The 266,244-nt window shown below is 43.3% G+C and overlaps 6 protein-coding genes and 1 long non-coding RNA gene across 15 annotated transcripts; 4 read left to right on the plus strand and 3 right to left on the minus strand.

Annotated features, from left to right (window-relative positions):
* Positions 1 to 7,967: 7,967 nt before the first annotated feature.
* On the minus strand, positions 7,968 to 18,714 carry LOC311522900 (uncharacterized protein). 2 transcript variants are annotated; one of them, XM_084632465.1, is made up of 5 exons: positions 16,744 to 18,598; positions 13,519 to 14,250; positions 12,025 to 12,159; positions 9,955 to 10,171; positions 7,968 to 8,449 (listed from the first exon to the last, which is right to left on the minus strand). In XM_084632465.1, the coding sequence occupies exons 2-5, from the start codon at positions 14,237 to 14,239 to the stop codon at positions 8,254 to 8,256; spliced, it is 1,269 nt and encodes a 422-aa protein (XP_084488591.1). In that variant the 5' UTR covers positions 14,240 to 14,250; positions 16,744 to 18,598; the 3' UTR covers positions 7,968 to 8,253. The 2 variants fall into 2 exon arrangements, 1 of the variants encoding a protein (XP_084488591.1); XR_014712210.1 differs by lacking the exons at positions 7,968 to 8,449; positions 16,744 to 18,598 and adding an exon at positions 18,652 to 18,714 and having other exon boundaries at positions 9,667 to 12,662.
* A 61-nt stretch (positions 18,715 to 18,775) lies between these two features.
* On the plus strand, positions 18,776 to 53,116 carry MIS18BP1 (MIS18 binding protein 1). 3 transcript variants are annotated; one of them, XR_014712093.1, is made up of 17 exons: positions 18,776 to 18,853; positions 19,681 to 20,485; positions 22,812 to 22,937; positions 24,350 to 24,864; positions 26,406 to 26,482; positions 29,027 to 29,157; positions 31,473 to 31,563; positions 32,091 to 32,239; positions 34,449 to 34,615; positions 38,179 to 38,290; positions 41,332 to 42,247; positions 43,998 to 44,167; positions 46,326 to 46,474; positions 47,739 to 47,884; positions 50,247 to 50,331; positions 51,445 to 51,605; positions 52,313 to 52,371. XR_014712093.1 is itself a non-coding variant. In XM_084631397.1 (17 exons), the coding sequence occupies exons 2-17, from the start codon at positions 19,819 to 19,821 to the stop codon at positions 52,701 to 52,703; spliced, it is 3,660 nt and encodes a 1,219-aa protein (XP_084487523.1). In that variant the 5' UTR covers positions 18,776 to 18,853; positions 19,681 to 19,818; the 3' UTR covers positions 52,704 to 53,116. The 3 variants fall into 3 exon arrangements, 2 of the variants coding, with proteins under 2 accessions (XP_084487523.1, XP_084487524.1); XM_084631397.1 differs by lacking the exon at positions 51,445 to 51,605 and adding an exon at positions 52,606 to 53,116 and having other exon boundaries at positions 52,313 to 52,373; XM_084631398.1 differs by lacking the exon at positions 51,445 to 51,605 and adding an exon at positions 52,606 to 53,116 and having other exon boundaries at positions 19,681 to 20,074; positions 52,313 to 52,373.
* Positions 53,117 to 60,356: 7,240 nt separating this feature from the next.
* On the minus strand, positions 60,357 to 202,478 carry FANCM (FA complementation group M). 3 transcript variants are annotated; one of them, XM_084630703.1, is made up of 23 exons: positions 201,880 to 202,478; positions 199,686 to 199,858; positions 197,443 to 197,520; positions 196,532 to 196,690; positions 143,654 to 143,785; positions 142,342 to 142,474; positions 136,415 to 136,546; positions 135,720 to 135,818; positions 121,668 to 121,852; positions 119,770 to 119,976; positions 115,457 to 115,691; positions 103,187 to 103,344; positions 102,055 to 102,207; positions 76,216 to 77,989; positions 73,524 to 73,603; positions 73,357 to 73,425; positions 70,812 to 70,949; positions 70,131 to 70,284; positions 67,151 to 67,257; positions 65,326 to 65,898; positions 64,079 to 64,463; positions 62,379 to 62,670; positions 60,357 to 60,621 (listed from the first exon to the last, which is right to left on the minus strand). In XM_084630703.1, the coding sequence occupies exons 1-23, from the start codon at positions 202,400 to 202,402 to the stop codon at positions 60,486 to 60,488; spliced, it is 6,075 nt and encodes a 2,024-aa protein (XP_084486829.1). In that variant the 5' UTR covers positions 202,403 to 202,478; the 3' UTR covers positions 60,357 to 60,485. The 3 variants fall into 3 exon arrangements, with proteins under 3 accessions (XP_084486829.1, XP_084486828.1, XP_084486827.1); XM_084630702.1 differs by having other exon boundaries at positions 75,994 to 77,989; XM_084630701.1 differs by having other exon boundaries at positions 73,524 to 73,606; positions 75,994 to 77,989.
* Positions 165,323 to 186,971, plus strand: LOC311521954 (heme-binding protein 2-like). The gene is made up of 5 exons (XM_084630711.1): positions 165,323 to 165,602; positions 179,837 to 179,928; positions 184,099 to 184,240; positions 186,020 to 186,203; positions 186,704 to 186,971. Exons 1-5 carry the CDS (start codon positions 165,368 to 165,370, stop codon positions 186,873 to 186,875), a joined length of 825 nt encoding a protein of 274 aa, XP_084486837.1. The 5' UTR covers positions 165,323 to 165,367; the 3' UTR covers positions 186,876 to 186,971.
* A 2,295-nt stretch (positions 202,479 to 204,773) lies between the features above and the next one.
* FKBP3 (FKBP prolyl isomerase 3) lies at positions 204,774 to 220,603 on the plus strand. 2 transcript variants are annotated; one of them, XM_084630828.1, is made up of 7 exons: positions 204,774 to 204,944; positions 206,323 to 206,424; positions 208,009 to 208,116; positions 209,964 to 210,099; positions 211,118 to 211,185; positions 213,890 to 213,987; positions 214,626 to 214,734. In XM_084630828.1, exons 1-7 carry the CDS (start codon positions 204,840 to 204,842, stop codon positions 214,663 to 214,665), a joined length of 657 nt encoding a protein of 218 aa, XP_084486954.1. In that variant the 5' UTR covers positions 204,774 to 204,839; the 3' UTR covers positions 214,666 to 214,734. The 2 variants fall into 2 exon arrangements, with proteins under 2 accessions (XP_084486954.1, XP_084486953.1); XM_084630827.1 differs by lacking the exon at positions 214,626 to 214,734 and adding an exon at positions 220,366 to 220,603 and having other exon boundaries at positions 204,777 to 204,944.
* Positions 220,604 to 220,702: 99 nt separating this feature from the next.
* Positions 220,703 to 260,504, minus strand: PRPF39 (pre-mRNA processing factor 39). Of its 3 annotated transcripts, none has more exons than XM_084630825.1 (14): positions 260,390 to 260,504; positions 252,820 to 253,177; positions 251,455 to 251,580; positions 250,688 to 250,806; positions 250,007 to 250,174; positions 240,459 to 240,624; positions 239,642 to 239,749; positions 236,822 to 236,986; positions 236,377 to 236,503; positions 235,999 to 236,267; positions 235,180 to 235,364; positions 233,505 to 233,579; positions 231,627 to 231,747; positions 220,703 to 225,001 (listed from the first exon to the last, which is right to left on the minus strand). In XM_084630825.1, the coding sequence occupies exons 2-14, from the start codon at positions 253,141 to 253,143 to the stop codon at positions 224,945 to 224,947; spliced, it is 2,010 nt and encodes a 669-aa protein (XP_084486951.1). In that variant the 5' UTR covers positions 253,144 to 253,177; positions 260,390 to 260,504; the 3' UTR covers positions 220,703 to 224,944. The 3 variants fall into 3 exon arrangements, with proteins under 3 accessions (XP_084486951.1, XP_084486950.1, XP_084486952.1); XM_084630824.1 differs by having other exon boundaries at positions 260,347 to 260,483; XM_084630826.1 differs by lacking the exon at positions 260,390 to 260,504 and adding an exon at positions 258,888 to 258,978.
* LOC311522012 lies at positions 240,708 to 252,810 on the plus strand. Its single transcript, XR_014712022.1, has 3 exons — positions 240,708 to 242,286; positions 249,203 to 249,276; positions 252,356 to 252,810. It is a non-coding gene; the product is annotated as an uncharacterized lncRNA (long non-coding RNA).
* Positions 260,505 to 266,244: the final 5,740 nt, after the last annotated feature.

A 266,244-nucleotide genomic window follows, 5' to 3' on the forward strand; every position in this document is an offset into this window, starting at 1 on the left:
CTCTAGTATATTGGGTCTAAAGACAGACAAAGCTACAGGGAACGTTAAAAGCAGTGAGTTGGTAAAAAGAGGCAGGCACAAGGGGAAAGGGGTAATTTTCAGAGATGGCAGGAATAAGAAACCAGTGGCTTACACTGGCAGTGGGGTGGGAATAGGTATTGTTTCATATTCTCTGTGTATATATAAAGCCTGCTGCAGTTTCCACGATATGCATCTGAGGAAGTGAGCTGTAGCTCACGAAAGCTTATGCTCTAATAAATTGGTTAGTCTCTAAGGTGCCACAAGTCCTCCTTTTCTTTTTACTGGTGAGTAGGCAGACAGAGGGATATGGTAGAAAAGATTTTGTGATCAGATAGGTTGTATTGCTATAAGAGGGCACTGATTATTATTAGGCACCTTTCTGGTAGACAGTGAAGCCACATAGATGGTGCTTTATTGGACTCGTGCAGCTACTGGGCTCGAAAGAAGTAACGAAACAGATAAAGCAGACAAATAAGAACTATTTTGACCAAATGTTCAGGATATAGCAAATAAAAATAAGGGAAAGGAATGCATCAATATGGAAGATTGCCACAGGGTCAGTGTGTAAATGCAATAAATTATTTACATAAAAAAATAGAAAGACAATATATATAGGCAGGGAATTACACCATGATATGCGTACCTGAAGCATGATGATGTAAAACTCAGTGGGAGTTAAATAGAAAAGATATAAACTATGTATGGAAGCTAAAGAAGAGTGAAATATTATCCTTAGTTACAAAGATTTGGAGGCAGTTGACGTGGGAGATCATATGCTAGATGCCATTCATATTCCTGCTGTTTTGTCATTTTCCATCCTTGAGATGCAAAGCTTCTGGCAACTTACAAGATGGCAAGATGACAAGTTAGATACCTTCAAGTCGGCAGGGCCAGATGAAATACATCCTAGAACACTCAAGCTGTTGACTGAGGAGACATCTGAGCCATTAGTGATTATGATTTGAAAAATCATGGAAGATGGAAGAGACTCCAGAGAACTGGATGATAGCAAATATAGTGCCAATCTATAACATGGGGAATAAGGACTACCCAGGGATTTACAGACCATTCAGCTTAACTTCAGTACCCAGAAAGATAATGGAGCAAATAATCAATCAATCATCTGAAAAACCCTAGAAGTTAAAGAGGTGATAAGTAACAGTCAACATGGATTTGTCAAGAACAAATTGTGTCAAACCAACCCAATAGCTTTCTTTTCCATGGTAATGAGACTTGTGGATGGGGGAAAGAAGTAGATATGGTATATCTTGACTTTAGTAAGGCTTTTGATACTGTCTCACATGATCCGCTCATAAATAAACTAGTGAAATACAACCTAGATGGAGCTACTATAAGGTGGGTGCCATGGGTGCTGGAACAATTGGTATAGTGTGGGTGCTGAAAGCCATTGAACAAAACTGTAAATCCTGTATATGATGGAAACCACTTCAAACCAGGAGATCCTGCTGCATATCTAGTTCCAGCACCTAAGGTGGGTGCATAACTGGTCAGAAAACCATTCCCAGAGAGTAGTTATCAGTGGTTCACAGTCAAGCTGGAAAGGCATATCGAGTGGGATCCCATAGGGATTGGTCCTGGGTCCGGTTCTGTTCAATATCTTCATAAGTGATTTAAATAATGGCATAGAAAGTACACTTATAAAACTTGTAGATGATACTAAGCTGGGAGGGGTTTCAAGTGCTTTGGAGGAGTAAAATTCAAAATGATCTGGACAAACTGGAGAAATGGTTTGAGGAAAATAGGATGAAATTCAGTAAGGACAAGTGCAAAGTACTCCACTTGGGAAGGAACAATCAGTTGCACACATACAAAATCGGAAATTACTGCCTAGGAAGGAGTACTGCCGAAGGGGATCTGGGTGTCATAGTGGATCACAAGCTAAATATGAATCAACAGTGTAACACAGTTGCAAAAAAAGCAAACATCATTCTGGTATGTATCAGCAGGAGTTTTGTAAGCAAGACATGAGAATTAATTCTTCCACCACTTTACTCCACATCTGATAAGGCGTCAGCTGGAGTACCGTGTCCAGTTTTGGGCACCACATTTCAGGAAAGATGTTGGCAAACTGGAGAAAGTCCAGAGCAGAGCAACAAAAATGATTAAAGGTCTAAAAAATATGACCTATGAGGAAAGATTGAAAAAACTTGGTTTGTTTAATCTGGAGAAGACTGAGGAGGCACATGATAACAGTTTTCAAGTACATAAACAGTTGTGACAAGGAGGAGAGTGAAAAATTGTTCTCTTTAACCTCTGAGGATAGGACAAGAAGCAATGTGCTTAAGTTGCAGCAAGGGCTGTTTAGATTGGACATTAGGAAAAACTTTCTGTCGGGGTTGTTAAGCACTGGAACAAATTGCACAGGGAGGTTGTGAAATCTCCATCACTGTTTAAGAACAGGTTAAGCAAAACCTATCAGGAATGGTCTAGTTATTACTTAGTCCTGCCTTGAGTGCAGGGGACTGGACTAGATGACCTACTGAGGCCCCTTCCAGTCCTACGCTTCCATGATATAGGAATTACCAACCAGGTACAGCACTGGTAGATATGAAAGAGAAAAGGACCACACCGAGATCATGCTGATGCATTTACCATATCATGTGATCAAAATGAGCACAACTTTTGTTGAAGAAAATTACAGAATAAGAAGAATATTTTTCCCATAAGGTCCTAGACTGCTCTGGGCACCATATAACATTAGAACATAATAAAATAATAATTTTAAAAAACAGTCTGCTTCAGTACATACAAAAAATAATCAAGATGTTCAAAACCAGGAACATGTGATAAGAGGGAAAGGAGAGGGGACAAAAATGGTCACACCCATGAACAGCTACTGCCTGTTGAGTTTCTTAAGTATGGTAGATGTGGAATGAAGTGTTGCCAACTCTCATGATTTTATTGCAAGTCTTGTGATATTTTGTGTTTAGAATTATAGAAATGTAGAACTGAACAGGACCTTGATAGGTCATCTAGTCCAGTCCCTTGCATCAAGGCAGGACTACATATTATCGAGACCATCCCTGACAGGTGTTTATCTAACCTGTTCTTAAAAACCTCCAATGACAGAGATTCCACAACCTGCCTAGTTAATTTGTTCCAGTCTTTGACTACACTGACAGTTAGGAAGTTTTTCCTAATGTCTAATTTAAATCTCCCTTGCTGCAATTTAAGTCCTTTGCTTCTTGTCCTGTCCTCAGTGGTTAAGGAGAACAATTTATCACCCTTCTCTTTATAACAATCTTTTATGTACTTGAAGACTGTTATTATATCCCCCCTCAGTCATCTCTCCTCCAGACTGAACAAACCCAATTTTTTCAATCTTTCCTCATGGGTCATGCTTTCTAGACATTTAATTATTTTAATTGCTCTCCTCTGGACTTGTTTTAAAACCCAAGCTCCTGGAGTCATGTGATTCCATAACTAGCTCCATTTTTTTATTTTAAAGGTAAATTTCTAGCTCTGGTGGTTATCAAGAAAAGCCAAAAAATGTGAACGCTAAAACTGAAAAGACACAAAATGTATTATTTTTTTTAAAAATCTCAATTTTTAAACTAATCATGATTTTTTGGACCTAACTCGTGATATTTGAACGTTTGGGTTTGGCAATACTGTCATATCAAGGGTGAACTCGTTCTACACCCCAGGACCAGCCAAAGGAAAGCACTGATCACATGCTAACTTAAAATGCAGTGGAGAGATCCATAAAAGGTAGGTGTGTGCAAGCACAGAAACCCCTAGGAGCTTGTAAAACTACTAGTGCAATAGGAGCTGCAACTGCAAACATACTCAAAAGCAATTACACAAGCATTTTACCCTTATCCATACCCTATGTTGCCAACACCGGTTCAGCGGCAGCACTGTTAGCGACGGTGGGACCTTCAGCAAAGGCAGTGCTCTAGCACCTGCTTTCAGCACATTGTCCGTTAGACTTGCTCCGAAAACGTTCATTCGATAGATGAATGAAAATGGATGCCTGAGCCAGAGAGCTGCCTGCACTAGGGCTCCCACCAGTCCAGCTGAACCAGTGTTAACAATAGCAGGAATTTTTTTATTAAAAGATTCCCACCTAGACACGGCTTTAGGGGAAAGATGCCAGTAGCCAGAAAGGCGGAGGGAGAGATCTACATGGGCTATATATTACATCTTCTTTGTGTTCTTGAACTGGACTAGTCTCTTTTCCTTTTCCCAAACAGAACCCCCTCCCCAATAAATTGCACACAGTAGACTAGCTATGGAGAAATCACTGCAGGAAGCAACATCAGGGATTGCCACTTCTCAAACAACTGCTTTGGCCTCCAGCTGAAGGAGCAAGTAGCATCTTAGGGCAGAGTCTCTATTATACTTCCCTGAGCCTTACTTAAAAGGCACAGGACAGGGCACTCCTTGCAATTATCTCTGCATCTGTTTGTTCAGAATCACAGAAGAGAAAGTACATTGATTACAGGAAATTACAAGCTAGTGACACAGCCTCTTAACTGCAAGCCTCAGCATGATTAATCTGCCCTTTTCAAATGCTGAAGAGCCCATCAGCTGCACCATCAGCAAGGAATAGCTTCAATATATTACTCATTTTATATAAAAGTGTAGTGGAGAAGGGCTGGCCACCAGGGAGTTCAAATGCATGTATACCTTGAGTAACTACCTTTGTTTCACCTTGAAAGTCATGTTCCAATACTGTCTTTCCATTTTTGAGTGGCACAGCACATTGAACAGAGAGTTTCACTTAACTGTACAGGTCTTTTTATCACTATTACTATTTATTTCTATTCTGGTAGAGGCCTGGAGTCATAAAGAGGTTGTGCTGCCAAATACAAATACATGGCTAGTGTACACTACACAAAGGCTTTGCTGGCTATCTATAATGGTAAAGCCTTCTAGTGGAGACAGAGGTTATAGGAGCAAAATGAGTTATTTTGTTGCTATAGTTAAACCACCTCCCCAAATGACAAATTATTTCTGCACAGTGGGAGGGGGGTGTTGCCAGCATAGCTTCATCAGTTAAGGGCTATTTAGAAAAGCTGGACATGCACAAGTCCATGGGGCTGGATGCAAGGCGTCCAAGGATGCTGAGGAAGTTGGCTGATGTGATTGCAGAGCCACTGGCCATTATCTTTGAAAACTTGTGGTGATCGGGGGAGGTCCCGGACGATTGGAAAAGGCAAATATAGTGCCCATCTTTAAAAAAGGGAAGGAGGAGAATCTGGGGAATTACAGACCCGTCAGCCTCACCTCAGTCCCTGGAAAAGTCATGGAGCAGGTCCTCAAGGAATCCATTTTGAAGCACTTGGAGAAAAGGAAGGTGATCAGGAACAGCCAACATGGATTCACCAAGGGCAAGTCATTCCTGACCAACCTGATTGCCTTCTATGAGGAGATAACTAGCTCTGCGGATGTGGGGAAAGTGGTGGATGTGATATACCTTGACTTTAGTAAAGCTTTTGATACAGTTCCCCACAGTATTCTTGCCAGCAAGTTAAAGTAGTATGGATTGGATGAATGGACTATAAGGTGGATAGAAAGCTGGCTAGCTCATCGGGCTCAATGGGTAGTGATCAACAGCTCAATGTCTAGTTGGCAGCCGGTATCAAGTGGAGTGCCCCAAGGCTTGGTCCTGGGGCCGGTTTTGTTCAACATCTTCATTATGATCTGGATGATGGGATGGATTGCACCGTCAGCAAGTTTCTGGATGACACTAAGATGAGGGAAGAGGTAGATATGCTGGAGGGTAGGGATAGGGTTCAGAGTGACCTAGACAAATTGGAGGATTGGGCCAAAAGAAATCTGATGAGGTTCAACAAGGACAAGTGCAGAGTCCTGCACTGGGGACGGAAGAATCCCAAGCACTGCTGGGGACCGACTGGCTAAGCAGTATTTCAGCAGAAAAGGACCTGGGGATTATAGTGGATGAGAAGTTGGATATGAGTCAGCAGTGTGCCCTTGTTGCCAACAAGGCTAATGGCACATTGGGCTGCATTAGTAGGAGCACTGCCAGCAGATCGAGGGAAGTGATTATTCCCCTCTCTTCGGCTCCGGTGAGGCCACATCTGGAGTATTACATCCAGGTTTGGGCCCCCCACTACAGAAAGGATGTGGACAAATTGGATAGAGTCCAGTGGAGAGCAACGAAAACGATTAGGGGGCTGGAGCACATGACTTATGAGGAGAGGCTGAGGGAACTGGGGTTATTTAGTTTGCAGAAGAGAAGAGTGGGGGGGGGGATTTGATAGCTGCTTTCAACTACCTGAAGGGGGGTTCCAAAGAGGATAGAGCTAAGTTGTTCTCAATGGTGGCAGATGACAGAACAAGGAGCAATGGCCTCAAGTTGCAGTGGGGAAGGCCTAGGTTGGATATTAGGAAACACTATTTCACTAGGAGGGTGGTGAAGCACTGGAATGGGTTACCTAGGGAGGTGGTGGAATCTCCTTCCTTAAAAACCTCTAAAGCCTGGCTTGACAAAGTCCCGGCTGCAATAATTTAATTGGGGTTGCTCCTGCTTTGAGCAGGGGGTTGAACTAGATGGTCTCTTCCAACCCTAATCTTCTATGATTCTATGGTTAGAGGTGATTTCTTCCACACTCCTATCAGCTATGCCAGCAAAACGAGGTGTAGACCTGGCCCCAGTAAGAGACAGTCCCTGCCTCAAAGAGCTTATAATATAAATAGACAAAAACAGACAGACAAAGAGAAGGGGTGAAAACAGAGGCAAAGTGATTTAGCAAAGCCAGGAATAGAATGCAGCTGCTCCGACACCTACTCCTGTGTCCCATTCACCGGACCATACTGCCACTCTCTTTTTCTGGAGCAGTTACAGTGAAATGTAGTAGAACCTAGCAATGTCCAATACAGATCTGGGGAATGCTACGAGCTTCATGGGAGCCTGCAAAATTTAAGCTTTAATTAAAAAACTGAGTTTATAGCCCTTACAGTTGTTGAAACAAACCTTCCAAACATGAACCCAATGCTGCACCGAGCCTTTTTTAGACAGAGAGCCTGAAACACTAGGTATGAACTTTCCCATTTATTGGTCTAGCTTCAGATGGGCCTGACCTACACTAGAAAATGTTGTTCACCACTGTGTGTAGCTACACACGTTTTTAAAATTGTTTAAGTACTAGTAGAAACCAAACTTTTCCACACCAGTTCAGACAAGTGCGATTCATACCTGGTGGAAGGTAACAAATTTTTGATCTGTATTTAAAGAAGGTGCTAAAGGTGATCCTGGGAATTACAGATCAATAAGCCTCACTCAGGCATTAGGTAAAATGGTTAAACTAGAAACATAAGCCACTTGGATGACCTTGAGTATCACAGGGAATAACCAGCATGGTTTCTGCAAAGGAAAATCATGTTTCATGAATCTCTTAGAATGGGCCAATAAAATAGATAATAAATTATGGATAAAGGAGAACAGGTTGAATGTTTATTGGGCTTTCAAAAAGCTCTTGACAAAAGCTCCATAAAAGGCCATTACAAAAATCTAAGTAATCATTAGTTGGGAGGTAAAGAGCCACTATGGATTAAAAACTGGCTAAGACACCTAAAAGAATAGAAAAAATAAATTTTCAGGATGGCGAAAGTTAACTAGAAGGGGCCTGTGGCTCCATTCTGTGACTGGTGCAATTTGCTGGAATCCTGACCTTTTCGGTAACTCACTTTTATCCACCCAGGCACCTCCTTGCTGACACTTTACTGAGACTTACATGCTGACAAGTCCCTCCCCTCTTGTATTTCCCTTATTTTCCAGTATCCCTGAGCCCCAGCTTCTCTTATTTCCTCTGTCCCTTCTCCCATGCCTGAGCTGCTGGCTAAGAATGTCAGTAAAATTTACCAGGCAGAAATGACAGAGTAAAAGAAAAATATCATTTGCATGTAGTCAAGCATCATATTAACAGAAGTGTAGAGTTTTATCAATGGCCACTGGAGACTTACTCAGAAATTTTAATATAGAATGCCAGTATTTGTTTACAGTTCTGTCTTAGCAGAGTTACAGGCTCAAAGATGACATTTCTGTTTTTCATATTCATGAGCCACTGGCTGTAGTGAAGAGCTATTCAGTTATGGAGAATGTTGGAGGTTTGTTTCCACTACATCTCTTCCTCACATGGAATTTCAGCAGAACTTTACAGAAACATTCTTCGTTTCCTGATAGCAGTACATTTAGCAATCAAAGGTCTGTAAACAGTGGGGGGTTATAAGAAAGGCAGTGCATTACGTGCTCCATAAGCAGTCACATTTAGAAGACACTGAATGCCACTCTACGAGGAGATGTACCCTGCAGTCCGTTCTGATGCGAAAATTCTGGATTGCTTCTTTTGTCAGATTTGTGCTACCAGTAACATCAAGTTCTCGCAAACTCTCCATTTTAGCCAAGCTCAACAAGATATTGTCAGTCAAAACAAAACCACTGGGGATGAAAAACAGATTGCACTTAGGGCTTCAGAGGGAGTTAGAAACAGAGATATCTGAATTACAGAGCAAAAGAACACTTTCTATATTGGGGACTTAAAGACCCAGAATCTCCCACTAGTGATGGCAGCGATGTGTGTTCATAGAATCAGAGAGATTAGAGGTGGTCTGGGTGGCCTAACAAGTTTCTTCCACGTCCCTGTCCATGCACAAGCATGCCAGCAGTGAGCATCGCCAGGGACAAAGGATTAATAACATAACTAATTGCAAAGAACTTTTTATCCCAGAGGGCTGCCCTATGCAGTATGAATGGGCAAAGGGAATTATATGTCTTCTCCAGACCATGATCAGGGCTTTTTGGCCAACTCACAGCTATTCAAAGGTCAGATCCTCCCCAGTTGCTGGATGAGCTATCAGGCCCCCCTAACCTTAGGAGAGAGGAAAATCTCTCTGCCTGCCCCGGCTGGAGGAGTAAAAATGACAGCTTACCACGCCTGGATGTCACTATCTGGAGACTAGTGAGTTAGAAAGACTTCCCTGGGGGAAAGAATACTGAGGGACCAGATGTACTATCCTCCAGCCAGAGACTATGGCTCTGCCCTTACTCCAGCTCCTCACTTCCCTGCCAGGTTCTTCAGTTATTGGCTACCCAGAGTCATCGCACAGTTCCAAGTGCTGGCACCATACAACCCTCACAATGTCTTCAAGTCTGGCACCCTCCTATGCTCTTTGGAAGTCAACTAATGAGGTCACTCGCCATCACATGTGGGGGTCAACATCATCAACTCACCTCCTGCTCAGGTCTCCCTGTATATTCAGACGATAAGGAAATGAGGGCAAGTTTCCCATGCCCACAATTCTTCAGCACTTGTGAGAGCAAAAACACTTGCTCCTGCCACTGACTACCCAACTACCTATTAGCTTTACTGGCATGGTAAGGGAGATATCTCCCTTGCCCTTCCCTTCCTCTCCTCTGAATACACTGGGCTGAATCTGATGGTCTGGAAGCAAGGGCTTGTTCACATGGTAAATGGAACCAAAATACTGAATGAGGCTACATTTCACATCTGTAATTATTGCAGTTCAAGCCTGTGTATTGATACTCTTATTTCTGAATAACTTGATTTATTTTTTACTGAATTATTTCAAAATAGGGCATTTATTCACAAACAGACTTGAACTGAAATAGCCAGAGGTGTGAATTACAACAGATTTAGTTATTTCACTTCCATTTACTGGATAAATAACTCCCAGGAGACACAAAACAGGGTAAATAAAGAACACCCATCCCTTTCTTAATTGCTTAGTGCTGCCTCTTTATTTAGCTTTAATGGGGTGTTAACTATGACCATGTCTACCCACAGACTTGTACCAGTTTATCTAAAAATTGGCTAAAAAACCTCACACTTTTAGTTAGACCAGTGCAGCTTGTAACATCAACAAGTCCTAATGTAGTAAGTTTCTTTCATTCTTCAATATCTGTAGCACATTGTTCAGTCATACCTAAGGCACAGTCTAGTCAGCAGTGGAAAGAGGTGGGGAAATTGTTTCAGAGTCTTTTCATCAAATCCATATGAAAGGGTTAGATCCATTTCTCTTAGCTTCCAGGATTTATCAGACAAACAGCTGAGAGCAGAGTTTGAGAGCTTGGTTCCAATCACACTTAGTTTAACAAGGCTGGAAGGAATGTTATCAACGAACATATCCAAATTGGAGATCCCTTTAAAAGCAGACAGAGAGGACAAAATGGAAAGACATTTATGACTCTTTTCTTGACAATATTTTTCAAAGTAAGTATCAGGGTTTTTTTTAAACAGATACCAAAGTTCTATGTTTTTCATCCACTATTCAGCAAGAATGAGACAGTGAAAAAGCATGAAAGGTACAAATAAAACCAATATTTGTGTTACAACTGAAATCAGGGCTCCATCGTGCTAGGTGCAATACACACACATAGACTATGTCTACACTACCGCGGTAAGTCGACTTAGGCTACACAACTCCTGCTACGTGAATAACGTAGCTGGAGTCAACATACCTTAGGTATGTTGCATATTTATGCTTGCATATTTATTCCTGCCTCTGAAAATTTCTACTATATGCATCTAACAAAGTGGGTATTCGCTCATGAAAGCTTATGCTCCAATACGTCTGTTAGTCTATAAAGTGCCACAGGACTCTTTGCCGCTTTTACAGATCCAGACTAACACGGCTACTCCTCTGATGCTTGATACCTTAGGGTCTACTCTGAGGGGGGGGGGTCGACAGGAGAAACTCTCCCATCGACTTACCTTACTCTTCTCGTCAGGGATAGAATACAGGGGTCGACTGGAGAGCAATCTGCTGTCGATCTGGTGGGTCTTCACTAGACCCACTAAATTGACAGCCGGTAGATTGATCTCAGATCTTGGATCCCTGCTATAGTGTAGATGTAGCCTTAGTGACACACTGTCCCTGCCCAAACAGCTTACAAGCTCAGCAGACAAGACAGACAATAGAAGTATCACTATCCCCATTTCACAGAGGTGGAAGTAAAGCCTGGGGAGAGTAAGTGACTTTCCCAAGGTCACAGAGGAAATCATGGCAGAGCCAGGAGCTGAATTTCGATCTCCTGAGTACCATCTACCTGAGTACCTTAACCCCAAAGTCTCTATAGGAAGACTACATTTTCAAAACCTGCATTTTCAAGTACTTAGCTTTATAACATAGTATCTTTTGCTCCCCTAATAAAAATAAAAACTTCCAGTCCTGTGACTTCAGACTTGTCTAAACTTAATATGCTACAACCATAGGCACCGACTCTGTGGGTGCTCCAGCCCTGGGCAGAGCGGGGGTGGGGAAGAGGCGGGGTGAAGGTGGGGGCTTGCGAGAAGGGGGTGGGTGGAGGTGGGTCCGGGGGCGGAACGAGCACTCCTGGGGCCAGCCAGCGCCTGTGGCTATAGCAGCACAACTGTGCAGCGGTAACACTTCAGTGTAGACACTAACTATAGTGATAGGAGGGATTCTTCCATCGCTGTAGTTAACCCCTCCCCGAGAATCAGTAGCTAGGTCCATGGAAGAATTCCTAGTCTACACCAGGGTTAGGTCGGCATAGCTACATCTCTCAGGGTACTGATTTTTCACACCCCTACATTTTCAGTATAGGCCAGCCCTTACACAGAGGATTAGGACTTCATAGGGGTTTTCACAGGTGCAGCCGCATCAGTGGCTGGTTCCATGGCTGAAATGGGGACAAATCCCAAGCGTAAATAAGAAGTAGTGGGGATCTGTCAACTGGACTGGGAAGGGAACCCGAAGGGCATTAAGAGCCATAAGGCAGCAGCTTCATTAAATAGTAGATATCTAGACTGATTTTTCAGTCAGGTTTGAATGAACACAGTCAAGCCAAGCAGGTTCTGAATTGGGGAACTGATTTTTTCAGAGACAAGATATATCAGCCAACAGAAACATCCATAAAAATAAGCTCTTTGCTGTCTTGCTGGTTACCATTTAACTGAAGATGAAACTACCCAAACCTTCCTAAGCCTGCACAGAACAAAACCAAAAAACACTGCAATCTTAAAAACAACTTACATAGAAGATTTAATTCTGTCAAGTTTGGTAGGTTCTTCAGCACCTGTCCAAAAACATCCACTGAGTGTAACAAAAAGTCCTTGATGTAACAAACAGTCAGAGTGTGTATGGTGGAGAGCTGATCCAGGAAACGCTCTGAAAGAAGGTTATAACCAGTTTGCCTCAAGGCCAGAGTGTGAAGCTGAAGTTTTGGAACAGGAGGCGACTCTAAACATAGTGGATTGATTGAAAAGGTGGGGGGAAATACTTATTTGACATCCCAGAGATATTTGTTTTCCAATATTAAAGCACAAGGTTGTGTACAAGTCTTTACATTAGGTTCATACTTATGGTAGCACATAGTGAATATAACAGGAAAGACGGGGGGGGAAATCCCCCCACACACCCACACTTTGGTTAATAATTTGGCTTAACTGCAACCTAATTTCTTCAAACAGGAAGGTATCTGACAATGAGTTATCTAGAAAGTTTGAACAACAAACTAAACAATTGTTGGTTAGTAGAAGGGCTCTGAAAAAAGGTCAGATATGCAAATTTCATAAAGGGTCCATTTAAAAATTATTTTAAGATTCCTAAACTAAGGAACAAATTCCGCTGACGATCCCCAAAGAACTTTCTCTGTGCTCTCCGATTATGTGCTGTAAAGTGAAGATACACAGGGATTTTAATATAAAACAAAGAGGTTGAATCTCTGCTCTAGTGTAAAACTGAAGTATATTATAAAAATGCTACAATACTTAAATGTGTGTGCCAAGATTTTAAAAAATGACTAGTGATTTGGGAGAGACAACGTGGGCGAGGTAATTTTTTGGGGAGGTCACTTTAATGGTGCCTGATTTTGAGGGCAAGTGCTCAGCTCTTTCTGAAAATCAGAACCCATTAAAGGTGTCTCCATTTGGACATCTGAAAACAGACACACTTAAAATCAAGTCACTTTTGAAAGTCTTGGCCAAGAACTATATCCTCCTTTTAGGCCAGGATTATATTCTACAGCCTAATCATGGGTCCCCATATCCTATTTTTAGAGCCTGGGATTCTCAAGGGAGTCCAGCATCCAAAAGCTATCAAAATTCAGGGGAGAGGGACACCAAAATCCCTTTTAAAAATCCCAGCCATAATCATAAATTTGAAAAAGCTATTTATATATTCAGTTTAAAATACTCCACAAGCTTTAGGAAACATGTTTACAACATATCAAAACAGTAATGCAATGAAAATCTGAACCTAGTCCACTAAAGCAAGGGGGATACAGTTAAGAATAAATCTTCACTACCAACACACTCTAATATACTCAGCATGTAATCCTTTGAGCAACAATGGACACTTAGGCCCCAATCCTGCCAGCTCTTATGCACATACTTAACGTTCTACCTTGAGTAGTCCTATTGATTTCTCATGGTAGCAAAGTTAAACACATGCATCAGAGCTGGTAGGACTGGTGCCATAATTCTGAATATAGCGTATATAAATATAGCCTATAGAAACAACGCTCACCTTCTGATGAATAAGGGATGGGAAGTCTATCTGGCAAACTGAGGCATAACAAAAAATGCTCCTTATTCAGGATATAAGAAAGTGACAGTTCTCTGAGTTTTGGTAAATGGAATAAAACATACTCTAGTGCTTTCTCAGGAAGAGCCTTTTGCACAGTATGCAATGAGAGCAGATGTAGGTTTTGTAAGCAAGCAATTCTGATCAATTCACTGCTACTTAAGAAGGTTATGCCGCACAACAACAAGTGGGTAAGGTGTTGAAAGTGCACAATTTCCCTGATTACACTTCTCTCAGATAACCTAGAGCACATTTTCAAGTGAAGTTTCTGTAGATCTGTGAGCAGCTGTAAACCTTGCAGGATTTCCTTGCTCCAGAGGGAATCCACAGTTACATCTAGCAGACCAGGCATGAACCTCAGCAGCTTTTGCCATTGCTTAAGCCCGATTTCTTTCACTTCTACAGAAGTGATCTTTCTTTTCCGAAGCACGTCCCAGAACTCGGCATTGAAAGCGCTTATGCGTCGGAGAACAATGGTACTCTTTTGCCACACAACAGGCTGATCAACCAGGTCCTTGAAGAGACTGCATGTGGCACGGACCTTGGATTTTTCCGCAGGAGGAAGGTACCTGATTATCTCAGTCAGCATTTCTTGCGGTAACTGCAGCAAGTGAGTGGCTCTCATTATCCCTGTATTACTGGCTGGCATACTTTTCTCCTGCATTCTTCCACTCTCTTAAAAAAAAAAAAAAAAAAAAAAAAAAAAAAAAAAGACAACAATTAGTTACATAGCCAAGAAAAGTATTATGTAAATGTAAACCCTGTGGCCCAAAGCCTACAAGAGAAAGGAGTTGACTGAATGCGGTAGCATGACTGCCACCTACATTTATACCACATATTAACATGTACCATGAAGTACATAAATGCATGCATGAACTACAGTGTGTTTTGTAGAGATACTGTAAATAATACCATACCTGTCTTACAATAAAAGAATGTTAAGGTTGCAAGGTCAGGTACAGGAAAGTTAGAAAGTGGCAGAATTAAGGTTGTCTGTGCATGATACCGTAGGGCATTGAATACGGTGTTAAAAATTCAAGCTGTCACTTGAAGTATAAGGGTTTTCTGATCTTGCTTGCAGGCTTGGGGGCTCTGTACGGAAGCACGTGATCTGGATTTTCAGCAGTCAGTCTGTAAAGAGTCAGCCTAGAGCAAAGTGGGTTAAGTTGTGTTTCTCTGCCTTGGGGAGCAACCTGCTTTGCCTCTCTCTGATTTTGATTCTTGTGTGTTAGTGTTCTGGAATCTAAGAAATAACAGTGTGTTACATTGCCACTTTCCAGAGAAAGCGTTTTATCCAACTTTGCTGTTTGTATGTTACGAACATAACTGATAGTCTTTAATTACATGATTGCACAGAATTTTTTTCCAAAGAACCTCTGCATCATTCACCACGCACGATGGAAAGTGTTCACAGGCCTTATTTATTGCACACCATCCAAACCCAGAATTATTAATTTCAGGTTGTCTTCTGTGCACTCACTGTACTATCTGAGCCTAAAAATATTAATGATTTTATCTTCGCAACTCTCCATTTTACAAATGAACAAAGGCACAGGCCCAGATATTTAAAGGTATTTAGGCATTGCTCTGCTCTGTGTTGCAATGGTCCACTGATTTAGGAGTGTGCGTCTCATTTTAAAATGTGAGCGAGGAGTTTAAGTACCTAGGTCACTTTTGAAAATGACACTTAAGCCTTGCAATGCTTAACAGAGCAACACTTAAATACCTTTAAAAATCTGGGCCAAAGTGACTTGCTCAAGGCCGCAAAGTGAATCAGCAGCAGAGTCGGGAGTAGAACTAGTCCCACAATCAACCAGTCCTGTGCTTATTCCTCCAGACAGCATTGTCCTCTTATAGCTAAACAGCCATAGCTGAAGTTGTGGGTGCTCAGCATATCTGGAAGTCAGGTCCCAAGTCAGGTGCTCAGAAAATGATGAACACACAGTGGCGAACTGTGAAAGTTCTGGTTTCAGTAATGTGCCTTGCATCACACAAACTCTGTCTCTGAGGCAAGGATAGAACAGAGTTCTTCCAGGTAGCATTCAACTGCCTGAACCACAAGATCATTTTTTCTCTTCCTGTAGCCCTCTGCTTCAGTCATGGCAAACCTTCCAATTTCTGAAAACAAGCCAAAAGTACTACAGCCAACAGCCTTATTCACAGCCAAGATTCATTCAACTGCAACAAATAAAATACAGACCCTGCCAAGGAAGAAATGGGAAGACAAAAAACAGGCGAGAGATTAGACACGTAATATGTCTAATTAATTTGCAGCATGAATCAAAGAGAAAATGAAAGATTTAAGTGGATTTAATGGCATTTCTGGAGTTTTAAAGCCAAAGTATGGGTTATTAAATAATTATAAATTTGACTTCTTCCCCAAAGGCAAAAGAAGGACCAGATTTATTCAGAGATCTAAATGTACCTGAAATGAGATCTCAGAAATTCAAAGAGTAAAAGAGTATTGCAGAGCATGATAACAATTAGTACTGATTCTGAAGCAACAGCATGCACTTTTTATAAAAATGGAGCAAAGAAATGTGGTAATGCCAATAAACTATAAAGTGGTAAACAAGATAGATATGTAGAAAAGACAAATCTAATTACACCACTGCCAAGAAAAGAGTCCAAAAGGGAGAGTAACAATTAATGACTGATTTCCAAGGTTCTTCATAGTTGCTATAAATCTCTGTAGGAATCAGAATGCAAATCTTCAAGAAATGGATTATTATTTTTTTAATTTCAAAGAATAATCTATTCTGGTTGAATGAGGTGCACCGAGTTTCTCTTAATATTAAAAGGCTCCCGCAGCCTAGCCTAAGCCCTCCTCATTGTACCTTATTTCAAGTGCACAAGGAACTGGTATTCTTCACTGATATTACAGATAATCTAGCGCAGAAGGGATAAAATGGGCAATGATACATTAAGTCTTACATTTCCCGAGGCAAAACAGTATGTAAAATGCTGGAATGCTAGAAGATAGCAATAACCACTACTATAGGATGGAGCCACTCATCAACGGCACCACACATGTACCTTTGTACATTAAACACAGCCAATACACTTTATTGCTATTGCCCCGCTATAGCGCCAAGATCTGTTATCATTATACCTAGGCCAAAATTACAATCTAAACAACCAGACACAAAATATAAAAGTGCCCCTAACCTTGCAGCTCCTGTTTTGATGTTTTACCAACTTCCTCTGGTGTTCTCTCTGTCTCCAATTCTCTCTCTTTTAATTTTACCAGCTAATGTTGGGTTTCTTTTCAATTACCTTACCAGATGATCCCAATTTAAGTGATTGACACATGGTTAGCAGCACAGGTAGGTGAAACCCGTAACATAATGCAAAGTTATTGGCTTGCTGAAGAAAACAGTGCCTTGGACTGGTGAGCACTTCTCTTTCAGTTTTTCACAGCTAATCCTCTCTCCTCCACCACTTGCACATATAACATGTTGACTCGCATCCCCCTTACGCACACAATATCCTCTCATCACTCACACAGGTTGCTCCCCTGCAGATACCTCTCTCTTCTGGGGTTGGAGTTTCTCTCTACAGACTAGAGGAGGAGAGGGAAAGCAGCAGAGATAGTTAGGAAATCCACAATGGATGGTCTTAGCAAATAATAGGGTCCAGACAGCCACTCCTGCCTAGATGCCTTGAGCTTGTAAAGGAGGTTTTTCATCAAACTGGATGTTTTCCCTGAAAAACTCAACAAGCTGTCACCATCTTCATCCCTGAAGAGGCCAAGCTTGAACTTTGATCGCCAGTAATTGTGTATTTTCCTTTTCCTTGATTTAGATTTTATATATGTGCACTGTGCATAACTAGCATAATTATCCAATCAGTTACATTGTTGAATAGTTACATGGCCTTTTGCCCGCAACTCTGAATTTTAAAGCTCAACTAGTAGAGCCAATCTAAATCCATGAGGTCTGGTCTATTAGATGCCTTTGCTATCTCCTGATTTCACTCCCTTTTTATTTTCTTATCTCAGTGAGCCAGCACATCTGGATACAAGTTTTGTTAGTGTCACCATTCACTTGTCTTTTTCCTCTTTTCTTTTGTAACATGGTGGTAGAACTCACTATCTGGCATATTACCCCAGGCACTAACGGCACCTACAAACATACGATTTTCCACTGAATGCATCCGATGAAGTGAGCTGTAGCTCACGAAAGCTTATGCTCAAATAAACGTGTTAGTCTCTCAGGTGCCACAAGTCCTCCTGTTCCTTTTACAAACCTACTGAAGTCACTGGTAGGAAAAGGGCCACCTCGTCACCTGATGGATATAAAACCGTATGCCCAAGTGCCAACGAGATAAATAACCCACTCAGAGGGAAAGGATTTCTGAAATTGAAGGAGACCTTTGCCTTTCTCGACAAAACGCAAATCAAACTAAGCACGAGCATTTCTTTGCGGCGGCTTAGGAAATGCGAGGAACAAAGCAGAGGGGCCCCTCCTGTTAATAAACAGCACTTGGGTCATGCAGCCACCTGCGCAGGAGTAACCTGCCCCACGCCAGCGAAGCTGCTCCGTCGCACACAGCGTCCGAGGGGAGCCAGCGCGCTTTCCCCAGCCCCACAGCAGGCAGCGAGAGCAGAAGCCCGTTCCGGGCCGGGCCGGGCCGGGCCGCGGCGCGAGCGGGTGACCCCCTCAGGCCGGTTTCAGGCGTAGGGGCCGAAGGGCGGCGCAGGGCCCATGTCTGCACCCCGGGGGCTTCTCACACCCAGGCGGCGAGCGGGCTCCCCGGGGGGGGGGGACAAGAGAGGAGGCCGGCTGGGGCGTGGGGGGCTGGCCCCGCCGCCTCTTCGTGGGGCCCGGCATCTTCCAGCCCCGCCCCACTTCTGCGGGGGCGGGAGCTGCTGAGGAACCCCCCGCGCGCCCCCAACACCGGGCAGCAGGCCGCGCTCCCTTTCGTTTGTAAATAACAAAGGGGGGGGAGGGTCCCAGCCCCCCAGCGTGGGGATCCCGCGCCGCTACGGCACGAGGCGGGGAAGGTAACGGCGCCCGCAGACCGCCAGAGCCCAGCGAGCCCCGCCCCGCCCGGTTCCCGCCCGCCGCGCCTTACGTCACGTCACTGCGAGCGAACCGCGGGCCGGCGGGCGCCTCTGCCCGCTCCGACCACGGCCGCAGTCCCGCCTCCGCCGACGTCACTCCCCTCCCTGCCAATCAGCGTGCGAGGCGGCGGGACTCAAAACTTGTAACGGCCGCGCGCGCGCCGCGCAGGGGAGAGGAGAGCGGCGGGCGGGCGGCGAGAGCGAGGCGGCGGGGTGAGTGTGGCGGGCCGGGCCGGGCCCTGCCGCGGAGGGGCGGGCGGCCGGGCGGCGGTGTGACGGGGCAGAGCGCGGACCCAGCCTCTCGTGGGCCCGGGCCGGGCTCGGCGCGTCTCGGACGCCTGAGGGGAGCGGCGCGGCCGGGAGCCCCGATGGGGCGGGGCTGTCAGGCTCGGCGTGGCCCGCCCAGGGCGAGACCCGCGCTGGTCCCGGGCTAGGGGGGAGGGCCAAGGTGGGTGACCGCTTGTACCGGGAGCTGGTGGGAGGCACCAGCTGTCAGCAGCACCGGCTGTTCCCTCCCGGGCGTTGTGTCTCCCGTGGCCGGTGCTCGGCGCTGCACACGAGCTCTGTCTCGCCCATGAAACCCCCGCTCTCGTGGCACAGCTGCCCCGGATAGGGACTGTGGCTAACAGGGCTCTGGGGATGGGGAACTCCTAAGCCCAAAGCTGATCTTTCCCCATCGTTTTCCTGACGCCTGGAAGAGGCTGGAGCCTTGTAGTTTTAGAAAACAGCCAAGGGACTTGATCCCGTTCCCCTTGAAGTCACTTGTGAAGTCTCCTATTTACGTCAGGGGTCTAGAATTCTGCTCCTTGAGACATTCTTAACCGAGTAAACCGAGCAATCCATGACAATACAGTTGCTTAAGTGTGGCATGTTTGGGTGTCACTTTTCTGAAACTAAATAATTGGCTGTGAAACAAGCAGGCTGCCCGTCTGGATGCAGCACTTCAACTTGATTGATGTACAACAGAAGTTTACTTTAAAATGTGGCACTAGCAGTGGAAACGTAAAGACCAACTTTTTTAACCACGTTTCTCTTTTTAGCTGAAATTTGAAGAAATAAAGTCGACAATCCATGGAATTCTTGTTCCTCCTTCCGTTATTTAAAAAACTATACCTGAACATGCACATTTTAATGACTTTGCAGTAGGAGCACAACACGTTGTTGTCAACATTGGCAAGATGATTGCTACACCTTTAAAAAATACAAGGATTTCAAAATCTCACATTTCTTCTAGCAGACGAGGAGATATGCCTTTGCAGGCAATCTTACTGAGTAACATACCGTCAGGTACTATTACTCCTTTAAAAGATTTGGTGAAATTTCAAGATGCTGGTCTGACTACTTCTGCAACAAAAGAAGCTGTGCTCCCTTCAGTTTTACGTGACTTCAAGGAAAACCATGCAAGAGGCGCAGGAACTTCCAAGAAAAGGGAAGGTATTTTTCAGTCCACATTAATAACGGGTGGCACATATGTTAAAGAATTTCTTGACCTCAGTGAAATAAGGCCAGATTCTGACACTGTAGCAGTACAAGTTGCATCTTGCCAGCAGCAACAGATCTTGCCACTAAAAGACAAAAATTTACTGAAACGCAAAGCTTGTGATCCTTTAACTCATGAATCTCCAGCAAAAATCTTCCAAAGAATGAAAGCCAAGGCATCCCATGAAAAACAGCATCAAATGCCATCCACGGGAACATTGTTAGGGACAAATTACAACAGTGATTTGATCCTGACTCCTGCTACAAAACTTGTCCATCAGGGAACACAGGATAAAAAATCCAGTGATGAAGAAAACCAGCAAAAAGCTGGCAAGGTACCTGATAGACAGATCCAGCCAGGGAAAGGTTTGTTGCATTATATTTCCAAGATGCCTGGTTATATTACATCTCCAGTAAAACACAAGGATGATGGTGGTATCTGTCTGATCTGTATCACTGTAATACAGTGATTGTGTGTCTGAATGGAGGGATGGATCAAGCTTCAGGGAGCAACCAGTACACATAGTCATGGATTTCTATTCCATCAGGTGTGCTATGCTTTTGTAGGGTTTTAGAACTGGGAGTAGGCTGCTGTGGAGGGTACTTCACATTGCCACACTGTCCCTGTGCTGTGATGTCTTAGGGGGAGTGACATGGTCTGTAGTATCTTAATGTCTTATGAACAATATAAGACCACTGTTGTCATACAGTGTTCTAGTAGTTTTGAGCCTTTTTATGTCTGTATTCAGGCTGTGTGCAGGCTACAGCTTAACTCGGTATAAGTGGCATCACGCAGGGGTGTGAATAAGTCACCCCTCTGAGTGATGTAAGCTACACCGACCTAAGTGCTGTTGGTGAGAGAGCTTCTCCCATGGATGTTGCTACCATTGCTTGCTGGGGCTGGAGTAATTAAGTCGATGGGAGAACTCTAGCCTCAGCAGGAAAAAGCATAGAAAACTTAACTGACTGAATTTCCCTGTACAGAAGTTTCCCATTTGTACACAGTGACAAAGGAGTAAGAGGAACTGGCTGGCTCCCTTAAGTGTTCATTTGCAGATATCTTAATGTGTTTTTTTTGTTTTGTTTTTTTTTAAAGGTGTGGAATTTTTTGATACTAAAGTTGTCAAGGTTCCTCCCCCCCTCTGAACTCTAGGGTACAGATGTGGGGACCTGCATGAGAAACCTCCTAAGCTTATCTTTACCAGCTTAGGTCAAAACTTCCCCAAGGTACAAAATATTCCACCCGTCGTCCTTGGATTGGCCGCTACCACCACCAAACTAATACTGGTTACTGGGGAAGAGCTGTTTGGACGCGTCTTTCCCCAAAAAATACTTCCCAAAACCTTGCACCCCACTTCCTGGACAAGGTTTGGTAAAAAGCCTCACCAATTTGACTAGGTGACTACAGACTCAGACCCTTGGATCTTAAGAACAATGAACAATCCTCCCAACACTTGCACCCCCCCTTTCCTGGGAAATGTTGGATAAAAAGCCTCACCAATTTGCATAGGTGACCACAGACCCAAACCCTTGGATCTGAGAACAATGAAAAAGCATTCAGTTTTCTTACAAGAAGACTTTTAATAAAAATAGAAGTAAATAGAAATAAAGAAATCCCCCCTGTAAAATCAGGATGGTAGATATCTTACAGGGTAATTAGATTCAAAAACATAGAGAATCCCTCTAGGCAAAATCTTAAGTTACAAAAAAGATACACAGACAGAAATAGTTATTCTATTCAGCACAGTTCTTTTCTCAGCCATTTAAAGAAATCATAATCTAACACATACCTAGCTAGATTACTTACTAAAAGTTCTAAGACTCCATTCCTGGTCTATCCCTGGCAAAGACAGACTATAGACAGACACACAGACCCTTTGTTTCTCTCCCTCCTCCCAGCTTTTGAAAGTATCTTGTCTCCTCATTGGTCATTTTGGTCAGGTGCCAGCGAGGTTACCTTTAGCTTCTTAACCCTTTACAGGTGAGAGGAGCTTTCCCCTGGCCAGGAGGGATTTCAAAGGGGTTTACCCTTCCCTTTATATTTATGACAAAAGTAATAACAGTTTTGGTTGTTAGCTGGAATCTTCTGTTCCATTGTGGGGTAGTAATAGCACTACTTATTAGGGGTGAAGCCTGATCCCACTGAAGTCAATAGCAAAGCTCCCATGGATATCAGTGGGGCAGGATTTCAGGTCTTAAAGGTTTTTAAGAGCTGAACTGCTCATGTAGAGAAGAGATCTAAGACAAAAGGGGGAAAAGACGGGAGGTAAAAACAAGAAAAGAGAAAAACTGAATCTCATTAGACTGTGCCTGTTTCTAGCCATAGATAAGAAGCACTGCCCTTTCCTATTCCAAAAGACAACTCTGATATTGGCAAGTAGAGGGAATATAAGGAGTGAGCCAAATCAGGTCTGTTGTGAAGTGGGACATGACCTTTATTTTTTCAAAAAAATAAACTTTTTAATGGAACAGTGTCCCACTTGGAACAAATGGCTAATATAAATCCTGTTTTTTGTTTGTTTGTTTTTTAAAGTTTGAAATACAAGAAATAAGAGAATTATGTATTTTTTTCATTGGAGAAGTTAATGTTCTATGAAATGTATATTTAGTCTAGTAATTTTTAAATGAATACTAACGATTTCTGTTATACTGTTGTTCGCTTCCTGAATTTAAGAGAACATTTTTCTTTTAGCACTGCATTGCACCAAGATAGCGCGAAACAAAAATGTGGATTCCCTCGCTGTGGACACTCTGGTTTCAGAATCTCCTCAAAAGTTCTTCTTGCGCATGAAACAGAAAGTGCAGAAGCAGCAAAAAGGTACTTTTCTTGGCAGTGCTGGTAGTGGTTCTTAAAACAGTGACTGGTTTCTTATGTTTCTGTTTGTTTAGATGCACTACACCCTGGCCATAACGATCCCATTGGGATCAAAGTCATTTGTTCATTTTAGCGAAAGAGTCCCGCAGGAGCGGGGAGGGAAGGTGGTTGACTGCGATAGCTGCAGGGGCTGAAGGAGGGGGCAGCCATGGAACTCGAGGTGGGATCCAAGGACTGGGTTCATTATAGCCGAAGGTTCGTTATTATCAAGGGCATTATAGCGAGGGTGTGCTGTAGTTAGAGTACAGTATCTCCTCTTCCCTTCCCCATCATTGCCTCACCACTCGGGGTTGAAGCTGAAGACAAGCAACTTAACTTTGTGGGGCCCCAGGCAATTGCTCTGCTTGGTATCCCCTAATGCTGTCCCTGATTTTTAATCTACTGGCTATGCAGAAAAACAGGCAGGCCGTGGAATTTTTTTGGCATGGATGGGAGGGAGGGTGTATCATTTTCTTTATCAAAAGAAAAAGGCTGAGAACCCCTGCACTGGACGTTTGTCTAGATTTGTACCAGTCCTTCATTTTGAGATGGGTGGGGGTGTAGGGTGTATCATTTATCTTGTCTCTTTTATAAAATGACTGCTCATGACATCTGATTCCAATTGTGGAGCTTGGTATTATTTTCTCTCTACTATATAAACTTCTCCCTACTAGCAGTACTATGTAAATTTCCATCTGTTTTGTCTCTCCAAATTCTGCCTCTGTGTGGACAAACGGATGAGGTAATATCTCTTATAGGACCAACTTCTGTTGGTGTGAGAGACAAGTTTTTGAGCCACACAGAGCTCTTCTTCAGGTCTTCGTGGGCAGACAAAAGTTCTTGGAGCCTCTCTATACTTCTGCATACAAATTTAAGACTTCTGTGTTCGTCACTTTATCACTACCAGCTTAGGAGCAGTTTGGTAAGGACAGCAGGTGAGGAAGGTTGAAGTGGACTTTAGCAGCAGAAGTCTTACTTGCAGCTCATGCAGCTGAGTTGCTGGTCTTGGGGTATGTGGAAATCATTGTGCCAGCTGATTGGGGGTGGAGGGGAAGCTATAGTTTCTACTCAAGATTTTTTAAAAAGAAAAGGAGTACCTGTGGCACCTTAGAGACTAACAAATTCTTTGAGCATAAGCTTTCGTGAGCTCACGAAAGCTTATGCTCAAAGAATTTGTTAGTCTTTAAGGTGCCACAGGTACTCCTTTTCTTTTTGCAAAAACAGACTAACATGGCTGCTACTCTGAAACCTGTCACGATTCATTGTAATAGAATCAGATTTCTGGTTTTATGAATGCAGGTTTACTTTTTTTTGGAATAACATGAGTTACTTTGCCTGAATTTATTTTTGTTTTTTTGTTTTTTTTAATTGGGCAGATCCTGCATTGTCAAACCAAATCAAGCAAAGCATTTCTTCAACAATCGTGAACAAGCCGTTAATCAAATCTGATTTTGCCAAACAAGTCAGTAACTTCAATGGAGAATGTACGGTTAACAATACCAGCAACAGTCAGGATGATGTTTTTCTTGTGGAGCCAATTGATGCTGATGATGAAATGTCTCAAAATACCATGATTGATACTGTGAACGCAAACTCCGACCCTTCTAAAACTGGGGTTCAGTTAGCAGAAAGGTATGGCAGTGGAGAAACAATATATGCCAGTCCTCATCGAGAAGGAAGACTATTACAAGAGAGCACCTGGAAAACAGCTCAAGGAGTAGAGAAGAAATCAGAGACTGACTCTCAGAGACCCACACAGTGCTTCTGTAGTATTATGTTTTCTTCTCCAAAGGTCCACATACCAAGAAAACAAAAACCAAAAGAAGGAGATTGTACGGCCCCCTCAGGCTCATCTCACATAGATAAAAACGATGGCAATGCAAATAAACAGGTGGGAAAGTTTGTTCCTTTGTGGAAGGATTTTGTATTGAAAAATACCTTCAGATTTGCTACAGGTAGTGGTATTTGTTTAGTTTTTTGTCATATATAGCAATATAGAAGTATAAATATGTATCTATACTGTGGAATTCATAAGCTTCATATGTGTCCTTTGGAAAACTTGCAGGCTGTCAGTCTAACTATATGATCAGAGACTGGACCTCATGTGATCCTGTTTTGGTTGATCAAACCTGTTTAAGCTTAAAAATGGTGATAGAAAGAAACAGAAATAACACTTTTTACACTTTTTTTTTAACAAAACTCTCAACCAAACATTGGTATTTATTCCCAGCTTTCTTTATTTTAATATCTATTAATATTAAACAGAACATTCTAAGTGGATGGAGACAAAAACTTTGAAAGAGAGAGATGGGGGATAGACATTACAGGCAAGGGATCTGGGACAGACACCACTATACTTTTTTTTTTTAAACTGCTTTTGCAGCCAAAGGAATCAAGTCCTGTGTGGGACTCTTAGCCCAGAGGTCTGCATTAGTGCATCAGATTCTATGATTATGGTCAAAGTCTAACATTTTAAAAGGCAAAAACCCCTAAATCCATTACATCAGGCAGGGAGGAAAAGAAATAATAAAGAAAAGGTGTATAGTTAGTTCATTTAAGTGTTAGAGGAATTTTTAATAAATACAATTTTCATAATGGAATGATATAGTTCATAAAACTCTCCAGATCTTGTGTGCGCACGTGTGTTTGTATAATGTTCAATATAAAATTACAAGGCCAGTTTCCAAAAGCGATAAGGCACTTGAAGGTCTGTCTTTAGTAGGCTGTCAGGTCCATTGTCTGCACCTGACGCATGCACTGAGAGTTTACTGATACTCCGTGTGCTGTGCGTTTTGACTATACTATAATCAGTAAATACAACTGGAAGCACTTTAACTCTTCCATGTGTCAACTATTGGATTTCTTCCAACAATAAGGGATTACAGGTGCGGGGGAAGAGTTGGTGTTGGAACCTTTAAGAGTTTCCAGATTTTAATTGTCTAGAAGTTTTGGAATCTAACTCCCCTAACTTTTTTAAATATTTGGGTTTTTTAACTTTCATTTTTAAATTACTGTCAAACATGTGCATATTTTTCAGTTGCTTAATATTTTGAGGCATCCGTTTTCAACTTTACCTGGAAATAGCAAATTCCACCCGCACTGAAAATAGCAAATTAATGTAAAAAGAAAAGGAGTACTTGTGGCATCTTAGAGACTAACAAATTTATTTAAGCATAAGCTTTCGTGAGCTACAGCTCACTTCATCGGATGCATTCAGTGGAATTAATGTATTGGTCACTTTTTCATCTCCTGAGTATTCAGTTTGTTGATTTACTGTTAACATATGTAGAATTCTTGGTTTTAAACAAACATTATAAAGCTTTTGTTTTCTTAAAAGTTACTGGTTAAAGGATAGTTAGTTTGCTTTTTATTTTAATGGCTGTATAATTGGCATATTAAGTGTACCTATAATGCTGTTTTTCTTTATCTTAGTCAAAAATCTGTCTAAGTGAGTGGAGGATTAAGGTTATCAACAACAATACTGCTGTGTGTGTAGAAGGAAAACGGAGGTAAGTGATTTTTTTTCCTTCATCAAAGTTGCACATTTCTGTGGCATAAAACATAGTTTTTTTTATTCTCATTTCTGTATCTCAACTTCACAAATATGCGCCATCCTGGCATCTCCACTTAGGACTATTGAGTGGATCTGGAAAGAATCACGTGCACCAAAGACTAGTCTGCCTCAGTTTAACCATTACATAGGGCTACCACTGCTGCTGACCATGCCCCCCCCCACCAACTTCTGCCTCCCTCCACTTACCAGAGAGAGTTTGGGGGATGGACCTAGTGCTGTTAAGTCTAAAAGAGCCACGTGCACAGCTGGTGAGAAGATAGCGTAGAGCTTCATTCAGCAAATACCAAGTACACTCTGCTGTGTTGAGGGAAGGGAGCACTTCAGCTAAGTAACTTAAAGATTTCAAGGACTAGCTGTCCAGTCTATCATAGAATTGTAGGACTGGAAGGGCCCTCAGAAGGTCAGGTCCAGTCCCCTGCACTCAAGACAGGACTAAGTATTATCTAGACCAGGGGTGCGCAAACTTTTTGGCCTGAGGGCCACATCTGGATTTGGAAATTGTATGGTGGGCCATGAATGCTCATGAAATTGGGGGTTGGGATGGGGTGAGGGCTCTGGCTGGGGGTGCTGGCTCTGGGGTGGGGTTTGGGATGAGGGGTTGGGAGTGCAGGAGGGTGCTTCGGACTGGGACTGAGGGGTTTGGCGGGTTGGAGCGGAATCAGGGCTGCGGCAGGGGGTTGGAGCACGGGAAGGGGGTGCAGGCTCCGGGCAGCGCTTACCTCAAGCAGCTCCCGGAAGCAGCAGCATGTCCCCGCTCCAGCTCCTACATGGAGGCCCTGTCCGCAGGCGTCACCCAGCAGGTCCCATTGGCCACAGTTCCTGGCCAGTGGGAGTTGCAGGGGCAGTGTGCAGAGCCTCCTGACTACCCCTACGCATAGGAGCTGGAGGGGGGACATGCTGCTGCTTCTGGAAGCCGTGCGGAGTGTGGCAAGCCCCTGACGCTACTCCCTGGCAGGAGCTTGAGGGCCAGATTAAAACATGTGGAGGGCTGGAAGCTCCCCCCCCCCCCCCCCCCGGGCCGTAGTTTGCCCACCTCTGATCTCTTCCATCCCTGACAGGTGTTTGGAGATTTTTTTAAGAGCAGATTAGACAGTGATGGAGATTCCAGAACCTCCCTAGGCAATTTATTCCAGTGCTTAACTACCCTGACAGTTAGGAAGATTTTCCTAATGTCCAACCTAAACCTCCCTTGCTGCAATTTAGGCCCATTGCTTCTTGTCCTATCCTCAGAGGTTAAGGAGAACAATTTTCTGCCTCCTCCTTGTAACAACTTATTATGTACTTGAAAACTGTTATGTCCCCTCTATCTTCTCTTCTCCATCCTAAACAAACCCAATTTTTTTTCCAACCTTCCCTCATAGGTCATGTTTTTCAGACCTTTAGTCATTTTTGTTGCTCTTCTCTGGACTTTCTCCAATTTGTCCACATCTTTCCTGAAATGTAGGGCTCTGAACTGCAATGCTCCAGTTGAGGCCATATCAGCGCGGAGTAGAGCAGAATAATTACTACTTGCATCTTGCTTACAATACTCCTGCTAATACAGCCCAGAATGATGTTTGCGTTTTTTGCAACAGCGTTACACTGTTGACTCATTTAGCTTGTGATCCACTGTGACCTCGAGATCCTTTTCCACAGTACTCCTTCCTAGGCAGTCATTTCCCATTTTGTATAGGTACAACTGATTGTTCTTTCCTAAGTGGAGTACTTTGCATTTGTCCTTATTGAATTTCATCCTATTTACTTCAGACCATTTCTCCAGTTTCTTCAGATCATTTTGAATTTTAATCCTATCCTCCAAAGCACTTATAAGTGTACTCTCTATGCCATTATCAAAATCACTGATAAAGATATTGAGCAGAACTGGACTTGATATGCCCTTCCAGCATGACTGTGCATCAATATCTTGATTCAGGTGTGACTATGAAAACAATAACCAGCAGCCCTCTCCTGTGCCCTTAATACCTACAACCTGTCCAGGATCTGGTTCTATGTGTGACAGTTTATGTTCCTTATCTTTTATTCTGTCTTACATAACTGTGGATGTCTTCATTACCCATACCTGGTAAACACCTAATCCATTTTTTACTCCAGTTAACTGTGCTCTTGTATTCTGTGATATCAATATTAAATTTCTTCCACTGCACTCCCAATTCACTTAACTTTGTTAGGTCCCTCTGGAGTTCCTCAGTCTTTCAGAATCTTGACTCTGCTAAATAAGGGCCTGAATCCAGTACCCATTCAAGTCAATGGAAAGGCTTCTGTTGAATTCAGTGGGAGTTGGATTGGGCCATAATTTTGTATTACTGCAGATCTTGATGCTTCTCTGTTCATTCCCTTTTCCAGATCATTAATGAAAATATTTAAACACCAGTCTGATACAGAATCTTGGTATTCTCATTGTTGGAACTTGAAACTGCAGTGTTAATAATTTTCCCTAAAGAAAATGAACAACTTATTTCTATTTATTCTGTCTCTTCAGAGATATGAAAGAACTGTACTGGCATAGTAATGCAATTGTGGAACGCATGGCATCGAATCAAGTTAAAACAATATCTGGCCGTATCTACTTGTTACAAGGAAATATAAACTCTGTTTCTATGAGAAAAGAAGGTAAGGAAACTCATTTGAAATTTCAGCATGTGCAGGAGGCTAAGAAATGTGGGCAGTGGCAGGCTTGGGTGAGGAGTGAATTCTGAAGTTAGACACCTCATTGAGAGTGTCCTGCCAAAAGCCCCTCCTTCGTATATCAAGATGGCAGTATGGCTTGGGGAGAAACGTAGCCTGTTAGGTAACCTGGACCTAAGCCATTTACGGCTTTAGAGGCCTATGCCAGCACTTTGAATTCCACTCAGACGCCCACAGCTGCAGTGTGTTTCAGTAGAATAAAGTTCTACTTAATAAGCAAGTTGCTGTACTAGCTTCAGCTTCTCAGAATGTTCTTGAGGCCCCAAGCAGAGAATATTACAGAGGTGACAAAGGCTCAGATAAGCATGAAAAGGTCCAAATCCTTTGTTAAAAAAAAATAAAATAAAATTCCCTCACTGAGTACAGATGAGGAAAAATGCACTCCTTGATCTACAGTTTCTTTCTGAGAATCTAATAGCAGCCATGGCCTAATAAACCCCCTGAATTGTAAACCTGATTCACAAATAGTGGCCACACACTTTCAATTAGTGGAGCATACACCACTTTATCTAATGCTACTCCTTCCCAACGGTGTAATCTCTGCCTTGTCCATGTTAAACCTCAGCCAGCTAACCCCAAATCAAACCCACTCTCTTATTGACACTGGTAACTTCTACAGCATCAGTGGAACTTACCAAAGCATGTTTTCAAATCAAGACTGGATCGCTTTCTGGAAGATAAGCTTCAGTCAGACAGAAGTTATCAGGCTCCATAAGGGGGTAACTGGGTGAAATTCTTTGGCCTGTGATATATACAGTAGGCCATACTAGGAGATCTAATGGCCCCTTCTGGCCTTAAAAATCTATGACATTCTTTGGAAGTGCAGTGAGGGAAACTCTACTCCATGTCCAAATGGAGACAGCTCAGATTAGCCACACTACCAGAAATGGTTCAACTATACATAGCTATGCAAATGCTATGAAAGAGCCCCAACAATTGTCTTTAAATGTCTTTATATTCCAGTTGATTGAACTCAGGTGGGGATCTCGGCCCCTAGTGCTCTAGGCATTCTTCCGTTCACTTCATCCATCACAAGTCTTCTGTATGCCAATGGCCTGTTAGGGTGACTTGAGGGAAGACAGCATTTACTAGCCACTGCATGAACAGTCATGGACAACTGAAAAAGTGTAATGGTTATCCTATGTCATGGATGCAGTGATTACGTCCCTAACCGCCAACCCATTTCGAAACACTAAATCCAGCGTGCTGCCAGCTGCATGCAAAGTAGCTTTAAATTAAATGGACTTTCACCCATTCCTACGGCAGTATTTTCAGTATTCAGCTTCGCAGTTTGCCCTTCAGGGAATTAATTAAAAGTCACAGACATAATTGACTACATGTCTATTTCTTTTTCTTTGGGGCGGGGGGGGCACGGAATTGACGACTGTTCTTTTTTCTATATACAGTAGAACCTCAAAGTTACAGATACCTTGGGAATGGAGGTTGTCCGTAACTCTGAAATGGGGGTGCAAGGGCTCCGGAGTGGGGGATGGCTCGGGGCTGCAGCCGCAGGATGGGAGGGAGGGCGGCTAGGGCTCTGGGTTGGGGGGGGGGGGGCCTCGGGGCTGCAGTCGCAGGGGGTGGGGAGGGGGTCCCTGGGCAGTGGAGGGGTGCTCACAGATGCAGCCACAGGGTAGGGGGAGGGGGCGCTTGGGCAGTGGGGGGCACTCAGGTCTACAGCCGCAGGGTGGTGGGAGAGGGGGCCAAGGCTCCGGGGGTGAGTGCCAGGGATCAAGGCTTTAGCTACAGGGGGAGCGCTGAGGCCGAAACCGGTGCTCCCTTTGTAGCTAGAGCCACAGCACCCCCCTCAGGGCTGAAGCTCAGTACAGAACTGCAGGGTTTAAGCCCAGAGCCCTGGTGCTCCTGAGGGTCAGAAGCCCCAAGTCCGCCCTGAACCTCCCCCCCCGCCCACGGCTGCAGACCCAACCCTCCAGTGAATAAAGCCCCAAGTCAGTACAGTATTTGTGAGGGGTGTTTTGGTCTGTGCTGCTGCCTGATTGAGGACTTGTGGTTTCACAGGGTGTCCGGTTGACCGGTAAGTCCATAACTCTGGTGTTTTTTATCTTTGAGGTTCTACTGTCACATGTAATGTACTACAACTTATGTACTGCTGTCAGTGAACCAAATTCACTATTCAAATATCATTCTTTCTTACTGTGAAAGGGGAGGAAATGCAGTAGAAAGTAGAGTATGCTGTTAAAATTTTAGCCATTATTAACGCTCTCCTCTGTTTCAAACAGGATTTCCATACAAATTCATCAAGAAGTTTACATTTGGATTTCCAAAACAATGGAAACAATATGTTGAGAATTTTCTTGGGGAACTAAAGAGGTAACTTTTGGTAGGCCTTTATTTTGTTCAGTGCTAACTTAATAGTGTAGAGTGAATATTTGTTTTTAAAAAATATGTAAAACAACTGAGGTTCAATAGATATGTATTTAGACTAAGTTCTAAGCAAATTCTTAGTAACCAATGTGTTAACTGGAAAATAAAGTTTAGCAGGCTTTGTCTAGTGTGTGTGTGTGTGTGTGTGTAAGTGAGAGAGAAACTAGTGCAGCTACACTGATTTAGCTACAGTGGTGCTACCAGTACACCAATTGCACTAATACCGGAGGACTTGCACTGGCTTGGCTTCTGGCGTAGTTTATTTACATTAGGGGTTTGAATCAGTGCAGCTGCATTAATACACTGGTGTGGGGACGGGGAAGAACCATGTACAAGGCTTTTCATTTGTGAGTTTTCTGTGTTTGAATGGTGTACAATAGTATTTCAGCTGAAGTTCTTTAATAACAACTAAGCAATATTAAGCAGTGACAGATTTTGGTTTCTTTTTTTTTCTTAAACTTCAAAAAAATTAGGAAAGAACAAGATACTGACGAGGCTGGCAATGAAAAAATCAGTTTTGTGGAAGTGGATATGTTGGAAGAAGAGGAGGTAACAGGAGACTTAAAAAAACAATCTAGAACACAAAACACCACTTATGAAGTAGCACTGAATGATAACAGATGTGAGTACTACCCCACCTCCACCCCCCCACCCCCCTTTTTTTGTTCAAAATTGATGGTAATTTAAATGGTTAAATAACTGACTGCTTCTTAACATTTCTCATTTTTAGAATAGTCACAGCATGAAGTTGTTTTTTTTCAATTGTAGTGGCATTTCTTTCTCACAGTGAAGCTCAATGTTCTATTAAAATATTGGAACATGAAGGGATAAATTTAACCCACAGTTTGTGAGGAATGATCTATTAACATTGGTTTGTGTAGAATAACTTAGGCTAAGTTTGAATTTGGTCCAAAGAGGTTATGTGATGCACTCACATACATGGAATGAAAGGTTGCGAGGGGGTAATTTCCTTGTAAGTTTTTATTTTACTCCCCTTTATAAAATGAGTATATTTGCAATTCCTGTTGTTCACAGCCATTCCAAATTCTCTCCTTTAAACTATTTCTCTTTATCTCCCTTAATGCATGGACACATGAGGTGGGTGGGGTAATATCTTTTAGTTGGTCCAGTAAAAGATATTACCTCACCCACCTTGTGTCTCCTAATAATCTGGGACTGGTATGGCTACAACTACACCGTATGAACAGTTATGACATTCAGGTTTTCTCTGAAATGTTGACATTTTTATAACCCTGTACATTGTTTCCTCTTATCCACTTCTCTTTCTTAGTACAAACTCTTCTAGTTTTCCTAATTCTAGGGCCACCATATCTTAATTGCTCTTTGCACCTCTGTCAGTTCTGAATATCCTTGTGATCTGATGCTCCAAAATGGCTTTCATCAGATTTAATTATTCATTATCTCTTTATCCAGACTTCTTCATTTTTGTATCATCTGCACATTTGTACTCTTTCCAGTGTGCTTCCAACTGATTGTATACTTGGGAATAGATTCAGAGTCTAAACTTTTCTTTGTCTAATTCCACTTATCACCACCTTCCTATATGATCTCTGTGTATCATTACTCTGAACTATGTCACAAAGTCAAAAGACTTCAGAGCATAAATTTGGTTGCTGTGGGTGGCAAAAATTACTGTAATACTTTAATCACACTAAGTTACATGGGTCTTTGACTTGTCTGCTTTTAAAAGTAAGAATGGTAATTTCTTGATTTAGATATTCACTTTTGTTTTGTGTGAGCATCATTTGCATGAAAATCAATACAAAACTGGGTGACTGGGCAACAAAATGGCAGATGAAATTCAATGTTGATAAATGCAAAGGCACATTGGAAAACATAATCCCAACCATACATATAAAATGATGAGGTCTAAATTAGCTGTAACAACTTAAGAAAGATCTTGGAGGCGTAGATAGTTCTCTGAAAAATCAACTTAGCTTTTTTGACTGCTGCTGCACTAACAGAATGTTGTGAATCATTAAGTAAGGGATAGATAAGAAGACAGAAAATATCATATTGCCTCTATATAAATGCCTGGTACACTCACATCTTGAATACTGCGTGCAGATGTGGTTGTCCAATCTCAAAAAAGATATATTGGAATTGGAAAAGGTTCAGAAAGGCCAACAAAAATTATTTTAGGGGTATGGAACAGTTTCTATGTGAGGAGAGACTAATAAGACTGGGACTTTTCAGCTTGGAAAAGAGATGACGACAGGGGGATATGATAGAGGTCTACAAAATCATGACACGTGTGGCGAAAGTACATAAGGAAGTGTTATTTACCCCTCATAACACAAGAACTAGGGGTCACCAAATGAAATTAATAGGGAGCAGGTTTAAAACAAACAAAAGGAAGTATTTTTTCACACAGACAAACTGTGGAACTCTTTGCAAGAGGATGTTGTGAAGGCCAAGACTATAACAGGGTTAAAAAAAAGAACTAGATAAATTCATGGAGGATAGGTCCATCAATGGTTATTAGCCAGGATGGGCAGGAATGGTGTCCCTCGCCTCTGTTTGCCAGAAGCAGGGAATGGGAGACAGGATGAATCACTTGATGATTACCTTTTCTGTTCATTCCCTCTGGGGCACCTGGCATCGTCCACTGTTGGACGACAGGATACTGAGCTAGATGGACCTTTAGTCTGACCCAGGATGGCCGCTCTGAACTTGCAAACGTTGGTTTATGCCTGTAAGATCTTACTAAAGATTATTTTTAAAGTAAAATAGTATTCTGATGTTTTTAAAAAAACAAAACTCAAAACTGTGCTGCTGCTAACAAGATTTTTTTTTGTGTGTGTGTGTAGATATGACACCCAAACGCAATTCTGTGCAAAAAGATCCAGATGCAAGTTACAGCCGTAGTGGTCGGCGCATTAAACCACCATTACATTACTGGTGTGGACAACGAGAGTTTGTTGATCGTAAACTAAATGTTACTATAGAAGAGGGTGGAAAAAACTACTTGAGTATTGTAAGACTTTTCTGCATGTTATTACCTTATTGTTCTATACTTGTTTAAAAAGTATCTAAGTTAAGATGACTTTTGTATGCCACACCCTTTTAATTCAGTAGTTTCTGAACTTCTTTCTGTGTGGACTACTTTGGAAGGATCACTTTTTTTTTCATAGATATTTAGGTCAGAAGGGACCGTTATGATCATCTAGTCTGACCTCCTGCACAATGCAGGCCACAGAATCTCACCCACCACTCCTGCAAAAAACCCTCTCACTTATGTCTGAGCTATTGAAGTCCTCAAATCGTAGTTTAAAGACTTCAAGGAGCAGAGAATCCTCCAGCAAGTGACCTGTGCCCCATGCTACAGAGGAAGGCAAAAAACCTCCAGGGCCTCTTCCAATCTGCCCTGGAGGAAAATTCCTTCCTGACCCCAAATATGGCGATCAGCTGAACCCTGAGCATATGGGCAAGATTCATCAGTCAGATACTACAGAAAATTCTTTCCTGGGTAACTCAGATCCCACCCCATCTAATATCCCATTACAGGCCATTGGGCCTATTTACCATGAATATTTAATTACCAAAACCATGTTATCCCATCATACCATCTCCTCCATAAACTTATCGAGTTTAATCTTAAAGCCAGATAGATCTTTTGCCCCCACTGCTTCCCTTGGAAGGCTATTCCAAAACTTCACTCCTCTGATAGATAGAAACCTTCATCTAATTTCTAGTCTAAATTTCCTGGTGGCCAGTATATATCCATTTGTTCTTGTGTCCACGTTGATACTGAGCTTAAATAATTCCTCTCCCTCTCCGGTATTTATCCCTCTGGTATATTCGTAGAGAGCAATCATATCTCCCCTCAACCTTCTTTTAGTTAGGCTACACAAGCCAAGCTCCTTGAGTCTCCTTTCATAAGACAAGTTTTCCATTCCTCGGATCATCCTAGTAGCCCTTCTCTGTACCTGTTCCAGTTTGAATTCATCCTTCTTAAACATGGGAGACCAGAACTGCACACAGTATTCCAGGTGAGGTCTCACCAGTGCCTTGTATAATGGTACTAAAACCTCCTTATCCCTACTGGAAATACCTCTTCTGATGCATCCCAAGACCGCATTAGCTTTTTTCACGGCCTTATCACATTGGTGGCTCATAGTCATCCTATGATCAACCAATACTCTTGAGGATAAGGATGGTTCAGTGGTGAGCATTCTAGCTTGGAACTTGGGAGATGTGGGTTTAATTTGCTGATCTGCCACAGACTCCTTGTATTACCTGGGCAAGTTATTGAGGGCTGGATTTTCAAGTGCCTAAAGAGCCAGATATCTGCCTCTGTAGGCACCTGAAATCCCTTTTGAACATCTGGCCCTGGGTTCCTCTGTGCCTCGGTTCTCCATTAGTAAAATGGGGATAAAAGGGCTGTGCTATCTCAGAGGGGTGTTGTGAGGATAAATACTGTGACAGTGTACCCCATATTCTTCATAGTTCTATTATGATATGATTATGGCATAATTATGATGCATTTTATACAAGATAAGTCATGTGAGGTGTCATGGGAAAAGTTATGAATTGCTGAATATGATTATTCTATTTGCATGCGTGTATCACTTTTGTATCTGAAGTTATAAATAGTGACTATGTATCTGTACTTCAAATGTAGTTTATACCTGGGTAACACCCACTACTCTAAATAGCTGGTTGTAAAGGGCCTATTCAGGGTAAGGGGTCATTAGGAAGACCAACAGGCCTTAAGAGAAGCTTATCCCCCACTGGATGAGTCTTCCTGAGAACTCTCCAGACAGCATGTAAGTAATGGCTGCTATGACTCTACAAGGACATGTGACCAGGCCACATGATTCTGGACTCCATCTTGGGATATCAGTATTTTTCCACAAATTGGTCTGGGAGCCAAAGCTTTGAGACAAAGGGTTCCTGCCATATGCTAGAGTTATATAAGACCGGGAGTGACATCATCTGGGGTTCTTCACTTCCCACAAAAGACCACCCCTGGAAACACTTGAGGAACAAAGACTGAACTGGGGGAAGTGCTGGACCCAGGCTAAAGGGATTTCTAGCCTGTGTATGAAGCATCCGCGGATTCCAAGCTGCAAAGCAAGTGTAGCTTGTGCCTTAAGAACCTACAAGTCTGCATGTACCATCAGTTAGGGTGAGAATCTGCTATTCATATCAAATCTATCTAGTATATTAAGCTTACTTTGCAGTTTTTATTAGCTAGGTGATCTGTTTGCTATCACTTACAATCAATTAAAACCTATCTTTTGTAGTTAATACATTTATTTTATGTTCTAATCCAAACCAGTGAACTTTCACTGGAGTGCTTGGGGGAAAATCTCTGCTTGATTACCACAAGTGTGCATTGCTCTCTTTACATTGAGGGAGAGGCGGACCAGGTATTAAACCCATACTCTGGCCAGATTTGAGCTGAGCAGGGCAGGACGGTACTGCTCTGGGGTCCTAGGCTGGGAAGCTGGTGGTTAGAGAGTCTGCATGTAACTGCAGTTGGGTGTGTACCTACCTATGTGAATGCTGGTGAAAGTGCAGGCTGGAGGGCTTTGGAGCTTGTCACAGAAGCACAGTGTGAGAGGGAGCCCAGGCTGGTGTGTCAGGGCTCAGTGGTACCTCAGTTCCACCTGGCACCCTGGAAGGAACCAGTCACAAATACATCAGATTCTGAGGCGCTCTCATACTATGGTAATGGGTGCCATATAAGCACCTGAGAGAGATTCCTTTGCAACCTCACAATGCTCATTCCACAACTATATTGATTATATTAAAAATATAATATTAGGACAGCACTAAACAGAGAAGGTGAAAATAAACTCATGCCAGTGCAGTAGGTATCAACATTTTTTATCTGTGCTGTTTAATTTAATTTCCTCAGTGGGTGGAGGACTTCACTTTCATTAGGACCAAATGTTCTCTTCTCCTGTAGCTCTTTCTGGTCTGATCTTCCCTGGTCACTTTGCAGTTTGGATCAGTCTTTTGTGTTTGGAACTGTGGGCTAATTCTAACACACTGGGCAAATTTGATTATGGTTGAATTTAAGTGAAAGGAAGATGCTGTTATTTCTGAGTTGTGCATGGGCTTAAATGGGGCTGCTGTTATGGTTTTTTGTTTTGGGGTTTTTTTTTAAGCTTAATTGATCTAAAAAGCCTCTGGAAACCTTAAGAGGACTGGACTTTGCTGTAATAGCTAGTGGGTGCCATTGCTTGACTATACATTGCTGCTTTACCAACATGATATAAATGGCTCCATGGACCTCAGTTTGAGACTCACTTTCTTAGTTACAGTGGTCCTATAAATTAAAGGAAACCTGATCTACTATTTTGGTCTCACTGTGATGTCCCATGTGGAATTTGTATGAGCGTCAACATTTACAAAATACTACTGATGCAGTATAGCAAAATACTGTGCCATATAGTTTATTACTAACGCCTCCACCCCTCCATCTTAGAGTGCAACACAAAGAATTTACAGCTGCTTGTTCCATATTGGTTTTACTATAGCTGATGTGTAGAATCTCTGGTAGACACATTTATTTTCTTATTTTTCAAGGTATGTAGTAGTAATAAACAAGCCAAAAAGAAAACCATTTCCAGCTCTCCAAAGAACAACAGAGAGGATACAACAGAGACAAGTGAAGGAAAAACTAAAAGCCAATCTGAAGGTAAGAATGGCCATGTGTTTGCAAGCTACAAAGTGCATTTCCCCCCCGAAGTAATTGTAAATGGGGAAGATAGTCTATTAAATGTGGGCCTACAACAAAACCACTACGATGGTGTTGATGCTAGATGCTAAGAACTTTTTTCATCTATCTTGATTGCCAGTTGATTTTTTTAATAATTAAAGCAACACTGTCCACTAGTTTTATGCCCAAAAGATAGATAGGTGGTATGAAAATAGAGAAGGGATACAAACTTCATGAATAGACAGATTTGTTATCTGTCATAAATTGAAATGGAAACAGGTTGATTAAAATTTCTGCTACACTATGCTGTGAATCTGAACACATAAGACTTGGAGTTGTCAGTGTGTGACAACTGAAAAAGGAAAGAAACAAACAAAAGTTCATCAGTCTAGCTTCACTTTTCAAACTGAGTGAAGTGCAGAAAGTAAGTAGCCTGCGTGAATAGGAAAAAGTACACTCGATCATCAACTTTTAAGTCTTTTGGGAAATATACAGTAAACCCATAAAACTAAGTTAAAAACAAAAGTTAGTGTCCTTTTTGAAACAACTAGAGCCTCTCTTATAGAATTCTTTATTGTGTGAAGGGAGTATTTTATTTTGGCTGGGTCTTATCCAAAATAAAACTCATGTAGCTGAATGATTTAGATTGAGTATTGAGCATTTTCTGTTGACTTTATGTTCCATGTTTGTTCAGTTCCTTTATGTTGGAATTAACTCTTCAAGATTCTCTTTGTGGTTTTGATAGTCTTAATTTACTCATCAGTTCGGATGGATTCTATTAATTGGGTACACTTAACTGAAACCTAGCAGATTTGTTTTGTGTGAGGAGCCCTGTTCCTGGCCAGACCTGCCTGCGCGCTTGCCACCCCTCCCCCCCCAATTGTTGTGAGCAGAAGGGTGTTGGCATTTTTAAATGGAACTACTTCCTAGTGGACCAGTTCTGCTTCTGTAATGACCTGAGGGCTCCCATTGACTTCAGGGAGCAGAATGTGTCCCTAAGCAGTTGAGGGAGAAGGATTCTTCTCAACTGAAATATCATGTCCTGATACAAGAACTTGAAGAGACAGATGTAATGAGTGCAACGTGTCCTCTGTGATCTAGAACAGACTGTCAGCTTATTTGGTGGCTGAGATTTTTGGGGTTCAAATCCTGCTTGCTTTATTTGTTACAAGTAGGTTGACTTGTGTAAGCAAGGTGGATTTGAACGGGCTTTCAGGGATCAGGATGACATACAATCTTGCACTTGTTTATGACTAGAGCTGCAAGTTTGTCACAGCAGTGGAAAAGTCACAGACACCATGATTTCTCTGTCTGATTTTAATAAAGCACCCATGAAGAGGGGAAGGCCTGGTGGGGAGAGAGTGAGTTCTCCCCATATTCAACCCTGGGAGTGGTGACTCCTGTGTCCCTACGGAACCTGAGCGGTGCTATCAACCTGTGCACTAGGCTGCACCACCTGGAGTAGGGAGTTGGGTCCAGCTCTGTGGGGAACAGGAGCCGCCGCTGCCCAGGGTGAGTGCGGTGTGGGCTCAATCTCAGGCACACACCCCGCTCCAGGCGTCTCTTCCTCACTTGTCAGTCTTCTTTAAAATAAAAAAAATGAGCCTGTGACTTTTTCTACATTTACTATGACTGCTGGAAATTTGTACTTTTTCAATTTTTTGTTTGAGCATGAAGTTACATTTTCTTCCAAGAAAAAAAGAAACTTCCACGTTCTTTGATACATGGTACCACTCAAGCCTTACTTATTAACACCTCTTCCCAAGCCTCTTAATCATAAAAATCTTAATAATTGAACTGTATCTATTTTCTGATAAGTAGGTTGTTTAAATTAAACTTGAAATATATTTTTACTGCTCACTTCCATGAGCATGAAATATGCAGTGAGGCTATTCTATAGATTTCTTACTGTACCTAACTGAAAAGTATAAAGATGGGGAAATGTGTTTATGGTGTAGATTGGGGGAAAAAAATTCCATGTTTCTCTTTGATCTGTGCAATACACAGTAAGTTATTAGCATGAAAACGTCTTCCAACATAACTGATATATTTAACTCTTATCTAGTGCTTTTCATCCATAGATCTCAGAGTATTTCACAAAGGAAAATCAGTTTCCCCCTTTAAAATTGGGGATGATATTTAAGACAGAAAAGTTAAGTATCTTGACCAGGGTCCTGCAGCAGGTCAGTGGCAGAACCAGAAAGAGCCTAGGTCTCCTGCCTCCTCATTCAAGTGTCCTGACTGCTGGACCATACTGCCTCACACATATACTAGGTAGCATCTGACTTTCCAGAAGGGTTTTGAAAATATAAGCCTTCTCAGTGGAGTCTCAGTAAATTGAAGTATATGCAAGATTGCATAATTGGGCCCATAGGACTACATTGTACCTTCCCGAGGCATAACCCCCGAGATGGACCAGAGAGCCCAGAAAAGTTTGCCATATTCACCTGGTGGAATTTTCAATTAATGCTCATGTTAAATATGAGGTCGCACCATAGCCTTCAAATGCTGGGCAATTGACTCTTCCACCACCTGGAAGGGATGTCCATGCAAGGTGACTGCAGCTTGCCTGTGCCATATCTTTCTCATGTTTGGGACAGGATAGTACAGAGTCAGAGTTAACGCTGCTTAGCGGCACTAATTCCCACTGGTCTTACAATATTATTTCTATATGTTTGGGAGGAAAGCTGTCTTCTTAAGGCAGCTACTTCCTAGCCCAGCATGAACTGATGGACACCCTCCTGACCTCTGGAACCCTAATCTGTTAGTCTGATGGAGAGGCTTCTGTGGAGTCAAGGGATTTGCACACTGGGGAGTTGCTGCTGGCCTCAATCCTGTTCCACTGGATTCTGCCAGTAGAAGTGGAACTGAGCATCCAGCTTTAACAATTGTACAAGGGGTTCAATGTAGCTGCTGTACGGGGTGTAAGGTATAGTTGTTTAACAGTGTGCAATGCTACATCACATGTAAAACGTGTTTTGGTGTATGTGAAAACCTGTATATAATATTTTTTCTTTTAGGAAAAATCTATGAGAAGAGAGCAAATTTCAAAAAAGAAATTCGGTCCAGTGACAAAAGAGACCCTAGACGTTTTATTTCAGATCCTGATGAAAGTGACACTGAAGCTGAACTTAATAATATTGATAAAAGGACTGTTGTGTTGACACCCTTGAAGCATAAAAAGCTGTATCAAAATAACCTAACATATAATAGCCAGACTGCAGAAAAAAATGCAGAGCAAAATATTTCAAAATATGGAATTGAGACCAGAAATTGCAAAACAAACTCAAGCAGAGAGCTAAAGAGTTGCAGGTATTCTCTAAGGTCACTGAAACAGTTTTGCCAAGACAAACTGTCTACGGAAGAATCCTCAAGCAAGGATGAGGAAGACTCCAATGAAGATATCCCTCTGTCTATCAAAAGGAAAACAAAACCCTCTTTGGAAAGAGAGATTCATAATTATAAATCTTCCTCCGATGCTAAGAGTTCACAGAGCGATACAAAGAAAAAATCCTCGGAGCAAAGAAAAATAGAAAATTCTGCAGCCACTTCCTCTCACAACAGACAGTTAAGGATAGAGCTGTCTGACCAGAAGAAACAATCAGAAGTGGAACCTAAAGCGAAGGCTCCTGCTGGTGGGTCCAGCAGTGCCCCTTTGATTGACAGCACACTAAACACAAGAAAAGCGAGTATTAACCCTCCAACATATGTGTTTGAGTCAGAAACCGAGACAGAAGACTGGGATAGAGAATTTCAAATAAAAGAAAAGAAATCAAAAGTATCTGCCAAAAAACCTGACTGCAAGATTACCAACAGTACAAAGTCTTCAGCGGTGAAGTCAAAGGAATCTGACAAGAGAGAGGTGCAGAATTCCTTGGAGTCTTTTCCAGGTGCAACTGAAGACTGGACTGAGAGAGAACTACAGAAACTACACAGGCAAGCAGTTATGCTTGGTAACAAAAAACAGTAATTTACCTGGACTTTTAAGCAATGTATTAGACTTGAGCATTTAGATTAGCTTAGCATCGCTTTGATTACTTCTCAGTCAAGGTAGAGTAAGACGTACCAGTTACACTAGTGTGTCTTTAATATGTGCTTAGACTATTCTGGTTCAAGTTTTTCATGTTTCATTTTCAGTCCTTATCTGTTTCTTAAATTTCGAACTTTGTCTTTTTCAGACTTAAAAAAAAAAAGACCGTGAACTTTTGAGTATTTCTCCAGACAATACAATCCTGTACACCTAAAAAAAAAAATAAAAAAAAAAAAAAAAAATTGAAATGAAAGACACAGACAATGTAGGTTTTGGTAAAATAAGTTATGCAAAACCTTTAAATTTTGATTTAAACCAATTTTTCTTGAACATGAGTCTCCTGTTTTTTACAGGGTTTGCAGCTCAAACATATTACAGCATTGTGCCAGTGCTGGAAAGCTAGAAATTTAAAATCACTTACTTTTGTTGTGGGAGTTGATATGCAAAAAGTAAACAATATATGTTGTATAAAAACCTCACAGAAATTAGATTTTTTAATTCTTCAGTTGAATGTGCTAATGTTTCTAAGTGTGAAAGATTTTTCACATGAGGAAATTTAGAGAGCTCAGGACTGTTTAGTTGAAGGAGCAGGTGAATAAGAGGTGACATAATAGAAGCACACAAACTAATGAATGAGATAAAGATAAGTGGGAACTACCATTTGCTCCCTCCAAATACAATAGGAAGGGGATGTTAAAAAAATAAAAACTAACACTTAAAATTTACAGGGAAATTAACTTGTGGTACTCATTGCCACAAGGCATTGATGAAGCCAAGAACCATCAAATTAGGCCTGAATAAAGACTGGGAGTGGATGGGTCACTACAAAAACTAATTTTCCCCCTGCTGATACTCACACCTTCTTGTCAACTGTTTGAAATGGGCTACCTTGATTACATGGAACTCATTAGCACTACAAAAGTGATTTTTCCTCCCTTCTTGTCAACTGTTGAGAATAGCCCATTCCACCTTAATTGAATTGGCTCGTTAGCACTGACCCCTGACTTGGTAAGGTAACTCCCATCTTTTCATATGCTGTGTATTTATACCTCTCTACAGTATTTTCCACTCCATGCATCTGATGAAGTGGGTTTTAGCCCACGAAAGCTTATGCCCAAATAAATGTGTTAGTTTCTAAGGTGCCACAAGGACTCCTCGTTGTTTTTGCTGATACAGACTAGCATGGCTACCACTCTGAAACCTGAGCAGGATTTGACACTTCTGTGAATAATAAGAATGACTACAGTTATTTTAGGATTAAAAAAAACCACTTAAAACAGAAATAAATTCATGTTTCAGGGTGTAAAAAACTACTCTGCCTGAGATTAGGAAGAACCTCCGCCCATGTGCAGGTCACGGCATGATTGTCTGTGATGAAGGTTTTACACCTTCCTCCAGATTGTCTGGCACTACCTGCTGTTGGAGGCAAGATTCTGGATTAGAAGGACCATTGGTCTGGTCTAGCAATTTCTACATTCCTAAGAAAAGGAGTTTCTTTTATAAAATTTGATTTCATTTTTTTAAACCTAACAATTTAAATGTTAGATTCAGTCTGTCTTATGACTTTTGTAGATCAGAGGTTTGACTTTTGAATGAACATGTAGTTCAACCCATTTCTTCTAACTATAGATTATTAATGTTTTGCTCTCTTTACAGGGCTGTTGCTTCTTTTCCAAAACACAAGAATGGCTTTTGGTTGGATGTAGCAATGGCTTTGGGTACTCGATCTGCAGAAGAATGCCAACAGAAATATATGGAAGAGCATCAGACAAAAGGTTCCAAAAAGCATGCCATAAAGACTGTGTTAGATAAAAAAGGACAAAAAGGTACTGGCCTTTCTGCCCAAATCACATTTGTTCCTTCTATTTCTTCATTTTTGATTTTTTCAAGCAGTTTTTTTTTAAATTCAGTCCATACTAAGCAGGTAGACTTACACAGAAGTGGTATTCTTGCATGTGTAGTACGTAAATTGATAGTGATGCACTGGATTTAATCCAGTACAGCCCCTGCTGAATAGAATCTAATATCAGTCTGTAAATCCTGTAATATTGTTAGCCCAGTGAGAATTGAAGAGGTGCACAACATTTGCAGCAGCCTAAACTTCCTTGTTGTGAAGATAAGGCTGCCTGCCTGAACCGCTCGCCAGGGTGCGCACCATCCATGCCGCCAGCATCTCCACACCTGTCAGCCCACTTGGTACCACAGACATCACCGCCCGCCTCGGGTGCTCACAGGGACATTCCCTGTACTCCAGGACATTGTGTACCCTTTCTCCCATTGGTGCACCTCAAACTGTCTGACATGCATTCTCTGCTGCTTGTTACAATCGAACCACCCACTCTGGTGGATGAACCGTCCCTGCTCCAGAAGCAGCATTTCCAGGCTGTGTGTTGCGGACCCCCTGTACCAACGACTCCACCACTCCCGGAGGCTTCGTCAGGCTCCAACAGTTTCTCTGAGGTGGACCTGATATTCTCCCCTGCTTCCAGGAAAAGCTCGGACTCCTGTACCCACGCATCTCACCCCCTGGCATATGACCTGGCGCTGCGGGCTTGCTACTGGTACACCTGTGGCCCACATACCAGCCATATCCATCCCTGTCCTCCTGGATTACCTCCTAGAGCTCAAAATGTCGGGCTTTGCCCTCAGCTCTGTCGGGGTTCCTTTGGAGGCACTTAATGCCTTTCTTCCCCCCCTGTGGATGTAGACTCTGTTTACACTGACCCCACCACTGCTCACTTCCCGAGAGGCCTTCTCAACAGCTTCCCTCAGGTACTTAAAGCTATGTATCTATGGGACTTTAATCTTTCCCTCTCCACCTCCCTTCAAAACCTCTGGCAACGTGCTCCCTCTCACATCTCCAAGAAGGTAACCTTCCTCATGGCTATCACTTTGGCCAGGAGAGTCATTAAACTGGCAGTCATGATAGCTGACTGCACACCCAACCACCCCCACACACTATATTTCATAGGGACAAGATTTCCTTATGACTGCATCCCACGTTCCTTCCAAAGGTGGTGTCAGAATTCTTCCACCTCAACCGATCTGTTCTCCTTCCAGTTTTCCATCCTGGGCCGCATTCCACTCCTGCAAACAGGACTCTTCACTCCCTTGATGTCTGCCTTGCACTGGCTTTGTCTGCTCAGAACTCGCTTCTTTCAGGCCTCTCCCAGACTGTTCGTAGCCACTGCTGACTGCTTCAGGGGCCAAACCCTCTCCTCCCAATGAATTTCAAAATGGGTCTCAGGCTGCATCTGAGAGTGCTGTAGGCAGTCCAGCACCCTGCCACCTGACGCCATTATGACACACTCATTGTGGGCACAGGCAACCACATCTGCCTCCCTAGCAGACGTCTCCTGGCAGGCCATCTGCTGGGTGGCAGTGTGGTGTTCCATACATACTTCCACAACCCATTACACCATCTCCCATTTGCTAGTCCCCATCTGTGTTTTGAAGCTTTAATGTTAAATACTCAAACTATAATTTATCAACTGTGAGAACTAAGTGGCTTCAGATCCGCAGAGGGTGGAGTCCTCATTGAATTGTACAAAGTTAGTTCTGGAATGAGCATTCCAGAAGCTGCTGAATCTATCTCAGGTCTGCTCTGTCTATTGCACAGAAGATCTGAGACGCAATGAAGCCGAAGGCACCTGAGCTCACAGATTTTGTACAACAGAAACCTAATGTCTGATATGCAAACACAAAGACTATTTCTGCTTAACTGCCCAATAAAATAGCTAAAAAATTGATGTTTACAATGCTGCCATAAGGCTGCAAAGTCAACATCCAATTGAGATAAGGGCTAGACTTTTCTTTTTTCTTTTCGTGTGTAAATTCTATAGAAACTAGAAGTACAGGGAGCAGGAAAACTCCAAAGATCGTAGGACTGTGGATTGTGCATCACAACAGTATTGTCTATAACTAAGAATCTGTAAGGCCAAATAATGTAGCCAATACCTCTGAACAAATGTAATATGTTGGCAGATTCAGAAAAGAAACAACCGGTAATGATAACTGCTAAGGTGGGAACGTTTAAAAGGAAACAACAGATGAGGGACTTCCTGGAACATTTGCCAAAGGATGACCACGATGATATTTTCACTGCAACACCGCTACAGAATAGAAGAGTAAAGGTAAATCTGTAATTTAAAAAATATATTAAATCAAATCTTCTGTTTTAAAAATCTGCCCGTTCAATTTCTTGGATTTTAGGTCAGTGACTTGTGCTGGGAGAAAGGGCTTATATCTTTGACCACTTATGGCTGAGTGTTGGCAATTTGAGTTTCCTAGATGTGCTTCTAGACATGCCTGGCTGCTGCAAGCGTCTGGCCTTCAATCAAAAGTACTGCAGAGACTTGAACTTCCAAAGAAGAGTCTAAGAAATAGCTAGAATAGGTTCCTTTAAGCTATGGATAGCTATGTTACAGGGTTTATTTCCCCAGCCTCCTCTTGTCACATAGCCCCTCAAATAAATCCTGGTGCACTGTCTTCAAGAACCTTGATGGTAATGGTTTTCCCAGCTACTACTCTAATCTGACTTTCTTGGGCAAATTTGAAGAGGAGGTGACATGAAATCTAGCAATACTTTCCCTTTCAGGACATGTTATGTCCCTTTCAATTCACTTCCAGACCTGGCTATGGCTCAGAGACCATTTTGAAAGATGTTGTTTTAGCGCTTGTTTGAAGACAGGTTGAATATGATGGGAAGTTTCTTATAAATCTAAAATGAGGCAGGTAATAAAACTGTCTGGAGGTTCTGTCCCCTGTAGTTACAGTTAGAATTTTTATTCTGCAAGTGAGATCAAAGTGATGGCTAGGTTTCTGTGCGACTAGTAGTCGATGAAAAAATTCCACAGTTATGTGGTCTGATTATATTTTTTAAAGGTGGGTATTCCCTTTGTGGGTACATACACCTGCATGCATGCTTGTCAAGCCTTATCCCGTGTGTACAGACAGACTCTACAAGCATAAACCTGACAGCAGCCATTAGTTTTTAAAAAGTGCACATGTAAAATTGTGCATGCATAAAAGGAGGCTGAATTGAGGCTTATTTGAAAACCAAATCCATCTTATGCCAAGGAAAACTTAATATGGATTGAAATATCTTGAAAGCTGCTAAATAAAATTTTAAGGCAACTTTTAAATCTCTTCCCATCTCACTCTCAAAACCCAGTCCAATATTCTTGGTGTCTGCTAAAACAAAAAAAAGTGCTGTGGCTTTTGCTGTCCAAATAAAAAAGCATTTGGCTGCAGGCTATTTCATCTGTGCTCCTTAACAAGAGACTACAGAGGGGAAAGCAGAATAAGTAAGGTGCATCTTTAATTCACTGTCCTAGATGAATAGGTTTCTAAAAGTGCTAGTTCATTGATGACGACGATGGTGTGATTTTCTTGTAGCTCCCAACATTTCGGGAAAGCCAAGATGATGATGTCTTCCAGCTTATGGACAGCAATCCAATCACACCTTCCTCAGCTGTCTTCCCCTTGGTAAAAACCCCTCAGTGTGATCATATTAGTCCTGGCATGCTGGGATCTATCAACAGGTAAGAGCTACAAACTGCTGTTCATTGTGTAATGCCACAAAGAGTTTCTCAGTTATGTCTTTCTACTTGAAAGGCGGGGAGCAGGTTCTGATGGGCATTATCACAGAATCATAGAAGATTAGGGGTGGAAGGGACCTCAGGAGGTCATCTAGTCCAACCCCTGCTCAAGGCAGGACCAACACCAACTAAATCATCCCAGCCAAGGCTTTGTCAAGCCAGGCCTTAAAAACCTCTAAGGATGGAGATTCCACCAGCTCCCTAGGGAACTGCACTGTTCAGGCTCTACCTTTTTCATATAAATTGCAGTCGCTGGCCAGGTGTTTGAACTTTACAACCAAAGAGTAGACTTTTAAGAAATTTAATATTTTGAAGCTGGCTTGGATGGCACCTTGGAATTAAGAATATGTCAGCTTTATGGAAATGCGAATTGGAACATTTAATTAAGACTTAGCAAAACTGTCTCCATGCTTCAGAGCTGAGGTCCAAGAAGTGTTCGAGGTGAATACCAAGAGTTTATATCTTAAATAAAAACCCAGCATTTGAAAGATTCTGTAAGGACTCAACAGTAAGTTCCTGTTGTGTTTAATTTTGTAGTTGTTCAGGTACATTATGTTACATTTCTCTTCGGTTTTGTGTGCTTTTTTTTTTTTTGCCTTCCTCTGAAACATCAGTAATGGGCAATTGTTGGAGCTGGGATATTGGTTTTGCATGCAAGCTAGGCTCCTGCATAGGAAATCCTGCATTCCTGTGAATTTTTGGTTGGACAGAGCAATGTTTAACAAAATTGCTCATGCTATTTGAACTATGTGAATTTGAAAATAAACATCTAAGAAATTGATGAATTGATTGCCCATTTTCACTCTTATGATTAGTGATTGAGCTTCATATTTAGCAGGGTCTTTCTGCTGGCTGTGGAATTTCTTCAAAAAATCTGAAGAAATTTGGTTCAGAAGTGAACTTGTCATTTTCAATTGCTTGCAAATTGAATGTTTGGAAGGGGGAGCCATGAGTGTTGTGTTCAGGCAATTTGCAAAAAGGAAAAGGAGGAACAGAATGTTGGCATTTAAAGATGATTTAAGAGCCAAACACAGCACTTCACTTGTATCACTTTAAGCATTTTTAGCTTTAGTTCCAAACTAGATTCCTTCATACTAATTGGGAAATTAAAAAGTGCAAAAAAGCATCTTAAGTGTGGAAAACATGAAGCATAGGGTAGTCGTGAAATATGTAGTGTATCTTTCTTGGGGTTTTTTGTTAGTGGTCCACTGCCAATGTATCTGAGCACCTTTCACTTCATTCATGCGTGGAGTTTAGTGTGTGTGTGTGTGTTTCTTTTTAAGGTAAAAATTGGGTTTGAATTGCCATCAGCCATTTGATGTTTCCTCTTTCTCCATTACGCATATCTGCAAGTCTACAGTAATCCTGACAACCTGTGGATAAGGCTTAGATGGTAGCACAGTACCCGCCACCCCAGAGAATTCTAGGAAAAGGTTAGCTGGGATAGCTCTACTGGCAAACCCCTCTAGGGGGAGACACAGCTTATATTGGGAAAGGTTCCATGGTCTGGAAGTTAAAGCTAAACCAATTCAGACTTTAATACAGTGAGGATAAGTAGCCACTGGAACAACTTATTCAAGGTTGTGGTGGAGTCTCCATCACTAGCAATTTTTAAATCAAGATCTGCTTTAGTTCAAACAGGAATTATTGCAGGGAAATTCTATGGCTTGTGTTATGCACGGAGACCAGTTGAGAAGGTCACAGTTCTGGCCTTATGATCTATGAAAGAGGCTTTTTTGGTAGTATAACCGCATCTACACAGTCTACAGTAGAGCTTTTTGCTGGTATAAAAATGTCCTAAAGAACTGCATCCCTAACCAATATTATTATACCAGCAAAGTTTGTAGTGTAGACTTGGCCAAAGCTGGTTGAGAACCCTCAGTAGTTCCTAGAAGTCCTGAAGTAGAATTCCTACTACTGTGGCCAATACAAAAGGCTTCACTTCTGGGGTTGACTGAGGAAGAAGCAGCTTCTGGGATGCTAAGCTTAGCTAGTGCTAACTTGTGAATGGAAGGGATAAGCACTATATTTTAAAGGAGGATGCTGTTTCACTGGTCTCTCACTTCAGAGAGCTGTCGCACATTCTGACTACTGTGTTACTATAAAGTTTATCATACAATTCATGCACAGAACTATAGTGCTGGCTTTTTAAAAAAGACTAAATATGGTATCAGTTTTTCTTTAAAATGGTTTGGTTACCTTTCTGCCTACAGGGGTAACTTATTTATAATGGCTGTAATGGTACCAACTGGAATCTACAGAGTCGATACACCAGTAATACTGACTGACCTGTTTGTATTTACAGGCATGACTATGATAAGTATGTGTTTAGAATGCAAAAGAACACACAAGGCAAGAAGGGTACCTGGGGCAACATCAAGAAGAAATCGGTAATGATTTTTTCCTGTAATTTGAACTGAATACTAGTAATGCTAGCATGGAGCCCTAGTCCCTGTGCATTGTTCCTCCTGCTGAATGGAATCAGAAAAATCCCAGAATTGCAAAGCTGTAATTGTAGACCTATTTGTTACAGTTTTGAAGACTGGGAGCTTTTACTATATGTTGGAGAAAACAACTTCTAGCCAGAAAATGGCAATTCTCTGTCATGACTAAATTCAGAAACACTAGGAGCTAGATCCACAAAGGGCTCTAGGAACCTAACTAGCACTTTAGGTGCCAAAGTCCAAAATGTAGCTCCTCAGAAAATGTGATCAGGGGCTGCGTAGCCCTGTAGGTCAGTGGTAGGCAACCTGTGGCCTGTCAGGGTAATCCGTGGGCAGGCTGCGAGACAGTTTGTTTACATTGACCGTTTGCAGCTCCCAGTGGCTGTGGTTTGCTGTTCCTGGCCAATGGGAGCTGCGGGAAGCGGCGTGGGCACCTAACTGCCTAGTTAGGCACTTAAATACCAGAATCAGGCTGCATGGGGATTCACAGATGCCCCTAAACCCTGTAGGCACCTAAACTTGTTTGGTGCTTAAATTTTTGCAGTAAAAGTTCCTCAAGTGTCTGTATCCACCTCTGAATATGTGCACTGCATCACCAGGTCAGGCATCCAGCTTTCTAAGGCTCAGAGCGATGCAAAAACTAAGAAAAGAGAGGCAGATAAATACCTAATTAGCCTCCAAGGCCCTGTCTGATAAGCTCCCTTACTGAATCAGACCCCTCTAGGGAAGCTTACACAACAGAAGGCCTCCTTCAGAACTCTTAGACCAGTGGTCACAGTTCTCAGCTGGGATGTAGGAGACTCCTCCAGCTGAGGGGAAGGAAGGTTTTGAGCTGGGATCTGCCAGCTCTCACATTTGCTCTAACTGTTGAGCTATGAGCTATTCTGATGTGGAGCTCTCTCTGTCTCTCCTGTTGAAGCTGTTGTACTATGGTTTAAATAAAGAAAGAATCATGTAGCTAGAGAGAGAGAAAGTATTAGTGATGCGATAGTTTAGGGGTTAGAGCACTCATCTGGGAAGGTCCAGTCCCCCAATCTAATGATTTTTTTTAAACATCAGGTATCCACCATGGAACAGCTTCAACAGGCGCACCTGCGGGACTCCCCCATCGCCCAGTGGTTAGGGCACTCACCTGAGAGGTGGTAATCTCCGTTCAAATCCCTGCCCCCTGTTGTGGAGGGAGTGGGAGAAATTTGAACCAGAGGTCTCCCACTAGCCAGGTGAGTACCCTAACCACTGGGATAAAAGTTGAGGGAGCTCCTCTTACTATTAAAAATTAAAAAGTGCCTAATGCCATCAAAGTGTTTGAAGCTGAGGGAAGTAATCCCTGTAGCCTGGACTTAAACCCAGCCCCTCTCTTGGTGATGGGCACCTAATACCCTCCTCATGTTGGCACTTCCCAGGACCTAGCTTGGGCAAGGAGCCAGCTAGCAGGCTGATTTTTGTAAAGCCCGTTCTCCAGTGCGGCTTCCTCCATTCAGCATGTAGGAGCCTGGGTGCAAAAGGTCAGGCTTTGTGAATCCCGGATTTCCCAGGCACCTACCCAGTTAGGCCTAGCAATGCTCCAGATCACAATGCTGAGGCGTCTTTGTGACTCTGCCCCTAAGTGCCTAAAATTTCTCCACCCAAGCTCAGCTGCTGCCTCACCCCACAGTTACGGCACCTAAGTTCCCTCCGGTGGCATGTGCAAAATCGACTGCTTCCTGGTACCTAGGTCATGCCAAAGCCCTGGTGGGATCCACAAAGTAGGTGCTCCCCCATCTGTCTCACCTGGAGGACACAATCTGGTGGATGGTCTGAGGCCAGCTACTGAATGGGGCCCTACACCACACATGATTGCATTCTAATAGTGAACTAGTATCTTCCTTATAGTTGATGCAAAAATGGACAAAGTTGTGTAAACTTTTCCCCCTGTCATTTAAATCAGGCTCGAACTGTGTTTACCACTCCAGCCACTGGAAGAACCACCACATTTGCCTTTGATCAAGGTGAGCTTTGTTATCCTTGCTGCTTTTCCTTATTTCAGGCCTAATCCTTTGAGATGCTGAGTTGAAGGTGATTGCTACCTTCAAGCTAAGAGTGCAGCAGCATGCTCCCTAAAGTTGTTCTGTTGGAGTAAAATCAGCAGCAATTCACTTCCTGCTTGCACTTGCTGTATCTGACTTCTATAAGCGCTCTTCTACTCCAGTCAACCTTCCCCCAATGCTTTCCTTGTTGCAGGTGCAGTGAATGACTCTGTTATAGGGAAGCTGTTCGTAGGTGAAGCAGCAGAGCAGTCTGATGAAGAAGAGCAAGATGATTCCTATTTTTCTACTTAACCAAGTCCATGGTTGTAAATAGTTTAACATTTACGGTAACTCTTACTAAATTAAAGGGCAAAATATTCCAAGGGGCTTCAGCCATCCCTTTCAACTTGTACTCCCATACTTGGCCTTCACACACTGATATTTGGCCTGTAGTATTTTAAGGTGTCCAATTATGTTCCAGTCTTGTTTCATTCATGCCTGTTGAGGAGATAATAATGCTTGATCTTCTGTGTAAATTGAAACACTCTGTCCCAATTCAAGGTGTACCTCTCACTTCACTTCCTCTTCTGGGGAAAATTTATAAAATACCAATTAGTGTCAAAAGTTGTTTCCTTTTAAGGTAAAAATGATGTTTTAAAAATGGTAGTGTAATAAACCTCCAATAGGGTTTGTAATGAAATGGCCTTTTAATTTCCTATATTGAAACCACCTGTATTTTTATTAAATAACTCTTCTCAATGCTTTTCAAATGTCTCAAACTGTTTCATGATTGTGTCATTGTTATAGTAAATGATTTAAAGGTGTAATTATATCAGTTAATTACCAGCTGCTTAAGGTTGTAAACCTGTGTAGGATTTTTTTTTAATAAAGCCTTTTTAAATTGGGGGAAGGAGGGATCTCTGGCCATGTAGGATCTGTATATGAGGCTTGAAGAAAACACAAGTCCTACTTTTCAGCACCTAGGGCCTAACAGCAGGTACATCTATCTGCCTAATTGCAATATCCTCAGAACTATCTAGGGAGGCTTTCACCCTAGTGAGCCTTAATGTGTCCCTAGCTGTTACTTTCCTCTTAAAGACAGAGCTAGAGTGCAGGGTGAATTGGGGCAGGTATTTCTATAAGCAGAGTTTGGGGCCATGCTCAGTCTAGCTTTATGCAAAGCTACGGGGCTTAATTAAGGATCTGTTTCTGTAGCTTGCTGTGAGGATTAGTTCTGTTCTGCCTCCTGAGGTGTAGGCAGACTTTGCCAGACTCCCTGGTACAGGGCAGGAATTAAAGCCCCCCAAGTTCATATAACTGCTGACTGATATCACAGGCTGCAAGTCTGTTCTACACTATGCTCTAATAGGCTGAGGGATGCTTCTACATACCCCAGTGAAGGGAAACTAAAGGCAATTCAACTCGTTTTAAGCTTCAGCTCTATGAGGTTCAGATGTCTAGTTTTGGTTGTGGTGACGGGAGTGGAATCAACCAATTTCACCATTAGAGAGATCTTACCTAGACCTCCTGCATTTGTGCCCACAACAGCAGCAGACCTTTTCAGAAAGCTGTTAGGTAGGACTTAAATCTCAGTTGGAAAAAATATTTCACTTTAGGTAACTGATGGAGCAAGTTCATTAGGAATTCACAGAATATGAATGGAAATGGTAGAGTTAAAACAAACATCTTAAACTTAAAATTTGTGTGAAGTACTTGAGTAAAGTAGAGTTTTGAGCCACACTAACTTATTTCCTGGACTGTTGCCTAATTAATTAGAGACTGAGGCACAGGGGTAGAAGACACCACTAGAACAGAAAGGTCAGGCAGGGGGTGGCACAGATTTTAGTTAACAGTGGAACAAACTGAGGCAGGAGCTGTGGCTGCTGTAGGAAACAGCTTGCTGTAAGGAAGCTAGTCCATTGCTTTGGTAATTAGAGGCTTGTTTAGGGTTGAGGTCTGAGCATTACTTCTCATGTCTTGCTTACAACACTCCTGCTAATATATCCCAGAATGATATTTGCTTGTGATCCAATATGACCCCCAGATCCCTTTCTGCTGTACTCCTTCCTAAGCAGTCATTTCCCATTTTGTATGTGTGCAACTGATTGTTTCTTCCTAAGTGGAATACTTGGCTTTTGTCCTTAGGATGAAATTCACTATTTACTTCAGATCATTTTGAACTTTAATCCTACCCTCGAAAGCACTTGCAACCCTTCCCAGCTTGGTATGGTCTGCACACTTTATAAGCGTACGCACTATGCCATTATCTAAATCACTGAGGAAGATATTGAACAGAAGCAGACCCAAAACAGATCCAGGCAAGACCCCACTCAATATATGCCCTTCCAGCTTGACTGTGAACCACTACTAAGTATGTTCTGGTAACCCTAAATATGGGTTTAGGGCTCACCACCATCTTTCCTCTTGATTTAGCACACATTTCTCCCCCCCCCCCCCCCCAAAACAGCTGTTCAAACTTTCTAGTTTTCTACACAATCTCTATGGGAAAGAGTTACATAGTTCTATACACTTTACCTTCCATGGTAGCAGTTAAAGCTTTGTTCCTTTTTGAAGGGAGAGTGAAGAGCAAAATAAGTAGGGTCATGAAAAACACATCACAGACTGAAATCTGGTCTTTTGTGTACTTTTACCCTATACTATACTCATTTCATGGAGAAGACCAGTGTTTCACAAACTGAAGGGACCTACCCAAAAGTGGTTTGCTGGGGGTTGCAAGGTTTTTATAAGGGGGTCATGGTATTGCCAACCTTCTGACCTGCCTTCAGAGGTGGGTGGCGGAGAGCAGCAGCTGCTACCCAGGCCCCCAGTTCTGAAGACAGGGCCCTGCCAGCAGCATGCCACCCTTACTTCTGTGCTGCTGGACAGTGGCAGCTGCTAGTGAGGGCTCAGCTCTACAGGCAGCAGCAGAAAAGGAAGGATAACAATTAGGGCTGTTGACTAATTGCAGTTAAGCCTAAAAAATAATCAAAATAATCATTAAACAATAGAATACCAATCAAAATTTATTCAATATTTTTGGACATTTTTCTGCATTTTCAAATATATTGATTTCAATTACAACAGACTACAAAGTGTACAGTGCTCACTTGATTATTTTAATTACAAATATTTGCACTGTAAAATGATAAAAGAAATAGTATTTAATTCACCTCATACAAGTACTGTAGTGTAATCTCTATCGTGAAAGTGCAGTTTACGAATGTAGATTTTGTTTTGTTTTTGAGTGCCGTTACATAACAATGTAAAACTTTAGCGCCTACAAGTCCACTCATTCACTCAGACAAACAAGTCTGTTTACATTTACAGAAGATAATGCTGCCCGCTTCTTATTTACAATGTCACCTGAAAGTGAGAACAGGCATTCGCATGGCACTTCTGTAGCTGGCGTTGCAAGGTATTTACGTGCCAGATCTGCTAAACTTTCGTATGCCCCTTCATGCTTCGGCCACCATTCCAGAGGACATGCTTCCATTTTGATGCCGCTCGTTAAAAAAATAACCTGTTAATTAAATTTGTGACAATTCTCTTCCAATGAGTGCAATGTCTCCTGCTCTGTTTTACCCGCATTCTGCCATATATTTCATGTTATAGCAGTCCCGGATGATAACCCGGCACGTGTTGTTAGTTTTAAGAACACTTTCACAGCAGAGTTGACAAAAAGCAAAGAAGGTACCAATATGAGATTTCTAAAGATAGCTACTGCACTCAATCCAAGGTTTAAGAATCTGAAAGGGATGAGGTGTGGAGCACGCTTTCAGAAGTCTTAAAAGAACAACACTCCAGTGTGGAAACTACAGAACTCAAATGACCAAAAAAGAAAATCAACCTTCTGTTGGTGGCACCGGACTCAGATGATCAAAGTGAACATGCATCGGTCTGCACTGCTTTTGATCGTTATTGAGCAGAACCGTCGTCAGCATGGACGCATGTCCCCTGGAATGGTGGTTGAAGCACGAAGAGACATACGAATCTTTAATGCATCTGGCACGTATATATCTTGTGATGCTGGCTACAACAGTACCAGGAGAACACCTGTTCTCACTTTCAGGTGACGTTGTAAATAAGAAGCCGGCAGCATTATCTCCCATAAAGGGAAACAAACTTGTTTAATGATTGGCTGAACAAGAATTACGACTGAATGGACCTGTAGGCTCTAAAGTTTTACGTTTTGTTTTTGAGTGCAGTTACGTAACAAAAAAAAATCTACCTTTGTAAGTTGCACTTTCACCATAAAGAGGGTGCATTATGGTATTGTATGAGGTGAACTAAAAACACTATTTTTTATCATTTTACAGTGCAAATTGTAATAAAAACAATAAAGCAAGCACTGTACACTTTGTATTCTATGTTGTAATTGAAATCAATATATTTGAAAAAAGAAAACATCCAAAACTATTTAAATAAATGGTATTCTATTTTGGTTTAACAGCATGACTAATTAATTTTTCTAATCACTTGACAGCCCTACGGGCAATACCACACCAGGCCATTCTTCCTTCTGCGCTGCTGCTGGCAGTGGCTCTCCCTTCAGAGCGGGGCTCCCATCCAGCCGCCATCGCTCTCCAGCCGCCCAGCTCTGAAGGCAGCGCTGCTGCCAGCAGCAGTGCAGAAGTAAGGTTGGCAAACCCCATCCCTCCTTCCAATCACCTTGTGCCTCCCCTCCCTGCAAACCCTGTGGGTCAGTCACAAAACCATGACATTTCAGATTTAAATATCAAATCATGACATTTATAGATTTTAAAATCCTATGATCGTGAAATTGACCAAATCAGAGTATGAATTTGGTAGGGCCCTAACAATAAGCTACGCCATTTAAAAGAACCTACCAGGAGATTTTACTGCAATGGGGTAGAGCCATTTTCTAAAATTTAAACATGATTCAGTGTAACTAAACATCAGATCTATGTTATGAGAACTAAATGCAAACCACAATGCTTATGGAGACCTCCACTATTAACCAAACTTCACTGTAACTTGTTCTGCAGCCCAGCAGGGCCTGGGATGAACAAATGGGTTTTAGAAAGGCCATCCGGGCCTTCAATACCATGTGTTAGAAATAATCACTCATCAACAAGGATTTCTACTTTTGTTGCTTACCTTAAAATCCATACAATTGTCTTTCTGAAATCAAACTCTGGTTGCTGTGGAAAAGAAACAGGAAGGCTTTCACTGAGATATCATTAGCAGAATCTTTCTTAAAAGTCTTTATCTTCACTCATCCTCCTAATATTAAGCAAGGGAAGACATCTACCAATAGATTCCCCCCCCACCAGTTTCCACAAGGTGGCAGCAACATGCTGAGCGTGGTTGCCTGGCATGAGGGCTAGTGTTTTACAGAAATTGCAGCTATTGCTATGTTTTTTTCCAAAATGATTCTTCATTTCCGGAATTGCAATTCAGGGTGGGTGGGGCACATAGGGTCACATTCCCTCCCCTCCCCCCTTCAGATTTTTCCCCAGACACACCTGACTCATTCCCAGGGCAGAGGCTGGGCCCTGGCTGATATTCCGACTCACCGCCAGCTTCTCCCTTCCTCACACAAGCCTGGGCTTGGCAAAACCACTATGGAGCTCCCCTGGGTGGCCAGGGCACTTGGCAGCAGGATGCTGAGCTCTCTCACTATGCCGCTGAGTGGAAGGCGTTCGCACCTGCTCTCGGCAACGTCCACAGCACCTCGCCCCTCTCCCCCACAAACAACTGGCCTGGCTGTACCCCTGTGCCCAGCATCTGTCCTCCTCTGCACACAGCTGGCTCTAGGATAGAGGCCTCTGTGCCCAACATCTGTCCCCCATCTCTCCAACATAGCTGCCTCTAGCGTTTTTTTGTATTAACATACCCAAAATTACTCCGTTTTCATTGCCAGAAAACACTGGCCATACTGGGTGTTAGGATATAGATATTCAGGCCTGTCTGTAAAGGCCAAACTCTAAGAATTTAGGTGTATTCTTATCACTTGGCTAATTAGAGGTATAAAAGAAAGAATCAAAATCACTGTCTGCCGGTGTAAGGGCCTTCTCTCCCTGTGACAGTCTGAGGCCCTGTTCTTAGGCTAAGGCCTTTGGCTAAGCAGCAGAGGCAGCCATAAGCTGGGAAACGACCGGTCATCTCCTCACATTCCAAACTAGTCACTGAAATAAGGTGCTATTGGGCTGTTAGGATACAATCCTGTCCTGATAGTGCCTATCGCCTCCAGAGAAAGGGAAGTGCCTAGAAAATGTAAAAGGAAACTTAGTTTGATAGTACCCTGTCTGGCAAGAACTCACTTATCAATAGCTGGGATGTGAAATCCTTACTTCTGTATTGTTTTGTCATTATAGTTCCCACTTTGCTGTTGTTTATTTGTATGGTCTCTATCTGGTTCTGTGATTGTTCCTGTCTGCTGTATAATTAATTTTGCTGGGTGTAAACTAATTAAGATGGTGGGATATAACTGATTACATAATTATGTTACAATATGTTAGGATTGGTTAGTTAAATTTCAGGAAAATGATTGGTTAAGGTATAGCTAAGCAGAACTCAAGTTTACTATATAGTCTGCAGTCAATCAGGAAGTGAGTGGGTGGGGGTGGGAATGGGAACAGGGAATGGGGCTGAGGGGGGAAATTGGAATCATGTTTTGCTAAGGGGGTGGGAATGGGAACAGGGAATGGGGCTGGGGGGGAAAATTGGAATCATGTTTTGCTAAGGGGGGGAATGGGAACAGGGACACAGGTAAAGCTCTGTGGTGTCAGAGCTGGGAAGGGGGACACTAAGGAAGGAAACTGGAATCATGCTTGCTGGAAGTTCACCCCAATAAACATTGAATTGTTTGCACCTTTGGACTTCGGGTATTGTTGCTCTCTGTTCATGCGAGAAGGACCAGGGAAGTAAGTGGGTGAAGGAATAAGCTCCCTAACATTGGTGTGTATCATTGAGTCAAATGGTTCCTGGATACATATTGCCGAAGAACAAAACGACAAATGGATCAGTACTGGAATATCGAAACTTTTTACATCATGTTTCTGCATTTGAATAATGTTTCAAGAGCGGAAAGCCATTGGGTACAATGAGCCACTAAAGTTTTTACTCTTGATGTGAGAACTCAGTTTGAAGATGTACTAGATGTGGAAGGATCAGTTTGGTGGGGCGCTTACTATCTTTCCATAACCCAGCAAAGCAAAGGCTCCAACTTTAGTCTACCTGTGGAATCCCACTGTCCAGCTGTGGTTCCAGACCATTCTATGTGGACAAGTAGTTAGAATTCATGAACAGCATGTTAATCCTACATTCTTTCGACAAGAGGAGCCATGTGTACTACCACTCAGCTGACAACCTTGCTTCATTTAGACAAGCTATTTAGGCCTCCATTATGAACCAGTTCAGCTGTAACAATGCTGTAACCCTGATGTCATAATAAGCTACAAGTATTATTAGTAAGAGACAGGGAGAATTCAGATGGCTTTGGAAATCATTTTGGCATCTTTACACAATGATCAGCTTGCCCACATGATGGGCATCTGCCAGGGAAAGTTTGAATGACATGATCCCTGCCCATATTTGGCATACATACAGTAACACCTTTCAAGTAACATCTAGCTATGAAAAAATATAAAGCAGTACCATCTCGTTACTGTAGTGGAGGGGCTGAGATGTAATGTCATGCCCCTTGCAAAACATATGAAGTTTTACTGACCAAATTAAAGAAGCCTGGTTCTGTAGCTCAGAGGCAGAAGTAGACTCATACGTTCCTGTGTATGGACCAGCCACTAGAGAAGGACAGAGCCACATAGGTTACCATGCAAGACAGATCTGTTCTTCCAAAAATTGTTGAGAGAGAGAGAGGGATGGCCAGAGTGGACCTGGTCCAGCAAATGCTTCCCCCAAGTACCAACATTGTAGATACTGTCTCATTCTGTCACAGCAGCACAACTCAACATCCCCTCTCCCACCTATAAAGAAATATACTTTTTGTGCAATGATTTATTTACATATTTTACAGTGAATCATATGTAACAATAATAAAGTGCATTGTTTAAAAATAAATTGCCTCAAAGTTCCAGAGTCCAGACTTGTGTTTCTCTCAGTGTGTTGCTGTTACGTGTTACTCTTCCCTTTGGTGTGAAGTTTTTCAGGCAGCATTTGCAAGTCAAAGCCAGAACGGATATAGCGGTAGATCTCTTCAGCCTTCTGCTGACTCACTTGGGCACAGGTGGCTATGTCCTTCGGGCAGCTGCAAAAGACATTACACAAAAGAGGATATTTCAGATGCTGCTCTTTGGGTTCCAGCTAGGTTCCACACTAGGGGAAAAGCCAATTGGGACAAACGAAACAGGTGCTTGTTCAATCTGCTACAGGTACCTGCTACAAGTAAAGTGAGGGCCCAGAGATGCCAGGGAACTTTTCAAAGTATTCTCTCACTGGGACTTGAGGGAACTCCCCGCATCAGAGGAGGCCAGCCCAAAGCAGAGAACAACTTGGGACACAATGAGGTGAGAGCAAAGGCAGGGCTGAGGAAGGGGGCTTATGTCACATTCCAGAGCTAGGAAGGGAAGATTAGCAGGGAGCCTAGAGAGCAGTGCTGGGGGGAGACACGTGGAAGCAGTGAAGGAAGGAAAGCACAGGGTTTCTCAACACATTTTTTGATAGCCTCAAAGTGTGGCCACCGACACTTATTGGTGGCTGCTCTGACAATTTTTTTCTAAAATATTTAATTAACTTTAGGAAAAACATATAAATATGCACAGATACACACCCAAATCACTGTAATCTATTTACATAAGGTTTCTTTTTCAAACTCAATCAAAATAATGTACTGTTCTTTACTGGACCGCAACAGAATAGATATAAAAATAAGGTGCTTTGCATGTTCTTGTCTTTTATTGTTGTTTCTTTTGCTTTTTTGGTTTCTGTTTTGTTTTAGACTTGCTAGTTAGTAAATGGCTCGCGTGGCTCAGGGTCGCAGTCTGCTCTGCTAGTTAGTAAATGGCTCGCGTGGCTCAGGGTCGCAGTCTGCTCTGCTAGTTAGTAAATGGCTTGCGTGGCTCAGGGTCGCAGTCTGCTCTGCTAGTTAGTAAATGGCTCGCGTGGCTCAGGGTCGCAGTCTGCTCTGCTAGAACAGAGAAAGAATGTTGCTGTTCCTGTGCCAACAGAGGTGAAAGGGGCCAAACAAGCAGCTCTCTGGTTCTGATGGACTATGGAAAGTGACTGCTGCTGTGAAACGTGATATCTGTATGTCTGTTAATATCATTTTTCACAGACGCAGTCTTCTAGCTAGCTGGGAGGCAGTGAAAATTGATACTAACATAAAAATATCACGTTTCACAGCAAATTTACTTCAGCCCTGGCATGCTGAGGGACAAATTAAGCCCTGGATGGGGAGGTGGGTAGAGAGGCAGCAGGGGCCGGGGCAATAGGGAGTGAGGAGCCTGGGGTCAGCGCCCGAAGCCCAGGTCTGGGCCGAAGCCCTGAGGCCAGGGTCTGCCACTCCATGGCCGGAGCCTGCTGCCTCCCATCCCAGGGCTGAAGCCGGAAGCTTGAGCCCCACCGGCCCCAGGAAGGTGGGGACTCACACCGACTGCCTGCTCCTCCAGCGTTTCTGGCTCCAGAGGGGGGTGGGGGTCCAACCTCTGCTGGTGGCCTAGGGGAGGAGTCACTGCTTCTCTCCCCTTGCCCCTCCCCTCCCAATCACTGCCCAGGAGGCTGTGGCCGCAAGAAAAGCCCCTGGTGGCCACATGCAGCCACAATGGCTGCATTTGAGAAACCCTGGGTTCGGGTAACTTTATTATGAGCAGTGCTGTGGCAGAGACTGCTACCCCAAGCCACTCTAGCCGATTCCTGCCCTGGCAAGAGATCCTGTGTGAGAGGGCCAAGGAAGTGGCATGAAAAGCAAAGGCACAGAGGGAGGTGAAAGGATCACCTCTGCCAAATTCACTTTTCCCTGTAAAATGAATCCTGAGGTATTTGCAATGCAATCTACCCTGCCATTACCTGTTAGCCATCTTCTTCACAGAATCAAAGCCGTGGCACATGTTCAGTGCAGCTACGTAGCTGATGTTGGGAATACTCAGATAGAACCGGAGAGCTTCTTGTTTGGCCCCTTTCACTTCTGTTGGTACATGAATAGCAACATTCTTTCTCTGTTCTACCAGAGCCAGATCTTTCAGCAAATGGGCAGATTCCTCTTGGCAAGAGCTGAAAAGGATTCGGATTCCAGCCCGGATTAAGGCTGACAGCATGGCATCATAGTACTTGGTCCTTTGGAATAATCTTGAAGTCTCTCCTGCATATTTAGAATAAAAAAGTTCAGAATCAGAGTTTTCACAGAGATTGAATTCTTTTTAAATCTGGGATTGTTAAGAAGGAATATACATCAATAATCATGACCACAACTTTGTAAGTTACTTTACAAACAATAAGATTGTTTTAGAGAACTCACTATATAAGATGATGAGATGAGGGAAAACTACTCAAATAAAGAGATAATTGGGGAGAAGGCTGGTTTCTTGGAAGAGGAAAAAAGAAAACGTGGCAGAAAAGAAGTAGGAAGCCGTACCAAATACAAGGGCTAGATGACAAAATTCTAGGTTGAAAATGCAAAATAGATGAAGAGCAGTTAACATGAGGGACTGGGAGGAGCACAGGGGCAAGCAGTGGAGGAGAAGGAAGAGCCAAAGATGAGGAGAGATTATATAGGGCCATGAAGGTAGGGACTAGGCGCTTTAACATGAAGTGGTGAGAAATGAGTAGCCAATGAAGAAACTTGAGCAGATAAGTAACATGGATGGAGTAATGGGGAAGGAAAAAGAGGAAAGCAGCAGCATTCTGGAAACAATGGAATGAGAGAAAGTGGACAGGATGTTACAGGAATGAACAATGTGTGCAACAGCATCAGCAGTGGGATAGTGAGGCACCTTTACATAAGTCAAGACACTTATTTTTGTGACTATATAGAATTTAAGCACTTCACTCTCAGCGTCCATGTTCAAAACTTGCAACAATCCCATAGTCCTCTGCCGGTCTGTTACACAGGGGCAGGGATCAGGAGCACTGGGGGTTACAGTTTTAAGCATTTATACGTCACATAAAGCTACATTTACAAAAACATTTGGTTTCAATAATTTAATACCTACAACTGCTGTATAGAGTCTCCTACTTCTCTCTCTGATTTCAAAGCAAGGCCATTGTCTACATAATCTGTTAGATACTAAAAGTCTATTGGCAGCAACATGGCAATTTTGATGGAACAAGTTGCGGTCTTAATGCTAAGTACGCTTTAGTTTAAAAATATACAGTACGCTGTTTTGAGGGAACATTGGAGTTTACCTTTACAGTACTACTTCAAAAAATATTTTCAGCTAAACAAATAAGAGAAGGTAAATTGCCTTCATCACACTGGGCAAAGCTGGCTTTTGGCTGCCTCAGGGACTAGCATTGTTATGAATAAATAAAATAGGGATCACTATGTTTGATTTTGCAAATAACTTTACATCCATTTATAAAACCTTTCAATATATAGCAAATTATATTGCTCAGCTTGTAGTGATGGGTTTCTGGCTTTATTTCCATAAGACCTCACAAAGGTTCTAAAACAAATGTTCTTAAAATTTCACTGATTCCAGTAGTATATAAAGCCAGTGCAGTAACTATTAATTTTGCCAGTCACAGCAGCAGCGTGAATACTAGCTAACCTGCTTTAATCCTGTCCTTTTCCACGATCACACATATCCTCTCGAACATGCTCTGCAAATGCTGAATCCGTTGTGTAACTTTGTTCCTGTTCATACTGTTCAGCAGTTCTGACTGAGTTCTCCTTTCCACTGCCATTCGATTGCTCACAATGTAATCACAGCCTCCGAGAGAGCAAACCTGCACCTTTACTCCATGAACCGCTTTCAGGGAGGAAATTATTTCTGATCCAGAGGAGATCTCACGACTGTCGACCAGAATGCAAAGGGAGGCTTTTCTCTCCAGAAGACCAGCTGAAACAGGTGGTGCAGCAGCAGAATTTCCCTTGGAACCAGAGCACCATGTATCTGAAGTGTTTGCACAGAGGTTTTTTGCAGAACCTTCCACCTGCAAACATAAAAAGCACACACTACACCACGTTTGCAATGGCAATATGGAGCAAAAGGATGGCACTCCCTAAGAATGTAGATTTAAATATAAAGGCTTAGCAGCATCAAGTTTCGTTTCACGCTCATCCTGGCATTCTCTCAGAAATCATTCAGTTGCATCTTTTAATGAGAAATTCACTTTTATCTTGTTTGTAACTTTTCTGTACCGCAGAGACTTAAGCTTCAAGGTCAACATTTCAAATCTGTCTGCCTAAAGTGAGGCTCCCAGATCGGCATGCAGGTACCAGACGAGGGGCCTGAACTTTACAAGTAATCAGCACTCACCAATACTGAGTGGCACCGCAGGTGCTCAGCACCTTTGACCATCAGGCTGCTTTGATTTGGGTGCCTACACAAAGATTTAGGAGCCAAATTTTAGAACACCCAGGGTTTGATTTTGGACCAAGTGTACAAACGTATTACAGGAATTATAAATACAGAAATTATAACAGAACCCTGGTTATTTGACCCCAAACGATCCGAATCTCCCCATTATCGGAAATATGGTCATGTTCCTCAATGACTGTTAACTGAAAATTCTGTCAGTTCCCAACATCTTGACCTGGACCATCAAATGCACAGAGCATGCAGCAAAGCTCCACTTGGTGAGTGGTAAGGAGATATGGCCACTTCCCTAGTACTCCGTTGCACTGTCCCTTCAACTTTCTCTCGAATGGCACCAGATTCACAGCCATTATTATCACCTGTATTTACAGCAGCACAAGTAGTTAATCGTTCGGGGCCGGGGCCCCGGTTGCAAGGCACTCTACAAATACATGTGAAGTGAAATGGCGCTCTTATGCCTTTGAAATAATACCCACCTTGAGTTTTGCCTGAAAATCCCCATCCCTTCTCAGCAAATCATTGTTGGCAATAGCCAGCGAAGACGGCCTGCCTCTGCCCCTACTTTCTGGCTGAAAGTCCAACACTTCAGACACTGAAGCCTTCAGGTTAATTAGTCTCTGATCCTTGTTCTCCAGGGGCTGATGAATAGAGTTCTTTCTAGCAGGAGCTTTAGTCTGTCCAGGAGAGTCTGAAAGCAATGACTTGGGTATGTGAGCATGGCTGTAGTCTCTCCTGGGAGAAGCTGTTTTTACTGGCCTCTGATTACTGACATTTGTTTCATCCCCACTAGAATCATCAAGAACAATAATTCGGGACCTTTTCTTTGTTAACGGAACTGCACAATTCTGTTCTGTCTTGGCTTGGTTTAATTTTACTCTGCGGCGAGTGAGGTATTGTTTTCTTCCACTAGCAGAGCGCTCATCCATTACAAGGTCAAAATTGACACACACTTCCTCTTCTTCACTAGCGTCACTTTTCCTGAGATTTTCCTCTTCCTCCTCTTCAACACAGAAACTATCTGCTAAGTAAGCCTCATCTTGCTCAGGAATCTGGAAGGAATTAGAACATGATCACTTTGGCTTTGCACTATACATAAGTGGTGTGCTCATTTATCCATTTTATGCAAACTGCTGAAGTCAAAACAGGTACCTAATATTTGAGCTACTTCCAGTGCCCAATCCTACAGCCCCCACATGTGTGTGATTCCCCAGGGAGTAAATGGGAAACTGCAAGTATTGCAGGCTCAGGCCCATCATTTGTCACTAGAAAATATTTAAAGTGAATATGACTAACATAACAGGAGAAATTAAATGAGATTTACTGGCTAATAGTTCTGAGACTGCATTTTAAACAATCAATCCTAATTTCAGTTTTCAGTATGTGTTATAGCTAAATATTTCAGATTACAAATATTTATTTTTTTGTAATTTCATTCATTCTAGAACCTCAAACTTATACCCAAAAGACAAAATTCTACAATTTTTTACATTAAACAATGCTGATGACACACAACTCACATTCTACTATGTATACAATGCAAATTCCACAACATATGCAAAATGGCTTCCACTAGGCCTATACAACAGATTTTACAATAATGAGACAGGCATTTTGCTAGATTTGTTTTCAAAACAAGCTATCTACTCTGCACAATGATTTGGGAAATGCAAAATTAAATTCTAGAGTGCGGTCAAGTTCGGAACATAAGCTTCACAGGTTACATATACGCCACAGCAGTGGCAGATTCAGAAAAAAAGTACCTTCTCCACAGATTCTGCAGCCCCTGTGTGCATTGTTTATGCTTTGTGGAATTTATCTGCATGCAAGTGTAGGAGACCAGCTTAATTACCATGCTAGTTTGATTTTTCATTTGTAAATAGCAAAAAAATTGAGATTTCCACCTATAAAATCAGTATTACTGCCGTGATGAGGGCAACGTACGATACTATATCAACTACAAAGAGGCCACCGGCAATAATTAATGCCATTGTCCATTTTGCATTGTTCAATAAATGAAAGACGACTAAATATTGAAAACCAAACCATTTAACTTCAAATTAGGTAATGGCCTCTCTCGGATGGAAAAAGGAGTAGTATAAAAGTACAGAGGCATGCATGTCTATCAGTGTATGCATTCTGGTCTCTTTTATAATGACTAATAAAATCATAAACTGGGTTTTTGCTAGAAAAAACTATTTAGGAAGCCTGGGTTGCAAACAAACCTGAAAGAAAGATTAAACAGAAATACAGCCTTAAATAGGTTACACTTCTTGAGGAAAGCAGAGTCATTTCACTTCATACCTGTGAGAAAACAGCCATACTATTGAATCCTTTATGCACCATTTTATACCTGTTGCCGAGAGCTGGGCTACGCACAGATTTTAGATAAACTCCTTCCATCTCAGAATCTGAATAAAAATTATGAAAACAGAGACTTTATTAAGTGTTTAATTACACAATGGTTTTCCACCAACAAAATAAACATTTCCATAAAGGTATTGCCCAAAGTAATATTCCATAGCAAAACAAGCTCTTCAAATTTTTCCTGACTTGATAAAGACTCAAGAGTCTCCTACAAAATCCCCACATGCTCTTGGAAAAATAGAAGACTGGACCTACCCAGTCTTCTATCAACAGTGAACTAGGAGTCACCCAATGAAATGAATAGGTAGCAGGTTTAAAACTAAAAAAAGGAAGTACTTCCTCACACAACGCAGTCACACTGTGGAACTTGTTGCCAGGGGATGTTGTGAAGGCCAAAACTATAAAAGGGTCCAAAAAAGAACTAGATAGGTTCCTGGAGGACAGGTCCACCAATGGCTATTAGCCAGAATGGTCAGGGATACAACCCTACGCTCCCTAGCCTGTGTTTGCCGGGAGCTGGGAGTGGACGACTGGGAATGGATCACTCAATGATTGCCAGTTCTGTTCATTCCCTCTGAAGAGCCTGGCATTTGCCATTGTGGGAAGACAGATTACTGGGCTAGATGGACCAATAGTCTGATCCCGTATGGCACGTTCTTTTGTGCCATAAGATTTCTCCCAATAGGCAGACCTCATAAAGCTCATTATAGCTTCCAACAGGGAAGGCTGACATCATGTATCTGTAACATTCAAACCATCCATTTTTCCACTATGCAAGTCTCCCTGAAAATGGATCTAACCATCATCTTTTCATGGGTCGCTCTGAAAACAGGGATGGCATTGTCGAAATCCAATATAAACAGGGAACAACTGAGACCTGAGCTGCAGGAGAACACTCCTCAAGTAACTGCCTTTAAGAATCTATCAAACCAAAGTGAAGATGAATCCATTTTCCTACATCCTTCCCTCAAAGACAAAATTAGCCTTCCAGACTCAGAGCACCTAATTATTTAACCTGAACAAGACACCCTCCATTAGCATCAATTTCTTCCCACCTCCTTACATGAAACGTTTGTTTCCAAAGCTGGTGATTCCAACATTTTGCTGTCCGATATTCCACAATCCCATACTTACTTCCTCCCTCATCCCCTTATATAGGACTGTACAGAACAGGGGAGCAGAAAGTTGGAAATGAAACAGATGCAAGTCTGGCATAGTGTATAAAATGCATCCTTGTTGCTAAAAGAATAATTCAGAATAGAAAGTGGAACAGATTTTACAGGCCATCTGCCAGATCTATTCCTCGGGGGGAACAAACCTCAGACAGTAATCTACTGGAGTAACCACTCACTTCACTTGTGATTACTAATTCCTTGGTCCTGCCTCATTCCCCACACAGCCAACGATTTGCACAAAAGTACTAAACAATTAATTAATCATCCCAGCAGAAAAACTTTGCTTCCTCAACTTTATCAGTAAGTTCATACCATTTTATCTTAAAAAGCACCTGATCATAATCCTCACTTTATATAAAAGCATTTTCCTAGGAGACCTGAAAGATCCAGACAGACCCCAACTGGAATGGAAAACTGAGGGTTTTCTACATTCATAATGGAGGAAAAAAATCACTTAAGGAAAGACAACCTGGTTATAATCAGTCAATCCTTGAAGAGCTTCTTCAACATTGCACAACACTGTCACACCCCAGAAGCCCGCAGTGAAGAATAAAATGCATTGTAAATCTATGTGGACATGAACACCATGAGACACAGACACCATAGCAGGGTTAAATGCAGTGGCCATTGCTTTATTTAAAACTATTATCCAACTGGAATGACCACTCCAAACTACCCAGCAGGGTTGTTCCAATGCAGACCTCCCCTGGCACAGATAGCCCTGGCGGATTATAAATTTGAGGGTGTGTGTGAAAGCCATGCCCCCTTCTGCAGCCTCAAGCCTACCGAGACTGGAAAACAAAGTGCTGACTTGCTCCCTTCCTTCACGTCATAGGTAGGAGAGAGGAGGTGAAGGGAGCCATATGCCATGTCACACAAAGGTGCACCCTCTCTCCATGCAGGGCTGTGCCCAGGACCAATACCCAGCAGCTGCATGGGTTACAAGGACCTCACATCGACCCTTTCTACCCCTCCACGTGCACTGGAATCTGCCCAAGTTGTGACAATTGTCATTTGAACCCCTCAAAACCAGACCTCCAGAATATAGGAGAGAAAGTGAAAACCCACAGAGTAGGTTGGTCATTGCCATATGGGAAAAATCGCTTCCAGGCCCCAAAGCTAAGTGATCTGCCTACCTCCCAGAATCACAAGAGATCCAGCAACTAGATTAAAGGTGAGGCTGAAACAAGGAGCTCACCAGGGCTACCCCCCGCCTAAGCAGCAAACTGTATCAATCCCTCACACTCCACCACCAACAGGAGCCAATCGTCCAGCTCCAGCAGCAGGACAGGTCTCAGTGCCTGGGGTCGGATGCAGTATGTGATTCCAAGCCCCGATGCCCTCGGGGGTGGGGGAGGAAGAGAAGCAGCCGCCCCCACATAATGAAAGCAAATGGGAGAGAGAGAAAGGAAGAAGGGACATGTGGAACATTGCCTCAGCTAAAATTCCTCGTCTCCACACACACCTCTCACTTTCACTAGAAAATCTTCCCCTTTTCTTCTCCAACACACCCTCTTTCCCATCCTCCTGTCTCAGATCTCACATACAGCAATTGGACATTGTGTATCTCACCCTTTTTACACGTTGCTTTCACCGCATGGAAATATTTGGCCTTTTATGCAATATGTTCCTCGATAAAATGTGTCTAATGGTTACCTGTGAGATCAGATCTTCAAGAGAAGAGCCAAATAAAAATCTCAAACACTGGTTTAATAGAAGGGAAAGTGATTTTCTTCATTTACCATTTAAAACCTCTGTGAACTGTGTCTCATCATTAAGGAATTGATTGAGTGAGGAGTTTTGTTCGTTCTCTGAATCACTCTCATCAGATGAAATAGCCTCTGCCTCTTGTAGGGAAAGTTCAGCTTCTTCATCTAAAAATTGTCTGGCTGCACTCTACGAAAATGCAAACAAGTGAGTAATTTACAGTAGCATACTTCAGAGGAACTTGTATCGTAGATAAGTAAAATCAGTTAATGAATTCAGGAGACACAGGGCTCTCCGATGACCACAGATTTTATATGTCAGACTTTGAAATCAAAGGAAGAGAAAGCCATGAAAGAGTAGTCAAATTGCTGCAACTGAGGTTAGAAAGGAGTAGCCGAAGTCAAAATGGGGGCTGACTCAAATGCTGAAAGCAGAGAGCATATAGTCCAGGGGTGGGCAAACTTTTTGACCCGAGGGCCACATTGGGGTGTGAAACTGTATGAAGGGCAGGGTAGGGAAGGCTGTGCCTCCTCAAACAGCCTGGGCCCCGCCCCCTATCTGCCCCCTCCACTTCCCGCCCCCGACTGTCCCCCTCAGAACCCCCGACCCATCCATTCCCCCCTGCTCCTTGTCCCCTGACCACTCCCTCACGGGACCCCCACTCCTAACAGCCCCCCCGGGGACCCTACCCTCTACTCAACATGTAAAGCTCCTACCTTGAACATAAAAAAGTTGTCATCACTCTTTTGCCTTTTGACACCTTTTAGTTGTTTCCTGTAACGGCTCATGTCGCAATCCACAGTCCTGTTTGATTTCTTGTGAAAATCCATGCCCTCATCACTAGATACGTCTGACTAGAGTATGTTACAAACACTTCAGTGAATAGGAAGAAGACGGTCATGTAACCATTCCTAATGGCTCAGTTTGCTATTCTTCAATATCAAATATTATCTAAGCAAGTGGTTGTCAAACTTATTTGATCGCGCCACCCCCTTTCTTTGTGTCTGCAGTAGTTTATGCCTCCCTCACTCTTGCCACACAAGTACATATATGGCTGCTTAGCTCTGAAGGCAGCACAGACGTAAGGGTGGCGTAGTATGGCATTGCCACTCTTACTTCTCCACTGCTGCTGGTGGTACCGCCTTCAGACCTGGGTGCCTGGCCAGCATCTGCTGCTCTCTGGTTTCTCTCCCCCACCACCCTCCGAACACCCCCCAGTTTGAGATTCTCTGACCTAAGTAATCTGTGCATCTGATATGTTGATAATTATACTCCCACAAAAAGAACATTAATAGTAATCTTTCTATGAAATAAAGAAGTCATCCATTTTTGAGGAAGGGAGAAGAAAGCTTATGTCATTGGGAAAAAAAGATTAAGTGAAATATGATATGAAAGCTTTGTGGGCTTATTGGTAGCACAACTCTCTTATTTTACTAATCCTTATAAGGAGAGAGGCTCTGTTCTTAAAACTGTGAATGTATAATTCATTGCCAGATACAACTACATATCATCTTAAATAAGATATTTAGGGGTCAAAGGGAGAGAAGAAAGAAACATTCTAATGAGTTTGGGTCAGATGCTTTTGGTCCTGGATCAGGCCCCTGATGAGCTAGCTCTTGAAGCCCAACATATTAAGGTCAGAAGAGACCATTATGATCATCTAGTCTGACCTCCTGCACAATGCAGGCCACAGAATCGCACCCACAGACTCCCGCGATAAACCTCTCACCTATGTTGAGCTACTGAAGTCCTCAAATCATGGTTTAAAGACTTCAAGGTGCAGAGAATACTCCAGCAAGTGACCCGTGCCCCATGCTACGGAGGAAGGCGAAAAACCCCCCAGGGCCTCTTCCAATCTGCCCTGGAGGAAAATTCCTTCCCAACCCCAAATATGGCGATCAGCTGAACCCTGAGCATATGGGCAAGATTCACCAGCCAGATACCCAGGAAAGAATTCTCTGTAGTAACTCAGATCCCACCCCATCTAACATCCCATCACAGGCCATTGGGCCTATTTACCATGAATATTTAAAGATTAATTCAGGAGGTCAGACTAGATGAACATAATGGTCCCTTCTGACCTTAATATCTATGAAGGATTTAGCTTTATAAACAACTTAAACAAGTGAATCTTTGTTTCCAGTTCTGAATATTCCATTTGATTAGGTTTTGCAAAAGGAACGCCAAAACATCTATTAACTCATTGTCCAATTAACTTTTTAAACAAAGTCTTAGAACCCCAAATCAGTTTTATTTAACAATTTAGTATTTTTTTAAAATATACTGCTAAATATAAATGGTATTTAAATTAAAATGGCTAAACTGATATAAATTGGCTTAAACCAATGTCAGTGTGTCCACACTAGGAGTATGTACAAATTTAAATTCGTTTGTACAACAATTTTGTAAAATCAGTGCAAAAAACTGCGTAGACAAGCCCTAGTTTAAATCATCCAAGCTATTGCAGAGTCTCCTGATATTTGCCTACCTGAAACTGGAAATTCATTCTAGTTTTACTTTGTAATTAAAGCACAACATACAGACAAGCCGTGGAACTGAAATTCAACATTTCCCAGAATTGTATTGTCTTTGTTGTTTCCAGAAGGGCAGGGGCCACAGCAGCTGGCTCACTGGGCCTCACTCCAGAGAATGCCAAAGTTGCCAGTTAATGTCATTTGCAACGGTGGTTTGAGTAATGTGGAAGAGATCTATCCAACTAGCAATTGGACTAGACAGCTTTGGAGGCAGGAAGAGGGAAGTGAGGGGGAAAGGGAGACACTAGCATAGCTAGTCTGCAAAATAATCTACCATACATATCCTAAAACTGGCTCCCCCAATTTTATTTTCCAAATGCTGTTTTTCTAAAAGTTTCAGATATCCTCTAAGACCTTTAGAAAAGCTGGACTTTTACCCTGAGAAGGGAGTATTTCAGAAATTAAGTTTGCATCCAAAAATGTGACCAAGAGCTGAAAATCTGAGAAATTAATTATTAGAATTGGAATGAAGAGGAGGCCATTTAGCAAGAGATGTTGTCCCTTAGCACATTTTAAAATGCACTGTAAACTTTACTTTGCATGCTTTATATTCGTGAGTCAGCATCCCTTATTGTACACCAAAGCAGGTTTTGGGGTTTTTTTTTTTTTTTTAAGTAGGAAGGATTCTATAGTGATTGGGAAAGTGTTTGCCATTTTAAAATCAGCTGAGTGAAATTGTGTTCTTTTAAACACATTTTCTTTATGTCTTGTTCAAGCATTTACTTACTGTGTTAAGTGGATGCCTACGCTTCTTGACAGCATGAACTGGTGATTCAAAATCGCTGTTATTCTTAACCTTGGTGAATAGAAATAAATTAAAATGTAATTACAGATTCCAAAAAGGAGTTTTGCTTTGGCGTTTAATGAAACTTTCTTTTTTTTTGAATGACTCACATCAGGAGACTTCAGAACATTTCCTTTTTTCTTATTTTTCCTTTGGAAAACAATCTCTTCTTCACTTTCGCTGCTACTTTCTACTGAGGAGTGGCAAATAGATAACAATCATAAGAAAATGTATTCTCTACAACACAATATAGCTCTAACCAAACAATCATAATCTATTTGGCTTTGAAGATGACTAAAAAAAATTATTTATTGATGTATGTAGTAAGCATTGTTCCTGTTAGCCCTGGTAACCAAAACAAGTATTTTCCTACTGAGATACAAGGAAAGTGAGGTTTACTGTGTATTTCTTTGCATTGAAGTAATTACCCATGCAGCACAGAAGATGAAGAGTGGAGGGAATAAAGTAAAAGAGGAAAAAAAACCCATATTAGTAGTGAACAAGTTACATATTTATTTTCTTGTTAGTTGCCACATTCTTGTTTTGTTCCAGCACACCCTGAAGAGAAGTAGAACTGACTGAAAATTCTTCTTACGAAATCTGTAACAGTCTGTGTATTAATTTTCTAGTGAACTACAAAGAATTATACCCTGTTTGATGTATTCTGAAAGATGCCATATTCCCTACACTGCCCAAGATATAGCTGTCCTTTCTGACTCTTACATGGATTTCCTTAACAGACGGATGTTCTCTGATGAGTTTTCTAATTTGCCAGTAAGAGCCATCAAGAGGCTATTTTAGCAGTCCTTTCACCTTCTCTAATTTTTTTCTCCAAGGTGTGCCTGAGACTTGCTATAGTCACAGTTGGCAGGGTTATTTATTTATTTATTTATTAATTAATTTTGGTGCTTGCAACAGAAAGAAGGCGAGGTGAACACTGGTTTTACTACTTTAGGGAGAAGCATACTACCTAGCACTTCTATAGCAATGTCTTCAAACATTAAATTGTAGTGATCCTTATTCACTACATTTTCTTCTAGTTGGAAATAACTGACCTAATTCACTAATTCCAGACTTTTTTACTAGGTTGAATTTATTTATTAAATTTAGTTAATTTAAGTGTTTACTGAAGTTGCTTGCTCAAACATCCTGAAGACTGAACAGATATAGACATCACACAGGGAGATGTGAGAGTCCGAGCAATGTGCCTCAGCCAGATTCTAGAAGGAACCTAGGTTTCTGGCAAAAGCAAGCAAGCAAGCAAACAAACAAGAGACTTTAGAGAATCCAGTAACTGGAGAGACTGAGCAAGTGTAGTAGGAGCGTAGGGGGAGAAAAGAAAGACTCTTCAGCCGCAGGAAGAGACTGCTCAGCAGTGGGTTATTTTCAACATTTAAGAGTAATAATGAAACAAGGCAGCAAACCTCAGTAGGCCCCAAGAATCAGGTTCAGTAACATTAGATCTTGATTTTTGTCAAAGTAGTTCAAGGTTATTTAGAGATAAGTGGGCTGGAGGGACAGAGGAGGGAAGAGAAGACTGCTGGCCCTGATCAGTTGGGAAGGTTTGGGCTTTTAAGGACAGCAGTATGGAATTTATTAATTTTGTGGTATAGATGCACCTAGAACAAGGGAGAGATTTAGAAGATTTTACACACACACACACACCCTTACACCCTTTATAATCTGACATTTATAAAGGCAATCCACGTTCCAGCAGAAGTTATTGTCAGGAGATATTTACCATGCAAGTCAGTCACTGTGTAATTAAAATTAAACAGATCTGTCAATACAATTTCTGTCCCATTTAGAACTATGATACAAAAATGTGAAGGCATGGATTTAGGGGTTACAGAGTAACAGATCGAGATGATTACAAATAAGACACTGAGAGGATTAAACAGGCTTTAAAGGCAGCTACAGTTCACATAACTGCATCTCACATGTTCACATGATTAGTACTTGTGCACAGATTTTAGGGGTTTAACCTAGACCCCCAATTGCTGCAGTATTCACAGTCATTCAGCCTGAAACAGACACATTTAAATATGTATTCTGCATGTTAACCAAGTGAAATCTGAGGCAAGCTTTACAGAAACTAAAGTTCCTTAGAATTATGCTCACACATTTCTCTTCCTTCTCCCCTCAAAAATCAGACTGTATAATCCACTGCTGAGTCTGAATGCTGCCAATAAAAAAAAAATTCTCAGCTGTAATCCAAAGGAACCCTTATTGAACAAAGAATAATTCTTTATGATAGCTCAAGGGTGATGAGAAAATAATTTATTCCTATCAGTAGAACCGGTAGGAGTTATTGCTCTGGCAATCTCTGTACAACATTATCCATACTGTGTTATCCATCCAAGAGAGTTTTGGGGACCATCCCCACATAGCCATAAAGGTTCCCCCCCTCCTCCCTCCTAGAAATCAAGGGGTTGTGCTTCCTCCCATACTCCTGATGTCACAACCTAAAAGTTGAGGACCCATGAATTACTTGAATTACTGAATTCTACAGGAAGATTTTTTTTTTTTTTTTAATGGAAGTATGAGCAACCTTTCAATTAACTACAGCTGACACCTTACCTTCAATAGGAAACTGCTGGGAAACATGCAGCTGTCTATGGTCCAGGTTTTCAGTCTTTCCTGAGGGGAGGTCTGGTGTATCAAAAGCTGAATTTAGCACAACTTTAACAGTGTTGGTATTTACTTTATTTGTAGGCAAAATCTGGGGAATTTCCTGCCTGATTCTAGAAAAAGCATTCATAGAAATTCTTTTGAGGACTTTAACATTCCTAACCTTTCTACCTTTTGGTGTGGAAAATGCAGAAGCTAAAGAGTCATATGATCCATGTTCCTTTTCTTCTGTTAGCTTCATAGGAGAAATGATTGAGATACAGTTTTCAGTCAGTTTTGCTTGATTCGTTCTCTGATTTTGTGAGGGCAATGGTGTAGAAAAGTTTGTTCTTGCAATGCTTTCATCTTTCAATTTTGGTGGAGATGGATGTCTTAAGTTATCATTTGATAACTCATTTTCACCTCTAGTAGGTTTAACATCTACATGGGTGCCCAAGATACTATCTGAATTTTGACTACCATTCATGTCTATTTGTTCATCCTCAGACTCTTGAATAGAAAACCCCAGATCAAAGTTAACGGAGAACAGTTCCTGAGAACAGTCATAAAGATCTTCATTATCCAGAAATTGTTTGCTTACAATATCGAAATGTTCAGATATTTTCAAATTTCTGGTCCTACAGCTTATTAGTGATTCTCTGGGGTTTGTATCACTGTCTAGAAAGCACTCATCTGAAATATGCCCTTCAGAAATTTGTCCAGCACTTGGTGCATCTTTATCACACAAATCTGATGACATCAAAAGTTTATTGCAATTGTACTTAGAAAGGCTTGCATTGTTAGCATCAGAAAAATGTTCATCTTCAAATAAATTTATGCTCTCATCTCTGTCAGTGGCCACATTTTCCTGGAACTTTTCAGAATCCATTTTATACCCGTCAACTGAATTTCTGTCTGAAGGGCTATTTGCCAGAGCATGATCTACCATTGTTAGATTGTCCTTTTGAATTTCTGTGTGCTCTCCATTATCACAGTCAAAGATATCGTCCCAGTTAAGACCATTATTTGTCTTGCCAACAAAAGCCTCAGAAAGGAAGCTTGGTTCTGAAGGACAGTTACTTATAGAGGAACACAATTTACTGGGGGCATTTAATTCTGAGCATTTCTGAGTGGGAAGTGATGGATTCTGGAACTCTGTGAAAGAGACAGAGGTTTTGCCCTGCAATCCCTCTGTGAATGTGTTGGAAATAACTTTTTGAAAAGGAACAGGTTGTTGGATTTCATCGTCTCTGGTTCTGTTCAATCCTTCACAATTATGGAGTTTATTCAAAGGTGGAGGAGACTGTGATAAAAGCCTTTTTACATTTGTTAATATTATTTTTATCAATGAAGGATCCTCAGTTGGAGTTGTGAGTGCAAATGAATCCAGCTCTGCTTCAGGTAGGTAAAACAAGCTAGGTGAAACTGGTGATTTCTCCTCTGTGAAGCTACTGTAACCAGAATCTGCACAGTTTCTGTTCAGTGAACTACAGGTTTGATTTACAGATTTACATTCCTTTACTATTTCATTTGCACAACTAGTAACATTTCCACTAAGATCACTTGGGGCAGTAAATTCATTTAAGTGAAATGTCACATTTTCTCTGTTATCTGGTAGACTTTTATGTACAGTACATTCAGAAACAGCGTCCTCTGCAGTCGAAAAAGAATCTAAAATGTTAACTTCTGTACATGCTGAAGGCTTTTTCAAATTTAATGCAGATGTTCTTTTTGTGGTCTTGAAGTTGGTTGTTTTAAACAGTGAAATACATTCTGTATCAAGTTCACTTAAGGAACATGAACCAAGTTTTACTTTTGATCCTTGTGCCACGTTTTTTCTGGATGAAAATGCCTTCTGAGCCTTGGAGTTGCTGGTGGAAAGACATCTACTCCTTTGAGCATTTGAGGTTTTAATATCGTCCATATTTAAATAAGGCTGAATTTCCAGTTCATAGCTGCAGTCTCCCTGGTGAGAAACAAACAAATGGAACATTTAAAATCAGATAAAAACAAACAGATTTAGGTTTACAGACATTTTAATAAAACCATTTAAAATAAATGCCAAGATTCTAGGCCCAAGGTTTAACTACCCTTAAAAATGGGATAGAGAGAATTTCCTTTGGATTCTAAGGCCAAATTTTTCCAATGAAGTTTGCCTGAAGTTCAGTTCTTACATTCATATTTAGGTATCCAGGGTTGAAAATTATGGCCTAAATCTTTTTAAAAACAAACAAACCCACCAAAAATTAAAAGGTAGTGTTGTCACAGAGAATACCATGTGTTGTAGATTATGTTTCCTCTGCTCCCTTAATAGTAGCAGTTAACTTTTCTCCTTCATGACATTATCTGCATTTGGATTTTTTTCTTAAAATATCCATTTCTGCTGCAACCAGTTCAGCTCCACTAGTGGGAGAATAAGCATCCTTCACCATCTGTGCTTGCATCTCAACCCAAAGATCTGAATTTCAGAGTCAAGAGTGCTAGAATGGAAAGTGGCATGACCAAAGATTAATCCACCATAACTCAGTATTGGAGTAGAGCCCATGAGTTGCTAGAATTATTACTGTGTCAGAAAGTCAAAAATTCTTAGAGCTATAGGAGTTCTGTTCCATCTTGTGCTGGGAACTTGAGATCCAGGGGTGAAAATCTTGTAGTGATGGTATCTTTAAGGAATATCTATCTACTTTCCATCCTTCCTTAACTGTCCAGGATATCTATTCTCCTTTTGGACACTCCCAAGCCAAGTGTCCAGTGTTTAGTTTGTCCAGTGGGAATAACTGTAATGCCACAATATTTTGTCATTCTTGAAATAAGACTCTCTGAGGAATATGCCTTCCTCCCAAATTGTGCAAGCTGTCCATCAGTACAGATTAAAAAGTCTTTCTTCCAAAGTGGGACTTCTTGTAAACTACTGACAAAATCAGATATGCTGGAATTACAGTTTCAAACCCTCCCTGCAGACTTGACAAAGAGACTAACCCAAGTTTTCCAGAAGTGACAAGTGATTTTGGGCGCCTCAAGTTTTTTGGTGGCCCACTTAAGACACTTTAAAGGAGCCCCAATTTTTGCAGAGAGCAGATGCTCAGCACTTTCAGAAAATTGGCCCTCCTGCAGTTGTATCAAATCAGTCACCCCAAATCACTAGAGACTTTTGAAGATCTTTGCCTCTTATTTTATGCACATGGGTGGTTCAAAAGCTCCCTAGCAGGATCTAGCCACTCTTCATTCACAGGGAATGCAAGCTCTCCCTCTCAATAGCTGTAATATGCCAAACTCTGTGTAAGCTGGCTGTAACGGACATTTGTTTTCAAAACCCAACCATTCTGCTCATTCGATAGTGAAAGGCTGTTGTCATCCATAGAAGAGGAAGAGATCAAGGCAGAATCATCTGTGGCTAATAATTAAGGGGGTGGAAGTTCCTCCTCAGTGTGTGCAGGCCTTGCCTCTTAGGGGATGGAGTCCCAGAACTCAAGAGTGCATACTTTCCTTATCCATAGGAGAAGGATCTTCTTTCACACAGCTGACAAACTACAAAGGTGGAACTCTAGGCCAAATCCGTTCTGAGATGTCAAATCCAGAGAGAAGAAACTGCCCAGCATAACTCCAGGGAACAGACAATGCAGAGAAAGAAAACACAGAAGCTGTAGTAATATATTGTGGCCCAACAACCTGCAGCTTTCCTCTGTGAATCTGAAGTCTGTGTAGAGACTTGAACAGTAAGTAAGTCATGCTCTGATCTGACAAGCCCAACAAGGGTTCCCTTTGTAAGGCAACAAAGGCCTTAAAACAATCTCTGAAGGAAAAGCTGGTTACAAAGGCCCCACCAGCTCAAAGGATCCATTGCCTGAATTGGAGGAGGCTCTGCCAACCCTTGAAAACCCTAGAAACACAATTAGAACCAACCTGTGGCTCCAACTCCTTACCAAATGTGGAACACAAATGACTGGTAGGGGTTTTCTCTCTGAAGACGACTGTGGAGGAAACTGAGAAGCATTCAGAGTCTTTCGGACTAGATACTTTGATCTTCTGTGTTAAACTACCTCATATCTTCAGACTTAGGGCTTGTGTACGCTGGCACTTTATAGTGCTGCAACTTTCTTGCTCAAGGGTGTCAAAACACCCCCGCCCCCCCCGAGCACAGCAAGTTTCAGCGCTGTAAAGCGCCATTGTAGACAGTGCACAAGCGCTGGGAGCTGCGCCCCTTGTGGAGGTGGTTTTTTAGAGTGCTGGGAGAGCTCTCTCCCAGCACTCTGCTGTGACTACACAAGCCACGTTAAAGCGCTGCTGCCAGTGTAGACTAGCCCTCAGTCCTGGATCCAGAGAATCTTGGATCCTTCCCTGAAAAACGTCAATAACTACTGCATACTAGAAGCGAGTTAACAATAAACGATAAAAAAAATCAAGTTTAAATTTTTGATCTCTCACATTCTCATTTAAATAAGAGAGAGTGATCAAAATTTGAACCTAAACTCCACTCTCATGTAAGGAAACCACAAATAGGTTATTTTCTGTAAACACCAGCAAGCAGAAAGTAGTAATGGACAGGAAAGGGATTACGGAGGGGGCTTCTATACTGTGGATTTCAAGAAAACTGTACCCAAAACAGCATGTGTGTGCATTTACAACTCCAACCCCCCAAAAAACTACTTATTACTTTGAAAAGAGTTCTGTCTCTTCTGTGACAGGGTATGCAACTTGTACAGTGTCTGCTGTGGCAATATCATGAAGGAAAAAGGAAAGACATGAAGCTTTATCATAGCTTTTTAGAAACTCCGAAGAATCAATGACAGTTAACAAAAGCTATAAGTTTGTAATATACTTTCAGCTCTGGGATTCATTTTCATCAGTGCTTGATAGACTTTAAAGGAATCTAAGATAGAGAGAATTCACCAGCCTTCATTCTTAGTTCTCTGTGCATTAAGTATAACTATATGCATGGAAAACCAATCAAAAAGTAATTTGACAAATTAATATCTAAAGATATAAGTGTTGATCTCCCAATATCCAGTAGAATACGTATAATGTACAGCCAATTTATACACGAGCTACTTAAAACAGGAATACAGAACGGTGTGTCATGTCTACATAGCCAGTGCTCAAAAATCTTCTAACATCTAGGTTACTGACATCTGTCCTAATTTCAGGCTTACAGGGAGTTATATAAATGTTCTTGTTTGCTATAGTGCAGTGCTAAATCATACAAAATGGTTTCTTCAAACAAAACTGCTTACTACTTACTGATGGATGCAAAGACAGAGTTACAAAAGTTTCATTTTAGCCTGAATACATACAATTTCTAAAGACTTAAAATGTCATCTGATAAACTACTCCACAATCTAGCAAGTTTCAATAGTGCATCAGCTATCAGTAAAGTAGGTCATGAGAAAGAGGAAAACAACCCTCTCTCTCATATTATTGTATTAAACCAACAACCTTGTCTAGAATTATTAAATTCAGTTTTTCCTAATACACAAAAGACAAGTATATAAATAAATAAATAAATAAATACAAAAGTTCTAAAATCTGAAATGGGCTTCTTGGCTGCATTTAAGGTGATAATTTATTTTAATTGTAATTCCTCTATTATCTAAGGCTTCTGTAGGATATCAGAATTAAAATTCACAAGAAAGACTCCATAACCTGCTTTGGACACATTTTATAGCTTAAGTCTAAAGTCTATATTAATACTTTTTTTACTATTTTAAAATTAACAGATAAATGCTACAAGACAATGGACACTTTGTAAAAGTTATATCTTCCAAAAAACAGGCTTGTTTAAAACTAAGGTATTGAAGTAAGACTAGTACTAACAATTAGAATCAAATCTATTGTGATGAATCAGAAAAATAAATACTTATATTTCAATAACTTTAACCAACAAAGTGTAGGAAAGACAGGGCTTTGGAATGTTTAGGGTTTGGGATTTGTTTTTTTTAAATGTTGGTTTCATTAGCTACCAAATGATGCATTTGGAGTAGTTACTACCTTCAGTATGGATAGTTCAATTAATACTTTGCTATCTTAAGGTTAAGTAGATGTCGGTTACAACTTTAATGAGCACTTCAATGCCAATGTTACAACATTAAACCTAGTGGCTTTTATACCATATGGTGTATAAACAAACAAAAGAACAGATGTCATAATTAAACTGGTACATTCTATTCTATTTGAATTACATATAGTTGCAAAGTTATCCTTTTAGCTGATCAGTTCACTTCTTAATTCTCAAGGACAAACCCACATTTGTTGGTTCTTTAGTACAAGACAGTCTTTCCTATACTTGGAACAACAAAGTACCTTGAGTGCTACTTTGAAACACAGCGAATCCCCTTTTTAAATTTACAAGTAAATATTAACAATATTTTAAAAATATCAGAATGCTTTTAACATGCAAAAAAAATCAAGCTTCTGCATAAAATAATATGTAAGAAGCCAGCTATGCCATCAAATATAAATAAAACTTTTGGCGAAAGTCAAATAGTGTGCAACCCATCCCCCCTAAAATGGAGTGTTATTCTTACAAAGACAGCCTTCTCCTGAAACCAGCTTCTTTAAAAACTTCTGTTCACCTGGTTGATTTGGATACAGAGGACAATTGTTCAGAGGAAAATATTATAGTCCTCTTTAAAAAAGAAATAATTAGGCTTGTTTCAGTGGAAGTGGTTGCACTTTCCAGTATTTCTTTGATCATTACTTCCAGTAAACAACGAAATGGATCTTACTAATAAGCCATAACAATAAAAAGGTAAAGTCAAACGATTCCTCAGAGAGGAGGACTCACAGCAGCAAAATATGACAGTCATGGTAGCAGCTAAAGTAGCCAGTATCATCAATGTGGTTCTACAGATGTTAAGAGGCTCTCAAAGAACAAATGAAATATGAGACTAATAGATTAATATGAGTTGGAGTGGATATTGTAGCATGACCATTCTGGATACAAATGATAGCTAGTTTGTATTACAGATGCCTGAAATGGTAGCTGCAACAATTTTCTCCTGTATGGAAGACAGGCATAACGAGCATCTGAGAAAGTCCCCTGTAGCTCACATGTTGGAGTTCCCAATAGTCCACAATTCACCACTGTTAGAGGGATATCATCATGTATTTTAAAACTGTTCCGGTATGATTAAAAATATGGATGGTCTAAACCTAATAAACTATGGATAACAAAGACACATTATTGGATCCCAAACTGTTTCAAATGTTCCTAAACCTCAATGCTTCTTTGTAAGGTTCCTAAACCTTAATGCGTCTAATATAGACATAGCCAACTGCTATCCATTCTACTGAAGCCTACAAAACAAATATATACAAAAGCAGTTTGCTAATTTAAACAGTCAAAATAAATTACAATGTACAATATTAAATTATCCCAATGGAAGGTGTATTTTTATACGTACAGAAGCAAGACCCTAAAATGCCACCCTCTCCCCACATAAGTAAGTAAAAGACTTCAACCACTTAGATGTAATCCTTGAGTCAGCAGTGTGCCCTTGTTGAGTCAGCAGTGTGCCCTTGTTGCCAAGAAGGCCAATGGCATTTTGGGATGTATAAGTAGGGGCATAGCGAGCAGATCGAGGGACGTGATCATTCCCCTCTATTCGACATTGGTGAGGCCTCATCCGGAGTACTGTATCCAGTTTTGGGCCCCACACTACAAGAAGGATGTGGACAAATTGGAGAGAGTCCAGCGAAGGGCAACAAAAATGATTAGGGGTCTGGAACACATGACTTATGAGGAGAGGCTGAGGGAGCTGGGATTGTTTAGCCTGCAGAAGAGAAGAATGAGGGGGGATTTGATAGCTGCTTTCAGCTACCTGAAAGGGGGTTCCAAAGAGGATGGCTCTAGACTGTTCTCAATGGTAGCAGATGACAGAACGAGGAGTAATGGTCTCAAGTTGCAGTGGGGGAGGTTTAGGTTGGATATTAGGAAAAACTTTTTCACTAAGAGGGTGGTGAAACACTGGAATGCGTTACCTAGGGAGGTGGTAGAATCTCCTTCCTTAGAGGTTTTTAAGGTCAGGCTTGACAAAGCCCTGGCTGGGATGATTTAACTGGGAATTGGTCCTGCTTCGAGCAGGGGGTTGGACTAGATGACCTTCAGGGGTCCCTTCCAACCCTGATATTCTATGATTCTATGTAGGAGCCTGGATGACTTGTTATTAGATATATACAAACTGATAATCTGTTTACATTTATAATTCAGGGTTTCAATAATCATTTCATCTACAGAATTTCAGGGAGGAAAACATTATTCTTGTACAAGGATATTTTTAAAATTTAGGAAATTGAAAATTACAACTATTTTTAATAATTTGAGTTTTAAGCAATAAAAAACCTACATACAAAAAAACAAGTCACTTATACAGAAAATAATACTTACATAAAAAGAAAGCCATAATTAAATAATATAAGTCTTATGAATATGTGATTTAGTAACTAATGTGTCGGTCACGGAGTACCAGTAAGAAACTGAAAAAACCTACAGTGGCCAGAACAAAAATCAACAAGTGCTTCCAAATTAAATAATGTTGCTCAGTTGATACTGGTGACAGTGAAGGTGGTATAGATTGTGAATACTGCTGTGTGGTATAATACATCCAGTAAGTTAGTGAAGGGTATACTGGAAATATCATAGAATCATAGGACTGGAAGGGACCTCCAGAGGTCTTCTAGTCCAACCCCCTGCATAGAAAGCAGGATTAAGTATTATCTAGACCATCCCTGACAGTTTGTCTAATCTGCTCTTAAAAATCCAATGACTGAGATTCCACAACCTCCCTAGGCAATTTATTCCAGTGCTTAAACACCCTGAAAGTTAGGAAGTTTTTCCTAATGTCCAACCTAAACCGCCCTTGCTGCAATTTAAGTCCACTGCTTTTTGTCCTATCCTGAAAGTTTAACAAGAACAATTTTTCTCCCTCCTCCTTGTAATAACCTTTTATGTACTTGAAAAGGTATGTTCCCCCTCAATCTTCTCTTCTCCAGACTAAACAAACCAAATTTTTTCAATCTTCCCTCATAGGTCATGTTTTCTAGACCTTTAATATTTTTTGTTGCTCTTCTCTGGACCTTTTCCAATTTGTCCACATCTGTCATAAATATAAAGGGAAGGGTAAACCCCTTTAAAATCCCTCCTGGCCAGAGGAAAACTCCTCTCACCTGTAAAGGATTAAGAAGCTAAAGGTAACCTTGCTTGCACCTGACCAAAATGACCAATGAGGAGACAAGATACTTTCAAAAGCTGGGAAGAGGGAGAGAAAAAGGGTCTCTGTCTATATGCTGTTTTTGCCGGGGATAGACCAGGAATGGAGTCTTAGAACTTTTAGTAAGTAATCTAGCTAGGTATGTGTTAGATTATGATTTCTTTAAATGGCTGAGAAAAGAATTGTGCTGAATAGAATAACTATTTCTGTCTGTGTATCTTTTTTGTAACTGAAGATTTTGCCTAGAGGGATTCTCTCTGTTTTGAATCTAATTACCCTGTAAGGTATCTACCATCCTGATTTTACAGAGGGGATTTCTTTACTTCTATTTACTCCTATTTCTATTAAAAAAGTCTTCTTGTAAGAAAACTGAATGCTTTTTCATTGTTCTCAGATCCAAGGGTTTGGGTCTGTGGTCACCTATGCAAATTGGTGAGGCTTTTTACCAAACCTTGTCCAGGAAGTGGGGTGCAAGGTTTTGGGAAATATTTTTGGGGGAAAGACGTTTCCAAACAGCTCTTCCCCAGTAACCAGTATTTGTTTGGTGGTGGTAGCGGCCAATCCAAGGACAGAGGGTGGAATATTTTGTACCTTGGGGAAGTTTTTGACCTAAGCTGGTAAAGATAAGCTTAGGAGGTTTTCATGCAGGTCCCCACATCTGTACCCTAGCGTTCAGAGTGGGGGAGGAACCTTGACAACATCTTTCCTGAAATGTGGTGCTCAGAAATGTACACAATACTCCAGTTGAGGCCTAATCAGCATGCAGCAGAGCGGAAGATCACGACAGGAGTGATAGGAACCCCACACTGATATTTGTTTTACTCTCTGTGTGAGACGCTGAATAAAAATTATTTCCTTAGTAAGATGAAACCACAAGGGTGCAGTGGTGGTCGTGGAGTGTGCCGGAACCTGAGGCAGCAGTGCCATGGGAGCACTTAACACATTAATGCCTTAGTATGCAGGCACTGGGTTCCCCCTCACAACGAGTGCACAGCCCCAGGTCCCCACAACTAAAACTCCTTTCCCTGAAACCACATAACTTGCTAACTTCCCATGCCCCTACACCTGGCTGCTGATCTCCCCAATGTCTTTACTTTTCCTTACCTTAAACACAAAAAATCTGGAGCGTTAATAAAAATAAGAACCACCTGCATGTAAGGCCAGTACCAGTTTTAACACATGCCTAGTTAAAATATGGCACAGTCTCAAACTATTTTAACTATCTGTCAACAGCATCAGAATGTTGGCTATATTCCAAAAGGGAACTACCATAATCAAAAGGCTGTAGCGTTATTTTTCTCCTTTGCCTATAGCTCAACTTCTTTCCCAATGCAATTTTCAAGATCCATAATTATAATATTTACAATAATACTAAAGCACTCTATGGTACACACTTTATCCAGAAAGCAATTTTTAAAAAATTCATTGAGCTAAAGAAGGGCAATGCAAGTAAATACTATTGTAGGCAAAGTATTAGCCATACCAAAAGTATTCAATTAAGCACTGTGTATATCTGCACATGATCCTGTCACGCATTCAGCAGAATTTCCAATTTTGAAAGAGCACATAAATCTGTCTTGTTCATTCCAGATGGAAAACATATTACTTTAATTATTTTCCTTTATTTGTACAGAAATACCTAAATTTACACAAATGTGTTCTAATGATTAGTCTGTCCTGACCTTGTATAATTTAATCTTCAAGATGTTTAAAAGCTATTACACTGTTTTGGAGTTTAAGGGCCAACTTGGTTTGTTATCATGTTACACAGAAATCCTTGCTTACGGTCAGTAGAAAATCCACTCCATCTGCCCAGTTCTTGTTGCCTTAGTAATAAAGCCACACAGGCATTAAAAGCTTCCTGCAGTACATGTGTTTGCTACAAAGGGTCTGATATAAATATATATTTTTAATGTTCCAATTTGTTCTTTGAATGCATGACAAACAGGCTAAAATGGATAACACTTGTATAACTTTTACTAGATTCTCAATTGCCATAAAACAAAATAAACTTAAAACTCTATTAAATGCAAGATTAAAATACAACAGAATCTATTTTTAGTTTCTAGGTTTTTTTAAAAAAAACTTTAAATGTTTTAATTGTATTTGTTTAGTCATTATAGAATGAAAACAGCTGCAGGGTAAATCTGAGGTTTCTTCAAAATCAGATTAAAAGGGCACAATGACAGGAGAATGATTGTATTTTGCCTTTTTGCCACAAGCCTATAAAGAATATACAAAACATCTACAGAGCAGGTAAGTCTTCAAATATTTATATTAGAATAAAGTACTTTAAATGAGCACTGTTCCAAGTAAGTGCTTAATAGTCTCACCATATACTTCTAGTTTATTTGCTGGTTTTGAAGAAAACAGTGTTGATTACACAAACCACTGTAGTTTGAAGTGCAACACCTTGGTTATTTAAAGTGGTGGCTCTGACTTGCATTTGCCTTAATCCTTCTATTATTAAGGGCTGTAAATTAACTAGAGGAGAAGGATTAGTAGCAGTACATTTGGCTATCTATATTTATAGTAGGTACCTGGCAGTACCCCATAATAGCTGAGACTGAATGCATCCGATGAGGTGAGCTGTAGCTCATGAAAGCTTATGCTCAAATAAATTTGTTAGTCTCTAAGGTGCCACAAGTCCTCCTTTTCTTTTTGAGACTGCAAAGTGATATATAACCACACCAACACTACTGTTTTTGCAAACTCACTTTCTTAGAACACGGCCTTTTTAGGTTGCAGTTCTACAGGCTTGGTCTCTGCCTACAGGTTAATTCTCAGAAAGTTACAGTAAAACCCCTTCATCCATTGTTGAGATCAGTGAGGATGGGTAAATAAATATAACCACATTAAGGTACATCAAAACATCTGAAACTTGACATGGCTGGAGTCCTCTCTGAGGACTAGTGCCTTAATTTCATTTGAAGAACAGTGGTCTTGATTAAAGAAAGTGATAATTTGAAAACTGCATCCTGATCACATATAATAAAAGTCTACAGGTGCATACCTAGATGCACTACACCTGTCCCAATTCAGGGCCACTGCACCTGTATTCCCCATTAGTAGTCCAGCAACACTCTCAGGCTTCCAGCCCCACAGCTGCTGCCTCTCGGGCAATGACACACGTCTCTCTTACTGTTGACCAGGGCATTTCCAGGCCGAACAGTTCCCTGAATTCACTGTTATTCCCAGCAAAAGACAATTTGCTTCAACAGGCCTGCTTCACTTCTCCCCTCAGAGACTGTATAAAGTACAATTGTCCCAGTTATATGGTACCACACAGTTCTTTCTAAACAAGCATATTTTATTCTTAAGGTAAAAGCTCTACAGAGAAAATATTAAAACCTACACAAGAACCTACATGCACGCTAATAATCTTACCAGAGATCCCCTCCATCTGTTTCCAATAAGGGCTCTGGCAGGTGAGTCCTTCACTCACACTCCTTCCACCCCCACCCCCCTTTTACCCCCAAGAGGTCTCTTTCGTGGTCACAAGAAACACTAGAATGCGTTACCTAGGGAGGTGGTAGAATCTCCTTCCTTAGAGGTTTTTAAGGTCAGGCTTGACAAAGCCCTGGCTGGGATGATTTAACTGGGAATTGGTCCTGCTTTGAGCAGGGGGTTGGACTAGATGACCTTCTGGGGTCCCTTCCAACCCTGATATTCTATGATTCTATGATTCTAAGTTCTTAACAGCCTGGGCTCAGAACTAGCTCTCAGGTCTTATGGGGCATCAGTAAGTCAAGTCCTTCCAACTCTTCCCTAAGGATTGCGGCCTTCTATGAACCAGAGGTCCTGCCCATTTGCTGGATCAGAACAAAAGCCCTGAATCAGTTTAAAGTGGGGCTATATATTCAAAAGTCCTTTCCTTTGTCTGATGGTCTCTGGTGAATCCAGATTGGTTCTTTGAACTGTCCTTATGTCACAGGTGATCAGCAAACAAAAAGATCCTCCCCTCAGGGCAATGCTTCTAAGACAGAGTCTGTAGGTGGGGTTTTGCAATACCCTCCTCCCCAGTACTTCCGAGAAATTCCACTTCACACTTATTGTCCCAAAGAGAAACCACATCTGCTATATTGTTCAACATAGTCATTTGAAATTCACCTTATCTCCCAGAGACTGCATTAATCCCTCTTTCTCCTACAGAAGTCCCATACAATTTCCCCCCCGCCAAGATATTAAATGTAATTCAATAAGGTTTAACTTAATTCCATAAGGTTTGCCCAGGATATTGTGCCACAGTGCCTATATGTTGATGCCTGGATCCTGCAAACACCTAATTGGCAGCCGGTATCAAGTGGAGTACCCCAAGGGTCGGTCCTGGGGCCGGTTTTGTTCAATATCTTCATAAATGATCTGGAGGATGCTGTGGATTGCACTCTCAGCAAATTTGCGGATGATACTAAACTGGGAGGAGTGGTAGATACGCTGGAGGGGAGGGATAGGATACAGAAAGACCTAGACAAATTGGAGGATTGGGCCAAAAGAAATCTGATGAGGTTTAATAAGGATAAGTGCAGGATCCTGCACTTAGGATGGAAGAACCCAATGCACAGCTACAGACTAGGGACCGAATGGCTAGGCAGCAGTTCTGCAGAAAAGGACCTAGGGGTGACAGTGGACGAGAAGCTGGATATGAGTCAGCAGTGTGCCCTTGTTGCCAAGAAGGCCAATGGCATTTTGGGATGTATAAGTAGGGGCATAGCGAGCAGATCGAGGGACGTGATCGTTCCCCTCTATTCGACATTGGTGAGGCCTCATCTGGAGTACTGTGTCCAGTTTTGGGCCCCACACTTCAAGAAGGATGTGGATAAATTGGAGAGAGTCCAGCGAAGGGCAACAAAAATGATTAGGGGACTGGAACACATGACTTATGAGGAGAGGCTGAGGGAGCTGGGATTGTTTAGCCTGCAGAAGAGAAGAATGAGGGGGGATTTGATAGCTGCTTTCAACTACCTGAAAGGGGGTTCCAAAGAGGATGGCTCTAGACTGTTCTCAATGGTAGCAGATGACCGAACGAGGAGTAATGGTCTCAAGTTGCAGTGGAGAAGGTTTAGATTGGATATTAGGAAAAACTTTTTCACTAAGAGGGTGGTGAAACACTGGAATGCGTTACCTAGGGAGGTGGTAGAATCTCCTTCCTTAGAGGTTTTTAAGGTCAGGCTTGACAAAGCCCTGGCTGGGATGATTTAACTGGGAATTGGTCCTGCTTTGAGCAGGGGGTTGGACTAGATGACCTTCTGGGGTCCCTTCCAACCCTGATATTCTATGATTCTATGATTCTAAGCATGTGCTTCAAGTAAATAGGATTTTTCATGGTGCTCAAAGTTACATGTGCATAAATGTTACCAGGATAAGAAACAGCTCGTAAATACATTGCTTAGCCAAGTCTGCACTTGTTGGGTCAAAGAAATGTATAAGCTTTATTGGCTAAGTCAAAATCTTCAAGACAATTGCTTCCAGATATTCTTATTTTCCTTTTAGATTTTGCATAATCATAGAATATCAGGGTTGGAAGGGACCTCAGGAGGTCATCTAGTCCAACCCCCTGCTCAAAAGCAGGACCAATCACCAACTAAATCACCCCAGCCAGGGCTTTGTCAAGCCTGACCTTAAAAACCTCTAAAGAAGGAGATTCCACCACCTCCCTAGGTAACGCATTCCAGTGTTTCACCACCCTCCTACTGAAAAAGTTTTTCCTAATATCCAACCTAAACCTCCCCCATTGCAACTTGAGATCATTACTCCTTGTTCTGTCATCTGCTACCACTGACAACAGTCTAGATCCATCCTTTTTGGAACCCCTTTTCAGGTACTTGAAAGCAGCTATCAAATCCCCCCCTCATCCTTCTCTTCTGCAGACTAAATAATCCCAGTTCCCTCAGCCTTTGCATTATTTTTGCATTTAATTTCATAACAAAACATTAGTCTTGAAAGATTAAGAACTCCTTAACTAGTAAAATTTGAGAGCTAAGATTATTCCAGTATAATCAACTCATCCACAGAACTTTCTGTTCATCTTTCTCTTGTTAACAGACATCACCAAGTTAGTTTTGCCAAAGCATGCTGAAGTTTTGGAATTTCCTGACTTGACTAATATTGCATGCAATACTACCACTGTTTCCCATTATCTCCTATTTCATGAGGGAATTCTGAATGTATGACTTGCCAGGCATGACTGGCTCCTAGACTTTTAGGAGGTGAAGTAATGCCACATTATTTGAAAGGTAATGTTCCCTAGATTTTGGTTCAATCTATGAATTTGAAACCACGCTCTATTATTCAAGTTGATGCCAATATAACATTTGAGCAAATTTTAATTTTTTAAATTTTATACAATTAGAATAGCTATATATTTAACATTTTACTTCAACTCAGTATACATATTGAGGAGGTGATTCCAGTTGTTCATCAAATAAGCACTAATGTAATGAGGCGATTACATTGGAATTGTGCTCTCTCTCAAACTATTAGAGATGGGTATACAATAACGGACAGATTCTTGAGTGTGATATTCAATTTATACATTTACATGTTTTTAAAATTTAAAGGATGAAGGAAAACATCAATTAGCGCATGTTTATAACATTTTTAAAAGTCCCCTCCTCTTAAAACCAGTAATTTTTAAAAAATACTTATTTTACTTACAGATTATTTAAAAGTTAAATAGTTGTTTCAGCTGCCATCTTTCTGAGGTACCCAAATCCATTGCTGACAAGTCTTCCTTGGGGGGAGGGCTTTTGTTTTTGAAAGAGGGTAGTTGATTTATCCATTAAAATGTGGGAGAGCTACACTAATTCCAAATCTCCCGTCTATACTCCCCCTACTGCTAACCTATTATCGGCTCTGAACTCCCCATCCCTGCCCTTGCTTCTTGGATGAACAGCTTAGCTCTCAAAGTGCTGCCTGAATCCCATGCATAAATGTCTCTGCGACTGCCACAGCTAACCAAGCCTTAAGATGTAGATGCAGCTACAATGAAGATTAAGGGAAAGATTCTTACTGATGATTAAGATTATAACAATCTTCTCTCCTAAAATAAAATCAGAAGAGCTAGCATTAGGACTCGAACTCCCCAGAAGCAAGGAGTGGCACAGCTATCATGGCTAGCATGACTAAGCCTGCTTTGACCTGAGAACCTGGAACCCTGCGTCTCAAGGCTCATCTCCTAGTTCTAATTCTGTTTATCTGTCATTATCCCTTCAAGATCACCCAAGAAGAAAAGAAAAAGAACATCAGACAAAAGAATGAATGCCCAGCACAGATCATTAGCAAACAGGGTGGGTGAACCTCTGAGAAACTGAGGTTGCTAGCGGGCAGGCTTCACCATAGATTTTGAAATCTCTTAGTGAAATGTTATCTGTCACACACTCCCGATTCATGATGGAGTTGGCTTACAGAGCTAAGGCAAGTGGTATTTTCACCACGGGTGGTTTTATACATGGCTTTTTCTTTCAAGTGTTTTTTACACAAAAGGATCTTCACTCTGCAGTTACCCCACGCTATATAATTATACAAGATGTGCCTGTTTGCTAGCTTTGTTCTCACAGGTCACCCTGATTTACTGATGATTTTCAGCAAATGAGGCAGGAGGGAAGACAGTTAGACCAGCAGTGGCATAAGTCTCATGCCAAGGCTGACTAGTTGCAGCAGAAAGCTTTGAAAACTCTTATGCTGTGCGGCCTGGGATGAAGCACCAAAAAAAAAAAAAAAAAAAAAAAGTCTTTTTCCTCCACCACAGCATCCACAAAATCTTAGACAGCATATTTGTTTTGGGCGGAAGAGCCTGGTAAATCCAGGCTGCCTGAACTCAGTAGCTGGTCTGAGCCCACCCCACTACAAGAAATTGCGTTATTTTGCAGAAAGGACTGATCAGATTAGGAATGGGTTGTTTGATTCTATGGTGAGACAGAGCAAGGCCTCAGGAATCCAGGACCTCATCTTTCCTGCTAGTTTCAATCAGTGATCACTGGGGTAATGGAGGTGCTCATTCCAAAACCTATGCGTGGGATCCATGTACTTCTTGGCTGGGGAAGTAAGGAAGGAAGTACTGGGTACCTGGCTTGAGAAGACAGTCAATGCTTCTCAGAAAGGCCAGGTTGCCTATTGCTTTGAAAGAAACATTAGTCTGGTTTTTGCTCAAAAAATCATTGCTTGATAGTGTTTAGTTAAATGTCAGCCACCATCGCATCTTCCCTTCTTGGGTAAGTGCGACCTTCTCCTGGTGTTATGGGGACCAGTGATCTGCTAGGACTCCTTGACTCTGGGAGCCAGCTTTACCCTGCTCTGCAGTGAGACCCCCACTCCTGGGCTGTTCACGCACAGTCTCTGTCATGTAAGCTGCTCCTTGGATTGTGCAACCGAATGACATTAACCAATATCTCTGGTCCCAGAAACAACCCTAGGAACCTCTGTCTTGCAGTGTCCAGTTATGCCTGCTGGACACTGCAAACTTATATGAGTTCATCAATTTAACAAAGAAATTGATATGTACCATGCTTGTTATCCCAAGGGGAGTCTCTGACATGCTTCAAACCAAACACACGCTTCAGTGAGCGGCGGGGGACAGCAGAGCAGCAAACAGCAGGAGTTTGCCTGGGATCTGTGTTGGTGAGTATCTGGGTAAGTGAGTGTGTGTTTGGTGAGAGGATCAGAGTGTTTGTAGTGAGGGCAGCTTGAAAGTTTGAGTGAGTGCTTGACTGGTTGGCTGAAAAGGGCGGGAGTTGGGAGTGTTTTGTTTCAGGTGAGCCTGGCTGTTTAAAAAAGCCGGCGCTTTGCGAACCAGCTGAGCAGCAGGGGACAGCAGAGCAGCGGGGGAAAGCAGGAGTTTGCCTGGGAGTTCGCCTGGGGTGAGCCCACTAAGGCTTACAACCTAACGACTTCTCTGAGTAATTACTGCATCTCCTGAGGAAGCTCATAGTAGGAAGGTAACATAGATGGGGAGTGTTCAACTGTTGTGACCTGCGCTGGATGTGCCATGTTTGTCTTTCTTCCAGAGGACAGAAGCAACTGTGTGTGTACAAAGTGCAAGCTGGTCTCCATATTGGAAGAGAAGGTTCAAGGTCTGGAGCAACAGGTATCGACCCTGCGTTGCATAAGAGAAACTGAAGATTTCCTGGACAGACGTCAGGATAGGCTTCTACAGGCACAAGGTTCTGAAGGTTCAGAGCAGGCTGCACAGCGCGGACAGGAGGACGGTGAAGAAATCTGGTAACATGTGACCTCCAGAAGAAGAAGGGGGAACGTCCATGTACCAGCTACGCGGATACAGGTAAGTAACCGTTTTCATGTTCTCTCCACAGGCACCATTGTGAGGAGTGGCCCAGATGATACGTCTCGGGGAAGGGAGCAGAAGGAGACTCCACCAGTTGAAAGGCATGAGATGCACCGTCCTAAGGTTGGGGTTCCACGACCACCACTCCCAAGAGAAGGAGGCAGGTGGTGGTGGTCGGGGACTCTCTCCTCAGGGGGACTGAGTCCTGTATCTGCCACCCTGACTTGGAAAACAGAGAACTCTGCTGCTTGCCAGGGGCTAAGATTTGCGATGTGACGGAGAGTCTGCTGAGACTCATCAAGCCCTCGGACTGCTACCCCTTCCTGCTTTTCCACGTGGGCACCAATGATACTGCCAAGAATGACCTTGAGTGGATCACTGCAGACTACGTGGCTCTGGGAAGGAGGATAAAGGAGTATGAGGTGCAAGTGGTGTTCTCGTCCATCCTCCCCATGGAAGGAAAAGGCTGGGGTAGGGATCGTCGAATCTTGGAAGTCAATGAATGGCTACGCAGGTGGCGTCGGAGAGAAGGCTTTGGATTCTTCGACCATGGGATGGTGTTCCAAGAAGGAGGAGTGCTAGGCAGAGACAGGCTCCACTTAACGAAGAGAAGGAAGAGCATCTTCGCGAGCAGGCTGGCTAACCTAGTGAGGAGGGCTTTAAACTAGGTTCACCGGGGGAAGGAGACCAAAGCCCTGAGGTAAATGGGGAAGCGGAATACCGGGAGGAAGCACGAGCAGGAGCATGTGAGAGGGGAGGGCTCCTGCCTCATACTGAGAACAAGGGGCGATCGGCGGGTTATCTCAAAGGCCTATATACAAATGCAGAAAGCCTGGGAAACAAGCGGGAGAACTGGAGGTCCTGACAAAGTCAGGGAATTATGATGTGATTGGAATAACGGAGACTTGGTGGGATAACTCGCATGACTGGAGTACTGTCATGGATGGATATAAACTGCTCAGGAAGGACAGGGAGGCCAGAAAAGGTGGGGGAGTTGCACTGTATGTAAGGGAGCCGTATGACTGCTCAGAGCTCAAGTATGAAACTGCAGAAAAACCTGAGAGTCTCTGGATTAAGTTTAGAAGCCTGAGCAACAAGGGTGATGTCGTGGTGGGAGTCTGCTATAGACCACCGGACCAGGGGGATGAGGTGGACGAGGCTTTCTTCCGGCAAGTCGCAGAAGCTATTAGATCGCACGCCCTGGTTCTCATGGGCGACTTCAATCATCCTGATATCTGCTGGGAGAGCAATACAGCGGTGCACAGACAATCCAGGAAGTTTTTGGAAAATGTAAGGGACAATTTCCTGGTGCAAGTGCTGGAGGAACCACCTACGGGCGGAGCTCTTCTTGACCTGCTGCTTACAAACCAGGAAGAATTAGTAGAGGAAGCAAAAGTGGATGGGAACCTGGGAGGCAGTGACCATGAGATGGTCAAGTTCAGGATCCTGATACAAGGGAGAAAGGAAAGCAGCAGAATACGGACCCTGGACTTCAGAAAAGCAGACTTTGACTACCTCAGTGAACTGATGGGCAGGATCCCCTAGGAGAATAACATGAGTGGGAAAGGAGTCCAGGAGAGCTGGCTGTATTTTAAAGAATTCTTATTGAGGTTACAGGGACAAACCATCCCGACGTGTAGAAAGAATAGTAAATATGGCAGGTGACCAGCTTGGCTTAACAGTGAAATCCTTGCTGATCTTAAACACAAAAAAGAGGCTTACAAGAAGTGAAAAACTGGACAAATGACCAGGGATAATATATAAATATTGCTCGGACATGTAGGAATGGAATCAGGAAGGCTAAATCACACCTGGAGTTGCAGCTAGCGAGGGATGTTAAGAGTAACAAGAAGGGTTTCTTCAGGTATGTTGGCAATAAGAAGAAAGCCAAGGAAAGTGTGGGCCCCTTACTAAATGAGGGAGGCAACCTAGTGACAGAGGATGTGGAAAAAGCTAATGTACTCAATACTTTATTTGCCTCTGTATTCACGAACAAGGTCAGCTCCCAGACTACTGCACAGGGCAGCACAGCATGGGAAGGCGGTGGCCAGCCCTCTGTGAAGGAAGAAGTGGTTCGGGACTATTTAGAAAAACTGGACGTACACAAGTCCATGGGGCCGGATGCGTTGCATCCGAACGTGCTAAAGGAATTGGCGGATGTGATTGCAGAGCCACTGGCCATTATCTTTGAAAACTCATGGCGATCAGGGGAAGTCCCAGAAGACAGGAAAAAGGCTAATGTAGTGTCCATCTTTAAAAAAGGGAAGAAGGATGATCCTGGGAACTACAGGCCGGTCAGCCTCACCTCAGTCCCCGGAAAAATCATGGAGCATGTCCTCAAGGAATCAATTCTGAAGCACTTAGACGAGAGGAAAGTGATCAGGAAAGAGTCAGCAGGGATTCACCAAGGGAAAGTCATGCATGACTAATCTAATTGCCTTCCATGATGAGATAACTGGTTCTGTGGATGAAGGGAAAGCAGTGGACGTGTTATTCCTCGACTTTAGCAAAGCTTTTGACACAGTTTCCCACAGTATTCTTGTCAGCAAGTTAAAGAAGTATGGGCTCGATGGATGCACTACAAGGTGGGTAGAAAGTTGGCTAGATTGTCGGGCTCAACGGATAGTGATCAATGGCTCCATGTCTAGTTGGTAGCCGGTATCAAGTGGAGTGCCCCAAGGGTCGGTCCTGGGGCTGGGTTTGTTCAATATCTTCATTAATGATCTGGAGGATGGTGTGGATTGCACCCTCAGCAAGTTTGTGGATGACACTAAACTGGGAGGAGTGGTAGATACATTGGAGGGTAGGGATAGGAGACAGAGGGACCTAGACAAATTGGAGGACTGGGCCAAAAGAAATCTGATGAGGTTCAACAAGGACAAGTGCAGGGTCCTGCACTTAGGACGGAAGAATCCAGTGCACCGCTACAGAGTACGGACCGAATGGCTCGGCAGCAGTTCTGCAGAGAAGGACCTAGGGGTGACAGTGGACAAGAAGCTGGATATGAGTCGACAGTGTGCCCTTGTTGCCAAGAAGGCCAATGGCATTTTGGGGTGTGTAAGTAGGGGCATTGGCAGCAGATTGAGGGATGTGATCGTTCCCCTCTATTCGACATTGGTGAGGCCTCATCTGGAATACTGTGTCCAGTTTTGGGCTCCACACTACAAGAAGGATGTGGAAAAATTGGAGAGAGTCCAGCGAAGGGCAACAAAAATGATTAGGGGACTGGAACACATGAGTTATGAGGAGAGGCTGAGGGAACTGGGATTGTTTAATCTACGGAAGAGAAGAATAAGGGTGGATTTGATAGCTGCTTTTAACTACCTGAAAGGTGGATCCAAAGAGGATGGATCTAGACTATTCTCAGTGATAGCAGATGACAGGACAAGGAGTAATGGTCTCAAGTTGCAGTGGGGGAGGTTTAGGTTGGATATTAGGAAAAACTTTTTCAGTAGGAGGGTGGTGAAACACTGGAATGCGTTACCTAGGGAGGTGGTGGAATCCCCTTCCTTGGAAGTTTTTAAGGTCAGGCTTGACAAAGCCCTGGCTGGGATGATTTAGTTGGGATTGGTCCTGCTCTGGGCAGGGGGTTGGACTAGATGGCCTCCAGAGGTCCCTTCCAACTCTGTTATTCTATGATTTAGGTAGAATCAACCAACAGATTTATTAACTACAAAGATAGATTTTAAGTGATTATAAGTCAAAGCATAATAAGTCAGATTTAGTCAAATGAAATAAAAGCAAAACGCATTCTAAGCTGATCTTAACACTTCCAGTGCTCTTACAAATTTAGATGCTTCTCACCACAGCCTGGCTGGTTGCCTTCAGCCGGGCTCTCCCCTTTAATCAGCGCTTCAGTCGCTTGGTGGTGATGTCTGTAGATGGAGGTGGAAGAGACGAAGAGCATGACAAACGTCTCTCCCTTTTATCATGTCCTTTCTTCCCTCTTGGCTTTGCCCCCCCCCCCTTCAGAGTCAGGTGAGCATTACCTCATCACAGTCCCAAACTGACCAAAGGAAGGGGGTGACTCACTCCAGAGTCCAACAGATCCTTTGTTGTTGCCTAGGCCAGTGTCCTTTATTCCTGTGAGGCTGGTTTTGTCCCATACATGCCCTGAGATGAGGTGTGAACTTCCTCTCTGCTCTTGGAGAGTTTTCTCCTGGGCTTGCTTTAAGCCACAAGGACACATTTTCAGCCTCATAACTATATACATGAAATTACAACCTATAATATTATTGTAACAACAATTACTATAACATCACTATAACAACAATGCTCAGTGCATCATGAGCCTTCCGAAGACACCCGACATGACAAACTTTGCACTGGATATCACAATATCACACAATCATTTTACAAGGATGAACATGGGGGTTCCCCCGAGGTACAGAGCGTCACAGTAAGACTGTGGAGAAGGTTGTAGCGAGATGCCTTTGATCTTCTTGATCCTCGTCAATCAAGATACGGATCTGGCTTTGGCACAAAGATTGCACTGGTCAACAATCTCCTCCTGACGGTGGATGACTAGGTGGTCCATGTCAGTATTAGATTAATCAGCTACTTTCAATACTGTTTATCGTAAGATATTGCTGACTTGCTTGAGGACTTTGGCAGGAACAGACTGGACTGCCTTTAATTGGCTTCATTTTTTTCTCTCAGAGATCTCGATGGGTAGTTGTGATTGCTCTTCTTCCTAAAGAACTCTGATGCAGGGTGCTGCAAGATGTCATTCTGTAACCCCTCCTGTTCATGCCTAAGGTGATGATGGTGGGAACCAACCTCAGGAAATGGTATAGGCAATATCAACTCCTGTGATGAGGGAGTGAATCTACCATTTGTTACTAGGTTTTGCAACTTAGGATGATTCCAGGCCTTCTGCTGCTGTTAAGCAAATTAAATTATAGCTGTGATCTAGCCAGCTTTTAACCACCTGTGTCCGGTTAGAAGGTTGCAATCCTTCCTTTCAGATACAAACCTTGCCATAGTTATGCATGCCTTTGTTACCTCAAGATTGGACTATTCCAATGTGCTATACATGGGGCTACTCCTTACAGTTAAACTGGAGATTAAAGTTGGTGCAGAACACAGTGGCATGGTTACTGAGTGGGCATCTCACTGCCCGCATGTAACACCAGCGCTTCAGGCTCTGCGCTGGCTGCCTATTGGTCTCTAGGTGAAGTTTAAGGTGTTGGCTACAACCTTTAAATAGAATCCCATGAAATTCTTTTTCTATTATAATCTTTCATTTTATTTTTAGGGAATTTCTTGTCATTTCATTTTATCCCACTGGGATGACAGAGGGGTGGCCAAGTCAAACCGGAGCAGTGCTCCAACCCTGTGCACCAGATTGCAATGCCACTCACTAAAGTTCAGCCACCCTGCCAGGTTGGAAAGGCAGCCCAGTCAAACCTGAGCAGTGTTTCATTCTATTTCAGGTCATACTTAAAAAAAAAAAAAAGAAAAAAAAAAGTATTATTTCATGTTTTTTCATATTTGCGAAAAACACGAGAGGCTCTACCTATGAAGTCTTAACTGGTCTAGGTCCAGCCTAGCTGAGGGATTGACTCTCTCCCTGAGCCACCCTGGTCAAAAGAGTGGGCTGCTGAAAGACCGCTCTCTGTGAAGACCCCAAGATTCTGGGACTTGCTTCCCTGCTTCATCTGAAATGGCCTGCATCCAGTGACCTTCCAAGCATGTAGCAAAAAACATTGATTTGAAAGGGTTGTGGGTGTGCTTCTTAGATGATGGCTGGCAGAGTTCCTGTTTGAATTATTTTATTGCTGCTGGGTTTTTGTTGCAATACTCATGAATTAGGGCACCTACAGTACTGCATAAGCATATTTTATGTTTAAATAAAATAAATAGGAAATTAAATCCTCACAAATACTCAAAATGCCACAATCAAAAGGTACAGTCATGATTACACACTAGAACAGCATTTATAAAATCTTCTACACCATGGCAAAGGATGGGGGTCAAACAAGGACTACCTTATGAGCCTTCTCCCACTTAACAATAAGTTCATGAATCCAGATTGAGAACCCATGCTCTAGAAGGGCTTAAGACTTCTACTGTTCTGGGCTGAAATGGAGAAGATAAAGCTGTCCCTAAAATGTCTATTTATAATTTACCATTAACTCACTTTCCTGGCAAGAAATGCAACTGCAATGTCTCTATTCTTTCCCAGTGATTAACCGTGGCTGTTCAAGAAACTTTGGCAGCTAAGCAACAGATTCTGATGACCTAGAAAACTTCAGCACACCGAAGAGCCACATTTACGGATTATGCTGAAGCTAAACTGGAGGAAAATGCAGAATAATGTCCAATTAAAATCTTCAAACTTTGTTAATACATCTATTTGTACATAATCTCACCTACAAATGCATTTTACTATAAACACCTAAATGCCACCAATCAATGACAATCTAAGGAAATCGATAATATTCCCAACTTAATTTTCCTCCCTGTATATTTGATTGGTGTACTCTTGACTCTTGAATCTCCTTCCTTAGAAGTTTTTAAGGTCAGGCTGACAAAGCCCTGGCTAGGATGATTTATTTGGGGATCGGTCCTGCTTTGAGCAGGGGGTTGAACTAGATGATCTCCTGAGGTCCCTTCCAACCCTGATATTCTGTGATTCTATGACCTTGCTCTTACCTTTTAGAACCCAACAGAGAAGGTTCTGGCTTTCTTTTAGTATTTTATACTGTGATAATTAGAGCATTTTTTGTGAGATATTACTGAAGTATATTTTCAGTGCTTATATGGGATATGTGAAAATGATGAATTTGTGTAACTGCATTTAATACATGCAAGTGATATGCAAGTACTTCTAGACTTTTAATGTTTTTGGAAGATTGGTAGTGTCCCTTTTTGCGATTTTGTTATGATGTTGCTTCCTTGGTATGTGTTTAGTTCTCTTATTGTGGGTTTTCTGGAAAGTGATATCTGGATACAAATAATTATTAAAACTAGAATAAATTTATGTCATAACATTCTGCAGAAGAAAACAAACACTTACCTTTTATACAACAGTTTAATAGCACAGTATAAACTTCTGAAAATAAAAGACTGCAAGTGAGGGATATTTTAAGATGTTCCGTTTTGTGAATATTTGCTTGGGCACCACGCCGTCTTTAAAAACTACATACATTTTTTCCTCCTTTCATCTTGACTGACAAAGATACAGAGACTAAACCACTATTTCGGCTTGTCTACGTGCGGAAAAGGTTGTGAAAAGCTAATGTGAAATAGGTATCACTCAGTATTAACCTAAACTGCTACTGCAGTTTAGATTAACCCACTTTTTAATTTAAATTGCAAAAAGGTACTCAGTGTGGAATAAGAGTGCCTACACAAGGAATTATTGTGGAACAGCTAATTGCGCATTAAATTTACACCCTAGCTATTTCATACTCACCTCCCTGTGAATTTTTGTGTAGATAAGCCCTTAAACATATTAGAATTTGCTTTTTTTATTATTATGCAGTTGATGCATATCTATACTTGCATACATAGTCAAACATAGTAATTCAAAGAACCTACCTCTTCATGTCTCATCAGTTCTATCATTTCCATAACTTTAATAAAATGGTAGCAACGATCCGAGTGGTCAACCAGATAGGTAGGAAAAGGACGATTCTGCCAAAGTCTCCACTCAGATAGGGAAAGTTCATGAGCTCCTTCCACTCGAGATGCCTGCAATTTCAAATAAATATTAACACAAAGATTTCAATCAGGCAATTGGTTCACAAAACAGAGTCCCAGTTCTCTATGGAAACCACCCTCAAATGTCCTGAACAAAAGAGAAGGCCTATAAACTTATTGTTATGAGGGGGATATGTCAGTTTTAATAAAAAGAAATATTCTCTGTTTTCAGTCTGAACTATGTATTCTGTACTACTTTCCAAGTAACCAAAAGAAACTTCCAACTATTGCCATTTCTCATGCACAAAGCATGCGGATCTAAAATATGTGAGTGATAGATGGGGATCCCTATTTATTCTTTTGCATCAAGAAAGAGCCCACTGAGTGGGAGTCTTGGCTTCTCTAAGTTAACAGAGGGATTTCAAAATACCCATAATTACTGATCATCATCACTGAGGATATAGTTTCCTTTTTAAACAAGAAATAAGTTTATACAAGTTGTTTGTATCCAACAGAAATAAGTTTCCTATGCCTATAATAGCAGCAGGAGACATGACAATATTCTACAAATATTTTAATTGACAGGAAGTAGGTCTCAGATATTAGAAAAAGCTCACATGCTGAACAATCTCTGATTACAATTCCCTGGTTCTTTCTCATATAGATATCAGAATGTCCTTACATTGTATTTTTTAGATAGCCTTCCTTAGAATCTTTTTCATTAATTTGATTCACTACCCAGAAGTCTTTGGGATTATTTTCCCTGTCAAAGGATTTCTTTGAATTGTTCTCAAATATATGAAGAAGAATCTTGGTCTGGGAAACTCATTAGGTAATATTCTGTCAGCATCTGGCATCCCCATAGCAAAAGTAGTTCAGATTTCTCTACAATATTACAATAACTTCTGATAATTTTACACTGTAGATCAATTCTAATATTAAGGAAAAACACGTCCAAAAATCAATGGCAGAGATTCACTTCTGTAATTTCTTCTTCTTCTAGTGACATTACACTTAAGTTTGAACTTACTGCTATTTCCTCCATATTTTCTAAAGTTTCAAAGTGACTTTGAGACAATATTGGTTCTTTGACTCCATCACTTTCTTTTAGTTTGTATAAGCTGTTCCATACTTCAAATTCCTCTGATGTTAGGAACCAATTTTCACGAGAGTCTGTTTGCTTTGTACCTGCAAATGGGTAAAAATGAAAACATCTTTGGAAAAATAAATCTATGTAACAAAGAAAAAGACAGTGATTAATTAGGACCTCATATGATAATAGCCACAGGAAAACAAATTCGCACTGCCACATTGGTAATTAAATATTAACCTTTTCAGTCCTATTTTTTTTGTATACTAAATTTATTTGCATTATTAACTTTTCTCCCAGAATCTTTATGATATCAGCAAAGAGTGTGTTTGAATTTGAAGGCGAGAGTGTTGGCTTTTAACCTGTGAGTGACCTATATTCATGTGACCAAATATTGAGCTATACTTTATTATGGCTGGCACCTCCACATATATGGGGAAACATATCCTCCACTTGCTAGAGGATTCCCTGCTCCTTGAAGTCTTTAAACCATGATTTGAGGACTTCAATAGCTCAGACATAGGTGACAGGTTTATTGCAGGAGTGGGTGGGTGAGATTCTGTGGCCTGCGTTGTGCAGGAGGTCAGACTAGATGATCATAATGGTCCCTTCTGACCTTAATATCTATGAATCTATCTATATGTCGAGGAAAAAGACCGAAGTATGGAAATATGGTATAAACACGAGTGGGTGGTTGATGAGGGGTGCCTAAGATTTAGTTATGTTGTTTGATTGATAAGAGGTACTTGCTATTGCAGATGTCTTCTGTAATGGATAAAATAAGGATCCACTGAAAGATGTTTATGTTAACTCCATAAGAACTGGCAGTTGTCACAGCTGTCAGTAATAATGACCAGATTAGAATCCTTTTTAGTTTATCAATCATGCAGCCTGAAGATCTCAAAGAAAATTCCATCAATATTAGGTAAAAAAAGTCAAAACAGGTCACAATAAAATTAGTCATCAGAAGTATTTTCCTTCCGAAAAGGAATTTCTTTGTCTCAGAGGTTTTGGGAGTTAGTTTGGGAATTAACACTGTCAGCATTCCACCAAATATGGAGGAAGGGAGCAAACTACCTTTTCTTCACCTACATCAAGTGGTGAAGTATGTCTTCTTTCTGTATTCTGGATAGTGCTGTACTAAACACTGATTGTTAATCTTTAATTAAATAATTCTATTTCAGCCTGTTATTTGATCATCTCTAATTGCTACTGAATTCAAACATGCAGCAACACAAACTGAAGTGGACAGGCAGAAGAGTCTGTTAGAAGCAAAAAAAAAAAATTCAAATATTCTGTTTTATGGAGGAGCTAGTGGACAGAGGTGTGCGTATACTTGTAAACGAACACTGGCAAGCCCTGCAGGTGGTGATAATTATCACACAGGGCAAACATAGTTCCTCAGTTAATCATGTGTTGCCAAAAGTCTAAGGAGAAAATTGAAAATATCAGATGGAATTATTGGAAAAGCCCTGTTATTGCACTGTATAAACCAGTAAAATCTGTTAAAACCAAACAACTAATTAATCCCTTGACTATTTTGGTCCCCGTTTTACCTATCAAGGGCATGTGGATGGGGAAGAGAGTACACAGGAAAGAACTAGAGCAATCTTTGAGGAGGAGGAAGAGAAAGGAAGCAGAGTACCCAGAATGCTAATTCTTGTCCTCAGTTGACACCTTATGTAGTCAACACCAAACTCCTGAAATGAACACAATGGCATTGGGGGCATCAGAATAATGGAGCGATTCCTCAATTCGCAAGGGGCCTACCTACTGTTCCTAACTGTCCTTTCCAGGTGCCTCACTCAGATGCCACAAAAATACATGACTTTCATATCTCAGTTCAAAGGCTGGTTCATGACATATGATCATAAGCAAAAATAAACTGTAAAAGTAAGCTGGTTAGATGTAACTTTTATACTTCTATGAAAGGCATATTTGTCCTCAGTACATTACAGTACAGGAGGCATGCTTTTATAAACACATGTAGTCTTTTGGATTATACATGACATCCACCTAAACTGCTTTAAGTGCACAACCACACAACACACATCACAATATTAATAAAAGCACAGAATAATTATTCAAATTTCACTTTATGCTGAGACACTAAAAAACTCCCACACCCCAAGAACAAACCAACCCCTCGCACCTCACCTGTGAGAGAAAATGGGTCTTACAGTGGCATCAGACTTGGAAAAAGGAAACTGGACCAAACACAGAAAGCAAAGTTCAGGGTGGAGTGTCTTCCAACAACACCATCCTGCTTCCAATCATACAGTACTAGGATCATTAACGCAAGAGACCCAATTGGAATCAAATTTAAAGGTACAGCATAAAGATCTGCAATATCCAGGGCCCAAACCTACTTGGTTTTGACAGATTTAAAAAAAAAAAAAAAAAACTCCAAAAAACCATCCATCCAATTTCACCCATAAACTTAATAGGAGCCAGTGCAGTCTATGGAGCAAAGATTAAATATGTTCCCTGCATAAAACATCTATGTAAACAGGCAGATTCTGTAGAAATTGAAGTTTCTCAGTAGTTTATGCTTTTAAAATACTCAACCATTCATCCCATTGCCTGACACTAACCTTACTTCACCTCTAAACTGCTTAAGATTAATAAAGATCAACGTTTCTTAAAGACACTAACTTAGTGCCAGAAGAAAGCTCTTTATTACTTTGTTACGTTACAATCCATTACATAATAGTACCATGCACCAAGGTTCAGTGTTAGGAGGAGAGAAACAGAAGCACTAAGTAGCACAACCAAAGACTGGGTTTAAAGAAGGCATGACCTAAATAGTAGAGAGAAACAGTTCAGCTTTGTTTAAGTTTTAGGAATCAGATTTGCCTCTTTTGTAGTATCTTTATGTTTCCAAAAATCCACAGAAAGGATTGTTTGTAGTTGTAAATAAAGGATTTAGAAAGCAAACTCCAGTGTCATTAAATACTGTTACAAATTCAGTTTCAAGAGACTAAATGGACAAGTTAAATATTTAGCAATTTTGGGGGAGATGGAGACAGGGAGTAAGAGAGACACTTTACAAATAAAGAGGGCTCAAGGTTGACCACCGCAAAAATGACACACCTTAAAAATAAGCTTCTTGTTCCATTTAAGAGACACCACAACACTATTTCCTAAGAAATTGTCATATACATATCAACAGGAGCACCTATTCCAAGGAGCTTTCAGCCACCTGTAGTGGTAGCTTGGGTCTATGGTCAGTCAGTCAGGTGAGCAACTTCACTCAGGGTTCCCTTCCCTTCCCGCCAATGACCAGATGCCCTGAAGATTCTAACAGATACTCAGATACATAAGAACAAAAATTAGGCCCCAAATGAACTATTTACTCCCTTAGGAGTGTTAAGCCTCCCTGTTCAGCTGCTGAAGCCAAACAGATGAGACAGAGCTCAGGAAAGAAAAAATATTGCAAATGTGCTACCTTCAAGTTGTCACTAACTTTAAAGAATAGTGAGAGCATGTGGAGGATCTCCTGTGGACTGGCTTTGAAACAATACTGCAATGATGGACAAGATCTGAGTCTCAGAAACGGGTACACAAATGATCCTGCTTTTTTGTTTGCAATAATAAAATCTCACTCAATACAGAAACGTGATCACCTACCAATGGGTGCATTACATATAGATATACATGGTTACACACATGGGAACAAGGAAGTCTCCAGAGCATCCCTGGAACATACAGTGCTGTTTGTGCTTTTCACAGTGGCATCACTATCTTGGAAATGACTGTTCTACTCAGACTGACGGTATACCTCGTATTTCTGACTCCTTCCTTCTGTTAAGATATTGTCCAGTAAGAATTCAATTATTTAGAATGCTCTCAATATAGATTCATAAATACTAAGGTCAGAAGGGACCATTATGATCATCTAGTCTGACCTCCTGCACAATGCAGGCCACAGAATCTCACCCACCCACTCCTGCAAAAAACCGCACCTATGACTGAGCTATTGAAGTCCTCAAATCGTGGTTTAAAGACTTCAAGGAGCAGAGAATCCTCCATCAAGTGACCTGTGCCCCATGCTACAGAGGAAGGCGAAAAACCTCCAGGGCCTCTTCCAATCTGCCCTGCAAGAAAATTCCTTCCCAACCCCAAATATAGCGATCAGCTAAACCCTGAGCATATGGGCAAGTTTCACCAGCCAGATACTACAGAAAATTCTTTCCTGGGTAACTCAGATCCCACCCCAATATCTAAAGCTATGGGCAAATACAGGCTCTGTGCTCCTAAGTCTTTTCATTTTCCACAGAAATTAAGGAAATAAAACTGCAATCGGGTCTCTACTTGCTGTTTCCTAGCCTTGCTATTCGATATCCAGAATATGTGTAAGCATTACTTTAAGATATTAAGCAGAAGCTACCACCCTAAAAACAAAAATGCAACAGTATATGTTAAACACGCACATTAATTCCTTGCTTCCTTCAGGATCCACTTAACACTCAGAACTCCCAAGATTCCCCTATCCTATTTTCTCCACTTTTATACATCTATCCACGAGGCTTTTGTTGAAGCTGTAATCTCCGTTGGAGGACTGTGATTAGAGCTTCTTTCAAACTTGTCACCATCACTTCTTAAGTCAGTCAAAAAGAGTCTCAGAAACATGAAGTGACACTGGCAGGCAAGGTGCCAGATCATGCCAAGGTCCCCATGTCCCAGCTAGACACTTACAGATACATAGCTGGAATCTGTCTGGTTCACTCTGGGGTTAACATTGATAAAACTGGTATTAGAATGATAAGAAAGCATTTAATGTTTGGATTCTATCGAGTGCTTGTCAGTTGCCACATGCATTAATCTTATCTGTAATATCTGTGTTCCATGTTGTACTGCAATATTTGAGCAGGTTGTACTGTGAGCCTCTTCAACCGTATGGCGACATTAGTGTGAAGAGCTGCTCTTCTACAGAAAATATTACACCTCTCCCAAAAGAGGAGACCCATTGATATCAGATGGGCTAGAGTTGAATCTTGTAACCGGAAACTGCCTACATATGGAGAGAGAAGCCATCAACAAAAGGACTAAAGACAGGACAAGAGGCAATGGGGTCAAACAACAGCATACAGATTTAGATGAAATCTCAGGAAAAACTTCCTAACTGTAAGAACAGTAGGACAATGGAACAGAGACCTAGAGAGATTGTGGAAGCTCCTTCACTGGAGGTTTTCAAAAGGAGGCTGGAGAGCCAACCGTCTTGGATGGTTTAGACACAACAAATCCTGCACCTTGGCAGGGGGTTCGACAAGGTGATCCTTGTGATCCCTTCTAACACTATGGTTCTATGATTGTTTTTCTGCTCTTCTCCCCATAAAGAGTAGTCATGCAAGCAAATTCCTCCCATCAGCTGAGTTAGCAGCTCAGAGCACATGGCAGAAGGGGAATAAAGACCCCAAACAAAAGGAACTAGCTATCTCTATGCTGTTTGGAGCAAGGTGTTTCTAGGAATAAGCAAGAGATTCCTGGCTGCTTAGCCTGGGTTAGCCCTAAAGGATAAATAGAGCTTGCTGATGATAGAGGCCTATATTACTTTTTGAAACCTAAGACTGTAACTCATTTGTGTGTCTATGTTTGCTTGCTTTAACCTTGTAAACAACAATCTAGTTCCCTTTTTTTTTTTAATAAATCTTAATACAGGTTACTATGGAATTGGCTACAAGCACTGTCTTTGGTATCAGAGTAGCAGCCGTGTTAGTCTGTATTCACAAAAAGAAAGGGAGTACTTGTGGCACCTTAGAGACTAACACATTTATCTGAGCATAAGCTTTCGTGAGCTACAGCTCACTTCATCGGATGTGAGTTGTAGCTCACGAAAGCTTATGCTCAAATAAATGTGTTAGTCTCTAAGGTGCCACAAGTACTCCTTTTCTTTTTGTCTTTGGTATGAGACCTAAAGCGCAACTGACATGAAGTAAGTGACTGGTCCTTTGGGATTAGGAGTAACTTGAATATTGCTGTGATTTTTGGTGTAAGGGGCCATCGATCACAAAGATACGCTTACTTGGGTGGCAAGACAGACTGGAGTACCCAAGGGGACTGTCTGTGGCTCTGTGTTGAGGCTGTTAAAGTCTCTGAAGAGTTGGCACTTAGTGCAGTTGGTTGGTGAAACCTAAGCCTGGAATTCACAATCAGTTTGGAGTTTGTGCCCTGGTTTTTAACAGTCTGCTCTGAGGTTGGTACTCATACTTTTGTGTCACCTTTAAGATTGTCACACACGATGCACTTTAACACCCCCAGGTACCACTGGGTAAGGTACTTCATTTTTCTGTAGGGTACAAACTTGCAAATGTAACACAAACAGTGAAGTGAATATCAGAGTGAATGATGACTGGGTCCTGAACTGAGAGAGTGTTTACGATTTAATACCATGCTATTGTCCTGTGATGTTTACCCTTGCTTGAAGGATCTGCCTTTTGTGAACTATTTTTCAACAGGAAAAATCTTCTCCAGTAACTTTTTTAAAAATAGACTTTTTCTATTGCTGTAGCACGAAGGGGACAAACCTAACAGACATTAAGATACAGGCTTTCTGAGCTCAGTTAAAAACTTCATAGTTACTTAATAAAGTGAATATAATCAGTTTTTTCTGAAGTACAAAGTGTGTCACTTGAGACGGAATGTGCTATAGATTTTCCAGTTAACCAAAATGAAGCTATGATGTCCAGTACACCACACTAATATGTTTGGACCATACTGTAAAATCCCCAAAACCTTCATGCATGTTGTCAGGAAGTAACATAACATTCAGAAGAACTCCTGGAGCCTTTTTCTTTTAAATTTTCTTTTAAAGCCAAACATTCAAGCAGGATTCCTGAAGTCAAGTTTTACTGAGTTTTTGTAAGGCCCCTTGAACAACAGTGTAATATCACAGGTCAGCATGGTTTTGCCTTCCAACTGAATGTGTAGGGGGGAGGTCATGTGATGCAGCCGAGCAGCTAAGCAGTGTTTCAGCGAGCTCCCTGCTAAATCCATTTAATATCATCTAAATAGCAATTTTTTTTGGCTCCTCATAATTATAACATAGAAATAGCTTTCTACACAGAAAGAGAAGAATGAGGGGGGATTTGATAGCTGCTTTCAACTACCTGAAAAGGGGTTCCAAAGAGGATGGCTCTAGACTGTTCTCAGTGGTAGCAGATGACAGAACAAGGAGTAATGGTCTCAAGTTGCAGTGGGGGAGATTTAGGTTGGATATTAGGAAAAACTTTTTCACTAGGAGGGTGGTGAAACACTGGAATGCATTACCTAGGGAGGTGGTGGAATCCCCTTCCTTAGAAGTTTTTAAGGTCAGGCTTGACAAAGCCCTGGCTGGGATGATTTAATTGGGGATCGGTCCTGCTTTGAGCAGGGGATTGAACTAGATGACCTCCTGAGGTCCTTTCCAACCCTGATATTCTATGATTTTATGATACACCAGTATGAATTTTTTATGAGCATCAGTGAAGACGAATCCTGCCAAATTTAGTATCAAAACTAGCAGCTGTAAAAGAATGAAGGCAGACCAGGACGACACTCAAGGTTGCTGAGTCATTTGGTCTGCAACACCCAGCAATGTGGCCACCAAGATCATGCAAAATATTAAACAATCAGAAATTATAGTCCTGTCTACATCAGGCTCGTTTTTGAAATATTTCCCATTATTAACATCAGTTCTGCTGAATCACTGTTAGCAACACCAGGATCCCACGTGAAAGCACTGGCTGTTGACACTGTACCAACCAGATGTGCTCTAACCAGAGGGTTAGAAGACATGGTGTTGAGAGTGGTATCTGCAGCAAGGCCAAGCAGTCATATGTTATTTGACTATTATTTTCACCCCTCCATGACAAATTATTCAGCATACAATAAGTAAGTTTTTCAGTAGAGCCATAACCAGCCTATAAATATGACATTTAGACATTTTAGTTTACTCCATATGCTTCAGTCACATAAAACCCTACAGGGACAAGTATAGAGATATTTTACTGCATCAGCATTTTCCATTTTATTGCCACAGAAATCTGAGGGGCCTTTACCAGTTATGCCTCTGGATCCCAGAGCAGGCTCAAAAGTACTCTCTGATCCAACATACTTGACATTAAAAAGCCAGATTAGGTAATCAGCAGTTCAGTAATATTTTAAAGTGGTTTTTTTTAAAAAGGAATTTTAGAAAAAGGTAGCCCATTGCAATGACCATGCTGATGAGATAGCACAGGGATGGAGGCAGTGTAAATACTCTGATTAAATGAAATGGCTGAATCAATCTTCTGGAGAGTAGCTTATAAATCACAAAAGTCCCTGGGGAGCACCTGCAATTTGTGTAGATCAGTTTTAAAGTCCAGAGGCTTCCATGAGCTCTTAATCTTCTCAGTATCTAGGTCAAGAGGGAAAGCAGACATGTTCTTCAGTGAGAGTAGCATTCCTGGATGCGAAAGATCCAAAAGGAAACAAACTCAAAATCCTTGGTTTGGAATTGTCTGGTCTTACCAGGAAAACAATCTTCCTCTTCCTATGGTGTGCTGAACAACAGTAACCCTTCCTTCTGAGCTCTGATATTTCTAACTGCTGGAAGGAACCAGCTGGAAACAAAGAATCTCTCCTACCCCAAGCCCTCATGCTTTCTCAAGCAGGCATCAGCTCCAACAGTGCAGCATTACAGTGGCTGACCATCAGCAGCGGGAAGCCTGGAAAATTCCCAGTGTAGACAAAGCCTCCGGGAGGTAAGATTCTGAGAGGAGAGCTTTCAGAAAGAATCGAACTTGCAGGCAGCTGCTGCTCGATGAAAGTGGCTAATTGTACTTGCTCTACCAAGTGACACCTGAGTCTTGCATGGGAAACAGGATGGAGCTAGTGGAAGCAGAGTCTGCAAGAGAGTCTGGAAATTTTACCAAGTTCCCTTTCTTCCAGGCCTTCTCAAAAGCTGGTTAGGAAACCAAGCCACAGAAGAATTAATCCTACTGAGTTGAAGAGGCTGCAGGCCTCCTTCTTCAGATGCTTACTTCTTAAGCAGGACAGCAGCAATTTTAGGATCCACTTAGACCAGGTACCTCTCAAGTATCTAACCAGGACTCAAACTCAATGGATCTTCATACTCCCAGGGGAGAAAGAGAATGTATCAAGGTACATTTGCCACCAACCAAAGTGCGTGCAAACAGCTCACTATCCCATAGGATGAGTGGGCCATTACAGCAAATACTACATCTAAAAAATAGCCTCTTAAACAGATTACTCAAGTAATTAGGATCTCTGGTTTAAAACAATAATAGATACTGTTCCACTCATCAGCAACTACACTTATCTCATAGGAATAAAAAATGTGCCAAGCATTCGGATGACACAGTGTGATTTCACACCAATGAGCAGCATTGTACTAAAATGGAGAGGAATGGGGACGCAGGTTGGCACAAGTTCATATACAAATTTATTTGTAAAATAAGTCTTTGAATCCGTTATCGTCAGCGATCCCTCAAGGTCAAGGATGATCTCTTTCACAGGTTTTATTTTTTATGGGTCCTTTGGGGAGTGAGGAATCTAATCCTTGAGCTGCAAACTCATTGGCAGTTATTGTAGGTGGTGTTGGAAGTCAGGGTTGGGCCAAGATTGTTGTGTGTCAGTTGTCTGACCTTTCTTTTCTGGCATTTTTCTGCTATCAGGGCAAGGTGATTTTCCTCAAAAGTAGACATTCCTTCTTTGACAAGCCTTCACCACTTATCTCTATCCTGTCTCCCAGTGTGTGGGGTCAATGCCACATCGCTTGGATGTTTATCTTGACGGTGTCTTTAAAGCCTTTCTTTTGGCCTCCCAGTTTCTTTTCTCCTTTGGTGAGCTGGGCAAACAGCAGTTGTTCTGGTAAGTGTACACCAGGTATGCACGCACAGTGGCCGCTCCACCTCAGCTGGTGCTGGATAATCAGGGCCTCAACACTGACGATGTTGGCCTCTGTGAGGACACTGACATTAGTGCGATGATCCTCCCACTTTATGTTGAGGATCTTCCGAAGAAAGCGCGGGTCCTGGCGTTCCTGGTCTTTCAGGCATTTTCTGTAGGGCACCCGAGTCTCACAGCCGTAGAGGAGAGTTGGGACTATTACCACTGCTTTATAAACCAAAAGTTTAGTGTGTGTTCTGATGTCGTGATTGGTGAGCACCTAGAGAGACAGTCTGCCAAAGGCAATGCTGGCACACTGGATACATTTTAAAACCCCAAATTAAAGGATTCATTTGCAACAAAAGACATAAGATTTATCACTACGAAAAATGCATCAGCCCTCAAATATGATGTAATTAAAAAAAAATTCAGACAAATTGACATCTACTGAAAAAAAATATTTGTAATAAGTAGGGAACTTTAGAGCTAAATAATAACTGTAAAAAGATATATGTGACATAAGTATATTACTTTAATACAAAACCATAGATCAGAGGCTTATTCAAGTTCAGTATATAAATGCAGAAGAGTAGAGTATTTGAAATTACAAGTAAAGTTCTAAGTAAAAAAATTTGAAAAGGCATTTCAAAATACAGTAGTGATTAAATTAATGGAAATAAGTAATTAAACATTTTACTGTTGGTCTTATAATTTAGATTGTTGTCTACAACATCTAAAAATATTAGTTTGTTTGGCACAATTATTAGTTTGTATAGCCATAAGAATGGCCATACTGGGTCAGACCAAAGGTCCATCTAGCCCAGTATCCTGTCTTCTTGTCTTTGATCTCAGTGTCTCCCCACCCCAGTAAAATCTTACAAAACTCCATCTTTCTTTGAGAAAAGGGATTAGGAGGGATTTAAAAACATATTCTGTTTATGTAAATTTTCAGTCATCCTGTAATGAAGTACCAGAATTCACTGACATTTTCTTTTAAGTTGTACACTACTGGAATGAGCCAAGTTGCTTTCAGAGATGAATTATCAAGTCTTGGGGGCAGGAGAGAAGAAGGGAAGGGGTTAGATTATGTCTACTACAAAAACTTCTTGGATGAACCTAATCTCAAGTGGTAGAACAAGCAGTTCCCTGGACACAAGCTGTGGTGCTGATCACACCTTTACCTTTTCCAATGTATTAGAAGAGTCTTTGGTTATTCCTATCTGTTCTGAGGGTCCCCCTCTTCTTACCAAACAAGAGAACGTGAAATGGCCAAAGGGTCGACAAAAGATTTAAGTATCTACATGGGGAACAAACATTTAATAATGGGTTCTTCGGTTTAAGCAGAGAAAGATATAACATGACCCAATGGCTATTAGCTGGTGCTAGGCTGGAAATGAGGCATAATTTTTGAGCAGAGCGTGTACAGGGTAATTAACCATTTGAACAATTTACCACAGTGGATTCTCCATCAATACTTTTAAAAAAATCAAGACTGGATGTTTTACTTAAAAAGATCTGCTCTAGGAATTATTATGCGGAAGTTCTATGACCGGTGTAATGCAGGAGGTCAGACTAGATTATCACAATAGTCCCTTCTGACCTAGGAATCTATAGTTCCAATGGGTCAGGTCTAAGACCCTGCCATTTTTCAGACTGAAACAAGAGCTCTGCAAATACAGGGAGCATTCCATCTTGATTTAGTTGGGGATTGGTCCTGCTTTGAGCAGGGGGTTGAACTAGATGACCTCCTGAGGTCCCTTCCAACCCTGATATTCTATGATCTATAGTTATCTGCTAAAATATGTGGTGAATTTTCAGCAGTTTTTCTAATATTATTAAAATTAGTCAAGAAAACAATTCCTGCCTAAGTTACAGAGCCTGATAAAGATGCAAAAACCTTTTGATGCAATATACTTGTTTAAGACCCAGCAAACACTTGGGAGTTGAATTAAGGAAAAAAGTGAGACAAGTAGCTGATTCACACTGTACACACTAAGGGAATAACTATGATTCAAGGATGCTGAAAGAATTGGAACTTGTATATAAACAAGTGGTCTCATCATAATATTGGAACTGAAAAGTTATGAGTAAGATAAATTATATTTTTTACTAACGACCCATAACACTTATGAACAGTTTTGTGCATGTTTCAGTATCACAATGCAGTCAAGACATCAGCTTACACCAATGGTTCTAAACCTGTGGCCCAATCAGCACACAGCTGTGGTCCATGTGACATCCTCAGGGCCATACAGGTAGTATTGGATGCAGCCCACAATGGTAACTAGTTTGAGAACCACTGGTTACATAATATGTGTAAAGAAATCATCATCATCTTACTTGTGCCCATGGAAAAGAGAGCGGATTTATGCTGGAGGGAGCTGGATTTTCTCTCTTTGGAAAGTGATCTTGAATTATTTGGTTCATATATTGCAGGAGTGATAAACATTTTGTGCAACTTTGGGTTTATTCCTTCAGGAATCAGACGAGGGCTTTGCTGGTAAAAGTGAAGCATTTTGTTTTCCGAAATTGCTTTGTAAATGCTCTTTTTGTTGGACTGGCTTTGATTGTAAGTCTGTAAAATAGAGGATAAGCCACTTGTTACTGGAGAGTTTCACCTTATGACTAAGAGAATTAAAAGGGCACTTGAACATTCAGGTATTTTTTAATACTTTTGTTACGGATTATATTTTTGAGTCCCCAAATGTGTTACAAAAACAAAAGAAAAAGAGTACTTGTGGCACCTTAGAGAATAACACATTTATTTGAGCATAAGCTTTCGTGAGCTACAGCTCACTTATGCTCAAATAAATGTCTTAGTCTCTAAGGTGCCACAAGTACTCCTTTTCTTTTTGCGAATACAGATTAACACGGCTGCTACTCTGAAACCTGTCAAAAACAAAAGAATACAGGCCAAATTTGATGCGACACATCAAAGCCAGATTGTGACTCCTTTACTCACATGAATCGCCCCAATGGAGTCAATTGAACTACTTGTGAGAGTAATGGGTTCACAGAGCTGTCAGTAAGGGGTTCACAATCTGACCCCATCTCAGGACGAACAGAGGAAAGGAAGAGAAAGATATGCATGACAATAATCAGGTCATCCAGCTACACAGAAAAACATCTTAAAAGTTCCAGTGGAAGAAAAAACAACCTAACACAGAACAAAAAGACTGCCACTCCCTTTCTTCTCAGCCCATTCTTACCTTTCCACTCACTTACTGCAGGCAACTAAAATGAGGTGAGGAGATGGCCTAACGAATTCATTTATGAAAACCATGCAGAGCATAATACATAGCACTGAAGAAAAGACAGAGATGTCTGAGAACATGTCATCTGAATAAGAAACCCTGCAGTAAGACATAACTACAACAAAAGTATTATACAGAATTAAATTTTTTTTGGACACAGTATCAAAAGTGGGCATGAACCTTGGGGGGGGGGGGGATGACACGGACCACCCCTCCCTGACGGAGTTTAGAGTAATCTAGGTTAAATACAATGTGACTTGGCCAAGTTTGATTTTTATTTTTCAGATTTCAATTAATATCAATATTTTTAAGCGTTTTTGGGGTTTTTTTTAGATTTCTAGCTATTTAAATTTTCCCAGTTGTGCAAAATTATGGGGTTTAAAACTATAATAATCTGTATACCCTTTCTTCACCAAGATGAAACTTCTGTATAAAAACACAACAATACTATTTCTTTTGTTTTTCTTATTAAAAGCACGAAAGGAGAAGTCCAGTAAGATGCCAATTCTAAGTGATTTCTTCTGTGATGCAGACATCCGTCTAGTAGGACCAGACTGAGACAAGAGAGGCCATCAGCTGGCAACCACTTCTGGTCACTGCTAACTTGGACTGTATTTGAAAAGATTACTTACAAGTGAAGAACGCCAACTCTCAATCAGCTCCTAAATCATACAGTTTGCAAGAAGTTTTTGTTAGGTGACACTTTTTAAGGAGGAAAATCTATATAGGGAAACAAACGTCGTGCTAATAGGCCTGCATACGCCTTGAAAAATCTGTATGGAGTTGTCTGACGACCTTCCTGAATAATTTTCCTGTTTAGAACGTATGGGGCTGAGCTTTCACATGCCTCTTCTTACACTTGTGACCCCAAAATCTTTGGATGTAAACCTGAGACTTGATTCCCCACTCCCACCATTCCTAGCTTCCTTCCAAAAGTGGTGTTCCTCTGACCAGCTTGTGCTAAAGTGGAATCTAAAGCTTACAAATGTATGATCAGAACTGTCTGCCTCAGAGGTTTCCATGTAATAACCTGAAGGTCACAGGAATACAACTGCTTCAAAAGAAAGCTTCAGCAAACAACCACATTAGTATCCCATGACGCAGGGAGCTTTTAAACATGTATAATAATCAGGCAGATTTTGTAGGTGGCAACTGAAAATATCTACTTATGACATTTAAACAACATATCACCCACCTTTTTCTTTTCAAATACAGTATGCCCTTCTGAGAGGTTCCTCTTAACAGACAGGAGTGACTAAGGATACCTTGTCTGAGAATCAAATCTCTGTCATCTCAAAGTCTAAGCCAGATACAAACACCACATCTTCAACTGGAACAGTATCGAGTGAGAATGTTAAGCTGAGATGGGATGCTCAACTCTTTAACAGTCACAGGAGATTTCCATTTATGCAGATCTCCTCAGACTTCACCTCACACTCAGTGCTGCTGTTCCAAAGTGCTTATCACTAGGGCTGCAATTTAGTCACGGAATCCATGACTTCCAAAGAGCTCTGTGACTTTAGGCAGCACTGGATGGGAGCTGCAGGGTCCCCTGGTGCCTGCGGAGACAGGGAGCTGTGAGATACTCCTGCTGCACTCCCCTCCGCCGTGAGCAACAGAGGACACCTACCGCGCCTCACTGTGAGCAGCAGAGGACCTTGTCACAAGTGACAGGGGAGCCCAGCAGTTCAGAGCCGCCAGCGGAGGGGGACCATGGAGCTTCAAGCCCCCCACTCTAATGCCAGCTCTGCCACTAATTATTTTGTGACCTTGAGCAAGTCACAACCTTATATGCTTCAGTTTACCCATCTGTATAATAGGTATAATTACTTATCTGCCTCAAAGGCTTTGAAAGACTTAGGACTGAAAAAAACCCCAAAGAGTTCACCACCATCATCAAGCTCCCCAGGATTTTAATCAATCTGCATGCAATTGTTTTGTGAGAATTTTTGAGGGAAGAAGGAGGATCCTGGGAACTACAGGCCAGTCAGCCTCACCTCAGTCCCCGGAAAAATCATGGAGCATGTATGTCCTCAAGGAATCAATTATGAAGCACTTAGACGAGAGGAAAGTGATCAGGAACAGTCAGCATGGATTCACCAAGGGAAAGTCATGCATGACTAATCTAATTGCCTTCTATGATGCGATAACTGGTTCTATGGATGAAGGTAAAGCAGTGGACGTGTTACTCCTTGACTTTAGCAAAGCTTTTGACTCGGTCCCCCACAGTATTCCTGTCCGCAAGTGAAAGATGTATGGGCTGGATGAATGCACTATAAGGTGGGTACAAAGTTGGCTAGATTGTCGGGCTCAACGGGTAGTGATCAATGGCTCCATGTCTAGTTGGCAGCCGGTATCTAGCGGAGTGCCCCAACAGTCGGTCCTGGGGCCGGGTTTGTTCAATATCTTCATTAATGATCTGGAGGATGGTGTGGATTGCACCCTCAGCAAGTTTGCGGATGACACTAAACTGGGAGGAGTGGTAGATACGCTAGAGGGTAGGGATAGGAGACAGAGGGACCTAGACAAATTGGAGGATTGGGCCAAAAGAAATCTGATGAGGTTCAACAAGGACAAGTGCAGAGTCCTGCACTTAGGACGGAAGAATCCCATGCACCGCTACAGACGAGGGACTGAATGGCTAGGCAGTAGTTCTGCAGAGAAGGACCTAGGGGTGACAGTGGACGAGAAGCTGGATAGGGGTCGACAGTGTGCCCTTGTTGCCAAGAAGGCCAATGGCATTTTGGGGTGCATAAGTAGGGGCATTGCCAGCAGATTGAGGGACATGATCGTTCCCCTCTATTTGACATTGGTGAGGCCTCATCTGGAGTACTGTGTCCAGTTTTGGGCCCCACACTACAAGAAGGATGTGGAAAAATTGGAGAGAGTCCAGCGAAGGGCAACAAAAATGATTAGGGGTCTGGAACACATGACTTATGAGGAGAGGCTGAGGGAACTGGGATTGTTTAGTCTGCAGAAGAGAAGAATGAGGGGGGATTTGATAGCTGCTTTTAACTACCTGAAAGATGGATCCAAAGAGGATGGATCTAGACTGTTCTCAGTGGTAGCTGATGACAGGACAAGGAGTAATGGTCTCAAGTCGCAGTGGGGGAGATTTAGGTTGGATATTAGGAAAAACTTTTTCAGTAGGAGGGTGGTGAAACACTGGAATGCGTTACCTAGGGAGGTGGTGGAATCCCCTTCCTTAGAAGTTTTTAAGGTCAGGCTTGACAAAGCCCTGGCTGGGATGATTTAGTTGGGATTGGTCTTGCTCTGGGCAGGTGGTTGGACTAGATGGCCTCCAGAGGTCCCTTCCAACTCTTTTATTCTATGATTCTATGAATAAGTGATGAGACTGAAAAGTTAGAAAATACTACAGTGAGAGATTTCTTAACTCACCCGTTGTTCCCGTCCTTCTGCAAGTATGACAACAATTCTGCCTTTCCGCTTGCGCCCAGTTCGACCCATTCGCTGCACAAGACGAATTGGACTTTTTTGAGCATCAAAACAGATTATGAGGTCAACTTCTCCAATATCTAACCCTTCTTCTCCTACACATGTAGAGACCAGTGTATTATAGCCACCTTCACGAAAGCATTTTACCACCTAAAAATGGATTAAAACACATATCATAAATCTCTTTTACTGTCCTAAATAAATTCTCACCATCTTTTTACATTCCAGCCCGGTGATTAAAATTCAGCTTGTCTAAAAACTGTAGAAGCACAATCTACCTCCTTCCAAAACAGTTAACTATTCCAGTTCAAACTGCTGACTAACAAATGCTATGTATGTCAGTATTATCAATGTTATTCTACCCTTAAATACAGAATCACAGATGTTTCACACCTTATCCAGCCTCCAGCTACGACATACACAAGAGAAACCTACTCCTACTAATCAGTTTCTCAATATTACAAATATGTATTTCTACTACTCCATTAAGTCAAGATTTTAGGGTATGTCTCACCATTTAGAATTCAAAAAAACTAGGGAAAACAGCACTGTACTCAATTCATTCCACAGACATTTTCATTCTTTTCAAATATTGCATATTTGTTATTAAAAGAAATCACACCACAAAATTATTAAATGCAAATATTTTCTCTTTTATACATTTCTTTTGGGGCAGATGACCTGAAAAAAAATACTTTGCAAGTGGATGTCATGCTTCCCAGGGCTGAGACATCCCACACTACCATCTGACTTCGGCGTGAGGAAGCCATGTCTGTATGCTGGGGGGTCAGCTCCCAAGCCCCACTGGCCATGGGCAACACAAGCATTCCCTCCTCTAAGCCTACGCAGGCCCCACTCTCTCTCTACAGATTAGCTCCAACTGTCTCCCTGGAGTGTCCAGCTCCTGATCCACTAGACATCTGCAATATTCACAGGTCTGCTACTTTCAAAGAACAATACATCCCTACTTACCACTTTCACCTCAAGTCACCACTCCACCTAACACATAGCACTTAGATAAGTTTATGGAGAAGTCAAGTATAAGTTTATTTAACGTAGCACAGACATTTAAGTAATAGCTAGGAGAAGTATTGGAAACAAATTGTTACATATAAAATAAAATCGTAACATGCATTCTAGAGTCTAGACTTAATTAACTACTCTTATGTGTTATAGACTATTGCTCATGCAAAATCCTTTCAGTGTTTTACAGCCAGGCTGGCTGTGACCCTCCTTTCATAAAACATACTGTTAGCTTGTCTTCTCAGTGAAGGATCCTGTGTGCTTCTTTGCATCCTGATATACCAGACTAGTTCTTTGGTCTTAGTGAAACAGGATACCCCTCCACTGAGTATGCAAATAGGCATTCATTGTGAGACACACAATACTTATGGCCAGATAAAGAAAAAAGCATCGGTTACCTCCAGCCTGAAAGGAACATGTGCGAGGTCTGTCACTTCTTGGTGACTTGCCTCAGCTCCCAGACCTTAAGAACATAGTTTTTAGTATAGATACACAACTCCTCAAATATTATCCACGCCTACATTTCACAAAGATTATGATGACTGGTGGGCCCTTGGATCTCAGTAGAGTCCACACATGTCACCCTTTGGTGAACTGTTATGCATATATCTGATCCAGAGGATCTCTGTAAAATCCTGTGCACCCCTTGGACCTTCTCCAGTTGGCACCAAGAGGTCTCGAGATCTTACTTAGTGGTTTACTTAGTACAGCAATTTACTAATGGAACTTAAAACTACACAGTCATTTCTATACAATATATATTAGCACATCACATTCCCTACACCCATCTTCTCAAACAAGATTGATTATATCTTTACCTCAAGCTGATCTTTTTGTGTAAAGCCCTTCATGCTCTTTCCTGTGGAGTGGCCAACGAAGGTCATTACTCTGACAATTGGCTCGTGCTGGGAAAGCATTTCAGCAATTTCTTGGACGCTGTCTCGAAATGAGGAGAAGATCATAACTCTGGTATCACTGGGTTTGCTTTCAGACATGCTTTGATCTGTTTAAGACAAAAATAAGTCTATGAGGTAGAAAAGGATTTTTTATCCACAATAAATAAAAACACAGGGCCAGATCACCCCTTCTTTGGGCATGCATAACTCCCATCACTTCAGTAAGGATAAGGCTGTGCCCAAATGGATTTCATTTCATTTTTTGATTTAAAGTGTACCCTTCCCATTTGTGCTATGAGCACAAAGTCATCCAAATTAACACAATGTTAAGAAAAATGACAATTACACACTTCCTAACCTATTAAAAAAGAAAAAACTCTCCTCATTCACTACAGAAAGGATACAGTCACTCCCTGGAACATATCAGGCAAAACTAACACTGGCTCTGCTCTGGAATTTGATCCAAGAGAGGGCCCTGCACTGAGAAAACCTTGTCCCCAAGTCACAATTTATTATAATGTATTGCTTTATAAAGCCCCAAAGTGCACTCAGTAGATGCCAAAAAATAAAATTAAGACATGGTCGTGCAACAAAGAATCTGCAATCTAATTTCAGAACCAAATATATAATGACCAAACAAAAGAGATAACAAAAGTCAGGAGGCACAGGGGAAGTAAGGATGACTTCCTAGCAATAAAAATGCACGATACTCAGGAAAGGCTAGTGCACAGCATGGTAGAGTAGAAACATGGGGTTTAAGTTATAAATCAGGATAAATATCTTAGTTGATAAACAAATTTAGGTACTGATAGCCTTTATCAATTACTGCTAGAAGTCGGCAACTTAGGCTTCCTGGGTGAGCTATCAGCTCAATGAGTAACAGAGCAATATGCTAAGCTGCACACCGGGACTTCCGTTATGCTGTGGCAGCCTCCAGACTGCAAGTTACTGAGTGTTGTAGATTCACACTTTGGCTTGCCACATAACAACCTGCCACGTAGACAAGTCCCTAAGAGGCAGTTGTCCTGCCACTATCTAAAGGCTCTGCTTTACCTACCATAGGGCTATATTCTGTCCCATTTATCTTCATACAGTCACATCACCTAAAAGATTGTGTTGCCTGTATTCATTGTTTATTTTAATGGTGCAGGTAAATTGCAGCTGAATTTTATTATGTATTTGCACAGCACCATTTTGGGGTTAACACTGGGATTAAAGTATGGTTTGTTGATCATTTGATGGGTAATTATCTGAGCTATAAGCAGTATGATTATGCAGTTCTGTCTACTCCTTCCAGGTACTGCAAATACATTACTACCAGGTGACATAAAAGCCAGGGAGATCTTAGAAAAAATCAACATGCACACCTGAACTTTGTCTAGCTCATGAATTACTGAAACCAACACTGCCTCGGGGCAATATCAAGGTGTAATTGCTGTCTGAAATGGAATACGGCAATTGGAGGACTATAGGTAATTCAAGAGTTCCTTTATCACAAACTTCTAACATATTCGCCCCTCCAAAAGAAAAAAAAAGATAGATATAAACATGGAAATAACTGGCAAGACTGATTGTATAAAGGGATGGTTTCTTGTGAATAGGCATAACACTCATTTGTTGGAGAGCTGCGGAGAGCTGCGGAGAGCCACCTATGTTTCCATGCTGTGCCTGTTACTCTGGTATCTGAGTGCCTCCTGAAGTTAGAACTGAATATAGATATTTTTCACAAAGGTGTCTCTATCTCTCTCACTTTCACTCCTCACTTCAACCAACAGAAACTGCATTTTATTTATTTTTCTTTTAATTGTATGTGCCTGGCGTGTTTGCGTGCAGTGAAATTTTGGGCAGGCAGAGTCAAAGAAGTGGGTTTTGCAATCTCCTTTGAAGAACCTGAAGTCAGTAGCCCTCCTCACCTCTTCCAAGAGTGAATCTCAGATTCACAAGCCAGTTGACAAGAAAATGGTCTCCGGAAAATACAAGTGTCGCTTCTGAGGTCAGCAATTTCCTTGTTCTTGTGGGATACAGCCAACATGGAAGGCCATTCTTCAGGTAACAGGGACCAATTCCAGGGAGGGCATGGAAGTTGCAGACTGAAACTTTGACTATGATCCAATATTCAACAGGGAGCCAGAGAACTGAGTGGAGTACTGGTGTGATGTATTCTCAGTAACTTGTCATGCTAACAAGAGAGGCTTTGTTCTGAGACTAAGTGAGATCTTCCAAGTGCTTATTTCTCTCCATCAGCACTGCCTCATTCTTTCCAATATTCAGTTTCAGCTGGATGCTGAGCTCAGACCTGTGAATAGCTGCGGGATGGTACTCTGTGTCTCATTTGAAGCTCTCAATACAGCTGGGTGTTGCCTGATACAGAGGTTGAACAGGATACAGGAACAGATGGATGCCTGGGAGACTCCGCAGCTGAGTGTTCTGCTGGTGAAAGTAACCCTAACCATGGCTCTCTGGGAGCAGAATGAGGGGATATACTGAATCTATCTTAGCATGATCCTGCTAAGCCTGGCCGTAGTTGAGGTGAGACAACAGGATTCCATGTCTGGCTCTATCACATGCTGAGGCAAGGTCTAGTGGTAAGTTTAAGGATCCTTGTTCTATAGGAAATCTTCTGTTAATGCCATCACTGTTCCATGACCTGACCTAAAGCCTGACTGGGATAGGTCCAGCATATCAGCTATATCCAGCTGAAGTTGGAGGCAGCCCTTAAACAATCTAATAAACTCTCCAGGTATGGAAGATTAGATACTGGGCAATAGTTGACAAAGTCCATTGCACTGAACAATTGTTTCCTTAAAAAGTGGCCAGATTATGGCATCTTCTAGAGTTGCTGGTAAATTTCCCTGCCCAAAATAGGTGTTGGCAGTTTCAGCAGAAAAATCCCAAATGAACTTGACTCTTTCACTATTCAGAAAGGGATCAGACACACCAGGTGACTCTGTAATGCTTCTAGCAGTTCCTGTTGCATGGATGGGCAGAATTCAGAGAAGGAAGGAACTAGGTTATCATTCATGCGTCTGTTGTATAGTTCCTGGTGTCCCAGGAATCCCGTCTCAACTGCAGATAATTTCTTTTGAAAAGGAAGGGGATAGGTTCTTTGCCACAGGAAATGCTGGGTTCTGGAGTCGAGTGGAGACATTGTGTATTGTTGTGTTAATCCAGAATCTAGAATAGTTCAGTTTTTCCAAGGAGGAAAATTCTGGTATCATCATGCAATTCAAAGATGTGCTGGAACACTTTCCCAACATGACAACCACCTGACTTCAGTGTGAAACAGAAGCTGAGCCCATCTCTTCACACAGAATGCTAAAACAACATTTGTTCACTGTCTGGGATTTTATAAAATTAACAATTTTAATAATGATATTGAGGGTCTAGAACAGAGGTCTCAAACACGTGGCCCACGGGCTACATGCAGCCTGCTGAGTTATTTGCTGCAGCCCGCCAAGTTCCCTGACCCCCCCCCCGAGTTATTTCCTGTGGCCACCAAGCTCCCCTCCGCTCCACCCTCCCTCCCCCCACCCCCACAGCGGGCTGCATGTGGTCCTCTGCCTACCTCCAAGAGCTTCCTGCTGCCAAACAGCTGTTTGGCGGTGCTTAGCGCTTTCCAGAAGGGAGTGGGGAGGAGTGGGGAGCTGCGTGCTCAGGGGAGGAGGCAGAGAAGAGGCAGGGCAGGGGCGGAGATTTGGGGAAGGGCTTGGAATAGGGGCAGGGAGGGGGCGGAGTTGGGGTGGGGACTTTGGGGAAGGGGTTGGAATGGGGGTGGGAAGAGGTGGGGCAGGGGCAGGGCCTCAGGGAAGGGGTGGAGTGGGGGCAGGGCCGGAGGGGGCTTTTGTATCTGTGTATGAAAAGGTGTCAGTGATGTGGCCCTTGGGCCAATGTACTAGTCCTCATGTGGCCCTCGTGGTGATTTGAGTTTGAGATCCCTGGTCTAGAGACTTTCAGGTTTCAACTTATTCTGTGCCAAAGCTTGACAATGAATCATGCAGTGTCTCAAAACTGCTGCTAATGTGACTTTCTTTACTTGTGCTACAACCCCACTGTTCTTTCCAGTCCTGGCTGCTGCCCCATTAGTGCACAGACCCCCACACATCAGTTAAGACCTTCATCTACTATAAATTTATCGAGAACCTTGAATATTTCCTCACCAGTTATTTGAGAATTAATTGAGAATGAGAATAAGCCACTTCCACCTTAATCGAATTGGCTTGTTAGCACTGACCCCCCACTTGGTAAGGCAACTCCCATCTTTTCATGTGCTATAATATATATTCTTCTTACTGTCTTTTTTACTCCATGCATCTGATGAAGTGGGTTTTAGCCCACGAAAGCTTATGCCCAAATAAATTTGTTAATCTCTAAGGTGCCACAAGGACTCCTCGTTATTTTTACTATTTCACACAGTATCTCAGTCGACTCCTTTTCAAAAGTCTATAGATTAGCAGGATGCCCATGTTGCTAGATTCACGGAGTAGGCTGGTGCCCTGTGCTGATTGTCTTATAAGACTGAATAATAAAGGGCTTCCTGATCTCTGATCTTGCATTGATCAACAGGAGCACTACTCTAGGGTGTTTGCCTTTGTTATAAGTATGTGCAAAGTAGCTGTTTCATGTTTTAATTTGATTGGCCACAAGTGCCTCCTGAACTGCTTTCTGGATGCTGGGTTACACTTCCTGCAGCTGTTCCTTCTAGGAAAGACTTGGACTGAGGAGAAGTGGTGGAGTATGCTGTGATGGATCAATGATACTGATGCTGCCCAAGATAGCCAGCATATGAATGACAAACATGGTACAGTAACTTACCCTCTGTGCTACAAGACTGCTTAATTATTTATGTATACATTTTAATTTTGCATTATAACTGTAAAATTGTTAATCTCTTGCTTAGAATTGATGCCTAGCACACACTATTCACCCACAAGATTCAGAAATCTTGGTCCATACTTAAATATTAGAAATCTCAAACATTTGAACTGAATTGAATATTAATTGCTTTTAAGAGGTCTGGCAAGCCCTCCTGCCAGTGATCCTAAGTAGCCAGAATTTACTGATTTTAGGACACATTGCAGGGCCAACATGTTACAACCTATGAATCTTCAAAGGTCAAGTGAAAGGCCAGAAAGAACCATATTATGATCATGGAATATGATCTCTGCTTCAAGACAGTAAATTCTGTCAGAGCTAAAAAATCTCCCTTAGAAAGATGTCCAGTGTTGATTAAAGATCTTAACTAATGAAGAATCTACCACATCCCTAGGTAAGCTGTTACAATGAATTACTCTCTCTGTGAAAAGTGTGTGCCTTATTTCTAATCTGATTTTGTCTAGCTTTAGCCATTGGCTCTCATTATGCCTTTTTCTGCTAAATTAAAGAGCTGTCAGAAATCTCTTTCCCTTGTAGGTACTTGTAGACCATGATCAGTCAGCTCTTAACCTTTTTCTTGGATAAACTAAATGTACTGGAGCTTCTTTAGTCTCTCCCTAGTTTTCTAGACCTCAGATCATTCCTACAGCTCTCTTCTGAAGGCTTTCCAATTTTTCAACATCTCCTTTGAAGCATGGAAACCAGAACTGAACACAGTATTCCAGTAATGGTCTCACTAACGCTGTATGCAGAACAAATAACCTCCCCTTCTCCTACTTGATATTCCCCGACTTAAGCATCTGAAGATTTTGTTCATCCTCTTAGCTCAGACAAGTAGGAGATGAGAAGATGAATAGGTGTGTTAACGTTAATTATGAGCTCCTACTTGGTAGATGAACTGAGCTGATTAAACTTTACTGGATTTGAAAATTTAACATAATTGACAGGGTACTGAGAGCACATAACCAGGCACTTTTTATGTTGATAAAAAAGGAAATAGATTATTTAGCACTACAAACAGCTACTATTGCAGAAAACTGGAAGGTGGCTAATGTCACACACCCAACTATAAAAAAAATCTGCTTCTCTGTTTCCGTTTGGCTACACGGAAAAAAAAAACAAAACAAATCTACAACTTTCACTTTGTAGGAAGTTTCAATAAAATGTTTTCCAGACCTAGACATATAAAAAATGAACAATAAGATCTTTATAACTGAATAAATAATAATAAGTAGCAACATAGCACCAGTAAAATTTCTGCAGTCTCTCAAACCTCAACTGTCAGTACAAGCCTCTTACTTCTATGGTTATTTGCACAAATTATTTTATGTATTATTGTGCTAAGCATACACCAAAAGCATCAAGCTTTTTTAATCTAAAATTGGAAAATTAGTGTTTTACTGACAAAATTATTTTCGTAATTTTGGCAAAAATTCAATGCTGTGACGGTAGAAAGATCTATAAATCAAAGAGTACATTAAAAATTGTAATTTATAAAGACAAGCAGTTATACACTGGTTGAATAAGATTAAAAAATACTGTAACAAGCCTTACATACTGGCCTGAAATATTTTCCCCCAATTTTTAAGGTATCAACACATATATAAATACTATTATGCTTAATCAATATTTCTGTAATATCATTACTTTGGCAATGCATCTTGAAAATTAAAAAAAAGACAGTCCCTTTCCCACTAACCTATTAAAAAGAGCATGGTCTCCTTCCCTGAAGAATTTGCAGTCTCTATGTATGTATCCAACACAAACACTTAAATGTACAACAATTAAAGTTGCTCAAGTAAAGCCATGAGCACCAACAATAGGAAATTCAGAATTATTTTACATCAAAACGACCACATAGTAAAAGACAGTTACCTTTTCCGTAACTGGCGTTCTTTGAGATGCGTTGCTCATTTCCATTCAACTTAGGTGTGCGTGCTCGCCACGTGCACTGGTGCCTCAGCAGTATCCATAGGGGACCACCTTTGGCACCCCCTAAAGTGGTGTGCACACGCTGCCGTATATTGGGCACTGCTGGTTCCCCCCACCCTCAGTTCCTTCTTGCCAGAAACTCCGACAGTGGGGAAAAAGGGCAGGTTGTGGAATGGACTTGAGCAACACATCTCGAAGAACACCACTTACAGAAAAGGTAACTGTCTTTTCTTCTTTGAATGCTTGCTCATGTCCATTCCACTAAGGTGACTCCCAATCAGTACCCCTCAGAGGTTGATAGGAGTTCACGGATGTGTAGATTGCAACACAGCTCTGCCGGACCCAGCGTCATCCCTGGCCGGCTGAGTGATGGCATAGTGGGCTGTGAATGTGTGCAACGAGGACCACATCACAGTTCAACAGATGTCCTGGATTGGGAAGTGCGCCAGGAAGGCTGCTGAAGATGCCTGAACTCCGGTTGAGTGGGCTCTGAAGACTGGCAGTGGAGGGACTCCCGCCAACCTGTAGCAGGTCCGAATGCAAGAGGTGATCCAGTTAGAAATCCTCTGCATGGACACTGGGAGGCCTTCCATCCTATCAGCTGTAGAGATGAAAAGCTGAGTTGACTTACAGAAAGGCTTTGTCCGAACTAGCTGGAAAGCCAGACCCCTTCTTACGTCCAAAGTCTGAAGGCACCTCTCTTCACTAATCTCATGGGGCTTAGGGCAGAAGACTGGAAGGAAGACGTCCTGGCTCATGTGGAAAATGGACACCACCCTGGGAAGGAAAGCCAGGTGGGGCTAGAGCTGAACCTTGTCCTTACTGAAGACTGTGTACGATTCTGAGGTCAGGGCTCACAGCTCGGAGACTTGCCTCGCTAACATCACGCCACCAGGAAAGCTACCTTCCATGATAGGTGAGACAGGGAGCATAAGGCCAAAGGCTCAAAGGGTGGTCCCGTGAGCCTGGACAGAACCAAGTTGAGATACCACTAAGGGGCTGGCAACCAGACTTGAGGAAAGAGTCTCTCGAGGCCTCTAAGGAACCTTACCATTATGGCATGGGAGAACACCGTCTGCCATGGATTGGCAGATGAAAGGCTGAAATGACCACCAGATGCACCCTGATAGAGGAGTGTGCCAGACCCTGGTTCCTCAAATGAAGCAGGTAGTCTAAGATCGACTGCACCGAAGAATGCAAAGGGGAGATGCCCCGTTCAGCCGCCCAGCGGGAGAACCTTGTCCACTTTGCCAGGTAGGTCTGCTGAGTTGAGGGCTTTCTCCTCTCGAGGACCTTCTGGACCCCTTCCAAACAGGCCTGTTCATCTGGGTTCAGCCACGCAACATCGATGTGGTGAGGTGGACGGACGCCAGGTTGGGGTACAAGAGTCGGCTGTGATTCTGTGACAGCAGGCCCAGTCAGTTCGACAGGGCCAAGGAGGGATCGCTGACAAGCCTGACAGCGTCCCGGACCAATGCTGGCAAGGCCACGCCAGGGCGATCATGATAACCTGCGCCTTTCCTCTCTTGATTTTCACTAGGACCTTGCTGATGAGCAGAATCAGAGGGAACGCATATGTCATAAATATAAAGGGAAGGGTAAACCCCTTTGAAATCCCTCCTGGCCAGGGGAAAGCTCCTCTCACCTGTAAAGGGTTAAGAAGCTAAAGGTAACCTCGCTGGCACCTGACCAAAATGACCAATGAGGAGACAAGATACTTTCAAAAGCTGGGAGGAGGGAGAGAAACAAAGGGTCTGTGCGTCTGTCTATAGTCTGTCTTGGCCGGGGATAGACCAGGAATGGAGTCTTAGAACTTTTAGTAAGTAATCTAGCTCGGTATGTGTTAGATTATGATTTCTTTAAATGGCTGAGAAAAGAACTGTGCTGAATAGAATAACTATTTCTGTCTGTGTATCTTTTTTGTAACTTAAGGTTTTGCCTAGAGGGATTCTCTACGTTTTTGAATCTAATTACCCTGTAAGGTATCTACCATCCTGATTTTACAGGAAGGATTTCTTTATTTCTATTTACTTCTATTTTTATTAAAAGTCTTCTTGTAAGAAAACTGAATGCTTTTTCATTGTTCTCAGATCCAAGGGTTTGGGTCTGTGGTCACCTATGCAAATTGGTGAGGCTTTTTATCCAACATTTCCCAGAAAAGGGGGGGTGCAAGTGTTGGGAGGATTGTTCATTGTTCTAAAGATCCAAGGGTCTGGGTCTGTGGTCACATATGCAAATTGGTGAGGCTTTTTATCCAACATTTCCCAGAAAAGGGGGGGTGCAAGTGTTGGGAGGATTGTTCATTGTTCTTAAGATCCAAGGGTCTGGGTCTGTGGTCACCTAGGCAAATTGGTGAGGCTTTTTACCAAACCTTGTCCAGGAAGTGGGGTGCAAGGTTTTGGGAAGTATTTTGGGGGGAAAGACGCGTCCAAACAGCTCTTCCCCAGTAACCAGTATTAGTTTGGTGGTGGTAGTGGCCAATCCAAGGACAAAGGGTGGAATATTTTGTACCTTGGGGAAGTTTTGACCTAAGCTGGTAAAGATAAGCTTAGGAGGTTTTTCATGCAGGTCCCCACATCTGTACCCTAGAGTTCAGAGTGGGGGAGGAACCTTGACAGCATACATCAGGCTTCCTGCCCATGGCAGGAGGAAGGCATCAGAGAGGGAGCCCTTGCCCAGACCCTGTCTGGAGCAAAATCTGTGGCACATCCTGTTCTGCCTGGTCGCGAACAAATCCACTTCGGGAGTTCCCCACCTCTCGAAGATCATGCTGGCTACCTTCTGGTGAAGCACCCACTTGTGGTCAGAGGAGAAGTCCCTGCTTAGGTGATATGCTAGTGTGTTTTTGGCACCCAGAAGGTGACACGCTTCTAGATGGATTCCGTGGTCGATGCAAAAGTCCCAGAGACAGAGTGCCGAGGATTGCACGTCGCCTTGTCTGTTGATATAGAACATCAAGGCTGTGTTGTCCATGAGGACTCTGACCACTCTGCCCAACAGGTAAGGTCGGAAGACTGTGCATGTACTGTGCACTGCCCTGAGCTCTTTGACGGTGAAGTGTAGTATCGATTCCTCTGGGGACCACATACCTTGGGTCTGGAGGGTGCTGAGGTGTGACCCCCAGCCGAAGTCCAGGGCATCCGAAACCAACTCGACTGAGTGAGGAGTGCTGACAAAGGGAACACCTTCTAGGACTTTCCTGGGGTTGGTCCACCATAGCAGCAAGGTAAGTACTGTCATGGGGATGGTGACGACCTTCTCCAGGTGGTCCCTGGACTGGGAGTAGACCGTCGCCAGCCACTGCTGCAGTGGTTGCATCCAGAGCCTGGCGTGGCGCACCACATATGTACACGCTGCCATGTGACCTAGCAGACACAGGCAAACCCTGGCCGTGGTCAGGGGAAATGCAGAGACTTCCGCGATGAGGTACATCAGTGTCCTGAATCTCTCCAGTGACAGGAACGCCCTGGCTCAGGTCGAGTCGAGCACTGCGCTGATGAACTCTATCCTATGTACCGGAACCAACATGGATTTTTTGTCGTTTACCAACAGACCGAGGCAATGGCAGGAGGCTAACAGCTTCATGACATCCCTTTGTACCTGGCTCTGCCCTTGACTAGTCAGTCATCTAGGTATGAGTAGATCTGGACACCCCGACATCTGAGGTAGGCAGCCACCACTGAAATGCTCTTGGTAAATACCTGCGGTGTTGTTGCTAGGCCAAACGGGAGGACTGCAAACTGACAGGGTTTGGGACCCACTGTAAACCAGAGGAAGCGTCTGTGTCCCTCGAAGATGGCAATGTGAAAGTATGCACTTTTCAGATTGAGGGTGGCATACCAGTCTTCCGGATCCAGGGAAGGGATGATGGAGGCCAGGGAAACCATGAGGAACTTCAGCTTTGCTAGGAAGCGGTTCAGGTCTCGTAGGTCCAGAATAGGTTGTAGACCGCCCTTGACCTTAAAAAGTACCAGGAACAGAACCCCTTGTTCTTGAACTCTGGAGGAATGACCTCCACCACACCTACCTGCAGTAATCCCTCTACCTCCTGCATAAGGAGACCCTCATGAGAAGGGTCTCTGAAGAGGGACAGGGAGGGGGGTTGGAAAGAGGGGTAGAAAGTAACTGAAGGGTGTAACTCCACGCCATCGTACTGAGGACCCATCTTTCCGACATTATAGATGCCCACGCAGGGAGGAAAGGAGAAAGGCAGTTGGTAAAAATAAGGGAGGGAGGATCCTGGGAACAGTCTGGTATGCTGCCCTCGGGTGCACCCTGAAAATGAGCACTTGCCCGCTTACATATTGTGGGTCGAGCTCAACCGAGAGGTTGATAATCAAGTTGGGCCATTTCCAGCACAAATCCACGTTTTCTCACCCTCGTTTGTGTGTGTGTGTGGGGGGGGGGTGGGGGAGGGTGAGAAAACCTGGATTTGTGCTGGAAATGGCCCAACTTGATTATCATACACATTGTAAGGAGAGTGATCACTTTAGATAAGCTATTACCAGCAGGAGAGTGGGGTGGGAGGAGGTATTGTTTCATGGTCTCTGTGTATATAATGTCTTCTGCAGTTTCCACAGTATGCATCCGATGAAGTGAGCTGTAGCTCACGAAAGCTTATGCTCAAATAAATTGGTTAGTCTCTAAGGTGCCACAAGTCCTCCTTTTCTTTTTGCGAATACAGACTAACACAGCTCTTACTCTGAAACCACTCATAAGTATATGCATATTACATAGATATAGATCTCTCTCTATATATATCCACTCTGTATTTAAAGAATAAGTGATATAAATTTGAAAAGAATACACCGTACTCTTCATATATAACGAAATGGTTAAATTGCTACTTTAAGTATAAAATTCATTTTACCCTTGGAGCCATGGTCAGTACCTCCATATATAAATGACATATATATATATATATATATATATATACTCAATGTGACTGAATATACCCCTACACACTTGTAATAATCTTTGCATAAAAAATGCCTTATAAAGCATCATTTGAAAACTCAATTTGCTGGTCAGTATTGTCTGATAAAGTATGTGTGGCATGATCGTACCCTAGTACGTCACATTCATGTAATATGTCATGATTCCATGTGACCAGAGAGATGAGATCAACTTGCCAAGCTGGCCTACTTTAAATTTGTTTCTTCATGCAGTCCTTAATTTTAGGATTCCTCCAATTGTTCTTTTCAAATCAATGGTTTCAGCACTAAAAACTGTTTTATTTTCAAACATTTAACTCTTGCTTCCTGATGCCAATGCATATATAAATATATGGAGTAGGATTGAGGGGAAAGAGAGGTTGTTTTTGGTGTCATAAATTCTCAATGTTGCAAACACAGATTGCTCTACAAGAAGAAGTCTCAGAAATTCTGAAACTAAGACTGGAATCACTTTTAAATAGTCAGACTTTTTAAGCCTAATTAACTTGATACAGGTGAATCATTTAACGTTATCTGAAAGTGCTCTTTTCTCTGAAGCACCAAAATAAACATTTTGCATTATTTAAAGCACAAATATATGCACTGATTATCTTAGGTGACTTTTATGGCTTTTCACAGAATCCCAAATTAGGAGCGTCAAGCGTTGTACCCTTGAACTCCATAATGAAGAGTGACATACCTTTTCCTCCCCATTAACTGAAGTTTTCAGTGGGAGAGCTCTTCCAATTCTTCCTCCCAAGGAAGGAACTTTTGCATAAAACAATATGAATTTTAATTTTTAACACTTTTTAACACACAACATAAACCCTATAAATCACACTAAAGTGAATCAAGTAAAAATACTACAAAGAAACAGAAAACTCAAAACAGATTAACAACATATCACATATGAGGATTTTGTTTATTTTCAATCCAACTCATTCTTAAAATTTCACATTTTTCCTTTAGTTATGTAGAAGTCACTTTGTCTGAAAACTTTGTTCCTTGTTCCAAGTTCTCTGCCACTCAGGAAGATGACACTGCATCAGTTCTTGTTTACACTTTAAAATATTTCCTGCACAATCATATTAACAAGATTTTTTTAAAATGAAAGCATAGCTTCAGGGGCATAATTCTGCAGAGTGGGTTGGATTCCACAGCCTGTTCCGTGGCCATGAAATCCTGGAACAAATGAGACCCCAGTAATAAAACTAAAATGTTTATCATCATTGTTTTAACATTTGGTTAGCGTTGTGAAAGAATGTATAGTAAAATAAGGTTAACGTAACCTATAAGGGAATTTCACTTAAATAATTCTATGATGGCAACTTGTTTTTTCAGGGATTGCAACGGGGTCCACTCATCACTCTGGTGCCTCCTCAGCCTGTCTTGGGAATTAGCTCTGCTGTTGAGTGTGCCCCCTTTATGTGGTGCATTGCCGCCGTGATTCCTGCTCTTGGACCCACGTCTCTCCAAGGACCATGGTGTCCTCTTCAGCGACACAGCCCTCCGGCCGTGCCACACACTGTGATCCCCCATTCCAGAGGACCTGCAGTATACTGTTCAGCCACTTCCTGCCAGTGGCAAACTGCAGTCCATGGTCTAGCCACTTCCCGCGTGGCTCCGGCACCCCCTTTACCCTTGTATCAGCGCCTCAGTCTGCAACCCCCCAGCAGTCAGCCAGGAGTTGTCTCTGGCTTCCTCGGCAGTTCTCTTGGCCCTTCAGGGACACAGTCCTTCCTCCCTGGGCTCCCAGCAGAGAACTGCCCTACTCTGCCTTGTAGCTTCCTTTTTATATGGGCCTACTCAGCCCTGATTGGCTGCCACCAGCACAGCCTCCCTAGGGCTCCTTTTAACCCCTTTTCTGCCAGTGAGGGGCAGCCGCCCCATCACAGGGATATTTTTTCAAGTGGATAAAATAAAAATACCTACAAAAATATGCAAGACTTTCAATCAGTTAAGGAATTAGAACATAAGAATGGCCATACTGGGTCAGACCAATGGTCCATCTAGCCCAGTATCCTGTCTGCCAACAGTGGCCAATGCCAGGTGCTTCAGAGGGAATGAACGGAACAGGTAATCATCAAGTGATCCATCCCTTGTCACCCATTCCTAGTGTCTGGCAAAAAGAGGCTAGGAACATTTCAATTAAAATGAATGAAACAATTAAAGAAGAATATTATGGATTCATACCCAGATAGTGCTATTAGATTACGTTTTGGAGACTAACATTTACCTGTACATCCCTTCCAAGATTTGAAGTGTTCTACTACAACCTCTTCTAATTTCTTTAATTTTGGATGACTGTAGATGATTTTATTTTTATTTGCAGGTCCTGTAAACCAAATAAAGTCATTTTAAAAAATATACCTGTGTGTCTTTTTTGGAATAAGTATATAAGAGGTTCTGTGAACTTTGTTTTCTTGTCTACTTCTCTCTTCCAAGTCTGAGAAGCACCAATTCCCAACATTTCCAATCTAATTACAATAACTATCTAGCACATGAACTTCAGTGAACTCATTACTGAAGCGCATGTTTGTTAAACCCAGTTTTTCAAGACCAGAACATTACTTTTGTTGTGGTCAAATTAAAAAAGTATTGCACAAGGCTAGTTAAGAGATTATAATAATAATTTATAGTTAAATTCTAACTGAACTTCAAGGCTTCAGATCTACAAAACTGTGATTTGAAGACAGATGGAACTGTTTAAATAGAACACATAAAAGCTGCAATGTAACTACCATCCAGTTTTGTGCACTAGGAAAGAGAGGCACCACACTGAATATCAGACTTATTTTGCATCACGAATAATCAGCAGTTAGGCTTTATGTTGAATAGACCTTCTGCCCGATTTAAATTTTGAGGGGAAAAAGTGCTCTTCTAGAAAAAATTCAGGAAGCAAATATGCTGACTTCAAAGGTAAACACTGACCTGTTCTATTGTTGTAAAGAAAATTTCCATTTGCTGAAGTCACAGATGTGTCTGAAAACATGTTTTCAAGTTGCCGATACAATTTCATGAAGTCCTCATTCCGGCTAAGTTCATTCCTGGCACGAGTCAAGCCTTTATAAAAAGATAAGATGGTTTAATATTCAAACTCTTGAGTAATCTTAAAAATTTGGTGTTTTGCTACATATAAATTGAATTTAATTCAGAATCAATTCCACATTTCCTTAACTGAAACCGAAATAGAATTTTCTGAAGCAGCTAAGGTTATAATGGAAAGGCTTATGTAATTGGGAGTAAGTATTATTTCAGGGGGTGTTAGCGTGTAAGTACGAGGACTAAATGCACATAACGGAAGTCTACATCCTGTTGAGGAAAATTAAAAATGATTATTAAAGAACTCTTAAGCTTGTCCTTTTCACCAACAGAAGTTAGTCCAACAAAAGACATTACCTCACTCACCTTGTCTCTTTAATATTATCTAGTTTAAATTAGGAAACTGGCCAGCTGTTGAAGATGCTTTCTGCACTCAAGGGGACCCATAGCTGAAAACAGTTGAGCTACTAGTGTAAGCAGGACAGTGTTACATGTCTTCTTGAGCGTTTCTGTAACAGTGCAGAAAAAAGGTTTGCCCTGGTTACCCTAACAGCTGAACTATTGCCAGCACTGGTTCAAGGGAACCCACTGTAACGGAGACTGTTGTCAGTAATCAACTTCCCATTGTAGAAAGGGCTTAAGGAAGCAGTGAAACGGAAGAAATGGGAAAAATAATAAATGCATACTCCAGTGCATGCATCTACTAATACAACAGTAATAGTCTGTTGTATTAGTGGATAGTAATAAAATGTCAAAGTAAGCATGTATGAAAGCAGTGATTGTAAAAATACCAACACATGAATGTCACAAGACACTAGCATATACATTACTATTTGCTAATGATTTCTATGATCTGAGGCATTCTGTAAGATTGTTTTTTTTTTTACATTGGTATCAAATCATCCAGAAGTGCTAATGGTATCATGAATACAAGGTCTCATCAGAGAGCTCCTGTCGGCTTAATAACGCCACACGTCTGCAAGAAGCAGTAGCTATATCAGTGGGAGAAGCTCTCCTGCCAACACACAGCTGTCTACACAGGGAGTTAAGATCGGTATAACTACACTGCTCACACCCTGGACTGATGTAGTTCTTCCGAAGCAAGTGTGTACTGTAGACGTGGCCAGATTCATATTAGTTTCTTTCTAAATTAATAAGGATATGTGTATATTGCATTGGAAATCCAGGGTCAGACTCAAGTGTGAGCCCAACCCCGCCCTACCAGCCACACACAAATCTTTCTGACTTGGGTCAGCAAGCACTCAGGACCTGGCTCCTTGGATTCATCTGGGGAGCGTGTAGAGAAGTCCAAGCCCTAGTCCCACTGTGAGTTGGGTCTAAGCCCCATCATTTTGCAGTGTGGATGCAGTTCAAGCCACAAACTCAAGTCAAAAGGTCTGCATAGTGCAGTATGGATACGCTAGCATGATTGAGAGACCCGGGTCCCACAACTGTAGACCCAGGTTTACAATGCAGTGTGGATGCTCAAGCATACCAAGGCCACAAGCACAGGTCCCACAGACCAGGGTTTACAACACATTGTAGACATATCCTAAGTGGTTAAAATATATTGTGTATCTTATTCTATACATCTGTTTGTACCCTGAACCCTTTCTAGATATGTGGTTCTCAGCCTTTTCCATACCATGGCCCCAGGTTACAAAAGAAAGTGTATGGACCAACATTCCTTTCCATCTAGCCATAAAGAAAGGGTGGGTGGTAGTGACCCCATGTCATAAATATAAAGGGAAGGGTAAACCCCTTTGAAATCCCTCCTGGCCAGGGGAAAGCTCCTCTCACCTGTAAAGGGTTAAGAAGCTAAAGGTAACCTCGCTGGCACCTGACCAAAATGACCAATGAGGAGACAAGATACTTTCAAAAGCTGGGAGGAGAGAGAGAAACAAAGGGTCTGTGTGTCTGTCTATATTCTGTCTTTGTCGGGGATAGACCAAGAATGGAGTCTTAGAACTTTTAGTAAGTAATCTAACTAGGTACGTGTTAGATTATGATTTCTTTAAATGGCTGAGAAAAGAACTGTGCTGAATAGAATAACTATTTCTGTCTGTGTATCTTTTTTGTAACTTAAGATTTTGCCTAGAGGGGTTCTCTGTGTTTTTGAATCTAATTACCCTGTAAGGTATCTACCATCCTGATTTTACAGGGGGGATTTCTTTATTTCTATTTACTTCTATTTTTATTAAAAGTCTTCTTGTAAGAAAACTGAATGCTTTTTCATTGTTCTCAGATCCAAGGGTTTGGGTCTGTAGTCACCTAGGCAAATTGGTGAGGCTTTTTACCAAACCTTGTCCAGGAAGTGGGGTGCAAGGTTTTGGGAAGTATTTTGGGGGGAAAGACGCGTCCAAACAGCTCTTCCCCAGTAACTAGTATTAGTCTGGTGATGGTAGCGGCCAATCCAAGGACAAAGGGTGGAATATTTTGTACCTTGGGGAAGTTTTGACCTAAGCTGGTAAAGATAAGCTTAGGAAGTTTTTCATGCAGGTCCCCACATCTGTACCCTAGAGTTCAGAGTGAGGGAGGAACCTTGACACCCCAGGTTGAGAAAGAGGTTACTCGCCAGTAACTGTTATTGCTTGAATGTGACACCCCTGCACACTCACACTTCTGCGGCTGGCATCTCTTGGCGTAGAGCTGCCCAACCATCTTGAGAGCCATTTTGCCCCTTGAGGAGAATTCCAAAGACTCCAACCACTCCTCAGTTCCTTGCCTAATTTTGGAATTATTAAACTGAGACTCAAAAGAAGTGGGGGCAAGTTGATGATGAGTAGGAATATGCAGAGGCAACATGCCTGATGAACAGTTACTGGTAAATCTCTTTTCCAGTGGCTCTGCATTCTCCCATTTGTGGGAGATTAGTGAGCAGTACCTCTCAGAAGATGGGATGAGCAATTCCAGGTGAACAAGGACTTAAAAATGAGCATCACCTTTGGATGACAGATCAAGAGAGTATTAGAAGTGCCTACAATCTTGCTCTCCCAGATCTGACCCCCAGTGAAGGACAACAATTTTTTTGCGTAAAGACCATACAGTTTTTCAAGTAATGGCTTTGCAATTTCTATAAAAAAACTAGTAAGGAAGCCTGTAATATGGGTGCTGTGTTCAGATTAGTTAATACCTTTTGATATATCCAGATAACTGAACACGGACAAGTCATAACAAGGGCATAAATGAGACTTGGGAAAATACAGACAGGTTAGTGACTTCTCCAAGATGGAAACAGATGGCTGGAGACTGAAAATGGGCATGAGGACACTGACAAATCACATTTCTCATATGCTCTACAGTTTAGAGAATATTTGCCATCTGGCCTGTATCTAACTAAGTCTGTGGGCTGAAAGGCTATGAGGAATGACTTCTTCACAGATGTCTGCTGTATGGTACAGATGATACTCTGACAAACCAGAGGTCCCAAGAGCTTTGTGAAACAAGACTCCAATCCCAAAAGCAAAAAAAAAGATACATGAAGCAGAGGAAATATCCCATGACAGCTACATCCACCTCATGATGACAAAGATCCAATGAATTGGGAAGACGTATCATATTCAAAGGCAAACCCTGGTAAGGATTACTAACAACATCTTGGCTCCGTACCAGCTGATCACAGAATCACAGAATATCAGGGTTGGAAGGGACCTCAGGAGGTCATCTAGTCCAACCCCCTGCTCAAAGCAGGACCGATCCCCGACTAAATCACAGACAGATCTCGTGAACCAATAGGATCAAAGAGAATACACAGAGGAATTTCTGATTCCAGCCCAAGACAAGGGGCTTCTATCAAGGACATTAGGTCTTGTTTGACCATGTATCAGAACTGGAGACAATGAGCGGTCTCCTTGCCTAGTCAGGACTACTCTCCTTGTACTACACAATACCCGAACAAGACCTAAGACAGACATCTGTGTCATTGCATGTAAACTCTCTTCAAAGTATTTGCCTGGACATAGCTCTCCACCCTACACCACATGAGTATGTGGTACTGGCCAAAGAGAGACAGCCTTCCAAGCTAAACAAAACAGCTCTCAACTCCAGAACACTGGCATGAAGCTTTCATCTGGGACGAGATCCACAAACATTGAAAAGGTGGGGGGTGAGGTGGCAAGATAAATATCCCAGTCCACATCTGGAAATATTCCTTTAGAGATGGTAAGGGAGGTGAGAAGGGAATTCCCTTATATATGCGTTTCCTTCACCTTTTCCATCTTGAATGATCTGAGATTTAAGTGGCTCAGTTGTAAGTAGGGTCAAGAAGAGGTAGAATCTTTGTAAATCAGTGTCGTGAAGACCACCGATATAGCCTGGGTGTGGTATCACCCAGTTACACTGTTAAGGAGCCTGTCTGTGGGCCAAGGTCCAGATGCGGAAATGAATGAAAAAATGCCCTGACACCTGGAAACTTGAACATTTCTACTGATTTCATCTGGAGGACTCCCACAAAAGGAAATTCTAGACCCTCAGTAAGCTATCTCTGCAGGAACTGAAAGTAAACCATCTGTAACCATCACCTTTGTGTAGTGTTTATCTGAGATTAAGTTTCTGATACTGGAAAGACTCCAGGACAGGAGATCTAGGTATAAGAGTGCCAACATAGTATACCCCAAAGGATCAGGGGACTATTGTGCTCCCTATAAAAACAGAGTTAACCATGCCAGGTTCTCAACACCAGACTCAGACTATCCAGTTAGGTCTGGGGACACATCCTCTGAGCAACTTATGCTAGACAGAGGCCCACTGCATGTGAATATGCTGTATTGCACTTAGACTAGTACATCACCAAAGCTGACACTGGATGAGGAAAGCATCAAGGATCCTGTGTGCAATAACTGCACCTTTGGCAGTAAAGAAGGAATTAGCAGCAGTTGGGACCATTCCCATTTTATACTCTCAGAACCCATCACCATAGGAATTAGCAGCAGTTGGGACCATTCCCATTTTATACTCTCAGAACCCATCACCATATTATATATATATATATATATATATATACACACACACACACATACACACACACACGCATTAGGAAGGGGCAAGTGGCCCCAGATGCTGCTCTCTAGAAGATTACACAGCTTGATGCCAGGAGGTACTAATCCCACGAACAGGAATGTGCAGAGGCCAGTCAAAGAAGAATCCAGGTTTTATACAACAGTAAGATCTTTTCTACACCATCAAAAATGGAACACACTATACTCCACTGGTGATGGCGAGGGAGGAAGAGGTAGTGCAGACAGTGTTCAGGCACTTTACCGTCATGTACCTAACCCTGCAGAGCCATGAGACATGATGGTAAAAACACCAGAGTGCTGCCCACGCTCTGTCTTCCATGGCTGCTATTACCAATAGAGCTGAATTGTTGGGGAATTACAGGTCCTTTTTTTTTTTTTTTGGCCAGTGTAGACACTGCCTTAAAGACCTAATCCATTTCTGCACAGACCTTTTAATGGCTGGTTCTATCTCTATTCTGGTCTATTGCTGTATCGTGCTCTGAACTCTGATTGCATCTTCCTCATACTTCACTGATCTATCTCCATACACACATCATTGCTTTCCCAATCTAACTACACTATCTCATCTACAGATTATTTCAAGTCTTACATTGAGCATGATATTTTCATCAAAATGTAAGCTGCAAAAAGAAAATATACAAATTTTATTTGCAACTCATTTGTTAAACTATTTTTGTTCTAAATAATTTTAAATACTCATATATACCTGGTACTCAACGTAATATGTTTTTATTTCCTAGTAATTAATTGGAGGAGGAAATAAGGAGCAGAGATAGTTTGTTTGTGAATGCATTTTACCTTTTGATCCATCCATAATTCCACACAGGAAGATAAATAATGATCGTGTTCCCATCTGCAGGAGTAGTTCATAACCATGATACAAACTAATGCAAAGAGCAAAATCTCCTTCAATTACGCCCTGTTGTATCCCCTAATAAAACAATTATGACACATTGGATTAAATAAAAGAGGTCAATAAGCAACAGGGATCAAACTGCAATTTTTGATGCCAAAAATCAGTTTAACATTTGAAAAATGAAACTGCAAAAGAAAACAATACTGAATTGGTGGTTTGTTCCCCAAAAACCTCATGAACCAGGCTGGAAATGGTTTGGGAAAGTTTCCTAATAATTAATAAAAGTAACCTTTTTTCTCAAAGGAGTCATGGAAGAATTTTGATAAAGGAATCACTTGAGAATAATGGACATTGGCAAAAATATTTTCAGAATACACCAATGCTGTTTTGCTTGTCCTCTGGAATAAATTAACTATCTGCCTTACCAAGAGAATACCATTTTGTTGTACTGCTCTTTTTGTTGTACTGCTTGTTGTGTTTGGCAGGATGGGATTTCCTTTACACTTACCCAACCTAAGCATCTTGAGTTGATAAAGTTGTACTGGTTGTTATAAATTACATTCTCTGTTATGCTTAAGGCACTCATAGGACTTTTGGAAAACCATAAATGAACTGAGTTTCTCTGTATAGCTGTCACCTGGCTTACTGAATAAATGAAGGGAAGACTATTTGTGATTAGTAAAAACCCTGGGGCAATTTAAACAAGGAGGTGCATTAGCTGAATTTTCAGACCTCAGAGTAATCTTGGCAGTTATATTTTACACATCTAGTTCCCTATATAGTTTCAGATGGATACAGTATTCTTCCCTCTTTTCCTAAATCAGGGGTTCTCAAACTGGGGTCAGGACCCTTCAGGGGGTCGTGAGGTTATTACAGCAGGGGTCGCGAGCTGTCAGCCTTCACCCAAACCCCACTTTTTCTCTGCATTTATAATGGTGTTAAACATATAAAAAAGTGTTTTTAATGTATAAGGGTCACACTCAGAGGCTTGCTGTGTGAAAGGGGTCACCAGTACAAAAGTCTAAGAACCAAGGTCCTAAATGGTCCTGCAGTGGTGTTGAGAGTGGTTAAACAAGTTGGCACATTCCATCCCAGGGCTGCACATCTGTGGTAATTTCTATTTATAGTTTGTCAAGCATTTTGAGATCCATTGGTATTTTATGTACTATGTAAATGTAGGAGTATTACTACTTTTTATTGAATACTGTAGAATATAAACTCATTTAGCCAATTACATTACTAAGTAACATTTACCGCATTGCGTGAAGAAGGGTTTTTCCGAAACTGATCTCTTGCTAGAATTATCTGGTACTTTGTAAGGCTGGGAATATCACGCTGTGCCAAAACTCGAATTTTAATCAGGCGGCCAGCAAATGTTTCCAAAACCTGCAGGTAAAACAAAAAGCACATATGTAATGCAAAGATAAAAAATGATTGTGCTTTTTCAAAATTTCGTTTGTTTATCTATAATAAACAGTCAGCTTTAATAAACGGTTATCTGCCAAACAGAGATAAAATAAATAGAATTTAACTGACTCTCTTAGTTTGTAGGTTAAATGGTAATTTTGTAGAGACTATTCTGTGATTAAATTCACTTCAGGATAGCTTATAGTATAGCAGATGGATACTGCCCATGTTATTTCCCATTACAGTGTTCTCCACTGTCAAGGTAAGTTTCTTGTGTCTTCCAGGGTGTAAGTATTTTTTTTGTAATTTAATTCTGTTCATACACATCATGCAAGCCTGTTTTCTACTTCAGTGGAACAAGGGAAATTACCAGCTTTAATTCATCTTAATACTGTTTTTCTCCTTTGTTCCTTTGCCAAAGGTGGTCAGGATTTTTTTCCATATACTTAGTTTTGCATGAGCACTAACTCTACAATTTTATTATTGGAGTAATCAGATTTTGCTCTAGACAAATGGCCTTTTCAATTTGTTGGTCCATTTGGGTAGCAGTATCGAAAGAGTCTTAGCACTCTGTAACACCATCACAAGTTTTCTCCAAAGACATCTTTGTTAATTTGACAAGAGACCATTAACTCTGAATTCATGTTAGCTGTATGCACTAGTAATCAGACTGAGGTAGTGTCTGTACTAACTATATTTACACAATTTCCCAGAGGTTGTAGGAGGAGCTCAGTTGAATTGGTGTAAAAGCCAGTGAAAGCTGTAACATTCAGAAAACTCTGGACGCCCTACCTGTTTATAACCATTTTTGTTAAACATGTTGAAAAACGAGGCTAACTGCAGTAGTAAGTACAGGTCTGCTTGTTGGAATCTTGGGTACCAACAGCTCCCACCAGTTTAAACACTGGTTAAGGCTAAACCAGAGGGAAACAGTTTGGGAAAGTTTCCCCTGTGTCTAGAGTGAAATGTACTAACAGCAGAAAATCATAGAATCATAGAATATCAGGGTTGGAAGGGACCCCAGAAGGTCATCTAGTCCAACCCCCTGCTCAAAGCAGGACCGATCCCCAATTAAATCAATATCAGATAAATCACAGTTTTAGAAGTAGAACATGTTTATTCCAGACGTCAACTATTCCAGTTTTACTTTGCATAAACCTATAATATTCCGATCTCTAACTATGGTAATTATCAAGTCTACAATTAATCTACATGTACCCACTACGATGACAACTGAACATAGTTCTTTTTGCTCACTTGCTTCAACTTATACTGCAAGTTGTATTGTTCTGGCTCCTTATTTTGCATTTGCTAGGTTAGACATACTAGGGCACTTGAAGGCCAGTCCTGGGGGAGGGGAGAGCGATAAACTGCCTCAGCTCATCTACAGAGATTTCTCCCCCCACAGAATCACCAATGGGAAAGGAAAGGGAGTGGGAGAGGAGCGAGAGGAGCTTCAGTATGGGAACATATCTCCATCCCTGCATGTCACAGACCCGTTGAATGTGGAAAACCTAACTAAGGGATTATAAAGTCAGCAGACTAAGCAGCCCATTATGATGTGAGCAGTGGGCTGTTTATTGGAAAATGAGTCTGGGGCTCCAACTACTAACTTAATGCTCTGTTGGGTGGATCTGGGTCTGCTTCTCTTGCCTCCTTCCATGGCCTTGAATTGGGAGACAGAAATGATCCACTGCTAGGACCATGATAAAATGTTGAAGCTAATGTAGCAGGTTCACGCAGCTTGTCAGTAGCAATTTCTACCTTGGGAGAACTGCCTTCATATCATTGTGTCACTTGCTCCCTCCTGGAAGGAAATGAAGCAAAGCAGGAAAGATCAAGGGGATTGGTTGCTGCTTCACTGTTGGGGCTTCCTGACTTTTTTCTGGCTCAGGAGAAGGCTACTAGGGTGACCCCCTTCCTGAGCTGGCCACAAAACGAGGAGAGCTTATTGTCTATGCACTGTCGGGCAATAAGTGTCAGAATATCAAGTTTTCCCTCTAGGCTTTTTTCTGCTTGATTGCTAGGCTACAGGGGCATATGCTGTTGTAGTACTTCAGGAAGAAAGGGAAGCCAGAATCCAATCTCTCTGTCCCAAAAGCCAGTGAAAAACACTTGCCCAGATTTCTGCATCAGAAATTAAAAACATTAAGGCTTATTTTAATTTAGAAAAAAAATCAGAACATCCTAAATCTCTTGCAGCAAGGAGTTCTTGTTCACTTTGCCTGTATCCGTGGAGGCAGAATAAAGGTGGCACACTCTTCAACAGAACAATTATACCCCGGGAGCCAATAAGTCAGTTCTTCCCCAAAGACCTATTGTAGAATCTGTAGGGACTTTATTGAGCTGAAGAAATACATACTCTATGGCATATAATCAATGTAACTTGTAAATGACAGTCACTAACCACTAAATTAACAACATGATGGGACTTGAGTGAGATCTGCATTTCACATTGGAATAAAATATCTAAATAACATGATTTGAACAGGTCAGGGGAGACATTTACTGGAATGGCGTGCCATAAAATACTATATACTAAGAGAAGCAATAACTTCCATAATGCAGTACTACTATTAGATCAAAGAAATACTTCAAGATGAGAACGTGAAAAACCTGAAGACAAAAGTGTAGTGTGCATTACACCCAAAGACCTGTATAGTGTAAATTAGTATTTGAATATAAGCTAACAAACATAAACAAGACTTCTAACTAAAAAATAGCATATACAAAATATAAAGGTAGACATTTTTCCTTTAAAGGGAGCCAACGCCTTTGCTAAATTTTGATAACATCATAGCTATGGTTTTATGTACAGGTTTTTTGTTTTTTTACACTATTATTTCTTGTAATTAGATACATCTTTTAAATTTTTCATTATGTATGTTTGTGTTTCATCTCCCTGACCTAATCTGCGGTATGGAAGAAAATGATATCCCCACTACATACACAGTGTACAAGCACTGACTATCTGATCTAATCATCTTCTACAAAACAAACCAAGAAAGACTATTATGAAAGACAGCAGGATTTAGTCACCTGGAGCTTCAAAACTGAAGTAGATAAGGACTGTAAACATAACCTACTTAGAAAAGTTACAGCAACATGCATCACTCAGATACAAGTGAATCATTACATTTAACTAATCTCCCAGTATTTGATTTAAATCAGCTATAATTAAAAAGCAGAGTAACTGCAAATCATTTTAATCTTTCCAGGACATTTTAGTTATACACAATAGTATAAAAATATTTTTTTAAATAGAACTGTAGAACAAATAAATTTTCTTTTAAATTTAAATATGAAATTCTCAATAGTGCCTGAGTATATTTATAACTCAATGAGATCAGTTAAAAAAACAGCTGAATATATTACCAACAGTATATACAAAGACATGCATGCATAATTATCCCACTCTATCAAGTGGGAAAGTAGCCATGAGTGCAGTGGCATATGGTATCAAATTAAATAAAATATTTTCCCCTACTAAACAAAATCAACATAACTTTCACCACATAAAAACTGATCAATTTCACCCCCACACCACTTAAGGTACTAAACTACAAAAAGGTTTCCCATGGCCCACTAATATCCTCAAGTATACATGGAATCATTTGAGACCTGAATTCAAATCTAGCATAGACTGCAGTATGGATGTTTTAATATATTTAAGAATATGCACATTAAGTCAAATCGGATAGGATTTTTTTAAGAATGCTGTGATCTCTCACTAGTTCATGGCATTAATTTGTTCTCTTTCAGCCTAAATAAAAATAAAGGATGTGGGATTATTCCTAGAGACGGCAGATTTAGACAGGAAATAAACCCTGTCATTAGACTGGTTATTTAAGTCCACACTACCAAGTTTCCCGCAGTTAAAATGATCTCTAACAGTAGAAGAGGATCAGGAAAAAAAGATTTAATAGCTTGCGCATAAGGAAGTCTTTTTTGGGAGAAGGATTAGTTTGAGGGGAACTATCATCTTAAGAACATAACATAAGAACGGCCACGCTGGGTCAGACCAATGATCCTTCTAGCCCAGTATCCTATCTTCCCATAATGGTCAATACCAGGTGTTTCAGAGGGAATGAACAGAACAGGCAATTATCAAGTGATCCATCCCCCGATGTAAACTCCCAGCTTCTGCAAATCAGAGGCTAGGGACACCCAGAGCATGGAGTTGTATCCCTGACTATCTTGGCTAATAGCCATGATGGACCTATGCTCCATGAATTTATCTAATTCTTTTTTAAACCCTCTTATAGTTTTGGCCTTCACAACATCTCCTGGCAATGAGTTCCATAGGTTGACCGTGTGGTGTATGAAGAAATACTTCCTTCTGTTTGTTTTAAACCTGCTGCCTATTAATTTTATTGGGTGACTCCTGGTTCTTGTGTTATGCAATTGAATGTATCCTCTTAAAAATAAAGATGGTAAGATCTAACCTACACCTGGCCTCCCATAATCACAGGAAGTTCAAAGTCTGACCTCCTGTCAAAACACAGGCCACGGAGCTTCCCCAAAATAATTCCTACAGCATCTCTTTTAGAAAAACATCCATCCCCACCTCCACGGAGTGACAGACCTTAAGGAAAGTTTGGCAAACAGAGGATGTTTATTGTTTTAAGGTATGTTTTCTCTTAAATGCTTTGAATTCAAGAAAATCTGGAACATTTTATGTATAGAACTACTAAACATTAAGAGACAAGTGATACACTGCTATACTACCTTGAAATCCTTTTTTAAATTGTCCAAAACTAAATCGACATCCAAAGCTAAATAAACCCAGACTTGGTATGGAACTCATTGTGGTCTACCCAATAACAGTACCTATATCCTTAAGGTGTCTTTCTGATAACCATATACATTCATTCCGATCCTTCAGCCTTTCCTTACTTCTCACCTGCTTTCTGGTCAGATGAATATATATTATTCATAAAAAGATTCAGAGGCTTAGGTTCCTTTCAACGCCTTGCAGTGATTTTTTTCTCTCCATATGAGGTTTTAAAGTTGTCTGAAGCTACACAAAACAGAATCCACACAGTTTTCTTGCCTTTGTATTCATTAAGCTAAAAACAGATATCACACACAGTCTTGTATAACCAATTTTAAACTAAAGGAAAAAGGAAAAAACGGTTACCTACCTTTCGTAACTATTGTTCTTGGAGATGTGTTCCTCACGTCCATTCCATTCTAGGTGTGTGCGCGCCCGTCAGAGATTTTTCCCTTAGCAGTATCCATAGGTTCAGCTGTGGTGCCCCTCTGTGTGCTGCGCTCATGCGCTGGTATATTAGGCACCGCCAACCCTATGCCCTCTCAGTTCCTTCTTGCTGGCAACTCCAACTGCAGGGTAGAAGGGTGGGTAATGGAATGGACATAAGCAACACATCTCCAAGAACAGTTACGAAAGGTAGGTAATTGTTTTTTCTTCAAATGCTTGCTCATGTCGATTCCATTCTAGGTGACTCACAAACAGCATGCTCAGAGGTGGGCTCAGAGTTTACAGTCTAGCGGCTTGCAGTACTGCTTTACTGAAGCCAGCATTGTCCCGGGCCTGCTGGGTAAGTGCGTAATGGGAGGTGAACTGTGGAAAGACGAAAAGGTGGCTGTCCTACAAGTGTCCTGGATAGGCACTTGGACTAGGAAAGCTGCCAAAGAGGCTTGCACCCTGGTTGAGAGGGTGGTTATAATCGCCGGAGGTAGCACCTTCGCCTGAACGTAGCATCAGTGAATGCACGCAGTGATCCAAGAAAAAATTATTTGAGCGGACACTGGACAACCTTATATCCTGTCGGCCACTGTGACGAACAATTGCATTGACTTGCAGAATGGCTTGGTCTTTTCAATGTAGGAGGCTAGTGTCCTCCTGACATCTAGGAAATGCAACCTACTCTCCTCCTCCGAGTTATGCAGCTTTGGAAAAAAGACAGGTAAGTAAATGTCCTGGTCCATATGAAACTGAGAAACCACCTTGGACAGGAAAGCTGGTTGTGACCGCAGCTGGACCTTGTCTTTGTAATAGACCGTATAGGGCAGTTCTGATGTAAGCGCCCTAATCTCAGAGACTCAGCGAGTAGATGTTATTGCAACCAAGAATGCGACCTTCCAGGAAACAAGAAGGAGAGAGCAGGAAGCCCAAGGCTCAAAGGGGGTAGGAGTTTCAGGTCCCACGGAGGAATGCCATGCAGGTAGAGGCGCTCAAGGCCCTTGAGGAACCTGGCAGTCATGTCCGGGGTGAAAACTGACCTACCCTGGAGTGGCAGATGGAAGGTCGAGATAGTGGCCAAGGGCAGTGGTTTTCAAACGTTTTTTTCGGGCGGCTCCCAGTCAGCAGTGCAGCAGGGGTGCTACGGCAGGCTTCCTGCCTGTTCGGGCACTGCGGACTACGCTGCGCCCCAGAAGCGGCCAGCAGCAAGTCTAGCTCCTAGGTGGAAACACACAAGCAGCTCCGCGCAGCTCTCGCCCCCAGGCACCACTCCCACCCAGTTCCCATTGGACGGTTTCCAGCCAATGGAAGTGCAGAGCTGGTGCTCGGGGCAGGGACAGTGCATGGAGCCCTGTGGCCCCCCTGCCTACGAGCCAGACCTGCTGTTGGCTGCTTCCTCGGCGCAGCGCGGTGTCAGAAGAGATAGGGACTAGCCTGCCTTAGCCGGGCAGCACCGCCGACGGGACTTTTAACAGCCTGGTCAGCAGTGCTGACCAGAGCTGCCATGACCCAGTGCCTTACATTCCATGACCCAGTACCGAGTCGCAACCCGCAGTTTGAAAACCACTGGCCTAGTGGACCTTGATAGACCTTGGAGCTTGAGATGCAGAAGGTAGTCCAGGATTAACTGCAGTGGGCCAAATGCCTTTGTCGGAGGTCCAACAAGCAAACCGCTTCCATTTGGGCAGGTCGGTCGATCTGGTGGAGGGCTTTCTGCTGCCCCAACAGGACCTGTTGGACACCAGCTGAGCACTCCTGCTCCTCTGCATTTAACCATGCAGCAGCCAAACCGTCAGGTGCAGCGCTGCCAGGTTCAGATGCAAAGACCACCGTGGTTTTGGGACAGCAGGGACAGCCTAAGCAGTGGCTAATGGAGCAGCTACAGAGAGGTCCAGAAGCATGCCGAACCAGTGGTGGCACGGCCAAGCCGGCGCTATGAGGATCATCTTTGCAGTGTCCTGCTGGATCTCCGTGAGGATCCTGTGAATTAACAGCATTGGTGGGAAGGCGTACAACAGAGTCCCTGACCACGGGAGCAGAAAAGCGTCCGACAGGGAGCGTCTGTTGATCCCCCGAATTGAGAACAAAACGTGGCACTTCCTATTCTGCCTAGATACGTACAGATCCACCTGGGGATTCCCCCATCTCTGGAATATGATGCGGACCACTTCCAGATGGAGGGAGGATAGGCCATGAACTGCAGGGTGTAACCTGAAGATATTATGTCGAGCACCCAATGATCTGAGGTCAGCCAAGACCAGGCCGACCAGAAAGGGCACAGGTGATTGAGGAAAGAGTGGGAGGCTGAATCCAGGAAAGAGACTGGGGCACCGTCCTCTAGTGCATCCTCAAAATGTCTGCTTCTAGCCTCCTTGGCTCCCAGAAGGGCAAGGCTGAGCAGATGAATGGGAAGACGACTGGTGTCACTGCTTAGATCCCTTGTCTCTATCCTTTCTCCTGTAGGTGTTCAGCCCGGGAGTCCCCCAGGACTTCCTCAGTCTAGGTGAAGGAAAAGGATGAACAGCTTCCTGGACTGCTGAGGGATATGAAGGCCCAAGAAGCGAAGGGTACAGGAGTCTTTAAGGTCATGAAGCCTTGTGTCTGTGAGCTTGGAGAAGAGCCGTGCCCCCTCAAATGGGGGGTCCTGAATGGTGGTCTGCATCTCCTGGGATAAACTGGAGGACTGCAAGCAGGAGCTGTGCCTCATGGCCACTGCAGAGGCGACCACCCTGGCTGCTGAATCTGTAGCGTCCCAGCTCATCTGCAGGGCGCCTCTCGCTACCGCTGCGCCTTTGTCGACCAAAGCAGCGAACTCCTGGGCTTGGTCCTGTGGGAGGGCCTCCTTGTATCTGCTAAGAGAGTCCCACAGATTAAAACTGTACTTGACTAACAAGGCCTGGTGGTTAGACACCTGAAACTGCAGGATGGCTGTCGAATGAGCTTTTCTGCCAAACAAGTCTAGTCGCTTGGCGTCTTTGTTTTTCGGAGTGCCGCTGACTTGGTCCTGCCTGTCCCTTTCATCCACAGTGGACATGACCAGTGATGCCGCTGGAGGGTGAGTGTACAAATATTTGAACCCTTTTGCAGCGACGTAGTACTTCTTTTCCGCCTTCTTAAAGGTAGGTGGAATGGAAGAGGGGGGCTGCCACAGCGAGCTGCCAATCTGAAGAATCCCTGGGTGGACAGGCAGCGCGACCCGGGCTGGGGTGGAAGAGGATATAATATTAAGAAGTCAGACTTCTCCACGAACTCCTCAATTTTTAAGTTCAAATTGGCAGCCACCCTTTTAAGGAAGGCCTAGTGCTCCTTGAAGTCGTCAGGAGGACTGCCCGTTTGGAAGGGACATGCCACCGCTTCATCCAGAAACAACAAGGACGATTGCACTGCCGGGGGAGGGACGGGTTCCCCTTCCCTCTCCGGGGACGGCTCCTTATGTGTTGGAGTCTGCTGCGCTGCCCCCACGTCACATTCAGTACCATGTTCTGACTGCGGTGCCAGGGAAGACTGGTGGAAGTATGGGACCAGCATCATCAGTACGCCCTGCGGGTTCCAGTATGGTCCTTGAGCGAGCCACTGTCCCTGCTGCCATGCCGCTGCTGCAGATGCCACACGGGTCTCACGGGTCGGCGGCAAATCACTCCTTTTTGGTGAGGGGCTGAACTCCCGGTCTGACTCAGACCATTGCCCTTCCGGCTACCAGAGTGGAAGGCCTGAGTCTGCTGACTTACCCTGGTTGGTGACCAGTGAGATCAGGGTGAGGATCTGTGCCTTCCCAAGAAGCGATACCAAGGAGGTGGAGACCGGTGCCATGATAGGGAGCAATCCTGCTCCTGTGGGGACTGACGTCTAGGTGAAGGTGACCTGCGCTGTGGCAATCTTTGGCGGGAAACTCGCCAGTACCATGGATACAGGGATCGGTGCCTCAACTCCGGCGTCCCATGCCTTGTAGGGAGAGAGTGCGGCACTGGGGACCTGGGCCTTCTGACCCACTCTACTGAGAGTGCGGTGCTGGGATCCTAGGCCGTGGATATGGGGATCTACATCTGAGGTCCCGAACCCAGGCCCCGAGTCTCAGAGCCCAGGTCATTTGACTCAGGCTTGTAAGGTGAAAAATAGTAGTGTAGACATTTGGGCTCAGGCTGGAACCCAGGCTCTGAGGCCCACCCCCCTCATGGGATTTCAGAGCCTGAATGTCGACCCTGGAATTTTTAGCCCTGCAGCCAGAGTGCGAGTCAGATGACCTGGGCCAGCCACAGCCATGCTGCGGGTTTTTTATAGCAGTGTAGATATACACAAAGAGATTACAGTTAAATGGTCAGCAAAGCTTCAGCTCTCTGTATGCATGTAATTCAACATTTCTACATCTGTCCATATGTGCAGCTTGGCTGCTTTGAAATATTACACATCCTGCAATCAGAAGAATCAAGAGTATGCATTGTCCCTTTATCATACGATGGCATGAAAAATGCTAGTGATGACACACTGTATCTCCGTCTTAAAACTGAATAATTGCTTCTCTGTTGTGTCTTGAGAACAACAAAAAGCACTCTAACTGCAGCACAATTCTCTCCAGAACAGCTGTGTTTCTTAGCAGGCACAGACAGAGTCTCGTTAAACTCCAGTCGATACTGCTGGAAAGGATGATGGCTAAGCAATGTATTCATGTTGAGCCCATCACCCTGGTATCTGGACACAAACTGCATGGGTTATTTAGGAGTATTACAAACATATTGCTTAAGAGTCAGTTTATCCCTACAACCTTAGCCACTATTAGATACATCAGAAATGCAATGCATGTGACTGTATGTATGCATGTTATATCACTGAGTATCAAAAGAGCATCACATTGATCTGTAGACTTGGGGTCCTTTTGAAGTCTTTGCTCCTGCTGGAGTCTCAAATAGCTACAGCAATGAAAGATGACTTTTTCCAGCTGAAAATGGCTAAAAGCCTGTGCCCCATCCTGTCAGATGATGACCTGAACACAGCAATGCATACCTGTGTGACTTCCAGGCTGGAGGTCTACTATAATTCACTATGCCTAGGTATAATTATGCAGATATTTACAAAACTTCAGTCCAGAATGCAGCCTTCCCCCAGCACACAAACAGTGGAATACAGCAGATCACCCTGGTGCTGCCACACTACTAAATCAAATTCAGAGTCTGGTCTTAATTTTCAAAATCCTCTGTGTAACTGTCTCAATAGGACACCTCTCTCAGTGCAATAATTCTTTTTCAAGTACATTTCCTCACAGGTTAGGAATTTGTCAACCTGAAGAGTGGAGCCTGCAAAAATGAGACACCGGGCTTTCTTGGCAACAGGGCCATGCCTTTGGCACCTGTGACTGCAGCTATTTAGAATTATGTTGTGGCCTTCAGAACCACATGCAAGACTCACTTATTTGACTTGGCTTTCCTGCAGTCTCAGTTAAAAACAGAAAAGTAGCAAAAAAGAAGATGGACCAAAAAGAGGAGATGTCAAGAAGGAATAAAGGGAGAAAAAAGAAAAGAGAGAGGAAGTAAAAACTAATTAAAAACCCCCAAAATGACACACAAATCCAACTGCCTTGAAATGAGTAGAGAGAAAATAATGCAATGGGCCTTTTTAAGACTTGGATTTGATTCTTTACCAGGTGCTTGGATACAACAATGCTGGGTGATGTTATAAGAAAAATACATATGCTGGCCAAATCTATTTGAAGATTCTGCACAGAGTGCCTGGAATTCTGTGCAGACAAGACAGCATCTTGGGTTGCACCTCTGCTTTCCTGATTCCAAACAACGTCACATATAGACCACATCACAAAAAAGTTCCTTTGTGCCCATTCTTAGACTGATTCTGATGGAACCCCGCCATACGCACTGAGGTTCTAATGTGCCAGGGTTGGTCCCCCAGCTCTGCCCCAGGTCCCACCCCCACGACCCCACCCCACCCTGCCTTTTCCTGCCCCAGCTCTGCCTCTTCCTGCCCTGTTCCACCTCCTCCCCACAAGTGCCCAAGCCCTCGCTCCTCCCTCCCAGTGCCTCCTGCATGCCACGGAACAGTTGATCTGCAGCGGGTGGGAGGCACTGGGAGAAGGGGGAAGTGCTGATAAGGGGGCAGCCAGTGGATGCTAAACACCCACCATTTTTTTTGTGGGTGCTCCAGGGCTGGGGGACACTGTGTAGGACAACATGGAGGCAGCACAGGCTGCCCTGAGGCCCTGAAACACCATCCAGGCCAGGCCACGTGAGCGAGTGATGCAACACAGGTGTAATGGCACAATCTGCTGCTTTGCTGTTACAGTAATATTTGCTGAAGCCACCACCCTCTCTCTGCCCTTATTTGGGACTCCAATGTGTTCCCTGCTGTTTATGGGGGTTCAAGGGTACACTGGGGTGGGGGGGGGAAGAAGAGAGATGGGCAGAATTTGTGTATGGGGGCAGGAGGAATGAATACACAGGATGGCAAAACAGCTGGAGGTAGAGGAAGGAGAAAGGCCCAAGGGCAAAATCACAGACAGGGAGTAGGAGTTGGGGGTAAGAATGGGATAGAGGCACTGCCAGATTCTGGGAGAAGGAAAAAACACTGGGATGGGAAGAGGTAAAGGGGATAAAGGTTGAGCCACCTGCAGTGGATGCAGAAACAGGTGTGGGTGACAGAAGGGCTTCTTCCCCCCCTCCCTTTCACAGGATGGAACATCTCAGCACCCACTTCCCAGGGCTGTGTTCTTAAAGGCACAGTGCATCCCAATACCTAAACAAGGGAGCTCTTCTTCATCTGAAATGACTGAGTTACTAAAATGGACTTGATTCACTGAAGTATTTTACACACTTACACACACTCCTAAAAATATCAGAATTGTCATACATGTTTTTAGAGTTGAAAAGAATTCCTTATTAGTTTAAATGTCTGCATAAAACCACATAGCACTACATAAATTTGTCTTATCTGCTGTTCTGATACCCTGAGTTTGACTTCCTTTCTTGTAATCTATTGTAAAAGTAATTTTGCGCCTTTTAATAATTTATTTTTAAAATGCTTTTACAACTACTATTCTTAGCACTTCATTTATCTTTGTTAACAGATGAATGTCATTGTGCTATATAATTTGTATTTTAATAACAATTCATTAAAAATAGGGCTATCAAGTGATTAAAAAAATGAATCATGATTAATCACATTGTTAAACAAGAATGGAATACCATTTATTTAAATATTTGTGGATGTTTCCTACATTTTCAAATATATTAATTTCAGTTACAACACAGATCAGAATACAAAGTGTATAGTGCTCACTTTATATTTTTTATTACAAATATTTGCACTGTAAAAAAGTAGTATTTTTCAATTCACCTCATACAAATACAGTAGTGCAATCTCTATCACGAAAGTTGAACTTACAAATGTAGAATTATGTACAAAAAATAAACTGTATTGAAAAATAAAACAATGTAAAACTTTAGAGCCTACAAGTCCACTCAGTCATACTTCAGCCAATTGCTCAGACAAACAAACTTGGTTACAAATTGCAGGAGATAATACTGCCCGCTTCTCATTCACAGTGTCACCTGAAAGTGAGAACAAGTGTTTGAATGGCACTGTTGTAGCCAATGTCGCAAGATATTTATGTGCCAGGTGCTCTAAAGATTCTTATGGTCCCTTCATCTTCAATCACCATTCGATAGGACATGCTGATGATGGGTTCTATTCGATAATGAGTAGCAGAGAGGACCGATGCATGTTCATTTTCAGCACCTGAGTCAGATGCCACGAGCAGAAGCTTGATTTTTTTTTTTTGGTGATTTAGATTCTGTAGTTTCGGTATCTGACTGTTGCTCTTTTAAGACTTCTGAAAGCATGCCGCACCCCTCATCCCCCTCAGATTTTAGAAGGCACTTCTGATTCTTAAACCTTGGGTTGAATGCTGTAGCTTTTTTTAGAAATCTCAGATTGGTATCTTCATTGCGTTTTGTCAAATCTGCTGTGAAAGTGTTCTTAAAACAAACATGTGCTGGGTCATCATCCAAGACTACTATAACATGAAATATGTGGCAGAATATGGGTAAAACAGAGCCAAAGACATACAGTTCTCCCCCCAAGTGTTCAGTCACAAACTTAATTAACGCATTATTTTTTAATGAGCAACATCAGCATGGAAACATATCCTCTGGAATGGTGGCCGAAGCAAGAAGGGGCATACGAATGTTTAGCATATCTGGCATGTAAATACCTTGCAATGTCACCTACAAAGGTGGCATGCAAACCCCTGTTCTCACTTTCAGGTGACACTGTAAATAAGAAGCAGGCAGCAGCATCACCTATAAATGTAAACAAACTTGTCTGTCTTAGAGATTGGCTGAACAAGAAGTAGGACTGAGTGGACTTGTAGGCTCTAAAGTTTTACATTGTTTTGGTTTTGAGAGCAGTTATGTAACAAAAAAACTACATTTTTAAGTTGCACTTTCATGATAAAGAGATTGCACTACAGTACTTGTATGAGGTGAATTAAAAAAATACTATTTCTTTTATCATTTTTACAGTGCAAATATTTGTAAGAAAAATAATATGAAGTGAGCATTGTGCACTTTGTATTCTATGTTGTAATTGAAATCAATATATTTGAAAATGTAGAAAAACATCCAAAAATTTTTCATAAATTTTAATTGGTATTCTATTGTTTAACAGTGCGATTAATCACAATTAATTTTTTTAATCTCGATTAACTTTTTTTTAGTTAATTACGTGAGTTAACTGTGATTGACAGCTCTAATTAAAAATATTATAGTTGCTAGTAGTTTTAGCAGTCACAGCTAAGTAGTTTTAGTATAACGTTTTCTGTGGTTTTTATTGTGAATTTGTAATTTTCAATTTTTAAATTCTAATTTTCATAGTAAGTCAGAGAGGGACAAACTACGGCCCATGGACCACACCCGGCCCGCAGGACCCTTCCCTCTGGCCCCTGAGCTCCTGCCATGGAGCTGGGTCAGGACAGGCTTACAGAGGAGCCAGCCCAACTCGCCGGCAGCGTGGTAAGCTGGACGCAGGCTAGCCTTTGGCCCGTCCCTGCCTCCCGAGCAGTCACAGTTCCCCCAGCACTTGGGCAGCGTGGCTGCAGCTCCAGACGGGCGGCACGGCTATAGCGCAGCCAGACCTGGTGCTCCAGGACAGTGGGGTCAGGGGGAGTTCCGGGGGGGGGGGGGTGCGAGGAGCAGGGGGGGTTGCAGGGGGGTGACCAAGGGGCCTGGGCCCTGCTGCTGGGGACATGGGCAGAGCAAACCAGGGCTCCCCTCTACCTCCAGCATGCTTGGCCCTTGTCCTCAGCAGCCAAGCGCAGACAGAGAGCGAGCCTTGCCAGACTACCAGGGAAAGCAGCCAAACAAGCAGGGAAAACGCACAAGGAAAGGACTGAGCCCTCCTTTCCCCCACCCCACAGGTAATGTGGAGCAGGGAGAGTTGGACAGGGGGTGGTGGGGCCCCAGGGGGGCAGTCAGAGGGTGGGGAGCAGGGGGGATTGGATAGTGGACAGGCTTCCCGGGGGGATGGTCAGGGGGCAGAAAGCAGGGTGTTTGGATAGGATGCAGGAGTCCTGGGGGGTAGTCAGGGGTGGGGAGCAGGGGTCGTTGGATGGGGGTGTGAGTTCCAGGGTCTGGAATGGGGGTGGGGGCCAGGCCACACCTCGCTGTTTGGGGAGGCATAGCCTTCCCTACCTGGCCCTCCATATAGTTTCTGTACCCAATATGGCCCTGGGGCCAAAAAGTTTGCCCACCCCTGTAGTAAAGTTTATTCTTTTGGACCCAAAAATCATGACATCACCAAAAATAAAAATAAAAAAATGATTCTTTTCATTTGCCTTTTTATTCCTGAGCCTTCAGGTGCAGTAGGCCCAGATCCACAAAGGTATTTCAGCTCCTAACATCCATTGATTTCAGTGGAAGTTAAGAGGCTAAATAGCTTTGTGGATCTGGGTGTAGACTCATATTTCTTTTATCTCTTCCAAAGAACCCATATACCTAAACAGCTAGACATTCCTAGAACATTTAATGCTACTTTGGACTCCCTCCACCACAATTTAAAATTAATTAAAAATCCCAATTTCTGTAGGTAATTCCGCCATCTTGCAAACAGTGAAGTGAATGCTTCATATTCTTCTATTACTTCATTTGGTGCATACATAGATGTTGATTTTTCTACTGAATTGTCTTATTTCTAATTACATTCTTTACTGTTATAGCAAAATATATGAGATACATACTTGTGCTATGATACATTTCTGGGGTATTCTTCATACTGGCAAGATTACTGTTTTGTACTACTAAAATCAAAGATGTTTAAGAATGAATCCATTTTGTTAGGTTACTCCTTTGCATTGTTGGTCAGGCATGGGGGCATAGTGCTGACCTCACCTAGTTTACCCTTCAATATAACTGAAGTGTGTGGTCTCTGGTATGTTTTTACAGCAGGTCGGGTAATACATGCTAGTTACCTCATGGCAAAAAACACATCTTATCACGAGTCAAACGTAATGTAAGCCTTTTTTCCCCACTAACAACACGCTCCCAGGAAAATATGACTTACAAACACATGAGAGAGACAAAGTAATATATTCTATTGGACCAACTTCACTTGGTCAGAGAAACTTGCTTTTGAGCTTATACTGCACACTTCTTCAGGTCTGGGACAAGCACTCAGTGTCACAGCTAAATACAAGGTGGAACACACTGTTTAGCATAAAGTAGTTAACACATATTTCCAATAACAATTACGTAGGTGAAACCAGACAATCGTTATGCTCTCGTGTGACCTCATAGAAAAATGATAAAAGTCAAAAACACTGTATCATATGTGGGTGAACACTTCCGACAAAGTGACCATGCTGTATCTGACCTATCAGTCCTCATCCTCAAAAACTTGCACAACTAAAACCTCTCCAACGCATCATCAAGGATCTACAACCTATCCTGAAGGACGACCCATCACTCTCACAGATCTTGGGAGACAGGCCAGTCCTTGCCTACAGACAGCCCCCCAACCTGAAGCAAATACTCACCAGCAACCACACACCACACAACAGAACCACTAACCCAGGAACCTATCCTTGCAACAAAGCCCGTTGTCAACTGTGTCCACATATCTATTCAGGGGACACCATTGCAGGGCCTAATCACATCAGCCACACTATCAAAGGCTCGTTCACCTCTACCAATGTGATATATGTCATCATGTGCCAGCAATTCCCCTCTGCCATGTACATTGGCCAAACTGGACAGTCTCTACATAAAAGAATGAATAGACACAAATCAGACGCCAAGAATTATAACATTCAAAAACCAGTCGGAGAACACTTCAATCTCTTTGGTCACTCGATTACAGACCTAAAAGTGGCAATTCTTCAACAAAAAATCTTCAAAAACAGACTCCAAGGAGAGACTGCTGAATTGGAATTAATTTGCAAACTGGATACAATTAACTTAGGCTTGAATAAAGACTGGGAGTGGATGGGTCATTACACAAAGTAAAACTATTTCCCCATGTTTACCCCCCGCCCCCGTTCCTCAGATTTTCTTGTCAACTGCTGGAAATGGCCCACCTTGATTATCACTACAAAAGGTGTTTTTTGTCCCCGTCCCCCACACGCCCCCGTAATAGCTCACCTTAAGTGATCACTCTCATTACAGTGTATATGGTAACACTCATTGTTTCATGTTCTCTGTGTATATAAATCTCCCTACTGTATTTTCCACTGAATGCATCCGATGAAGTGAGCTGTAGCTCATGAAAGCTTATGCTCAAATAAATTGGTTAGTCTCTAAGGTGCCACAAGTCCTCCTTTTCTTTTTGCGGATACAGACTAACACGGCTGCTACTCAGAAACAACACTTTCAGAAGACGAGCCTGGGAGCTGGAATTCATAACTTTGCTAGACGCTAAAAATCATGGACTAAATAGACACACTGGATTTATGGTTTATTACAATAAATTGTAACCTACTTTCACCCCCTAGCTGCTTTTCCCTCCTATGACTAGAGGGGTGTTAAAGGGCCACTTCACCTTGAATTGTCCCTTGAAATATGTGTTAACCACCTATGCTAAACAATCTGTTCCATCTTGTATTTAGCGGGGACACCCTATCAGCTGGTCTATACTACACAGTTAGGTACACATAAGGCAGCTTATGTCAACCTAATTATGTCTACATCTACACTACAGCCTTCCTCCACCCTACTACACCTCCACGAGAGCTGTAAGGCTTATGTCAGCGTAGTCAGAGTGACACAGTGTCTATGAAGACACTGCATCCGTTACATTGACTCTGGGGGAGAATGGACTCTGCCCCCAACTGGGACCTGCGGTGAGAAGCTCTGGTGGCCCTCACTCCCCACCAGAAGCTAGGCATCCTTGTCAATTTCATGGTTCAGTGACAAGGCTGCCTGGCTCCAGGTGGGGAGGGGCAGGGGAGGATTGAGGGCCGAGAAGTCAAGGCAGCTGGACTTAATTCCCCAGGGGGGCAAGAAGCCCCTGGAGGCTTCCCGTAGCTCACAGCAGGGAAGGGAGAGGGAAGAAGACCCAGGTGGCTTCCTCCGATCCCAAAAGGGAATGGGGAAGACAGAGGGGGCAGCCCACTGGGAGTCCGGGAATCTGTGGGGCAGCCGGGCTCTCGGCAGGGAGCAGCCAGAGGAACTGAGAGACCAGGCTCTCAGCTCCCCATGATGATCCAACCAGTGGACCAAATTCAGTGATGAGTCCTGATCAAATGACACCTGAGGCATGTTGCACATATGCTAAAATGACTACCCTTCTTGGGATAGTGGTGGAAGCGCTCCTGGTGAGGATGTGCACCACAGACCCAAGGAGGGCAGTGTGGATTGATGGTTGTAAATCGACCTCATATAGGTCAACTTACATTTCTAGTGTAGACATGTCCTGAATATGTTTCCCAGACCTGAAAAAAAGCTCTGTGTAAGCTCAAAAGCTTGTCTCTCTCACCAACAGAAGTTGGTATAATAAAAGATATCACCTCAACCACCTTCTCTCAGTTATTTCAACGTGCCATTCAAGGTGAAGTGGCCTGTAAACATCCCTAACAAACATGAAGGGGAAAGGACGGGAGAGGGGAAAAAGCAGCCTGGAGAGGCGGGGTGTTAATGGGTTATAGATTGGGATGATTTAGTTGGTGTTGGTCCTGCTTTGAGCAGGGGCACTGTTCCCTCTAAGCCAGGGGTCGGCAACCTATGGCACTTGTGCCAAAGATGGCACGGGAGCCGATCTTTAATGGCATGCTGCTGCCTGCCAGGTCCCAGCCGCTGGCCCCGCTCCGCCCGCTGCCGAACCCAGGCCAGGACCCTGGCAGGCAGCAGCGAGCCATTAAAAATCCTGCCCTCCCTGGCGCGCTCTTCTCCGCCGCCGCCCCCCCCACCCTTCCCCGGGGCAGGGTGAAGAAGCTTGGTCCTGCCGGCTGGGCTGCTGCTGCTGCTGCAGGGCAGGCAAGCCCCCCCTTCCCCCACCTCTTCCCCCAGCCTGCTGGGTCCTGCCCCTCCACCTCTTCCTCCCTGGATCCAACCTGCTGATGGCCACTGCGAGGGAGGGGGAGAAGCAGAGCCAGAGCAGCCCTGCTCATGGGAGGAGGTCGAGAAGAGGTGGGGATGGGGCGGTGGGGATGGGGGGTGGAATCAGGGCATATCCCCTCCAGCCCCCTGTCATGAGCCACTCTGGGCTGGGAGCACCCCCATGACTCCAGCCCACACTCCCAGCCCTCTGCCCTGACCCCTGCACCCCCTCACACATACCCCCAGCCCTCTGCCCTGACCCCTGCACCCTGCACCCCCTCACACACCCCAGCCCTGACTCCAGCCCCCCTACACATACCCAGCCCCCCACAGCTTTTGCCAACTCCTGCACCCCCTCACATGCCCCCAGCCCTCTGCCCTGACTCCTGCACCCTCCTCACACACGCCCAGCCCCCTTCCCTGACTACTGCACCCCCACACACATACCCAGCCCCCCCAAAGACCATGCCCTGACTCTTGCACCCCCCACATTCCCACCCCCACCCTGAGCACCAAACGGGAGCTCCTACACCCCCCCCCCACATTCCCACCCCCACCCCTCGCACCAAATGGGAGCTGCCCAGGTAAGCACTCCATCCCCAAGCCTCCTGCCCCAACCCTGAGCCCCCTCCTTCATTCTAGCTCCTGACCAGACCCTACACCCCAACCCCCAGCCCTGTGCTCAGTACACTCCCACCCTCAGCTCAGTGCAGAGAGAGAGGAAGAGAATGGGCTAGAACCAGGGAGAAGGTAGGTACCCGCTCTATGTGGGCCAGGATCCCAGACCGGCAGCGGGCTGAGTGGGGCCGGCAGCCGAGACCCTGGCTGGCAGGAGCCAGCGGATGGAACCCCAGACCAGTAGCAGGCTGAGTGGCAGCAAGCTGGGCATCACAAAATGGGGAAGAGTTGGCCAGCCCTCTGTGGAGATAGAGGTGATTAGGGACTATTTAGAAAAGCTGGACGTGCACAAGTCCATGGGGCCGGACGAGTTGCATCCGAGAGTGCTGAAGGAATTGGCGGCTGTGATTGCAGAGCCATTGGCCATTATCTTTGAAAACTCGTGGTGAACTGGGGAAGTCCCGGATGACTGGAAAAAGGCTAATGTAGTGCCAATCTTTAAAAAAGGGAAGGAGGAGGATCCTGGGAATTACAGGCCAGTCAGCCTCACCTCAGTCCCTGGAAAAATCATGGAGCAGGTCCTCAAAGAATCAATCCTGAAGCACTTGCATGAGAGGAAAGTGATCAGGAACAGCCAGCATGGATTCACCAAGGGAAGGTCATGCCTGACTAATCTAATCGCCTTTTATGATGAGATTACTGGTTCTGTGGATGAAGGGAAAGCAGTGGATGTATTGTTTCTTGACTTTAGCAAAGCTTTTGACACGGTCTCCCACAGTATTCTTGTCAGCAAGTTAAGGAAGTATGGGCTGGATGAATGCACTATAAGGTGGGTAGAAAGCTGGCTAGATTGTCGGGCTCAACGGGTAGTGATCAATGGCTCCATGTCTAATTGGCAGCCGGTATCAAGTAGAGTGCCCCAGGGGTCGGTCCTGGGGCCGGTTTTGTTCAATATCTTCATAAATGATCTGGAGGATGGTGTGGATTGCACACTCAGCAAATTTGCGGATGATACTAAACTGGGACTAGTGGTAGATATGCTGGAGGGGAGGAATAGGATACAGAAGGACCTAGACAAATTGGAGGATTGGGCCAAAAGAAATCTGACGAGGTTCAATAAGGATAAGTGCAGAGTCCTGCACTTAGGATGGAAGAATCCAATGCACAGCTACAGACTAGGGACCGAATGGCTAGGCAGCAGTTCTGCGGAAAAGGACCTAGGGGTGACAGTGGACAAGAAGCTGGATATGAGTCAGCAGTGTGCCCTTGTTGCCAAGAAGGCCAATGGCATTTTGGGATGTATAAGTAGGGGCATAGCGAGCAGATCGAGGGACGTGATTGTTCCCCTCTATTCGACATTGGTGAGGCCTCATCTGGAGTACTGTGTCCAGTTTTGGGCCCCACAGTACAAGAAGGATGTGGATAAATTGGAGAGGGTCCAGCGAAGGGCAACAAAAATGATTAGGGGTCTAGAACACATGACTTATGAGGAGAGGCTGAGGGAGCTGGGATTGTTTAGTCTGCAGAAGAGAAGAATGAGGGGGGATGAGACTTCTGCAAGAGGTGGGAACAGGCGCCCTCCCTTGCAGAGAGAGCCAATAAAGACATCCCAAGCAACAGGAAAGAATACTGCTGCACAAAGATGTATAGCCATGCTGTTTACAAAACACTTACATTGTACAATTATTTGTGAAGACAAATATTTTGGTTTTCTTGCAATTATACAGTTGAAATACAAACGAGTAACATTTAAAGCAGTTCGTTTTAATGTAGGTTTGAATAAATATGTTAATTGTTTCTAAAACCACACTCAGATGCTTGTTTTGGCAAGAAGGTAATGTAAAGCCAGCCACTCCTTTTTCTACCTTGTCACAATGGTCACCTTTTCCAGGTGAGAAGAACCCCTCTCCCTGTCCACATTTCAGAAGGTAACCAACTGGCGGATGGGGGCACCGCCGCGCGAGCTGAGACCCCCGGGCCAGGGGGCTGGGAAGGGCAAAGGCAGCAAGCGGCGGCAGGGACGAGGCAGCTGTCCGCAAGCGCGGCGAGCAGCGGGTGGCGCGGCGGAGCCGGCTGCCCCCGCCCCCGGGCAGGGCGAGCAAAAGCGCCGCCTTGGCCGCCGCCGCCGCCAGTGCTCGCCCTGCCGCGGGGCGCGGAGCAGCACCTCGCCCTCGGCCCGGGCGCGCCGGGGCCAGCGCCTCCCCCGCCATGCAGCAGGAAGCGGTCAGCTGCCGCATGAGCGGCGCGGCCGGGGAGCCCGGCGCCCCGGGGGCGATCACGCTGGAGGAGCTGGACAGCATGGCCGAGGAGCAGAGCCCCGACGCGGCTGATCACAGCAGCAGCTGCTCCCGGGCGGAGGAGGAGGCGGCCGCCGCCGAGCAGGAGCGCCTGCTCAGCTACTGGCAGAGCGTGGGCAGGGGGCACCAGGTGGACGTGCCCAGGGGTAAGGACCCGCCCGCTCGCCGCAGCCCGCTCGCCGCACGGCAGCGCAGGAGTGTCCCCCGGGCTCCCCACCGGCGGCCCCAGGTCCCAGAGTCAGAGGGGGGGTGGCTGTAGCCGACCGAGGGCTAGAGAGACCAGACGAAATGGCGAGCATGGAGAAGAGGCAGCGCACGATTAAAAGGGTTGTGTATTTTGTGGGGCAGCCCCACTTCTCCTCTTCATCTCCATCCTCGGCCAGTTTTTCAGTCTGCCACCATAGATGCGTAAAACGGGAGCCAGGATCCAAGGCTCCCACAACAACTCCGGGTGACATTTGAGGTGGTTAGTGCTCTTGCACCCTTTTTAAGGTCATTTAAAGGCCATCCCAAAATTCAAATTTAAATTTGAGCCTCTGTACAAGTGTATTTAATTTATGCAGTAAACGAATGTGCCTGTAAGTGATGAAACAGTGTGAAGCTGGGTTAAACCTCTTAACAATAAAAACAGTTTAGGATTTAGCAAGATTACACAGAAGGAACTTGGAAGGAAGGAGCATACTTATTAGAAACGTGATATTCCAATTCTTTTGGGAATCTTACAATACTGTCCTACCATTAACAAATTTTACTTTTGTTTTATGGACTATGCAGTTTTTTCAAATGCTGTGTCTGTATAGTGAGATTGAAAAAGAAAGGGAAGAGGAGCAATGATCCTTCCAAGGAGGAGCAGGGAAGAGATTACAATATGTGTTATCACCGTGACAGGTTTCAGAGTAGCAGCCGTGTTAGTCAGTATCTGCAAAAAGAAAAGGAGGACTTGTGGCACCTTAGAGACTAACCAATTTATTTGAGCATAAACTTTCTTGAGCTACAGCTCACTCTCAAGAAAGCTTATGCTCAAATAAATTGGTTAGTCTCTAAGGTGCCACAAGTCCTCCTTTTCTTTTTGTTATCACTATGACTCTAACAGAATTGGCTTCCAGACTGGTGAAACTGAAAATAATGTGTGTACAGTTATAAGGCTGGTAGGGGTGAAAGTTTACTCTTGGAAGAAAGCGGATATATGCCTGTGACTACAGGAAACAGGCAGGGAGTGAGCTGTTTAGATTGTGGTTCTATTATAATTGATCAAAGAGCTTGCACCAATATTTTTGAAACAGTGACTTCTGCGAGGCTGCTGCTAAATATCTGGTTTACAAGCCAACTTTTACACCTTCTAATTTGTATTTATTGTCACATGTATCAAAAATTTTAGTCACTACCATCATGAAATTTCCCACAGTAATATTTTAATATAAGGGTGTGGATAGGGAGAGCTCATATTAAAGTTTGTTTGGTATTAGCTATCATGTAACAAATATCGTCTTTTGACTATAGTTAAGGGAATGTAAATTAGACCTCTAGTTTCAGGTGTTTTTGGGAAGTTACACTTCCAATTCTGAGACATGTGGCCTGAACCATCAAGAACAGAGCAGTGTGCATATGAGATAAGTGGATCAGAATATGGATAAACAAAGTCACAGCTAAAACTTTGTTCAAAGTAATTGTGGAATTTTTTTAAAAAATTGTTTGGAGTAATTTTTCAGGTCCTAGGAACCTGACTTGTTTGTAGTGCAGGACATACACTAAGTAAAAAATGTGGACAGCTCATCTCTAAAACAGAGTTTGGGAATTTTCTTTGGTTTTGTTTTTTGTAAACATCTTTGTCACCATCCTTGATCCATCCAATGAAGTGAGCTATAGCTCACGAAAGTTTATGCTCAAATAAATCTGTTAGTCTCTAAGGTGCCACAAGTACTCCTTTTCTTTTTCTTTTTAGTGTTTGTAGAAAGTGACTGATACTCTATTCCTGTCGCAACAGCAGGCCCGATAGTCAAACCAATGCCTACCCACTGAACCATGGCAATGGCAAACGCCTCAATATAACAAATACAAAAGTTTTCCTTTAGTTATAAACATAGCTCCTTCACTATCATCAGAAGCAGGAAACCTATAACTGCAGGTATTTCAGATTACTTTATTCCAACTTAAGAGACTCCTTACAAATCTTTAAAAAAATGGCAAAACCAAGCCTATCCTACTTGCTTGAAGCATCCAGTTGCTGAATTTTAAAGTTATTAGCCAAGATATTTAATGCCATCATAATATAAAAGGCATTGTGTATGCCATATACCTGCTTAGGTTAGTGACTGCCAAGTAGAATCCTCCTCTCTTTTCTCAAGTGAAGCCTACAGTAGGTCTGATGAATTTAGATCAGGTGCCTGGTAGGACATTCAGTATCTGGTGAATGTATATGCTAGTAAGACCCACCACAATTAGAGGTTACCAAATCTTCATATTAACTGACTTCTAAACCAAGTCCCGTCAAATATATCAGACCAGTCCTACCCTCTTCCAACTGAAATCCCACCAAAAAGACTTGCTTCTTCTATAACACTCACATATAGTGTCAATCCTAATTACCATTTTAATATTTAAATAATTGAACCCTCAAGATGTACACATAGTGCTGCAATTCATCCTTCTTCAGCCTGTCCCCTCCCAAAGTTATTTCACATCTTATGTCATGTCTGAATGTTAAGCTTTAAAGGACATGTACCATATGGCTCAAGTACCTATCACACCTGTGGGCACTATTTTAAAAATATATATATGCTATACTCGTTTTTATGTATAAATCCACAACAAATGTTCAAATTTAAAAGCAGTTTGAATTGAGTAATATGTATTTTACTTCACAGTTCCATAATACAAGTTGTTTGGCTGACATTCCAAAGACTTACCTTCAGGCTAAACATGAAAAATTTCCTCTAATGGAATTTTTTTTAAAAAGGTCACCAGAAGGGGTGAAATAGAGCTTATAAAGAATACCTTATGCTACGGAGATACTTCAATATATCAAAAACCTTATTCCAACTACTCTCCTGAGATAAAGGTAAAAAATCCTATTACTATAAGCAGCATAGACAAGAATGTTATTCAGTGATTTAGCTTGAATTAATTTGCTTTCGTACAAAATTTTTTCTATCAACTCTCAATTTGTGTCATGTTATATATTTTATTGGACCAACTTCCATTGGTGAGAGACAAGCTTTTGAGCTTATACAGAACTCTTCTTTAGATCTGGGAAAGGTACTCCGAGGGCTAATGCAGCTGCACCGCTGTAGCATATCTGGTGAAGAAGCTCTAAACCAGTGCTTTTCAAACTTTTTGTATTGGTGAGCCCTCTCACATAGCAAGTCTCTGAGTGTGATATTCCCCACCCCCTTATAAATTAAAAATGGGGAGGTAATGTAATTTAATGGGGACTTGGGGCTGTGAGCCCCACAAAGCTGACAGCTTGTGACCCCCATGTAACTACCCTGCGACCCCCCTGAAGGATCACGACACCCAGTTTGAGAACCCCTGCTCTAAACTGACAGGAGAGAGCTCTCCCATTGACTTATTTACTCCACCCCTGTGACAGGCAGTAGCTATGTCAGCTGGAGAAACTATCTACATTGGCGCTTAGGTCAGTGTAATTTACATCGCTCAGGGGTGTGGATTATTCACACCCCTGAGCGATGCAAGTTGCAGGGAAGTGGTAGTGTAGACAAACCCAGAGTGTCACAACTGAACAGATAGTAATTAGCACCTACTCTAAGGGACTACTCAAGGTGAAGTGGCCCGTTAACATTTCCTACAGTCATAGCACAAAAAGGGGGGTTAGTGGGTTGTAATAAGACATAAATCCAGTGTCTTTTTAGATCATGATTTTTAGGGTCTAGCAAAGTTATGAATTTCAGCTCCCAGGCTTGTCTTTTGAAAGTGTTGGTCAGATTTCCTTTGAGGATGAGGACTGAAAGGTCTGATTTCAAATGGTCCCTTAGAACATGAGCTAACTACGTGTATTAAACTATCTGTTTGAACTTGTATTTAGCTGTGACATGGAGTACCTTTCCCAGACCCGAAGAAGAGCTCTATAGCACGTAAGCGTCTCTCCTCCCAACAGAATTTGGTCCAATAGAGAGACAAGTTGGGTGAGGTAATATCTTTTAATATCCTGGGACCAACACAGCTACAACTATACTGCATATCAAATTGTAAGTCAGCCTCCGATGATATTAAAGCAGGATCTGATGTTTTAATTACTAAGCAACAAAACTTAAGGTTTAAACCAGAGATCAAAGTTAACCAATATTAACATTTTCAATAACAGAGTTCTCTTCATTAGAAGATGACATTCAAGTCACACAAATAGCATAAAGCATGCATGTTCTTGGATAAAAAATAATATAAAGAGAACTACTGTAAAGATCTAAAAATGTAACTAATTTTTCCACCCAACAGACATCTACAGTTGTGGTGTACAAGATGAAACTCAGTCCTACTAACAAATAGTTACTTACCTTCCAGTAACTGTAGTTCTTAGAGATGGATTTTTCCACACACATTCCACTCAGTGTCCATGCGGGTGAGATTGGATTCTTTTGAACATCAATGTCTGCTAAGGCCACACTAGGTGCCTACCGTCAAGGACATGAAGGGTGGGGTGGCTGCAACCCAATAAAATCCTCTAGGAGCAGGAGTCCTATGAGTGGTGATGGAGGGTGCTTTGTAAAATCTGTGTGGACAACACATCTTAAAGAGCCACAGTTACTGTAAGTAACTGTTCTCTCTTCTTTCAGGGATTTGTCCACACATTCTACTCTGTGACTAAAATGGTTGCCCGGAGCTAGGGTGAGCAGAGGCTTACCTGAAGAATAATTGTAGAATCTTCACTACCAAAACTAGTATCCAACTTTGTAGCTTGCACCAGGGAATGATGAGTGGTAATGGTATGGACTGAACTCCATGCCCTTCATCTCTCTGATATGGGGATATTACCCAAGTAGGTCACCAAAGGTGCTTGAGCCGTGAATGAGCTTTCATCTGTCTAGGTAGATCTTTCTTAGCATATCTTGTCATAACACAATCAGAGACCTGCTTTGAATCTCTGATGGCATAGGTTGCTCCTTAGCCCATTCCACAAATGCCACACACAGTCTAGATGTACACCTGAATGGCATGGTCACATCTAAATAAAATGACAATGCTCAGGATTATCCAGCATGTGAAGTCTCATTTTACCTGGAGTGGAAGGCAGTTCAGGGAATGTGAAAAGACTGATGCAGAAGTTGGAAACCACCTTACGCAGAAACTTAAGGTGAGATCTGAGAGTGACAATGTTCTTGTGAAAGAATGTCGGGGGGACCCCATCACGAAGGCCTGAATCTCTCCAATTCACCTAGCTGATGTGATGGCACCAAAGAGGCTGTCTTCCTCAACATGTGATATAGAGACCTGGTAGCCAATGGTTCAAAGGGTGGACCCATCAGTCCGGTCATCACCAATTTGAGGACCAAGGCAGGAGGGGGTTCCCACTGCCAGACCAGTGGGGAAAGCATGTGAGCACCCAATGAAGAACCTTGTCGGGTGCTAGAAAATGGTACAGCCTTGTGCAGGAAGATGATTCACCAATGTCTCTGCCAAGTGTACTCATATCAAACTAAGGGTCAGGTTTTATTGTTTTAGAGAAAGTAAGTAGTTCAGTATAGCTGAAATCGGGGCTGCTACCAAGCAAGAGCTGATGCTGCATTGCCCAGACAGAAACCCTCTTCCATTTGGCTCTGTCAGTCTGGGTAAGAGTTTCCTGTTTTGGAGCAAGATGGCTTGAAATGCAGCAGAGCGGATCCTTTCTGTAGATGTTAGCCAGCCAGCATCCAGGCTATCAGAGTCAGGATCCAGCCATTATTCTGTAAGACCAGATCTGATAAGGAGATGATATGTCATTCGAAAAGGTTCACAAGGCTTGAGTACCAAAGCTGTCTGGACTTTGCTGGAATTATTATAACCCAACCTGCCTCAATCAGGGTCAGTATGGATTTTTCCTTGTCTACCCTGAGTCCCAGCACGTCAAAGAGGCTTAGTGTCCTTTGAAATAAGTCTGTCACTTGCTGGAAGGATTTTCCCTGTACCAGCCAGTCACTGAAGTAGGAATACACTTGGACTCCTTGTCTTCTCAGACACGCCTCGGCTAGGACATGGGGAGTACATGCAGGACTGTAGAGAAACCAAAGGGTAGGATTCTACTGACAGAGACATACATATCAGGAACCTCAGTTATCTTCTGTGAGCAGGATGTATTAGATGTGAAGGTAGGCATTTTGAAGGTTGAGAGCTAGCAAGCCAGTCCATGGGATCCAGGGAGGGGATTACAGAGGCAAGAGTCACAATATGGAATTTGAAGCAACAGACAAAGGTGTTGAGATGGTGAAGACTGAGGATAGGTCTTCAGCCCCCCTTTTTTCTTTGGGATTAGGAAATAGTGGCAAGTGGGACAGGTGGTTGCCAAAAATAGGAACAGAAGGAGGATCTGCAGACAGTCTGGCCGGACTCTCAATGTACGTGTCAAAACTGGTTTATGTCAGGAGCCCTGGAATGTGGGGCAGCAAGAAAGAACATGGTGAAATCACTGCCTCTTCCTCCAGGCTCGGAGGACTGTTAGTGCAGACAGTGACTGTCGTCTGGCATATGGTTGCTATTGTCTCAGGTGCTTCCTTTTTGGGGATGAGATGCACAAGCCTAAAGATCTCAAAGTAGTTCTTGAGTCTTTTAGGATGTGGAGAGCCTCATCCATATCACTGTTAAAGAGCTCACTGTCTTTGAATGGGAGGTCCTCCATGATGACGTAGACTTCCAGTTTCACTTCCAATGCTTAATACTACAAAGACCTCATCATCCTGGCACTGGCCATTGACCTGGTGGCTGCATCTGATGCATCAAGAGCCACTTGGAGCACTGTTTGGGCTGAAAGCTTTCCAGTTCCTCGAGCTGTCCTTTCTAGAGTCTGTCCCATAAAGGAAAGTTATATGTGGAGAGCAGCACTTGATCCACATTCACCACTCCCAACTAAAGTCTTACTTGGTGTCACCACGCCTTCGTGGGTCATAACTGAGAAAACCAAATTCAGGACAAGCTGCTGGAAAAAAGGGCAGACACACCCCAAAACTGGTGGTTATTCTTCCATGAGATATACCAAACCAGCAACAAATGTAAACTTGTGTCTTACCACACTGGCTAACAAGAAGTCAGAAATGCAGCCTCCTTAGATATTCCAGTCCTGGATTCAACACCCAGAACTAGACTTAAAGATGAGTGGTTCTTTAAAATCAGTTTAATTAAACAAAAGGTTCTCCTGATCTCAAAGGGCCAACCACACACCCAGGTCAATATATAACTCAGATCTTACCCAATAACCATACTGTTGCCAATCCTTTAGTATTTAAAATCTAAAGATTTATTTATAAAAAGACAGGCAGAAAATAATTAAAATTGGTTAAAGGAATCAAATACATACAATAAATGAAAAGCTCTTGGATCAGGCTTGTAGCAGTGATGGAGTAAACTGCTGGCTTAAGTCAAAGCTCTGGTTGCTTCCAAATCATTGGAAGGTCCTCAGTCCCCTGGTTAGAATGCTTAGTATAAGTCCAGAGGCTAGAGCAGGAAAGCAGCCAAATGGAGACGTTTCCAGGGCCTTTTATAGCTTCTCCTAGGTGGAGGGAAACTCATTGTTCCAAGCAAAGCACTCAGCACAGTTTGTGGAAGAGTACAGGCATACAAGATGGAGTTCAGTGCCACATGATCTAGTCACATGCCCTTGCATTCTTCGATGAGTTATAGCAGCCATTACCCGTAGTCTGGCTGAAACGTCCTCAGGAAAGTCCATCAGATCCATCAAGTTCTCTCAAGTGAAGGGAAACCCACTGTTCTCTCTGTGGAAAATTACAGGTAGCAAGATGGTGTTTGGGGTCACATGGGCAAGTCACATGTCCATGCATGATTTCGCTTAGTCACAGCAGAAGCCATTACCTATACTCCAGATGGAACATTCGTAGGAAAGTCCATTAAGTGTAGACTGGCATCTCCCATGGTACATTGTGAGTTAAGTGTTCCTTAATGAGCCATTTTAACTTGAACAGTCCCTTCAAGATGTGCAGGCTAAATACCTTGTGGGTGGCTACCCAGGAGCAAACATTTGAAATCCAGGTATAGAGCTAATACTCCTAACTTCAAATACAAAAATGATACCTCCATACAAATACCACAATCATATTCAGCACATAACTTTTCTATTGACACCTAATTTGACACACTTTGTACAAGATTTGCTGCAAACATATAACAGTGGTAGCAATAATGATCTACATGGTCATATTTTAATTAGACAACATCACACTTGGGAATACACTTTCCTCCCAAAGAGGTCTGATTTCTTCAGGTCTTTCTCTTGAGAGCAAGGCTTTGGTTGGCCCTCCTGCTTTGGCTGGCTCTCCTGCTTTGGCTTCGCATGAGCCACCTGTAATACAAGAGTACCAATAGGTTTTCACAGAAATATTCAAACACTTTAGCTAACACCTGATGTCTCCTGTTGAGAGTTTTCGATGTTGCTGTGACTAAGACAAGCCTATGCCCAATCAATTAGGCTGATTCAAGCAGTCCAGCATTAATGAGCATGGCCACTTGCCCCAAGGAGGAAGGCTGCAGGATATCCAGAAGCTTATGTTGATTCTCTTGGATGATTTTCCACAGCAAAATATCCAGCATCTCCACTATTCTCTTTAACAGGTGCTAGAAGACCTTTAGCTTGTCCATAGAAGCAGTGGATTTAGGATTAACTGCTTTATCTGGGGAGGATGATGAGATGGCTAAAGGCAGGTGACTTTCAGGAAATGGTCACCTCCACTATATTCGTCTTCTCCCTCCATGAACAGAGGTTGAGCCAGGAAAGGGGCCTGGGCTGACAGGAGCTATTTCTTTGGCAAGACAACTTTAGATGAAGCTAACTTTCTCCAGTGCAGAACAAAAAACTTTGAAACCACAAATATTTTGTGTGAAATGGAATTCTTATTTTCCAACCAGCCCTACCTACAAGCCTTAGAAAAACCACAGTTTGGACATTCTTAGTAGAGACTTATTAGCGAACAGCTAAAATTGCTGAAGATTCTGTCCTTACTGAGCATGCTCAAGCTTCTCAGATATCCTACCACTGTACTGGCCAGACTGCACGTGTGAATCCCCACAGAGCAACTGAGCATGTGTCATCCCGTAACAGCTCCAACATGTTACCATACTGCACATAAGCCATCCTCACAGAATGAGTGATCATGGTGCAGCCCACTGTAACAGGGGCAAAGACAGACCTGGCTGCTCCAGGCTGGGATGGGGCTGGGCATTGGGACTCAGAGCAGGGAGCTTCTCTCTCTTGTGGTCTCAATGACCCTCCTGCTGGCATCCAAGCAGCATGGAGAAGAAAGCTGTCTGATTCAAATGCAGAGAAGACAAAACCCAGACCTGGGGAAAGGAAAGTAGCTGGGAACGGGGACAAGAAGTCTGGTGAGTATGGGAGTGGGGGAGGAGAGAACCTGGGACTCACTGAGCAAGGAGACTAGGGGGATGGGAGCGAGTAGGCTTTGGGGCACAAACACTGAGATTGGACAAGAAGCAGGGACTGGCATGACGAGGAGCTTAGAACAAAATCAGTGGGGGAAGAAATGGGGGTGCAGGGGAAGGGAGACAGATCTGACAAGGGGCTCGGTGTTCAGGGAGAACAGGGACTGGCTAAACAGAGAAACTGACAAGGAACCAGGGAGGGGAAGAGGTCGGGGGAAAGACTGAGATTGGATAAGGAGTCCAATGGAGGGAAACTAGGACTGGAATCTGGGGGAGTGGGCATGGGAGAGCAGAGAAGTTGGATGAGGAACCTGGAAAGGGACACGAGGACTGGCTGGGCAAAGAGAATGGGTCTGGCATGAAGCTGGGTAAGCAAGAAGGAGATTGGAACAAGGAATTTGGGGTGGAGCAAAGACGCGAGTGGGACAGGACAGAAGGGTCTGTACCCACTAGAACACACTCCCCTGCAGAGTCTCACCATTCCTCTGCTGTTAGCAACTATCTTTGAAACTCACACACAAAGTGTCTCTCCACCCCCTCCAGTGCTGACCCACATACAAGATGACAACCTACAACTGCTATCAGTTATTCCATTAGCTCAAGTGGCAGAGGTCTATGCAGTGGATCTAAAAGGTTCCAAACTTGCAGAGGACCGATGTTGGTGTCCCTATAATACCACAAGAGGGCACTTCTTGTTATTCAGTTTGCTTTTTTAAAAAAGAGCTAGGAAATTACATACAAAAACATATTAAAAGACTATTAGGTTGCAAAGTCAAGCACTCAGACGTTAATTCTGGCATTTCCTAGGGGCCCTGTGCCACCTTAATTCAGCGGTGTGGGTGCCAGGACTGTGATCACAAGCAACACACATGACACTTAAGAGGCTCATTTTTTTATATGCAACACCCTCTTTGCTTACAAACAGAGCAAAGTAGTGTGCAAAATGCAAGTGTGCCTTTTAGCCCAAACAAAACTGGTAGCTTTTTGATTTTAGACTTGCCAGCGTCTTATGTTATGGCATTATGACTAATCTTAAAATATTAATCCACTGTGAATTCTTTCTGCAGCAGGATGTGAAAAATTTACAAATCTGAAGTTATGAAACCTATTTTGTCCTGATTCAAGCTTTTGTATATTACAGCTTCATTTTGCTAGAAAGTCAATATTTACTATTACAAAAGTTGACCAATTCATTTTGTCATTTTAAATATCTTCTGCACCTTTAAAGTTAAAGTAAAATCCCTTATCAAAAGTAGGTTATGTATCTCATTACATCATTGATATTTGACAAATATGTATAAAATATTATGCAATAGATGGAAACAATTGCAATATAAAAAGCCTTCTACATCACAGGTTTTAAAGTAGCATGCAGAAAAATTCCCCATGTTATTTAAATATTGAATTATGGACCTGTGGCTGTTTAAAATAAGCTTTCAAAGGACACGATCTTCAGCCAAACGTAAAGCTGGCATGTGTCATAAGTTTGGCCATTTTATTCCTTCTTAGCTTAACTCGATGATTCCCCCATGTAAGAAATCTCAGTAGTTTTTAAGTTAACGTGACAAAGCAAACTTCTTTTCAAGTAAGCTGTCGTGCCTGTCTGTGGTATTTAGATACCATATTAATGTCATACTTAATTCTGTATAAGTTGCATGCACGAACTCCCGATCAGTTCCTTGACTGAAATCCCTTGTTTTGCTTCAGGGCTTTGTTGTTGTTTTTTAAATACTCTCCTACTTTGAACTCCTTGTTATTAGGGAAGGCTTGTGTAAGGAGGCAGATATTGCACCATTCTCTGAAGACAGCCAGACAGTGACTTGTCCAATTTCTATGGTTACAAAGTTTGTCACATACCCTGAGCTGAAGTGTCCTGCCCGTCAGCTTCATCATATGCTTCATCAGTCACATAATCCCTGCTGCTTGCAGCTAATAGTGGATCCCAGGGAAAGATAGTGTTTTAGGGCATGTCTACACTTACCTCCTGCGTGATCGATCCAGCAGGGGTTGATTTATCGCGTCTAGTGAAGACACGATAAATTGACCACCGAGCACTCTCCTGTCGACTCCAGTACTCCACCGGAGCAAGAATCGTTGGCGGAGTCGAAGGGGGGAGCATCAGCAGTCGACCTACCGCAGTGAAGACATCGCGGTAAGTAGATCTAAGTATGTCGACTTCAGCTATGTTATTCACGTACCTGAAGTTGCGTAACTTAGATCGATCCTCCCACCTCCCCAGTGTAGACCAGGCTTAAGATAGCTACGCTATAGCCCACTGAGGGCTTCAGAGGTTAGGACCAGGACCTTGAATTTGATTCAATATTGAATGGAGAGCCAATGGACTACCAGAGTTATGTGCTCTCATTTATTTCTCCTGGTAGGAGAAACAGGCTGCTGCATTTTGTGCAAGTGTAGATTAATTTCCATAGATAGAATCAAAGTAACTGGAGGTGACCGAGATACTGTGGGTCACAATGACTAAACCAGTGGTTCTCAACCTATTTACCATTGTGGACCGCAAATGCAGCTCTCTATGCGTTATGTGGGAAGCATCCACACACACACGTCATACGATTAACTAAAAAAATTTAATCACAATTAATCGCACTGTTAAACAACAGAATACCAATTTAAATGTATTAAATATTTTTGGATCTTTTTCTACCTTTTCAAATATATTGATTTCAGTTACAACACAGAATACAAAGTGTACATTGCTCACTTCATATTATTTGATAAGTATTTGCACTGTAAAAATGATAAAAAATAGTATTTTTCAATTCATCTCATACAAGTACTGTAATGCAATCTTTTTATTGGAAAAGTACAACTTACAAATGTCCGGGTGGGCGGCTGTTACATAACTGCACTCCAACACAAAACAGTGTGCAACTTTGGAGCCTACAAGTCCACTCAGTCCTACTTCTTGTTCAGCCAGTCGCTAAGACAAACAAGTTTGTTTACATTTACAGGAGAAAATGCTGCCCGATTCTTATTTACAATGTCACCTGAAAGTGAGAACAGGTGTTCTCACATGGCACTTTTGTAGCCAGCATTGCAAGGTATGTGTGTGCCACATATACTAAGTATTGGTATGCCCCTTCATGCTTCGGGCACCATTCCAGAGGACATGATTCCATGCTGATGACACTTCTTAAAAAAAAAGTGTTAATTAAATTTGTGAATGAACTCCTGGGGGACAATTGTATCTCTCTGGCTCTGTTTTACCCGCATTCTGCCATATATTTCATGTTATAGTAGTCTCGGATGATGAATGAGCACATTGTTTGTTTTACAAACACTTTCGCTGTAGATTTGACAAGACACAAAGAAGTTACCAATCTCAGATTTCTAAAGATAGCTACAGCACTTGACCCAAGGTTTAAGAATCTGAAGTGCCTTCCAAAATCTGAGAGGGATGAGGTGTGGAGCATGCTTTCAGAAGTCTTGAAAGATCAACACTCGGATGCGGAAACTACAGAACCTGAACCACCAAAAAAGAAAATCAACCTTCTGCTGGTGGCATCTGACTCAGATGATGAAAACAAACATGCGTCGGTCCACGCTGCTTTGGATTGTTATCAAGCAGAACCCGTCATCAGCATGGATGCATGTCCTCTGGAATGGTAGTTGAAGCATGAAGGCACATAAGAACATTTAGCGCATCTGGCATGGAAATATCTTGTGACACCAGCTACAATAGTGTCATGTGAACGACTGTTCTCACTTGCAGGTGACATTGTGAATGAGAAGCGGGCAGCAATTATCTCCTGCAAATGTAAACTAACTTGTTTGTCTGAGTGATTGGCTGAACAAGAAGTACAATTGACTGGATTTGTAAGCTCTAAAGTTTTACACTGTTTTATTTTTGAGTGCAATTAATTTTTTTGGACATAATTCTACACTTGTAAGTTCAACTTTCATGATAAAGAGACTGCACTACAGTACTTATATTAAGTGAACTGAAAAATATTATTTCTCTTGGGTTTTTTACAGTGTAAATATTTGTAATCAAAAATATAAATTGAGCACGGTCCACTTTGTATTCTGTGTTGTAATTATAATCAATATATTTGAAAATGTATAAAACATCCAAAACTATTTTTAAGTGACAGGTTTCAGAGTAACAGCCGTGTTAGTCTGTATTCGCAAAAAGAAAAAGAGTACTTGTGGCACCTTAGCGACTAACCAATTTATTTGAGCATAAGCTTTCGTGAGCTACAGCTCACTTCATTTTTAAAATGGTATTCTATTATTGTTAAACAGTGTGATTGTGTTTATTTTTTTAATCATGTGATTAATTGTGATTCATTTTTTTAATCACTTGTCAGCCCTAAAACACACACACACACACACACACTGTGGATGCAGCCCACATATATAAAACCCATATACCTTCGAGGATGTCACATGGGCCACAGTTGTATACTGATTGGGCATGTTGAGAACCACTGGACTATGCTCTTATCTAGGTATTGTTTCCTGAACAGCTGTACATGTTGGGGTTTTCTACTGGAGCAGTGGGAGTGTCAACAAGCAACAAGGAGTATAGTAGGGCTCAGACAATATGCTACTTTGTGATATGAATAAATAGAGTCTCAAATTTCTATAATTTTAGAGGTGCAAAGGTAAGAGTCAACTGACTATGTCTTTCTACACTGAGGTAAGTCAGGCTCATTTTTAACAAAAACACAAAAGCAAAGTGGGCCAAAATAAAACCATATGTGCTTACTCCTTATTTCTGTAGTTTCAATTCTAGAATTAAAAACATATGATGTCATTGCAGACATGGCAGAGCCAATCCAGCAACTGACCAGAAATAATCAACATCAGGAGAGGGAAAGTATCCCATTTACACTGGTACACCGCAAAGAAAAGGTAATTCTTTTCCTGCAAAGTATTTATTCTGGTATTTGAAATGAGTACACTTTGATAAGCAATTTAATTGTATACGTGTTCAAGACTGATACAAACCTGGCCCTAATGTCTTAACAGTCCATAATTGAAGAAAGGGAGAACAGTACACACAAGTGATTGAAATCAGTATGCCTAGAATGAAAGTTAGGTGACCCAAAAACACTTCAGTATTTGAACATCCCAAATCAGTAACTGAATGTGTACTTAAATTAAGAGTTTAAAGGATATTTTCCCTTTATTTACCTTGTAAAAGGAAAGTTCAAAATTTTGAATACGTTTTCCTTTCCCAATGAAAATCCAGAATGTGTGTCTTGCCAGGTATGCAAGAGATGTTATTTTCAAATATAATTTTAAAAAATAAAGTCAGTGTTTCCCCAAGCAATTAGATTAAGTCCAAATTAAACAGAAAAAGTTAAAGTGAGAAACAGAGTATGAGATTTGTATGAACACCGCATAATAGCTACTGAAAGCTTAATGCAAGCTAAATACTTAGATATGTTAACTTCAACAGTAAGAGTCCAAAAAAAGACTGTCCTTGAGCATACTTTTGATTTGTGAATTTGCCATTTTGTACAATCCATGCTTCCTCTGATCCAGAGAACAGAATACCTTCTCTCTACTCAGAGCCTGGGCTAGCTACAGTCTAGTTCTGCTTTGCAGATTTCAGGAATACACATGTAGAAATTATCTTTAAAATGCCTCCAAGATAACATTTCCACTCCTTCAGACTATTTGAAATTCATTTCTAGTTTTCCACTTCCACTCTCAAAATGTATCACTAAGCTGGCTAATCAAGTGGTAGGGTTAACTTCTCTGTTTATCAGATCCATTGTTTTATCAGTACACAAAGGCTGTTACCAAAAGTGAGTGAAAAAATTCTCATCAGATATTTAAAAGCAAAAAGGTGAAGCCAGAAGAGTTGGATTATCTATCTATAGCTAATTCAATTAATTTCACCTGTTTACAAATAGACAGTATTAGTTATTGGAACTACAACAAACATTCATTGCAAACAGATTTCAGACTCTGGATTTTTCACCAATTGCATGTGCCATTTACTAGTCATTACAAATAATAGCATGGCCAAGCAGAAGGGGTCCAGGCTGGAAGAAAATGAGCAAAAGAATCTGTGCTCTGTAGAGCATACTCCCACCCAGAAGCTGGAATCTAACCCAAGATTCCTGAGCCTCACTATTCCTCTGCTATCAGCAACTGTGAAACCCACCAGCAAATGTGCATCTCATCCCCCTCTAGTGAAAGTCCACATAGCAGTAGTACAGGTATCCTCTCTCAGTTACTTCTTTACTGCAAGTGGCAAAGGATCTAAAGTTTCCACACCTACTGATAAACCAAGTTGGTATCACTATGATGCCATATGAGGGAATTTTTTTCCTCAATTGCTTTTTTAAAAGCCTAGGAAATCAGTGTTGTTGTAGTGGTGTTGGTCCCAGGATATTAGAGAGAGAAGGTGCGATTTAATAACCTCCTCAAGGGGGGAGGGCTACTACAGCTCCTTCTCCAGGAATCAAAAGCAGTGGGTGGTGATTAAGGCCCCCTCCCCCAGTACTCCTTCCTGAGAAGACTCACATATACTAATTGAGACTGGATTCTCCAGAGATCAAGAGACAGAGAAAGTACTTTAGAATAAACTGCCTGAGTTTTAACTGACTTGAGGCTCTTTTTCCTGTTCCAACAAACAGAACTTTCTGTTTAATGGGGCAGAGACTAATGGGTAACCTCTAGTGAACTTTTGGTATACATATAGGAAAGTACTTTATTTTATAAGTTCTCTCTATAATGCTTTTAACCTTATGAACAAAAAGCGCTGTTCAAGAGCTGTGTGGTCACTTCTAACTGCTGGCAATACATTAGTCATAGTTCTCAGAAAAAAACAGAGCAGACACTGGTCTTTTAGGCAGACTGGCTTGCTGGGGATACCAGTGTAGATCAGGTAGTGCTGCAGCCTTAAAACCTCTGTCAGGAGGGAGTCAGACAGTTCCCACCCAGGAGAGGTGATGCCTGGAACCTGGAAATCTTTAAGCAGGTTCCTGAAGAGACCATGGAGGGGGAATACAGGTGCCGTTATCCTGGAACTGTGACAGTTACATACTATTTTCCTCTACAGGATCTGTGCCTCATTCAGTGGATGTGATGGAAAGTGCTCTGGGTATGAATCAAGGCTGTGTAGCACAGGAGGCTGTTGCCGATAGGACCCCTGCCTCTTGCAGAAATTAGAAGGTGTGTAGGAATGAGGCAGGGGATTGCAGGGAGAGAAAGATGGTCTCACCGTTAGCTGAATGCTGCCCTGGAGAATCAGATTCTATCTCTGCCTCTGCCCCCATTTTCTTATGTAATGCTGGACAAGTCACTTAAACCCAAACTTTTCAGGGGTGTTCACTAATTGTGTTCCTCATTTTCTGGGTGCCCAACTTGAGACACATGGCTATGATCTGAATAAATGCTGAGCACTCACTGCTGCTACTGCAGTCAGCTGAAGCCGTGCTTTGAACATATGAATTGTTATATAATGCTAGGTACGCTGAAAAGATCATGTTGTTGGCCTCTCAAATTAAGCACCCAAAACCAGTGGATACTTTTGACCTGTATCTCTGCCTTCAGCTCCCCTTTGGTAAAATGGGCATAGTAATATCCCTTCATCTCACAGGAGCATTGCAAAGATTGATTAATTATGGTTCATGAAGCACACACTTAACGATGAGTTCTGTAGAAAAGTCCAGGAGGAAATTAATACTGTCTTTAGAGCTGGGTTTGAATAGTGTGGAACGAATAAGATGTAAAGCCACACATTCAACAACGAGGATAAAACAAATACTGCATAGCTGCTCATTAAGTGAGTACTGTCCATCCTGTGCACTGAATGAGGCAGGAGTTCTGGGGGAAAAAATAGTACGTCATCAGGTAATTAGAGACTGTACCATAATGCATAGGTGTAAGGGAGTGAATTAAGGCTGCATGGGCAACTTTAATTCTGGTATTTCTTTATCTTTGAGTGCTTGACTTTGAAACCTCAATGTTCTTTGAACATAGCTGGTAATTTACAGTAGTACTGCAAACTCATTGAATGCTAAATCAGTTTAAGTTATGTTTCAGAGTAGCAGCCGTGTTAGTCTGTATTCGCAAAAAGAAAAGGAGTACTTGTGGCACCTTAGAGACTAACCAATTTATTTGAGCATAAGCTTTCGTGAACTACAGCTCACTTCATCGGATGCATAAAGTGGAAAATACAGTGAGGAGATTTATATCCACACAGACCATGAAAAAATGGGTGTTCATCATACACATTGTAAAGAGACTGATCACTTAAGATGAGCTATTACCAGCAGGAGAGTGGGGTGGGGGGAGAGAAAACATTTTGAATAATGAGCTGGTAATAGCTCATCTTAAGTGATCAGTCTCTTTACAATGTGTATGATGAACACCCATTTTTTCATGGTCTGTGTGTATATAAATCTCCTCACTGTATTTTCCACTTTATGCATCCGATGAAGTGAGCTGCAGCTCACGAAAGCTTATGCTCAAATAAATTGGTTAGTCTCTAAGGTGCCACAAGTACTCCTTTTCAGTTTCAGTTATATTACCTTGCACTAACCTCCACATAAATCTGTTTTATGATCAAGTTACAGCACCATTTATTATGGCCCTTGTCAAGGTAATCATTGATATTGATTAGAGTTAATGGAAAACTTGGAAAAAAATGAATATATCAAAATGTGTAGATGGCCCCACTACCAGAGTTTTAAGTCTTAAAAAAATCCTGCAACTTACCAGTGTAATTATCTTTTGAGGCAAGTGGCTAGCACGCAGCTATATCTCAGCAGACAATCCCCATTAGATAACCTTAGTGTTAGCTACAAAAAAAGTGAACTAAATATTTAAGACTTGAAAAGCAATATTCTTTATAATTTTTTTAATTGGAACATCTAGATTTTAGTATAAGTCACGTCATTCTTTTCATTCTCCTGCCCATGTACCAGATAGCTTATTTCCTTTCAAAATAGGCAAAGGATCTGACTTAGTCATCTTAAACACTGAGAAGTTCTTTAAATTACCCATACCAAAGCTTAACATCAAATTAAGATACTAACTCATTGTCCGATTTTTTGTTTGCAGTTTGGGGAAGTGCTTTACGAAAAACGTCAGTATGGAAAAGCTAAATGGGCTTGTATTAAAATGCAAGAAGAACAGTATGAACAGAGCATATGTCTGGGATTCATGAAGCTTATGAAATATATTTGTGAGCAGAACTCTTCAGGTAACTACAGATGCTAGTTTTGAATTACAACATCTTCTGCTATTTATGCTCCAGCACCTCTCATCAATTCTAGTTTGATTTGCACCAACCAAATACACAATCCTTGATAGTAGAAACAGCTCCCTGTGACAGCTTCTTTGTATTGAAAATGAAAACAAAAAATACTCAAACTGAAATGCCTCCTTGCACAAACATTTCAAAAGCACAAGTTTTATAATTGAGTGATCTCCAGCTTTTATTTCCCACCAGGTCCTCTCCCTTTCAAATTCTGATGAGGCTGGGATTTGTGATTTTTGTACTACACTGAGTACACGATCAGCACTAGACAAATGAGTTTTTCCTGAAAGGCTGTCTGGATATTGGTCGTTCAAATATTTCTAAACTGTTAGAATACTAATGAAAAATTGTAAGAGTCAGTTTGCACAGCTAAAGGCCAGAAAAGACCACTAGATCATCTATTTCTAATCTGATCTCTTGTATAATACAGGCCACTAAATTTCACCCAAGTACCGCTGTATTGAGCCAAACATGCGTTAGCCAACACGAGCTATCTTCCTTGTATTGGAAGGCATCCAGTCTTGATTTGGAAATTTGTTCCAATCATCATTACCCTCCCTATTAAAAATTTGTGCCTAATTTCCGATATAAATTTGTCTGGCTTCAGCTTCCATTTATTGATTCGTGTGCCGTTTTCTGCTACATTACAGAGCCCTTTAGTACACAGAATTTTCTTCCCCCCAAAAGTACATATACACTAATCAAGTCACCTCCAGTTTTTCAACTTCCTTTCTAAAATGTGAACACCAGAAATGGACAAAGCATCCCAGTATCAGTCTCATCAATACCCATATACAGAGGTAAAAATCACCTCCCTACTCCCATTCCCCTCTTTATCCATCCAAGGATTGCATTAGTCCTTTTTGCCACAGTTATCATATTAGGAGCTCACACTGAGTTGCCTGTCCACTATGACCCCTAAATCTTTTTCATAGTCACTGCTTTCCAGGATACAGTCCCTCTTTCTGTAGACATGGCCTGCACTATTAGATGTGTAACTCTGCATTTGGCTGCGTTAAAATGCAAAATAATGGGTGTGTGTGTGTGTGTGTGTGTGTGTGTGTGTGTGTGTGTGTGTGTGTGTGTGTGTGTGTGTGTGTGTGTGTGTGTGTGTAAAAATATATATACAAACCTGTTAGATTAATAAACCTAAAAAGACAAGTGTTCAGGGTTAAGGCAGTTTGTGGAATAAGGGAATTATTCCTGTGTAACTCCATGTCTGGAGGACCCTATTCTGCAATAAGAATGCTCCTATTCCAAATCCAAGTGGATTAAGTTATTTCAGACAAAGGTACTCTTATTGCAGAACAGCAGCATCCACTCATGGAGTTAATCAGGAATAATTAATTCGCTTTAAATTCACACACTACATTACTCTGATTAACTTTCATGTGTAGACAAGCCCTAGCTTTGCCAAACCTAACTACATCTAGACAGGGAAGAGCTCTCAGAACACTTCATTTTAATATATTGTATGTACTGCAAGTCCAAGGCACAGTGGAAGATTAATATCAACTAGCTGCCTCCAGCCAACAGCACCTAAAGCCACCACTTTCTAAATCTACTGAATTCCATTCTGCTATGAAAAACTTTTCTACTCTACAGTACTTTATCTATGCTTAGCTTAAGAATGTTCAACATTAGTTTTAAAACTTCATACATATTGAGTGCAAAAGTTCTCTTTTGTATTCTCTAGAGTGATGGTCATGTATTTTTCTTTAGGATTGTACTTGGGGATGACTATACCCATTGTGACTCTAGTGCATACTAACGAATCTCACTCAGAGATCACACGTTCAGTGACAGTCGCATACTACCTGCCTGAACTACTGCAGGAGCAGCCACCTCAGCCTTATGATTCTGACATAATTATTGAAGAGTGGCCTCCTACTGTTGTTTATACTAGGTAAGAAACATATTAATACTGTTCTAGTAAAGCCCTACGTAGTACAGGTCTCTTTCTATATATTTAAAATAGAATATGACAAAAACTAAAAGCTAACATTGAAAATCAAAGCGTGTGTTATATCTATTAAATACCTCTTGTTTCAAAGACCAAAGTCAAAGTCAACTCAGGAGATAACTATTACATTCTGTAGACGGTTGCTAAGGTCACAGAAGTATTTAACTTTTTGAAGTAAATTAGTTATGGTGATACTTCTATTGCGTCTTTTTATATAAAAAATGGAATGTTGAGTGCAACAGGGAATGTTACATCTGACACTTGTAAATTTTGGGTTAAGAAACATTTTAGCAGTTATCACCATGTATAATACATACATTAAGCAGTATCATTGAGAATCACCATAGAACCACTGGGAAGAGAAAAAGAATCTTCCAGGTTTAGAGGGGACTTCAGGAAATACAATAAAAGAATAGAATATAATTAAAAATTGGTTGTTGCAGGAGCTTCAGAGGGGTCACCAATGAAGACTCTATAATGAGAGAAATACACTTCTTGGCAGAACTTCTGGAGAGCCCTGAGCTATGTTTGCAGAATATATTCATTGTTGCAGGATACACCAATCCAGCTGCTGCAAATCGACACAATGAAATATGGTTCCTGCAAAGGCCGTAGTCTCCCATTTCTGATGCCTAGCATTTTCCAAATTCAGTTTGTACACAATGGCACGCTTAAATTTGCAAGTGAATCATGTCAGGCTAGTCGACAGCTTTATAAGTCTTTGTGATAAACTATACACAATTTTTAATCCTATTTTCCTAAACTACATATCGCAGTCTATCAAATTAGCAAGACAATCAATCCAATTTAGTTATTGAGCCATCAGGGTTAACATCTGAAATTTTACTGCCAATTCAGAAAAAGTCTTATACACAATTTCTCATTAGTTACTTCAGTTTTTACAGCTTATCCATAATATTTCTGAGATTTATAGTACTTTTCAAATTGATTCATGTAATCTTTGTAAACAAGATAAATTCAAGTCACAAAGGTATAGATCATAAGTTCTAGTGTTAAAAAACTAAACTTTTTAGATTTTTCAAATATTAACATATTAAATATTTTTCCACTACAGCATCTCTAGGGTGCCCAAAACATTTAGCAGGAGATTTTCAAAAGTGCTCAGTGTTGGCCCAACTCTGTTCCCAGGGAAGACAATAATAAAAGTTGAGAGCAGAGTTTGGTCAATGCTGAGCGCTTTTGAAAAAATCCCACCCTTGAGTACAGGTTTTCCTCACTCTTCTCAAAAACTGAGTTAACCAAAGTATTTGTCACCTTTGAAATACAGAGTCCAGGATGCGAAGAGTCAGTTGCATTATTCATTCAAGTTTTGTAAGTAAATAGTTCAATTTTTCCATTTTTTAAAACTCACTACCACACACCCATATATGACTGAATACAGTACTCAGCAGACAGAAGATAGACATCATTCCGGCTCAGCTGTTCAACTTACTGAGTGACATGACCTTTAAAGAGAGCTTTGCCTAGATATTCAGAATATAGTAATCAAGGCAGATTAATTGGCATCACGGAAACTTGAAGGGATAAATCTCCTGACTGAAATATTGGTATATAGGGGTACAGCTTGTTCAGGAAGGACAGGAAGTGCAAAACATGAGGAGGTCCATAAGGAGGTGGGAGGCAGACTAGTTGAAAGTTTCTGAGTAAAGATAAAAGGGAGAGAAAATGTGTGTGACATCATAGTAGGAGTCAAATATAGACCACCAGGAAGAAGAAGTGGATGAGGAATCTCTAGAACAGACAACAGAAATATCAAACACAAGACCGGATAGTAACAGGGGAATAACTACGTAGACATCTGTTGGAAAAGTAATATGGCAAAGCACAAGTTCTTGAAATATACTCGGAACAACTTGGTGTTTCAGAAAGTGGAGGAAGTAACTGGGGGACAGCCATTTTAGATCTGAATCCAACCAATGGGGAGGAATTGGTAAGGATTCTGAGGGTCGAAGGCAATTTGGTATAAACTGATCAAGAAATGACAGATTCTAAGGAAAGAAAGGAGGAAGAGCAGCAGAACAAGGACACTGCACTTCAAACAAGTAGACTTTAACAAACCCAGAACTGACAGATTTTTCTTCCCATGGAACTTTATCTAAGTGACAGAGGAGTTTAGGAAATCTGGCAGTTTCTCAAGGAGACAATATTATAGCCATCTATTCCCAAGTGAAGGAAAGACTGGAAGAATAGTGAGAGGCCAATATGGCTCCATCAGGAGCTCTTTAAGGACATGAACATCAAAAAGGAATCCTACAAAAAGTGGAAACATGGATAAACTGGTAGGGAGCAGTACAAAAACGAACAACACAGGCATGTAGGGACAAAATCACAAAGACTAAGGCACAAAGTCAGTTACACTGAGCAAGGAATATAAAAGGCGATAAGATGATGTTCTTTAGATATATTAGAAGCAAGAGAAAGATGAAGGAAAGCATAGGTTCGCTACTTAGCAGGGAAAGAAAGCTAATAACTGATGACATCACCAAGGCTGATGTGTTTAATTCCTGTTTTGCTTTAGTATTCATTAAATACTCAACAAAATTAATATTGACAACAAGAGGGAAGGAACACAAGCCAAAATAAGAAAAGAACAAGTTAAAGAATATTTATCTAATTAGATGTATTCAAGTTGGCAGGGCCTGACGAAATTCATCCTGGAGTACTTAAACTAGCTGAAGCAATCTTTGCGCAATTTGCAATTTTCTTTGAGATCTTCTGGAGGATGGGTGAGGTCCCATAGGATTGGAGAAGGGCCAATGTAGTACCTAACTTTAAAAAGGGAACAAAGAGGACCTGAGGAATTCTAGACCACTCAGCCTAACATTGATAGGTGAAAGATGCTGGAACAAATTATTAATCAATCAGTTTGTAAGTACCTGGATGATAACAGGGTTATAAAGAATAGCCAGCATAGATTTGTCAAGAACAAATCATGCCAAATCAACAAACTTCATTCTTTGACAGGGTTATTGTCCTACTAAATAGGAGGAAAGATGTGATATATCTTGATTTTAGTAAGTCTTTTGACAGTTCCATATGACATTCTCATAAGCAAACTAAGAAAATGTGGTCTAAATTAAATGTGGTCTGCATTACCTAGGGAGGTGGTAGAATCTCCTTCCTTAGAAGTTTTTAAGGTCAGGCTTGACAAAGCCCTGGCTGGGATGATTTAATTGGGGATTGGTCCTGCTTTGAGCAGGGGGTTGGACTAGATGACCTCCTGAGGTCCCTTCCAACCCTGATATTCTATGATTCTAAGTGCACAATTGGATGAAAGACCATACTCAAAGTAGTTATCAATAAGGCTGCAAATTTGTCATGGAGGTCATGGATTCCATGACCTTGGTGACTTCTGCAGTGGCCAGCTGCACCAGCTGCTGCTGGGGCAGTCTTGGGCCATTCCCGCCCCACTCCGAACAGCAGCAGGAGTTTGGGTGGAGGGCAGGAGTGGGTGAGGGCTCTGGTTGACGTTTACCTCGGAGGGGCTCCCCGGAAGCAGTTACATCCACCTCCCTTGGCTTCTAGGGGGAAGCCCAGCCAGGGGGCTTTGTGCACTGCCTGCACCTGCAGGCACCGTCCCCGCAGCTCCCATTGGCCGCGGTTCCTGGCCAGTGGGAGCTGTGGAGCCAGCACTCAGGAAAGAGGCAGTGCACAGAACTGCCTGGTCATGCCTCTGCCTAGGAGCTGAGGGAGGAGGATGGTCTGAATTCAACAAAATGAAATTCAACGAAGACAAGTGCAACGTACTTCACTTAGGAAGGAAAAATCAAATGCACAACAACAAAGTGGGAAATAATTGGCTAAGTGGCACTACTGTTGAGAAGGACCTGAGAGTTATAGTGGATCACAAACTGAATACAAGTAAATAATGGGATACTGTTGCAAAAACTGGAGTAGTGTGTCCAATCCTGGGTGCCACAATTCAGGAAAGATGTGGACAAACTGGAAAATCCAAAACACAGCAACAAAAATGATAAAAGCTTCAGAAAAGCTAATCTATGAGGAAAGGTTAGAAAAACTGGGCATGGTTAGTCTTGAGAAAAGACGACCGAGGGGGGACCTGATAACAGTCATCAAACAGGTTAACGGCTATTGTAGAGGAAGGTGATCAGTTGTTCTCCATGACCACTGAAGGCAGGACAAGTAGTAATGGTATTAATCTGCAGGAAGGGAGATTTAGGTTAGATATTAGTAAAACTATAATGGTTGTTAAGCTCTGGAACAGGCTTCCAAGGGAGGTTGTGGAATCCCCATCACTGGAGGTTTTTAACAACAGGTTGGACAAACACCTGTCAGAGATGGTCTAGATTTATTTGGGCCTGCCTCAGCGCAGGGCATTGGACTTGATGACCTCCCAAAGGCCCTTCTACATTGCTATGATAGCTAGCATACAGCCTTACTCTGAAACCCAGTAAGAAGTTCATCACATTACAACTGAAGAAGTGTATTCACAGGAAAAGTCCAGTGGTTAACTGTATACAATACTGATTAGATACATTAAAAGAATTTTCAAAGTAGTTTTTAGATGACATTTGTTTCAGTGCCACAGGACTCTCTGTTGCTTTTACAAATCCAGACTAACACAGCTACCCCTCTGATACTTGAAAGATATCTTACGTTATATTAAGTGTAAATATATAGCTTATGCAGACCTATGAGTTTCAATACAGGATCCAGAGATGCAGTTAGATTTCAGTTTCTGTCCAATCAATTCACATATGTGGCAAATACAGGAAAGGGGAGAAATAGGTGGTTTCACAATAGCTTACCAAGGTTTCCTGGCAGACACTGAAAATCTATGCATTTTGATTACTCAATAGTAATATCATCAAAACATGTTTTTTGGCAATACAAACTTCAAAAATCCATAGGAAACAGTTAATGCCTATAGTCTGAAAGCATCAGTTTGTATTTAATCTACAGAGCAAATAACACCTCAAACAAGTCTCAGTTGTTATGCAGTTTTCAGTTCAGTTACAGAACTATTTAACTATTTTTGTGGGCATCAAGCAAGGTCACACAGAAACATTCTTGTTAATGTGTAAGCTACAGAAAAATCTTCCCACAGTATCTGAATGTGTGTTCTTCAACACCCTGAAAACTGCAGTAAATTGTATAATCATTTTATGTAAAACTATGGATTAATGTAGAACATTATTATTTATTATGAGTTGTGTTAGATTGTTTAAGCTGCTAGAAGCACCAATTAAATTTAAAGTTTGAAGGTACCCTGTACGGCTATGGAAAACTGTATTTTTTTGGTAAACGGCCAATACACTAGTGGGTGCAAGGAGACATGGTTTCCTCATTTATACAGGTTTCAGAGTAGCAGCTGTGTTAGTCTGTATTTGCAAAAAGAAAAGGAGTACTTGTGGCACTTTAGAGACGAACAAATTTATTTGAGCATAAGCTTTCGTGAGCTACAGCTTACTTCATCGGATGCAGCATATTTTATAGGAACATTGATGAAGCTTGTTGAAATCTCGCTATTCTTACATACTAACATTTGAGGAGGCTGGGGAATATACTTCTAACAAGTCATAAAATTCACATTTGTCATGCTGTGGTACCTGCTTCCCATTATCTGACTAGACATTTTATTATGCTCCTATTGCTACACAGTGGAATCTCAGAGTTATGAACACTCGGGAATGGTGGTTGTTTGTTACTCTAAAATGTTCAGAGCTCTGAACCAAACATTACTGTTGTTCTATCAAAAGTTTACAACTGAACATTGACTTAATACAGCTTTGAAACTTTATTATGAAGAAAAATGCTGCTTTCCCTTTTTTTTTTTTTAGTAGTTTATGTTTAACACAGAACTGTACTGTATTAGCTCTTTCTTCCCTCCCATCTCTGCTGCTGCCTGATCGTGTACTTCCAATTCCAAAAGAGGGGTATAGCTGACTGGTCAGTTCGTAACTCGGGTGTTCGTAACTCTGCAGTTCTACTGCACTTCCTCAAACCATTACTAAAGTAATTCATATTTTTAATGTGAAATGTTTAAATAGTTCGGACACAATATACTGTTAAAATCAGCTAACAAAACTGCATCCATCCAATCACATCCTGGCAGTTTAAATATTTCCGCCTTAATACTGAAACATTGTTGCCCTGCCTACTTTGTACTTTTCAAACCAGTGTTAGTGCCTAAGAAGTTTAATCAAGTTATTGTGAAACTCAGGGCCTTGCTTATTTACTTTTACAAAAATAACTGTTTAACTAGGATAGGATACAGAGGGACCGAGACAAATTAGAGGATTGGGTCAAAAGAAATCTGATGAGGTTCAACAAGGACAAGTGCAGAGTCCTGCACTTAGGACAGAAGAATTCCATGCACCGCTACAGACTAGGGACTGAATGGCTAAGCAGCAGTTCGGCAGAAAAGGATCTTGGGGTTACAGTGGACGAGAAGCTGGATATGAGTTAACAGTGTGCCCTTGTTGCCAAGAAGGCCAATGGCATTTTAGGATGTATAAGTAGGGCCATTGCCAGAAGATCGAGGGACGTGATCGTTCCCCTCTATTAGAGGCTGGTGAGGCCTCATCTGGAGTACTGTGTCCAGTTTTGGGCCCCACACTACAAGAACGATGTGGAAAAATTGGAAAACGTCCAGTGAAGGGCAACAAAAATTATTAGGGGACTGGAGCTCATGACTTATGAGGAGAAGCTGAGGGAACTGGGATTGTTTAGTCTGCGGAAAAGATGACTGAGGAGGGATTTGATAGCTGCTTTCAACTACCTGAAAGGGGGTTCCAAAGAGGATGGACCTAGACTGTTCTCAGTGGTAGCAGATGACAGAACAAGGAGTAATGGTCTCAAGTTGCAGTGGGGGAGGTTTAGGTTGGATATTAGATATTGGATATTTTTCACTAGGAGGGTGGTGAAACACTGGAAGGCGTTACCTAGGGAGGTGGTGGAATCTCCTTCCTTGGAAGTTTTTAAGATCAGGCTTGACAAAGCCCTGGCTGGGATGATTTAGTTGGGGATTGGTCCTGCTTTGAGCAGGGGGTTGGACTAGATGACCTCCTGAGGTCCCTTCCAACCCTGATACTCTAAGAACTACAGAACTAGTGGGATTTTTCCAGCTTTGTTGCATTACTGCTGTAACTTGTTTTACGCTGTCATTCACTTTCTCTTAAACTTGTGTCTTGTTTAATGTTACAGACCGTCATAAATAAAGCTTCAGACTTCATTGTGCATGGGGGTCTAACTTTTCAAGCACATTATGTGCTTAGCATGCATATACCAATATTATTTTTAAAAACCTGGACCTCTGACCTATGCTTACAGATGCTGAGAAACGTTATTTAACCTACATATATATATATGTCTACTCTGGCCTTGCAAAGTTTTGCTGAGAACTTGTTGGGAGCTCTTAATTGAAAGGTGGACTTCAGACTTTTCTCCAAACTATTTGAAGGACGAGAATTGTTAAAAAGCATTTAAACAGTGTCAATCAGATTTTATTTCCTTGTTGCCATGATGTCATAATCCTACTAATTTCTTAATGGCATAGTCAGAAAATGACATATAAAATAAGGTGACTTTTCAAAAAAGCTTTACAGAACTTTCTGTTCTACTTCAGAATCTAGTTTTACACCTTTGCAGATCACCTGGAATCCAAAGCATAGCTAGCAATGACACAGCAAAATCATAAAAGGTATCATTCTACATCTATAAGGACTAGTTAGTCTAAAAGATAAGCTGGTAACGATATTAAAAACCAAAAGGCTTTTTAATCTAGCTTTCCTACAACAAGCCACACACTCCTTGCCCAGCTTGAAAATACGGAATTAGTGTGTACAAGTAGTCTCATCATGACTTTGCTACCTAGAAGCTGTCAGCCTGGAACTGCTATGCAAGGGTGCAATCTACCGTGCAGCTAGAGGTGTAATTCCCAGCTAGGGTAGATGTGGACATGCTAGCTTTGACTAAGCTAAACTTGCTAAAAATAGTTGTAGGGGAGTGGGAGGCAGCAGAGTGGCGTGGGAGGCAGCAGAGTCCAGCCACCTACGTACAATCCCATCCAAGACCCGAGGCGCACGCACTGGCAGCTAGCCCATGCTGCCGCTTGCACCACTGTAGCTACACAGCCATTTTTAGCATAGCACAATCAAAGCTAGCCTGCGAACGTCTATCCAAGATGGGAATACACCTCCAGCTGCAGTATGCTCTTCAGTGTGGGGAAGGTCTCCTATTATGTGTCAGAAGAGTGCCTAGCACAGAGATGCCCTGATTTTAGCTGGGCATCTCAGTGCTATTATAATAAAAACCTTTAATAAGAATAGCCACAGAGGGTCACAAAATCTTAAGAGTGAGTTTCCCATGATTCCCACTGGATGTCCAAAATCCAAGAGTCAGAATAAACAACATAGGATGTTTTGGAAATAAACAAAAACAAACAAAATGAAAGAAAAAAACCCACACACACCACAAGAGGCACTTAATAAAGAGTGTAATGTGTGCACATTAAAATGTTTTCTCTCCATTGCCCCATCACCATGTGCACTTGAAAATGCTGCAATGGTGACTGGCCCTGGAGGACAGAAGGAGCTCTCCCGCTCGTACACCTGTCAGGGAAACCACAAACCTGTCCTCAGGGAGCGCAAAGGCCAAGGAAGGTAAGTGCCAGTGTGTGAGACACCTTGAGGGCCAGCAGGGTCATGGCTCCATCCTCTTTTGAAACAGGTGAGGCACATGTTGTAGTTACCTGAGCCAGTCCCCTGTGCCATATGAGGCATTTTAACCTGCCTGTGTATTCTGCAAGTAGAATGCAGGAGAAAACCAGTGCAGTACCCTTTCACTCTCCTACCTCCTTCACTGCAGCTATACTTAGTGTAGGTAAAAAAGACATCTTACCTTCCAAATCAAAATAAAAACCTCAAGTTCTCAGTGCCAAATCCAAAAAGGAAATTAACACATGACTGAACGCATACTGGCACCCATTACAGAAAACAGAGTTTGGTTTACAAAGAAACTACACTGATTTAATTAAACTGACACAAATTTGTGGTGGACACTTGTTTCAGTTTAGCTTAAATCTGCTCTAAATGGATTGAAATTAAACCAAAATAAGCTATGTTTAAGCTAAAATGAGTTAAGGGTTTGCACTGGTTTAAAACTTAATTTCATTAAACCAGTTTGACTGTCTCATGGAGATAATCTCTAAGATTAAAGATCTGAAAATAGCTCCAGGTTAAAAATTGTCTCCTAAATCTAAAGATGTACAAATAAGAAAATGTTCTTCATATACTTAATAGGACTCTTCACATAGACCCTAAACAAAACTTATCATTAACGTGGAAGGCAAACTACCCCTTCAACAATATGGTGGATGATCAACTTTTAAAAAAATAAATACAACTTTTGGAGAAAACATGTTACTAAATCTAGTAACTTTGAACATGTATAAACCTCATCCACTAATAAATACCTGAAGATTTCTAGGAAGAGCCTCCGTTTTTAATAATTACTTCCATAATGCAGACATCTGTCTAACAGAACCTGACTGAGAACAGCCAGGCCACAGAACAGCCATCAGTTGGCAGCCACTTCTGTTCATTGCTAACCGGACTGTATTTGAACAGATTACTTATAAGTGAAGAATACCACCTGAGCTCCTCGGTCATACAGTTTGCAATATTTTTTTTTGCTAGGCAATACTTTTTAAAAAAGAAAAATCTATTTAGCAGTACACTCACAAAGCAGCTAAGAATCAAAAGTTACATTTTTACAGGAAGGAAGACAAGCATTTGATTCAATACTCACAGTATAGGAATAACTTTTGTGTAAATATAGCAATGAAATGGATAGCTTGAGAATTGTACCCATCATGTTAATACTCTTACACCAACCCACTTAAAATAAGCTGTCAATTTAGTTTAGGCTCAAATGTAGGTTTTGCAAGTTTCTTAATCGAGTAAGACACCATACGATGAGATTTCTATATTTTAATACAAGTTTAATTTTAAACATTATCTCATGCTGTTGTGAAGCCAAACAAAAACTTGAAGCAAGTGTATCAGAAACATTAAGTGATACAGTAGTAACAAAAGTGAAACTGGCCACTCTGTTTTACTATCTGAGCTAAACATAAGCAAAAAGCCAACAGCATAAATAACGTAAGTTAGCTTAACAGAGTACTTATCTTAGTAGTTAGAGGCATTAACAAGACAGATAAGGGTTTTATTACTATTTCTATAGTGACATGAGCTCTTTAATGGTAAAAAAAAAAAGTAGTAACTCACCCTGATGTAAGCATTCTGAATTTCTGCTAGTTCTTTACCAAGTGGAACAACAAATTTTTCAACTTGCCGCTCATGAGAGTAAGGCTGAATATCTGGGGAATCTTCAGAACACAGCTCTATCTGTGCTATCAATAGGTTGGAAATAACTTCCTGTACAGCCTATGAAAAAGTCACAGGAAAAGAGTGTTTTACATAGTGTATTTTTCTTAATGTCATCTCACTGCTGTAAATCAAGGATATGTGAAAGTTAACAACACAGGCCCTGTAAAACTATTTGAAATAGCAAAGAAACATTACCTGTATTGAGGGATCTGCAGACAGCAATTCATTTTTCAGCAGTCTCCACTATAACTAGGGGCCCTGATTGATCATTTCAGCCATTTTAAACATCAGACAAAACAATGTAGTCAGGAAAATGCCCTACCACATCATATACACAGCAAGTAAAACAATCATTAAAATAGCAATAAGAAAAAATACTTGAGTTAGAACTATTCTAGCACCATTTGTTAAAAAGTTTTGCTATAAAAAACTACGTCTGCATCAGCTGCCATAACCCTCCCTCACTCCACCTCATCAGGCCATTAGTCCAGTATAAACAAGTATATTAATATGAGAGGGATAATTTGTGACATTCATTATAAATGTGGAAGAGTTTAGATCACGGAGTTTGGAAATTCCTCGTTTCCTCTGATACTATTTGGGAAAAGGTGGCATAACACATTCAGACTAGTACTGCACAGCAACATTAACAGTGCCGCAGGAGCCACTTGTGCCTGACTAGGATCATGCAATTCTAATCAGCAAGCTGCTGCTGCCAAGAGAGCAACACTCATGTAATGATCGCTCTTCTGGGGGGCTCTATTGAAGCCACTCTAATTCTCAGCCCACTAATGCAGTACTTGACTCACCTTTGTGTCACTGCCTGGTGTGGCAGTTAGAGCCAAGATTCTAAATTGGTTTGTGTATTTGCTCAGTTCCTTCACAACCTGACAAAAAAACCCAAGAGTTACATTAATATCCTGAAAGAGGAAAAGCTCTTACTCTCAATTGTTTACATATGTGAAAAATTAAAATGTTCAAGAAAGCATTCTCCACAAAGTTACTGTCTAGCCTAGAAACAGAATCTAACAATAAATGATTGTCAATCCCCTCCCATCCCACCCCCAAAAAAACCCTTAGATTATGTGAACTGGCTTCAAGAGCCAACTCCGCATACTAGAATAGGGGTAGTCTTTTTTTTTTTGGTCAAGGTCTACATTTATTAGTCAAGATATAGTTAACATCCAGATGCAAGAGAAAATAAAAAAAATGATAAATAAAAAAAAATTGCAGGGTCCGTGCAAACGCATCTGGCAGTCTGGATTTGGTCCGCGGTTTGCCTGTTGACTACCCCTGCACTAGAACTACTTGGGTGAGCACTGAAAAGGATTATTACTGGATTCAGCAAGTGGATTTACAGCACATTAGCCAAATGAGCTGCCCAACAGGAAATCTGGAAGGCCACTCTGAAAGCCAGCATTTGCAACCTGAGTACAAAACTAGTCTGAAATGATGAAGAAAATGGTATGACAAAGGAGCTGGACAAGGGGGCAAGAGCTGCATAAAACCCACATGCACCCATCTGTATCTCATTGCGAACTTGTTTTAATGGCAACTGGGAAAGAGGGAGGCTGTTCCTTTGAAGCCATCTATATTCCTGTTCCTCACCCAGATCAGCTCCTAAAGTCAAATACACAATTAATGTACAGGGCTACAAGCAGCCTGGCAGCACAAGCATCTATTCTTCTGTAGTACTCTGATATATTATGACCAAGAGACAGTCTTCTGCTGTGTGAGGAAAAGTATGAGAACCACTGGAAGGGCACAGAAAAGTGCTACAAATATCAAACAGAAATTAAAAAAAAAAATACAAAAAAAAGTCAACACACAGAAGAGGACAAGGGAATTAAATATACACATTAAAAAGTGATGGTAGTCATGCCCAAGTACAGCAAGACAGGATAAGGAAAAAAGCATTTTATATGCCAATTCCACAGCAAAGGTGACTAACAAAGAAAGCTGGGAACCACTACTCTGCCTTAAGTAAGCTCACAAAATTCTCAATGTGAGTCGTTTCCCCATAACACATGTAAACGATCACCACAAAAAAAAACGATCACCGTTAAAAAAAAGCTACATTGGACTTTAATAGAATAAAGAAGTATGTAATCCTTTGTCAGATGCTCAGAAAGCACCACAGCCTGTACACTTGCATTATTACAAAATGAAAACAAGTTACTAAAGGGTTTGAAATTCAGGAGGGCTGCAGGAAGGAGGTGGTGCAGCTATGGTGAACAAGCCTGTTCTCTGTTTTAATTCTAATAAAAACAGAAGCCTCAGCATTTTCCTATATGTGCCATATTATACGAGTCTGCTGTTTGTCAGTTTTCCTATGCAATGATCTAATAGGGAACCATCTAGTGCCACATCAGTTCACTGCAAATTTCTCAATACAGGACTTGCTTCATAACTTTAAACCGAAGTATTGATAGAAAGGGATTTAACCAAGATATTTCAATGCCTTTTTCACTGCATGAGACAAGACCTCAACTGAAGGGACAACAGTGGGTCATACTGGGCTCAGAATTTAGTTCAATTTAAGTAAAGTTTTTTCAGAAATGTGGTTTAATTTGCAATCTCTAAGATAGGAGACCCCAGTGGCAGCAGTTTAAATGTTTAATTCCTTGCCAATACATGCCAGATAGACTGCTGTAGATTGAGTTCTCATAAACATACCCATGCCCTGTAGAAATAGCCCCACACGACAAATGCATTTTTAATTTTTTACACTCTAAGGTTTAAAAATTAATTTCTGAAAAGAAAATGCAGTTCAATACCCAACCATACAAAATGCTTATCTCCCCATCTACTTAAGATTTCATAACACAGTTAGAATGGACAGCATCTTGTGTACATTCTTGTTGCATGCAATTTATCCATTACTTGTATCAAGGTATTGTAAGCCACAAAATAATGTTTTGTCTTTGTTGATTTCTTACCAAAATCCTCAGTTTAAAAAACTGCAGAACAATCTACATTTGTGCGTAAATTATCTATGATTGCAAAAAGAATTGCTCACAAGATTATGCAGTTCACATTAGTCCACCATTACCTGGCAGTAGGCATAGTTTCCAAGAGCTTTGTGGGCTTCATCAATAACCAAACATTTTATTTCTGCTGCAGGACAGGTTCCACGAGAAAGATCATTTACCATTACTTGAGGAGTAAGAAAAAAGACCCTCTTATTGTGCCAGATTTCCTTCCGATTGAGAACCTGGGTACCCCCTGGGAAAAAAAAAAAAAAGAGCACTATTACAGATTTCAATTAGTTGTTACCACTCAAGAGAGAAATCTTGGAGTCACTGTGGATAGTTGTCTGAAAACATCCACTCAATGTGCGGCAGTAGTCAAAAAAGTGAACAGAATGTTGAGAATCATTACGAAAGAGATATCTCAAAAAAGATATATTGGAATTGGAATATATTCCCTCTGGGTGACATGGCATTGGCCACTGTCAGAAGACAAAAGAAAAGGAGTACTTGTGGCACCTTAGAGACTAACCAATTTATTTGAGCATAAGCTTTCGTGAGCTACAGCTCACTTCATCGGAACTGAATGCATCCGATGAAGTGAGCTGTAGCTCACGAAAGCTTATGCTCAAATAAACTGGTTAGTCTCTAAGGTGCCACAAGTCCTCCTTTTCTTTTTGTGGATACAGACTACTCTGAAACCTGTCAGAAGACAGAATACTGGGCTAGATGGACGGGGAACATGCCTTTTTAAGTCTGGACAGTTTTATAGGCATTTCACCTGCTGAGTCACTCAAAGCCTAAGTTTATTGTAATCAGTATGAAAAACTTCACTTAAAACAACAGGATGGCCCAAAGATTCCCTGGAGAGTACCATCTCCTATGATACAGGTGCCATAGCTCAAGCTCAAGTTTAGATCAGTGGCAGCTTGAAATAAGAAAAGTGAAAATTAGTTTGAGAATAGGGAACAGACTGACTGCATTATTCTAAGGTCACATCTACACTACATGATAGGGGTCAGATTCCCAGGTCACAGACACATACTCGTGCTCATGCTCATCGAGCTAGCACAGGTATAAAGAGTAGTGTAGCTGTGGTAGGATGGGCAGTGGCACAGGCTAGTCGCCCTGAGCATAAACCCGCCTGAAACTGGTGGCTACATCTTTGGCACAGCTTGCCGCCACCGCCCATGATGTGTCACCATTGCCCGAGCTACACTACTATTTATACTTACCTTAGCACCGACTGATCTAGCATGAGCATGCGTAAATGAGCTGGGAATCACACCCCTAACTTGACATGTAGACATACCCTGAAGATCCCCTAATCAGTGGAAAGCTACACAAAGAGATATTACATGTTGAAGTTCATGCCCACCTTTGGCTTCAGGAAAGAAGGAAGCTTTTAAACATGGATAATAGAGTCTTCTAGAAATATCTAGTCCACCTTTTGGATAATAGGGTTGAGAAGAGATTACTTTGTGTATTAAGCCAGTAAACATCACAGGTTTACAGTTTAGGTAAGAGGTGTGAGCATCCTGCTGAGCTGAAAATTGATACATCTTGAATTATAGTCTCCCTACTGCTCCACTATAATTGAGAATAGTTCATCACTAAGGCTGCAAGTCTGTCATGGAGGTCACAGATTCCATGACTTTCCAGGACCTCCATGACTTCCGCAGCTGCTGGTGCGGCTGACCCTGGGGGCCGGCCACTGGGGCAGCTCCTGGGCTGCCTGAGCAGCAGCTGGTGCCACTGGCTCTGGGCCATATCATTCAGTTTCTTCAGAATTGATTTTTTTCTAAACTAATTAAGTTTCTAGCCCATGTGGCAGCAAAGAAAACCTTCCAAATGTGACTTGAGCGTAACTGTTGCAGTAACGGCTGAGTCCGTAGGCACCCTGATACAATGATTCCGAGATATGAACTGCACTGTCTCCTGTTAATCTGATTAAAGTATCAATTTTGTGATGACCTTTTAGCGTCAATATTAACTACAGATTAAGTGTTCACTTTAACTGATGAAATGAGGGCACAGAGTAGTAATGAAAGAAGGAACTGCAGAGAAAAGAACAACAGACTCGAACACAGGGGTGTAGGAGCTCCTGTTTGGTGCTCAGGGTGGGGGTGGGAATGTGGGGGGGGGGGTGCAAGAATCAGGGCATAGAGTGGGGGCGGGCTGGAGAGGGGGGGGGTACTGGAGCCAGGGCACCGCTCAATGCTGCGTCCCGCCTCTGCCGACAGCTACGCGAGGGGCAGCGTGCGGGGCCCTCCCTACCTGTCATCTCGGCCATGTGGTGCGGAGGGATGCCCATGACGCGGGCGCAGGCCTCCATCTGCTGCGCCACCAGCGGCCTGGTGGGCGCCAGGAAGAGCACCTTGGCGGAGGGGAACCAGCGGTAGAAGTTGTACATGACCACGGCGGCCACGAAGGTCTTGCCCAGCCCGGTGGGCAGGCAGACCAGCGTGTTGGCCAGCAGCGCCGCCCGCGCCATGCGCTCCTGGTAGCCGCGCACCGGCCAGTTGGTGGGGTAGACCCACAGCGAGCCCGCCGCCGCGCAGAACCCGCCGCCGCCGCCGCCCGCCCCCGGGCCCGGGCCCCGCTCGGCCTCGGCCGCCGCCGCCGCCAGCAGCAAGTCATCGTCCCCCGCCGCCGCCGCCTCGGGGCCGGGCCCGGGCCCAGGCCCAGGCGCGGGACCGGCCGCCGCCTCCCGCCGAGGGGCTGAGGGGGCCCCCGGGGCGCGCCTGACGCCAGCCCCCCAGCTCTGGAACAGCGTCCTCTGCCCGCCGCCGCCGCTCATGCTCGGTGGGGAACGGCCGGCCCCTCCCTCAGCGCCCGCCCGCCGGCGCCCCCGCCGCCATCTTGGGGCCGGCGGCTCTCCGGGAGCGCCGGAACACCTCGCCACGCTCCGAGCGCTGCCGCGTGAGCGCCGGCCCCCGCAGCCCGCTGGGAAGTGTAGTCATTCAGGGCCGCTCTCTGCCGCGAGAGGCGCTGCGGCATGCTGGGAAATGTAGTCGTGTGGGGGGGGCTTACGGCTAGCAGGCGCTGCAGCATGCTGGGAAATGTAGTCGTGGGGGGGGGCTTATTGCTAGCAGGCACTGCAGCATGCTGGGAAATGTAGTCAAGGGGGAGGCTTATTGCTAGCAGGCGCTGCAGCATGCTGGGAAATGTAGTCATGTAGGGGGGCTTACTGCTAGCATCCGCTACGGCATGCTGGGAAATGTAGTCCGTTTAAGAGCTTGACCAAGTCCCCTGGAGGGAAGGCACGTGCAACCCAAGCGCTGGCTAAAGCCACCAGGACCCAGTCCCGCCTTCCCAGATGTTCTAGTCCCTGTGCATGTTGTTCAGGGAGCCTGTGCTGGAAGACTACCCACAGTATTGCTTCTGCACTGTCAATCATAGTATGTACCGGGCTGGAAACTTACTAGCCATCACTTTACGAATGCGGAACCAGGCCAAGGGGAACAGAACCGAACCGAAGTTATTCACCTCTTTCACTGACCCGTCATGCACGAGTCATGCTCCTGTTTAAAATGCTGGCAAAACTCTAATCAGGCATTTTATCAGACTGTCTCTTAAACCAATTTCCGTGATAATAACACAGTAAAGAAAGGTTTCAGAGTAACAGCCGTGTTAGTCTGTATCCGCAAAAAGAAAAGGAGGACTTGTGGCACCTTAGAGACTAACAAATGATTTGAGCATAAGCTTTCCTGAGCTACAGCTCATTCGTGAGCTACAGCTCACTTCAACACCCATTGTTTCATGTTCTCTGTGTATATAACATCTCCCCACTGTATTTTCTACTGCATGCATCCAATGAACTGAGCTGTAGCTCAAATAAATTTGTTAGTTTCTCAGGTGCCACAAGTACTCCTGTTCTTTTTACAGTAAAGAAAGATAGTGTGATAAACACTGCACACCCTGACAAACAGCTAGTCAGGTACCACAAGGGTTCAACACGTTATAAGAAAATAGATTGACTACCAGTACATAATGACAAGCAGCATTACATACCTTTTGCCAATATTTAGGTTATAAAGTCTTCTAATGACAGCTCTAGGATAGTTGTGTTTTCATGTCATCCCATTATTTACAGTTAGAATCAGTTTCCTTATCCTCTTCTCAGTTACGGAACAGTCCACTGGAAGCTGGACTGCTACAGATGTGGCTGTCTAGAAAATAATTACTAATTATGCACTGAGTACTGTGGAGAAGTTTGAAAAGTAGAATTGCAGTGGGGACCTGCCTCCTAGTCCCACGGACAACAGATTCTTCCTCATGCCCACCCTTGCTTCATAAACAAGCAGATTTTAGACACAACAAATCCTGCATATTGGCAGGCGGTTAGACTAGATGATCCTTACCATCCCTTCTAACCCTGTGATTCTATGATTTACTTTCTGCTTGAAATAATTAAATATTTTAAGTAACCCATTCTTGCCCTGTTATCGTTCTACCACTTTGAACAGCATCACAGTTAAATAAAGTGAAGCACAGTAAAGTTTCCACTGCAGATTGCAAGTCACCACAAGATGTTGCTTCTCTTTGATTGTACCTGCATATTAATAGCTTCTTCATTTCTGTAGCTGGATGCCTAGAGAGCAGCTCTTCCCTTCAGCCAGGAGGAGCCAACTGCCAACCTTCAAGAAGAGCTCTGTATGGCTTGAAAGCTTGTCTCTTTCACCAATAGAAGTTGGTCCAATAAATATATTACCTCACCCACCTTCTCTCAGAATATTCAAACTGTCCTTTGTCATGACTGGTACAACCTCACCCACACAATGGGGGTTCTGGTGCTTTAATTATACCCAGAGAGTCAAAATGGATAAGGACAGGTTTCAGAGTAACACCCGTGCTAGTCTGTATCCGCAAAAAGAAAAGGATGCATCCGGTGAAGTGAGCTGTAGCTCACGAAAGCTCGTGCTCAAATAAATTGGTTAGTCTCTAAGGTGCCACAAGTGCTCCTGTTCTTAAAATGGGTAAAGATTACTCTACCTGCCACCCCTCTGGCCCCGCCCACCAAGACCAGCCCCCCCCGACCCCACTGGCCCCGCCCACCAACCCCAAGCACCTCCTTTACCCCTTCGGCCCCACCCCCAAGCCCAGACCCCGCCCCGCCGGCCCCGCCCCCCAGCCCAGGCCCCTCCCCCAGCCCTCTGGTCCCTCGCCCCGCCCCCGGCCAGGCGCTGCGCGGGAGCCCTGCGACGGAGGCGGGGGGCGCGGCGCGGCGCAGCAAGATGGCGGCGGCCCCGCCGCGGCAGTGGAGCGCGCAGGAGCTGCGCAGCGAGGCGCTGCCCAAGAAGGACCTGATCAAGTTCCTGCAGGAGCACGCGGCGCAGGCGGTACGGGCGGAGCGGGGGGAGGGGCCCGCGGCTCGCGGCTCGCGGCGGCCGCTCCCGCGCCCTCCTGAGGGCAGCTGCGCAAGGCGCGGCCGGACCCGCGGCCATCCGGACCTGCCCCCCCCCGGCCGCCGGACCTGCCCCCCCCCGGCCGCCAGGCCCCCCGCTCGCCTCGCCCCCGCCCCCCCCCGCCTCGCCCCAGCCGGGCCGCCCCCTCCGCTCGCCCCGGCCGGCCCCCCCGCCTCGCCCCCGCCTCCCTCCGGCCGGGCCCCCCCGCCGCCCCCTCCGCTCGCCCCGGCCGGACCCCCCGCCCCCCGCTCGCCTCGCCCCCGCCTCCCCCCGCCGCCCCCTCCGCTCGCCCCGGCCGGACCCCCCGCCCCCCGCTCGCCTCGCCCCAGCCGGGCCCCCCCCGCCGCCCCCTCCGCTCGCCCCGGCCGGACCCCCCGCCCCCCGCTCGCCTCGCCCCCGCCTCCCCCCGCTGCCCCCTCCGCTCTCCCAGGCCGGACCCCCCGCCCCCGCCGCCTCGCCCCAGCCGGGCCCCCCCGCCGCCCCCGCCGCCTCGCCCCGGCCGGACCCCCCGCCCCCCCGCCGCCTCGCCCCAGCCGGGCCCCCCTGCTGCCGCCTCCGCTCGCCCCGGCCGGACCCCCCGCCCCCTTTCCTCCCACACCTCGCCTCGCCCCGGTCCCCCGCTCCCCTCTCGCCTCACCCTCCCTGCTCCCGCTCCTCCCTCACCTCGCCCCGGCCCCCCCGCTCCCCCCCTGCCTCGCCCTCCCCTCGCCCCTGCTCCTCCCCCGCCCCCGTTCCTCCCGCTCCCGCGCCCCGCCCCGGCTGGGCCCCTCGCCCCTCCCCTCGCCCCTCCCCTCGCCCGCTCCCACCCCTCCCCTCGCCCGCCCTGCCCCCGTTCCTCCTGCACCTCACCTTGGCCGGACCCCAGGATCCTCCCCAGCCTGCCCCCCCCCACCTGGACCCCAGGATCCTCTACAGCTTCACCCTTCTCCGCCACCCAACTCATTGCAACCAGATCCTCCAGCTCATCCCCTGCAGGATCCCATGCCCACTCCTCTGGCCCGGTCCCCTGGTTCCACGCCAGCAGGAGAACATGACCACCTCCAACTTCACCCCCAGGCTGCCCCTGTCTCTCGACTCCATCCCAGCTAGTCCCCATGACACCCCCACCTCCGACTCCACTCTGGCCGGACACCACCACTCCACCCACCCAGGCACCCCCAAGGGAGTGACAGGTCCATCCTGTGAGAGCCCCCAACTCTCCGAGTGCAACCTGCCACCCCCAGCAGTGCTAGCACCCCAGGGCCCTTTCGCAGCAGACTGCGGGCACGGAAAGCCCTGGCAACTCAGCTAAGTTTCCCCTTCTTGTCTCTAGTTTCTTGCAGAACACAAGTTACTGGGACAAATAAAAAATGTGGCCAAGACTGCGACCAAGGACCAGTTAGTTACGGCCTATAACCAGCTCTTTGAAACTCAGGTGAGTACCTGCCTTTCCTAGGCCTGTATGGGACAAAGAGCCCCTCGTTCTTATAGCACTTGCTTGTGACTGAGAACACAGATGGTTTTCGTTCTAGCCTCATTTCCACGTTCTCCAAACCATTTGCCTGTTTGGCTGAATTGTTCTGCAGCTGAAGCATATTTTTGTTTTCGAACTTTGAGCAAAATTCTTGCTGCTTTTCATTTGAGTGCGTGAAAATAGTGTTCATCTATTTAAAGGGACATTGTCAACTTCACAATCACACTTGCATTGGAATAGCGAGTGCCTGCTGTGGCTGCTAAGGCAGTCATTTGTAACTGAAAGATGAGATTTTTCTCTGTGCTTTGCTTTATATGTTTGACAGCACTCTCTATAGTCAATTTCATTCTTTGTTGATCCTTTGTTCTTGCTGTTTCCTGCACACTCTTGCTAATAACAGCAACAAAATTGGAACTGAAGAGACAGATAGTGTGTGCTCAGAGAGGAAGGGGCTAGAGGGGAAAGAGTCTGATACTGCTTTCAGATCTCAACAAGGGGCCTTCTGAACATCATTACGGGAACAGAAACACCCAGATATTTGATAAAAGTAACTTAAAAATTCTGTGCATGTTATTTATAGGGTGTGCTATCAGAAACACTACTTGTTCAAGTTAAACCAAGTTAATAGAACTTTTTAAAAGGGTATTACCACAATTCACAGACTAACACAAACATGGATGAAGTTTGATAGCTGACACTTGGTATATAAGTAGTTCTCAGTGAGTGATGGTTTTGCTGGGTTTTGAATTTTTCCTTTGACCCATCAAAATTCAGATCATTTGAATATATATTTTTTTAATCTAGAGGAACATGTTTTGATTATGCATGCCCTTCAAAGCAAATTAAGATAACCAGTCATGCAAATACATCCTGGGCATCTTCAGTTGTCAGAAAACATGTGACATTTTTTATCCTTTATAAATATCCTGCATCATTATACATATTTAAATAACTCGTATTTCAGTTTGCAGTGTTTTAGTCACCTTGATCCCAGGTTATTAGAGAGGTGAGGTAATATCTTCTATTGGACTAACGTCTGTTAGTGAAAGAGGCCAGGTTTGGGAAAGGTACTCGGAGCATAGCAACTAAGTACAATGTAGAACTGATTGTTTCACATCAGTAGTTAAATATTCTAATCTAAGAGACCATTCAAGGTGAAGTGGCCCTCTAGTACCCCCCACAACACACCTCTCAGGATCCCTGGGTCCTACACATGCCTATCACAACAAGGTGGCGTACCTCATCCAGTACGCTAAATGCCCCTATAACAGCTATATGGGTGAAACCAGACAGTCACTACTCTCTTGAATGAACTGTCACAGAAAAATATCACCTGTGGGCAAACACTTTTCATTAAATGATCACCCCATATCTGACCTAGGTCCATTGTAGAGCCTTAATACTGCTGACTATTGGAATCCATGGTTGTTTCTCCTCCAGAACTGGTCCTTAAGTATATAAAAGCTGTAAAGTAGATTTTGACAGCCTTTTGAAGGATTTCGTATCCTTTTATGTAGCAGGTAATGATAAATGCTTTCCTTACAGCGCTTTAAAGGCACAGAGAGTGCAGATAAAGTGACGGAACAGGTAAAGAACGTCAAAATTGATGAAGACAAGGCAAAAGAAACTAAGCCTGAAGAGATTGTTGATGAGGTTTGTATAGAAAACTACTCTTTCTTAGATTAGGACTACTGCCTATGTAGTAGAATAAATGCTTTTGAAACCTTGAATTATAAAAGGTAGAGAATTTGAGTGGGCTGGGTTGAGGGGGATTGGTAATAAAGCATGCAGCCTGGAATGGATCCATAAATTGATTCTGAAATTGTTTAAGATGAACACAACAGTTCTTGGAAGTGAAGTGGTACGGCGGACAAACATTCACTAGTGGGATTTCTGGTTGGATGGCAGTATCCAAGCAGAAAGTGTTAATATGACTGCAGAATGTTTCTTTTATTGGTACAATGTATCCCCTCAGCATTTTCTCTCTTGTTGGAATAGTCACTAACTGGACAGGGGTACATTTGAGGGCCAAAGCCCCATGAAGACATTTTCAGTGATGTTAAGAGAGCTGAGCAGCGTACCATATACAAACTGGTAAAGAGAAATTGAGTGCTCTTGGTTTGCTTTCTCACCAGAAGTGACAGCTGTGAAGTGTTTATTTACAAGTTGTTGTTCTTCATAAGTCTGTATTTGTAGTTTTCTGGAAGACCCTCATCTGATTGAAAAATTGGACCTTAATTTAACTTCTCACTTACCCAGCATATTTTGAGCCAGTAGTCATTCTCATGCAGATTTCTCCCCAAAGTTTTAAATAACTTCGGCATCAGGACCAATCTTGGTTTGGCATAGACTACATTTATATAACCCTTTCCTTCCCAAAGGATGCTAAAGTACCATACAGACTATATTAATTTAAAAGCATATATGGGTGTGTCAAGGTTCCTCCCCCACTCTGAACTCTAGGGTACAGATGTGGGGACCTGCATGAAAACCTCCTAAGCTTATCTTTACCAGCTTAGGTCAAAACTTCCCCAAGGTACAAAATATTACCCCCGTTATCCTTGGACTGGCCGCTACCACCACCAAACTAATACTGGTTACTGGGGAAGAGCTGTTTGGACGCGTCCTTCCCCCCAAAATACTTCCCAAAACCTTGCACCCCACTTCCTGGACAAGGTTTGGTAAAAAGCCTCACCAATTTGCCTAGGTGACTACAGACCCAGACCCTTGGATCTTAAGAACAATGAACAATCCTCCCAACACTTGCACCCCCCCTTTCCTGGGAAATGTTGGATAAAAAGCCTCACCAATTTGCATAGGTGACCACAAACCCAAACCCTTGGATCTGAGAACAATGAAAAAGCATTCAGTGTTTTACAAGAAGACTTTTAATAAAAAATAGAAGTAAATAGAAATAAAGAAATCCCCCCTGTAAAATCAGGATGGTAGATATCTTACAGGGTAATTAGATTCAAAAACATAGAGAACTCCTCTAGGCAAAACCTTAAGTTACAAAAAAGATACACAGACAGAAATAGTTATTCTATTCAGCACAATTCTTTTCTCAGCCATTTAAAGAAATCATAATCTAACACATACCTAGCTAGATTACTTACTAAAAGTTCTAAGACTCCATTCCTGTTCTGTCCCTGGCCAAGACGACTACAGACAGACACAGACCCTTTGTTTCTCTCCCTCCTCCCAGCTTTTGAAAGTATCTTGTCTCCTCATTGGTCATTTTGGTCAGGTGCCAGCGAGGTTACCTTTAGCTTCTTAACCCTTTACAGGTGAGAGGAGCTTTCCCCTGGCCAGGAGGGATTTCAAAGGGGTTTACCCTTCCCTTTATATTTATGACAGGGTGCTGTTCACCTTAGTATCTGAATGTGGTTCGTTCAGTGGCTTAAACTCAATTAGCTTCAGTTAGTCCATCTTGTGCTTTGTTGGTAACTTGGGACGAGTCATTAAGGTTGTGGTAATTCTCTATTTCTATCTTAATTCAGGGTCCACCAAAATATACAAAATCAGTTCTGAAAAAGGGGGATAAAACTAACTTTCCCAAAAAAGGAGATGTCGTTCATTGCTGGTATACGGGAAAGTTACAGGATGGGACTGTCTTCGATACCAATATTCAAACAAGTAAGGTCACCTGGATAACAAGGTCTTGCAGGTTTAAAGAGTTCAGATAGTTTCCACAACGTATGAGTGGAAGAAATTAGCTGGAACGCTAGTCACCAAGTTGTCTTTATGCTTCTTAAAGGCTTGAATAGCCTGGGTCCTACGAAACTGCTTCTGCCCCGTGTCCTGTTGCTGTCAGTTATTGGGATGAATCTTTCCAAGAGAGAAAGCAGGGTATTCTTTGAGGACTCACTTTTTATAACATGATCCCTGCATCTTGCCATAGGCTACATATGGTATTTCCAGGCCATGGATAATGTGAAACATACTGATTTAGTCAGTCCTGTGGCTTTGCAGAAGGGCAGAGATAAAGGCTTTTAATTCATAAAACTCTGTTTAGCTATAGAGCCTGAGTGGTGGTAGCTTATTTAGCTGCCCAAACAGACAGCTTGTATAATTATCAGTTAAATGCAAAGAGGCTTTGGGGATAAGTGTGTAAAATACATAGCTTATGGGGGAAACAAGTGCTAGAAACATAAATTTTGCAGCCGTTTTAGAGCACTGTTAAAAGTAATAGGTTGTAATTGCAATACTATGCAAGATTCAGATCATTGTTTTACAGTCTGTTTTTCTGCTCCAGACATTGTACATAAAATTGGTTCCCTGCTGATTTTATTGAACATGTTGCTTGCCAAATACAGTACCTGCCTGCATTTCTAATACCATAAAAGTAGATCTTCTCTGTTTGTTACTTCAGTATCAGCTCTGGTGTTAGTGCAACTTCACTGGTTTAAAGAAACTATGAGCGCTTGCATCAAGAGTGAATTTGCCCCATTGTTTGCTATTTCGCTGCTATTTTGAATGATTAAATGATATGAAACATGGGGAAATTCATTTACAGCTCATCTATAATCTGTATCTCGGTGCAGTAGATATTTGTGGTGCATAACTGTAGTGGTAGTTCTAGTCAGAACTATTAGCGTGAGCTAGTTAGTGACTTGACTTTGGCTGAATAAATGTATCTACAAGTGTCTTTCAGGTTCAAAGAAGAAAAAAGGAGCCAAACCTTTAAGCTTCAAAGTTGGCGTAGGAAAAGTTATCAGAGGCGTAAGTAAACCACATAAAAATCTGTCTGTGTCAAAGTCTGATGAAGTCCTCGGTCTGTAGGTTTACCTGTTGGTTTGCTTCTCTGAATTATCTGGAGAAGAGAGTGAGTTTACAGCTCTTATGCCAGGAATATGTTTTATTTCAGTTTTTATATAAATGCCCTCATCTAACTTCCCAGTGCTAGGCCCTCTCCATAACTAAACACGTGGACAGCAGTATTTGAGTGTATGATCTTTGGGTCAGAGACAGTGTGTTAGATATTTGTACAGCACGTAGCACAGTGAACCTTGATTGGAACCCCTGTGTGCGACAGGCTGAGTTCACAAAGGAGTCTAACTGCTAGGGGTCCTACATCTAGTAGAATTCACAGCCCTGAGTGAGGCGCCTAAGAAAGGGATTCTCAGAACTCAGCAAGCTGAGCCAGGAAACCTAAGCAGAAGTGTGAAATGCAGAAGAAAGGACTGGGGCTTAGGGCCCAGATCCACAGTGATATGCAGGTGCCTAATCCCCATTGGTCCAGACCTTAGGCACCTGACTGACAGAATGGAGAGAGGCACCTCTCTCTGCTTGGAATTCTCCACCGTGATACCTCTCCTGGAGTCAGGGCCTAAGCAAGATCAGCCCTTTCTTGTGATATGCCAGAGAGACAGGCCACCACCCCACTACAGCAAATAGCGCAGTGGTCAGGGCACTCACTTGGGATGCAAGGGTCCTGTTTTCAGATCCCTGCACTGTCTGATTTAGAGCAGGGACTGGAACCCAGGTCTCCCATGTTTCAGTTGAGTGCCCTATGGGGGAGAGGAGGGTTTCTCTGTATAATTAATATTCATTAGGGCAGAAAAAAAGAGAGTTAGCAAGTATCTCAGTACCCAAATGGTTAGGAAGTCAAGTTCAAGGCCCTGCTCCAGTGTATAGTCAGGTTTTTTTAGATAGTGGACCAGCACCAACAAAAGCAATAGACCTGCCACAGAATAGTCAGGTACTTGGTGGTTAGGGCACTCTCCTGGCATGTGGGGGCCCTGGGGCCAAATCCCTGCTCCAAATCAGGCTGAGTGGCTGTCACGCAACCCAGGTCAGGGCCCTAACCACTGAGCTAATGGGTATTCTGGTACAGATAGCCCCCAGAGTTCCTAACTTTGCCCTGGGCTGTCATATGCAAGTTAGGTCTTCTGAGAGCCTATATACCAGACTGGCCCTGTAGGTGAGAGATGCCTAGTTTGAGAAATCCGATAAGGCTTGTCTGAGTGAGGGCTCCGACAAGCTTGCCCACCCGTGGAAACCTATGCATGAAGTGGTGATTTAGGTGCCTAGAAGGTTTGGTGGCAGCTGAGTGGTGGTTTTGTGAATGTCAATTGTGCCTAAAGAGGCATCTAGGCACCCAAGTCCCTTTGTGCATCTAGCCCTACCACAATGCAAATTGACAGTATGTGCTGGTTCCAGTAACCTGACAGGTCAGTCAACATATCCTTATCTCCCGCCAGAGCCCCTCTTCTATCCACTCAGTCACCCCTCATGCCACAGCTGAACAAACGAGCTAAACAGTATCCTGAACTATTCCCAAGCTCTGATGCATGTCATGGTGTCAGAAGAACAGCTGCGAGCCAGTATGGTGTGTCTGGATTTCACTTCAGAACTCTGAAGACCTGATCACACTTCTTTGCACTTAAGCTTGATCCTTGCACAGGGCACAACATGGAGCTCCAGTCTGTCACTAGTGCAAGTGAAGGCTACTTTTAAAAGGATGGGTAGCTAAGTAGAGCCCTAGGTATAGTCCTCTGGACAAAGCAGATGTCTCAAGCCCTTTACACAACTGCCTGCCTACTTACCTTGGAGAGCCTAGAGAATGGGGGCAGGTGTGGATGCTGCATGGGTATGTCTGAGGAGATGTGGGTGTATCATCTCATAATGAGGTGCTTAGCTAGAGGCCCTGCTCGTTGCCTCCCTTCTATTACTGGACAGTAGTAACTTGGTGGCTGCCCTGCCGCATTTCTCAGTGCAGGATCAGGTTCCTCACCAGTGCCATGCACGACTGCTGTGGCTCGGCATGGATGTACTGTGACAGCTAGTTATGGAGGGGGACGCCCCCAAAATATCATTGGTCTTGTGCCACTTGCTTCAGTTTTTTGTGATAAGCTTTAGTCTCTTGCTATAACACTTCCATGCTTGGATTGTTGCCCTACACCTCAAACAGCTGAGATCTGAATACCACCTGTTATCTGATAAGCTGATACCGTGCTAAACTCTGAACACTAGCTATGAGGTTTGGCATGGGGAGGGACAAGCACTGAGAGATAAAATTAGTTATCAAACTTCATAAACCCCAGCTGGATAACGGCTTATCTGTAAATTCCAAAATAAGTGGAATCTGTGAAAACACACACTCTGAGTTTCATATTCTTATTGAAATAAGAAAGATTTGGCCTACTAGTATCTTCACATCAGGGGATACTAAACTTCAGAGGCTAGTTTCCACTGTACTGTATGTGCCTGGGCTATAAATCCAAATCTGTGGCAGTAAATCCTAGAACAGCTCTTGAGCAGGTGTTACTGTGGGAACATTTTCATTTTTTAAAAGGAAAAATCCAGTTGTCGAACACTACTGCTTGGAAGGCCATCTGCAGAGCCCAAGTACTTAAAAGAATAGAGTTGGAAATTACATCTTTTTTTTTTTGAAGTTCATGTTACAACATACTTTCTTTTTTAGTGGGATGAAGCTCTGTTGACAATGACTAAAGGGGAGAAGGCTCATCTGGAAATTGAACCTGAATGGGCTTATGGGAAGAAAGGGCAGCCTGATGCCAAGTATCCTTTTACTTGAAAATATGAACAGGATTGAATGTACCTTTTGGGAACGTCCTTGTTATTCTTGAAGTCTCTTTGCAGTAAGATTTTTCCTGCTGGAAACATATAACCAAGGCAAAGATGGATTTCTGGCGGGGTGTACGTTAGCAACATGGTGCTTGACTTACAGAACAGGACCATTTTGGAGTGTGCGCTCGCTCTTTCTCTGTCTCTCTTTCAGCAGCCCCTGCCATGCACACTTGTTTCAGAGATTGTTGCCTCTGCTTAGCAGTTAATACAGTGGGAAAAGAGCAGACTTGTACTACTGGCTGTCACAAACACGCACTTGGCAGGACAAAGGCCTTGCAGGCAGGGATCTGGCAATGGAATATACATTTGCAGTTACAGGTTGGCTTAGGGTGGAAGCCTAAGTGAATATGGGGGAATTAATGTATGTATGGATTTCAAAATGCTAATGACGGTTTATGCTTTAAAAATGTGTCCTAGCTGAACTAGGAGCAGGACATCCTAAATGAGGCATGACACTAGTTTGGGAACAGGGATGACTTGCCATTCTTCCATTCATAGCTTCATTGGCATAGTTCTTCCTCTCTCCTCTGTATGTAAGTATGCATTCTCCTAAATGTTTCCACCTCCAGCACTGAAACAAATTCAGTGATCTATCTGGGGACCATATAAGAGTAGTAAAGAGGTAACTTGCTGTGCTTTAAATGAAGGGGAATCCGATTCTATTAGAATTCTTTGAGGGGATGGACCAGGGGGATCCAGTGGATATAGTGTACTTGGACTTTCAAGAAGCCTTTGACAAGATTCCTCACGGGCTCTTAAGCAAAGTAAGCTGTCATGGGACAAGAGGGAAGGTTCTCTCATGGATCAGTAACTGGTTAAAAGTAGGGTGACCATATTTTCCTATGCTGAATACAGGGCACCTGTTAAAATAACTCGTATGCAAGCGAGTTCAATGGCAATCAGTCAGAACTATGCAGTACAAACATTCAATTAACATCAAGTTGACTGAGCCCTTGTTAAAAAGAAATACTGTGTAGGATTCTTTTTATTTACCTTATCTTTAAAGCTTTAGGGTTCACATGTGGCAAGGTGACACACACACACAGGCTCCTGTACACCTCTCTCACATGGTGTGGGGGTGACCAATCGACCTGACCCTCCCTGCCCAGCCCTCTCCACTGTCAATGCCTGGCTTGGCCCCTAGGACAGACCCGCCTCTCCTGGTACCTGGCACCATGTCTTCCCAAGGCAACAAGGGCTGGGGAGAGGGAGGCACGTTTAAGAAGTCGGGACACCTGCAGGGGGACTTAAATATGGGACTGTCCCTTTAAAAATGGGATACCTGGTCACACTAGTTAAAAAACACACACACACAGTCAACCTGTGGAACTCGTTGACAGGATGTTGTGAAGGTCAAAACTATAACTGGGTTAAAAAAAAATTAGATTAAGTTCATGGAGGATAGGTCCATCAATGGGTATTAGCCAAGCTGGTCAGGGATGCAATATCATGCTCTGGGGTCCCTAAACCTCTGACTGCCAGAAATTGGGATTGGATGACTGAGGATGGATCACTTGATTGCCCTGTTCTGTTCATTCCCTCTGGCACTGACCACTGTCAGAAGACAGGATACTGGGCTACTTGGACCATTGGTCTGACCCAGTATGGTCATTCTTATGTTCTTAACAACCGGGGTGGGAGAAAGAGAGAAGTCTGTTGTCATTGCTTCAGCGGCAAAGAGAAGAGGAAGCAGTGAGATTCATCTGCGCTTATGTTCCAGAATGCCTCTGGCCGGAGGACACAAGGAGAAAACAGGAGTGGGCTGACCTGCTGAACACTCCCTACATCCTACTTGTCTCTGTTCCTTGCTAGCTTTTTGTGCTGCTGGTAGGAGGGGGAGAAAGGGAAAATACCCCCTTTGTCTCCAGCATCTCAACTTGTGCCCCCTGGTGATTTGTCTGCCTGGTGTGAAGGTTGCGGATCTGAGTTATCTAGATAGACTTACATGTAGCACTGGGGAGGAGCTGGTGGTCGTGGTACATGTAGGTACCTATGATGTAGGGAAGGGTCAGAGAGATGTCCTGGAGGCCAAATTTAGGCTGCCAGGAAAGAGACTGAAATCCAGGACCTCTAGGGTGGCATTCTCAGAAATGCTACCAGTTCCATGTGCAGGGCCAGGTAGGCAGGCAGAGCTTCAGAGTCTCAATGCGTGCATGAGACAATGGTGTAGAGAGGAGGAGTTTAGATTTATTAGGAACTGGAGAAACTTTTCGGATAGGGGGAGCCTATACAGGAAGGATGGGCTCCACCTAAACCAGAGTGGATCCAGGCTGCTGACACTTAACATTAAAAAGTTTGCAGAGTAGTTTTTAAACTAAGAGATCGGGGGGGAGGAGCCGCTGGCTGCAGAGGCACACCTGGGTCGGACAGAGACTTCTCTTAGAGGCAAGTCTATTGATAGACATTCTCTAGGGTTTAATCAGGAGGAGGGGATGGAAGAGGACAAAGTATGGGCCAGATCAGATGAGAAACATTCACAAAGAATCTGACACATCAGAAAAGGGCAGACAAATAAGCAGTGACAAGTTTTTAAAGTGCTAAAGTACACAAATGCTAGAAGTCTAAATAATAAGATGGGTGAACTAGAGTGCCTCGTGTTAAAGGAGGATATTGATGTAATAGGCATCACAGAAACCGGGTGGAGTGAGGACAATCAATGGGACACAATCATTCCGGGGTACAAAATATATTGGAAGGATAGAACACGTCATGCGGAGGGGCGGGGAGTGGCACCATATGGTAAAGAAAATGTAGAATCAAATGAAATAAAAATCTTAAATGAATCCACATGTTCCATAGAATCTCTGTGGATAGTAATTCCATGCTCTAATAAGAATATAACAGTAGTCATCTATTATCGACCACCTGACCAGGACAGTGATAGTGACGATGAAATGTGAAGGGAGATTAGAGAGGCTATCAAAATAAAAGAACTCAATAATAGTGGGGGATTTCAATTATCCCCATATTGACTGGGTACATGTCACATCAGGACGAAATGCAGAGACAAAATTTCTCAATACTTTAAATGACGGCTCTTTGGAGCAGCTGGTACAGGAACCCCCAAGGGGAGAGGCAACTCCTGACCTAGTCCGGAGTGGAGCGCAGGATCTGATCCAAGACGTAACTATAACAGGACTGCTTGGAAACAGTGACCACAGTATAACAACATTTAACATTCCTACGGTGGGAAGAACACCTCAACAGTCCAACACTGTGGCATTTAATTTCAGAAAGGGGAACTATGCGAAAACGAGGAGGTTAGTTAAACAGAAATTAAAAGGTCCAGTGACTAGAGTAAAATCCCTGCAAGCTGCATGGACACTTTTCAAAGACACCATCATAGAGGCTCAACTTCAACGTATACCCCAAATTAAAAAACACAGTAAAAGAACTAAAAAAAGAGCCACCGCGGCTTAACAACAAAGTGAAAGAAGTAGTGAGAGATAAAACGGCATCTTTTAAAAAGTGGAAGTCAAATCCTAGTGAGGTAAATAGAAAGGAGCATAAACACTGCCAAATTAAAAACACTGCCAAATTAAATGTCAAATGTAATAAGAAAAGCCAAAAAGGAATTTGAAGACCAGGTAGCCAAAAACTCAAAAGGTAATAACAAAATGTTTAAGTACTTCAGAAGCAGGAAGCCTGCTAAACAACCAGTGGGGCCTCTGGACGATCGAGATACAAAAGGAGCACTTAAAGACGATAAAGTCATCGCGGAGAAACTAAATGAATTCTTTGCTTCAGTCTTCACGGCTGAGGATGTGAGGGAGATTCCCAAACCTGAGCGGTCTTTTGTAGGTGACAAATCTGAGGAATTGTCACAGATTGAAGTGACACTAGAGGAGGTTTTGGAATTGAGAAACTGAACAGGAACAAGTCACTGGGACCAGATGGCATTCACCCAAGAGTTCTGAAAGAACTCAGATGTGAAACTGCGGAACTATTAACTTTGGTTAATAGTTCCGCAGTTTCACATCTGAGTTCTTTCAGAACTCTTGGGTTTCCACAGTATGCATCCGATGAAGTGAGCTGTAGCTCACGAAAGCTCATGCTCAAATAAATTGGTTAGTTTCTAAGGTGCCACAAGTACTCCTTTTCTTTTAACTATGGTTTGTAACCTGTCCTTTAAACCAGCTACTGTACCCAATGACTGGAAGATAGCTAATGTAATGCCACTATTTAAGAAGGGCTCTAGAGGTGATCCTGGCAGTTACAGACCGGTAAGTCTAACGTCAGCATGGGGCAAATTAGTTGAAACAATCATAAAGAATAAAATGATCAGATACATAGAAGAACATACATTGTTGTTCAAAAGTCAACATGGTTTCTGTAAAGGGAGATCATGTCTTACTGATCTATTAGAATTCTTTGAGGGGGTCAACAAACATGTGGACAAGGGGGATCCAGTGGACATAGTGTACTTAGATTTCCAGAAAGTCTTTGACAAGGTCCCTCACCAAAGGTTCTTACGTAAATTAAATTGTCATGGGATAAGAGGGATGATCCTTTCATGGATTGAGAACTGGCTAAAAGACAGGGAACAAAGGGAGGAATAAATGGTAAATTTTCAGAAAGGAGAGGGGTAACTAGTGGTGTTCTCCAAGGGTCAGTCCTAGGACCAATCCTATTCGACTTATTCATAAATGATCTGGAGAAAGGGGTAAATAGCGAGGTGGCAAAGTTTGCAGATGATACTAAACTGCTCAAGATAGTTAAGCCCAAAGCAGACTGTGAACTTCAAAAAGATCTCACAAAACTAAGTGATTGGGCAACAGAAATTTAATTTAATTAATGTGGATAAATGTAATGCACAATGGAAAAAATAATCCCAACTATACATACAATATGATCGGGGGCTAATTTAGCTACAACTAATCAGGAGAAAGATCTTGGAGTCATTGTGGATAGTTCTCTGAAGATGTCCACACAGTGTGCAGCAGCAGTCAAAAAAGCAAACAGGATGTTAGGAATCATTAAAAAAGGGGTAGAGAATAAGACTGAGAATATCTTATTGCTCTTATATAAATCCATGGTACGCCCACATCTTGAATACTGTGTACAGATGTGGTCCCCTCATCTCAAAAGAGAGATACTGGCATTAGAAAAGGTTCAGAAAAGGGCAACTAAAATGATTTGGGGTTTGGAACGGGTCCTATATGAGGAGAGGTTAAAGCAGCTAGGATTTTTCAGCTTGGAAAAGAGGAGGCTAAGGGGGGAGATGATAGAGGTCTATAAAATCATGAGTGGTGTGGAGAAAGTGAATAAGGAAAAGTTATTTACTTGTTTCCATAATATAAGAACTAGGGGCCACCCAATGAAATTAATGGGCAGCAGGTTTAAAACAAATAAAAGGAAGTTCTTCACACAGCGCACAGTCAACCTGTGGAACTCCTTGCCTGAGGAGGTTGTGAAGGCTAGGACTATAACAGAGTTTAAAAGAAAACTGGATAAATTCGTGGAGGTTAAGTCCATTAATGGTTATTAGCCAGGATGGGTAAGCAATGGTGTCCCTAGCCACTGTTTGTCAGAGAGTGGAGATGGATGGCAGACGAGAGATCACTTGATCATTACCTGTTAGGTTCACTCCCTCTGGGGCACCTGGCATTGGCCCCTGTCGGTAGACAGGATACTGGGCTGGGTGGACCTTTGGTCTGACCCAGTATGGCCATTCTTATGTTCCCAGATCAGCAAACAGGGCTAATGGAAAGCAGACAGGGACACCCATTGCAAAACTGCTCAGCAGACTCCCAGCCATGCTCCCCCCTCTATAGCTGACGGATGGTTGGAGGCTACAGTTCTTCCCTTGCTCCTACTTTGTGGCTCTTTTTGGACCTGCAGCTCTGCCAATGAGACATGTTGATGCTCTGTCCGGAGTCTTGTGCTACTTTTGCCCCTCTTCCTGCTAGAAGCTGAATCAGCAACGTTAATAGTACCCTAAAATGAGGAAGATTTATGGCTTTATGCAGCTCCTGACTTGCTTACATCACTACCCTAGCTGGGCTTTACGAGGGGGAAAGTCTCATGCCACAAGCATTTCATTAAGACCTTGTGAAATCTACCTGCTGAGCAGTTGGCACAGAGTGTTTCGTATGGTCACTGCCATGTTACAGATACAGTGAATGATTTAATAGCTTGCTTTTAGCATGTAAACTAGTGGAGGTGAAAACTTTTCTTGCTAGAGGTTACTGAAATGTCAAACTTTGAAGTGTCAGGTTGAACAACAGGTGGTAAGTCACAAGTTATATCTAGCCAGTTCATATATCCAGCTGGATTATGTTAAAATGTCTTTAACTCTTGTGCAAACAGGATTCCTCCAAATGCAAAGCTCTTTTTTGAAGTTGAATTGGTGGATATTGATTGATACGAAGAATTTGTTCCTTTAGTGCTGTGAATTCATCAATAAGTGAGAAGACATCTGCCAACTGCAATTCTGTTCTTACTGCTTCAGGAAATGTTACAACTATGGCCTTCTGTATTGAAAATCATTTTGTTTTTTTTCCTCAATCGCTGTACAGTAAAACATCACTAAAGAAAACAGATTATAGATGCAGGTAGTTTGACTTCTTTTTTCCTTGTGCTTCCATACTTCAGTAAACTTATCTGGAAAATCTGTTCTTCTGCAGTGGAAGCAGATGCTGGGTCTATTTGTAAGTTGGCTTTGTAGAATCTGTTGCAATGAGGGGGAAGGGAAACCCACTTAAATTTTGTCAGCATTTTTCCCTCCATGTTGGCCTGGGTGCTAAACCCTCCCTTCAGTGCTGTTGTACGTCTACCTCCTTTAAGCTCCTAGCAGTGCCTGGTTCAGATCCATGTAAGCAGTGTCTGTCTTTCCACTTTTGTAGTTTGGCTCATGGAAAACACCATAGGTTGAGCAAGGAATGTATTAGCCTCTTCAGCCTTACCAACCTCTTACTGCAGTTGGCTAAGTTTTCTTTAGTTTAGCTTTCTGATCACAGCAGTGACACAAGAGTGGATTTTTTTAGTGGTCAGCTAAACTGGACTCTATTTGGAAAGGGGGAGGGCAGAAAGAAACAGACAGCGCTAGGAAATAAATTAGTAAGAACCTCACAGTAACCTTCCAGGCATTGCTCAAGATTTAGCTGAACCCTCTGGAGGTCATGGCATCTAGTTCCTCTTGACCTTTTTCATTAACCATTGGAACAATTGACCATAAGTTGCTGTGGGTTCTCCATCTGACAATTTTAAAATCAAGAACAGATGTTTTGTGAGAGTTGTGGTAAGGTACTTAAATTTTCTGTGCAGTTTCCCCATTTATGAAATGCATTATGTGCTTACCTAGTCGTTTTTAAGACTTTCAGATACCCAATCTAAGGTGGCATCTATGGTTGGTTTGCATTTGTTTTTTATACATAGGAAGTGTGGCATCCCAAGTGTTGCAGTAGTGAAAGAGGAAGAGGTCCATGGGGTGGTATTACACATACTCAGATTTTACAGCTGAGTGAAGTCAGGGAGCAAGTTTGCAACGTGTTTGCATCAGGCCTGGTCAGGCAAGCGCCACAATCCCATCTCATTGCTTGGGTTGTTGCAGGCTGAGCACTGCAGAACACCAACTCTGTTTTGTAGCCTTGACTTCCATTGTAGGACTCTTGTATCTCTGCTTCAGAATTTAGGACGAGGTCTTCTCAATTAACTGAGGGGTCTGGCACTTGGGGATGTGAGGCAGATCCAGCAGCGGAAAATTACATTTAAGTTTCAGATGCTCAATACTGCCATACCAGTCTCTCATGGAGGTTTAATATAAGGTGTCTGGGTGAGGAGGGGCAAGTTCCTTGAGATTCTCCCCCCTCAGGTTCCAGGACTGTTAACTCTGTGTGTCGCTCTGAACCTTATGTCTGCAGAAAGGCATGGTGGGTGAGGTAATATGTTACTGGAGCAATGTCTGTTGGTGAAAGTCGGGCTTTTGAGCTTATACAGACTCTGCTTAAGATCTAGGAAAGGTACATAGCCCTGGTCTGCAAATACCAATCTGTCAGGATAACAGGCTTTGTCTCCACTAGCACTTTCCTTGTTAAAGCTTTTGTCATTCAGGGGTGTGAAACCCCCCCCCCCCCCAACAAAAGTTTTAACGCTAGAAAGTACTGGTGCGGACAGGGCTTCATCAGCAGGAGCCGCTCTCCTGAGAGCAAAGCTACCGCCCCTTGTCGGGGGTGGTTTTATTTTGTTGTCAGGGACAAAGAGCAGCTACACTGCCTGTTGTAAGGTGTGCAGTGTAGATGTAGCCTAAGTTGCTCAGGGAAATCCACACCCTTGAGCAACAGTTATACCATCATAAGCCCCAGTGTAGACAGCGCAGTGTTGCTAGGAGGGCTTCTCTCATCAGCATAGCTACTGCCTCTCCATGAGGTGGAGTACCGACACTAGAGATGCTCTCCTGTCAGCATAGGGAGCACCTTCACTATGTGGTACAGGGGCACAAGTGCAGCCCTGTAAGCATAGACAAGCACTTAGTGTCACAGCTAAATACAAGGTAAAGCAAAGTGTTAAGCACAGGAATTAACACATTACAAGAAACCATTCAAGGTGAAGTGGGCAGTTAACAGCTCCCCATCAGAGGACAAAAGAAATTAGTGGGTACAGATGGTGGTTAAGAAATTAGTGGTTCTTGTACAGGGGTTCTCAAACTGGGAGTTGGGACCCCTCAGGGGGTCTCGAGGATATTACATAGGGGGTTGTGAGCTGTCAACCTCCACTCCAAATCCGGCTTTGCCTCCAGCATTTATAATGGTGTTAAATATATAAAAGTGTTTTTAATTTATAAAGGGGGGTGGCATTCAGAGGCTTGCTATGCAAAAGGGGGCACCAGTACAAAAGTTTGAGAACCACTGTTCTAGTAAGCCTTAAATCCAGTGTCTTTATGGGAGTCCATGATAGCTATAGATGTCAGCATGAAGTGATGGAAACAGCTACAACTGTAGTTGAGGGCTCTTGTTCGGAACATCACTTGGGCTTACAGTGCGTTATCATCCAACTTAAGTTCTCAGCCAGTTTTGGCTTTAATTTATATATTATATATAAAAACCACACACACACGAGCTGTGTGACAGCACCAGCTTCCAGCCACTGGCGAACATTTAAAAGGAACTGTTATATACACTAGAAAAGGATTTGACCCACAAGCTAATTAATAATTTATGATTTGATACCTAGCTGCAGGGGCTATAAACAATTTTCCAACAGTAGTAAACAGACCAGAATAAAAGACTCTTAGGAGCCATTAGTAATTAATGGTACATAATTGAAAACATGCTTAAGCGCATAAGTCCCTTCCAGTTCAGTCAAGAAAAGCTTTTTCTATTTTTAAGGTTTAGGTGCTGTTTGTGGACAGAGGTAAATAGTTTCCTGAATGCAGTTCAGGCCCACATGGCAAATCATAAATCTAAAACTAGATGAGCCCAAAGCACTCTTCTCCCATACTTCCTCCCCCCTAAACTAGATGAAATTTAAAAGGTACATTTGCACCTCCACTGCATTGGGGTTTAGTTCAAACATCTTCACCTATCCCCCACCACTTTTAATGCAGCACAATATGTGCTGGAAGAATGATATTCAAAAGTGTGCTCTACAAAGCTTAAGGCTGGAGGTGGCCTCTCTAGAAAAGCGCAAATGGAGAACCGCTGTGCTGCAGAAGTTCAGTGTGCACTTCCATTTCAAAATACCAGTGGCTTGCTAGCTTAATTTTGGTGTTCAAACCCATCTGCATTATAGGAGAGCAAAGGTCAACACAGAACCTCAGTTAACAGTACTTCCATGTTTTAAAGGATGTTTTAGCCCAGAGTTAGTTACGCTAGTAGTCGTAGTTGCATTGTTAAGGACATAGGTACATCTACACTGCAATTAAACACCCATGGCTGTTGGGTCAGCTGACTTGGGCCTGGGCTCAACTGTCAACAGTGCAATTTGATAGCCCCATGAGTCTGAGGCAGCTGACACAGGCCAGCTGTGGGTGTTTAATTGCAGTGTAGACATACAAGTTTTTCAACGGCATAACAATGAGTTTTTACATTCACAATGTTTTAATGGGATAGCAAAGAGAAAATCCAACAAAGCTCAAAGAATTACTGAATAATTCCTTGGTTTTATTACAAAAGAGAATGATCACTTTGATCAAAATGAAAAAGTTTACTCACAACTTGTACATGAGAATTCTAAATTACAAACATCCACCCCAAACACCATCGTTTCAGTGCCTTTTTAAAAAAGGGATGCAACCATTTTGCACTGCATTTAATTTGTGACTCTATGTAAAATATAAAATACACATTATAACTTTCAAATGTTGACATTACTGTATGCATTATGATCATGGCAATAGACTCATTAGGGCACTGCTCACTTGGACCATGAAAAATTTCACTGGAGGAGCTGGGTAGGAAATGAGGTTTTTGGATAGTGAAGAGGAGAGCAGGTAAAGATGAAAAAAATTAAAGGGGGCTGCTCATGTTCATAGACCTTTCCACACTGTTCACCTCTTGTATTGGCTACTGTGATGAACACTGGACATCAGAATTTCCTCATCGCTTAAAAGAAGATTGTAGCTTGAAGGATTTAAAAATCCTTACTGAAGCAATGCTAACTCAAAACAGAACGCAACAAAAAAAAGCCTCCAGATAATTTTTCCTTAAGTTAGTGTGGGAAATAAAGTTGCATTTATGGTAACTAGCAGCGTACAGAGATCAATGCATCATTTACCAACACACAAATCTTGCTTCATGTATCCTGTGAACATGGGCTTGTTTCACATGCAAAAAGACAAAACTGCAGGTATTACAATAGTTCATTTGTTCACATCCCTAATTTAAAAAAATATATTTTCATACTCCCATCTTTGCTGAACCACCACAATGAACTCCAGTCTCTCTTCTGATCAGGTTGGAGGGGGAGCATAATACTGTCCATAATTCCAGGCATTCTGGTAGTTGTACTGGAAAAGAGACATCATGGGGAAAATGAGCAGAAATCATTTTTCAAATATATTTGATACGTTGCAGTTTCAGACTACCTCCACACATCATGCCAGAAAAGAATACTTACCCTGCACTGACTGGGATGATTTAGTTGGGGTTGGTCTAGATGACCTCCTGAGGTCCCTTCCAACCCTAATATTCTCTGGTTCTATGACTGGTTCTTCAAGGTGGTATAGTCAGTGTGCATCTCCCTGTGGGAGCACACGCGCCACAAGACTGGAATCTTTTGAACTGCTGTGGCCATCAGAGCTGCGTGTGCACCCTGTGCCCTCAAGCGAGAGCATTAAGGGCAGGGAGGCCACAACCCTGCAGCAGTTCCCTCACAAATCAAAGCCTGCGGTTGGTACAGACTCTGGAAAGTGGGGTTTGAGGGCAGATCATGGGATCTGTGAAGACTGCAATATCTCAAAGACCCCCAGTTACTGTACAGTACATACCATTCTCTCAGAGTACATGTCAGTGTGGATCCCAACATACGTGACTGGCAAGAAGTCCCCTCACTGGATAATGGGAATGAGAAATTTTAAACTACTTTAGTCAAAAACTGAAGCATCTTTCCATCACTGGCATAATGTTTGACCATTTGGTCGGTGGGTTCGTACCTGGCAGATCTCAGATATTGGCGCATTCCTGAAGCAGGCTGAAGACACTGCTCTCTCTATGTAAGTTTCCTGAGGTACAGGACAGGACAAAAACCTCTCTTCTTTGTACAGGGTGCTGAAGGAATTATCTGAAGAAATCTCAGAACCACCGGCTATATTTCCAAACTCAAGGATGACCGGAGAAGTCCCTGAAGACTGGAGAAGGGCTAATGTGGTGCCCATTTTTAAAAAGGGAAAAGAGGAGGAGCCAGGGAATTACAGACCAGGCAGCCTGACCTTGGTACCTGAGAAGCTACTAGAGCAATGTATAAAACATTCCATGTGCAAATACCTGGAGGACAAAGGGGTGATCACCAGCAGCCAGAACAAGTTTACCAAGAACAAATCGTGCCAAATCAGCTTGATTTCCTTCTCTGACAAAGTAACTGGTTTGGTGGATAGGAGGAATGCAGTAGACATCATATACTTGGATTTCAGCAAGGCTTTTGACACAGTCCCATGTGACATTCTAATAAGTAAGCTGGAGAAACGTGAGCTCCCTGGAACTACCAGTAAGTGGATACATAATTGGTTAACTGCACACAAAGAGCAACTATTAATGAAATGATGCTGGATTGGAGAGAGGTCTCAAGTGGGGTTCCCAGAGATCTGTTTTGGGTCCGGTGTTCTTTAACATTTTTATTAATGACCTGGATGTAGGAATAGAGATCAAATTTGCAGGTGAGACAAAACTGGGGTGAAGGGAGTGGGTTGCCAACACTCTGGAAGACAGAGCTAAAATCCAGAGAGATCTGGATAAATTGGAGACCTGGGCTACAGACAACAAAATGAAATTCAACAAAGACAAATGTGAGGTGCTACACCTAGGGAAGAGAAACAAAATGCATAAATACAGAATGGGGGATAACTGCCTTGCAAGTAGCACTGCTTAGAAGGATCTGGGAGTTGTGGTAGATCACAACCTCAACATGAGTCAGCAATGCAATGCTCTTGCAAAAAAAGCAAATGCAATTTTAAGTTGCATGAACAGAGGCATAACATGCAAGTCACAGGAGGTGCTAGGACCGCTCTTCTCAGTGCTGCTTAGACCTCAGGTGGAGTACTGTGTCCAATTTTGGTCACCAATGTATAGAAACGATGTAGCAAAACTGGAAAGGATCCAGAGGCAAGTGACAAAGATGAGCAAAAGGATAGAATGCAAACCGTATGAGCAAAGGTTAAAGAACTGGGAATGTTTAGTTTAGAAAAGAGGAGATTAAGGGGGAAGACAAGATACGGTCTTCAAATACTCAAAAGGTTGCCATCAAAAAGATGGAGAAAACTCATTCTTTGCCACAGAGAGTAGGACAAGAGGCAATGGGTTCAAACTACAGCATAGCAGATTTAGATTAAATCTCAAGAAAACCTTCCTGACTGTAAGAATAGCAGGACAATGGAACAGACCTCTAGGGAGTTCATGGAAGCGCCTTTATTGGAGGTTTTCAAAAGGAGGCTGGATAGCCATTTGTCTTGGACTGTTTAGCCCCAACATATCCTGCATCTTGGCAGGGGTTAGACTAGATGACCCTTGCAGTCCCCTCTAACCCTATGGTTCTATGATTCTATAAATACCAGAAGTAAAAGCCTCTTCCCCTGTATTCTGGTACTACCTCCTCTTTGGCTCCAAGATGAAGCTACAAAGCTACTTCTGTTTGCAGCAGTCTCTTGTGACAAAGATCCAGTGAATGAAATTGGATGGAGCAGCCATGGGCACTGATCTCCACACCCACTAATCAGATGTTACGGCACACCACACCTGGTGGAATGGGGTAAGGCAACTTACAAAGGTAACATGTTCTGAACGAGCCCTAAGACAACTCCTGGCAGTCCTGTCAAATTTACTAATGTTCCGCTAGTGCTGAGTGTGTCACTAAAGAGGAGGAAGATGTGTCCTGGCATATCTAGCCTTTATCTTTAGAGTATGATCGGGCTGCTTGGTGGGATATGACTGGTTGCTCTATATCATCTGAGGTAGGCAATGGTACAGTTTGTGCTAAGGGGCTATAGTACACATTCCCAAGCAGCACAGGGTAGTCTTCAGATCCTTAGGAATGCAGAGCATTGTCTATGTGTTGGCTGCACAATTCCATCCCCTCAAAGGGTAGATCCTATATCATAGCCTGTACCTCTTGGGAATCACTGACATCTGGAACCATAAGGCATTTCATATAATAACCACGATAGCCATGGACTTGGCTGCCATGTCCGAAGCATCCATGGCTGGTTATAGGGCCACCTTAGCTCCTAACTGGACCTCTTTGATTACCTCCTTGAGCTCATTCCTGTTCTCTGATGGAAGCCTGGACAACAAAGGCTGTTGCTATGTCCCAAGTTAGAAAATTATATTTGGCCACAAGGGCTTTGTAGTTTACCACTCAAACACGGAGGAAGGCAGAAGAATAGGCTTTCCTCTCAACCCAACAGACTTTCTTTGGGTCTTTATCCCTCAGGGTGCTTGTTAGACTTTTCTCGCACTGAGTCTGCCAACAAGCCCAGGATGGGGTGGGCATAAAAATATTCATAGCCTTATGCACAACTTGGTATCAGTTCTCCACTCCTTTTGCTGCGGCCAGGATAGCGGCAGGTTGATGCAATGAATAGCAAACAGACATTCTTGAAACAGATGTCAGTCATACAAAAAAAAAAAATCTTGTAAATTCAATCTTTTGACATCAAGCCTGGCCAGGTGAAGAGAGGTTTAACCCCACTAAGGCATTACGTCAAACCACACTTCAGTTATTGCAACTGGCAATCCTGGCTAGGCTTGGTGTCCTCAACATATCAAATTTACGAGATTTCTCTTGGTTAACTGACATCTATTTCAGGAGTCTCAGCTATTCTCTTAAGCCGATTTCAGAATGTCCTAAAGTCAGCTGGTGCTGGGGTCATTGCTTTGTCTTGTGATTAGGCTGAAACATCCTTACAAGGCAAGGTAAGATTGCATTGCTCCTCTGATCCTATGTTCAGGAATTCCTGGCTTTCTTCTTGGCTGTCTGTGGTCTAGCAAGCCACGCCATTGAGGAGTGCAATCTCATCCTCTTCCGAGAATGGGATAGGGCTCTGCTCCTGGAATTATGCAAAGGAGGACCCCAGTAAACCCAGGACATCAATGGTAGCATTCCATATGGATATGGCTGGCTTGCCTGATGGCAGTCCAATACTAATCCCCATGTGGCTGCAGGCCCTAAAAGGAGAGTCACCTGGTCTATCCATGCTCTCACAAGTTGGCCCAAGGAGAGAAGATTCCCTGCTTGAGGGAGGTGAGAAGACATGTCTCTGTGATAGTAGGGGAAGAACAGATTTCTTCTAGCAGTGGTGCCAAGGCACATGACATTCCCCACATCAGGGTCCAGGACCGTGGTTGTCTCGGTAAAAGGGTAATTTTCAACATGGGACCAGAGTCCTCCAAATATGTGTACATCATAGAATCATAGAATATCAGGGTTGGAAGGGACCCCAGAAGGTCATCTAGTTCAACCCCCTGCTCGAAGCAGGACCAATTCCCAGTTAAATCATCCCAACCAGGGCTTTGTCAAGCCTGACCTTAAAAACCTCTAAGGAAGGAGATTCTACCACCTCCCTAGGTAACGCAGTCCAGTGTTTCACCACCCTCTTAGTGAAAAAGTTTTTCCTAATATCCAATCTAAACCTCCCCCACTGCAACTTGAGACCATTACTCCTCGTTCTGTCATCTGCTACCATTGAGAACAGTCTAGAGCCATCCTCTTTGGAACCCCCTTTCAGGTAGTTGAAAGCAGCTATCAAATCCCCCCTCATTCTTCTCTTCTGCAGGCTAAACAATCCCAGCTCCCTCAGCCTCTCCTCATAACTCATGTGTTCCAGTCCCCTAATCATTTTTGTTGCCCTTCGCTGGACTCTCTCCAATTTATCCACATCCTTCTTGTAGTGTGGGGCCCAAAACTGGACACAGTACTCCAGATGAGGCCTCACCAATGTCGAATAGAGGGGAACGATCACGTCCCTCGATCTGCTCGCTATGCCCCTACTTATACATCCCAAAATGCCATTGGCCTTCTTGGCAACAAGGGCACACTGCTGACTCATATCCAGCTTCTCGTCCACTGTCACCCCTAGGTCCTTTTCCGCAGAACTGCTGCCTAGCCATTCGGTCCCTAGTCTGTAGCTGTGCATTGGGTTCTTCCGTCCTAAGTGCAGGACCCTGCACTTGTCCTTATTGAACCTCATCAGATTTCTTTTGGCCCAATCCTCCAATTTGTCTAGGTCCCTCTGTATCCTATCCCTCCCCTCCAGCGTATCTACCACTCCTCCCAGTTTAGTATCATCCGCAAATTTGCTGAGAGTGCAAATTTGCAAAACTGTTTCTCTCAGACGAGTAACTGTAAAAAAGCAAGTCAGACCTCAGGTAAGTGTTGAGGCATTTTAAGAAAAAAAAAACACCTCACGAATGTGGCAACCCTGAAATAGCCTTTCTGCAGAAATGTGTAGTCCTCTACCTGCAGGGCAGAAGATTCCAGCATGAAGAGAGGCTGATTTCCTCAACTGTTTGTGTACTTTTGGAGTCTTTTTTTATGCAAGCAGGCCTATATAAGAGTCAAGTCACACAAGAGCCAGCTATTGCAGTCTTTGCCACTCTTGGCCCACGAAAAGTGCAAAACTGACATCAGTGTCGTCAGTGCCTGTTGCTGGGGTCAGTGCTGATGGTTGCAAAGTGTGTGATGCCGTAATGGTTAACAAGGAGCCATCTCTAGCTCTAGATTTAGTGTGGGGCTCAGTGATCCCTCTGCCTCCCCTCAAGGCTTTATGCAGTCTTTCTCCTGGAAGACCCAAAGCCCTGCCTAGAGTCTCTGCCCTGATGTTCAGAGTGGCCTCTCTTGACACCAGACTTTGCTACATTGATGTCTGCATTTGCTTTGCCACCAGCCTTGGGCATCCTATGTCTACTGGAGGGGGTGCTTGTAGATGTTTTATCTGGTACCTGACTCCTGGATCCAGAGAGGCCCTTCATTGACTGCGCCAGTGAATGGAGCTGCAGTTCAGCATCCTGCAACTCCTCAAAGAAAACAATTGGAATACACCAAACACATATCTGGTGCATGATTCATTCCCAAGTAGAAGAGGCATATGCTATGCCCATTCATTAGCAGAATTAGGCCATTGGAGAAAGAGCAAGGCGTGAAGCCCGAAGATTTAAGAGTCCACCATTAGGTAGGCGGTTGAACCATGCCATATGGGGGTATGTCCAACTTCAGGACAATAGTGGGTCATAGTTTATCTGTTGTTTCTACAGCAAGTAGAAGGTATTTTGGAAAGTTCTGAAGAGTTTAGAGGAAGCTAAAGCCTAACAGATTGGACAGTCGCTAGGTTCTGTCTTGTTTCCATGGGCAGCGAGATGAAATTCAGGGAGGGCCGCAGCTGCCCTGCCCCTACAGGAGCACGAGGGAGCACAGGAGGCACCCACACCAAGACTGGCATCCACACAGGCACGCGCAATGCCGTCCTGTGTTTCTCTCAGACGAGTAACTGTAAAAAAGCAAGTCAGACCTCAGGTAAGTGTTGAGGCATTTTAAGAAAAAAAAACACCTCACGAACGTGGCAACCCTGAAATAGCCTTTCTGCAGAAATGTGTAGTCCTCTACCTGCAGGGCAGAAGATTCCAGCATGAAGAGAGGCTGATTTCCTCAACTGTTTGTGTACTTTGGGGGTCTTTTTTATGCAAGCAGGCCTATATAAGAGTCAAGTCACACAAGAGCCAGCTATTGCAGTCTTTGCCACTCTTGGCCCACGACAGAGGAACAAATTCATGTAAAGGGGCAGTGCGGGTGCAAAAGGAAAGAAGGCAGAACTAGAGTTTTATCTGAGACATTAAGTATCTAGCTGCAGATAAATAAGGTCCTTGGGGGTAAAACAGCCACATACATTCAGAGTGTACAGTCATGGAAAGTGATAACCTCATACCCACCTGATACCATGCATTATAATTATATGCAACCTGATTTGCTTGCATGTCTCCATCCATCATTTGGGTAGATGCCAACGTCGCATCATCTGTATGTGCTTTCTTCTGATCTGGCTCCTCTGATCTGCAAAATTAAACGAATGTATTTTGTTTAACAAACTTTAAAACACTGTCTAGAAAAGCTTTACTTCCTACACAAATGTGTATTTGTATACTTTATAAGAATCAAGGTGACGTTTTCAAGTCTGGGCTTCTAAGGCGGGAACCCAAAGATGGAATCCAATTTTGGGAGGTCAGGCACATGCTGCTTTCGCTGAAGTCAACAGGAGCTGCAGATGGCAGCACCTAATTCTTAGAAAAGCAAGTAATAAAAGCAAGAAATAAAAGCAAGAAATAGCAAGTGGGTGTATTCAAATGGGTGGAGCCTGATGAAAATCATCCTAGGGTATTTGAGGAACTAACTGAAGCACTCTCGGTACTGTTAGCAATTATCTTTGAGCACTGCTGGAGGAGAGGTGAGGTCCAAGACAACTGGAGAAGGGTAAACATACAAAGAGGAACAAAAAGAACCCAAGGAATTACAGACCAGTCAGCCTACCTTTGATACTTGACAGGATACTGGAACAAATTATTACACAATCAATTTGTAAGCACCTAGAGGATGATAGGGTTATAAGGAATAGGTAGCATGGACTACACAATGGCTTAGCTGCTAGTACTACTGAAAAGGACCTGGGGGTATAGTGGATCACAAATAGATATGAATCAACAGTGTGTGCAGTTGCAAAAAAGGCTAATATTCTGGGATATATTAACAGGAATATCATATGTAAGACAAGAAGCGACTGTTCTGCTCTACTCGGCACTGGTGAGGTACTGTGTCCAATTCTGGGGCCATACTTTGTAATTTGTCCAAATCTTTCCTAGAGTGTCCAGAAGAGAGCAACAAAAATGATAAAAGGTTTAGAAAAACTTGACTTATGAAGACAGATTAAAAAAACTGAGAAAAGAAGATTATCAACCCTCCCACACCAATCTTTAAACATGTTAAGGAATGTTATAAGAAGACAGTGATCAACTGTTCTCCATATCCACTGAGGGTAGGACAAATAGAAATGGGTTTAGTCTGCAGCAAGGGAGATTTAGGTTGGGTAGCAGGAAAAACTTTTTAACTATAATGGTAGTTAAGCTCTGGAATAGGCTTCCAAAGGAGGTTGTGGAATCCCCATCACTGGAGGATTTTAAGAGCAGGTCGGACAAACACCTGTAAGGGATGGCTTAGGTTTACTTCATCCTGCCTCAGTGCAGGGGGCTGGACTTGATACTTCTTGAGGTCCCTTCCAGCCCTACATTTCTATGATTCTATTGGGTGGGTTGTGGGGGGGGGGGGGGGGGGTGTTTGTGTGTGGTTTTTTTTTTTTTAAACACACATTTCCAGGAATTCTAGCAGCTTCCAGCACAAGCATTTGAATTTAAAGTACTTTTGGGATGCCAATGCTTTAAATTAAGGCAAAACACGTTACAGTCAAGTTAGAGATATACCTAGATACGCTACACTCTATTTAATATTTAGCACCACTCCCTTTTCTTTTAGGCCTCCTGGGAAGAGAGTACAAAGCCCAAAGTAGTTTAAAGGTCTTTAAAAAACAAATGAACTTGAAAAACCCAAAATACTTAATGATGAGTATGGGGCAGTCAGTGACATTCTCTGAAATGTTTTAGAAACATTTCAAAATGTTTTGTTCCAGATACACTACACACAGTCTATACACTTCTACAATACCCCAGGATCCTGTCTTTGCTACCCTGGAATTCAAAGCAATACCACTATTGCACGAACTATTAATTGACTTAGGAGCATGAGGTGAATACAGTTCATACCCATTTTCTGCTTTCCTTTTTAAAGAATCCTGCTCTTTTAGAAGTGTTTGATGTTCATCATAGGCATCCAAAAGCCTGAGGGGAAAAAAAACACACACACCCCCCCACAAACTTTATTTAGCATGCATGTTAAATTTTCAAAACAGTACAGCCTGTACATAATTAGGCTACCAATCTGTACATCTTCTATCCATTGTCAATCAAAGGATGTTTTATAGTGACAATTGTTAAGAATGTCTATTTCAGACTGTAAAAATTCTGTATTACTATGAAACCATGGAAAGGTATACTAATTTTTAAAATCAAATTAAGACCAAGATTAAAGCTATCCACTATGAAGTGAGGAAGACCAAAAAGCTTGCTAGTTTCAATTATCTTCATGATGCACAGCAAATTGTTCAAATTTGTATGTTAATATAGTGAAGATCATTTTCAGTGGCATATGAAGACATTTTCCCCCCACAAAAATACCAACCTACCATTACTTACAGTTGTGTTTATATTAAGCATTTATACTGCACCATAAATGTGCATGGTGTTTTACATGTGTTGCTATAATTCATATAAATATCTAAAGACCTTTCACAAATTATATGAAAAACAGAGGAATTCAGTGCTGCATGAAGAGCCATATAGCTATCAAGTAACAGTGTATAAAGCAGCCCATCTTTCAATAGGCGCAAAAACAATTTTTATGTTTCCTAGATATTTCATTTATATTTTAATTTCATTTAATATAGGCTCAGCTGCTGGTTCAGATTCGTCTTACTACTGCAGTTCAAAAGTTGACAGACCAAAACTGCTTCTTCCATCAGCCACCTCCTTTGACACAAGTAGGTCTAGAGTTCCATCCCTGTTCTTTTCGTTCAGCACATCTCAGATATTTTGCCCTGCAGCACCATATCAAAACCTAAAAGCTTGCCTTCTCTTAGCCAATTTCCTTCCTGTGAGTTACATGCATAGTTCCCATGAAACTCAGTGCATATCAGAAGGCAGAATTTTACTATAGGCTATTATTGGCAACATGCAATGCAGAAAAGCTAACTTATGGCTTGGAAAATCCAAGCCAAAAGCAGGAAAATTACAGTAATATGGTAATATTGAGAATGAAGAGGATAAAAAGTATTCAATTAAAAGTTGTATTTTTGTAAACGTCTGATGCCTAGAGAAGGCTCAATGCACAGCATACAATTAGAAAGCCTGTGATTTCTGAACACATTAATGATACTAGTCCTCAAGGATAAGCCAAGTTAGGGCAAGTTTGAAAATTTAACTTCACCCACAACTGCCCATCTTTGAGTAGTTAAAAAAAAAAAAAAAAAAAAAAAAAAAGGATTGAACGCTTTTTTTCATGTCCTCTTTCAAGAGTATCCCCCACTATAAAGCCTAGACAAATGGTCTCTTACCACACAGCTTTCAAACAAAAAGACAACACTCTTTTGAGCTGAGAACAAGCATGCGACAAAATGGCAGCTTTTCCAGAAAGCAGAAAGTTGCTAATACTTGAAAATAGGAACTTGGTATGAATTTGTCTGTCCTCAACTCTAACAGTGTCATAACTGCAGTGCTAAAATAGTAGTTTAAGGAGTATATCTAACAAACTCTTCTCCCGAAGTTATAAACAGCACCTCATTTGGTGACCCCCATTACAGTCATAGTGTAGATTAAATCTTACTTGTTGACGTCAGAACCAAAATCTTCCAGAAATTCCACTTTTCGCTGAGAAAATGTAATCCTCATTTTTATAGACAATGCACCATTGACAGCTTTGTCAAAACATGTGAGGATGTTTTCTTCATTTTGTTTAAGATCCCCACTATACTCCATTTCAAGTAAGTTGAGATATAATTTAGTGTTCTCCTGTGGAAAAAAGTTATAGTTTATTGTAAAATAGTGTTTGCCCAAGTACATCTCCAGCATTTCTTTCTAATCAGTTCAACAGCTCTGCGCACCAGTGTCCTACATTGTAAACAGATGTTATAGTGTAGTCAGTACAAAGGTTTCCTGTCCTGAAGTGTTTTGGAACAAACCTGCTGTTTGACCTGTGTCATTTTATAAATAGACGCCCATGGTCTACAGTAAATCTGAGGGTATGTGTATCCTTGTGATTAGCATGAGGGCTCGAAGCTGGCACCCAAATAAAGTGGTCCCGCACTAACACTACCAATGGTATTTAATAAATTCCTTCCATGGAACGTCAGCATTCCTGCATTGTTCGTTATGTCTGAAAGGGAGCAGGACAGAGAAAAACAAAGATGTCTCAGAACATTAGGGGAATCATGGATGCTATCTGAAGGGTGAAAAAGGCAAGATTCATAACCTGCAAATCTGGCAACGTCAGCTTAGAGGGACTGGTGTCTCCATGTGGCAATAAAATGCTTTACATACAGTCTGAAAACCTGTCATCATTGTTGCCGTGTTTTAACGCACTGACTAAAAGGAAGAGGAAATTAAATATCACAGGACTGTTTATAAAGCCTTCAGAAACACATACTTTGTCTCTCTCAATGGCTTCCAACAGCACTTTTCTTGCTTTTGGAAGGTTCTTTTGAACTTTGAAAAGATGTCGTGCTAATTTGATGGCATAAAATGACGATTCACTGCTTGATTTAGCATTCTTAACAGCTTCCTGAAGCAGATGTTCAGCTTCTTCCATGTTTCCATGTCGGCGTTCTAAGCTAACTCTTCGCAAGCGAACCATTGCAAGTCCCAGAACACACTCTTCAAATGTTTTCAAAATTCTTCTTGCTTCATTTATGTTTCCTAAAAATGTTGGGTAAATATTTAATGCAGACACCATGCATCCATCAACTCTTTAAAAAAATCACTGCCAGCAACAATCAAAAGGCTAATTTAACTAGAAAAGGCTTACCCTGCTGTTCTTCAAAGGCAGCCCATAGCATATGAACCATTGGTTTCTTAGGAAGGTGTATAGTACAGGCCCTGCTGTAGACATGTCTCACGCCTTCAATGCTGTGATTCTCCATATACTTGGCATACTACATTTGAAAACAGAGTATAGATTGAATAATTTAAAGCTTATTTTTGGTCTTTAAATACATGACAGAACGATAAAATTCTTTTGTTTAAACCCATTCAGCACCTTTATTGAACCACTAGACTAGTTTCTGTAAGGAAGGACGTAGAGAGGCAACGAAGTTGGCATATGCAGCAGTCAAATCTGGTTGCAAGCAGACCATCTCCTAATGCAACAGATATAGTTATATATGAACAACATTCAACAAGAGTACAAAAGGTTAGTCACTAGATCAATGTTTGCAATCAGGAAGAATTAGTTAGTAAATCCCTTCCCTTACCTTAATCCAGAAGTCCTCATAGAGGGCACATGAAATAACACATCTTTCAAAGAGGACCACAACTCGTTCATGTGTCCCATTTTCTATCTCAGATTCTAAGTATTCTCTCCAGTTTTTCAACTGGGCTTTCTCCAAAGGTTTTACGTGGAAGTAAGGTCGTTTTATCTGCAACAGATGAACAACATGGAAGTCAAATTCAACAACTTGTTCAAAAACACACAGCAAGATAAACTGTTTAGATGTTACTTTTTACTGGAATTTATACCAAGCCCTCTGACTTTTCAGAATAATAATCTTATGTAGGCTATTCAAACGTCCAAATCTGAATGGATTTCAGAGTGTGACTAATTTTAAAGGGTTACTGTAATTGCCAATTCAAGTTTGGGCCAAAATCTAGGTCTTGTAAAAACAGCTTTTCCAAAATAATCTTTTTTTAAATAAATTACCCACAACAGTAATGCTGTTAGTAATTAATCAATCCTCTGCCTTGTCTGCAACTCAAACATAGCAGCATTAAGAACCTGTAAGAGACTAAGGGGAGATATGACAGAGGTCTATAAAATCAAGAACGGGTGTGGAGAAAAAATGAATAAGGAATGTTATGTACACCTTAACACAAGAACCAGGGAACACCCAATAAAATAAAACAAACAAAAGGAAGTACTTCTTCACATAATGCAGTCAACCTATGCGACTCATTGCCGGGGATGTTGTGAAGGTCAAAACTATAGCGGGGTTCAAAAAAGAACTAGATACATACATGGAGGATAGGTCCATCAATGGGTATTAGCCAACATGATCAGGGAATCAACCCCATGCACTGGGTGTCCATAGCCTTTGACTGTCAAAAGCTGGAAGCAGACGACAATCACTTGATTGCTGATCTGTTCATTCCCTCCAAAAACCTGACATTAGCCCCTGTCTGAAGACAGGATACTGGGCTAGAATGAATCATTGATCTGACCCAGTATGGCCACTCTTATGTAAAAATTTTGATCAGGATCCTCAGATCAGGCACGGCCACTTTGCACTGTACTGACAGCATACTATGGTCCCCAAAAGGAAGCATTCACCCTGGTGCAAGGGTGATCCTGCACTGGTATATAGCAAGCCCTGTATACCATACACCCTCTAACCTGCTGGCATGGCAAGGAAAGGGGGGACCCATGGTCAGGCCTCCCCTCTGGTTTTTGAGCCTTTATGGCTACTACAGACCACTGTAAAGTCGTACAGACCTTGCGCTGCTCAAACACAACAGAGAACTCAAAAACATGGACTAGAATCCATGCAATGCAAGAAAGAGCTTAATGCAGCTTTACACACTGCCTGACCTACACTTATTTGCTCTGGAGTACCTTCTCCACTGTTTTATTCATGATGAGCTTTCCATTTAAAATCGTTTTTTCCCCCCATAAGAATATAAGAACATAAGAGCGGCCACACTGGGTCAGACCAATGGTCCGTTTAGCCCAGTATCCTGTCTTCCGACAGTGGTCAGTGCCAGCTGCCCCAGAGGGAATGAACCGAACAGGTAATCATCAAGTGATCCATCCCATCGCCCATTCCCAGCTTCTGGCAAATACAGGCTAGGGACACCATCCCAACCCATGTCACAATGTCCATGTGAAATAATACAACTGCTAGTTTAAACCAACAGAAAACTACTGCCAGACAAACAGCAGCAAGAGCAGGAATTCCCCACATCTCCCATTCCCTTTAATGAAACGTGAATGTCACAGCCCAATTTGAGACCACCTAAATGCAAACATGATACATAGGCAAGTTCTTCCTCTTTAAAAACAAAGAAAATTGAAGGTAAAAATAATGTCCTGTTATGTTTACATGGTAAATGTATGAAGAATTCAGAAGTTGAAGTTGCAAAAGTAACTCGGCTTCACTGAATATATACAATTTCATATGCCTGTTTTGATTGACTGCTTAGTTTAATTACTGTTTTTTATAAACCATGCAGCACAACTTGGTGTGATTGGATGAATAGTTAGTTCAGGGGTAGGCAACCTGTGGCACGTGAGCTGATTTTCAGCGGCACTCACATTGCCCGGGCCCTGGCCACCAGTCCCGGGGGCTCTGCATTTTCACTTAATTTTAAATGAAGCTTCCTAAACATTTTAAAAACCTTATTTACTTTACATACAACAACAACAGTTTAGTTATATATTATTGACTTCTAGAAAGAGAAGTCTTCTAAACGTTAAAATGTGTGACTGGCACGCGAAACCTCAGAGTGAATGAACTAAGACTTGGCACACCACTTCTGAAAGGTTGCCGACCCATGAGTTAGTTTTTGCCCGTCTCAACAGAATTTCACAACTAAAATTCCCAACAGAGCAGTATCAGATTTTTGCACCTAGTTGGACTCTTTACAATTTCTATCTTGCTGACAACTTAATTTTAAGAAGCTTTTCTTTTTATTGACTAGTTTTAATTCTGCAATATACCACATTTATGAAGCAGTACCCTCTTTCTTATACATAGTACGAAAAAGGCACTGTATGTAAAAGTTTACACACTTAGTAAAATGTATTTTCCCCACGTTGCCTCTCTCAAAGTAAAACTTATTACCTACCTCACAGAGATGCTGTGAGAATTAGTTATTAATGTTGGTAGATTTTAAAAAAGTACTCTTATTGAAGATGGGAAAACCAAGGAAATGAGGGTAAAACCATTTATTTGCCCAAAGCTTTACAGTAATTCAGTCAGAATTAGAAACACCAGGAGTTTCTGGTTCCCAGTCCCATGTTCATGCCTTTAGACCACGCTGCCTTTCATACAAAAAAAGGCTATCACAAGAAAACTTACTCCTTCTTCAAAGGTCCACCTCTTGCTGACTTCATGTTCATTGTGATTGAACATTTCTTGATGAATCTCTTGGATTCTATGTCTCATGTTTTCTATTTCAGTGATTAGCTAAAGATACATGATACAAGCAAGTGATTAATACTGGTCTGTAAAATATCAAGTTTACAATTTTATTGTATTATTTATGTGATCTGCATAAATTAAAATATAAAAGATACACAGCTACTTCAGGTGCTGTCCTGAACAAGTGGGATAAGAGTGCACATGGTCTTAGCTCTCAGTGTAATGGACCTGAGGAGGTCTTGGATCCAATGGTCCACCTCTTAATTTCTGAAGTGATATTCATCTGACATGTGTCATATCCAAATAGGATTCCATCTTTAGTTTGGTACAACCCCAAATGGGCACTTCTTTCTAGGTGGTTCCACGCTTTTGCATGCCCTTCAAGGAGCACGGATCTGCACAGACCATTACTAAATAAATATATTAAAAAAAAACCTCACAAAACATGCCGTAACTCTTATCCCATTTATTTGAAAGAGTCAACACTCTGCTAAAATTTTTTAGATCACTTTTAATATTAAAATGTTAATTGCATTGCTTTCAAACCTAAGTAGTCTAAGGGAGATCTCTTCTTGTCCATCACACACTAACTGCTGCTCTTTGGCTCACATGTAGGAGATGACACCCTACCCTATGGAATCAGCTCAGCCAAAAACATAGTACACTACGTGCAAATAAAAGAAAACTCTCCTCTCAGCAGCAGCAGATTGAACAAACATGCAAAGGTGTTCCTCAAGCTCGCCTGCACATTTACCTTTGCAGGGTCAGTTATGTCCTCAATTCCAGAAGGAAGGTCATCTCCGGGTGGTGCATCATCCCCACTATGGCCATTGACAGATGCCAATTCCCGGCGCAGCTGAATAAACTGCTCAGGAGTTAGAAGGTCTCGAGGCAAATTATTTTGTATGTGTTCTTTAAACCTGCAAACAAACAGGATTTGTTCACCTAACAAATACACAATTTTTACATGTTATATTTTAAAAAATACTCACTTATTCTAAATTATATGGCAAATACGAGGAAGTTACTCACCTTGTGCAGTAACAGAGGTTCAAGATGTGTCCCCCTGTCGGTGCTCCACTTTAGGTGTCGTTGCGCCCCTGCACTCATAGCCAGAGATTTGTGGTAGAAGTGCCCCTGTTGGGGTGTACAAGCACAGTCCCCGTCTCACGCTGCTTCAGGTGGTTAACTGGCGCTGTGCGACCAACCCCCATATGCCCCCGTTCCTTCTCTACTGCAGAGTCTGTATATGACAGAACTCCAAAGCAGAGGGGAGGAGGGTGGGCAGTGGAGCACCCACAGGGACACACATCTCAAAACCTGTTACCGCACAAGGTGAGTAACTTCCTCTTCTTCTTCGAGTGGTGTCCCTGTGGGTGCTTCACTTTAGGTGACTTCAGAGCAGTGCCCTCCGGTGGAAGGAGGGGGCTTCGGAGTTGAAGTCGTAGCAGATGAAAACAATGTGTGACCAAAGAGGGCATCAGAAGATGCGTGTTGTTGCAACGCATAGCGTTGTGTAAAAGCGTGCGGGGAGATCCAGGTTGTGATCCTAAGATTTCCGCAATTGGGATGTTGTTGAGAAATGCTACGGAGGTTGAAAGACTCCTCGTAGAACGCATACGGATCCCAGTAGGGGGTTGTTATTTATACTGGAGATAAAGAGTTTGATGCAGTCTGATATCCATTTGAATAGGCGTCGTTGGAAATGGCGTGCTCTTTACAGCATTCGGTGATAGAAATGAATAATTTTGGAGATTTGCGAAAAGATTTTATTCTATCAACATAAAAGGCGAGAGCCCTGCAGACGTCCAAGTAGCGTACTCTGGATTGTCTACTGTCTGTAAGTGGTTTTGGAAAAAATGTAGGTAAGTATATAGGCTGGTTAAGGTGAAACGATGAAGCCACCTTAGGCAAAAGCTTAGGATGGGGTCTGAAGATACTTTATCTTTAAAAAAAGATCATATAGGGTGGATCCCTCATGAAAGCAGCTAGTTTTCCAATCTGCCTGGCCGACGTAATGACCACTAGAAATGCAACCTTCACAGACAGGTGTAGTAAGGAGCTTGTAGCTAAAGGCTCGAAAGGGGGCTCAGTGAAGGCATGGAGGACTAGGTTGAGGTCCCATGGTGGGGTGGGTTTTCTCACTTCCAGATGGGAGTTGGAGAGACCATTTAAGAGGGGTTTAGTGATGGGATGCATGAAAATAGAGAATCTGTTGACTTTATGATGAAATGTCATGATGGCCAACAGGTGTACAAGGGTGGAACTCATGGAAAGTCCCAGTTAAGTTCCAGTAGGTAGTCTAAAATAAGAGGTAAGGAGGCTGACACAGGTGCCATCTGTTTGCGTTGGTACCATGATTCGAATAGTTTCCACTTATGTCTGTAGGTGTGTCGGGTAGTTGCCCTACAGCTGTTTAATAATACGTTTTGAACTTCTGTGGAACATGTCATTTCAGATCCTGAGAACCATGTAGTAACCAGACTTTGAGGATATGGATGGACGATGCTCTCTACATCCTGCAACAGAAGTCGAGGCAGAAGCAGGAGCATGCGTGGGGGACAGACCGACATGTGGAGAAGGTAAGGGTACCAAGTTTGTCATGTCCATGTGGGAGCTATGAGGATCACTCTGGATCCATCTTGCTTTATCTTGCGGAGTACACGGGCTAGGAGGGGGGTGGGAGGGAAAGGCATACAGGAGGGGGGCATTCCACTTGATGAGGAAGACGTCACCCAGAGAGTGTCGACGGAGTCCTGTTCTGGAGTAGAACTGGGGGCATTTGGAGTTGTGTGCAGTTGCAAAGAGGTCTATCTTTGGGAACCTCCACATCCGGAAAATATCTTTGATGACCCGTGTGTTCAGCTCCCATTCGTGGTCTTAATAAAACTTCCTGCTCAAGGTATCTACTGTGTTATTCTGGAAGCCAGGAAGGTACAAAGCTATAACATGGACATTGTTTTTGATGCACCATGCCAAAGATGCATGGCTTCTGTACATTAGGGAGTGTGACTGCACTCCTCGTCTGTTTATGTAAAACATGGTGGCTACATTGTTCGCGAGGATCTCTACCGTTTTGTTTTGGATTAGTGGTAGGAAATGAGAACAGGCATTTTGAACCGCTTGGGAGTTCCAGCAGGTTGATATGAAGCTGGGACTCTGCTGGAGACCAGTGGGCCTGTATAGAATGTGCTTCGAGATGTGTCCCCCAGCCCAGGAAGGATGCATCTGTGGTGATGGTGAGCACTGGCAGATTCTGCAGAAACTGCACACCCTGCAGACACTGGCCGGATTGGTCCACCATAGCAGGGAATCCTTGACTGCATTCGGCATAGTGAGGAGTTTGTTTATGCTGTGCCTGCGGAGAGCATAATTTGTCCGTAACCAGGCTTGAAGGCACCGCACGTGTAGCCTTGCATGTTGGACGACGAAGGTCATGGCAGCCATGTGGCCTAGGAGTTGCAGGCAAGTTCTGGCAAACACCTGCAAGCTGTTCTGCACTGTTAAGTTTAAGGCAGTTAAGAGTCAGAAAGTGTTTTGTTGGGAGAGGCAGTTGCTCTGAGGGAATCGAGGTCCACTCCAATGAATTCCAGGCACTGGACAGGTGTTAGGGTGGACTTTTGTAAGTTTATTTGAAGTCCTAAGGAGATAAAGAGATGTATTGTACGTTGGGTGGAACATATGGCTGGCTGCAGTACTGGTGCTTTCAGCAGGCAATCGTCCAAGTATGGGAATATCATTATTCCCTGTCTGCGTATGTAGGCCGCTACTACAGCGAGTACTTTGGAAAATACTCGCAGTGCAGTGGGAAGGCCGAATGGTAGAACTTAGTACTGAAAGTGATCCTGTGCTATTGTGAACTGCAGGAATTTCCGATGTGAGGGATGGATCGATATATGAAAATATGCGTCCTGTAGATCGAAGGCTGAGAACAAGTCCACCCTCTCTAATGCTGGGATTATGGTGCCTAGTGTGACCATTTTGAATCTCTGTGTTTTTACAAGCTTGTTTAGTTGCCGTAAATCTACATAGGTGTCCAACCTCCTGTTTTATTCTGTGAGAGAAAGTAGTGGGAAGTCTAGTTGGCAGCCGGTATCAAGGAACAGCCAGCATGGATTCACCAAGGGAAGGTCATGCCTGACTAATCTAATCGTACTCTGTCGGTACGGGTTCTACTGCTCCCAGGGATATGAGATGGTTCACCTCTTCCCGCAGTAGATGTTCGTGAGAGGGGTCCCTGAACAGGGATGGGTAGGGGGTTTGCAGGTAAGGAGGATGGAGTAACCAGTTTTGATGATTTCTAATACCCATCTATCGTGCTGAGGGACTACCAGATGGGGCAGAATGGAGAAGTAGGCGATCTCCAAAAATTTTGCCATTGACAGATGGTGCCAGCATTGAGAAAGATGGGATTCTCGAGCCCTCGACCAAGGCTTCAAATCTGTTGTCTAGCAGTTGATGGCTGAGAGTTAGTAATAGAGGAAGCGGATTGTCTTCTCCTCAAAGCTTTCTGTTTCCACCCCTGTTGGTCATAATACCTATTCCACTAAGTATACTGAGGGGGTTGGAACTGTTGAGGAGTTTGGTAAGTGGTCTGCCATCTCTGGGCATCCACACACCTGGGAACAAGACACTGCAAGGTGGCCCTTGAGTCTTTCAGGGTATGCAATGTCCATTCTGTCCACAAAGAGTATGGCACCTTCGAAGGCAAGTCTTCTACGGTGGACTACATCGGCTTTGGGAAACCGGATAGATGAAGCCAGGAGGCTCTCCTCATAACGACTGCTGTTGCTATGGATCTTGCTTCAGAATCAGTGGAATCAAGGGCAGCTTGGAGTAATGTTCTGGTGATAAGTTGGCCCTCTATGACGAGTGCTTTGTATTGATCCTTTTTGTCATCTGGAATAAAGTTTATAAATTCCGAGAGACTTTCATAATTATTGTGATCATATTTTGCCAGTAGGGCTTCATAGTTGGCAATTCTCAATTGTAATCATAGAATATCAGGGTTGGAAGGGACCCCTGAAGGTCATCTAGTCCAACCCCCTGCTCGAAGCAGGACCAATTCCCAGTTAAATCATCCCAGCCAGGGCTTTGTCAAGCCTGACCTTAAACACCTCTAAGGAAGGAGATTCTACCACGTCCCTAGGTAACGCATTCCAGTGTTTCACCACCCTCTTGGTGAAAAAGTTTTTCCTAATATCCAATCTAAACCTCCCCCACTGCAACTTGAGACCATTACTCCTCGTTCTGTCATCTGCTACCATTGAGAACAGTCTAGAGCCATCCTCTTTGGAACCCCCTTTCAGGTAGTTGAAAGCAGCTATCAAATCCCCCCTCATTCTTCTCTTCTGCAGGCTAAACAACCCCAGCTCCCTCAGCCTCTCCTCATAAGTCATGTGTTCTAGACCCCTAATCATTTTTGTTGCCCTTCGCTGGACTCTCTCCAATTTATTCACATCCTTCTTGTAGTGTGGGGCCCAAAACTGGACACAGTACTCCAGATGAGGCCTCACCAATGTCGAATAGAGGGGAACGATCACGTCCCTCGATCTGCTCGCTATGCCCCTACTTATACATCCCAAAATGCCATTGGCCTTCTTGGCAACAAGGGCACACTGCTGACTCATATCCAGCTTCTCATCCACTGTCACCCCTAGGTCCTTTTCCGCAGAACTGCTGCCTAGCCATTCGGTCCCTAGTCTGTAGCTGTGCATTGGGTTCTTCCGTCCTAAGTGCAGGACCCTGCACTTGTCCTTATTGAACCTCATCAGATTTCTTTTGGCCCAATCCTCCAATTTATCTAGGTCCCTCTGTATCCTATCCCTCCCCTCCAGCGTATCTACCACTCCTCCCAGTTTAGTATCATCCGCAAATTTGCTGAGTGTGCAATCCACACCATCCTCCAGATCATTTATGAAGATATTGAACAAAACCGGCCCCAGGACCGACCCTTGGGGCACTCCACTTGATACCAGCTGCCAACTAGACATGGAGCCATTGATCACTACCCGTTGAGCCCGACAATCTAGCCAGCTTTCTACCCACCTTATAATGCATTCATCCAGCCCATACTTCCTTAACTTGCTGACAAGAATACTGTGGGAGACCGTGTCAAAAGCTTTGCTAAAGTCAAGAAACAATACATCCACTGCTTTCCCTTCATCCACAGAACCAGTAATCTCATCATAAAAGGCGATTAGATTAGTCAGGCATGACCTTCCCTTGGTGAATCCATGCTGGCTGTTCCTGATCACTTTCCTCTCATGCAAGTGCATCAGGATTGATTCTTTGAGGACCTCCTCCATGATTTTTCCAGGGACTGAGGTGAGGCTGACTGGCCTGTAGTTCCCAGGATCCTCCTCCTTCCCTTTTTTAAAGATTGGCACTACATTAGCCTTTTTCCAGTCATCCAGGACTTCCCCGGTTCGCCACGAGTTTTCAAAGATAATGGCCAATGGCTCTGCAATCACAGCCGCCAATTTCTTCAGCACTCTCGGATGCAACTCGTCCGGCCCCATGGACTTGTGCACGTCCAGCTTTTCTAAATAGTCCCTAATCACCTCTATCTCCACAGAGGGCCGGCCATCTCTTCCCCATTTTGTGATGCCCCGCGCAGCAGTCTGGGAGCTGACCTTGTTAGTGAAAACAGAGGCAAAAAAAAATCATTGAGTACATTAGCTTTTTCCACATCCTCTGTCACTAGGTTTCCTCCCTCATTCAGTAAGGGGCCCACACTTTCCTTGGCTTTCTTCTTGTTGCCAACATACCTGAAGAAACCCTTCTTGTTACTCTTGACATCTCTTGCTAGCTGCAGCTCCAGGTGCGATTTGGCCCTCCTGATATCATTCCTACATGCCCGAGCAATATTTTTATACTCTTCCCTGGTCATATGTCCAACCTTACACTTCTTGTAAGCTTCTTTATGTTTAAGATCCGCTAGGATTTCACTATTAAGCCAAGCTGGTCGCCTGCCATATTTACTATTCTTTCGACTCATCGGGATGGTTTGTCCCTGTAACCTCAACAGGGATTCCTTGAAATACAGCCAGCTCTCCTGGACTCCTGTAATGTCGCAGCAGAGTATGCTTTGCGGCCAAATAGGTCGAGCCGTTTCCAGTCTTTATCATACGGGGTATTTCTATAGTATTGTAGTTTACCCCATTCATTCACCACGTCAACAACGAATGAATTCGGGCGCTGGATGTGAGAAAAGGAATTCAGTGTCCTTGGCTGGCATGTAATACTTCTTATCAGACCTTTTACAGATAGGTAGAATCAATGCTAGGGTTGCCTGAACAACTTCACAGGGTCCATAATCACATCATTAATGGAAAGGGCGACTCTGGATGAAGTGGATGTGTGAAGTACGTCCACTAGCTTGTGGCGAGATTCCTGGACCTCTTCCAGGGAGATATCTAGGGAAGTGGCCACTTGCTTGTAGAGATCCTGGAACTGCTTGCAATCGTCTGCTGTGGTGGGGCATAATTATGTCATCTGGGGAGGAAGATGAAAATTGTTATGTCAGCTGGTTTGTCTGGGTCCGAGAATTACTCCTGTTCTTGGGCCCCGTGTTTGGAGACAGCAGAAGGTGCCTTTGATGGCAATAAGGGTGGTTAAGGGCAGAGTGTTGGGTACTCCCTGTTGTTGCTGCTGTGAGTATGGAGCCAGCAAAATGGCCACTGCAGTTGGAAGGGCATGGTGGGCATCCATGGTTGGCCCAACCAGGGTTGGTTTGTAAAATTTACAGGAAAGCCTATGCTTGGTGGGAACTGTGCGGCAGGAGTAGCCAGGGGAGAGGAAAGCTGTGGCGAGTGTCCAATATCCTCCTCTCCATCGTCCTCCTCACTAGAGGATTGCATTGAAAACTGTGGAGAGCTGAGTTGGCTTAGTACCGCATATACCGTGGTACCGTTGGTGCTGAGGAGACTGTGGTACCGATGAGAGAGATAATTCTGTGTGGCACAGGAACTGCTGACACGTGTCTGGTCTCAGTACCAGTGGGATGGTGGAGCTCAGTACCGTGTGCTGGAGTGAGCTTATCGGCGCAGCTGTGTGGTTGGTGCGCCTAGTACCAGCAGTAGGTGGCAGCATTAGTGCAGGAATGCTTGGTGCTGATGGCTTGCTTGCTGTTGTTGGTGCCGTGGCACGGGGTTTCACTTTCCCCTTAACGCCTGTGGCAGAGCTCGACTGCTTTGGAGCTCTGGGTTTCTTAGTACCGTTGGGACGTGGTCCGTCAGCTGTTGAGATGGCCAGTGCGGTCGGTACTGAGAGCATCTGGCCGCTATTGGAGTGCCTTTTCTTGGCCTACTCTGGAATCGGGGACAGGGTGCCCAGTTTCTTTGCTGCCCTCTTGACAGGTTGTTCAGGATCTTTTCCCCTGAAAGAAGGGCCTTTGTCCAAGGTGCCAGTCAGCGATTTCTGGCCAGGAGGTGTTCGTACCTCAGGCTCAGACGCCGGGCGAAGAGATTTCTCCATAAGGAGAAGCTTTAGCTGTAAATCCCTTGCCTCTCTCATGCGAGCTTTCAAGTTTAGACAGTACAAGCACTTTCATGGTACATGTCCCTCACCAAGACAGCAGATGCATTGAGAGTGTCTGTCTGAGAGGGGTATTGAAAGCTGGCAGGTAGTGCAGCGTTTAAAACTTGGGGAGCCAGGCATGCCCCTGAGGGAGCTTATTCTCTCAGTGATGCGGAGAGATATAAAAGTATAGTGCTGCTGTGATAAGGCAGACTGAAAATTTATGGTCCTATGAGGAAAAATTTTTATTTATTTATTTTTAAAGGACGGGGATAAGGTAAGAAGGGGAAAAAAGTCTACTGTATTCTAACTAAGAACTACTACGAAAGGGACAGGAAAAAGAATTATTTCTAGCTGTGAGGCGCTGCTGAGTGCTCCGACTTGAGCCAACGGCAGCAGAGAAGGAACTGGGGGTGGAGGAAGGAAGCGGGGGAGTTGGTTGTACAGCACCAGCTAACCGCCTGAAGAAGCGCGAGACGGGGACTGTGCATGTGCGGCCCAACCGGGGCACTGCTACCGTACATCTCTGGCTATGAGCACAGGGGTGCAACAACATCTAAAAGCAGAGCACCCACAGGGACACCACTCGAAGAAGAACTGATTATTAGCACAAGCGGATGGTTTAAGAACCTAGACCTCTGCTGGAGATGCGACTTCTCACAGTGTACATAATACATAGGTAATATCTACCAAGTGTGCAAAGCAGCTTCCTGTTTCAAAAGGTTCAAGTACCATGAAGGGCAAACATTAAGGAGTGGCTTGTAACTGAATACCTTTGCAAACTGTGGTGGGAAAAGGCTACCTGCTCAGTGAATAGGATGGCATGGGATGTTAATTCTCAGAGAATGACCACTTGCTTGGGAATTCCTAATAAAAAACTTCTTTATAAACTATTAGGAAGACTGCTGTACCTCTTAACTAGGGTTTCTGGTTTTTAATGTTTAATTAAAACTGAATAAAGTATTTTTCTTTAATTAGTTTATGGTACAAAACAGTTCATCTGAGTATTGCAGCAGGATATGGAATTAGAAGCTGAACAACAAAACTTTCTGGTAAGATGCATCCTTTTCTAAGTTCACCACATTTTTCTTCCTGCTAACAATTCCCACACTTTCCTTTTTACAGAAAAGTTGGTCATAGGCCAATTTGTGAATTTTGACATTTTTGGTTTTTCTCTGGAGACCAGTTCCTAAACTTTGCTTCAGTGCTCAAAAGAATAAAAAGATCTCAGTCTGCAAAACAACTCTCAGTTGGTTTGCAGCTCCAGGCAATGCTGATTTAAATACATTCTGTCATTTATTACATATTATTGTGTTGTACATTTTGCATCAGTTTGAGGTCTTGCTGCTCCAGAGATCACTTCCATGGCCCCCTAAAGAGAAGTCTCTGCCCATTCTTAATGAAGGTGAAAACGTTTTCAGTCTCCAGTTTTCTATTAGCCCTAGTTTTATTTATTTAAAGAAATGCTAGCATGTGAAACAGTGCACTCATAGTATCAATGTAAGAACTACAATGTAGGTTATTAAAACATAGATGGTAGAGTAAGACACTACACAAATGTATTTGCTTATAATTAAGTAGTGAAGTTTACCCAGAAGGAGGGTTTGTTTTTTTTGGAGAGTCAATCATTTTTATTACTAGCTTAAGTGTAATAACTTCCTAAGTTCCTGTTTGGATTGAACAATTTTGAGTTTTACAAAAATATTAAACATTTATTTATATTTATGCCTATTTAGCAGAGTTAATAGTAGGAAGTTAACCAAGGCTTTAAGTTGTCCTTACCTCTGGAAGTGATGGCTATAGAGCTGTGTTGGAATCCCCAAGATACGATCATATATAGCTGTAACTTCTCGTAGGTTGCCCTGTTCATTTTCCCAATTTATATACATTTCCCATAGTCTGTCAGAGCGGAAATCTGTCCCTGCAGCTAAGACCGCATGTTCATAGGCTCTGAAAAAATGTTTAACAGCCATTTCTGAATGTAGTACCTCAACTATTCAAGTAGCAAGAAGAATTAGGTGGATTTTTTTGTAAGAGCCTCTGAATGTTCTATTTAGCTTTTACTGTATTCTTTCGGGGATTCAAACAATGCATGTTACCAAATATGTTCTCTAGATATATGATAAATATAAGACCTTTTTAATAAGCAGCTCTACAGTGATTTTTCCTAATATTTTCACAATAAAAGGAATAAGGGCAACATAAAACTAAGCCATAAACAAGAAATCAAACCACTAAAAACCCACGAGGAGTTTCTCTCTAAGAGCTTAGTCACAAGGCTCTGAGGAGTGAATGGAACTATTTTATCAGACAAAAATGGAGACATCGATGCAGCTAGATGCTATTTCAGCTTTGCTTGAATGTCTAAAGATTTTTACCTTTTCTTGTAGCTACATATCATTTACAACTGTGTTCATGTGTTTCTTCCCTTTTTTTTTTTTAATATAAACACAACCAACTTACCCTCTTACAGTATTATTAGTTTCAGGGTCAACAGGATCCAGGGTCTCTTTTAAGAAGTTTATATAATGTATCCAAAGATCAACACTAAGAGGTATTGCCTGTAGCCCTCTCCGATACACCTATGAAGAGAACATCATAAACTGTACTTCAAATATTTAATAGCGTCCTAAGAGAGAGGCAACACTGTGTTATCCGGTGAACCTTAGAAATACTAATTACTGGAATTTTGTTTAAATAATCTACCATTACCATTTGGGTGGAGGTTGGATAGAACATGGCAATGTTCTGATCTCCACGTGCAGAGTCTTGATCTTCAAAGCGCAGCGGTCCCTGCATTCTGACCAGGTTGTGTGGGCAGGCTTTGGGGTACAGACCATAGGGCACAGACCCATTAGAGCATCATTGACAGCGTCTGACCAAAAATGCAATAAGATGTAGCAATTGTGACCAGCAAACCAACTATATTGTTTTGAAAATGAGAAATAAATGTAAGTGACAGAAAAGCCCTGCCCTACTTGTTAAGCTGCAGTGTAATACAGAGGCTTGCACTGCAAAGCTTGACAAACTGTAGAGGTTTAACGCACCTGCCAACAAAGAGAGAAAATATTAGCTACAAATGCCACAAAAAAAGTGACAAATGCAAACAAAATCCCTATAAATCTGACCATATATGGTAGGTACTGGCAGCCAAAATGACTTGCAGTGGTTTAGTCATCATTTGGCTTACAGGACCAAATGGTGATAGCTATATCCAGCTACCAACGTACCTCATCAGACTGTTTAATGTTGTCATGTCGCTTTTCAAGGTCTGCATACTTTTTCCAATATCCATAGCAATATGGATAATGTGTGAAAAATCTGTCAAATGCTTTCCTGGCAGCCAGCAAGTGGTTCTGTAAGAAATATAAAACAAAACTATAACTTAAATTCTTAAGAGAAAGAATTCATGCTCTTCTCTAGTTATTTGAAACTTACATGGAGGGCACCATTCCAATTCAAACATAGAAAGCCATGTCGTAATAGCACGTGCTTTTCAGTAGTTTTATAAATAACTTTGAATATACATGAGCACAAATAATTACAACACTAAGACCTAAGCTAACTTAAGTTACAGGTCTACAAAGATGCAAGCAGGCACAGCTTAAGTATTCCCACACTACTCTGCTAGCATCTTCAGTCAGAACCTGCTTCTTTTCACCTCAGCCACTGCACTTGATTCTTTAGACAGATGTTCCAGACCTCAACTAGCTGTCAGAAGGGCTCCAGGTTTTCAGTGATTCTATAGACAACGACATCTATATAACTCATCAAGCCATGGAAACAAAAAGTTTCACACAAAACTAGGCTAGCATTTGAACTTTTATAAACAGACTGAGAAAAAGCCATTATCTGTTAGTATCTGATGTCTGCATTACAACCTGCATCAGCAGTAACACTTAGAAGGTGGGTGTAAATCATTATCTGAGTGCTAAGTGCTGCACAAGCAATATTCATCTACTAGCTTGATTGTAATGCAAGTAAAATGAGTATGTCTTTGTAGCTAGGTGGAGCTGCTCTTTAAAAGGATTTTACAAGACATAACAACGCTATTTTAAAAATCTAATTAGAAAGTTTCACAATATTAGTGCTCTCAAGACTTAATCATCTTTATTCTTTCCTCTCAACTAGTTGAGGACATGGTACAATCACAACTGGCCATGAAAATTGGCCAGAGCTGCAGTGTTCCCATGCTCTGATTGTCCCTAACCCATGACTGAAGAAGTCAGGGCTGGATCACTCAATAACTGTCCTGTTCTGTTCATTCCATCTGAAGCATCTGGCCTTACCCACTGTCAAGAGACAGGATACTGTGCTAGATGGACCACTGGTCTGACCCAAAATGGCCTTTCTTATGTCTCCTTTTTTAAGGGGCTAGAATTCAACATGCATAAAGCACAGAGATTTGAGAACTGAAGTCAGAGCTTATACCCTTAAGAAAGAACACGGCCCAGTAGCACAGTAGAAATCCAAAACCACTGTCTTGAAACAATATTTGCTAGGGACCGAAATACAACTTTAAATTCAAGACTGCAATCAGAAGACAATGCCTTAATTCATCCTTCTATGCATTTTGGGGAAAAAGATGTACTAACCTCCTGCTCTACGTACTGCAGCAGATATACCCAGCCTGTGAAATCCTGGGGATTCTCCTCTACCACTTTCCAGAACTTCTCATATTCAGGAGGGAAATGAGCCTCAACATCAGTCGTGTGTAAACTGTGAATATTTGGTATTCCACTCTCTTGTGTGGTCTCCTCATTTACATCAGGAGAGCTATCGGGAGACTGTTCCATCTCTGTGACACTCATAATCTCTGTACTGAAGTCCGTAAGCTGCTCTCCTGCTGCGTCAGTGCTGTTGACTGTGTTGTCATTACTTAGGTTACAGTCATCCTCTGTATGATCTGAGTTCTGCATAGCTGCTGTTAATGTTGTTCTGTTGAATGATATCCTGTGGAAATACAGATTAAAGGTTACCATCTTCCAGATGCCAGTACAATTTAGCTGTCAATTTTTAAATTGTCCTACTTGGTGTAGCAAAACATTCCATGTAATTCAACTGAACTACAGGAAGAAGATTTATAATCAGTTCCATTTGCTTGTAAGAACATATCCTCTTTTAGCAGTAAAACATTATTAAATAACCAATAAACTGCTATGTTGCCTCTGATGAAATGAAAAGGAATGCTCAGTATCTCACTGCAAGTAAAAGAGCTGGCAACTGTGTTCTCAGGTGCATCCAGTATTTTTTAAATTAACTGATTTAATCTGACTCTTCTGTACTGCTATGTAAAACCAAAGAAGAAAGTTCACAGAAGCCTGCAGCCTTCAGAAACAAAAAGGATTTTAACCAACAATGGAACAATCTCTAGCTGTGCAACATGACTGGCCATGAATTAATCCAAGTTAGATAAAGAATTATACTTGAATGAAGTGTGGTAACTATGTTGGTCCCAGAATATTAGAGACAAGATATTACCTCACCTATCTTTTACTGGACAAACTTCTGTTGGCGAGAAAGAAGTTTTCAAGCTCACACAGAGCTAAGCTGAAGAAGAGCTCTGTGTAAGCTCGAAAGACGTCTTTCTCACCAACAGAAGTTAGTCCAATAAAAGATATTACCTTACTCACCTTGTCTCTCTAGTTATACTTGAACAGTTTACTTTCAACCATCTGAGAAAGCCTCCTAAATGCCTCACACATTCATCTGCTTGGTCACAAACTTAGACTTTCCACACTCACTAGCACCATTCATATTTACAGAAACACTGACAGTGATGGGTATTTCTAGACTTTTGGGGAGAGTCAGCTGCAACATCTTTTGTAAATATCCCATGTAGTGATCCAGGTATTAGAACCAACCACTGCAATTTCCTTGTAAGAGGTTGAGGTATTTTACCCTGTATAAAATATCTGTTTAAGTCAATTTACTACTGCTAGTTAATACAGAATACTATATTCCATTTACACCCCAAAGTATATCATCAACTGTAACTTCTAGATGAATTAGCTCAAACTATGATTTCCCCAAGAAAAAAATTACCACCATCAGCAACACATTCCGTCAGGCCTGAAGCTGGCTAGACAGGATCAAACAACATAGGGTCGCAAAAAAGATTCGGTCCAGACCCTGCCACACAGACTTTCTTCCAGGCAAAATTCACAAGACAGAAGCTTCTCCCTAGTCCTCCAGGAGAGATTCATCTGTCCTCCCACTCTGCGTCCTTGATATTCCCGCCAAGTGAAGCGGCCCAAACCAGCCCACACCAGACACTTGCCTGGCACAACTAAGCAGCATGCTGCATCTTTGCTTGCTGCTCTGTCTCTGCTGCATCCAAGCCCCTTACAAGAGAGGTCTAGATCTCAAGGATCCCGCATTTATCTTTCTCTGAACCCAACGGGAGATCAGTCCAAAGTCAGAAGAACCCAATCAGCTCCCTAGTAATAATGGACTTTATCACTAGAGTTTCATAGATTCCAAGGCCGGGAGGGACCATTGCAATCACCTAGTCTGACCTCCCGTATAACACAGACCAGAGAACTGCCCCAAAATAATTCCTAGAGCTGATCTTTTAGAAAAACAGCCAATCTTGATTTAAAAATTCACAGTGATGAAGAATCCACATCAACTCTTGGTAAATTGTTTCTTAATTACTCTCACCATTAAGAATTTATGCCTTTGTCTAGCTTCAACATCAGGCATTAGATTGTTATACCTTTCTCTGCTAGAATGAAAAACCCATTATTAAATGGGTTTCCCATGTACATACTTACAGATTAATCAAGCCATCCTTTAACCTTCTCTCTGTTAAGCTAAACAGATTGAGCTCCTTGAGTCTATCACTAAAAGGCATCTTTTCTAAACCTTCCATTATCATCATGGCTCTTCTCTGAACCCTCTCCAATTTATCAACATCTTTGTTGAACCATGGGCACCAGAACTTCATTATATACCACTCCCCCACTTTTTGTGTCTTCTGAGACCTTTTAGTGATGGTTTTATGTTTTCTTTCAGGTCACTGATAAAAATGTTAAACAGCCAGGGGGTCAAGATCTGATCCCCGCAGGACCCCACTGGAAACATACCCCACTCAAGGAGTATTCCTCTTTTCAATTAAAACAGATGCATTCTCTCCTATGCTACCTCATCCTCAACAAGAAACTAACTAATATGGCAAGAAACTAACTAATATGGCTCTCGTCTAAGGTAGGAACTCCGGATATTGTCCAGGCTCGGTTTTCTATACCTATCTTTTCAGCCTGAGGGACCTTTCCTTCCTTCACATGCACAATCCATGCCCAATCCTTCAAAGCAGCTGTAGATTTTCTACCAGCTTGATGGTAACAAACATGACTCCAAAACCTGCAATCAGGAGGTGATGCTCCTAGACTTCCTAGGTCTAAAGTATTGGGGGTGGAGGGGGAAAATCAGTCTACAAATTTTAACTGTGGGCTTATCTACACATACAGCACTTAGTGAAGATGCTACCTATGCCAACGGGAGAGTCTCTCCCGTTGGCATAGATACTCCACCTCCCCAAGAGTCAGTAGCTATGTCAACAGGAGAAGCCCTCCTGTCAACATAAAGCTGTCTGCACCAGGCGTTCTTAATATATCTGCATCACTCAGGGGTGCGGATTTCCATACCCCTGAGCGACAGTTATACTGACATAAATCTGTAGTGTAGACCGACCTTGAGTTTGTAGCCAGGCTGTAACAAAAATTAACACGTTGTTCCTAAAACTGCAGCTATACGTTTCCAGCTGATTTATCAGCAAGGGAGTACCAACTGCAGATGTAACCAAGTTCCAGATAGGACTGTCAACATACATACAACTGGGCTGGCAAGTCCTACCACCTCTCAGGTCCCTTTCTGTGGGAGAATATTCCAGCCACCCTCAGCACATTCAAAATGAAATCTAAAACCCACTTCTTGAACCTAGAATTCCTGTGACTTGGGAGGGAGAAACAAAAAACTGTGTATTCAATTCAATAAGTAAATGCTCAGATACCATGTTGAGAAGTACAACAGAAAAAGCCTAGACAGAAAGCAAACTGCACCAGTGAAGAAAACAGAGTCCTGTGTCTCTGGCACCAGCAGCTGAGACTGTGTGAGACAGCTGCCCAAATTTTCCAGAAAGCACCAACACAAATCCGACTGCGGAGTAGTGTGAAAAGGCTGACATGGTTGATACACGGCATACCAGAAAAGGGCTGCTTTTTGGATCCTCTGAACGGTGTTCAGTGGAACTGTCAAATGAGTATGTCTAAACCTGACGATATTTACAATGATTCTGTCTATGGTGAATACAGTATAAGCAAAAGTCTGCCACATATAGATCACTGCATTACTGACTGGGCCTGATACCCAGCCACAATACTTATGACTCTTAGTATAAGATAACTGTATTTTTCATTTTAAAGCCCCTTGTTTCTCTTGTCTGTAAAAGACTGCATGTATCCTTCACCTTGTGTATTTTGTCTACAAGCATTAGCATGTCAGTAAATTTTAAAAGGAGTGAAATTATCTCTGGGAGGGACTACCATACAGTCTTGTAGTAGAGACAGTTAAGAGCATGGAGCGGACAGCTTTTTTTCATAATACTCCAGAAAAACATTTCAGCCCTTACCCTCCATGCCCCTTTCAAAAGGCCTGTATTTTAAATTGAGGTCACAGTAATCACACCCAGGTGGTTACAGAGGTCAAGCCCTATCTGCCCTTGCCATTGACCATACTGGAGAACTGCAAATTACAGACAGGCTGGCTGAATGAATTATAGCCAGGCTTTTGTGTCCTGCTGGAAAAGACCTTGATACCAGAAGCATCAAGCAAAGGCCCAGACAGACTGCTGGACAAGAGTGCAAGGGAAAAGCACTGGGTTAATGTAAACTCTCAGTCAGCCCTAAGTTTCTGAGAAAAGAGTCTTTGAGCAAACTGCACCCCAAAAGGTGTATTGCATGTGATTGTCAAAGGTTCATAACTCAATCAATTCTCTCCAGAATGAAGGCATTTCCAAGTAAGGATGATAACTCCATGCTAAGTTTCACTTTCAACTTGCTTTCAGGGTATTTCAAGCAATAGAATATCCACAATGTTCACATGTGGGTTTTTTTGTTTTTGGCTTTGTTTTATTTTTAAATTGGAAAAGTATTTTTCACTCTTACACCATTTTTGCCTAATCTTGGAAAAACAAGGGGTAAAGGCTGCAACGTAAGCATGCTTAACTGTAGTGGTCACTCCCTCTCTTTCTACAGTGTTGCAAACCAGCTTGCTGGTTAGGGGTTATTAGTAAGGGTACTCAGGATTACCACTTTATTCACATAATGGTCTAGGAAAGCATTACTTCAGTAACATTTTCCAAATAGCTTGAAATACACATATTTGTAAAATTCTCAATCATAAAGGTCCCTGGCATCAAAAAGGGCACATATTATAATGTAAAAAACCTTTGAGAAAAAATGCAGCATTTGTACGATATAAATAGTTTTGTAAAATTCCATTACTACACTGCACAGCATACTATACCATATCTATTACAGTATAAAAGACTTTGGTAGAAGATGGTCAATCTATTAAGAGACTGATTACTAAGTTTCCATTTTGCCAATATATAGCATACTCGAGTGATTTCACAATTTCAACTGCAATATTAACTTGTTTTAAAAAATAGAAGTAGTGAACTAAGCCATCATATTCTTTTATAAGTGCTTAAAATCTACTAGCCATTTTATTTTTAACTTGCAAAACAAGAGTAGACAAGTGCTGGGGCAGAGCAGTGGCTTAGGAGCAGAGTAGGAGCTCAAGTTTTGGTAGTGACAGATCATCCTCTGTGGAGGATGTGGAGCTCACAGGGAGGGAGAGGAAGCCAATAAATATATAGGGCATAAGGATTCTCCTCTTGGATTTGGTGATGAGATTCACTACTGTGCACCATTTGAGCTGATATATGGCTACATCATCACCAGAACAGCTCAAACAACTCATCAGAATCTGGTTTTGAGTAATTAATATCTAGTGTCCAACATATTTTAGACTAAAACTTACTCCTTGAAATTACACAGCAATTAGACTATTACACTGTAGTTTTCCTTTAAAACATTCAACATAATCAGTGCTGCTGCATTAGAACACCAAAATCCTAGAATACATGCGTTCTGGAAGCAGATTTTTTTTTTGGGGGGGGGGGGGGAGGGGGGAGTTCCAGAGATGTGCCTTTTCCTCACACATGGTCTCCATGCTTCTGTCGCCATGTGGTACCAGTTACTATTGAGAAGCTGTTGACTTTGGAACTAAAAATGCCATTTTAAGAGAAATAAAACCCACTTGCAAAATTCAATAATTTTAAGCAGCTTTAAAACTGATCTCATTCATGTATTTTTTAAAGAATCTCCACCCTGCAAGAATGCAAATACAATCTCTATACTAATTATTTCTTCTTCCATACAGTAACATTTTCCCTCTGTTTAAGGAGAAAATTTGTTTACCAATATTATTAAGAACGTCAAAAAGCTACACAAATAGAATTTGTTGATGAAGTGAAAAATTACTGCACATGCTGATCTAGAGTGGACTAAAACACACTGTAGGTCCTACACAATATCACTTATTAAACGTTTCTCTGGGATTAATTCAACCTCAAAACACACACAAAGTTATTTACCGTATGCAGAATATTCATAATATTTCTTAGGCCTCTTGAAGATATCCATTCAGTACTGTGATAAGTTAAAAAACGTCACTGAAAATCAAAGTGGAATTTCAAGGGGAAGTTGAATGTTTGACCACTCCTTTCCAACACATAATGAAAAAGTAACACTGTGAACTGTCAGTACAGTACAGACTATATTGTTGAAGGGAAACAGACGTTACCAGTTGGAGCTTGAATACACAATCTTAGCAAACTCAAAAAAACCAAAACACCTTAAATGTTTGTAAGCGGTTACACGAGTATGGTATATAACAGGGGTGACCAAACTGCAGCTCCTGAGCCACACGTAGCTCTTTTACAGTTTAAGTGTGGCTGGCAGAGCCCCCCGCCTCCCCATTCTGCAGCTTTTGGGGGCGGGGAGGGGGCCGCGGGGAGCAGAGTGGAGAGCACGGGAGCTCCGGATCTCTGCCTTGCACCAGAGTGGTGGGGAAGGGGATCTTGAGGCTTCCGCCTGTGGGGCCCACCTGCCAGCCTTGGGCTTCAGCAGGAGCAGGGCCCCGACAGATGCCTCCAGGGGACAGAAGCCCTGAGTCCTGGCAGGCCCATCCCAGCTCTCCAACTTGGGAAGATTGTCTGATGCGGCACAGTCAGTAAATTTTGCCGCCCTCCCGCCGTTCCCCCAAAGTCCCCCCTCCACTGCCCCCCATTGCCCAGGCGCCCCCCACAAAGTCCCCCCTCCACTGCCCCCCATTGCCCAGGCGCCCCCCACAAAGTCCCCCCTCCACTGCCCCCCATTGCCCAGGCGCCCCCCACAAAGTCCCCCCTCCACTGCCCCCCATTGCCCAGGCGCCCTGCCCCCACTACTCCTCCCTGATTCAGCAGGGCCTCCCCCCAGTTCCACAGACGCCTCGGTCCTCCTCAATTCCCCCCCATTCAGCAGGCGCCCCCCCCCACAAAGTCCCCCTTCCGATGCGACCCATTCCCCAGGCGCCCCCCCAGTTCCACAGAAACCCCCCAGCCCTCAATTCCCCCCCATTCTCCAGGCGCCCCGCCCCCCGCTACGCCCCCCCGTTTCGCAGGACCTCCCCCTGGTCCTCCTCAATCTCCCCCCATTACCCAGGCGCCCCGTCCCCCGCTACACCCCCCCCATTCCGCAGGCGCCCCCCACAAAGTCCCCCCATTCCCCAGGCGCCCCGCCCCCCCCGTTACTCCTCAATCCCCCCCCCATTCCCCAGGCGCCCCGCCCCCCACTACGCCCCCCCCGTTTCGCAGGACCTCCCCCCACTCCTCCTCAATTCCCCCCCATTCCCCAGGCGCCCTGCCCCCCGCTACGCCCCCCCGGTTCCACAGACGCCCCCTCCCGCTGCCCCCACCGTACTCCAGGCGCCTCCCCGCAGTCCCCCCGCGTCCCCCAGGCGCGCGCCCCGCTGCCCGCCCCGCTGCCCACGCGCGCCCCGGCCGAGGCTCACACCGCGCTGCGGAGCTGCTCCCGCGCGCCCCAGCCCGGCACTGACCCGGCGCGAGGTTCTGTGCCATAGGCCTCCTGCGGCCGCACCGCCTCTGCCAGACCCTGCGGGAGCGCGCACTACGCATGCGTGCCAGCCCTTCCGAAACGTGCCTGCGCAGGCGCCACCACCCCGAAAGGCGACGGAGAATCGCTACGCATGCGCCGAAGGCCACAGACAGCGGGTGCCCGTCGCCTTTCCCATAGAAGGCACGCGCCAGCGCCCTCGACCTTTGCTGTGCGCATGCGCCACGCCAGCGCGGGGCTTGGGTATTGGCTCCACCCCTCCCGCTGGCCGGGCTCAGCGGCGGTGGTGCGCCACGTGCCGAGCCGGCGGGGGCCGACGTGTCGCCTGACGCCAGGGCGGCCCCCCCCGCTACCCCCCCCAAGGCCCTGCTCCCGCCAGCCCCCGCCCCGGCCCCCCCCACGGCCTTGAGCCCCGCTCCCGCCAGCCCGGCCCCGCTCCCCTCAGCCCCCCGCCCGCTCCCTCCCCGCCCCCCCCCATGGCCTTGGGCCCCGCTCCCGCCAGCCCCCGGCCCCGCACCCCTCAGCCCCCGCCCGCTCCCGCCAGCCCCCCCTGGCCTTGGGCCCCGCTCCCGCCAGCCCCCGGCCCCGCACCCCTCAGCCCCCCCCCGCTCCCGCCCAGCCCCCCCCCAGGCCTTGGGCCCCGCTCCCCTCAGCCCCCCGCCCGCTCCCGCCAGCCCCTCCTGGCCTTGGGCCCCGCTCCCGCCAGCCCCCGGCCCCGCACCCCTCAGCCCCCCGCCCGCTCCCGCCCGGGCCCCCCCCACGGCCTTGGGCCCCGCTCCCGCCAGCCCCCGGCCCCGCACCCCTCAGCCCCCCGCCCGGGCCCCCCCCACGGCCTTGGGCCCCGCTCCCCTCAGCCCCCCGCCCGCTCCCACCCGGGCGCACCTCCATGGCCTTGGGCCCCGTTCCCGCCAGCCCCCGGCCCACCCCCATGGCCTTGGGCCCCGCTCCCCTCAGCCCCCCACCCGCTCCCGCCCCTGGGCCCCGCTCCCCTCTGCCTGTGGCCCTGCTCCCCCCCATGGCCTTGGGCCCCACTCCCCATAGCCCCCCGCTCCCTCCCCGCCCCCCCCCCCATGGCCTTGGGCCCCGCTCCCGCCAGCCCCCGGCCCCGCTCCCCTCAGCCCCCCCCAGGCCTTGGGCCCCGCTCCCCTCAGCCCCCCGCCCGCTCCCGCCTGGGCCCCCTGGCCTTGGGCCCCGCTCCCGCCAGCCCCCGGCCCCGCACCCCTCAGCCCCCCGCCCGCTCCCTCCCCGCCCCCCCCATGGCCTTGGGCCCCGCTCCCGCCAGCCCCCGGCCCCGCACCCCTCAGCCCCCGCCCGCTCCCGCCCGGGCCCCCCCCACGGCCTTGGGCCCCGCTCCCGCCAGCCCCCGGCCCCGCACCCCTCAGCCCCCGCCCGCTCCCGCCCGGGCCCCCCCCCTGGCCTTGGGCCCCGCTCCCGCCAGCCCCCGGCCCCGCACCCCTCAGCCCCCGCCAGCCCCCCCTGGCCTTGGGCCCCGCTCCCGCCAGCCCCCGGCCCCGCACCCCTCAGCCCCTGCCCGCTCCCGCCCGGGCCCCCCCCACGGCCTTGGGCCCCGCTCCCGCCAGCCCCCGGCCCCGCACCCCTCAGCCCCTGCCCGCTCCCGCCCGGGCCCCCCCCACGGCCTTGGGCCCCGCTCCCGCCAGCCCCCGGCCCCGCACCCCTCAGCCCCCGCCCGCTCCCGCCAGCCCCCCCTGGCCTTAGGCCCCGCTCCCGCCAGCCCCCGGCCCCGCACCCCTCAGCCCCCGCCCGCTCCCGCCCGGCCCCCCCCCCAGGCCTTGGGCCCCGCTCCCCTCAGCCCCCCGCCCGCTCCCGCCCGGCCCCCCCCCAGGCCTTGGGCCCCGCTCCCCTCAGCCCCCCGCCCGCTCCCGCCAGCCCCCCCTGGCCTTGGGCCCCGCTCCCGCCAGCCCCCGGCCCCGCACCCCTCAGCCCCCGCCCGCTCCCGCCCGCCCCCCCCCCCAGGCCTTGGGCCCCGCTCCCCTCAGCCCCCCGCCCGCTCCCGCCAGCCCCCCCTGGCCTTGGGCCCCGCTCCCGCCAGCCCCCGGCCCCGCACCCCTCAGCCCCCGCCCGCTCCCGCCCAGCCCCCCCCCTAGGCCTTGGGCCCCGCTCCCCTCAGCCCCCCGCCCGCTCCCGCCAGCCCCCCCTGGCCTTGGGCCCCGCTCCCGCCAGCCCCCAGCCCCGCACCCCTCAGCCCCCCGCCCGCTCCCTCCCCGCCCCCCCCCATGGCCTTGGGCCCCGCTCCCGCCAGCCCCCGGCCCTGCACCCCTCAGCCCCCCGCCCGGGCCCCCCCACGGCCTTGGGCCCCGCTCCCCTCAGCCCCCCGCCCGCTCCCACCCGGGCGCACCTCCATGGCCTTGGGCCCCGTTCCCGCCAGCCCCCGGCCCACCCCCCTGGCCTTGGGCCCCGCTCCCGCCAGCCCCCGGCCCCGCACCCCTCAGCCCCCGCCCGGCCCCCCCCCCAGGCCTTGGGCCCCGCTCCCCTCAGCCCCCCGCCCGCTCCCGCCAGCCCCCCCTGGCCTTGGGCCCCGCTCCCGCCAGCCCCCGGCCCCGCACCCCTCAGCCCCCGCCCGCTCCCGCCCAGCCCCCCCCCCCAGGCCTTGGGCCCCGCACCCCTCAGCCCCCCGCCCGCTCCCTCCCCGCCCCCCCCATGGCCTTGGGCCCCGCTCCCGCCAGCCCCCAGCCCCGCACCCCTCAGCCCCCGCCCGCTCCCTCCCCGCCCCCCCCCATGGCCTTGGGCCCCGCTCCTGCCAGCCCCCGGCCCCGCACCCCTCAGCCCCCCCCCAGGCCTTGGGCCCCGCTCCCCTCAGCCCCCCGCCCGCTCCCGCCAGCCCCCCCTGGCCTTGGGCCCCGCTCCCGCCAGCCCCTGGCCCCGCACCCCTCAGCCCCCCGCCCGCTCCCTCCCCGCCCCCCCCATGGCCTTGGGCCCCGCTCCCGCCAGCCCCCGGCCCTGCACCCCTCAGCCCCCCGCCCGGGCCCCCCCCACGGCCTTGGGCCCCGCTCCCCTCAGCCCCCCGCCCACTCCCACCCGGGCGCACCTCCATGGCCTTGGGCCCCGTTCCCGCCAGCCCCCGGCCCACCCCCATGGCCTTGGGCCCCGCTCCCCTCAGCCCCCCACCCGCTCCCGCCCCTGGGCCCCGCTCCCCTCTGCCTGTGGCCCTGCTCCCCCCCATGGCCTTGGGCCCCACTCCCCATAGCCCCCCGCCCGCTCCCGCCAGCCCCCCCTGGCCTTGGGCCCCGCTCCCGCCAGCCCCCGGCCCTGCACCCCTCAGCCCCCCCAGGCCTTGGGCCCCGCTCCCCTCAGCCCCCCGCCCGCTCCCGCCAGCCCCCGGCCCCGCACCCCTCAGCCCCCCCCAGGCCTTGGGCCCCGCTCCCCTCAGCCCCCCGCCCGCTCCCGCCAGCCCCCCCTGGCCTTGGGCCCCGCTCCCGCCAGCCCCCGGCCCCGCACCCCTCAGCCCCCCGCCCGCTCCCTCCCCGCCCCCCCCCATGGCCTTGGGCCCCGCTCCCGCCAGCCCCTGGCCCTGCACCCCTCAGCCCCCCGCCCGGGCCCCCCCCACGGCCTTGGGCCCCGCTCCCCTCAGCCCCCCGCCCGCTCCCACCCGGGCGCACCTCCATGGCCTTGGGCCCCGTTCCCGCCAGCCCCCGGCCCACCCCCATGGCCTTGGGCCCCGCTCCCCTCAGCCCCCCACCCGCTCCCGCCCCTGGGCCCCGCTCCCCTCTGCCTGTGGCCCTGCTCCCCCCCATGGCCTTGGGCCCCACTCCCCATAGCCCCCCGCCCGCTCCCGCCAGCCCCCCCTGGCCTTGGGCCCCGCTCCCGCCAGCCCCCGGCCCCGCACCCCTCAGCCCCCCCAGGCCTTGGGCCCTGCTCCCCTCAGCCCCCCGCCCGCTCCCGGCCCCGCACCCCTCAGCCCCCTGCCCGCTCCCTCCCCGCCCCCCCCATGGCCTTGGGCCCCGCTCCCCTCAGCCCCGCTCCCGCCCCGGCCCCCCCCCACGGCCTTGGGTCCCGCTCCCCTCAGCCCCCCACCCGGGCCCACCTCCATGGCCTTAGGCCCCGCTCCCCTCAGCCCCGCTCCCGCCCCGGCCCCCCCCCCACGGCCTTGGGTCCCGCTCCCCTCACCCCCCCGCCCGCTCCCACCCGGGCCCACCTCCATGGCCTTAGGCCCCGCTCCCGCCAGCCCCCGGCCCACCCCCATGGCCTTGGGCCCCGCTCCCCTCAGCCCCCCGCCCGCTCCCGCCCCTGGGCCCTGCTCCCCCCCATGGCCTTGGGCCCCACTCCCCATAGCCCCCTGCCAGCTCCCACACAGCCCTGGGCCCCGCTACTGCCAGGTCCCCCACGCCCAGGGCCCTGCTCTCCCACCATGGCCTTGGGCCCCACTCCCCTCAGCCTCCTGCCAGCTCCCCCCCAGCCCCGCTCCCGCCAGCCCCCCACGCCCACTCCCCTCAGCCTCTTGCCAGCTCCCTCACGGCCCTGGGCCCCGCTCTCCCACTAGCTCCCCCCATGGCCCTGGGCCCTGCTCCCCACAGCCCTGCTCCCGCCAGCTCCCTCCCCCACAAGTCCTTGGTCCACTACCACTAGGTCGCCCCAACCCTGGGCCCGCTTCCACCAGGGCCCCTGAAGTGCCCACACTTCCACTGCCCTTCCACCTGTGTTCTGCAGTCATATGGAGCAAGGGTTTGTGAGAAAACACTCAACTACTGCAGTCTGCTGATAAACCTGTGAAAACCAGGCAACAGTAGTAGTAAGCCTTCCACACGGCCAGGGAGCTGTACCCACTGTTTGTCATGCTGACCAGTAGTCTCATTGTTTGCCTGTACTCTCCCCATCAAGTTGTCATCTTTCTTATACTTAGGTTGTAAGCCCCTTGGGGCAGGGACTGCATTTTTAAGAACATAAGAATAGCCATACTGAGTCAGATCAATGATCCATTTAGCCCAGTAACCTGTCTTCCGACAGTGGCCAATGCCAGGTACTTCATAGGGAATGAACAGAACAGGTAATCAAGTGATCATGGCCCCTGTTCCCTAACAAACAGAGGCTAGGGGCACTTCAGAGCTTGGTTTTGCATCCCTGCTCATCCTAGCTAATAGCCATTGATGGACCTATCCTCCATGAGCTTATCTAGTTCTTTTTTGAACACTGGTTTAGTCTTGGCCTTCACAGCATACCTTGGCATTGAGTTCCACAAGTTGACTGTGCATTGTGTGAAGAAATACTGCCTTTCATTTGTTTTAGACTTGCTGCCTATTTATTTCATCTGGTGACCCCTAGTTCCTGTGTTATGAGAAGGAGTAAATAATGCTTCCTTATTTAACTTTCTCCACACGTCATGATTTTATAGACCTCTATCATATTCCCCCTTAGTTGTCTCTTTTCCTAGATGAAAAGTCCCAGTCTTATTAATCTCTCCTCATAGGGCAGCTGTTCCATATCCCTAATAATTTTTGTTGCCTTTTTCTGAACCTTTTTCCAATTTTAATATATCTTTTGAGATGAGGCAACCAGATCTGCACGCAGTATTCAAGATGTGGGCATACTAGGGATTTATAAAGAGTCATTATGATACTCTGACTTATTTATCCCTTTCCTAATGATTCCCAACATTGTTTGCTTTTTTGACTGCCGCTGCACATTCAGTGTATGTTTTCAGAGAACTGTCCACAGTGACTCCAAGATCTCTCTCTTGAGTGGTAACAGCTAATTCAGACCCCATCATTTTTGTTGTTTCTGTACAGTACCTAACAATGAGCCCCCATCGGTGACTGGGGACCCTAGCTGCTACAATGCAAATACTAATAGCAGTTAAAGGAACATTCAGATGGCTGTATGTAC

Source organism: Lepidochelys olivacea, assembly GCF_965140295.1.
Source record: "Lepidochelys olivacea isolate rLepOli2 genome assembly, chromosome: 6".
NCBI classification, from domain to species: Eukaryota; Metazoa; Chordata; order Testudines; family Cheloniidae; genus Lepidochelys; species Lepidochelys olivacea.

Bases quoted from the DNA above. Each gene is read 5' to 3' on its own strand.
- MIS18BP1 (XM_084631397.1), top strand. From the start codon at position 19,819: ATGATTGCTACACCTTTAAAAAATACAAGGATTTCAAAATCTCACATT. The intron at 26,483-29,026 runs GTAAGTGATTTT...CTGTCTCTTCAG, and splicing joins TGTGTAGAAGGAAAACGGAG to AGATATGAAAGAACTGTACT. The intron at 47,885-50,246 runs GTAAGAGCTACA...TTGTATTTACAG, and splicing joins ATGCTGGGATCTATCAACAG to GCATGACTATGATAAGTATG.
- PRPF39 (XM_084630824.1), bottom strand. From the start codon at position 260,468: ATGCGTAGTGCGCGCTCCCGCAGGGTCTGGCAGAGGCGGTGCGGCCGC. The intron at 250,807-251,454 runs GTACGTTGGTAG...TTCTCTTCATAG, and splicing joins ACATTAAACAGTCTGATGAG to GTGTATCGGAGAGGGCTACA. The intron at 236,504-236,821 runs GTAAGGGAAGGG...TTTCAAATGTAG, and splicing joins ATGAGGACTTCTGGATTAAG to TATGCCAAGTATATGGAGAA.
- FKBP3 (XM_084630827.1), top strand. From the start codon at position 204,840: ATGGCGGCGGCCCCGCCGCGGCAGTGGAGCGCGCAGGAGCTGCGCAGC. The intron at 206,425-208,008 runs GTGAGTACCTGC...CTTTCCTTACAG, and splicing joins ACCAGCTCTTTGAAACTCAG to CGCTTTAAAGGCACAGAGAG. The intron at 208,117-209,963 runs GTTTGTATAGAA...ATCTTAATTCAG, and splicing joins CTGAAGAGATTGTTGATGAG to GGTCCACCAAAATATACAAA.
- FANCM (XM_084630701.1), bottom strand. From the start codon at position 202,402: ATGAGCGGCGGCGGCGGGCAGAGGACGCTGTTCCAGAGCTGGGGGGCT. The intron at 136,547-142,341 runs GTAAAATGCATT...CTTTTTATAAAG, and splicing joins AATTATGGATGGATCAAAAG to GCTTGACTCGTGCCAGGAAT. The intron at 119,977-121,667 runs GTAAAGATATAA...ATCCATTTTTAG, and splicing joins CACAAAAAGATCAGCTTGAG to GTGGTAAAATGCTTTCGTGA.
- LOC311521954 (XM_084630711.1), top strand. From the start codon at position 165,368: ATGCAGCAGGAAGCGGTCAGCTGCCGCATGAGCGGCGCGGCCGGGGAG. The intron at 179,929-184,098 runs GTAATTCTTTTC...TTTTGTTTGCAG, and splicing joins TGGTACACCGCAAAGAAAAG to TTTGGGGAAGTGCTTTACGA. The intron at 184,241-186,019 runs GTAACTACAGAT...ATTTTTCTTTAG, and splicing joins TTGTGAGCAGAACTCTTCAG to GATTGTACTTGGGGATGACT.
- LOC311522900 (XM_084632465.1), bottom strand. From the start codon at position 14,239: ATGCAGGAGAAAAGTATGCCAGCCAGTAATACAGGGATAATGAGAGCC. The intron at 12,160-13,518 runs GTGAGCGTTGTT...ACCTTCTTTCAG, and splicing joins CATCCCTTATTCATCAGAAG to AGCGTTTCCTGGATCAGCTC. The intron at 8,450-9,954 runs GTATGACTGAAC...TTTCATCCCCAG, and splicing joins CTGACTAGACTGTGCCTTAG to TGGTTTTGTTTTGACTGACA.